Source organism: Diabrotica undecimpunctata, chromosome 3 (genome assembly GCF_040954645.1).
Source record: "Diabrotica undecimpunctata isolate CICGRU chromosome 3, icDiaUnde3, whole genome shotgun sequence".
Lineage (NCBI taxonomy): Eukaryota > Metazoa > Arthropoda > Insecta > Coleoptera > Chrysomelidae > Diabrotica > Diabrotica undecimpunctata.
Window position 1 is genome coordinate 109,187,859 of NC_092805.1, and position 288,358 is coordinate 109,476,216.

A 288,358-nucleotide genomic window follows, 5' to 3' on the forward strand; every position below is an offset into this window, starting at 1 on the left:
GAACGCGATTTAAGGACCAAGTGGAGGAAGACATAACAGTAGTACGAAATTTGAAAAGTAAGGCGAAGAATAAGAAGAAATGGAGACTTATCCTGGGGTAGGCCAAAACCCACAATGAGCGTAAAGCGTAGAGCGCAAATCATGTTTTCCTTTTAAAGGAATTTTAAATATTATTTTTACCTATTGAAATATATCGGATAAATAAAACTTACTTGGTTTATGCGGCATTTCATATTGAAATTGTTCATTTAAATTATCTAGTTCGTAAACTGGTCTATTAACGACTGTGGAAACTTTTCCAGCATTTCTTCGAACAGTACTAAAATAAACAAATCGTTAAATTATATTTTTATAAATGTCCTTTTCATTTTATACGTTTGCTACATATTTGCACAATACTTAAATAATAGGTAAAATAGGCTCAAACAACTTACTAAGTTTTTTTCATTTTTAATTAAAAACTATTGCGAATAATCAATATGAAACATTTCAAAATTGACAGTAGTATGAAAATAACAAGTACTCTTACTTCTATTTCCACGTCTCCATAGCTACACAGGAAAATCCCTAGATAGTTTATTTTCATTATTTGTTCAATGCTATTCCATCGACTTGAGTGTACAGAATCTTTGATTAGAAATGAATTGAAGTTCTGGTTATACAGGAGCGAAATGAAGGTCTGGATGTAAGTAAAACCACCAAACCCAAAATGACCGTTTTATTGACACCAACCCGATTTGTAATGACTTGAGGCGTTATGACCTCTGGCTTAATTTTTATCCACTACTATCTCTCAAAACACAAATTAAACAAAATATTTTGTTTGGTTACTTTTTAAGGTCGCCAGGTCATTCAAATTTACGCTCCAACATCAGAAAATCCAGAAGAGGATATCGAGAAGTTCTACCCACTTGTGCAAAAAGCACTAAAATATACTAAGAAAAACGAGCCTACCATCATCATGGGTGATTTCAATGCCAAAGTTGGCAAAAGCAGAATAGAAGACATCGTCGGACAACACGGCTTAGGCCAGAAAAACGAAAGAGGCGTCCGACTTATCCCATTTTATCGGGAAGAAGGTTTTACCATTGCTAACACCTGGTTTAGACTTCCCCCGAGACGACTTTATACGTGGAAGTCATCTGCAGATACAGCCAACAATATCATCGGAAATCAGATAGACTTTATTCCAATTAACAAAAGATTCAAGAACAGCTTGACTTCGGCGAAGACCTTCCCAGGAGCAGACGTCTCATCAGACCACAACCCATTAGTGGGCCAGATAGAACTCAAACTAAAGAAACTCGTCAAAAGTAAACCTAGACAGAACCTGGATTATGACACACATTTCTAGGATAGCCTTACGGCTATCGTCTAAGTTGTTGTCTTCTGAGATTAGTTCTCGACGTTTCGCCAACACTAGGGGTAGGCATCTTCTGGAGATGTTACTGCTGCGCTTGTAACCTGAAAATGACGCCGCGTTGTACCATTGTTGTGTTTGTCTTGTGTGCTTTTGGGTGTTCTTGGGATTGGTTGGCTGTGCTGTCCTGTTTAAGGCTTTTGCCTTTTCAGGACGTGTTTTTCTTTGTGTTGGGTGTGGCTGGCACTGGATTTGATGTTGTATCTACTGGTGTGCGGTGTGTTTGTTTGTTGGAGGTTGCTGCTCTCACTAGTCCTGGACAATCGGGGGCGAAAGGTATGTAAGTAAACGGTTCTTTTCAGATTTTTTTTTGAATCTAAAACAGAGATTAGTAAATATATGAAATTGAATTATAATTTATTAAATTAGTGTACGTATATCGCGACGCGTGAGGGCAGCTGTGGACTGGTACCTCAAAAAATAGACAAGTATCGTTGTGCAATGGGATCGGAAAACCACAGAAAACCGATCCCCCCTGTCTATGCCAGTTCGAAGTGAACATTTAGTGTTATAAGCGACAGTAAAAGAGGGGAGTTGCCTCCTATATGTCAATATATTCATCAGGGAGCTCGTTGCTGGCGAGTTCCAGCAGAATGGCGGGTAGGAATGGGAGTTTGGGTTTGGGTTTTCTTCTGAATACATTGCCGATGGATGAGCAGGTAGTTTTGAGGATGCTTTGAGCTCTGAGATTTTGGCCCCGGATGGTGCGAATTGTGTAACTCCTGCTCAGAGAGGAAAGCCTCTCATTGATGGGCTGGATGTCCGACAGGCGATGAATATGTGCGGAAGGATAGTCGTAACGTTTTCTGTTTAGTCTCCGTAAGATTCTCCTTTCCAGTGATAGTAGTCTCTTATTGAGGTGTTTGGGCATCACAGCACAAATACAAGATTTGTACTCGATGACCGGTCTGATGAACGTTTTGTATGTATGAATAAGTGTACGTGTGTGTGTGTGTGACCGAATTTGCCACTAAGAGCATTGAGAAGTCCGAGTCGGCTCCTAACCTTGTTACAGGTTCTGTCCATGTCGTCACTCCAGCGTAATGTTTGTGTAAATAACACGCCGAGATATTCGACCTGGTTTCGGAGTCGGTGTCGGAGTCGTTCTCCCCATAAACTCAAATTATGCCTTTCGGGGCATAGGAACAGATGATTTTGAGCTAACCTAAGTGTAGCGTCGATGTTTTGTGCTGTTGTGAGAGGTGCTGTACCGTCTGCGTATAGTTGTGTTAGTGTGTCGAGGGTTAGGGAAGTCGCTATTGTAGATAGAGTAAAGTATTGGTGCCAACACGGAACCCTGAGGTACTCCCGCTGTGGGAGTGAAGGATGTAGAGAATTGATCACGCTCCTTGACTGTGATCCGCCTCTGAGAAACATATGAATGGATAAGTCTGACGAATGGAAGTGGTAGCCCGATGCTCTCTAGTTTCTTGACCAGTCCCACATGCCAGACTTGGTCAAAGGCTTTTTTAACATCGAGGAAGATACCTTGTGAAACTTTGCCGTCGTTCAGACTTTGTGTGTTAAGTGGCGATTTCTATCAATGCCGTTTTGGTTGAGTACCCTTCTCTAAAGCCGAATTGATAGGGTGGGATGATATTGTGTTCTGTGGTGAAGTCTACGAGTCTTTCTTTAAGGATTCTCTCGAAGACTTTCGCCAGGATGTTAAGAAGAGATATCGGCCTATAAGAGTTTAGATCGGTACGTGGCTTGCCTTTTTTCAAAAGCATAGTTGTATTGGCTACTTTCCACGGAGATGGGAAGTAGCAGAGTTTAAGAGTGGCATTGACTATGTTCTGATTTGGCAGAATTCTTTGAAAGTTTGGTGATCCACAGGCGCCATGATTGGATGATCATGGGGTGCCTGAGGGTCGAAGGGGGTGTTGAGCAGTCGTGTTATGCTTCTCACCGCGTCGGCACAGAAGGCATGATCAAATCTCGGATCATCTGGGGAGATTAAGGTATTTTGTAAATGTGTTTTGAAGGCTTCTGCCTTCTGTTGGTTTGTATTGATAATTTGATTATTCACCACAAGGTGAGAAGGATTGCTGGTTTTCTGTTTGGTTCCGCAATCCATTGTCTAGATTGCTGACCTGCAGGGGATTGCGGGTGCGTTGGAACTGACGGAGGAGACGTCTCTTTTGTTTAATTTTGTCGATGATAAACTGAGGTAGAGGTGGTTTATTAGGGTTCATAACCCTATTTGGGACTGACAAATCAACTGCTTGATTTATCAGATCAGAAATAACCGTGATACTTCGGTCGATATCATCTGGATATGTTAAGTTGCCTAACTCTGGAGTATTATTTGACAGGAATGTTTGGAAGAGTTCCCAGTTGGCGTGTTTATAGTCTCTTATTACTTTAGGAGGGTTGGGAGGTGGAGGGTTAAGTATCTGTTCCTTAACCAGCAGGGGTAGGTGATCCGATGTAATCGAATCTCCCAGGAGGCATTCGTCACCCAATCGATCAATTAGGTCGTACGTACATACGATATGATCGATGATTGACACGCCCTGGTGACCCAAAAACGTCGGTTCACGGTTAGGTATGCGGTGTAGCGGGAGGTTAATGAGCATATCCGAGAGATCATTGCCGGCACGGTTCGACACCGTGTCGCCATATCTGATGTGCCTGGCGTTAAAGTCTCCTAGAATGATAGCCTTGTTCAGGCTGGAGACGTAATCAAACAATGTCTCGGATAAAGGTTGAAAGGGATGTTTGTAATAAGAGACTAGGGTAATGTTCTCGTTGTTGTCGAGGTGGATGTCAACTGCCAGGAAGTCTTCATCATTAAGGATGATGTGCGGAGGAATAGTATGTAGGGAGTTAAGGGATGCTATACTTGATCAGGAGGCCAATACGGTGAGATATTTGACTTTTAGGTCGGTGCAGGGTGCAGTAGCCTGGAAAAATGGGATCTTGTTTTGTGAGGGTGTCGGAGAGGGCAAGGATTTGGATGTTGTGATGTTGTAGGATATGTTTGATGAAGGGGCGTTTTCTCGCAACACCCTGGCAGTTCACAACACCTATTGTACTGTCCATTAGAGGGGCAGGAAGGTGATGGATGCTCTGTTGTTGTGAGCGACAAGAGTACTCTTGTGCCCAAACATCAAAGTTGTGAAATGATTAGTGATGTCAAGGATTAGTTGTCGTCTATCAGGAAGAAGGTTAATGAGGATCAGCGAGGTGAACTCCATAACTGTCTTCATGTCTGAGGTCAGCTCGTATGGAGGGTCTCGCTTTTCGGTAGAGATAGGTTGGGTTTCTTGGGGTGTTTTGGGTGCTTCCCTTCTGTGGGGACATTTGGCCGAGTAGGCCGCATGGTCTCCTCCACAGTTGGGGCATTTAGGAGTTTGTGGGGTGGGACAGGCCGTGGATTTGTGGTTCTGGCCACAAGTAGGGCAGCGGTACTGCTTTTGCGGGCACTCCATGATGGTATGCAGTATTTCGGGATGGGTGGCACGGGATTTGAGTTGGTGGGAGTTCCACATGGAGTCGGAGACCGTCCATGAAGATACCTCTGGTCAGCATCTCAGTGTATTTTAATTCACTAGATGTGACCAGCTTCACGAACGTGGTGGGTAGGTTGGATTTGGATATGATCCGCCATAGTCGGACTACGGGGATATCCATTTCCGTGAATGCTTTGGTAAGGTCATCGTCGGAGTAGTCCCATTCGACCCCCTTGACGACGACCATGTAGGTGGGTTTGGATGTACGAGTAGGGTTACGTGGTGCTGGGATGTGCTTAGGTGTGACTAGGAACTTTGGATCGCCCAGCGCGTCACGGAGCTTTCGTTGAAGCTCGGCGTGATTAACCGGGTGGATGGTTGTAAGGTGAGCTATTTGGGTATGGATCACTTTTACCGTCGAGATTTGATTAAGTAAAATCTCTCTGGTATTAATGACTCGAAAGAAATCTCTCTGGTTAGATTTCTCCCGAGGGATGTTGGAAATGGTATAGTTAAAGGATTTAGGTTGTGTAGAAGTGGTGGCCTGGGATGCAGGGATGGTAGTTTTGGGAGAGGTGGTGGCATTTTCATAAGATAAGTGTGTGTTTTATGTGAGTGGTGGATTGTTAGGTGTGTGTACTAATTGTGGATTGTGTGTATTTGTTGGTTGCGGGTTGACTGTGTTTATTAATTGTGGAGTTTGGGTGTTTGTTGTTTGAGCGGTATGGGTGGATATTGGTTGAGTGATATTAGTACGTGTGGTGAAATTGTGTTGTGGTTGAGTGGTGATAGGAGATGTGGATGGGTTTAGGATTGCGAAGATCGGGACAGCTGCAATTGAACGATCAACCGGTCGATTTGTTCTATGGGTAGCGTGGATATTAGGTCAGACATGAAGGAGTCGGACATATTGTTGGTGAGCGAGGTTGAGTATTTTCCGGGATATGTATTGTGGGGGGAAAGGGTGTTGGAATGGGTAGGGTGGTAGGGTTGGTTGGTGGTATTAAAGGAGATGATAAGGATGTTCTATGCATAGGTAGAGGAGGAAAGTCGTGATTATCAGGAATATTATTGGTATGTTGTCCAGGGTCGGGTGGTTCTGCAGGGATAACCTTGTTTGACCTGTTTGAGCGGGTCGACCTCGGCATTATCAAAGTGAACGGCTAGGATGTTATACCTAGAAGACTTCTTATTTTCCTGTACCTGGTGCAATGTACAAGATGGCAGGAACGCCGGACTATACTTATCTGTAATTTTTTGGCTAGCGGTCCCTCGTTGATTCGTTTTTAGCAATTGATAAGTAGGTGAAAATTCAGATTTCTATCGGCACGGCACGTCCGCAAGCTCAGACGGAAGCTGATAGCCCCAGCAACAGCCTACGTGGGTGGCTTTCTTACTGGACCACCCACTATGCCTACACTGTGACCAGCAGAATCTCCGTGAGAGAATGCGGAATGTCAAACCAACAGAAAACACAGCACTTACCTTTTCCCTCCAAATTGCGGCCACAAGGTGATCGCCAAGTGGTTATTTTCACCTATATATTAATCCTTTCGGTACCGTTATCTAACGGATTTTTTGCTATTGGCGGTTTCCAAGCGGTCAGAACTATGACTTTGTCTAGGACAGCCGTCTGACCCTTTGCTGTAGGAACCTAAAAAGCACTAAAACACTGCCGCGTTCAAGCAAGCAAGCAATTTGATTAAACCCAGCCTATGAGACATGTTCACCCCTAAGAATTACGTTCGGGTGTAACAATTCATTGGAGCGAGGTGTGTTAACTCGAGTATATACAGGAGTCACCCCACCGCGCTCCAATGCTCTATACCATCCCTTTCCCCCCTATAGCACTCTGATGCGCGATAGGGGCACAACTATCAGCCAAATGCTCTTCATGTGGAGGTCCTGGGTAATAGAACCCCAACATGGTTTCCTAACCGATTGCAAAACTCAGGACAGCGCATTGTCGCTATGATCCTGTTATCATGATGTGGCTTATCCGCGAACTAAAATTGCTTACTTGGGCCTCAAGTCTCCGCTCTGAGCCTAGGCTCAGTTCGGCGACTTGGTGCTCAAGGGGTTGGGCCCTACGTGCCCGGGTTTTGGGGTTTTTGTTAATTTTTTTGGTGGCTTACGCCGGTTTTTGTTAGTATTTTTTAAATTTTTTTGGTGGCCGAAGCCGGTTTTTTGTGTTTTTTGTGATTTTTTTTTTGTAGGTGGCCCTGAAACAAAAAATCAGAATTAGTGTAAAGTCCATACTATAACATTGAAAATATATATATATATAAACAATATAACAATATAGACTTTATCGTCTATAGGCAACTGGGCCCACTCTGTGCTTTGCGATAGTCTTTGGTGTTTTGAGCTACGAACTGTCTTCTGTGTGCGTTGTTGTTATTTTTGAGGTGTTTTCTCTCTGGTGTTTTGTTTTCTCTCTAGTGTTTTATTTTTTCTCTCTGGTACTTTTTATTTTATTCTACTATTTGTTGTTTTGGTCTTTTGTGCTTCCATCTGTGGAAAGCGTCATACCTCATCATCTCTCTAAGTATGTAATTGGGGTGGTTCTCTATATCTGCAAACTTTGTCCTGGCTTTTTCTTTCATCGTGTCTGTCACTCTGATTTGTTGCAATTCTCTGAAGAGGAATCTTTCTGCAACGTATCTTGGTACGTTGACTGCTTCTCTAAGGCTGTTGTTGTGAGCCGCTTGTATTTTCTTTTTTGATGTTTTGCATACATGTCCCCAGGCGAGGGATGCATATGTCAGTATGGGCAGTATTATGCTGTTTATTAGTCTTATCTTTGTTTTTAGTCTGAGTTTACTTTTCCTCCCTGCTAGTCCTCTTACAGAAGCTCTTGCCATGTTTGCCTTTTGCACTGTGGCTTCTACGTGTTTGTTGAATGTTAGTCCTTTATCCATAATTACTCCGAGGTATTTGGCTTCGCTTTTCCACTCAATGGGATTGTCTTGCACAGTTACCTGTTCTTCTGGTTGCTGATGCCGCTTTTTGAAAAGTACAGCCTGTGTCTTATCGGAGTTTATTGCTATTTTCCATTTTAAACTCCATTCTTCTATGTCGTCTAGTGCTGTTTGGAGGTTATTCACCGCAGTGTCTATGTTTCTATGTTTGGCCGCTATCGCTGTGTCGTCGGCATATAGGCTTAATAGTGTACCTGGTGTTCTAGGTATGTCTGCTGTGTATATTGAGTACAGTAGGGTTGACAGTACCGCTCCCTGTGGCACTCCAGCCTCCGGGTTCCCGAGTTCGGATAGGACTTGTCCTATCCGGACTCTGAAACGTCGGTTGCTCAAGTACGACGAGATCAGCCTTGTCATTGCTCCACTGTACCCGTGTCTTCTCATTTTGTATATTAGTCCTTTATGCCAGACTCTGTCGAATGCTTTGCTTACGTCAAGGAAGGCTGCCCCTGTGTATTGTTTATCGTTGAATCCAGCTGCTATGTACTCTGTTAGTCTGAGCACTTGTAGCTCACTGGAGTGTTCTGATCTGAAGCCGAATTGGGCTTCAGGTATTATTTCTAATCTATCTGTTTCCGCTTGTAATCTGCTGAGTATGATTCTCTCTACAATCTTACTGATTGCGGGTAGTAAGCTTATTGGCCTGTAATTTTGCGGGAATGTGCTGTCTTTTCCGGGCTTTGGTAACATTATGACATGGGCCTCTTTCCATCTGTTCGGGAATTTCTTGAATCTTAGCATTGCATTAATGATGTTAGTTAAGTATACTATAGCTCTCGCTGGTAGGTATTTTAGTGCCCTATTAGTAATTTGGTCAGGTCCGGGTGCTTTTTTCGGCGAGCTGTTTTTGATCAGTTCGTTTATCTCCTCTGGTGTTGTATGAGGGATAATTTCGTTTGGATTATCAGGTCTTTCTCTTTGTCTTTCGACTTCTTCTATGAAGTCGATGTCTTCGTCTGGGTGGTAATTTAATGTACACTCTCTCTCGAGAGTACTCCTCATTACCTCTGCTTTTTCCTCTATGGTGTATACGATTCCATTTTCCCCGTGTAGTGGGGGGATTGGTTTTCTGTCGGTTCTCAAAATCCTCTGGAGTCTACAGAGGTTTTGCATGTGTGGTCCTTGTTCTTCCATATCTCTTATGTGATTGTCCCAGCTTTCACTACGGTGTTGTTGTAGTGCTGTTTTGACCTCTCTGTTTGATCTGTTTTTGTCTGCCTGATTCCTTGTCCTTCTTGCTGTTTGCTTTGCTCTGTTCTTTTCCCTTATCAAGTCTTTTATTGCTTGTGGTATATCCTTAAATCTTCCAGAATGCATTTCTACTTCCTCTTCTGTGGTGCTGTTTCTGAGCGCTTGTTGGATGATGTTTTCCAACTCTAGGACTTTGTCTTCTATTTCTCGTGGGGTTTCTATCACTGGAACTATATTTATTCCAGTGCTCACGAGTCTCTTAAAGTTTGTCCATTTTGTTTTCTTTTTAATTCTTCTGATTGAGCTTTCTTCCTCCCACGTACCTAGTTCTAATAGGATGGGATTGTGGTCGGTTGTGCCTTCGTTTAATGTTTGTAATTCTGTTTGTAGTCCTAGGTTTTTTGCTACTACTATGCTCTAGTGTGTGTTTGCTACTATGCTTTGCTCGCTCTATGTGTGTGGGAAGTCCGTTTCCTGGATAGTGAGTAGGGTCTGTTGGGCCCATTGCCATAATATCTTCATTATTTTCGATGTAGGTATTTAATAGTCTTCCATTTCTGTTCGTAGCTCTGTCGTTCCAATTAGGGGATCTTGCGTTTAGGTCTCCTATTATTATTGAGGGTTCGTTATTTAAGAACGTGTTCAGGTCGTCGTCGATCAGTAGATCTTGTGGTCTCACGTAGGCGGAGGTAATGTTGACTTCTCCTTGCCTCATTTGTATTCTTACTGTTGTTGCTTGCATAGTATTTAGTTGCGGTGTTATTATTCTGATGTGCTCTATGCCTTTTTTCACTAAGATTGCTGTGCCACCTGATCTTGCTGTGTTGTCGTTCCTATATATGTCGTATCCTGGGAATTTTATACTTATGTTGTTTGTAAGTTTTGTTTCTTGTATTGCTACGACATCCATTTCGTACCTATTGACCAGTTCGTCCAGTATATTCTGGTTGGTCCTTATGCCTCCTGGATTCCAGGAGCCTATCCTCAAGTATCCCCTATTTGCTTGCACTAGTTCAGTGCTAGCTTTATATCTGCTATCGCCTCGTTGACTACTCTAGTTAGTAACTCTTTCACAGAGTTAACTAGGCCGTCTTGGTGTTGTCTTGAGATAAGGATGGTGTTTTCCTTATCTTGTGCTTTTGTTGTTGCTGCCTGGGCGTATGATGGGCCGCCGGGAGTGATTTGTGGCCTTCTTTGCGCCGTTGCGTTCTGTCTTTGTTGGGGCTGCTGTTGACGTCCCCATGTAGGGCATCTTGGGCATCCCCTGAAATTTGCTGGGTGCTGTCCTTGGCAATTTGCACATGATCTGCCTTTTGATCTTTGGGCAATTGGCAGCTTTTGCTGGAGTGTTCCTCTCCGCATTTTACGCAGCGGGGTGCTTTAAAGCACGCTCTCTGCGCGTGATGGTAGCCCTGGCAGTTGAAGCACTGTGTGGGCCCTGTTGCTTTGCGTAAGTCCTCTATTTTAATTTTCATGTGCATCAGGTTAGTGATGCCTTTTAGCTTTTCGGTGTCCTCCCTCTCCACCGTCATGACAAACATTGGTAAGTGTCTTCTATCGCTTTTTCTTGAAGTCATGTTCTTAATCGACACGACTTCTATATCATACTCATCTCTGATGCCCTCGAACATCTCTGTCGTGTTCGTAGTTGGAGGTAACCCTCTCAAAACCATCCTTGGTTTGATATCTTCTTCTAATGGGAATGCAATCCATTGAATTGGATTTTCCTCATTGAATTTCTCAATGATTTTCACCATTTTGCGATAGTCCTCGGGGTTCTTTGCTTGGATGAGTGTTTCTCTTCCACTTCTCGACAGCTTGTTCGCTGTGATGATTTGTTGTTTTTGTGCAATACTTAGTATTGCACCTGTATATCTCACACTCTGTAATTTGATTACAGGTGGTTTTGCCCAAGTTTTCTTGGGAGCAACTTCAATGTCCATCTGTGACGGAGACGGAGGACGCCGATCGGCTTTAGCTTCACCTTCCTGATGTTGTTTCGGAGGGGTGAGGGGTGGGAAATCTTCTTTTCTTCTTTTTGTTGTTGTTTTTTCTTCTTTTTGTGAATTTTTATGGGATTGTTCCCGTAGCTTCGGCTTGAGTATTCTTTGGAATGGCTCCTGTGGTTTTTTGCTTCTTTTTGCCCTGAGTTTTAGGGGTTTTCCTCCGGTCTTGCCTGATTTTTCAGGTTGTCTTCTTGTTTGTTTTTCTGTGCCTGGTTTGCCAGGTTTTCCTCGGGATTTTTTGAGTTCAGTTGATTGAACTTCTTGTCCATGTGCTCGATGATGGACTTTTGAGAGGCTACCATTGTGTCTTGGAGCTCTTGTATCTTTTTCCTTAAAGATGCAATTTCTGCATCTTTTTCTTTTAGTAGTGTCCTTAATGCATGTAGTTCAGACTTGTCGTCCTCGCTACTTCTCTGTCTGGTCCTTTTTTGCGTTAGCCTTTTTGGTGTATCGTCGTCGGTAGTTTGTGTTTCTTCGCGGTTTCCCTCCGCTCTGTCTTTTGTCCTCTTCTTCTTGTTTTTGGGACGTTTGAATTCCCCTTCGTTTTCTTGTTTTTCGTCTTCTATCGGTAGTTCCTTGAATATTTCGTAGTTTGCGGTGTCGTCTTCCATGGGGGGTAGTGCGTCATAGATGTTACAGTGGAGTTTCCTCTCACTGTAACCATATGGGGTGGGACTGGGGGGTGCCTTTCTGTCTGGCGGGGATCGAGAGCGATCCATTTTGGGGGACGGATATCTGAATGTGGATGAGGGCTTTTTTGTCATCCGTCTGGCCCGTTGCCAGCACGGTTTCTGGGTGCCACCCAGTGACCTCTTTCGCGGTTGTTCACGCTTTAGGCAGAACTAAAGCGGGGATCCTCTTGAGTTTCTCAATTCTCTGACCCTGGGGCCGTGTCTGCCAGATATAGAGTTCTAAACAACTATATCCCACAGTGTCATCCCAACGGAGGCACAGAGAATATCCCGACGGGCAAGCCCGTATGCTTTTTCACTTTCCTACGCCTCAATTTTGGCCTCCGTGAAGATCTGATTTAAAAAACAAATCTCCCCGGCTAACCTAGTTGTGACGTAGGATTTTGCCTCTCTTTTTCAGGCCTAGGCGCTGTTAACGCCAAGTCTCCGCTACCGTGCTTACATACACGGCACGAACTGATAAGTTCGGCTCGGACTTGGTCGCTGCAGCTCCTCGGCGGTGTCGCTAGTCGCTCTTCGGCACGTCTGCTGTGTTCGACTGCTGGAGTCGAACTCCACTGCCGCGTTGTACTACGGAGGCAATATTTATATTTCCCACTCGCCTCCCCTCCACTGGTTCCGGCTTGAGGGGGCGTGTCGTCGTTTGTAGTAGCTTTTCTTTTCTTCGCGTTTGGCGGGAAGGGTGCTTGTGGATTTTAATATTGATATCCATGTCTTGTTAATTTGGAACATGATCTGAGGATATGTCAGCACCGGGGTAACGTTTAACGGATAGACATCCATTACGGAATCTGTTCACCATTATGCAATCAATTTCCGTATTACGGTTCCCGTTGATTTTGCGGTGAGACTCAGATATACAAGCGTCTTGGAGGTAGTTTAAAGAATGTATTTAGTATTTTAAATTCTTCCTTAAGACAGTTTTAATCTTTCTCCCCTTTCATTTCTCTTCCCTAGACCAAAATCACCAATTTTTCCTTTACCAATTTTCGCATTTAAGTCACCCATAATAATAGTTATATCTTCTTTTTTAAGTCCTTTAAGTGAATGTATCAATAACTCATAGAATTTCTCTACTTCCGCTTCTGATTTAGAAGAACCATTAAAAACAAATAATACAATTTGGGAAAATATAGTCTTTATTTTTATAATATCACATTTTTCATATTAAAAAAAATTACAATAAAAAATATATTGTTCTCCACTACCGACGTAATGTTTACAATAGATATATATTATACTTTTAAACACTCTTTAAATCGTTCATTCCAAATTTATTAAACAAGATTGATTTACAGAATTTATTTTGACAATCAAAATTAAATTTTAATGCCTAATGCCTACAAAATAATTGTATGTAGCTTTAGAACATAACATCACGTTTCGATATAACTGATTTTGATTATCCACATCTGTTTTAAAAACAAGAGTGGTTTTATGACTAAATCACTTAGTGACTTACAACATATTTACACATTTTAGTATATAAAAATATTATGTTTACAATTACGTATACAACAAAGCCATCGTTTTATCTTTATCAGTTATGATGTTAGCAGATAGACCCGGAACGGCAGTTGGGAAGTAAACCGGAAGATAAATCGATTCATTTTCTCTTAATATAGGACTAGTTTTGTATAATTGGTTTAAGTAATTAGCAAATATGGTTTTAAGTAATTAGCATAATTAGCACTACTAAAGATTTTATACCTCAGCGCACATTCATATAAATTATACTAAAGTACTAGACGACCAATCTGAATTGATAAGTGATTAACCTTTGTAAAAATAAAAAGTATCATGTTATTTTAAATTTTTTAGGTATCACATTGTTAATTTTTGAAATATAAATAGACAAATGAAAGTCAGTCTATCATTTAATCAATTCTTGGATGATTCTTAACATCTTATTGGATAGCAAATTTTAATTATGAAAAACAATATATGAATCAGTAACAAGACATATGATTTTTGTATACACTTGTTTAAATTAGTAAAGTTTAAAAAAGTATGTAAAAGTGAAAATATTACTAATATATTTATCCTTTTAGTTCTTAGTCTCTCAAGTGTAAAGCGAATTTGCTTACACAAATCGAAATCGCATTAGTTACAAGAGATTCCTACACGTATTATATTGACGTGTTAAAAGTACTGGTTTTAACACCAGACTGTCAATGGTCCTCGGAAATACTCCTACAATATTTCAAGCAGAACTGCTTTCAATAGATTTTTGTGGAGTGCTTAAAAAAATCCAAAATACAGAAAGCCAAGCTGCGCTGAAGACTTTGAAGACCACAACTTATGATTTCGAATTTAACACTGCAAATAGTTTTGCAAGTAACTGTAGTTGCTTGCAAAACTGCAAAGTAACTTTGTTATGGGTGTCAGAGCATAAAGTAATTTGGTTGGTAATGATATTGCTAATAGCCTTGCTAAAGGAGCTAATACGTCTTTTATCGTAAAAGAAGCAAAAATGTTAGTACAACCTTCAGCTACTTACACAGATATACTCTTAGAGTTTCAGAATACTGAACTTATAGGTGTTTTCACTAGACACTTACTTAGGTATCTGTAAAATGGTCAAAGTGAACAGAGCAACATGCAGATTAAAGAAATCGTCCCAACATATATTATGTGGCTGCAGGGTAATTGTTCGCCAAAGCTATAAATACCTGGAACATGTTTTTTAGAATTCAACCAGGTAACAAATGTCTTTCCGAATTTATTGTAATTGAAATATTTAAAATTAAATACATATAGAGTTTTTTGGCTGAAACTGATAGTTATGTGGGAACCATTGAAAATAATCTGAAACAAGCTTTCAAATTAGATATTATTTGTGGTATAATACCATTTAAATTAATTTTACAAAATGTCGCTCGTCCGCCAATTTCAATTATACATCTCAAAAAACATAAAAACTATGCCTTGGTTTGGTTAGTCACAAAAATTTTACAAACTTAAGTACTTTATGGATTCATGAGAAGATTTTTGACTTCACGTTTCTTAGTCTAAAGGTCGCTACAAGCGTGCACTACACTACTTTATAATAATTGTCAGGTAGATTGTTTTCTATTTTTAAAACGATTCAGGAGAATAATGAAATGAGATCAATAACACATAATAGTAAAAAGATAAGATAGCAAAACGGACCCTGAAAAAAATCTTTCTCAAGAAAAAAACATATGCCCTCATTTTTACATTTTATTTTCTTTTATTTAGCTATATTTTATTTTATTAGCCAATGTTGTTTCTATTTTATAGACCAAAAAAGAGCTTTGAGAGAAAAAAGTGTTTGAGGGCCATATATACTTGGTATTGCACAATTATGTGTGCATTCCATTATTTTTAATTTTTCTTTTATTTTATCTATTTACCACTACTGACCCCTTCTATTCCAGCAGAATATAGCAAATGTAATGGACCTGCCACAAATTTCAAAACAAAAACGCCCTTCAGGCAACAGAGAAACCCTTCAGGTATGTAAAAAAAGAACAAGAACCGAGGTCACGCACCGATTGAGCTGGTCTCGATGGCCAGTCTCTTCAGGAACCCAGCTGGCTAGGAAAACAAAATTTATTTGATTAATTCGATAGCTGAATGACCGAACACACCACACCATCCGGACAGCGAGACACCGATCTAGGTCGATGGCTCGCTGTTAGGAACAGACAGGAGAGATGAAGGTAACTCAGTAACTCGAAGGTACTCTTCTAAAGCTCTTTAAGTTACCTCTAAAACTAGGTAGCCTAACCACACAAGGTAACGGAAGATGCTTCATTACCTAGTGCATCTAAAGTAAGAATTAGTACGGCCTCCCCTTTCGTTAAACGTCTGCGAAGGAAAAGGATGGATGATAGCTTGGGAGTCGGATACGTACCGCTCCAACGAATCGTGACCAGTTGGATCTTCAGACATGAAGATTCCACTATTCATCGGAACACACATGTCTCGGTAGGAGCTGGGTTGTATGATTAGTGTGTGTCTATTGGAGATAAGATACCAGGGCATATTATTTCCAATAGTGGTACTAAAAACATTTAATCGGGTTTGCATGTTACCTTTCTTCTTGTTCATTATACGACTCTTATCCGCCCATTATTTTTGTTTATTTTGATATCTTCCATCTAACATTATAATTAAATATGAAAGGGAACTACCTTACCAGTTCAGTTTGTCATTTTACCAACAAATTTAGTGCTATCATTCGTTAAACGGTTTACCAGAGTTGCGACACTAGAACTGGATTCTACAAAATCGGCACATTCCAGTTTACCAGATATACTACGTAATAATATTTTACATATATATAGAGGAACTTTTTAATAATTGTAACTTTTAGCTTTTTTGATCTATATTCTTCTAAGTTCTGTTGATACTTTTGTTGTTATTGTTCGTATTTTGAAAATAAATTAATTTTTAAAAAGCTACTTTTCGAATTCGAAGTTATAATTCCAGTGAGATTTTTTTTTGTTTCTGTAATTTAAATATACGATTTACGAATTTGTGCCATTTATAATCTTGCTACTAAATTTTATTATTTTATACCTAAGTATCTTTTATACTACCTAAGTATCTACCTTTATTATCATTTTACAAAATTATGTTTTGGGACCATATTTATTTAACTATTTTACGTTTTTAATGATACGAAGTTTATAAACAAGCTAGTTCTGTCGTTGCTAATTTAATAACATAAAAGCAAATTGGTCGAGTCACGAATGGTATGAATGGCTGTATGAATGAAAACTTAATAGATATAAACTATCAAGAAGTAAAAGATAAACTATTTAAGAGTCCATAAATGGAGATATTAAACAAATATATTTATTGCCTCATCATCCAGCGTCAAAAGTCCACTGAGTGATTCCTAACATGGATCGATCCCTTCTTCTCTGTGTGGCTCTCAGTTTGATAACCGAGGCACTTGTAAAAGTAAGTGTTTCTGCACGGTATGTCAATATTGGGAGGGCGCATTGATCAAAATACTTTTCTCTTCAGGCATGGGGACAGCTCAGTTTTAAAAGTTTCTCTCAGTTTTCCATATTCTGCATAAGCAAGACCGATTCTTCTCTTCAGTCCATGGTGTCCGGTCTGATTATCCCTGCCAATCGTAATTTCATGTCCTAGGTATTTATATTTATCTACGAGTTTTACTTCTTGCCGACCAATGCTGATGTTCTGGTTGGGTACCAAATTTGTCATTATTTTTATTTTCAAAATGTTTATATTTAAACCTAAATGTACTGTAGAGACAATGAGTTCCTGTACCACCTCTTTTGCCATTCCTTGATCTTCGCTTTTATTTTTATTTTTATTCTCTTTTTTCAATCCAAATTCTTAAAAGCATGTTTCAGCACAGTAATAAAAAGTTTAGGTGACATTGGGTCTCCTTGTCTAATCCCCTGCTCTTTTTTTATGTGATTACTACTAATATGTAATTTGACAGTGGTTGTTGCCTAATATTGTATAATCATTTTGTATGCCTATAGTCTAGCCTACATTCTTTAAGCACCTGTCAATATTTTGCTTCACTCAATTGTCTAAGAGAAAGAAAAGAGTCAGTAGATCGAGTAGGCCGATTACTGAATAAACTAAGTTGGGAAACCACACGCTAGACAAATTTAGCTTAAAATTGGAAGAATAAATTTACCAAAGAAAGAAATATTAACTAAATTAAAACTATAATTAGAAGAATGCATCATCACGATTATATTATACTTATAATAGGTACAATAAGCACAATCGCCACTGAAGGTATGTGTCAAATATATGTCAAATGAAAGTGGTATGTGCCAAATATATGTCAATTAATAGATCAATATAAAGTGTATACATTTGCAATCATGTAGTATTTATATTGTATGTACATTGTATAAGGGAAATCTCTTAGACCTATAGAGACAAGTTTGGAAAGCTTTTGTATTTGTTCGGATTTTTTCTTTCAATTTTTGATAGAGTACCATTCAGTTATGTAAAAAACTTAATTGAAATAATACTCGAATTATCAAAAAATTTAAGAAAAATGTCTGCAAACATATCTTAAAAGCAACGCTGTAAATGTTTCTATTTTAAATTTAACTACGATTTTTTCTTATTATGCAATTGACAAACAAATAGTCAGCAAATAATAATGCAAATACATATGTATACATATTATTTTTATAGCTTGGTGACCTAGGTTTGTCTTTTTCCGAATATTTCGAATTTGAGGATACGTCTATATTGATCCACTAATTGACAGTTGAATTGGGGAGCTGTTGGAAGAAGAAAAAACAGAAACTTAAATGGAAAAGATATCGACTGGAACAAAGATAACAAATGAGAGTGAATGAGCTATATATCTTGTAAAAATAGGACGGCAGTCGGACAAGATGAAATACTCGAAGCGAAACAATCGAACTACTCTGCGATCAAGTTAAATTTGTTTTTTTGTTGCTTTTAAATATGTTCAATATAATATATACAGAACAGGGCACACAACTACTGCCAATATTGCTAACAATACAGTGATCGTCGCATCATCAGTCTAATGAGTCATGTGTAGAAAATTTCAATACATGACTCATTCAAGGTTGTTGAAAAAATTAATAGTTTTTTTTAAAGAATAACAGTTTCCAAACGATAACTAGTATAACATCCTTAAAACAGCAAATCAGGCAATGATAATCAAAATAATGAAATTTAATAAATATATCTAAATATCTAACAAACATTATTTGTGATTATCTATAAAACATAAAAGTAAGGCTAAACAGTAAAAAATTGTTGGACAACACAACGTCGGGAGTTCTACAAGGATCGGTGTTGGGATCTATACTGCGGAACATCATGTGTGACGGGATATTAGAGCTAAAGCTTCGGAAGGAGTGAAGACAGTCGCTTTTACATCTGGTCATCGTAATGATAAAGACAATACGAATGGGGGTACCATAGAAAAGGGGACACAAGGCTCTGTATTTAATCTTAAAAAAACCAAAATTTGAGTTGCCTAAGATTTACAATAAAATAAAAAAAGAAGACATTGCACTCGGGGAAATGCCGACAGAAGTGAAAATTTTTTAAATTGCGTTGAAATTATAAGTATTAATTCGAGATAAATAAAATTAATAATTTTTTGTGAATATTAATTACTAGTAAATATTTGTTATTCTTAATGAAGTAATATCGTTATATCCTACCCTTTCATTCGCTATGTCGCATATGAGGATTCGATCAGTTGTTAATTTTTTACTCAGCCAGAGGCCTGCTTTAATTCAATAAATTAAAATTTGTCTTATAGTTAATTTATTTTCATCCAAAGTGCCCTGTGATATGTAACTATATGTTCTTAATAACGAAGATGCTGTGTAGTACCATTTTGGTAGTCGCCTTGTTTGTTTTTTTATCTTAATATAATCGTTATTCCTTCCCTTTTATTTAACGCATCACACGCTCCAGTCGGACCAATAACAACGGAGATTTGAGTTAATGTCTTTTTGGTAACACCACCCACCATGTTTGTTTTTTCTGTCATTTTTCTGTCTTATAGTAAATTTATTTTCATCCAAAGTGCCCTGTGATATGTAACTATATGTTCTTAATAACGAAGATGCTGTGTAGTACCATTTTGGTAGTCGCCTTGTTTGTTTTTTTATCTTAATATAATCGTTATTCCTTCCCTTTTATTTAACGCATCACACGCTCCAGTCGGACCAATAACAACGGAGATTTGAGTTAATGTCCTTTTGGCAACACCACCCACCATGTTTGTTTTTTCTGTCATTGTATTAGATATCCTCTACCCTTTCCAACGAAATCTCATACGTTACGATCTGTCGAGCCGTACTCGAGCTGTGCGACTTAGTATCTAGAATCTGTCGCGTATTCAATGCTTTTTCCCCATCCAAAAAGTGTAAAACGTCGCTGAAGAAGTTTTCACTTCAAAAATAAGTTGGTAGTAGTGGCAGAGAAGAAAGAGGTGGTTATACTAAAAGGAAAAAGAAAGAGGGACCTTCTAAAATTCAATCTAGAAGAAGTTAAAATTGTACGTAAAAAGTGGCGAGGTTCAACTAGAGGACCAATTTAATTTAACAACACATATAGAAAGCAGTTATCAAGAGAGCTGAGTAGAGGACAGCCGCTTTAGCAAAAATAATGCCAAGTATAGGAGGGCCCGGAGGGCTCAGTTCACACAGAAAGCAGATGTATTTAGAAACATAATACTCTACAGTTCAATATGTGATCCCAGTCTTGGAGGAAATACTAAAGAAAAAAAGTACACGGAAATCATGATAAGGGCGCAAATAAAACCACTACTAAGGGCGGTAAGTACATATAGGACAACCTCAACAATTGATGTACAAGTAATAGCAGGGATTGCACCAATTCAATTAATGATAAAGGAGAGGATATCTATGTGCAATGGGAGAAGAGGAATATAAGAAAGCTCGAGGAGGAAACCAGAAAAAATAGTGTGACAGAGCCAGGGAGAGTGGTCCGAAGAAAGAACCAAAACCAATTGGACGAGGACGCCCAACATAATATCCTGGATAAAATGCAAATTTAGACATATTAATTTTTACTTCACACAATTGTTGACGTGTCATGGGTCCTCTAAGCCCTATACTTATAAAATAAAAAACACAAATGACGACCGATGCGTAATTTTAGGTGGACAATAACGCAGAATATTACGTTTTTGCATGCAGTCAGTTTAGCCAGGAAAGGGAAAAACTAGTAAAAAGAATGGAACGAATCACCCTAGAAAGCACAATAAAGTCATAGCTATCAAATAGTATTTTAACATAACAGTGTAACATAAAGGACTATCGCGGAAATTATAAAAAAAAGTGGAATATGAGAGTGGAATACAAAATAGGTAAAACTAAAAGGAAACCGAACAAAAAGAACAGAGACAAAAGCGACATACTCTAAGTTACATTCGATAAGAGTAGTCCCTAGTGTGCCGTAGGAGATAGAGGTGTTTAGTGGGGCTGGCTCCTACAAGTCAGGCTTGTGTGACGTTCCTGAAGGACTACACTATCCTAGAGAAAAAGTACAAGCGCTAGGATGAGCATGAGCGTTACCCCTTAAAACAATAAAGTCTAGATTAGAACATCTTATTTAGATCAGTTCTACCCTGCTTACAGTATAGGTTTCGTAAAGTTCGGGGTACTATTGATGTACTCATACATTTAGTTACGGATATTCGACTCTGCTTGATGATATTGATAAAACATTACCTGTAAATATATTAAATTTGTTTGTGAACAGAAAAATATATTTATGTGACAATAGAAATACATTAGACGGTCCAACAATATTATAGAACGGTCTCCCACACGGTTCAATTAATAAGCTCCTAGAAATTTAATGTGTATACTGCAGATCTGCATAGATTGGTGAATGATAAATGTAAAATAATTCAGTATGTAGACGACATATGTTAATATATCAGACATAAATCCTACAAAAATTTTATGTTGCATCTTAAACATACATTTAACATTTTAACAAGAGTTTTAATATATCACGAGAGAAAACATAGAAAATATAATAAAGAAATGAATGCCAGCAAAGTCTCCTTTAACATAAAAGTAAGAACTAGCACTAAAATTATAAAAAAAATAAAGTAGAATAGGAGAGAAAGCTACAAAATAGGTAAAACTAAAAGAATAGAAAGAACTGAACAATAGGAGAGCCAAACGAAACACATTCGATGTTACACTATATAAGAGTAGTCAGGTATGCCGTTACACTATGAGTATGCCGCAGGAGATCAAAGTGTTTAGTGGGTAAGCTCAGGTTGGCACACTTGCGTTGAATACCCAAAGTCACATACTACCCTAGACCGAAACAACGGGCGCTAGGGTGAGCATAAGCGTCATCTCTTGAAAAAAAATTATACTATAAATGTCGAATATACCAGTCATTCCGTCTCTGTAAATTCGTCAAAATTTAAATATGCATCTCTATACGTCGAAAATCTTTTTTACTTGTGTATACAGATAGAAGACATAATTCCTTTTGACAAAAAATTTTGTTGTTAATTTTTTTCGCTAATTTCCAGAAATAATGTAAAATATTTGTAAATTAAAAGGCTTTTCAATTATACTGAGAAGGTCGATATAAAAGAACAGCTTAACAGATTTTATTATTTCATTATAAAACAATTTAATAAATAGAACCCGTGGAAAGTTTTAAAAATCAAAAAATTATGGCCTATACTAATTTAAAAGAAATTAGGAATTCCTTTCAAATATTTTAAACCTACATTTATTAAAAAGTTGATTAAAATAATAAATTCCTTTGCATTGGTTTTCTTGATAACTATGTTACGTAAAAAATTATTACGTATTAAATTATTTTAAAATTTTAACATTATTACATTTTAAATTATTATTTACGTGTCTTTATTTTATGATTTACTCGGCGCATATTCAACAAAAAACATGTATAATAGCACCAAAATAGAAAAGACAGATTTCTTCCCATTTTTTACTTTAGGACCATTTTATCTGCTTTCTATCCTAAGGCCGCATTTAACATTATAAAAATAAATTATTTTTTTAGCAAATAAGTAACATTCTATTTACTTTAATAATAAAATAAATAACTTTTATGTACAAAACAACTACATATATATCTAATTATTTGTCTTTAGATAAAACGTTGACTTGTGTGTATAATACTGCGTCATGGACAGTTGGAAATATTAAAAATTTCTTTTCTTTCTTTTCAACTTCATCACATTTATGCATCACTTCGAACACTGGACCTAAAATAAAAAACATCTTTAAAAATATTTAAAAGTTATGACATCCAATGAGATTAAGATATTTTTCTAAAACATAAAGATTTTATCTCTTTCAATCAGAATGTCGATTATAGTGCAGTCATTGAAGCATTATTGCTCCGAATTTTTTTACTGTGAACCGAATTGCATACAATTTTGGAATTAGGTTCATCTTACCCTTAACTTCAAAAGTGAAAATGATTTGAACTCCGCAACCACCCTGGGGGTGGTTGCCACCCCTTCTCGTGGGTGAATTTTTTTTTCAAAATACCCTCGGATATCGATAGAAGGCCTAATTCTAAGCAAAAAATCATATAGAAAGTTTTTCGAAAAATCCAATACTTTTCAAGTTATTGGCAATTGAAAATTCGCAATTTTTTCACGTTTTTCATCGGTTTTTTGCAAATATCTCCAAAAATATACGTTTTATCGAAAATTTTATAAAAAACAAAATTGTATGTATGTAAAAAATGAACAATTTGGTTGTTTATAAAGTATTCTAAATGCAATATTAAGCTAGATATTAAAGATCAAAGCCGTTTTTTATTTTGTCTGAAATTTAATCGATGTGCCAATGCCATCTAGCGGCGAGCAGATGCATTTTAGGCATTCTATTAAAAAATTATAGCACTATTAAAAGTCTTTTGCACGTAAAATAAGTGAGCTGTATTGCAAATAAGAGGAGCATCTAATGTTTTTTCTTTTAAATCAATTTCATAGTGTCAGTTTCATAAGTGTCATTTCCACCAAAATTAAAATTAATCGTATTCCGCCTAGAATTAACTTTATTATGAAGAGTTTGATAAATTGAATCAGTTTGGCTGCTTAGGGCACATATTTTTCAAAAAAGTCACGATTAAAAAAAAATTCAAATTTAAAAAAAAACCACCTTTTTTCCATAATACTCAAAAATGACGACAGATACGTATAAGAGTGTAGGGATAAAAAATTTAGATATTTTTCTGACAAACAATTTGGTTTTTTTTGTTTTTTCTGTCAAACAAAAATTGACGGAGATATGATTGTTTAAAGAGCGCGTGGCCGCGCAATCACAGCCTCTCTTAAGCCCTTTTAACCATTCACAGTTTTAGAAAAAGGTTTTTTACTATATATTGCAATAAAGGATGTTGTAGCTCTCTTAATTACCTTTACGATGGTTTTTTATAAATTGTGATAGCATGAAAATTGAAGGAGTTATGGTCCAAAAACTTATCATATTTTTTTTCTATTTAGTAACTGAAAATTTCGGAGTGTGAATATTTGGAGCAATGTGAAAGTACGCAGTATAATCGAGACCCAAAACTATTGTAATGTGTATATGTGACAGCGACTCCGACATTGAGTCATGAATAATAATATTGTGTTTTAATAATAATAGTAGAATTTTATATAATTTGTAAATATTTTATTCAATAAATGGCAATTTTTTACTCTAAATTAAATTATTTTTAAATATGTAATCATATTATATTTACTGTTTTAATTTAGGGGCAGTTTTAAGATTAGAAAAGCTTAAGAATATGATAATCATTTTCGAGAGTGTGGAATAATATTTAAATACTTTTCATTTTATCAAAAAAAATTTTTTAACAATTCTTTATCGAGGGGTAGTTCCCAAGGGTTGAAAGGGGTTTAAAAATTTGATAATTATTATAGAGAATATAAAATATTACTTACTCTATACTTACATCTTTTTATGTCATACCAAAGTATTTTTTTGTGATTTTTTCAATTTAGGGGTTGTTTGCAAGGGTTGTAAGATTTTTAAGGTGTTGAAAATAATTTTAATATGAAGTAATTGTGTTAGAAAACACTTTACAATTTCACCACTTACTATTAGATATGTTTTTTATCGATAAAATGGCTCAATATCAATTTTTCCATTAAGGGGTTGTTGACACCCCTTAAAAATAATAGGCGGAGTTCAGATCATTTTCACTTTTGAAGTTAAGGGTAAGATGAGCCTAATTCCAAAATTTCATGCAAATCGGTTCACAGTAAAAAAATTCGGAGGTAAGACCGTATTTTTCGCTTCAATGACTGCACTATTATACTGGACACCAGTCATATGTTCCGTATAGAGTATCGCGTATATTTTTTTCTTCAGATTAAGTAAATATCGAACATTTTAATGTCTTCATTGGCCGATCACTTTGTTTTTAAAGTATTTCTATCACTCTCTTTAACTTTCAAATCAAAATCTAACCCTCTAAAATGCGAATTTTGGTTAAAATTAAATTTTTCAAAATGTGAGTTTACGTTGGAGTTCCACGGCCACCAGTCAGATTTTTATCACAAAATACCTATGAGAGTCCAACGTGGCATCACGTCTTGACTTGTCTATTCCTGTTTATAACCTGTCGGCAAATCTAACAAGCGAAGGCGCCGTTACCGTGGCTTGAGTTTTTTTTGTCAGTAGTAAAATTTGAGAGCAACAACAATTTGAAAAATATTGGCAAGAAATTCTGTCAGATGATGAATCTGATAAATTTGGCGACACGTATCGTTAGGACGAGTACCAACCAACTGATTCTAGTGACAGTGAAAACGAATCGAGTACTTCGGAACAGGATAAAAAAAGAAAACGTGTGACCGGAAATACCAAACCGTTGGGACAAGATGTATCGGCGTCCACCAGTAAAGAAAAAGAATATACGAATTTCGGAGAACATATTGATGTTGCTATAGAATCTGTCATTGCATTTTGAAGTCTCCGAACAAAAAATTTTTGAAAAACCAATAGTATCCAATGCAATTAATGAAGCTATTGTCCGGGGGCCGGTTAAGAGCGAAAATTTACAGAAATTTAGATTTGAGGACTATAATTCTGCAGATTTTCATACACAATTATACGAAAACTTATAAAACCAATCGCCCTTTCAATTCTACGAATATTTTGTAGACGTTGGTCTTTTATCCATGATGGTAAATATCTAATTTATTTTGTTCAACTGATTTTGATTTTTTTTATTTTTAGAGCGAAGAAACAAATCGTTATGCCCTGCAGGGTCAGGAAATAAGTCAGAAAAAAAGCGCACGTATTACCGCGTGGTGCAACACTGATGTCGCCGAAATAAAAAGATTCCGGGGTACAGTTATATGGATGGTACTGGTCAAAGAATGATCTTTATGTGAATAATATCAAAAAAGTAATGCAAAGAAAACGTGTGCATTGACCAAATTTTGATGGCATTTTCAAGGGCGACTAAAAGTCAAGCAGTATATTGCCAACAAGAGGCACAAATTTGGGACAAAATTATTCCAACTTTGTCTGGAAGGTGGTTATACCTACGACTTTAACGTATATTGTGAAAAAAAGCATTTTGAAGGTAGCACCGTACCAACAAATGTAGTGATGAAACTTATGGATGGACTGCTTGACAAAGGACGAACACTTGCGATTGATAACTACAGTTCTGTCACACTTGCACATGAACTCCTACACCGAAAAACTTATATGATTGGTACGCTACGTGCAAAACGCAAATATAATCCCAAAAAGTCATTTTCAAAAAATTAAAAGTAAGCGAAATTGTAGCTGAACAAAGTAATTCGGACATCGTTGTTCAGAAGTGGAGGGACAAGCGAGATGTGCTGATGATCAGTACCAAATTCGTTGACGAAATGGTGACAATGCAGAAGACACGCGGTGATGTTGTAAAGGCAAAGAATACCATCGAATATAATAAATATAAAAGCTTCATTGATATATAAGATCAAATGAAAAGCTATAATTTGCCATTACGTAAAGGAATAAAATGGTACAGAAAATTATCGATGGAGCTCTTGATTGGCACAGCCCTTATAAATGCCTATGTCGCGCATCAAAGCATTGCCAATGAAAGCATGACGATTACCAAATTCAAAGAAGAAGTAATTCGAGGCATATTAGGAGATTTTATTGTCACACCAAACATTATGGAAACTAGTCACAATTTCAGCGATGTTGGTCGTGCAGGCAGAAGACGATGTACAGCGTGTTACGCAAAAATTGTAGAAGAAAAAGGAAGGAAAGGAGCACAGAGGAAAGCAACCAACACCTCATTGACATGTGATGGCTGTAAAAAATTCTATTACCTTGGCTGTTTTTTCTTTCTCTTGGACAAATTTGACCAACCTTTCTTCTCGTTTATTGCGCTCGCTAAGTCTATATTTTCCAATCAAATCTTCACATTTCCCTTTGTTTTGGCATTGAAATCACCCATTATAATACATATTTCATGTTTTTTAACATATTATAATACACGTTCAATATGACCGTAAAATGCTCGATATTCTTGCCTTCGCTCAGAGCTGTAGGTGTATAGACTTGAACTATTTATTTTTCAAATTATGTAATTTACCAGTTTAAAAAAGGCTTTTTATGTTTCACGTTCCAGTATTTAAACTCCTCCCAGAGATTTTTATCATCATCTAACTATCTATCTAATTAACATCCACTTTAGGGGAACGTACTCATCCCTGCTCGAAAAAAAAAAACAGAGTTCAACAGTTGATTAGTTGGTTGGTATCAACCGCTGAACACGGTTCCTTTTTTCGAGCAGGGATAAGTACCTTCCTCTAATGTGAAATCCCTTAAAATCGACCTCGTGTCACAACATTTTTAAAATTAATCTAAGGGTTATTGAACCTTGCTATGTAGCAAGTTTTAACTACTTTCCAATATGTTTTTACTGATGATGGTCCGATACGAACGAAAACATTCTGATACATTTTATCCCTTTTGGGTAATTTAACGTTATAATAAAATATGTACCATTATATATCAGAAGTACTTTGAATTTGCTTCACTGTAAGTTTTTTACTTATATCACGATTATTAAACAATTTCTTTATTTTCCTGAAAATTAGCCTTACAATTATTTAAATACGTCTTCGGATTTCAACATTTGCGTGACTGTTTCATTTATCATAGTTCCAAGATGTAAATCTTCACTTTTTGAAGGGTCATTTACTGTTTTTTATGTTTAAATCAGGGAATTTTTAAACACCGTATTTTACCCAAGTTTTTTATTAAATAAATTAGCATAAAATTAGAATAGACAAGGATGCAGGGAGGATTGACAGCGGTTGGTAAAAAACAGGAATGACTGCATAGGGAAGGCAGAGGTTCAACTCGGATTGTAGTACCACTGATCATGACCATAATTATAGGATAAATTATATTTAAAAAATTATAAAATTACCTGAACATCCTGATATTAACATATAAATATTTAATCGTTTATAATCATCCTGCATCGTTCTAAGAAAATCAACACCAGCGGGATCGACAAAAGTAAGACTTGAGAAATCCAAAATTATACATTTAGTTAAAAATTCTTCATCATCTTGTAAACCCTTATCCGCCAACTTGGCTCTCTTCCTAAGTACGGCCGCTGCATCAAATTCAGTTTTCTTGACGAGAAGTTCTTTAAAGCTGTTTCTTGATGCAAAACTTAAACCTCCCGAATAATGGAATATCTTTACCCCATCTATTTCTTTAGCCTAAAAAAATTATTTAACAATTACAAAATTATTATGAAATTAAAAAAAACTAACACCTTTGGTTAGGCTAAAAACTAAAAGAAGATGAAAAAAAGTAAAGCTTGGTTCACTGTTTACTAAATAGTACATAGTCTAGTAACGTGCTCTCTCCGTTTTGAATTTTGGCTATTATCATAGCTATTCGAATTTTTGATACACCTGCACCAACTAGTTAAAGGTTTCAACGGGGAGTTAACCCCGGAAAACTACAGAAATATATATATATATATATATATATATATATATATATATATATATATATTATATATATATATATATATATATATGTATATATATATACATATATATATATATATATATATATATATATATATATATATATATATATATATATATATATATATATATAGCGATAACGATTTTAGAATCGGGGGTTATTTTGTTAATTTCTTCCGTTATCCCAACTCTTAAATCAGCAATATTGCCTGGTCTATTAAAACATAATTTAGAAATAATCAGGTATTTTTGTATCTGTTGTATCTGTTCTGCTAAAGCTTAGGGAAGAAACTTTGAAGATAATAAAATATTAGTCAAAAAGCCAAATAAACAATTGATATGAATCTAGTAGGCTGCTGTCATTTAGGTATTTAAAGTTACTAAAAGACGTCAGTATAGTATTTGTGCGCGTATTAAATTTAATTATAGCTCATTTGTCCGAGACTCAAAGAATAGACATTTTATTTGTGATTGGTTGTTGTAATAAAACAAGAATCAAAAGGAGGTTTGTGAAATGTCTAATAATAAATACCCTGGTCAACAAGTTTCGCAGTCTACAGTTAGTAAAATTGAAAAGAAGTTTCGTCATACTGGACATGTAAAATATATTGAAAAAACAGGTAGAAATGTTAAATTCATTGATGAAAAAAGTTAGATGTACTTCTGGAGATTGAGAAAAATCCGCATAAGACAACTCGAGAATTTGCCGCCGTCAATGATGTAAGTAAATCATCTATTTTGAGAATTTTGCATAAAGAAAATACCACCCTTACAAAGTTCAGTTGGTTTAGGAATTAAATGAAATGATCCTGATAGAAGGCAAGAATTCTGTGAAATGATAATAGACAGAACGAACGCATATTTGCAGTTCATAAACAAAATGGTTTTTTCTGATGAAGCAACGTTTCATTTAAACTGAACGGTTAACAATCAAAACTGTAGATATTGGAGCAGAGAAAATCCTTGCTGAGTGTGTGAGACTCACATGCAATATCCTAAAAAAGTTAACGTTTGGGCTGGTATCATTAACAATAAAATTATTGGTCCTTATATATTTGAGGGCACAGTTGATGGTGAGGTTCATCTAGATTTTTTGATTACCTTTTAGTGCATACATTACGAAGATTTTTTCCTGAATGTTAATCATCCAAATGAGATAGATCGATCTATTTACTACCAACAAAACGGAGCTCCATCACATTTTGCACGTATAGTTAGAAATTATTTAAACGACGTTTTTCCCAACAGGTGGATTGAAAGACGTGGAACGATCGAATGGACGGCTAGATCCCCCGATTTAACTCCTCTCGATTACTTCTTATGTGGTTATTTAAAATCTAAAGGATATTTCAACAGTAGTACTGATTTAAAAGTTAGGAAAACGGAAGAAATTAACAAAATAAGCTCCGAGGTCATACAAGATACAATATTGGTATACAGATATCAATTTTCAATTTTTTTATTTCATGTTACACTTTTAAAAAGTGTAAACATAAAATATAATTGTATATTGTAATGATTATAAAATAAAGTGCTTATTGAAAATGGCAAATTTGCCGAAACGTTTAAGCAATAGTTAAGTAGTTTTATTTAAAACAGACCGATAAACCCAGGAAATAAAAAAAGTTTCTATATATATATATATATATATATATATATATATATACATATATCGAAACTCAAAGGTCAATGGAGCGATGCATGCCAGGTATAACAAAGAGAGATCGAAAAAGAATAGAATGGATCAGACAGAAAATCAAGGTTATTGATGTAATCCATAGAATTAAATCTTTAAAAGTTTAAAGGTTTATCCGGAAACTAATTGTCGAAACCAAATTCAGATTTCTGCTTTAATCTGTGCCTTCTAAGAATTGCAAGGCAAAACAGATGTTGATAAAGATATAATTAGAGACATGGGGAATCTAAAATTACATTCCACAACATATCTCCTCAACTAAGCAAAAATCCTTAGCAAATTGGTTTCTAGTACTTATAAAGAGTATACCTAGATAAAAGGAATGACAGTTAAGTTTTGATTTCACGTACAGTGCCTCTGTTGTGGAATGCAATTTTAGATTACCCATGTCTCTAATTACATCTTTATCAACGTCCGTTTTTTGCCTTGCAATTCTTAGAAGGCACAGATTAAAGCAGAAATATGAATTTGGTTTCGATAATTAGTTTCCGGATTTATGATCAGATGTCGCTATTGCGTCCATATCGAAGTCATTTTAGTGTTGCTTCTACTACGACAGGAAAGATTGTTTTCACGTTCAGAGCGTTTGTAAAAAACTTTAAAGTGTAAAATATTGTATACTTACCCCTTTATATCTCTTAATATCCAAATACAAATCGGTATTTGGAACAATACCCAATAGACACGTGTAAGGTTTGTATCCTTGAACGAATATGCTTAATAAGGATACACCTACACCTGCGGCTAGACCATAACTTATTTGAACAAAAAGTGTTACTGAAAATGTAATTATCCACACTATCGCATCCCATCTACTTAATCGCCAATACCTTGGAAGTAAAGTACATTGCAACAGCATTCCTTTGAGAGCTACGACTATTATACTGGCCAGCACACACTACAAAAATTAATAATACAATTACAAAACTATAATTACCTAATTATTTCGCATATCCTCAGATAATGCCAGTATGTTCAGATAGTACTTGATTCATTAGAAACATTGCAACTGCTGTAATATAAACTGATATAAATTGAATTTTAAAATTCACAATACTTGGGATCGCGCATACCTCGCATAACGCGGAGATCGGGTATTTGCTTAAAATAAACGAAAAATTCAAAATTTATGACGTATGTAATTAGTTTATTATGTACCATTGAAGTACTGGCCTCGTTTTGATGCTGCGATGTTGCGCCAACGCTGAAGATGAAGGACATCGGTAGTGGTTGACTCTTCCTGTTGCTCTATGTAGGCGAAGTCAGCCCCAATCGCCTTCAATCATTCGGAGTGAGGATTATCTCATCTGTGTCATTGTGTAGCTTGATAACCATGTCGGCGATTGCATCAGTTCCATTTGCTGATCTTCCATAATCCACTCGTTGACGTCTTGATCATTTATCGGCAGTTCCCTTAGTAACTGATTAGCGAGGTCTACTATTTCAGCAATACAGTAATTGTTATCTTTTTCATCACGTTTCGCTTCAATTTGAAAAAGCTTTCACCATGACTTTTGCAAAGTTACTCTCACAGAGTAACTTTGACAGACTGTAACAGACTCTAAAACTCCTTGGTCCAGAGGTTGAATGAGAGATGTGACGTTTGGTGACAAGAAAACATCTTTAATGTCACCGCTAGAAAAAGAAACTTGCATCTGAATGAGATGGCACGTTATCTAAAAGACGAATAGCTTTTCTTGGTAGGTTTTTTTAAGTAGGCCTCACCAACGCAAACGAACTCGTCAAAAAATCAATCTTTAAAAATTTGACAATCCATCCACGCACTACGTTGATTCCTGCACAAGGTGGGTAGGCAGTTTACTTGAATATTTTTTAAGTAGAGGTCTTAATTTTAAAGATTCAGAAGAGATGTTACACATCAAAAGAGTTATATCGTTCTTTGCTTTTTTTGTATCCAAGCGCAGTTTTTTCACTTTGGGCTGCCAGTGTTTTGGTTGGAAGCCTTCTGAAATTGAGACCCGTTTCATCACAATTGAAGATTTGGTCTGACGTGAGGCCATGCTCTGAAATGAGATGTCTCAATTTTAAATTAAACGACTCCATTTCAACGCTTCAGAAGTCTGTTCGTATTCTCCTTTCTTCATAGTTTTCTGCAAGAAATCACTTCCACCACTCAAACTTTTATTAACCCATTGTTCAATATCTTTTCGTTTACGTCTCCAATCTTCCACTGTCACTTCTCCAACACCTAGGTAAACAGCAACCTTCTTTACTGACGTAATTTTATTTCTAAAGAAACCACAACTCGTTTATGTTTTAAAATCATATCGTACTTCAAGTTACGTAGAAACTACACAAAGAGAAGACATGAATGAACTTGTAAGAGCATACAGTGGGACGAACCGAACAGCTAGCTTTGATGATTCAAACTGACGGAGGATGAGGTGGGGAGGCGGCCAGTAGAAGCACAGTAGCTAGAACAATTACACTCGCTAGTGACTCATCTCCTAAGTGTACCAACAGCCAGCGCACACACTTTCACTTGATCTCGCTCTACAAGCTAATTTATTACATCATTTTTCTTTTTAATTACTACCTCGGTTAATCCAGAGGCTCGGTTAGTCGGGCTCGGATAATCGCGAGTCTACTGTATTACTAATATACAAATATAAGCATAAAAATATAGCTTTTTTCAAATGAAGTTGAAGTAAAGCATCCAATATTTATTTGAATCAAAAAAACTCATTAGTACATTTTTCTGGTAATAATTTAAAATACATTAATTGTAAAGTGTCCTAAGTTTGTTGCTGAATGGTATAGAACATATGATTTAGGCCAGGGCTAGGAAGGTGAAGAGTTAAATGTATCGCAGTGTAATCCCACGGTAAGTTAATTATTACATATACCTTGGTGATACAATGATAAATAGGAGGTTTGAGATTTCCGAAGTGGAAATTGAAATGTCAATAAACTTACTTTAACTTTTAATTGTGGCTTATTGCCATTTAAATAGTAATTACTACAAAATGCCACAAGAAAATAGCTTCAGAACAATAGGAGGTGTTTAATACAACAAAACCAGATTTTATAGCAGCTCTACGTGGAAAGTTTTCTGAGATCAATTTGATGAGAGTCCATACACCGCAGAGCATACATAAACGTTATTTTCAAATCGTCATGCACTATCGATTAAGACTTATATGAGCAGGCGATGAGGCGATCGTTTTAATAAACATCATACACACATCAAACAATCATAACCACATAAGTAATCATTTGTCTATATTGTATTGTAATTAAAAAATAGACAAATTATTCCCCACACTACTGTGATCAGTAAGATCAAGGATACTTACGCGTCAGACTAACGATTTAAATAAAAAAATCCTGTGGTAAGAAAAATCGGTAGAACTACACATAGCCAAAATAAGCCAATATCTCTATAACCAGGAACATGAACCAAATAATAATTTACATTCAGTCATCTTATGATTATTAAAATTAGGGAACTTAGGTCCCAGAGAGAAAATGTAAACCCAGTAACCATATGGCTACCAACCTCAAGAGAACTTCAACGAAAGAGAGACGATTTAAACTCAATAATGCTGTAAACAGCAATATGAAATGAAACAAAAAAAGGAATAAAATAAATGATTTTACTATTCCCAAGCAGAGCCTTTAATGGGTTTAAAAAGTAAAAAATAGAAACGACAACTAGCCCCCTCAAGAAAAAATTACATTTTGCACATTATGTGTTTTTTAAATATAATTCAATTACTTTGTTATAACTTTGTAACATTGCTGTTTATATAAAACACAAAAGGTTATGTATGGTTAGTCCTACTATCCTACTATGATATAGTAAGGCTGCTATCTGTCACCAGAATTAAAGATAGGGGAAAATACCAGTATACCCGAGCTTCCCCTATCTCAACTGCAATAAGCATGCTTCGGATCAAGTAGAGCATTAGATTCACATGAACCACAACAGAAACGAAAAACATACTATACTAACAGTCTAACAGTACTAACAGAGTTATTAACAGTCAAGTTTTATAAGAAGTAACAGAGGAACGTCAGGATGCTAGAATGTATATAAGCGAGATTATTAATAGTTTGACTAAGACATAACATGGAGAGGGATGTCAAGTCGCCAGATAAGACGAATAAAGTATAGTAATAATATTATTAATTTATTTTCAACTTTAATTATAAAGATTCCACACTGTATACTACACTAAAACGTTTTATTACTTTAACCAATTTATATAACCTTCATCGATAATTAAAATTTAATATTCAATTAAATAACTGTCTGTGACTAAGCAGAATTTTTAGATCAAATGTGAAACCAAGTAAAATAATCAAAACTATCAAATTAATATTATCTGGCATTATTATGCGAATATTTACCAGCCAATTTAGAAGAAACCTAATTAGAAAAATAATAAACAGTTTACCTTCGGTAGAGTTTCAAAAAATGGTCCGATCCAAAGTACAATCACCAACAGAATAGAAGCGGATACTACAGAAACTAATTGGGTAACACCTCCAACTGTTTGCTGAATCATCGATCTTGATAATGATGCCGTAATAGGTAAGCATGAAAAGAACGATCCAACGGAGTTGCTTACACCCTAAAATTATTAAATAAAAAATAATTTACTTATTACAAAGCAAAAAACTGTTATAATACAAATACCAAATAGTTCTTACCAACGCAAATAATTCTTGATTGGAATCTACCTCATACATTAATTTTCTAGCAAATATAAGGGCCATTGACATTGTGATCGTGTACGATACCATCGTGATAATAAATGATTCTACGAAAATTTCGGGAATAAGTTCAAAGGCAGGAAGGGTTGGTTTTGGTAATCTGAAATGAATTAAAGATATACATACGAATTAGGATAGTAACATTAAATGTATAATGATTTAAATTTACATCTTTCAAAATTTTGTCGTTTTTGTAAAACAATATTATTTAACATATGCGTACGCTGTTCCCAGGTTTAAGATCAACATAATTAGTTGTTTTATGTACCATTCGCATTGTGCCTTAAAAAGCGTTTAATAGTCTGTTCAATAACTCTTAAAAAAAGTCCTAAAAGAGTTTTGAAACTTGGTACATAGATTCCTCTTGGTCCGAGCAAGAGCCCTAGGTTCAGGTTTTACAGGTCTAGAGGATCGATATCATACTAATGTTTGTATTTTGAGAACGATTTCCGAAGTGGAAATTGAAACGTCAATAAACTTACTTTAACCTTTAATTGTGGCTTAAATCCATTTAAATAGTAATTACTTTAAAATGTCACAAGAAAATAGCTTCAGAACAATACTGCATTCTATACTTACCCAGTAGGAATAAAGCCAACTACTGTTATATTGTAGTTACTACTGAAATGCATAAATCGGCTCGATGCTGTCCCAAGTACCACAGCAACTAGTTCGATAGGAAAAGGTATCGTTGTCTTTTTTGCTAACCACGGCTAAAATCAGATAAATGTTATACAATTTTTGTAAAAGTCTGTAAAATATTTATTGCTACCTAAATGTTATCTATAAAGTATAATGATTAGTAACGGTTATTTGACTTGTATCCTTTTTTGTGCTGCGAAAACCATCACAAATGACAGGAAATATGTTCATAACAGTTACCTTATTGATTTACCTATGTGCATCCATTACAGAAATGTAAAGTTGTAACCTGTTATACTTGGTACTTAAAAAGTTATAACCAGTATTACATGAAAATCGTCTTAAGTTTAAATCTTTGTATAAAAAAAGCAGTAAGGAACAATGATCTATTGCAACCATAGATTTTTAATAATAGTCAAAAATTATAAAAATAATCAATTTTAATAATATTCATTAAATCGATTACGAGTCAAAATGCAATTTGTTCGTTCATGTTTTTCCTAAGTCACTAGACCACTACTAGTCCAGTCGTCAGAGAGTTCACCTCTAAAAATCATACCAACAAGTTGAATTTTGCCGAGAATATAAATTTTGAGACCTCAAAAAAGATGCAAAAAAGTTACCACTTTTACCCCCGGGCTTTTTACCACTTTTTACTAAAACCCCCTAGTAGGGGGGTAAAAACGCAAAAAAATCAATTTACCAAGAATCTGTACGCCGTAGAAAAAAAGTTTCAAATAAAAAATGTAGCTAAGATAATTTTAAATAAATTTTTTTTTATTTAAACAAAAATGACACTGCATCAACTACTAAGAGTTATTAGCAGGGGGTACAAACACAAATGACAAGTATTCCATGTCTTACAATGTATATATAACTTAAATATATTCTATTAAACACTGTAACATTTAATGTCTTTCAAATATTTCAGCACTTGGTTGAACTAGCAGCTGTAGATCCTTCATGTTGGTAGAGAGGTTATTTTTTCTTCTTTCTTGGGTGTATGTTTTTCATTCTAACAGAATATGTTTCACAGTGATTTGGATCTTGCAGTTGTGGCAGAAAGGGATGACGTCTTTATTTATTAAGTGAATATGGGTTGGTATAGTATGTCCTAATCGTAGTCGAGTTATTATCACTTGTTTACAACGTTTGAGTGGGAGTGGTAAGGTGGTGCCGACAGTTTCTATAACATCTTTTAATTTGTTGGATGTGGAATTCCAGTTACTCTGCCATAAGTTGGTACCTAATATGTTTTTTAATGGAGGTTTTATGGTCGTTTCTTGTTAGCATGTGTGACACAGGGATGCTTTCATCTAGTGCAGCTTCATTCGCAAGTTGGTCCACTGCTTCGTTTCTCTTGATTCCCACGTGTGATGACACCCATAAAAAAGTTATTTCTATGTTTTTTGTTGATAGTAGTATGAGTTCATTTTTTATTAGCATTATAATTTCATTTGATGAATACAATTGTTGTAAAGCTTTTAGTGTACTTAATGAGTCAGATACTATAATATAATGAGGTGCGGATTTTCTTCTGCAAACTTTCAGTGCCTCTAAAATAGCCAGTGCTTGTAAATGTGCTACAACTCAGAGGGAGTTGTATTTTAAAATGGTCTGCTCCATGTATGTAAGCCGCTGCTAGTCCTGATTGAGTTTTTGATGCATCAGTGTAGATATGTTCAGAATTTGGATAAAGGGATATTATTTCATGGTATGATTGATGTATTACTGTTGGGTTAGTGAATGTTTTGGGATAGCGAGTAAGGGATGTATTTACAATTGGTGGACTAGTTGACCAAGAGGGAAAGTTTTGGGTTGGATTTATGATGGCACTAAACTGCTCACACTCGTAACCACTGAATTTGATTCTTTCATGAAAAGGGAGTGTATTCATAGGTTTATTTTTGTAATTACTGATACATTTAGGTTTTAAGATATTTGAATGAATGGGATTTTGATGATTTGATGATAGACAAGTTGCATAATTTAGTGACAATTGTTGCCTTCGTAAGTGTAAGGGTAATTCGTTAGCTAATACTTGAAGGCTATTGGTCGGGCTAGTTCTAAATGCGCACAGATCAATTCTTAGTGACGTTGTTTGAATTGAGTTTAGTTTTTTTAATGTAGTTTTTTTGGCAGTACTATAACATATTGAGCCGTAGTGTAATTTGCTACGTATAAGTGATTGGTATAAGTTTAATAAAAAACGTTTATTAGCGCTTTTTTTGTAGAATGAACCGTTCTCTCAGAAACAACGCTTGAAGCGACCGTCGATTTTTTATGGCAGTCACATGCGCGAAATAAATTTTCAATAAAATTTGTATTAACTCAACGGTAAAAATTCGATATCTTTTAATCTAAGTATCCTATCGACAAAAATCAAGATGCGTTTTTAATGCAGTTTTTGTATTTTACTTAGTTTTTATAAAAGTGTTCAATAAATAAATTAGGCGCGATTTTTGCCATTTTTTACGATTCTCATGAGATCAATAAAATTGATCACTTTGATTGACCAGTCGTAGTAAAATTTCTATTTTTAAAGATCTTTAAAATATATGACGTGAAATTTCAACTTGGAGTTGTGGCAACAAAGATGAGGCATTTGAAATATGAATAAAAAATGCAGAATTTAATGCTTTACATTTCAAACGATCGCACGTCACGGGAAATGAGTCAAAAAAGACGGTTTTAGGTTTTGGTTTAAAGCAGAAGTTTGGTTGTGAAATTTTATATCCAGCGTTTTTTAAGCATATTTCAAATGCGTCACATTTGTTGCCAAAACTCAAAACTAAAATTTCATGCTATTGATTTTGAAGGTTAGTCTCTTGTAATCGAAACTTAGTGGCCGGTCAATAAAAGAGATAGGTTGTATTGATCTCATGAGAATTATAAAAAATGGTATAAATCGCGCCATGGTTATTTATTCAACACCTTTATAAAAACTAAGTTTATTCGCGGCAAAATACAAAAACTGCATATAAAAGCTGCTCTATTTACCTTTAAAACAAATGTTGATTTTTGTCGATAGGACACTTGGATCAAAAGATATCGAATTTTTACCGTCGAGCTGATACAAATTTTATTGAACATTGATTTCTCGCACGTGATTGACATTCAAAATCGACGGTCGCTTCAAGCGTTGTTTCTAAGAGAACGGTTCATTCTACACAAAAAGTGCTAATAAACATTTTTGTTTAAAATTATCTCAGCTACATTTTTTATTCGAAACATTTTTTTCTACGGCGTATAGATTCTTGGTAAATCAATTTTTTGTGTTTTTACCCCCCTACAAGGGGGTTTTCGGGGCAAGCCCGGGGGTAAAAGTAGCAAACTTTTTTGCATCTTTTTTGGGATACCAAAATTAAGATTGTTGGCAAATTCTGATTGTTCGCGAATGATTCATAAACAATGAAGTATGGTAATAGTACTTTTAGATAGTTTTAGAAAATATATGGTAATCCATATCAAATTACCAAAAAAATAATGTACTTGTATTTTGTCTCATCCTGTACTTGATTTAATGAATTTTAGCAAAAATAATTATTTTTATAATTTTTGACAATTATTAAAAAACTTTGGTTGCAATAGATTATTGTTCCCATAACCCATTGTAATTATACAGTGCGTTGAACTTGATACGATTTTCATGTACTAATATTGGTGACAACTTTTTAATTACCGAATGTAACAAGTTCCAATTTTATATTGTTGTGACGAAGAAATGAGGCAGATTTCAAATTTAGTATAAAATACATGGTATTTCGTTTCAAAGTTATATAACTTTGATCTGGCACGCTATTACGAAACACCCTAAAGATTGTAACTAATTTACAAATATGACGATTAAATCCATCTACAATTTTTGAAGATAACTGTCTTTTGTATCTTTTACTATAACAGATCTATGTATTGAACTTCTTCACATTAAAATCCACAAGGAATCTACGTTCCTGTAGTTGGCTGTATACCATTACATTAATATTAATGTAATTAGTGTGTATTAGTGTGTAGTGTATTAATTAATTAAATATATACCTTTTACAAAGGATTTTAATTAATTTCTTCACATTAATCAGTCACTGTATATATTTTAGTAGAACAAAATTATAAAATACTCGTAGTAAAACAAAAATGATATATAATTACTTACTTTAAGTAACTCATTATTAATAATTAAAATGACACAGGCTATTAAGGACACAACCATGGCACTAACATTAGCCGATGAAACTGCTAGGACTGCATCATATATAGTCTAAAACAAAATATAAAATATATTGTGTAAGGTTTTATGGTTTTATAAAAATCTAATAATAAATAAAAACTTACCAGCGGAAAAGCAAAGTTTCCTCTTCGTTTAGAAACATTAAGACCAAGAAGATCCTTAAGTTGAGATCCTACTACATGAAATGCTGAAGCGCAAGTAAATCCATTTACTAACGTTTCAGACAACAACTGGGAAACCATACCAAGCCTTAAGAGATACATCACTAGCTGCAAAAAAAAAATATTCTGTAACTCTAATTTTATATTGTTAAACAAAATAAAAAAACACAAGCAAATCGTAAACGCAAGTAAATAATCTAGCATTTGCACGCATCAAAAAGGATACAGATATTCCTAAGTAACAATTTAGAGTAAACGATATTAAACGTTTGATCTTTTGGGACATATTAGTAATAAAAAGCCAAAGAAAATGATAATAAAAACAAAATGATTACAACTATTTTAACTATGGAATTATTAATAATTTATGGAATATTATTTAATAATCAAATTTATAATTTGACTTTTGTGGAGTTCAATGTTCCGTCTTTTATGTGTTTTTTCAAATAAGTTATTATAACTTATCTTTTCTTTCCCGTTCTTTGATTAAATAATTATGTTCTTCTGTTTTATTTGACTATAGGTTCTTTGCAGTTCTCGTGACTCTGTTTAACTCATCTCTAAACTCGTTTTTCTCGTTTAAATTCTGATTTGCTCTGCGTCCATCAGGTTAAATTCTTTAGATTTCTGTGGTTTCGATCCTTACTTTTACAGGCACATCACTGAAGTATTGGTTTTACTTTAACTGATGTTCAACATTACATCTTATAAATTTTATAACATCGTTTTTTCGCATGTTGAATGCCAATGGGATCAACATAGTCTCATGCTTTTGTGTGATACAAAAATGTATCATCTACTACACAATGGAAACAACTTGAGTTTTTCATGCTGTATACTTTCTCTCTTTCTTAATGTTTAGTTCGTTATATGCACTCATTGTCAATTAAATGGTTTATTTCAGAAACCAGTTAAGTGCCAAACTGTTCAAAAATAAGTTTATGGCAGAATATTGTTCTACAGGTAGATAAAATACTTGTTCTAGTGCAGACAAAAGCCAAGTCACTATTCGTCTTGGCTGTTAGGAAGCATTGGAAAGATTAGTTTTAATACAGAAAGTAGTCAAGCACCGTCGATTATCTGATTTCTGTTCCAAATCACGTTATCAGTTGGTGATACTCTTGCAGCGACAAACAGCGCCGTAGTTAGTTGTTTGTTTCGTTCTAATTTGAATGGTCTTCTTCTTCTTCTTCCTACTTTATAAATTGGCTTAATGCCTGTTCTACTTCGGTTTTTAGCCTCGATTGACGTTTTCTGGCCATCTTTTCCTCGGTCGTCCCAATGATCTTCTTCCATTTGGCGATTTGTCTCTTGCTATTCGTACTGTTCTATTTTCTGTCATTCTTTCGATGTGTTGATTCCATTCCACTTTTCTTCTTTTGGTCCATGCGTTTATTTCCTCTATACCACATCTCGCTCGTATTTCCTCACTTCTTACTCTGTCTCTTAGAGATTGGTTTGTTATTTTTTGTAAGACTTTTATTTCAGTTGTTTCCAGTAGTCTTTGTGTTTTCGCCGTATCTGCTCTTGTTTCCGCTGTGTACGTCATTATTGGTCTTATTGTTGATTTATATATCCGGGTTTTCGTTTCCGTTGTGAGGTATTTGTTTCTCCAGATTGTGTTGTTGAGACATCCTGCTGCTCTATTTGCCACGTTCGCTTGTTTTTGTACTTGTTCTTCCCCTTTTCCGTAGCTTGACAGTTTTATTCCCAAGTATTCAGTTCCCATCACTTGTTCTATTATTTTGTTATTTACGACTAGTTTACATCGTCTCGGTTCCGCTGATATCACTATCGTTTTAGTTTTCTCTGTTGAGATCTCCATGTTGTATATGAGTGCCGTATCTTCAAATTCTTTAATTAATCTTTGTAGGTCATCTTCATTTTCGGCTGTTATTATGGCGTCGTCGGCGTAGCATATTATCCTTATTTTCTTTTCTCCCATTCTATATCCTCTTCTTTTTTTAACTTTCTTTATGATTTCATCCACTATCAGATTAAATATTAATGGGCTCAGCGAATCTCCTTGTCTAATGCCAGTTTCATATTTGATAGGTTGCGATAGTTTTCCTTTACATCTTACCATAGCTATGTTATCTTATATATATATATATATATATATATATATATATATATATATATATATATATATATGGTTTTTACTAAATCCAGTGATATTCCCTTTTCATATAATATAATTATAATGGTGACTGGTAATTTGAATGGTGCCAAAGTAAATTTCTCGTCTGTGTTGTGACTGTTTAAAGGTATTTCTTTAGTAGAGTTTTATTTTGAGTTGTCAAATGTCATACATATAATCAGAAGATAGAGCAACAGTGTACAAAAGCAGACGGAATGTTGTGAATGATGATAACTACAGGCTGGATGTTATTCGAAATTTTAGAGTGAAGGGTAAAGCATATGTATCGTATTCTGATAAGAAGGAGATCAGAAAGTAAAACTAGCCCGTCTAACATAAATATGCTTCAAAATGTTCAGAAAATATACCTAACGAAGCAGTATAAATATCTGAGCATATTTTTATTCTGTCGACAATAAAAATGATTAAGACACATATCTTCGAACTCTGAATGAAATCAAGGAGGTTAGACGTAGGCGAAAGGAATAAGATGTAAGTTTACATTTAAACCGAGTTAATGAAGGTAATGGCACTGACGAAAGTTTCAAGAGAAATTTTACTTACGCGTACGATTTGAAAATTGTTTATTTAAAAAGAGTAAATAGAGTAAATATGGTGAACGTAAGAGTATTAGTGCAATAATGTGTGGTATAACCCACAATACGTTAGGATATATATTTTCAACTGTAGACAATGGTGGCCAAAATATTACAAAAAGCTGACCATATCTGATGAAACCTCCGGTAGTAATGTACGGAAAGAAGAGAAATTGACTTCTAAGGTGTTTTAAATGACTTTCAAATAATTACTCTTCAACAAAGTGACTCTGATATAGCTAAGCAGTATATTGATGGATTTATTCAATCAACTTTTTCCCTCTTGAAAGTGAACCGACCTACAGCCTTTTCCAACTGAGATGGCCTACCTAAAGGTATGGTAAGTAATCTATAAAAATGTGTCTAAAGATACTTATAATTTTGATGTTGTAAGTGCCTGGAAATGTGAAGAAAATTGCAGATTTGAGAAATTAAAGGACTATTTGGTTGGGTACGAAGATTTTTACAATCCCACCTTTGAATGGCCTACAACTGAAGCAGAAGTTGCCTTCTGCTTAAAATCATAAAGTATGTTTATGTATTGAGGGTGGGTATTGAGTGAAAAATAAACAGGTTAAAGCAAATGAATTTTCTTCTTAAAAAATCTCAGTTGTGATCATATTTTATTAAAAAATGTAAATGAAAAATTTTTTTATTGCATAGACCAGTCAAGTGAACTTTTTAATTTTTTGGTGGAGTCATTTAAATTTTTAAAAATTAAGGTAAATAGTAGATTTAAAGGAAAAAGGAATTTTACATCACGAATCATTTATTCTTAATTCAGTTTTTCTTAGTTTTCTGAAAATTAATAGTTTGGTGCTTAACTGGTTTCTGAAATAAACCATTCAATAAATATAAGTGACTAAGTTTAGCACCTACTAAAGTATATACTTCACTTCTTCAAATTAAAAGAATATCAGGATAAAATGTCAGATACAAAGATACAGATCATTAATGACCTCTAACAGTTACTTTATTGTCAAAACCAAAGGGGCAAGTAGATTTCCACCAGTCTCAAAGTCGATTCCTTCGCCATTAAAGGCAATGCTGTTTGACCAAAGTTGTTTTAAAATATTATTAAAAAAGGGTTAAAACTTAATTTATATAATATTATATATATATATATATATATATATATATATATATATATATATATATATATATATATATATATATATACACTTGAGTGCAAAACAATCGACTCAAAATCGATGTTTGAGATTACACCTTCTGTTTTAATGTAAAAAGTATGAAAATACCAAGATGTAATGTGCAAATAGTAACTTTATTATTGAACTTACAAAAACCGCTATTTCATTATTTGGAAGACGCATTATAAAAACAATATGCTATACGAATAGAGTTTCTCAAATATTCATCATTGGAACTATCCCAAGAAAGACATAATGAACAGAGAAATCATCAATTACGAAATGAATTTTTTTATTTTTCAATATCTATTATTGCTACCCCTATTACTAATTACACTTTCCAGTCGATTTCGCAGGGATCGGATGACTTTTCTAATAAATTCTTGAGGCATTGCTTCCCATTCATCGTTAAGCGCAGCCCTCAATTCCATTATGCTCCTTGGTGCATGATTTCTGTTTCGGATCCTTCGTTTAAGCTCATCCCAAACATACTTTATTGGATTTATGTCCGGGCTCAACGCAGGCCAATTTATTGTAGGTATACCGATCTCAGTCAGATAGGTGGTGGTGACTCGTGCGGTATGACATCGTGCATTATCATGCAATAAAATAAAGCATCACCAATAAATCCCACGTATGGAACCACATTTCCTCCGAAATATCTCTGATGTAACGATCCGCCGTTAAACCTCCACCACGTCCTCCACCAGGCACGAAAACCAACTCGGTTTTCCCATCCATGGAAATGCCTGCCCAAAATATACAAGAACCGCCTCCATATGACACAATTTTTGGTATACAACATTGAGCAAATCGTTCTCCTGGCCTTCTATAGACTCGACGCCTCTTTTCGTTGCCATGTAGGCAGATCCTACTTTCGTCGGAGAATAATACCTGACTCCATTGATAGTCGTCCCAATCCAGATGTTCGCGAGCAAATTCTAGTCGCCTTTACTTCTGGGCTGTAGTTAGCTTGGGACTCGTAGCTGCCCTTTTTGGTGTCAGGTTGGTTGCTTTAAGTCTCCTTCTGACTGTCCAAACGCTAGTAACCACACCTCGGACTTTTTTTCTTTGAAAAGCTCTTCTTTAAAATTAGCACCAGTCAAATTTCTCAGAGATTTAGATACAAGAAATCGATCATCTCTCCCTGTTGTTGTTCGTTTACGACCTCCTCCTTGTCGGCGAACATAATCACCAGTATCTTGGTACCGACGATATACTCGGGAGTCACCACTTGGGGATTTGCCACGGCCCTCTGGCTCAGGTCTTCTCTCAATAATGCTACTACTTGAGCTGCTTTGACAGATGTGGTATCCATTCGTTATGCAGTTGCGAACTTAATTGACTCATGTTTTAGTGCATCGCTATGGAAATTGATGCCTACGATGTTAACCGAACGCGTTAAGTCGGTGCGTGTCGATTTCAATGAGTCAAATTCTGACCCCCTCTCTACGTGTTGCATTATTTATTTATAATACGTTATCCGATTTACCAAAAACCAAAACTTTTTTCAAACTCAATAATGAGGATAATAATTGTACAATAAATATTATTAAAATCATAAATGTGTTGCTTGTGTGAGTCCATTTCAAAAGGTAAAAGAAATAATAAGTTAGACTTACTCACAATCAATTTAATTTAACTAATCGGACGACCGGTTTCGCTTTCTATAATATGCAAAGCATCTTCAGGTCACGATACAAAGTTAAAATGATGCCGGTACACTATTAATTGATGGTTGAAAGAACATGGTTCAAACTATCTTGGATTGTTGATTGGAGAACTCAGGTCAACTATTGTAATTATTTAACAGTGAACGGGGAAGTTCTTGAGGAGACAGATTGTATGATCTTCAATGGATGTACAGATTTGTGGGTGTGCAATTGTATAATCTTGTAGTTATCAAAATTTCTTTGATAAAGTTTTTGTAATATCTGGCAAATTATTGTAAAGTCCAAAAATTTTTATGTTAAAATTAAATTAAAACACTTTTACACACACAGAAACACACAGAAAACACTTAAAAAACGGGGGACGAAACAGACATTTAATTTAAAAGGAGAGGATTTCTAAAAGAACTACATTTCTTAATAGGAGACAATGAGTTTTGTCTCATTGTCTCCTATTAAGAAATGTAGTTCTTTTAGAAATCCTCTCCTTTTAAATTAAATGTCTGTTTCGTCCCCCGTTTTTTAAGTGTTTTCTGTGTGTTTCTGTGTGTGTAAAAGTGTTTTAATTTAATTTTAACATAAAAATTTTTGGACTTTACAATAATTTGCCAGATATTACAAAAACTTTATCAAAGAAATTTTGATAACTACAAGATTATACAATTGCACACCCACAAATCTGTACATCCATTGAAGATCATACAATCTGTCTCCTCAAGAACTTCCCCGTTCACTGTTAAATAATTACAATAGTTGACCTGAGTTCTCCAATCAACAATCCAAGATAGTTTGAACCATGTTCTTTCAACCATCAATTAATAGTGTACCGGCATCATTTTAACTTTGTATCGTGACCTGAAGATGCTTTGCATATTATAGAAAGCGAAACCGGTCGTCCGATTAGTTAAATTAAATTGATTGTGAGTAAGTCTAACTTATTATTTCTTTTACCTTTTTAAATATTATTAAATTTACACCTTTTAGAATGAAACAGGAGATGTACTTTCGCAAAATAATTTTGAATCGATTTTTTTGCACTCAAGTGTCTAAATTATATATATATATATATATATATATATATATATATATATATATATATATATATATATATATATATATATATATATATGGTCGTAATAACTAATAACTTTCACTTATATGCACCATGGAATTTTTACAATTAATTATTATAAAATTAATTAAATTAATATAAAAAAATTGGCATTACGTGAAGACGTTTCCACTTACAAGGAGTATAAAATGACTTATAAGTACCTGTATAACAGCCACTGTGAAGGTAACCGTAATGGCTATTTGTACATTTGTATACTGAGGTAAATTGGAATCATAATTTTCAGGCGCCACTGAATGCCGCGTCCCATTTTGCATTATTTCTATCGTTGTATATTGACTAACTACTTTTCCTGTCATGAGACATACTACTGCAAATGTACCTGCATATAAAAATAAATAGTTAGATAATTGTTTTAAATTTTTTTGCAAATATCAATAGCGTTTTTATTTTTAATTTTGCAGTGAATTCAAACAATAAATATAGAAACTTATAAATCTCAGATGTAGATAATTCACCAAACGCTTTGTATATAAATCTGACGTGTATTCGAGATTATGCAAGAACTTATGTTGTAAGCCTGGAGTTAGAACTTACAGATAAACCTTACAATGAATAAAACTACTTAGCCTATGACACATCTTACAAAAATGATCTGTGCGACTCTATAAATCTTATTTACGTTACGTAATCGTATCCAAAATCACACACCACTATCATCATTTGCACTACAGCCCTTTGTGAGCCAAAGCATTCTTTAGAACAATATTCCATTCTGTCCTATCTCTAGTAATTCATCATCCTTTAACTTCAATGGATTTTGAGTGGTCTTCAAAGTTGCTCATATACTTAAGTTTCGATCTACCTCTAGTACTTCGTCCCACTGGTCCTCTTCGGTCAAATACTTTTCTCACCGTCGCATTTTCCCCCCTTCCGATTACATGCTCAATCCATCTGAGACGTGCTATATTAATGAGTTTTAGGTCGTCAGCTTCCCCGAAGCTTCGATATAACTTAAAGTTGTAGCGTCTACTACACAAACCCTGCTCTTTTCGTACTCCGTATATTCTTCTTAGAATCCTTCAGTCGAAACGCTTAAGCAGCTCTTGGACATTCTGTGTGAATGACCACGTTTCAGCTCCGTATGTTAAAACTGATCTTATTAGATTTCTATACACGGTCAGTTTAATTTTTCTTGGAAGTTTTCAGGTTATTTGTCTTTCCAGGCCATAGTAACATTTATTAACAACGACTATTCTTCTTTTGATTTCGTCGCTGACGTTGTCCTTAGGAACCTGTGTATATGAAGGTGTACACACCTTCTAACTCCATATCACCAATTATTAGTCTAGGTGTCTAATTACCAGACTTGGAGACGCACATATATTTCGTTTTTTCAGCTTTTAGTTTTAGTCTTATTTTTAGTACAGTAGCCCTAAACGACCGAAAGGTTTACGTTAGGGACTCTGTGAATCTGGCGATTATGTCTATATTGTCTGCATATCCAACCACTCGTACAGATTTGTTAAATCACCCACACGGTAATAAAAACATTAGCAGAAGATCTTTATTGTATTTCAAACAAAGATAATTAACAAGTAGAATACATTTTGGTAAAAGAGGTCTCTAAGTTGAAATAGCTTACAACAAACTTTTGCACGATAAAATAACAAGTATTCTAAACGTTTTAGCCAGGTAATAATTACCATACTTCAATAAGGATATAAAAAACTGACGTACGAAGAGTTCGTTAAGAAGCAACTCTAACCAAAATGTACAGTATGTGAACTTGTAAGTATAGGTTATTCCACGAATATACGACTGTTTGGGATTATTGCGACAACGAATATTTTACTGCGCAAGTAGAAGTATGAAAGTAAATTGGTCTAATTATTATTCCAATAAAAAGGGTCTACTGTTAGTATGACATCTGAACTAAAATTATTTCAGTTAATAGATGTTCAGATAGACGCAAAATTTATTGTGAAATTTAATCCGAAAATAACAAACATTTTTGCGCAAACCAAGTATACACCAAAGAGGCGTACCGGGTTTCTTTGATATTACACTATTTTATTACTTTATTAGGTACTACAACTGTAATAAAAATAAATGTACTATTTTTAATATAAATGAAAAGAAATTGGCAGAACGATGGTTCAGAAACCAGAAAATGAATCTATATAATATTTCACTTTGTTAGTTTTAAACATTTGTTTGCTTTGAGTGGATGTACTCTTAAAAGTTCCGAAAGTAACGGGTATAACATACCGGCTATTGATAGTTAAAGTACCGAGTCGTTACAGATATTAAAAAGTAACGAAAATTTACATACAGTTTCATATATCGCCGACTGATTTTAGTTTTAAAAACCGTCCGTATAGAGGTTTCCGGTGAAGAGAGGTGTCCGTTAAGAGAGAGTTTAGTGTAGTGTATTTGTTTATTGAAGTCAAAAATGCCGAGACGTGTTTTAGATGTAGACAACTTTATATTTAATGTACTTCCTTATTTTACTGCTGAGAAAACAAACGGGGGCCCTTTGCGATCAGTTCAGTCCGTACATAAACGTGTGTGTGATGTACTCTGTATTCGTGAAACAAAACTAAAGTCAGTTTTGCAAAAAGCAAAAAAAAGTGGACAAAGTGAACAAAATGTCGCACAATATGAATCTCGACGACAACCAAAGACTATAGATCTTCCCGAAGGTTGCAAATTTGAAATCCGTGAGACAATATATAAAATGCGCGAAAAGAAAGAACATGTTTCTTTAGATTCAGTGCTAAAAAATTAAAAGACAGAAATATATTTGAAATTTCCACAAGTCTCTGGAGAGTTTTAAGACAGATTGGCTTTAAGTTCAAAAAGGAAGACAATAGAAAGGCTTTGTGAGAAAGAGCTAGTGTCGTTCACAAAAGAACAGAATTTTTAAGAAATTATAACATATTTAAAAAAAATGTTCTTCCTTCGTTTAATTAGACGAAACATGGATTTTTGCTAAAGGCGGTATAAAACGAATTTGGCAGGACGAGAGCATAAAATCCATAACGAGGGAAAGATATATATTATAGTGCTTGCAGGTAGAAAACATGGTTTTATTGAGGGAGCAGATCTTGTGTTTTCATCAAAATCAAATCAGCCGATTATCATGACAATATGAATACGGAGATGTTTGTGAAATAGTTGAAAGAAAAACTGTTGCCAAGTTTACATGAACCATCCTTTGTAGTACTGGATAATGCTGCGTACCATTCGGAAATTTTAAATAAGCAACCAACAAACACCTGGAATGTAGATAAAATAAAAGAATGGGTAACGAATAAAAATATTACATTTCCTCAATACTATTTTAAGCCTCAATTACTAACGTTAGCTAAAAGTCATGCACAACCAAACATATATATATATATATATATATATATATATATATATATATATATATATATATATATATATATATATATATATATATATATATATATATATATTAGAAGTGATTATTTCGACCAAAAAATAATTTATAAATACGTTCAAATTATCGGGTAAAGTGGTCTATAATAAAAATCTTTCTTTTTTCTAAATTACTCAATATTTCGCCATTTATTTAAAAGCTTCCTCAGGAGTAAACTATGTTTATATAAACTAATGTTCAAATTGTTTTTAGTTTACTCCTGAGGAAGCTTTTAAATAAATGGCGAAATATTGAGTAATTTAGAAAAAAGAAAGATTTTTATTATAGACCACTTTACCCGATAATTTGAACGTATTTATAATATATATATATATATATATATATATATATATATATATATATATATATGCAAAACATATTATGATAACCATATTGGATACAAGGGTTACAGTGACGAGACAGTCTTGGAAACATGGCAACAAGCATTGGAGATATTGCCACTCCTGAAATTTGGGGAAAAAGTGTAAAAAAATGTGAAGACCTGATTGAAGAATGGTGGATCCGTGAAGGTCACATCGAAGCAGTTAATCCTGTCATAATTTACCATCCGAATGAGGATAGCGACGACAATGATTACGGCTGTGAATCTGATGGTTGATGATAGTTTTAGGAGATTGGGAGAACAAGAGAATAAGTAAGTTTTTTGTTTTTTTTTTAATACTAATTCGACTAAATAAAGTACAGTATTTAATCACTTAAGTATTATTACACTTCGTTTAAATCATTTAATTCAAAAACTAACTTGTTTACAATACTAAACTCAATGATAGTAATTATATAATTCAAAATCTGAATTACAACTGTTCTATAAACTATCAACTCTATATTTATATCATGACTTCATATTTAAATCTAAGGTTTATATCTGCCATAACAGTATTTTAAAAATGGGGAGAATTTACTATTGTACAATTCAGCACATTGGACCATTTAAATCGATACCTTAAACCGAATTTAAAACAGTCGTATATTCGTGGAATGGAGTATAAAACATATCCTCAACTGTCCAAAAGTAAAAAAAGTAATGACTCAAAAGCAATTTCCAATGATTATAAGTGTGATAATATTTTAAAACAGTTACAAGGTTATAAACTAATGTACCACATGTAATTATTGTAACTTATAATTAATATAGCTACTAAATAGATTAGCTAATACCCAGTATGGTTAATTTTAAATAAACAAAACTATGTACACTTTAATCTTTTATCAGTAAAATATATTTTTAAATCGTTATGCAATTATAATATCCAAATAAAGTTTAAGAATTCAAAATAATCAGATATGATCATTATCGATAAATAGGAAAATAATTAAACCAAACTGATTTGAAAATAAAAAAGAAGAAAAAATATAACAGGTAAATAATTTTGAATTAACACATGAGCTTCAAGATAAATAAGCTATATATATATATATATATATATATATATATATATATATATATATATATATATATATATATATATATATATATATATATATATATAAGTAAAAGTAAAAAGTAATGGCATGTCTCGCAAAACAGAAAACCAAAAATGGTATATCGATGGAAGGCAACCGTATATACGTATTTCTGACTATTGGTCGTCTTCAGTACGATGCAGCCAAGTTAGAAAAGGAGCATATTAACTTGGGAAAGGATCAATACAGGAACAATGCAACCAATTTGTGGCATTAGAGTTAGAAGACCCTGATGGTTTCCAGGGCAACAACTAACACCAACCACGGAGGAAGCTACAGCTACCTGAGGAAAGGAATGCCAAACGTTGAAACGTTTAAAACAAATGGAAAAGGATAATGCGAGTGAATAATAAAAGTAAAAAGTATATATATATATATATATATATATATATATATATATATATATATATATATATGGACAATAATATATAGTGCTAGATAAGGTCTTAATACATACAGAAAAAGTTTCGTATACAAAGAAAATATTAAGACTAAACGGAGCTCTAAGAAGAGCTCAAAAAACACGCGAGCGATAGATGGGTCAAACATGTGAAGCAACAATAAGAAAACAGCAAAAACATGTGCCATATGTGGAAACTACAGAAAATTCTAAGAAACGACAGGAAACCAATGACTCTTCTACAAAGAGAACACCATCCAAGATAAGGCCGAAGTCTTAAGAACCACTCTAGAAATACAGTGTTCCATGAACTACCACCAACGAGAAGTTCTCTGACTTTGAATAGGAAGTCGAAGAAGATTACTACAGAAGGCCGGCAGAAGCAAAAGTTCTACCACTAAAACACACATCCTTCAAAGGAGTGAGTGGCGTGATTCGGAAAACTTCACCAAGAAAGCAACTACACCGGACGAAATAACCAACAGGGCTCTAAAGTACCTCCCAGTGAAAGCAGTCGTTTATCTGACCAACATAATAAACGCATTGATGAGATTCAGAAGATTCCTGAATCGATGGCAAAAAGCTTCTAGAATCACAATCGATAAACCAGGAAAAAACATAATTTTTTTCACAGAACTTCAGGCCAACAAGCGCAGCTCCAAAAACGGCTTACGGTAGCAGCCAGAAAAATTGTTGAAAGAGTGATACTCTCCAGGCTCGAAGAGGAAACAGAAAGACTCCTGGTTTGACCAGAAGCCAATATTTAGAGCCGGACAGTCAAGCGAGCACCAGGTACTCAGGCTCTCAGGTTAGGGACGACTGAAGAGTAATTCTTGAGGAGAATACGACCCACACAGGTTTGTAAAGCCAGTATGATGATGATGATAATTAATAAAAATTTGAATTGATTGTGGAACGGCCGGATGAAAATCAAACTTAGTATTTTTCAAGATATATATCTCCTGAGAAATTACTTGAGTAGATTAATGAGTTCCATAAATTCAGTGATAATCACAAGAAAAAGTGTCAAAACTAACCAGCATAACTGTGAGGACTTGGTGTGTACAAAAGAACTTGAAAACATTTATTCGGCAATACAATCGTAGTTAGTTAGAAGAATGCAACCTATAAAATTGAACTCAAAACATAAACATGTTTCAAAATTGTTTATACATTAATAAAATACATATGCAGTTAATAATTACTTAAATATAACATATCTTCAGACACAGTACTATATAAAGAATAGAAACACTGCATTACTTACCCATTGACACATGCCTTGATGTTCCAAATATAAAATAGACTAGAACTGGAAATATTGCCATGTATATACCTATTATAGGTGGTACGTTACCTAACATTGCATATGCCATACCCTAAAAATAATGAATTAATTAAATAATTGTTCTACTTAATATATATGTAAAAAACACAGCTACATATTATACAGTGTGTCCGTAAAGTATGGAATAAATTCGATATTTCCTAAATGAAAAGCCTTTTTAAAAAAATCTAAAACACGTCGATTTTTAAATTTAATGTTCTACATTTTACAATAAACTTTCATTATACAACGTGATACACATTACAGTGATGACGTCATCGACTCTTTTTTTAAATGTAACACCCTGTATTTTAGGACATTTTTAGATCGATAAAAATGAGCTGATTTCAAAAAAGTATAATACTCAGGTCTAATGGATATAATTTGAAAGATATGCGCTTAGAAAATAAATTATTTATAATCAATTGCAAAAAAGTATCTTACTTCTAGTTTTTGGTAAACTGTAATTATTTTTAGTAACGTTCAATAACAATTAAGTAGTACAATAATTGTATTAATTCGTGAATGTTCTGTATTATTGCTTAGAAAGTAGAAATGAATTTGAGTGTAAAGCAAAGAATGATTGGGTATGGAGACAAATCACGAACTCAGATGGAAGTGTCTAATTTATTTAATAATAAATATCCAAAAATACCCATCACGCAGTCAACAGTAAGACTCTTCTTCTTAAAGTGCCTATCCGTTCCGGATGTTGGCGATCATCACGGCTATCTTTACTTTATTTATTGCAGCGCGGAACAGTTCAGTGGTAGTCGTGTTATACCACTTTCGTAAATTTTGAAGCCAGGAAATGCGTCTTCTTCCTGGTCCTCTCTTACCATTTACTTTCACTTGGAGAATCAGCTGGAGAAAGCCGTAACGTTCTTTATTTCTCATTACATGTCCTAGATATTCCAACTTTTTAGTTTTGACGGTCATGAGAATTTCACATTCTTTCCCCATTCTACGCAGGACCTCCACATTAGTAACTCTGTCAACCCAGGATATACGTAAGATGCGCCTATAACACCACATTTCGAAAGCTTCGAGCCGATTCATAGATGCAACAGTCAGTGTCCATGCTTCCATTCCGTAGAGCAGAACTGTGAATACGTAGCAGTTCAATAGACGACATTTTGTTTTTAATGATATGTCTCGACTGCTGAAAATGGTTCTCATTCTAACGAATGCTGCTTTTGCTTTTATTATTCGCTGTTTAATTTCTGTTGAGTGGTCCCATTGGCTATTTAAATTGGTGCCTAGATATGTATATTGCTCGACTCTTTCGATATTCTGTTGGTTGATTGTAAGATGAGCGTTTAGTATTGGTTTTTTACTAATTGTCTTTGAGCTAGATTTACCTTCCCTGCCGGATCTTGAATTCCGATTTTCATGATCAGTAGTCGGAATCTTAAAGTTTTTTATCACCATAATAATTATACTAGAGATACTTACAAGAAGTCTTTAATGCAGTGGTTTCTCCTTGCCTTCTGCATCAACAGTAAGACTAAAAAGAAATTTCGAGAAACTGGTACGGTTGAAAATGCACGCAAATCAGGTCGTCCCTCTGTAAATTATGTTACAACATTAGATGTTCTACTTGCTTTTGAAGAAGATGCGCAAACTTCTGTTCGTAAGATTAGTAGTGATCTCGATGTTTGCAAAACAATGGTACACAAAGTACGTAAAAGTAAGTAAAGTAAGTAAAATGCACAGTTGTACAGGAATTAAACGAGGATCATCCAGATAAAAGAATACAATTTTGCGAAATAATGATGGATAACAGCCACCGAAACCCTCTCTTGGATCAAAATATTATTTCATTCAGGCCTCATTCAAATTAAATGGCGAGGTCAACCGTCAGAATTGTAGATACTGGGCAAAAGAAAACGCCAACTGGATGCGGGAACATCATACACAATACCCGCAAAAAGTAAACGTATGGGCTGGCATTGTAAGAAATAAAATCATTGGACCCTACTATTTCGAAGGTAATTTAAACGGGCCAGCACATCTTCAGTTTTTAAGTGGGTATTTCGTACCTACTTTAGTTAATTTTTATTCCCCAGTACAATTAATCTTGGAGGTTTTGATAAAAGTTTATGGTTTCAACAGGATGGTGCGCCTCAGAATTATACGTTAGATGTTCGAAGGTACCTAAACGAAATTTTTCCGAACAGGTGGATTGGAAGACGTGGACGTGGACATATTGAATGGCCAGCGAGGTCGCCAGACCTCAATCCTTTGGATTATTTTATGTGGGGTCATTTAAAGAATGTTGTTTATAAAACGAAACCTGCAAATATTGGAGACTTAAAAACAAGAATTCGTAAAGAAATAAACAATATTTCTCAAGAATAAACAAGGTTCTACAAGAATTTGTACAACGTTTGGGTTACTATCAAATACAACAAGGGCTACAATTCGAAAATTTAAGATTAAGTCATGTTATAATTACTGGATTACTTTCAAGTTATTTATTATAATTTATTCATAATTTAATAATATTATAAATCAATAAAAATTAATTTTCTAATCTTTCAAATTATATCCGTTAGACCCCCAGTATTACACTTTTTTGGAATCAGCTCATTTTTATTGATCTAAAAATGTCCTAAAATACAGGGTGTTACATTTAAAAAAAGAGCGGATGACTTCAACACTGTAATGGTCACCACCTTGTATAATGAAATTTTATTGTAAAATGTAGAACATTAAATTTAAAAATCGACGTATTTTAGATTTTTTTTAAAAAGGCTTTTCATTTAGGAAATATCGAATTTATTCCATACTTTACGAACACACTGTATGTTTATTCTACAGCTCCATCTCTATCTTTCTTTTTAGAATTTAGACTTTTTAGAATGTGTATCACCTTGTATAATGAAATTTTATTGTAAAAATAGAACATTAAATTTAAAAATCGACGTATTTTAGATTTTTTTTTAAAAAGGCTTTTCATTTAGGAAATATCGAATTTATTCCATACTTTACGAAAACACTATATGTTTATTCTACAGCTCCATCTCTATTTTTCTTTTTAGAATTTAGATTTAATTTCGAAAATCTCGATATAAAAATTACTATACTTGGTTGGCTAATCAAGAGTTAACCCTGATATTTGGCAAAATTTATTGGATTTTGTTAAGGCTGATTTTCATTACACATCTTTGAATGATATAGATTTCTGCCATAAATAGGGAATATACCATGTGTGGCAAATCATTAGACAGGAATTTCCCTAAAAAATTCAGGCATCCATGATTTTTTTTGTATTAACTCTATTGTTGTGAAAAAATATCCACCAACGTCCATACAATTATAAAATCACTGATCAAAATTACGACGAATATTTTGAAGCAGTTTAGGGGTTACTAGACTAGTAAGTCTTATGTCTTCTAATGAAACAGGAATGGTATATATATCTTGCTTTTAAATAAACCCATAGAAAGAACTCCAGGGGAGTTGAATCGCCTTACGTTTATGCTATAAATGCGGAGGTCTTGTTGAAAAAAAAAAACAAATCTTCTGAGTACATGTTATTTTCGATTATATCTGTCAAAATGGCATCAACTGTGTCCTCTAATATTTCTAGATAAGATTCTCCGTTCAAATTTTGTTGCAAAAAATGGCCCAACAATATGATTTCCACAAATTCCTGCCCATACGTTTAATTTCTATGGCTATTGGGTAAGTATGTGTTTCGTGGAAAATTCTAGGATTTTCATCAGCCTTAATAACACCATTTGTATTTACAGTAGGTACTATTTAGAAAAAAGAACATTCATGCGAAAAAGAAATATTCAATAGAAAGTTTGAAACTATTTATTTTCTCAGTAATAATCTCACAAAACTGTAATCGCCTGCCAGGATCATCTTCATTTATTTCCTGTACCAAGTGTATTTTGTAAAGATGAAATTTTTAATGTTTCAGTACTCTGTAGACAGTAGTAAGCGAAAACCAGATTCTTGAGCTATCTTTTAGTACTTTGAAGAAGGTTCCAAATAATCATGGCGTAAAATTGTTCCTTTTCACGTTTTTCACACTCCCTATTTTATCAGCAACTGATTTGTTTCATAAAACTTTTTAACTAATTTTAATACGTGTGAATGATGAAGTTGCTTATCTTGATGAAGTTAATTAAATAATTTGGTTGTTATCCTTGCATACTTTATATTTTCACGATATATGGAAATAATTTGAAAGCGTTCTGCGATATAATGGACCATTTCGAACGTATTTAAAAAATAATTATTTAACATCCCTATCAAACGTTACCAACAACAGTTCAAATAACTAAACTTTTGCAAATTTCTTTTAATGTAGTTTTTGACGTGGCGGAACAATTTGTCATTAACACTAGCAAAACATTGGCGTTACGTTTAGTTTTTAAGAGGTGTAACAATAAATTGATATTTTTTCACGAGAACTGAGTTAATATGAAAAGAAAAGACAGGCATATCCAGCTAGATGCCTGTCTAATGATGTGCCATATATGGTCTATTCCCTATTTAAAATTAAGAGTTTGTGGTACTGGAAGGGTTTGTGGAAAAAAACGACCAGTTTCAGCACTTTTATAAAATCCAAGGAATATTGCCAAATATCAGGGTGTACTATTTTGAGTGGGCGACCCTGTCATTTTTTCCTGTTGTTTGTTCGATACCGTAAATTTTTTCAATAAATTAAAATACATTTAAGTTTTATCAATTTTTATCCAGTTTAGTTATAATTTTCATTTCGAATTGTACGAGTGAGGTACCGCCCAGACTATTTCCACCGCTCATTATTTCGTTCCTTGCCATTGTGTGATTTCACTTTTTTCTACCCCTCCCTTAAATGAACATTTTAACCAGGTTGCACAAAAGAATATAAATATTTACCAAGTACTAGGCACAACAAAGCGGCCGTCCAAATTCAAAACCTAGTATGTGCTTTTGATAAAAGTTTAGAGGAAAGCGAAAAAACACTTTTTACTTAGCCGTAGAAGATGGTGAAGTATATTCTAGAATATGACTGTTACATTTCGTTAACAATTAAGTATTCTTTGTCTTGAGGAATAAATTGCTCTAAATATTCGCTTGGAGCAAGTTCTACAAGCAATACTTTATTGGAAAATTGAAACATGATGATAACTCGGAGTTATTTACAAATTGATAACCTAGTATGTTCACGTACTAGGTTATGATTTTGTATTGTGATGCATTTGTAAATCAGTAATATTATTTGGTTACTCGTAAGGTAGTAAGGCGAAGTGTGAAAAATCATAATTCCATACATTACATTAAAATCTTTATTCTTTCATTTTGAGTTACAACTTAAATCTAGATTCTACAACATAAAAAAATATATAAAACAAATAAAATATGAACTTCTTTTTAAATAACAGCTGCTGCTACTTATGGCTAACAAAATAAACCGTAACAATTAAAACGTCGTAAATAGAGTTAGTAATCTTCGACCAATTCACCAGTATTGACTAAATCAATTGAATTATTATTTATGGGTAAAGTGATCCAGAACTGCTTTCTGGATTCTGGCATTAGGGGCACAAGTTTTGTCATAATTGTTTGTTTTTTTGAGTCCTTGATACCCCGTGGATGGTCGGTGCTCGTTGGCTCAGCGTTGATATTAAACTTTTTTGGTAGAAAATCTAATTCTTTATATTCGTCCTCAAGTAAAGAATTTTTAAAGAATAGATTTCTACTTCCTTCGACGAAGTGTACCTCTACCACCGAATTTAATGTAAAATTTTTTAGCAGATCATCATCTTTTCGTGACTGTCTCCTTTTTTTCTCCCATTTATAAAAGTTATTCATTTCTAAAACTGTTACGTTAGGTCGTGATTTATGAACGATGTCTTTAAAATCAGTAAAATCATATAAACCATTTTGTTTATTTATTTTTTTTTTTCAATATGTGCATGTACACCATCTGCTGACATATGTGTATGTCTTTTTGTAAGATATTTAATAGTAATGCTCTTTGTGGAGAATAAAGGTGAATTCACAATTGTTGTAAATGCAGTGTACAGCGTCCAATTTTTATTTTGTGCCGTACAGTTGTCGGCCCACAAGTAGAGGTGTTGTAAATCTCTTTCATGATTTAATACTGCACATATGGCATTAACTATGTCACTGGCAGTTCGGCCTGCTTGTGCCTCGTGCCACAAAACGCAAATTGGATTTTCTTTGCTGTTTTTTTCTAAAGGTGCAAAAGTTAAATTAAAAGTTACTAACCTGCTAATAAAAAAAGAATCCTTGATGTTTGGCATATCAGGCAATAAAAATACTTTTTGTAAATCCATCGAGAAATACTTAATTTGTTCCGAATTCGCGATCACAGAGTCCATGCGGTACTTTTCTATTGCAGTGTCTGCTTTCAATCTATGTGCGTCGTGCTTATGTATAAGCTCTTCTGATAAGACTTGTGGCGGTTGATTTTTTTTTGCTTTATTTTCGTATGACAAGCAGTCGACGCATTTATCCCCCTTTGGAGCGAAAAATGAAATTTTCATTTCTTTTATAGTCTTTCTATATGTTTCAGATGAGCATTTAGTTGTGGCATGTTTACTTTTGAAATCCTTGTACATGGCAGTAAATTTCAAAGTCCTTGGTAAATATCGCGCAAGCGGAGCATGCTTCCTTCTGTAGTGGCTGACATTGGGATTAAAACTAAGAATATGTTCCTCAATAGAACATCTATCTAATTTTGGTTTCTTACCACCTCTGTTCTCTTTTACCGATGCATACATCGCGCTTCGCTTTACAGCTTTACTTAATTCTGTAATTACTCCATCACTACGAAAGCCTAAAGTGCCCAAGAAAAATTTACGGCAAACCTGAATATTTTCAGATTGATTTTGGGGAAGAAAATATGCTCGCGATTCATTTTTGGCATACCAATTTCCATAATTTTTAACTTTTCGCCGCTGAACATTTGTAAAACGAACACATTTATTTAGAAAAACACGTCTACTAGTATACCCCATACTCCAATAATTTTCCCATAGAGCAAGCCGTTCTTCTATTGAAAATAAACTACATTTTCGTTTGCAACTTCCTTTGCAACTATCAACTATTAAGGGATGCTTTAACTTTTGTTTGACGATCTTGTTTTCTTTATTTTGTTTGCTAGTAGAAGTGCTTCGAAAGTTAGGATTATTTACATAAATTGGGCCTGGATATGCAGCAATAAAATCGGAAGTATCATTTTTTGTTGGTTTAGGCTGAAGCTGATCAATAACTTCCACTGTATTTTCCGGACTTGAAGGATGGGCGTTGTCGTCAAAATAATCTACAAACTCATTTGATGGAAGATCTAATGGTGGAATAAAATCGGGATCTGCGATTGAGTCGTCATCAGAAAATATATCAGATGATCTTTGAAAAATATATCAGATGATTGAACTTTGATCGATCATAACTTCGGAACCAATTGACCAATGTTTATGTTTTTACGTTTATGACCAATAGTTACGTTTTTTCGATACAAGTTTAAAAAAATGGTAACTGAAAATTGAAAAAGGTATTCTATTTATTTATTAGATTAAAAATTATACACTTGTACTCTCCTATTCAACGGATTTCAATTATTCGAATTTAATTTGAAATCTTGAATGCCCTTTTATATGTAAAAGTATATAAAAGTCCTCTTCAAGTATTTAAAACTTTTTTGTTGGCTCTGCGTAATTTTGAAAATGAATAACTTTTTTTCAAAAATTTAAATTGCAAAAACTATTTCGTCGATTGTGCTGACAATTTGTGCAGTGTTTTTTCTTAAAATTAAAAAGGTTTTATGGGTAAATTTGAAAGGTTCTACGTGGCTTTTAAATACCTGAAAAAGATTATTAATCAACTAATAGACATTGATTGTTGACCCTTTTTTAATAATTTTTGATAATTTTGCAAGCCTTTAAAGTGTCAGATAGCAAAATTATCATTTCTAATATTTCGAAGCGATTTAAGTAAAAAGAAAAATAACGTCATATAGGATTTACCCAACCCAAAACAGATACCCTACTAGAATTTTACCCTTTTTTAATGGTTTTTGCTAAGTTTGTAATAATAACTATTTTTTCAATTTGCAATCAATTCTATCTTGTAGGAAATTTAATTTAAAAACTTTTTGTCTTCACGATTTTTGTTAAAAGCATATATCCTGAGATATTTCAACAAAAAGTATAAATTTTTCGAATTTTTTTCATAAATTGTTTAATAAAAAATATGAAAATCAATTCTAAATTAGCATAAAAACTATGCAGCTGTGGGGATCTATGTGAAATAAGTCTAATAAATAAAAGAATTTGTATATACGGTTTGATTTCTGCTTACTTGTAGCATCAAAGTTCCCTAAAAGTTTTGACTTTCGATTTTTAAGTCGAAACGTTACTATAAATAGAATAGAATACTATAAATAGTTATTTTTATAGAAACTGTTTTGCTGCCTATGTAATACGTAATAATGTTTTTGTGATTAGTAAAACATAACCTACCTGAGGAATGTGCATGACAGCAACAGTAATACCACTAACTATGTCTCCGGAGAAACTTTTTTTCCAACTATATTCAGGTAACCATGATAATAAAGGTATTGTCTCTTTAAGGAAAGCACCGGGATCTAATGACTGACAAGCTCGTTTGCATCTGGCTTTTACTAAAAATTAAAATTTTATGTTAGACAAAATAAATCAAAACAAATAACAATATTATGTTTAGAAATAGTCATCGGTTTTATATTCCTAAGTTAGTTTTATATTCATTATATTCAGACAAACGGCCTGTCATAAATATTGATACAAGGTATTTAACTAAAAACACTTAAACCAATCGTTGGATTGGAAACATTTCAATTTTTTGATATATATTTTTTTATTTGTTTTAAAATACTATCTGTTACATACAATCAAGGTACACTAAGCATTTTTGTTGAACGAACATAATATGTAAGCAAGAGTTTTAGTCCAATGACTATTAACTCGTAGTAAGTTTATTACTTATAACTAAAACTAAGTCTATATAGACACATATTTTCTAAATGGTAAGTTAGGAGATCTGATGTTCTGATCTATTTAATTGTATGGAGTTATCCAATAAATTTACTGCTAACTCGTTGGGGTGTTTTTCCAGTCGTTTAAAATATTTATCACTGATTTTAACAATCATTTACTTTACTATTCAGATTTTTAATTCCCTGTAAATGTCTGCATTTGGAATGAACTACGGCGCATCAGTGATGGCACGAAGAACCTTAGATTAAAATCGCTCTAGTATTGCTGTTGTTGTCTGCTGCTGTTCCCAACAGTTCAATCCCGTGTACACTAATATTTTGTTAGATAATGGTAAGGTGGATTTACAGCTGAGTAACCAATAGTCTTTTTTGAATTTGATTCCTAATTTCTTCCTCTTCATCCAGATGTGTCTCCTAGATGTTAGCATTTTTGGAAATGTTCTTGTTATGCATTAGGATATTTGGTATTTCTTTGTAACATCTAGTAAATACCATATTAACTGATTTTGCTTCGTTGATCTTTATTTTCCATTTCTTAGCCCATATTTCAATTAAATGTATGGTTTGTTGAAAAATTTCAGCTGCTTGTATGGGATCTGGGTTTTTGACCAAAATTGCAGTGTCATCTGCGAATGTTGCGATTGTGGATTCTTCTATAGTTGGAAAATTAGCTGTAAAGATTGTGTAGAGAAATGGTTACAACACACTACCTTTCGGGAACCCTGTAGCCCAATCTGGTTATTCAAAAATCATCGATTTCACAGCAAAATTTTTCGCAGGTATCTGAAGCTTTTAAGACATACGTGGGGGTTACTAGATAACGAATAGATGAAAAATTACTCGTATTTTTACCTTGCGTTTTTTTAAAACAATAATTTATGGTCAAAATTTGATTTTTGGTCTATAAGGTTTTTCCTTATATTTTACATAAACATATTTTTTTATATCAAGAATATCTTTATTTCCCCTTTTTTTAAATTAAAATTGATAAATATTTACGGAGATATTTGCAAGAAAGCAGTTTTTTGCACTAATTTATAAATTTTATTAATTTTTTTTTTAACAAAATAAAATGTTATTAATACACTTAAACATCGAGTAATTACCGTCTTTTAAATTTGTGCGAAATTTCCCTCCGATCGGTCAAATAGTTTAAAATATATTTAATTTGTTTGTCCCTGAGGCTAAATATTTAAACTATTGAACTTGCTCTATTATGATGCTAGACACATTTAGCAAATTTCATAGGATTTTTTAAAACTTAAACTATCTCAGAAGTTAAATGCATATTGCGTTTCCATCGAAATTATTTACAAAATAAACGTTTGAAAAGGGGGTATGTTTTTTACTTATAAACAATTGTGATAACTTCTCTATTTTTCATTCTCTATTTTCAAAAATGTATTTTTTATAAATGTTTAATTTTTATTTGCAAATGGTTGTATAATATTTAATAAAAATGTTGATAGTTCACTACAAGGAGAATTCATGGTACTACAAATGGGTCTAAGTGGTATATTCGTTTTATTAACTTTCGGTACTCCATAAAAATGAGGGGTCTTACTGTAATGAGGTGTAATTAATCTTCTCTGATAACTTGTTAAACAATCTTTAAACTTTAATAAAGTTCTATATATTCTGTTTTCCAAAGGCTTTGTTGGATCCTTTGTTAATTTTATATAAGGTCCGTTTATTACTAGATCTTTAATTTTGTTTTCATATTGAATTTTATCCATTATCACAGTTGCGTTCCCCTTATCTGCTGGTAGGATAAAGATTAATGATTTTGGACATAATAGGATTACATATTCTAGTCAATTCTTTCTGTTTATCTTCAAACTTATCCTTTTCGGCTAAGCTGTTATTACCCAACCACTTCAAGCAACTATCACATTCTCATTCGACAGTGGCCTTGTCTTTAGGCGATAGCTTGTCTCCAGATTCTTGAGCAGCTTGTTTGAGTTGGAAAATGTAACTTTCAAGTTGATTTCTAGCCGAAACTTTTTGACTTTGGCGTTCATCTTCTTCTTTGTATTGTTCGGCTTCTGATAACATTCTGTCGATTTCTTGTTGTGAGAGGCGGTTTTTATCGTTTTTAATAGTAATGTTGCGGGATTTGCCTGAAAGCGTGTCTTTTGCTGAAACGTTGAGGATACCATTAGCGTCTAAGTAGAAGGTTACTTCGATTTTTGGAACACCACGAGGTGCAGGAGGAAGACCAGTGAGATCAAATGTTCCCAGACGGTTGTTATCTTTCGTCATTGCTCTCTCGCCTTCAAATACTTGGATGGTTACTGCAGGTTGATTGTCAGAATATTTAGTAAATGACTGACTTTGCTTGCAAGGAATTCTGGAGTTTCTTTCGACAATTTTTGACATAACACCACCTGCTGTTTCGATACCTAGTGATAAGGGAGCAATACCTCTTTTTTGTAATTTAAAAATAACATCAGATTGAGCGGCTGTACTAGAACCTCAAAACGGAAGGTACTATCGAAGATGAGGTTCGTACAAAGAAAAATATGTTATTTTGGAAGATGCTAAATTGATTTCCTCCGAAACAGATTTTATTTCCTAGCAGGTTGAGGCTACTTTCTTACGTAATAAATGGATATGAAGGGGCCATTTAAGGTTGCTGTAGCTTACGAAATATACTTAAATTAATAATATACTTAAATACGAGTACCTTCTGCAATGTGTTGTTCTTCCAGGGCCAACCAGATACCATATTGCTCTTTTTTGTAATTTAAAAATAACATCAGATTGAGCAGCTGTACTAGAACCTCAAAAAGGGAGGTACTATCGAAGATGAGGTTCGTACAAAGAAAAATATGTCATTTTGGAAGATACTAAATTGATTTCCTCCGAACCAGATCTTATTTCCTAGCAGGTTGAGGCTAGTTGAGGTTTCTTACCTAATAAATAGATATGAAGGGACCATTTAAGTTTGCTGTCTATAAAAATACCAAGAAATTGTACAGAATCAACGATACTGATCTGGCTGTTATTAAGATGGTTGAAGAGCTCCTTTATAGGATAGAACTACTGTCTATCCACGTTAAAAGAGAGTAAATTAGAGTCGTACCAGGTTTTTATTGTAAGTAGATCAGAAGTTATAGTTGCATTATGAGTTGCAATATTAGAGTTGCTCCAGGTGATACTGGCCTCATCAGCAGAAAGAAAAAATTTTCCATTGATTTTTAAATAAGTAATTTTTAAAGAAAAGGAAAAGTAAAGAACCCAATACTGAACCTTGTGGTACTCTACATACAATGCTTTTGTGACTAGAGTCAATATCATTTTCTCTAGCTCATTGTTTCCTATTCCCCAAATAAGATGGAAACAATTTAAAGAAATACCTCGAATTCCGTAAAAATTTAGTTTTTTTATCAAAATTTCGTGATTTACACAATCAAAAGCTTTGGCATAGTCACAAAAAACAGTGGTAGTGTAAAGATTATTGTTTAGTGTTTTGTAAATCCCATGTAGCACTGAAAACATAGAATCATTAGTATATTTCTTAGATAAAAAGCCGAACTGACTTTGTGATAAAATGTTGTTTTCAATGAGAAACGACATAAGTCGGGCTTTTATAAGTCTCTCAATAATTTTGGATAGGACCGGTAGTAAGGCAATAGGTCTATAGTTGCATGCATTAGATTTTTCACCACCCTTATAATAATTTCTGTCTTTAGGCACTCTGTAAATATACCTGTTTCAAAGGGATCATTAATTAGCCACATCAAGACTTCCATTGTTAACAATTATAAAGTTTTATCACCGTCTTATCATGATTCACTAGCAAAACGAATAGGTAGAACTACTCGTATAAATCGGAGGGAAATTTTGTTGACCAAAATATATAATTTATTTATGAAAGGTAGGCTGTGAGGCGACGGCGGGTCAGTTAAGGGGTAATAAAAGCTTTTTCTCAATAAACAAACGAAGGTGTTTAGTGGCAGATAAAATCATGGAAAATAATATTCAAATATTTACTGTTATTAAAAATTCTGAATCCTTTTTCGAAATTACCTGAAACACTCGTATATTTAGAATTCTTCAACTATTTTTTGTTTACTAGTGTATTTATGTCGGAAGTATATATTTTAATAATTATACCTATAAATTATTATTGTTACAGGTACATAAAGCACGTCATTCATTATCACGAAGCTATTTTTAAATGTTTATTTAAATTTAAATAACTGGATTTATTTTATTTTTATTTAGCGTATGGCATATAATAAAAAAACACAATTAAAAACAATATAAAACGTTAAATGGAGTATTACAAACGAATATTTAATGTCAATATAATCTAAAACAATTTTGGTCGAATTTAGGAACTCATCAAAAACTCCTGGGAACCGCATTCGGGAACATTCTTTAACAATTTGAGGGACAGTCTGTCGGTGCGCACCACAGTCACACTCAAAAGTAAGGGCTTTTCCCCATCTACGTAAGTTGTTTCTGTTCAGCGTTGTCCATGTATTGCAGAGCAGTTCAAAGCCTTGCGGTTTCTGATCGATATAGGCCATTTGGTGTACTTCCTGTAGTGAAACTCTTTTTAATTGTCTTCTCCAGGCGTTGGTGAAGCTGAAATGTTCCAGATGTAAGGAGCTGGCCTTTAACAATGAAGGATATTTGGAGCGCAGTATATTCATATCGATATATGGCTTGTCATGGTAGATGTATAGTTGACGGTTAGCCTGGATTTTTCTATATTTTCTGAGAAAAGAATAACTGCTTCGCAGTTTCGGCGGTGAAATGTGACCCAGAATGGGAAGCCAATAGTTCGGTGTTGATCTAATTGTATTTGAGCTCATTCGCATTGTCTGGTTTAATTGGATGTCAACAATCTTCCTATGTTTGCTATTGAGCCATACCGGGAAAGTATATTCAGCTGTCGAGTATACAAGTCAGCGAGCGGATGATCAACAAGATATTTTTTGTGTTGAGTTATGAGCCAGTAGTCCATTTTCAAAATGAACAGAGAGTTTTTTGTTGACTGGGGTATTATTTAGAGGGAAACTTAGATGTTTGAAATTAAATTCTTACCAAGTACTCTTTTAAACTGTTGAGGTGAAATGTTGTAAAAATATCTTTAAAACCTAGATTTAGGGCAATTTACAAGGAAGTGTTGTATATGTACTCTCCTCCCATATATTTAAAATTCCTTAACCATTGTTGTGTTTACTAGTGTTTTTATGCCGGAAGTATATATTTTAATAATTATACCCACAAATTATCATTGTTGAAGGTACATAAAGCACGTCATTCATTATCACGAAGTTATTTTTAAATATTTTAAAAAGTAAACAATTAAGATGATTGGAACTAAATTGTTTCAAAGTAAGTCTTTTTAACTGTTTAAAATGTTGTAAAAATGTATTTAAAACATATTGTTACGTTCTTCTGTGGGTTCACGAATTAGGTGAAGTAAACGTAGTTTAACTAATTTTATTGAATTCACTTAACTACAAAAAAACTCACTAACTAACAAATATCTTATTAATATAAATACACTAATATTTATCGCCTACAATAAGATGGGTATCACTACAAAAACACTTGTCTAATTAATGTCTATTCAAAGGAGCCGAGCAGTTTATATACACGAACATCTGTTCTATGCCTCCACTACACATTGGCAGACACGTCTGCGGACGCATCTGCAGATGTATCATCACAAGCTGACCACACATCTGGACACATCTGTAAATCGTTCAGTCTGTGTTAATTCATGGGAGATGCAATATCTACGCGAGCATTAAAAAAATGGATGTTGATGTTGAGACCATAGCTGCCGCAGCTATATGCCTATTTAGAACGTTCAACTACTACTTGAGTGTAGATCGGAAAAGAATCATTAAAAAAAATGATTGGAAAAGAAGAAGTCAGATGTGTGGAAAGCCGTCTTGCCGTCCTTTAATGTCATGTCTTTTAATGTCTATTTAATGTCATTCAGGTCAGGTCGTGTTTCTGCCGTATATGTCATTATTGGTCTGATGACTGTTTTGTAAATTCTGCCCTTCATTTCTTTTCCGATATTTTTATTTCTCCATATTGTTTCATTCAGGCAACCTGCGGCTCTGTTTGCTCTATGCACTTGATTTTCCACTTTTATTCCGATTTTTCCGTAGCTAGATAAAGTGATGACTAGATATTTAAACTCCATCACTTGTTCTATTATCTGACCTTCCAGCTCCAATTTACATCTTAGTAAATTTGCTGTTATAACCATGTATTTTGTCTTTTTTGTGGAAATTAACATGTTACATTTTCTGGTGGTTATATTAAATTGGTGCAGCATACGTTATAAATCATCTTCACTCTGATCATCATATTATTTTAAGTTGTTTTTTTTTCCTTGGTATCCTTTTTTAGTTCTTTATTTCATACATAATTAGATTGAACATTAGAGGACTCAGGGAATCTCCCTGTCTTAACCCTTAGTTAATCCTCTTAATTTATCAACTCTTTCACTGACGTATATTCCCCGGCAACATGGGACCAACACCAGTGTGACCAACACCTGAGTTCTTCTCGGCATAACCCACACTAACCTAAAGTTCACCTTAGAGCTTCATAAACGCTTGACCATCTATGGATATATTGGTCCGCTTCAGTTCGAAAGCCCTCACTTTAATTTCTCTGTCATAGTGCAAGATAAATGTATATAAATCTCTGCCTGTCCCTGATGTGTCGGACTTTTAATTAATATATCTCTAATAAGCTCATCGAGCAGTTTGTCTAGAGTTTTCAGTACAACTGAACTCTTTCATTTATCGGTATCAGGGACAACTTGTTTCTAACTGATCTTGCCAGGTTTGGGTATAAAAGCTACCTTTTAAGAACCTTTAGGTTTTTGATATGTACCACAGTCCTAAGCTAGCCTGTAATATTGAGACAACTTTGTTGATATTTAAAGCACACAAAATGAATGAGGCCCTGTTGCTCAGAATCGAAAAATATGTGGGCAAGGTTCTTTGAATCATTCTTACTAGATCAGAAACAGAAGACAAATTGAAAAAAAAATTAAGGACACAATAGCCACTACAGCTAAACCAAAAATATAGGATAACCAAAGAAAAATCACAAATAATTTGCCAAATAGGACAGAAAATATAATATAAAAAATTTGCTAAAAAGGCGCCACTTTGCCTTTTTTTGTGAAGAACAAAGATACCTCAAAACCAAAATACCTATAAAACAAATACAATAAAAATAAACAATACACATATATAGAAAAATAAAAGGTATTTATCACACCTCGTATGTTCGCTTAGTAAACGTGTTAGCAAATATTTATTTAAAAAAGCAGATTGTTAGAGAAATTCAAAACAATATAAATTTATTAAGTACAAACCATATTTATTAGCAATCAAAACATCGGTTTAATTGGATATAATAATTTAGATTTTACAAACAGAAACGTCCATCACAAATTAATACCTTTTTAATTACATCTCCATAAAATGTTTAATATAAATTTCTCTTGATGACTTAATAAATATTTTCTAAAAATGATCTTAACATTGATTGAATTAAAGAAAAATAAAAATTAAAAATTTACCAGAGCCATTATTATATCATGTTATATGCAGTTTTTAGTTCTTAATCTACATACAAAATTTAGTATTGTATACAAAAAAGAGACAATGATCAAAAATTAAAAAAAGATTACGGGATGCAATCCTTTAAAAAGCACTAACACTGCACCATACTGGGTACATAAAATGTTGAAGAAAAATATAAATTATAACAGGCGCTTTATCCCTGTAGAGATCACCATCTTTGAAATATTCAGCATAATTATTTAATCTGCAGTATACAATACATAGAAAGGTAGGTTAAAAATACTTCTAATTCATTGTTTTACTTAACTTGCTTCCACTGTACAGGGTGTTTCAAAAAAAGGTAACCCCGTCTCTAGTGTAGGTAAGAAACTGAAAAATAATTGGGGTTTGCTTAGTAAAAAAATTTTTTTTTAATTAAATTTTACGCATTTTTTACGATTTTGTCGAAACTACTGGCAACATTGTAATGAAATTTTATACGAATATGTTTTGGAAGCTGATACATCCCATGAATTTGTTTTTATATCTGATTCTCATAGAGGGCGCTAGTTACACGGATCGTACTAAGTATTAGTCAATATAACTTTTTTAAGAGTATAATTATTAATCAAAGTTTCAAGTAAACTGAAACATCATTCAATTTTACACGAAAAAGGTACTCTTGGTAAAACTCGATAGTGTGTACCGTTTTCGGAATATTTTGATTTGAAAATTATGAAGTAATAATTAATGCTCGTAGTAATAATAAAGTTCTAATAGGTAGACCTCTATTTTCTCCAAGTGTGACATGGAAATCTGACATTTATTGATTGTTATGACGATAAATCAACAATAATTAGAGTTTTGAATCCTTGTTATTTGTAAAATCAAATCAAAATGTACTCAAATGTTGAATACACTGACATGTTATTAACCTTAGGCGAATGTTTAGGATGTTCTAGTGCAGCTGTGACACGTTATGCAGAAAAGTTTCCTAGAAGAAACTTACCAAGTAAAAAAACATTTAGAGCCGTTGAACGACGTTGTCGAGAAACTGGGAATGTGAGACCAAATAAAATAAATTCTGGTAGACCAAGAACAACAAGAACAATTAATAAAGAAAATATTTTAAATTTACTTGATCAAGATCCAACAGTTAGCGTAAGGAATATAGCAAGACAAACAAATACTTCTTCTTCAAGTACTTGGCGGATACTGAAAGAACAGCAATTACATCCTTATCATTACAGACAAGTCCAAGAGCTCTTGCCAGATGATCTACCGGTTAGAATGGATTTTTGTGAAACATTGCAACAAAGGACAGCCCACAATCCAAATTTTTTAAAATGCATTCTTTTTACGGACGAGGCCACCACGCGACAAGGTATGTTTAACTCCCATAATGCACACTACTGGTGTGATGAGAATCCACGAGTCAAAAGGGTATCACATTACCAACACTCATTTAAAGGTCGGTACACATATACGAGCCAAACGGTATGCATACGGTATGCGAACGCTATATTCGTTAATGTGTACGGCAGAAAAAACCGCTTGCGTACTGTTTCATCATGACTCGTCTCGAACCAACTTGTTGCGGTTTATTCCACGACTTCAAAGGAAGCTCGTCTTTCAGTTTGGACGGCGCTTACTAGACGCAGCGAACATTTTTATTGTCTCATCAAATCGACATTGTGTGAATGGCGTGTTCCTTCATAGAGAGACGTGAGAAAACAGTAAACTGATTATTGTACATATTTTTATTTTTGTTAAACAAACAAAAACAGAAACATAAATCAGTACCCAAATTATAAATAAAATTAATTATTTCGCACATGTGTGTTCGTTGTTGGTTTGTCGCTTTCCATGGATCGAGATAAGTATGCGATCAGTACGATGTAGAATATTTTTCAAGGATCTGTACGCGTACGGTACGTATACCGTTTGGCTCGCATATGTGTACCCACCTTTAAGTTAATGTTTGGGCAGCAACTTTAGGTAACAAATTAATAGGTGATATTAAAATGGTAATATGTATCTTGATTTTTTAAACAATTCTTTATTCGAGATATTAGAAGATTTAACGCTAAACGAGCGACGATCTTTATTTTTTATGCACGATGGAGCTCCACCACACTTTGATAGAAGGTGTCGTAATTGGTTGAGTAATTATTCTCCGAATCGATGGATTGGTAGAGGTGCAGAAGCTCCGATTCATTGGCCTCCTCGGTCATGCGATTTTAACCCTTTGGACTACGCAGTTTGGTTGTATATTAAGGAAAAAGTCTATGCTACAGAGGTAAATTCACGCCAAGAATTGGAAGAAAGAATTCAACCTCAATTTAATGACATCATACCTGATCCCCTACCGTTTAGAAGGTTAATGGAATCTTTAGAAAAAGAATAGACTTGTGTATTCGCGAAAACGGAGGGCATTTTGAACACTTACTGTAATTGAATTTTATTTTATGTTCTTAGTCATTAATTTAATTTTCTTGTGAGTTTTGTTGAATTACTAACTATTTTATACCAGCATCAATTATTACTTCATAATTTTCAAATCAAAATATTCCGAAAACGGTACACAGTATTGAGTTTTACCAAGAGTACCTTTTTCGTGTAAAATTGAATGATGTTTAAGTTTACTTGAGATTTTGATTATTAATTATACTCTTAAAATAGTTGACTAAAATATTGACTAATACTTAGTACGATCCGTGTAACTAGCGCCTTCTATGAGAATCATATATAAAAACAAATGCATGGGATGTATCAGCTTCCAAAACATATTCGTATAAAATTCCATTACAATGGTGCCAGTGGTTTCGGCAAAATCGTAAAAAATGCGTATTTTTTTTTCTTCAACGCCCTGTATCTTGAAAACGGATGGCGTTACAAAAAATTTTTACTAAGCAAACCCCAATTATTTTTCAGTTTTTTACCTACCCTAGAGACGGGGTTATTTTTTTTTTGAAACACCCCGTATACATGCTGGTTCTTTAAATAGAATAAGGACTTTCCCAATAATAACCAAAACAAATGTTTTTCAGCAATCAAAAACCAAATAAAAAAAGACGAACGTATTCATTGCCATACTTCTGCAAGCAAACGAAATTTTTACTTAACTTTTAATGCACTAAACTGGAAATTGTTGGTTATAAAAGCTCAAAACCCCTAGAACGGGTGGAAGAATACCAGTATTACCGTCTTATTTGAAAGCTTGGTCGGTACTCAATCTCAATTCCCACACATCAACGCAATTTCAGCAGTTAAAAATCCCCACTGTCCCCAATCTCATGATCTTTATTGTAAACAAATACTTAGTTTATGTTCGTGTTCGATATTTTAAAACGCAGTTCTTAAAGCGTTAAATATGATTACCGAATAACGATTACTTAAGACAATTTGGATTGAAAAAAAAATATTTTGTTTATCCTATTCCAAGAGAACTAAAGTGTTCCCATTAAAAAGTTCTGTTCATTATTATGAGTGTATTCACCTGGCTCTTTTTGCAATGGGGGTATACTTATCTGAGAGTCCTTGGAGATAACTTTATGGAGCTTTGACATCGTCGGAAGACATCGAAGATTTGACCAAATTCGTTTTTTGTTTTCAGGCAATGTTAAAATGTTTTCTTGTTATAGGATAAACGTAATGAAATCCTGTTTGCTTTAAGAGTTTCATAACCTTATATGTTGGCATTGTAAAGAAATACAATAATTTTTTCCCCTCAAGAACTTTCCCTCTATTTGTTAAATAGTTACAATAAAACCGATAACTACCCGTCACCAGTTAACAGTTTGAACTATGTTTTCTAAAACATTAAATAATATTCAAAAAATTAATTAAAATCCTTTGTAAAAGGTATATATTTAAAAAACTTAAAGAAAGCCTTAATGTATGTTCCGCCAGAAAGAAGGAAAAGGGGAAGACCACCAAATTCATGGAGAAGAAAAATTACAAAAACAATGCAATCTAGAGGCTTAGAAGAGGGAGATTGGAGAGATAGGAAAATATGGAGGCTGAAATGCGGGAAGCGGCAATCGCCGTAGGACCCCCGTTATATGATGATGATATATTTAAAAACCCAAACGGGCTGTGTTAGACAAAACGTTTTCGGAATACATCATTCCATCATCGGTGTCCTAGAAAATATGTAACCACTTAATTAAAAAGAACATGAAGTTAAAATTTTGACCAAGGTTAAAGAAAAGTGTGGTTAATACTTACTAGGAGTACATGAATGTAGCCACTAAATATATGGGTAAAAACCCGTTAACAAATAATTAGTTACATTTGTTCGACATTATATCTTATAAATACTTATGATGTTAAAGTTACCGTTGGATTAGGTAACATGGCGACATATGACTCCACGTTGAAGTTGCAAGTCCTGAGACGGTGTGTCTACGAGGACTTTATGGAAGCAACTGATTGAAATGACAATGTTGACAAGTTAGGACGGAAGTCGTAACAGAGTAGTCAATATAACTGTATGTGTCTACTTAAGACAAAAGCCAACGTTATTTAAAATTGTTAGAGTAAAAAGTTTTAAATTAATATAACAGTATCAACCATCAATGTTGTTATTTTAAAATTATGTATATGAGATGAAATGTGGAGAAAAGATTGTGTGGTTATAGTTAGGCAACCAACTATACATGTGTGTGGTAGTGTAGTGAAATAGAGATTTTAATATAAGGCCCTTTATGTTTCTTCAACATTTGGTACCTGGAAAATAGAAACTCGACACATGTAGAAGGTTGAGTTATTGATATTTTGTTGATATTGGTGGAATAAGAATGAATGTATTTAAAATATGAAAGTGTACTTGCGTGAATGGGATAAAACTTTTGTAGTATAATGGTCATGTGAAATTTAACTCGATTATAGAAGGCCCTGTATGTCAAAAAACAACATTTGGTACCTGGTAAATGTAAAACTTATTAAGTTATAAGTACATAAAATTAAATATCTGATAGGGTGTTAACAGACTAAGTGGTGTGGAAGTTTTATTTTATTAACTATTATGTGAAATGAATAAAATTTGACGGTTGGGACATGGTTTTGTAATATGTTAATAGAATAGTACTCAACTTATAACTTAAGAGAGGCCCTATCTGTCATAAGCAACACTAGGTACATGGGAAATATAAAAGGATGAGTTATAAGTTGAATGAGTTGCAGGTGTATAATTATATGAAATGTGAAAGTGGAATGGTTGTGGGTTGGCTTTGTTAAAATGAAGTAAAACAAAAATTATGGTGTCAGCTTTACTGGTAATTAAGTTGTGGGATTTGTTTTTAATTCTTAATGGATATGAAGGTCTTAAGGTGTTCGTTAAACTATTATATAAAATAAACAGAATTTGATGGTTGGATCATGGTTTTGTAGTATGTTGTATGTATAGTACTCAACTTATAACTTGAGAAAGGACCTATCTGTCATAAAGCAACACTAGGTACATGAGAAATGTAAAGAGATAAGTTATAAGCTGGATGATTTGCAGGTGTATATAAACCTTAATTATGAAAATGAAATGGTTTTTTGGTGGCTCTGTTGAAATTAAGTGAAAAAAGAAAAAAATTATATTGCTTTTGAAAAAATGTGAGATACGGAAATAATGCAGAAGGCTGAGATCATGGTTTTGTAGTATGTTGTATGTATAGTACTTCTACAGGAACGTAGATTCCTTGTGGATAAATAATATTCCTTGTATCGGCATTTAAGTAGTATTCATTAGTATTTATTTATTTAATTTCAATTTTACTAGATTGTTTTTCACTTAAGTTTTACTTTGTGTATTTAATCAATATTTAAAAGCATATTTAATAATCACACATATAATATTGGCATAATTGCTGTATATTCTGTACCAGACAGTACCCTAATACGGGTTTTTATAATTTCAGCATTTCAGCAGTAAACTAATTAGGACCATGTACCGTTGACCTGAAGATGCATAGCAAATTGTAGTATGCGAAACCGGTCGTTGGTGGTAGAATAAATTGATTGTGAGTAAGTCTTATTCTTATTTCTTTTTACCTATCTAGTATAATGACTTTATCGCGGGCTTTTGCGTTAATTAGAAAGTATTTGCAGAATGAGATTAAAATTACCGGCGTTCTCATACGATGGTTACATTAGAATCAGATTAATAGTTTTACAACGCATGAAATTAAAAATATTATTGACTTACTTGTGTGATATGGTTTTTCATATTCGTAGTCTCTGTTTAATTCTTCTATTTGATATACGGGCCTTTCTACTAGTAGTGCTGAGTGCTTATCACCCTCATTTTTCATAATACTAAAACAAAAAAGATATCATAAAATCATAGAAACGTCTTAAAAGGGTTAAATAAAACATACATGATCTTAAGAAATGTGATGTAATTTCTAAGAAATGCGTTTAATGCATTTTACTGCTTTGCACAACTAACCCCATTGTTAGAACTTTAGCACGCAAATACGAAATAATCAATGTTAATTAAATGTACAATAAACAATGAAACCCGATGAATACTTAAAACAGTTTAAGTGAATTTTGTTACAGGGGTGCAGTAAATTGTTCCTTATAAACGATATTCGACAAGTCTTACAAGTCTAGTCTTATGTAGACTAATATATTCAGAGATCGAGCAAAGATACAGAAAAATGATTGTAGAGTAAGATCCCAGAGCGATCAGACATTATTAATATACAGACATAACTTATTTTCACACAGTTGAAAGCTTAGAGTCTGAGTAGCGTCTCGTGTGCTTTGAATACCTGCGCATTTATGAAACTTGCTGAGTGACACCTGGGTAGGTACCAGGTGAGAAAGGTAACTAAAAATAAGAGCTATTTAACTTAAATTTACATAACTGATTTTTATACATATTTTGTAGAATATTATTTTGAAAATACTGTAATAAGTGTCAGACACTTGTCATGGACCAGAACTTTTGTCAGACGCTTTAAAGCTCCACTAAAATTAAATGAACTTTACTTACTTTTACATGTCTGATTTTTAAATAGAGATGGAAAAATATTTAATCGGATCGAAAACAGTAAGTATTCTTAATGTATTTGAATTTTTTACTCTGAGGCTGATGCGCACAGCACTCTCGCCCTCATACTTCTGGTTAACTAATTTTTGTGTTTGAGGGATGTTTGGTCATTTTAATTTGTCTGACTGATTAAATATAACTTTATTATAGTTCCATTAATAACATATTTAAAAATCAGACATGTAAAAGTAAGTAAAGTTCATTTAATTTTAGTGGAGCTTTAAAGCGTCTGACAAAAGTTCTGGTCCATGACAAGTGTCTGACACTTATTACAGTATTTTCAAAATAATATTCTACAAAATATGTATAAAAATCAGTTATGTAAATTTAAGTTAAATAGCTCTTATTTTTAGTTACCTTTCTCACCTGGTACCTGCCCAGGTGTCACTCAGCAAGTTTCATAAATACGCAGGTATTCAAAGCACACGAGACGCTACTCAGACTCTAAGGTTTCATATGTGTGAAAATAAGTTATGTCTGATCGCTCTGGGATCTTGGACTATTGGTCGTATAATAAATATTCAACACTATGAGCAATAGCACTTTTTAGGTGAAATGTTTATTCAGAAACAATTGTTTACTATGTATTTTTCATTTATTTTCATTATATAACAAACGGCGGAATAAATATACTCTATTCACTGAACTCAGCCCCAACTGACAATTTAATAATTATTTTGTGTTACGTTGGTCAAATTTTAACTTAGACTGGAAATGGCTGGAACTCACTATCATCCAGAAATTTATCGCAGAGGGTCTTAAAAACGAAATCTGACACCATGAACTATTGAAAAATTCCACAATTCCAGCGGCTTTTTTCATCATTTTTTTGGGATTGATTTTTGGCAATTCTTTATTTCATTATTTTTTTGGGATTTAATTATTTTCACAAGGAAACTAAATTCCTGTAGTTGGCTGTATAGCAGGTATCCTTTCCTTTATAATAGGAACATTAATTAAAAACCCTATCGGGCTACATCACAGACCATTTTCGGATTTTATTTATTTAGCGTATGGCTCAATACATGGAGTAAATATAGTAATAATTGTAAAAAATGTAAGTACATAATTTAAAAATTTTCTGAATAACCATTCTATTATCAGTGCTATTATTAAATAAGTATAACCACTTTAATCTAAGCAAACGTGAAATATAAAATTTTGACGTGTTTGAAGCCACTAAATATATGGGCAACCCCACAAATAATAGCAATAAGTATAAAAAAAAATAGGAGGAACAGGCCTTTTTTTATTCAATATTTTTCAACCACTTAAATTGGACTTACGATCTTCATCCCATAAAACGTGGCATAACGTTATGGACAAGATGCGATTCGGAAACTATGTTTACTATATAAATGTGTATGCAGGTAAAAATGATAATAAGATGGCAGGTACTTTGGAAGAACGTGTCGTAAATCAGTTTTCTTCAACAATTTCTAATGAAAATGATTTGCTTCGACAGATTTTTTACAACATTTCATCTTATGGATACCATAGATGCATGAGTACCCGAAAAAATTTACCCAAATTTCATGGCAAGCTAAATCGAGGAGAATCGCAAGTAAAAGGTAATGAAACTGGAACATTAGCTATACGATGGTAGGACACAAAATATTTTATTGTACTAACTAACTGCCATAAGCCAGAAGAAACAACTGTGTGTAGAAAACTGAAAGATGGTACAAAAGCCAACATTTGTTGTCCTGTATCGATTGAATTCTATAACCGTTACATGGGAGGTGTAGATAGATGTAATCAAATGCCATCTGTGTACGATCTCAATAGAAAATCCCAAAAATGGTGGAAGAAGGTTTACTACAAAGTTCTAATGATGGCAGTATACAATTCCTATATTATATATACTGAGTTACATACCACAAATAAAAAATACCCTTTCTAAATTATCTGGTTGACTTAGCTGAGATTCTTATCAGTACTGGCCGACAAGGACTCCAAAGAAGAAAAAAAAACATGTTGGCCGTCGATGCATGTCAGCCACAATGATGAGTAGTGTTGGCGACCATTTACGTATATTAGGAAAATCCAGTCGCTTGAGGTGCATAAGGTGTACACAACATAAGAAAGATAAACGTACCAAATTTATTTGTAAAATGTGTGATGTTCCGTTATGTAGCGATTGTTAAAAACTATATATATATATATATATATATATATATATATATATATATATATATATATAAGTGTATATATATATATATATATATATATATATACTTCACCAAGAAATTAACGCACCACTTTGAAATATTAAAATATTTTATAAGCGTTAATAAAAATTTCCATTGTAATGTTATATTTTGCATGCCCCTTGTATATGCTATTCGTATACTCTATATTTATTGACTGTGTTTTATCGCTATAGTTCTTTTTGCAACAAAACAAAAAGAAGCAAAGAATGTACTAATTCTATAAATATACTAATTTCCAAGTGTTCACGAATTTTATTCGGCTACTGTTTAATTGTTGATTATTGTTAATTGTGTTTATTATGGAGTGTCAGTCACGTAATTTAACCCGAGATGAATGAGCCCAAGAAGTGATACTGTCAGAGGAAGGTTGGAGTTACCGGAGAATTGGTCGTCGGTTTAATGTGTCCCACACATCCGTCTCACTGGTGTTAGAAAGATTCCTCGAAACAGGGGATCATACTCGCAGACCAGGGCAAGGACGAAACCGGGTAACTACCCCTATTCAAGATCGATTTTTAAGAATTTCTGCTCTTCGACAACGTTTTGTAACACATCTAAGTCTACAAATTCTTCTTCGAGACGTGCATGCTATACAAATTAGTACTAAAACTTTTCGCCAGCGACTTATGGAATACAACACCTAGGATTGCCGCTCGAGGTCCTCTATTAACTGCAGAGCATCGAAGGGGGAGACTACATTTTGCCAGAGAACACGTTAATTGGTTGAAGGCTGACTGATAACGAGTGCTATTTACTAATGAATCCCGATTTCGTTTGTACAATAACGACAGACGTGTTCGTGTGTTGCGACGACCCAACGAACGATATGCTCAGTGTAGCTTCTCACACCACATTTTTTGGTGGAGGATCAGTTATGGGGTGGGGTGGTATTTCTTTGCCCGCACGTACGGACCTAGTGGTCATACAAAATGTAACTGTTACAGCTGAAAGGTACATATTGGAGATCCTGGAGTAACATGTAGTACAATTCGCTCCTTATATCGGTGAAAATTTCTTACTAATGCAAGATAATGCCAGACCTCACGCTGCACAGATCGTCAGAAATTATCTAGAAGAGGTAGAAATTAACACTATGGAATGGCCAGCACATAGTCCGGATTTAAATCCGATTGAAATTCTCTGGGATATCCTTGGTACGCGATTAAGAGCGACACCGATCCAACCAAACAACTTACAGGAAGTGGGAGAGAGGCTGATCTAGATTTGGAGAGAACTAGACCAAAATGAAATACGGCAATTAATTTTAACTATGGGCCAACGATGTGAGGCTCTTATACGTAGTAGAGGGGGAAACACTCGTTATTAAGACTTTTTTCATATTTTAGTTTACTTTTCTTATCATTATTTTTTTAGAATTTTCCGTTTTATTTTTTTTTCTCCTGTACTTCAACATTTTCTGATGATTAGACAAATTGTTATAATTACTAATAAAATGTAAAATAAATCTGGCGAAGTATTATTTTTTATTCTTTGCCTGTTTACAAATAAAATTAATTTATTGAAGTGGTGCGTTAATTTCTTAGAGAAGTGTATATACATACATATATATATATATATATATATATATATATATATATATATATATATATATAAGATATATATATATATATATATATAAGATATATATATATATATATATATATATATATATATATATATATATATATATATATATATATATATATATTTATATGTTCGGATAAATTTCCGCGGTCAGATGAATGAAAATTACTAAGTTTTCGGGAAGAACCGCGTTGAGAATTTGTTACTCGACGTTTCGGCACCCATTTTGGAGCCATTATCAAGAGTGATACGGTTCCGTTCGAGTTCGGGGTCTCAATCTGCCTACTCCCCTCACTCGTGACGTAACAGTATCTTGTTCCGTACCTTGACGTCACTCGACACTGAGGAGTAGGCAGATTGAGACCTCAGTGCCGTTTGACGGTTCTCGTATTTATACGGAACAAGATACTGGTTGATGACAATATGAAAGTTTCACTAATTCTTTTAGAAAAACTGTCAGGAAATATTAACGAAATATGACAACAAAAGTATAATAATTAAAGATTGTATAGATCTTCTCACATGACGTCCGGAAGTCAACAGTTAGTGTCGAATAAAAAACATGCACAAATCGTTGTATTCTGAATTAAATGACGATAATAGTGAACATATTTATTTTAATTTTATTCGTGGAAAAATACAGTAACTGTTCCTAAATACTAAATTTATGTCAATTAGAGAACTCTTATCTGTTGTTAATTGGAAAAAGAAATATCAAATGAACATATTTAATTATAACAAAAATAAATCAACAATATGTGTTGTTACTTTACCAATCAGTCAATGTTTATTATGCATGAGTAACACGTTTATTGACACTCTTTGCAATAATTTGGTGTCATAATGGGGTGCTGTACTAAATATAGTTCACAATCAATTTAACATGTTTAATCACAATCAAAACACTTTTATCTTTTATTACGTTTTGGCCCGATTATTATAGTTTTAATAAAAATATTTCTTTTTTTTGTTGAAAGTTTTTTTTCTCACTTATATTTAGTATCCTAGTAAGGTAAGTAATATCCTACAGTTAGTATTCAAGTGGTCGACAAATGGTGGAAATCTTAAATGAATTCTCAAAGAACTTGACTACATTGCACAAATCAATTTACATACATGTTGTTTTGTTTCTACTTGTGTCTAGTGTATTCTATATCTTCTTTTGGAGCAGCCTATTACTAAGTAATGGGCTGGTGTAGATGAAGGGATGAATGGACAGAACTCCAGACAATCATACTCCACTCCCCGGAAGTGGAGTATGATTGTCTGGAGTTGCTTTTACCTGTTGTCTGATGTTTCTCGTTAAGTTCAAGATGGTTGAAATAACGGCGCGGTTGCTCCTTTCTGCCTATCGCTCTGCACAAGGATGGTTAGCTTACAAACCAAATCCAGTGCAGACGTAGGTAAGATGGCGCGACTGAGATGCTATGACAATCACGGAGCGCAGAAGGAGAGCGACAGATGAGAGCTATGAGCAAAGCTAACGGCGGTCAGGCGGTAATGCTCGCTAAGAGCTGTCCGAGGCCCGTCGGTTGGAGAAAGAGGGGGTAAGTTGTTTAGATAGTAGCAGGTCAGTTACGGTGAAGCGTAGTGGTCCAAATCCAACACACCTAGGACATCTTCCCAGAGGTCTTTTGAAGATTCTCACCTCAAAAAAAGACTGTAAACATAATAAATGGGTAACGCTACTGAAAGAAGTGTAACCAGTGACAAATACCAAACAGTTTATTAATATAGCAAAATATTTAAACTAGGAGTTCTCAAACAAAAGGCGCCTATATCAGCAGTGCTCTATAATGTAATTATAGAGGAAATAGTAAAAAATATAGTTAAAAACAACAAAATTTAGCAAAATCATCAGTGTATTGCATTCGTTGAAAAGTTTTCCAGTTTTAAAACTCCAGAACCATAGCCCTATCCGCTTCTATAAACCAAGAATTATCCGAGAAGCCATAAAAATTAAAAAAAGGCCAAATTGTCTCAATAAAAGAGATGACGGCATACGGTTACCTTCGACTTGGAGACCTCTCATAAAGAAAATATCGTCCACTCCACCCGTCAATCATAATCCTACTGTCAGCACTGTTTGCGTCAACCCCCGCGCCAATCCCCATGCTAATCTCCACCCAAACCATGTCACCAGTAATGCATTGGTAAGTGATCAGTGTAGTAGTGTGTGAGCGCTCGGGAGACTGAGGCCTCGGAGTTCCTGTAGAAGACATCGAAGAGGATGTCGAAAGCTCGACACAATGATAATCGACGTGGTTCAACCCGCAAGACTATTGAGTTTAATATTAATTCCTGTAATAGTATTAATCTTAGCTCTGGGATTAATTGTACTAACCGCGAAAACCTTTCGGAACATAGACATATATACATATATATACATATATATACATATATATATATATATATATATATATATATATATACAAGCAACACAGTTTATTAGGGCAACACTCTTTTGAGTAACATCCCGGCCAAACCTTCTGACTGCAGCCCTAATAAACTGTGTTGTTTGTTTATATCGACAGTCAATAATATCCACTATTTCTTATATATATATATATATATATATATATATATATATATACATATACATATATGATAAAGGAACACAATTCGTCAAACTTTCCGTGTATGAATTGGTATCAACTCGTATGTACCGCATACGAATAACAAGAATTGTGATACAATAAGTCAAGGGAAGCTTGGAAGAATTAAAAAACACGGAGCAGTATTGAACAAAGTTCTTATATTTTCACAACAACAGAACACAATTTACACACCATTATCAGCAACTACTACAAGAAACAAAGAATGGATATAATATTGTCGAAAAGTACAAGTAGCTGAAGATGTACTGAAACCAACCAAAAATATTGGAACACCTAGGGTTGGTGAAATATGAATTACTGAAAGTCACAACTTGAGACTGATAAAAATAAAGCTATTCAATAAAATATAAATTGACGCACAAGTACCAATAGATAAGTAATAATAGATTAGAAATAAGTGGATAGTAATAATAATTATGGAGCCGTAAGCGTAATCCCAGCTACTGTAAGAGTAATTGAAAAAGTAATCAAAAAGAAAATAAAACAAAAAAATTGACGATTTTAACGAAATTCAGAAAGGTGTTTTAGTGGGATGCTTGCCTCTGGATAACATAATTTGTGTGAGACAAATACAGTATTGCCCAAAATAAACAGTACTGAAACTGAAACAAAGATGTCTTTTTGTGCGCGCTGTCATATTCAAATTAACTAGTATAGACCTGTCAAGTAATCCTTAAACAATTAATTATTAAGGCCTTAAGCCTATTAAGGACAGACGAGAAAGTGTTTCTTGTGGAGCATTATTTTCGCTCATACGGAATCGGCCGACGTAATAGTGCAAGTCTTCAATACGTGTGTGATAAATTTACACACCGGTTCAATAAACGTTCTCCAAGTAATGCTGTAATTTTGAAGGTTGTTAAAAAGTTTAGAAATACGGGTAATGTATTGTACCAACGAAAAGGAAACTCAGGGCGTCCCAGGATAGTTAACAACAACGATAACCATGAACGTATTTTTGAGCGAATCTTGGAAAATTTGAAAGCCTGCCAGACAAGAACAGCGTTCCATCTTGGCTTAAAACGAACTTCCTTGATAAGAATCCTGAAGGAGCTGGGTGCATTTTCGTATGTGACTCAGGTACATCAATAATTACATCCCAGGGATTATCACAGTAGAGTGGAATATTGTGCCAGAATTCTTGTATTACAGTATGAAAATCCTGAATTTTTGAAAAATGTATAGTTTTCAGACGAAGCATACCTTCATTTGTCAGGCCATGTAAATCGTAGCACAAATCGATTTCTGGGCTTTGCCAGACCAGATGAAGTTCAAGAAGTTCCTTTACATAGCGCAAAAATGAGTGTCTGGTGTGCAGTTCCGGAACATGGAATCATTGGTCCATACTTTATCGAAGAAAATGGTAGGCAAGTCACACTTAATCAACAGATATACATACTAATTTTAACACGCTTTATCCCTGATCTCCTTCAATTTTGTCGTGCACGTAATTTGGCATTTTGAGACCAATTTTTCCAGCAGGATAGGGCAACTTGCCATACTGCTGTCGCAAGTTAGTCAATTGCTTCAGGGACATTTTCCAAACAAATTCATTTCACGATTTACTGACTTTCCATATTCTGCACATTCTCCAGACTTAACATCTCCAGACGCATACATTTGGGAAATGGCTAAAACTGCCGTTTTTAAACGGGCGCCACAAATCATCAAAAAGTGTCAATAATATGTATTTTTTAAAACAATAAAATAATTACAAGTTCAGTACTGTTTATTTTGGGCAATACTGTACTATAAAAAACGAAGGAAAATATTCTTAAAACATTTCTGATGTTCAGGGATTGGAAAAGCCTATTAACAGAATTAAAAAAAAATTAACTATTATATCCAGACAAAACAGGAAAATAAGAATTAAAAAGTTGTTGGAACAGAAAATTAAGGATGTACTGTTGAATTGCTTGCTTTTTGCTAACGATCTCTTTTCAGGTGATCTAAATAGGGTGTTCTTAAAAAATGATCTTGGCAAAACTAAAATCCAAAATACAAAAGATACAATTACATGATATATTAAACAAATACTGTTATAGGGTTTACGACCTATATAAAGGAACGTGATATATATATATATATATATATATATATATATATATATATATATATATATATATACAAATCATTGACGTTGACGTCTGTGACTTAGCAATGACATAAACAAACAAGCAGTGATATTATAAATAATCTAAAAAAAAACAAAACCGTGTAAATTTACTAAAAAAGACTCCTTAGTTTTGAGGAACTTCTTTATTATTAGTTACCAACATCATTATTGAAAAAAGTAATATTTGTACCTGTAATATGAACCAAAGCTTTTCCTCATTAGTAGAGGTTTCTTTTCTGAATCCCGTAGTTTCACCATTGTTTAAATTCGTTAACACAGTATCACAGGATATTTAATAAAATGACTTATATTCGACAATATTAATTTGTAAACTGAGATTTTCAATGTAATCTTGTTTATTATATTCATGAAAAAGTCTCCAATATCAACATTTACAAGAAACATGTTATGATAACTAGTAATTATTGATAAGAGAAGACATATTTTTATATACTTATGGAATATTGGTGTTATTATTTTCTTACGTCTATTTGACTTATACAGGGTGCGCCATGATCGATGACATTGTAGGCAGGGAAAAAACGACTAATTATATTAAAAATTTCTTCGATAGAAGAATATTGATTTATGTCGCGATTTAGAAGAATTCATTTTTACGCAGGTCATAATTAATTGCACGCTATGATTTTAACATTGATGCGTTTTAAAGAGATTCTGAATTGTTTTCTGTGGCAGGTTATAGTTAAGTATTCGTATATAGGAAGTATAAAATCGTTTTCAAAAAAGTAGATTGTTTTAAAATATGGAGTTTCTAAACAAAAAAGTACTTTTTGTTTAGCCAAAACTTACTTGACCTCGATCTAGTGGGCAAATAACCATGCTTTAGTTGAAACTTCTAAGGGTGGTGTTATTCTCAGGATGCTACCAAACTCTGATTTTTTGTATGTTATGTATTATATGTATATGCATTATGCGTTTATGTATTATGTATAATTGCAGATGATGTGTCTCTGCTTCTTTAATTTTTCTTTTTTTGCTGTCTGTTTTTTTCACTATTGATGGATCTTTCTTTGTGTTCATTGTCCCAGGTATGTTTGTGTATCTTTACATTCACAAGGTATTTTGTAGATGCAGTTCTTTGATCTCTCTCGGGTGTTGTTTGGTCTGGGTTTTGGTTTGGACAGAATAGATCTGTTTGTTGGTTGTTTTGAAAGCTCTTTATGCGGGCTTTACACCAACAATAAATTCACGAAGAAATTCATGAATTTATTCATCAATTTCTGTGTCAATAAATTCGTGAATATCTTGGATGTAAAAGTTTCTTTGACTTCAAATAAATTTTTACATCAAAGGCCATTATTTCAGTGGTACCAATGGTTTTATTATAAGACGTTATTATTTATTGATTGTTTGAAAAAAGATATACAGTAGACTCCCTCTATAACGAGAACTGAAATGACAGACTAATTACCTCGTTATAAGCCGATCTCGTTATATCAGACAATAATAATACTGTGCATACATATGAATCTGTAGTTTTCTAAACCTTTAACTTCCTATAGTGAAGCCATTCGGAGCAATATAAGATGCTAATAAATATTGTTTGGATGGCGTTTTTGAAAAAAAGTTATTTACTTTTATTGTCAATGAAATATATTAAAACATAAAAGAGTTGTTTACTTTTATTATCAATGATATACGTTAAAACAAAAAATCTGTACTTATATTTTTTTCCAACTACATAATGTATAAAGCGTATTTTCAAGGATAACATAATAAACTATTGCTTCTGCAATTTTAAGAACTCTGTAATTTTTAACTGCTTTAAATGGTCCAGTATCATTCTATCATATATTTTCTAAACATGTGAAACAGTTGTATTTATTCATTGTAAAGAAGTTTATTGCGGGCTGCAGTTAAGTTTATTGAGGGGCTGTTTGAAAAGGTAGGTATTTATTTATAGCCACGACCAGACCAAACACGTAAAAAACACGTTTTTGGATCTTATTTTCTCTCGTTATAACCAAATTTGCCTCGCTATAGACGGTTATAGTTCAATAGAAATTTCACGGGACATCTAATGTATCTCGTTATAAGCGAAACCTCGTAATAACCGTGTTCGTTATAGAGGGAGTATACTGTATAATCAAAAAACAATATAATTCTTTCAGAAAGAAAATATTGATTAAGGAGAAGTAAAAAAAATATTTCAAGTTTAGTAAAGTGTAAGAGCTTGAACAAGACGTAAAAATTTCAAATATGTACTACATGTAATTTGTGGAAACTGTTGATTTTTAGACACAGAAGACAATTTCACATAACTAAAATAAGGACAATAAAGTAAAAAAACAGAAAAAGTAATAATTTTATTCCTTTATATAATAGAACAAGAAAATCTATCATTCATTACATACTAAAAATTAACTGTAGTTAGTAGAAATGTTAATAAAATCATTTTGACTTTTAAAATGATGAAAGCATTTATTTAAATCCAATACCTGGACCAAGTCGAACTAAAAAAGAAAGGAAGGTACAATACTTTTTATATTATTTTAACAGCTATTGATAATATATTCTCAAGACAAACCAAATATAAATGTATATGATTATTATTAGAATATTGAGATAGGTATGTAGAATTCTAATCCAAAGGATTAGTTTTAAAAAAATGAATACTTAAAAATAAATAAAAAATGGAAATAACCAGTAATACTCTACCACTAGTTTGGGAGCTGATTCTTTTCAATTTTAATGATTTGTCTTTAACATATTACAATTTGCTATATTGAATAGTAGGGTAGGGTAGGACTAAACTAAATATATAAAAATACAATAATTTTTAAATATTATATAATTTAAATGGTAAATGAAGAATCATAATAACAGCTAATTTTAATATTTGGTATACTTAAACAACTATGATTTTATTCTAAACTAGCGGACCCGACAGACTTCGTTCTGTCAAATAGATTTGGAATGTGGCAGTTTATTTCTTTAATTCTCGTGAACAGAACCGTCACCATGATGACAGGGTGGTGTGTAAGGGTCAGCTCGGGTGACCTAAATATCTTCGCTTCCACGAACTTTAGCCACCCTTTTGGACCCATTAAAAACCCCGACTGGGATGTCTGCCAAAGGGCTTCAAACTAAGAGGGGAACTTAAGGTTTAAACCTGATTAAAAAATAATCTAAAGGGATAGTGGTAACCTAAAGGTGACAAATATTTATAAAGTGGGTGCTTCAATGACAAAACATAGAGATAATTAATTATTTATTATTATTATTATTAACATAGGGTTAATAACCGATGTAATAAAGAATAATGAAATAAAAAGGTATATAAGTATTTTCAGTAATCGCTTTATTGTAAATCAAGTAAATCATAATTATTTACAAAAATCTGTTTTATTTTTATTGTAGTGCTTTATGATATACAATGTTTATCGTTTGATTACCTGGTGAATATACAAACAAATCTGACAACATACAATTAACCACTTGAGAAACATGGGTTTTCTAGATTAATACCACAAACACCTAATGATTGCCTCTGGGACTTATTTATGGTCATAGCCAAAGCAAGCCGCACTAGAAACTGTAGTCGTTTCAATTCAAATGGTACATCAGTCGGAATCATTGGGATGCGTGGTATCAAAACGTCTTCTCCTTTATACTTTCCTTTCAGTATAGTTGCTTCTATCACGTTATTCTATAATTTTTTTATCGCTAACTGTGTGCCGTTGCAAAGACGCGGTTGGTTGATATTTCTCAACATTATAACTACCGATCCAACCTTTAACTGAAGATTGTGAGGTGGCAATCCTGGTAAATCCAGCGAGTTTAAAACTTCAGGCGGATAGTTGACGACATCTTCTTGGTTAGTGGCCGAATCAACTGATTTATATATCCTCAATTCGCCTGTAATTTGTTCTTGAATTTTGAAATTTAATTCATTTTACATCTATGTTTTTTTTGTAGCCATTATAGCCCGTTCGCTAAACCAATCATGGTTTCTGTAATTTTGAGCAACATCTGGAAACACCTTTTGAATAAGTTCATCTTTTGATCGAGTTAACTGACAAAAACTTTGAGGAAAGTTATTGCAACCAGTCAAGGTGTCTATAGGAAATTTGCCATTACCAATGTCAATGAGTTGTTTAGAGAATGTCTCCAGAGTGGTCATTTTGCAACTCGACACGCATATTCTTGCCTAAGTGTAATACCTTGACATGTTTCCACAAATTGGAAGACTTTAAACATGCATTGAATTCATCAGCTGGCATTGATCGTGGAATCACTGGCAATGTTTGACGAAAATCTCCTGCTAATAAAATCATTTCCCCACCAAATGGGTTATGATTGCTCCGTAGATCTTGTAAGGTTCTATCTAAAGCATCCAAAGATTTTTTATGTGCCATCGTGCATTCATCCCAAACAATCAATTCACATTGCTGCAAAACCTTTGCCATTGCAGAGTTTTTCGAAATGTTGCAGGTTGGAGTTTCGTTGCTTTACATGTGTAATGGCAATTTTGTTGCTAATATCAATGAAATCATAAAAGTTTTTCCTGTGCCACCAGGTGCATCTAAGAAGTAAATCCCTCCTGTTTTATCATTTGTTACTTTCATAAGTGTATCAAATATATGTTCATTCAATAGTGGAAGATTTGTTTGAATTAATTCTTTCAAAGTGTTCACCGGACCGAACAGACCGCTCGAAAATATTTGTATGGGAAAAAGAAAAGGGCTGTTTTAGGGTTTTCCCGGAAATTATTCGAATTTTTCTCGCCGTAAAAACCATTCTTAGACTTTGAGGAACAATTTAAAAAAAGAACACATTTTGCGATTCATTTTTATATTATAGATAAAACATCATATTTACAGATTTTATCCGTAGGATATGGAATCCTGCATTTTTAAAGAAAAATAGTCAATTTAGGAAGGAAACTATGAATAATAAAGCAGTGAACATCGATATACTATACTATATATCGATGGTAGTGAGCCTATTTGAAGAAAGAACAAAACTAGTAGCAGGCCAACGGCTTCATGTAGAAAAAGAGAAAAACAGGACACAACAGAAACATGTTAGAGAAATGGAAATGGCAGAAGACATGCACTGAAGAGAAATAAATTTATTAGATTTAAAAATTAAATTATGCAAAGAAAAATTTAATAAAAAACAAACAAAAAATAGATGTATATTAATGATCCTTCTGAGGTTTTCCCATAACACATATTTTATAGGGCTCCCAAATATCTTCAACTTAAGGAAGTTCAATAATGTCTTTATTTAGCAATTCATCTTTAAAATTGTCTCCACTTTGATTTTTCAATTGCATCATTTCAACTGTACAGTCACTTCCATTGGTTAAAATGGGAAACTTTCCCTTCCATACACATTCTGTTACATATCTGGAATTCATTATACACATTTTCAGGATCTCTTGGTGAATTGTTTTAGTGGAAAAAATAGACGAGTGGACTTAATCTGAAGAGAATTTAAAAATCCTATCAATAATATAGAATTATCCATACCTGGTTCAAAAAAAAATATTACTATATATTAAGTATTTAAAACATATCCAGGAAGTATACAAAATTATCAGAATTTAAAATCAATCTAAATAATTAAAATAATCAAAAACAGAATAATTATTATCCCTACTTTGCGCCAAATCGACATAGGTTAGTTACACTGAATTCACGTCCAATAAATGAGAAAAATAGGACATATTATTTCTAATAGTTCTATTTTGTCAATTTCTTCACGAATTTATTCACGGCAAAATTGGATGTCAAATTGTGCTTTACACACGTCAAATTTGACCTTAAAGCGACATGAACTTCTTGGTGAATTTATTGTTGGTATAAAGCCGCATTACATATGGTATTGTTGTCATATTTAAATCTCTTCTTGTAAGCATTTATGGATTGCTGTTGGTGGTATATTGTTTCCTTTCTTTTCTCTTCTGAATTTCCTTGTTTACAAATGACAATAGATAATTATTTTTTGTTAAAACCTTTGTTAACAGGTCTTTTTCTTCCTGGAATGCGTTTTCATTGGAGCAGGGGTTTTGGGCTTATTGAGTTATTGTTTTGTTGTGAGTGAATGAGTGAGTGACAATACCACAAACGACAAACAGAACGGGAACGGGCAGAAAATGTAGACGATGATATGCAATGTTGGAGTGGAGTTCGGAAAGAAATGCCAAGAATACTTATCAAAAAGTACTGCAAAAATAAAATCACAAATATGGGATTCAATAAACTTTTTTATAATTAAAATAATTCATATAAATATTCATTATTGGATACTCTTCATTATTGGATTGTATGCAAAAATTGCCGACAGACTCATCAGAGAAAATGGAAATGTCATGTAACAACTGCAACATCAAATAGAATTTACCAAGAAAAATTTGGAACTAAGAATAGTAGGAGATCTTAATGCTAGAAAAGGTAGAAGAGAAAACTACAAGGTAATAGTGAGATTCGCAGAGGACAGTATAAACGATAGCGGAAAACAGCTGATAAAACCTGCGAACTATATAACCTAAAAATTACTACTGGATTTTACAAACACAAAGAAATTTATAAATACACGAAGAGACAAGAAACGAGAAAATTAAAAACAATAATGTATTACATAATAATAAAGTAGAAAGCAATATAAAGATTAATAATATGGATCGGATCGGATAAGAGCGAAAAACAATACAACATACTACTCCAAGAACGACCAATAAAAAACTGTATACACTAATAGAATTAAGATGTGCAACTATCGCAAAAAAGTGCATAAAAATGAAGTTTTTTTCAATACCTTAGACATAATTTAGAGCCTTCATATTTCGCCTAGAAAAACTTTATAATACGACTGAAACGTGTGATAAATTTTGTTAGGATTAATTTAAAAAAATTTTCATAATCATTTTGCAATCCAGGGTCTGTAAAAAAATTGCAAATTTTCAAACTTATGTTGGGCCCAAAAGAAGCTTTAAATAGTCTAAATGTTTTTTACATATAAAGAAGGGCTCAAGCTTTCAAACGCACTTTAAGAAATTTAAATCGGATCTTAACGAAATTTAGCACATATTTCAGTCGTATATCTTTTTACTCTATGACGGACGATATGTAATTAAGATATGATCATGATCAGTGGGTCTCAAACAGTGGGGCGTTAATATTTAATTCCGATCGCTTGAAAAGTAAAAATGTTTAATTTCCTGTATTTTATGTTCAGTAATAATATTGGATTTTACTGTATCAAAGGCAAATCAAATGAATATAATATGTATACACAGGGCGTGTTAAAAGAAGTGGGACGGAATATTTCGTTATACTCGAAATTATTAGTCGACATCAAATGTTTATCAAGGTTTCTGTAAGTCTCTATTGTGTGTAGAGTGAAAATTATATGAATGGTTTTGCATGCAGTTAAATTGGAAAATACTTGCCAAGTTGTTGGTATGTCCAAATTTGAATAAAATATATCCAAGACTTTACTTTCTGCAGACATTGCATTAAATATAACTTTGAAACAAATTGGCACTAAATCACTTCCGAATTTTCAGCAAAACAAAATGTTTAAACACGTGTAGTCCAGTAATTAATAAAAAAGCTATTGAGAGTATGCAGTCCAGTAATTAGAGCGAAGGTACTTTATCGTTTAACTAAAATACACCACAAAGTCCGAACTGAATTCCCGAAACATTTTTTGTTACTTCTTTTTAGCAAACGATTTGTCCTATTCACTGTCTGATATTTCACTATCAGAGTCGTCACTATCTGAATTGTCTATCTGAATAATTAGAGGCCGGACCTCATTTATGACTCGCTCGATTTGAAAAGACTGAACGATTATGTCTTCCGTATGTCTAATACAATTTTGCCATTGTTCTGCCTTTATTTGTTCTAGCGATATTTTCCATAAACTAAGAACGCTAGCGTCATCTGTTGTTTTGGATGCATGTTTATCATAAAAATTTTTGGCTATACTCCAAACTAACTCAATTGCATTATAGTGGCAATGGTAGGGCGGAAGTCGAAGAACTTCATGGCCATATTTAAGAGCCATTTGGTCAGTAACAAATTTCTTTTGAATTTTGTGCTCTCCACACGTTTGAAGTAAATCGACTTTTAAAAATATGTCACTGTGATAAATTTTCTTTTCTGTCAACCACAACTTTATTTTTTCTTCTTTTGTCCATCTGCTTGAAGGAAATCTCTCTTCTACTTTTGAGTGGTAGGATGCATTATCCAACACTATTATGGATGGTCGCTCCAATTTTTTTAACAAATTTTCTTCAAACCATTCTTCAAAAATATTTGCATTCATATTTCTATGGTAATCACCTGTATTCTTTGTGGACAAAAAACTTAAACTAGCGTCAGGAATAAAACCTTCATCATTTCCAGCATGAAGTATAATGTAGCGTTTACCATTACCGGAACGACTAGAAGAATAACATTTCGTGGTGCCATCTTGCCAGGATAATTTTGAGATATTTTCTTAAGCGAAAATTCAAGTTTCATCTAAAAATACAACTTGCCTCGGACTACCAGACGTTTTATTGTTCATGTATTGTTCACACAATACTTGTCTATTATTTGTCTTTTTATATCGAAAACCTAAATGTTTCAGCACTCTCCACAAACTTGTTAAACTAATATTACACAGTTCCTTGTCTTTTATTTTTCGTAACCAGCACTAACTGTTACATGTTCTTTGGCTTTATACATATTATATATATATATATATATATATATATATATATATATATATATATATATATATATATATATTTTTAATTGCAAGTTTAATTGACTGGTGCAAATCTAAAGTTTTTGGATGCCGACGATTTCTCTTGATTACTTTATTTATTTCATCCTCACTCATGTTATTAATTCTTCGGAATATCCTCTCTGAGACACCGCAAGCATCGCATGTGCGTTTCTGCCATAACAGATGTCAATGGACCCATATTATTCTTTTTCCAAATTGAAATAACTTTCGACTTTTAGAACTAAACGCCGTTCTTCTGGAGATAACACTCTACGTTTTGACTGTATTTTATTTTCCCAAATTACTCATTTTGCTTTAAAGTACCGCTTCACTACACTACTATAAAAAATAGGTACTTATATACAACTACTACACGCTAAAAAGGACGAGGGTTGTACAACAGACGAAACAGTCGAACACAAATTATTTAACAGCCAATGCAAAACAAGCATAAACACTGCACATTGTGATTGCAAAAACCGTTCGCATGTTTTAAATAAGATTTTTGCTGATTATGTATTTTGTTAAATTATTAAATAACACCAATACAACCCACGACCATCAATTAATTTTTAACGATAAACAGAAGAGAAATATGATGACGTTTGAATTTGATCTACTTTGTCGATGACAGTGTCGTTCACAGAAAGATATTTTTAAGCAGCATGAATCATTTTTCAATGATTGTGTGGATTTAAGAAATACATTACTAAACAAATTTTTAAAGTGTATATAAAGGAGATTACAATTATTATGACACATGGTATTTACTCTTTATTTTTCAAATAATATGTGCTTGTAAAGGCATAACTTTGATTATTGGGTAAACCTACATTATACGATACGTTAGAAGAAATAAAAAAAAAATTAACATGTAATAAATTCACTGTTTAAATAAATATTCCGTAGTCGTACTATTGCAATAAAATATTAAAACCAATAAACGATAACTTGTTGAACGGTGCTGATTGAAGCAACAGAGCAGTAAAATGTTATTCATAAAGGTAGTGTAAAATATATCGCCGATTATCTGGTCCGCTAGTAATAAAGTTACCAGGATTTAATTACAAAGCGGTCCTTCAAATTAAGTTATGTTTAAGGGATCGAAAAAATTTAAAGGAGAAACTCCATTTTTTGCACTTTTTTCCCAATTATTGCTATTTTTTAAACATTATACATTAAATTTACAATTTCTAGCTAGCCAAATATTATGTAAGGTTAGCGACTGGAGAATATCGTGACTATTGATACAAGGTACATCCTGAAGTGATTCTAGCAAAAACTAGAGACTCCTATGGAAAATGTCCATTCTGTTCTGCTCTTCATCCGATCCCGCCTGGACTATTCTTTGTTATGTAATTAACAACTTCAGGGTTGTGTACACGGTACACAGTGTATTCTTCCCCCATTCGTTTTTGTTTCACATTTTTAATGTGTTTTTTCAAAGACTTCCTGTAATATTTGCAAATTGCATAATAATTGTAAGTTAATAAGACATTCAATTTGATACTGCTGCAATGTTTTAGTCTTTTGACCGATGCCGCTAAATAAAACTTCCAACAAAATTTGAAATTTGAAATTTGATGTTTTTGTTCACTGAAAATTTTTGTTATGATTTTTCTCAAGTATAAATATTTTTTTCTTATTTTATCTAGCCTCATATTTATGTATGTCAATAATTAATCTTCTTTTATCAATTATCTGTTTACGTTTGTTATGTCTATGTTCCGAGGTGATTGCATCATTTTTTTTAATTTTAAATCTATCTATGTATATATCTAATATTTTATTTCCTATATACAAAATAAGGATTTTTCGTATTTTATATTATATCAAACTTATAACCCGTTCTCAAGCTATTTATGTATACAATTGACCCATACCTTTATACAGTGAATGTAAAAAAGATAATCCAGTAAATAGAATTATGATAATATAATGTTACACGCTGTATCAGCTGGAAAATTTTCAAAATATGTCAATTATTTCTAAATGTAAATAATAAGCAATAACATATTGAACTGGACTCTTTAGTATAGTTTATACTATATTGTAAAATTAATTACTTCATTAAATTTTAAGTTAATTAATTAAACTAATTTAAAAATCATTATATTTTTATTACTTGTTTGGTTTGTATGAACATAATATTGTAATTAGGAGACACAGTTTTAAGCAAAAATGAACAAATTGAATATGTAAGTTTATCGCAAATAACAATATGAATGTGAAAGCAAATGATAGTCAGAAAATAAAAATCGCACATGCGAAACAATCAGTGGCAATAGGAAAAATTCACACTATGAAGGACTCTGAAAAGAAACAAGGTTTCCTAACATACAAAGGAGTGAAGACACCGGAGGCACGAGAAGACTACGTGAGAATTAGGAATAGTGTAAACCTAGAAATAGATAACATCAAAAAAGAACACTAGGAGAAATTTACCAAAGATATGGAATACGACCTCTATAAATCCCAGAAAAAAGTGTGGAAGATGATAAGGAGACAAAAAACAGAAATTAACGAATTTGTACGCATAGATAACATTACGGAGGAGCAATGGACTGAGCATTTCTCAAAATTATATGAAGAACAAGAAGAAGAGAACAGAGAAAGAATCATTACCGAAACTCACGATAGAGTACTAATATCAGAAGAAGAGCTACAAGAACGAATAAAAAAATTAAAAAACAGAAAAGCACCTGGTTCTGATAAGATAAACAATGAACTGCTAAAATATGGAGGAACAACACTATGTAAATGGCTCCTAAAATTATTCGTCGATATAATAAATACCGGAGTAGTACCAGCGGAATGGAAGGAAAGTCTCCTGCTACCGATACTTAAAAAGGGAGACTCGAGAAATCCTAAAAATTATAGAGGCATTAGTCTGATGAATAGCACATTAAAATTGTTAACGGCAGTCATAAAAGATAAAATCGACGAAAAAGCGAACATGGCAGATGAACAACAAGGCTTCCGGAAGAACTGTGGAACTGAAAACCAGCATACATGTGCTTTGTAGATTTAAAAAGTGCTTTTGACCGGGTGAAGCGAAATGACATCTTAAATTTATTACAAGCTGAACAAATAGACCATCAGATAATAAGGACAATTAATGAAATTAACAAGAACAACAAGACCAGAGTTATAATGCCAACAGGGGAAACAGAATGCATAGAACTAAAATGAGGAATCCGCGAAGGAGACTCGCTCAGCCCATTGTTATTCAAAATGGTGATGAATCAAATAATTCACGAAGTAAGAAAACGACACGGATACCACATGGGAGCGCATAAAATCACGATACTATGCTATGTCGATGATGCAGTACTAATTGCTGATAACGAAGATGACCTACAAAGGCAGCTCCACACCTTCAATAACACAGCAAATAAACTTAATATGAGAATATCAGTAGAAAAAACTAAATGTATAATGATCAGTAAAGAGCCGCGTAGATGCAAACTAGAAATAGACGGCAAAATTGTAGAACAAGTAATGAAATTCAATTACCTAGGGGTAGAGATCACTAGTGACAGGGATATAAGAACAGAGACCACAAGGCAAGCATCAAAAGCGGCAAGAGTAAGTGGTCCGAGAAAGCATATGGAGAAATAAATATATGACCACAGAAAGCAAAATGAAAGTATACAAGACAACAGTAAGACTAATCCTAACATATGCAGCGGAGACAAGGACCGATACAAAAAAGACGAAACAACAAATCAACAATATCGAAATGAAAGTATTAAGATCAATAACGGGCATATCATTAAGAGACAGACAAACCAACAGAAGGATACGCGAACAATGCAAAATTCAAAATATTAACAGGTGGATAAAAACAAGAAAAAAAACTGGAATAAACATGTAAACCGAATGGGACCAGATAGATTAGCGGGTCATCCCGCTAACATCTGTAAAAACAACAAGCAGTATAGCAGAAGACCCGTTGAAAGGCCGTAAAAAAGGTGGAAAGATAATGTACAGTCAACAACGACTGAAACAGAATAAGAGGCAGACAAACAGGAGTAATCCTAGCCGCACGAAGAAGAAGAAGAAGAAGAACAAGACTATGAAGGATAAAGAACGTATGCAGAATAAGTATAAACTAAGAGAAACGCATAAAGTAATTTAACATTTAACGGATGTTGCATATCAGAGAATATATGTGGAAATGGAACCATAGTAGTACAAATCTCGAGAAAATGAAAAAAACTAATAACAAAACAGCACGACGGTCAGACAAATGTGGAAACGAATAAGGCGCGAAAAATTATTATGATTGGATAATGGAATGTTAGAGGGACTTTTGAAGCAATAGTAATAAAAAACTTAACAAATATCTATAGTAGAAGCCACAGTTAGAATGCAGTGAAGATAGGCAACGTATTTCTTACGAGAGAACGGCTGACCACGTTGCCGGTTTGCCCCGAGCGGCGCATCAGGACCGGATTTAAGAATCATAGCACTAGAATATACGTGCACACAACAATTGCCTACGGTTGTATAAAAGACTATCATTATTGTTTCAACTAAAGCATGATTCAATCATTGAGGTATAAATAAGAGACAGTAAAAGGGCAACAGGGCTACGAGCGCAAAATAGGTCATTTTTCCATAAATCTCGAACTAAATAATAACATGAAGAAAAATACTATAAAAAAGTAAAATACATCAAAAACTCATTGTCGATAGATTATCTATATTTATCAATTTTTATTAGCTTTCAAGGTAAACACATTCTTTGTGCAATCTTCTTCTTTAAGTGTCGTCTCCCGATCGCAGGTTGGATATCATCATTACTATCTTTACTCTATCTACTGCTGCTCTGAAGAGTTCTATAGAACTGCATTTAAAACAGTCCCTTAAATTCTTCAACCATGGCACTCTCCTTCTTCCTATACTCCTTCCTCCTCTTATCTTTCCCTGTATTATCAGCCTTAGCAGTTCATATCGCTGTTTCCTCATTACGTGTCCCAGATATTGTAACTTTCTTATTTTTATTGTATTTATTATTTCGCATTCTTTGCCCATTTCTCGCAATACTTCCATGTTAGTTTTCTTCTGTGCCCATGCTATTCTAAGCATCCTCCTGTAACACCACATTTCAAAGGACTGTAACTTATTTATGTGTTCTTGCTTTAATGTCCAGTTTTCAAGTCCATATTGCAGTATCGAAAACACCTAGCATCTCAGTGCTCTTACTCTCAGTTCTACTCTGAGGTCTTTGTTGCAGAGAATTTTTTTCATTTTTACAAATGCATTTCTTGCTATTTCTATCTTGGCTCTTATTTCGGTTGTTTGATCATTATTGTCTGAAATCCAGTTTCCTAGGTATTTTTATTTATCAACCCTTTCTATCGGTACATTTCCCAACTGTATGTTTGTTAGTATATTTGTTTTCTTTGTTTTTATCATGTATTTGGTCTTTTTTATATTCATTTTTAGTCGATATTTTTCACAGAAACTGTTTTGTTTAGCAGTAATTCAAGTTGCTCAGCAGAGCTTGCCATAATCACGGTGTCATCTGCATATCTTATGTTATTAATAGATCTTCCGTTAATTATTATTCCTTCACTTTGAGATAGTAATGGGGACATAATACATCCCTGTCTAACTCCTCTCCTAATTTCAATTTCTGGACTGGGTTCGTTATCTATTACGATTTGTGCTCTTTGATTCCAGTAGAGGTTTGTTATTATTCGTAAGTCTATGTTTTTTGTTTTTAGAATTTGGACTAATTTTTAATGTCTTACTTTGTCAAATGCTTTTTCAAAATCAACGTAACAAACATACACATCAACATTCATATCCATGCATCTTTGAGCTAACACATTAAAAGCAAATAACGCTTCTCTGGTTCCTAGTCCGTTTCTGAACCCAAACTGACTATCATCTATTCCTTCTTCCAGTTTTTTATTTATACGACCATGTATTATTTTCAGGAATATTTAGCGTTTCTATTTTTAGAGATAGCACAAAAGGTGGAGAGTAAACATTGTTTCGGTGTGTGTCCTGTTTTGTATACTGAGGTAAATAAGTCTACTAAAATGTCTAAGGTTTCATCATTTAGGCATTTTAAGGTTTCTATAGGGATTTGGTCTGAACCTACTGCTTTACTTTGACGCTTTGGTCGCTCTGGACCTACTGCTTGTCTTTGGGAAATAAAGATCATTATAAAGACAGTAGGAAAAGGGAATCAGTTTTAATCCCCATTGCCCACGCAAAGCAAGCATGTCTCTTTGTTGATTTGGGTACTGGCCATTAAACCAAAAACTTGTTGGCAAAAACTATAAAAGCTCAGTTTTATTTCATTTTATTCTATTTTCTATATCTATTCTTATTCTATTTTCTTATTATATTCTTCTATTCTTATTCTATTTTCTTTAGCAAGCGGATGAAAGTATCTACATCATGGAGCCGTTGCCAGTATCTGTCATGAATTTCAAACAGGGTATGACTCTTAGTGTACAAGTAAAATGTGTACTTAGTGTTAAATGTATTGAACTATCATCTGAACTTAAAAAATGGTGATAGTTTCAAAAATATGCGGTATGAGTGTTCGCAAAATTTATGGCATCCGCGAAGAGGTCCATACAGGCGAACAGAAACCGCTACAAAAAAGGAAGAAAAACAGTTTCCAGTCCAATTCAAGCGAGAATACTTACGATGAGGGAGTAACATCTCGAATAAGGAAAATTATTCATGATTTTTTTTTTTGAAAACGTACCAGCAACCATCCAGCAACCGTCGACAGCGTTATGAACAGAGTGAAGGATATTGAGGAGCTACCAGCATTTTCAAAAACCACATTTCGTAGGTTACTAAATGACATAGGTTTTGAATATAGTAAAAGAGGTCGAGATTCGATAATGATGAAAAAAAAAGACATATCCAGGAGAAGTACCTTAGACAAATAAAAACATTGAGAAAGAAGGATAATGTAAACCTTGTTTATACCGATGAGTCTTGGACTAACGTCGGTGCTTCAGTCAAAAAGGAATGGAGGACACAACAATCAAAAATCCACGAGACATCTTCATAAAAGGGCTCTCTATTGGACTGAAAGCTCCAATCCAAAAAGAACCTCGGATTGTTCTTCTTCACGCTCTCCCGCAAATTTGATTTCTCGAAAAAATTTGTTGAACAAAAGGCAAATCAAGGATTGGCTAATCGAAAAGAACATTTTCTTCGAGGAAAATTAACTCAAAAGTGAATTACTGGATACTGAGCGGTCGCATTTAGAGCCGAGTACGACAAGTACAAAATTGAAACAATTGCGGAAAAATATGGCGATAAGATTTTGAGACTGCCGCCTTACCATTGCGAGCTGAACTCGATTGAGTGTGGAGTCAAGTGAAAAGGTAAGTAGCTTCAAACAACATCGATTTTAAAGACAAAACGGTTGATAAAAGAAGCTTACCAACGCGTATCCAAAGAAAAGTGGCATAATTATGTCAACCAAGTACAAGAAAAAATGTTTGCGGTGGACAATTTGCAGGAAGATATTGAACCGGTGATAATTAGTATAAGAGATGATTTAGAGGATGAGGAAGATTTAGATATGGATTGCGATTAGTATTAATTAACGAGAAATATCTCAAATTTAATGCTCATTTGTTTTGTAAGTACTGTACGTACAGTACATTTCATTTCAAAAATTAATTATGGCGTTAATAAATTCTACATCCAGCATAATTTCGTTTTTATTTCCCTACACTGAATTAAATTATGATAGTGTACTTTAAATCCATTTTAAAAGCAATAATTTGTGAATATAAACATTTTCTTTATCAGATGTTTTGGTTTTATTTGCATTTGTCGTAAATATTTTATAGGTAAAGCTCATATTATGGATTGTAATTAGGTATATAGTTTTAATATTTATTCACAGATTTGTTGAAAATTTAACAGTATGTTTATTTATTGACAATTTTCTAGACCTGTTAGTGTCACTGTAATTAATTGGCAGAAGTTTCTGTTTACTACTATATACATTGTTTTAAGTATGGAACCTCACTATTATTTCGGAAACAACTGGCACATAGAAAAAGATGAAAATTCACTCATCCTAGATACCTAGGGTATCAAAAGGATTGAGCAGTGGGGCGACTTATTCCAAAGTGATCCACTATGCTTCAGTATCTTAATCAAATTTTGTGTCGCATTTGTACTATAACTATGTACTTTGTTTTGTAGTCTTAACAAAGATGTTTAACAAGATCAAGCTGTTTGGTATTCTCTAGGAAGCTCTTCGAAATGATACCAGTAGTTAATAGACTCAAACGTTAAATACACTTGAAATACAACTACAATAATTGTTGACAATCCTGTAAAATGGAATTGATGTAAAGGGGGTACGCAAATGTTTGGTGTTTATCTAGCCAAAAATGTATTAATGGTAGTAGTAATTAAAATGATATACCTCTAAAACAGTTGACTTCATATAAAGGATGTAACAACAGTAATTCTTTAATATTAAAGTAGATTTACTTACACTCTATAATAGACTTGTTGACAATAGGTTAGAAGTAAAACTGTACACTACAAATAAATCATGTTTTCCACTCCTAACGATATTTGATTAATATGTGCATAAAACACTCATTTTAATTTTATAGTCAAAACATTATTTAAAACCCTATCTCCAAATGACTATCAATTTTTTTATTATTTTAAATATTTATTATTTATTAAATTTTATATAGAAACACTAACACTTTTATTTCAAAACTTTGTCCGTTCGTTTTTTTTTAGTAGGTAGATATAGTTTTTTGTAAGCAAACATGTTAGGTTAGGTTAGTAATATAAATAACAATAAAGTGCATGTTAACACATAATTAAAATAAAAAAATACCAAATAAAGTCTAGTTATAGAAAAAAAAACGAAATACGAAAATATAGAAAAACTTCTTCAATTAGCAAATCAATTTTTTTACTCCATTATTATTATGATATCTGTACGAAAAGGAACAACGAAGCAATGTTGTAAAGCACGCTTTAAATCATTAAAACACAATACATATTATTTTATAAATTTTTTTCTATACATGCCTTTATTTCTTTATAAACAACGTTATTTCTTTATTAAATAAAAAGTATTTACTTAATAAATATTTCTTTATAATAAACCAGTGACATATGACGTATAATATATTATTAAAATTAGTAGTAGCTTTTGTGGATAGGTGGCGTTGGGGTTTTCATTACGGAAAGACAGACATAATAAGCAAATTATAATATTGATATTATGACATCTGGCCGGTTTTTTGAAAGTAACTATATGGCGTTTGATAGAATATCTAAAAACTCATAAAAATATCGAGTAGAAAAAACTTTTAACACCTAAACTCTTATTTAGAAATGCAGCTGTAGGGTTAAGATAGCGGTTATGATTTCCCAACCTCCAATATTAGAAGGAGGATGAAGAAGGAGAACGTTGAAAAATACAGCTTCATTGAAAACATAAACAAATAATTGTCATTTTCACTTTCTAGTCAAGAACTTTTCAGAGCATCATCGTAAGTATTGCTGCGTAGGAAGTATAAAATTGTGTTAAACATACTGCCATTCTTGCTAAATAAATGTTATAATTAAATTTATTTACGGATTTAGTAGCAAATTCATTGTATTGCATTATTAAGGTAATTTAATAATTAACATGGTCATACACCTATTTAAGAAAAAAATCACCACAAAATATTTTTTACATATTTATACATTAACCATTATTTGTAAGATTCGTAAGAATAATTAGCATAGGAAAAACAAATATTTATCGTATATTTTATACGATTTGGACAGCTAGTGACGTGGTTCAATTTGTTTTTTTTCCTGATAACTTATTATTTACATTTTATATTAAGAATACTATTGTGTAGTTATGCGACTACATACTTGTTAATATTATTTTCATTCGAGTATGTAATGAACAAATTTATTATGGCATAAATACAAGGAGTTTGCTGTGTTTGTTTGCAATTTAAAAAAATAAGAACTTCTTCCTGATTTTTTATCTTTTTACTATACTCTACCGTAACATGGCGAGGATAAGTTATTAGAAAATTGTACAGAACCAAAATAGTTCGGAGCAAAATAAACCGACCTCTCAAGAAGTAACATAATACGTAAACTAACTGGAGAAAGTTGAGAAACTCAGCTAAGTGTGCTAAGTATATTAGCTACAGCTGTATGTTACAGAATATTCAGCTCCAGTTTAGAATCACTTTGCTCACAATGGTCTTGTTGATCAGGTTATAAACCAGACGGCTCGCATAATATCCGGCTGTTTAAAACCTACTCTAGCGCATGGCTTATACCCATTGATCGGAATTACTCCTCCAAATAACAGAAGAAAAATTATTTGTGAGGTAGAGAAAAAAACGCAAGGGAGTAACTCACGCCATCCCAAGTTTGGTCAGCGAAGGCACCCATCAAAGTTTAAACCTCTTAGGAGTTCTATGAGTACTACGCCTGCAATCTAAATCAATGTTGAAGGACGTCTTCTATAGCTTTGGAGATAAGCATCGGTTGCTGGTGCTTCAACACCAAAAGAAGAGATGGCTACAGGCTATCAATTACAATACACCACAGGGACGTCTCTAAATAACATGAGGTTAAACCTCAATATACAAAAGATGACAAATACGACTGCGGGGAAGCGAAAAATCCCAAATATCTATTGGTTTGCACAGACTTTATCCAAGCATACACTCACCTTGACCTAAAAGCATCTAATAATAAGGCCATCCAAGAGGTGAAACATTGGCAGTATCAAATCTAAAGAAGTAATAGGGACACAGATAGTAAGTCAGTACTATCTGTTTCAAAACTATTGATGCAAAAACAAATATATACTGTGTCTCCGAACATGAGAAAGTGAAAAAATAAATTGGCCTATTCCAGCCTACTACACAAAAGTTTATGAGTATTCCTATATATTTTTTATATTGCCATCATTGACGGCATTATCGTCAAAATCTCACACAACGTAGGAAGATACTGAGTGACATAAGAGCTTTTAAGTGAGGCATTATTTGTCATATAATTATACTACTCCAGTCGTCAGAGACGGAAATGCCACTGAACCTCTGAAAATCAGACCAACAAGCTGAATTTTGCCAATAATATTAATTTTGGGACCCCAAAAAAGATCCAAAAAAGTTTACCACTTTTACTCCCGGGCTTCCCCCTAAAAGAGCCCTGTGTAAAGCCCCGGACTTCTGTATAAAGCTCCGGACTTCTGTGTATAACCCCGGGCTTTACACAGAATCTGTACACCGTAGAAAAGAATATTTCAAATAAAAAATGTAACTGAGATAATTTTAAACAAAAATGTTTATAAGCATTGTTTGTGTAGAATGAACCGTTTTCTTAGAAATAACGCTAGAAGCGACCGTCGATTTTGCATGTCAGTTACGCGCGCGAAATCAATGTTACAATACAATAAAATTTGTATCAGCTGGACGGTAAAAATTCTATATCTTTTGGTCCAAATGTCCCATGGGCAAAAATTAAGATGCGTTTTAAAGGTAAAGAGTTTAGCTTTTGTATGCTGTTTTGGTATTTTGCCACAAATAAACTCAGATTTTATACAGGTGTTAAATAAATATACGTGGCGCGAATTTTGTCATTTTTTATTATTCTCACGAGATCAATACAATATATCCCTTTCATTGACTGGTCACTATGAATATGAAGTTTTGATTACTAGAGTCTAACTTTTAAAAGATTTAGAATGAAATTTTAGTTTTGCCTTTGTGGCAAAACAACGAATGTGAGGCATTTGAAATATACTTAAAAAACGTTGGATTTAAACTTTCACACAACGAACGATCTAAAACATTAAAAAAAATTTTTTCAATTACACTAGTACGTTTTTTAAAAGAAGAAAACTACTGCAATAATCTACATCCAAAACAGTCTTCTTAAATGCATTTTCCGGAACGTGTGATCGGTTTTAATGTAAAACATTAAATTCTGCGTTTTTATTTATATTTCAAATGCCCGATATTTGTTACTACAACTCAAAATTGAAATTTTATGTCATAGGTTTTAAAGATTGATCTCTACAAATGAAAAGTTTACTACAACTGGTCAATAAAAGGGATACATTTTATTAATCTCACGAGAATCGTGAAAAAGGCAAAAATCGCGCCTCGTTAATTTATTTAACATCTTTATAAAAACTGAGTTTATTCTCGCCAAAACACAAAGCTGCATACGAAAGTTGCACTCTTTGCCTTTAAAACGCATCTTGATTTTTGCCGATGGGACATTTGGACCAAAAGATATAGAATTTTTACCGTCCAGCTGATACAAATTTTATTGAACATTGATTCCCCGTGCCTAACTGACATGCAAAATCGACGGTCGCTTCAAGCGTTGTTTCTAAGAAAACGGTTTATTCTACACAAAAAATGCTTATAAACATTTTGTTTAAAATTATCCCAGCTACATTTTTTATTTGAAACAATTTTTTCTTCGGTTTACAGATTCTTGGTAAATCGATTTTTTTCACGTTTTTACCCCCCTGCGAGGTGGGTCTTAGGGGACGGTTCGGGGGTAAAAGTGGTAAACTTTTTTGTATCTTTTTTGGTGTCCCAAAATTAATATTCTCTGCAAAATTCAGCTTGTTTGTATGATTTTCAGGAGTCAACTCTCTGACGACTGGACTATACAGAAATAAAAAAAAAATAAACGTGTATGCCTATGTATAAATGTTAAGATATTACCTATGAAATGTAAAGCAAGTTATAAGTAGCCCTTTTAATACTATGGTAAAATAATATTTGGATAAACGATTTGATGTTTATTAAAATTATCACTCAAAGTAGAAAAATCTCTCTTAAAAATATATATTTTAATTTTCCTGTCCCAATGGATTCGTTGCACTAATTTTTTTGCATTTTTCGAAGTATAATTAGTTGCCATGATAACACAAAGAGAATAATTCGTACTCAACAAATTCATCAAAATGTTCTATAACTAAATCATTAAAATTTTAAAGATGTATTTAGAATATAATTCACATTATCAAATATTTAAACGTTCTAATCATAGCAATCACGAGTTCGTAACATATATTATCCCCCAATTTTTATGAAATTAATTTTCTAGGTAGACTGCTCAACCTATAATAAAAAATCAAGTGCTTCTAGAATGAATTTTAAAATTTTCTCATTAAAATATATCTATAAATTGAGTTTAAAATAAGATTACCTCAAATTTAAATATGTATACATATACACTCACACTCGAATACGATCCTGCTGGCGTACTAAATTTTGCAAACATACAGCATTGGGCGTTGCACTCCAAAAACCGGTCCACACTTGCACAAAGATTAATCTTCCGTAAAAAATAACAAATAATAACAGCCCTGTCTACCTCGGTTCATTGACATAATTCCAAAATCAACAATTCAATTTCGCACTTTTTACACATCATCACTAAGTAGTTGATGTTTGTTTTTCGTGATAGGTTTTTGGTACAAAATAAAATTATAACTATTACTTGATTACATAATATTTAACTATTATGGCATTGAGAATAATGTATTAAGTAAATTACTAATCCAGAACTTGTATACGATTTATTAAGAGTTAATATTATTTGATGTATCTTTGTATAACGTAATCAAGGTTGAAAATAAATTTTCTCTTTTTTAAATTCTATAGCCATAAACGTTGGTAGTAAATTGGAAAATTATATAAATTGATCATTATTAGAAATTTGTTTATTTGCATACCGTAAAACGGGGTTACTTTGCACCTCATTTTTGACTTTATTTTTTATTTATTTGTAATACATATTTCCTAACGGTCGAAAAAATTTTGTGATTGCTTAAATTAACATTATGCCAGTTAATTACCACTTTAAAGTGTAATTTTCCTCGTCACGACGGATTTGCTTAAAAATTTGGCTTTAGGTTCCTCTTACCCCCTACTTCACTTTTGGACTTGAGCCTAGGGTTGCTTTTAATTGGGGGGTGACAGGCACCCCTTCTCGCGGGTGAAAAAACATACGTTCAAATTAATTCATCACTTTTTGAGTTATTTGCGACTAAAAATGTTCATTTTTCAAAACAAAAACCACGGTTTCAGACGATTTTTGACAAATAACTCAAAAAGTATGTCTTCTTCTTCTTCTTCTACTTCTTGGAGATCTTTCGATCTGTTTAATTCTGAAGCTGCCTCTGGTTAATTTCCTGGACGGTAGATTGCCAACTATCCCTCCATCTTTTAGGTGGTCTTCCGGGAGGTCTTGAACCGGGCGGGTTGTTTTCTAGGTCAATTTTTGGGAGTCTATTCTCATCCATTAGTCTTACATGATGGTACCACATCCTTTTTTGCTGCCTTCCCCATCTTACAATATCTTGAATTTTGCATTGCTCTCTGACGTTTGTATTTCTCACCCTGTCTCTTCTTGTTTTGTCCACTATTGTTCTTAGGGTTTTCATTTCGGCAACCCTTAGCATCTGTTTCGTTTTGTTGGTATCTTCGTACTTCTATGCCATATGTCATGATCGGCAATGTAAAAAAATACTGCCCATCAGATCAACCTCGCGAAAAGAAAATTTCTCAAGAACGAGAAATTGGAGAAATTCAAGTTTCTTTGTGCATTGGCTGAAGCGACGCCGTGTTCAAGTAAACAAATTGCCGATGAAGTTGATTTGAATGCAAAAACAGTGAGGAATATTTTGAAAAGAAACAACTACCATTGTTATAAAGTGCAGACAACTCAAGAAATATTTACTGATGATAAATTTAAACGAATGCAATTTTGTGAAATTATGATGGAGAGATGCCATGCAAATAATAATTTTTTAAAAAATATTTTTTTTACAGATGAGTCCTCCTTCACAATTCACAAGAAACATAATGCATCCGTTGTACGTTATTGGTCTCAGGAGAATAAGCATTTGAGTGTGTTTGTGCGTACGCAATATCCACAAAAATTGAATGTTTGGACTGGAATTTTGGGAGACCATATTATTGGTCCTTTTTTCATTGAAGGCAATTTAAACGCAGTAAAATATCTCCAATTACTGTAAAATCAAATTATTCCTGCACTTCAACGTCTTAACTTAATGAAATTTGGTTTCAACAAGACGGCTGTCCTGCACATAATGCAAAGCCGTTAGAGACTCTTTAGCGATAATTTTTGCTGAACGTGTCATTAGTACAGATGGTACAATAAAATGGCCCCTTCGGTCACCCGACTTAGCTCCTCTAAATTTTTATTTTTGTGGGATGCTAAAAACAAAATTGCACAGGCATGAGTTCAACCGAGCCACCAACTTGGAGGAACTGAAGGAAAAGATAATCCAACTTAGCCAAAACATATCGGCAGATGAACTCAACGCCATGAGAAATGCTTTGTATAATAGATTGGGTTACTGTTCGTTACAATTTGGTGGCCTGTTTAAAAATTTAATTACCTAAGAATTTGGTTTGGAATTTCTAGTTGTTTGAAATTATTTTTAATTTAAACAGTAGTGTTGGAATTATTTTTTATTTGATTTCATTTTAATAGAACAAACTTTATAATAATTTTATCTTTTTTGTTTCATTTTTATAGAACTAATTTTTATTTTCACACCTACTACCTCCAAAAAATCTGAATGAAAATATGGTTTCAAAGATATTATTTGGAAAATACCAAATAATATCTTATTTTTAATTAAAAGACGTAATTTTTCGTCCAGTTTAAATTTAATATAATACACCTGCTCCTTCCTAATGCTTTACTAGTACTGACTGTCTTTGTCTTTATTTATTATGCTTTATGAAAGAACAACCCACTATAAACCGTGATATACGCATGACATATCACAGAACCAGTTCTGTTCTGTAGAGATGAGCGTTGAATCACAGAACTGCTTTATTCAACTGTTTATTTGTCGTTAACGAATCTACGGTTTCTCAATGGGAAGCCAACTTGTTTGATTCAAAAAAAATTACGTTTTGTGTAGACGTAAACAGAGGAACAACGAACACTTCACGTCGACGAAGACAATTAGTTGATCTGAGATAATACTACAAAACTAAAAATAACATCCCGACTTTTTCAGGACGGTGGACACTCGGACGATCGGTTGACGTTGAAAATAAAATAATTATGTAGGTATTCTAATTGATGAATGAGTTTCGATTTTTGATTGATATGCATATACATGATGATGATAAAAGAATAATAATTGTATTTTCAAAAAATGCACATTTGTAGAAGATGCAGCTTTTATGCTCGACTTTCTGAATTTTGCAATGATCGATTATTTTTAATTTGAAATATTAACACATGGGAGTCCCCGATTCATGTTTTGTATTATTCAGCAAACATAATTTTTATTTGGAGTTTGTGTTTTGTCTAACGTAAATAATGTGAATTATTCTTTGAGTGCTAAATATTTACTTTATTTTAACTGTTTGTGTGTTTAACATGTCTGCGCGTAAAAATGTTAGTATTTTATGGCATCACTTTGAGAAAGATATTAACAGTGAGAAGGCTGTATGCAATATTTGCAAAGAAAAACTTAGTTATAAATCAACTACAGCAAAGTTGAAAAGCCATTTACAGTATTTCAGTATTTTTTCTTTGATTTAAGAAAGCATGTTTGTTTATGTACTCGCTTATTCGAAACTACTGTTAAACAATCAACTAGTTAAATAATTTAATTAGTTTTTCAACTAGTTACTTGTTTACGAAAAACGGTTCAGTTTCGTTAACGATAAAAACGTCAACGACTCACCTCTACTATTTTTCTCGTTACTACAGTGTCTTTACTTTGACAACTCGACGTTGCCAAATAATTTTGTAAGAAGCTTTTTTTATTGTGGCGTCATAATGCAGTTTATTATTTTTATTGGGAATAAGGCACAATGTGACTTTAAAATAAGCTTATTTTGATGTTTACATTTCCAATTCGGAAATCGTACTTAAAATACGAAACATTAATAAATTTTATTTATATAAAACGATTTCCGAAGTGGAAATCAAAATGTTAAATTAAACTTATTGTAAAGGAAAATTGTGGCATATTTCAAATAAAAAAAAGTAAGCTGCCATTTAAATAAATTCGCCTAAATTTGATTATCTTAGAACATTGTTAAAATGCTAAAAAGACAACAGGTCAAATAAAGCCAATAAGTTTGGCAACATTGAACTTCCCCTCTTTTATTATTTCCACTAATACATTTTCGACGATATAAAGGGCGGACCTAATATACCTCTCTCTTTTTAAACAGGTGTTTCTCACTCCACCTCACGTAAGGTACATACCGACCATAAACTTTTACCTATACCGTATACAGATTTGACCAGACTATGTCCCGTAGACATCCCGACAATGCGGATGCTTTGTTGATCTGACTCCTTAGGTCATTTACTGGGCCGTGTGTGCTTATATAAAAGGTATGTGATTTATAAAAAAATATTCTTAGCAAAAATGTATTTCATAAAAAAATGGTGTACTTATGAAGTCTGTAGACCCAGTAAAAGCAGAGTTGTAGCTCATGAAAATTGGGATATTTGTCATATTTCAAGTCGAATACCTATTTCATCACTTTTCGTGGAAAACTCATCAAAAAATTTTAAAAGTGTTTAAAAAAGCTTTATTTTTATTTTTTTTTTAGTTTCTAGCATCAAAACTGAACAAGTTCCGCTCAAAACAAAGTTTGTCATTTAAAAAAAAAAAAACATCGTGAAAATTACAGCCTAATTAGCCCTCCAAATGAAATTATTTGTTACAACTTTACGGTTTACTTTATTTATGTATTGTTTATATGATCTGTAAGTCTGACCGGTTCAAAGTGCTTATTTTTGAAAAAAAAAATTGGTTTTAAAATAAAAATTATTGAAATTAAAAAAAAAAATACCTTTTTCAAAATAACTTAAAAAGTATTAGTGATACGAAAAATCTTGAAGAGTAAAAAAATATAAGTTTTGCTTTTCTAAACGTTTTGACTTCTACACGTTTCAGAAACCTAAATATTTTGGAAATTGTTTTTTTTTTTTCGATATATCCTTTCAATAACACTCGTACTCATATATTAATTTTACTGTACCTTTTAATGACAGACAACATGGCACTATATTTCTAAACAACCACAAAACACTGTTTATTGTATTAAACTTCAAATATATATGATTAAGATCAATGATTGTATTAAGACAAAAATTCACTTCCTTTTAACTTTATAGAAAATTTGTAACTTCCGAGGTTGCAAGTCATCAATAGTTAACCTTAATAGATAAACCACGAGTAACACTGTTGCAATTACCAATTCTATGCTCTGTTTTAATTTTACGGTAGATAGATTTTTGCTTTTTACCTTAATTAATTTAGGATAAAAATAGTTACGGAAGAATCTTCAGATGTTAAGACTATTTCCTGAAATTAGATATAAAGAAAACTTTTAATACATTTTTATACATTTTCTATAAAATTTCGTTTGATATATAGATAATCATTAAGTTACATGTACCCACGCCACAATGCATAGTAAAAAAAAGTTATGTGGGCCAAAATATTAAACACATTTAAAGTATTAGTCTATGCAATTTTAAATGTTATGCTTTAGTTTGAGTACGAAATCTTACATTTTTATTGCTTTTTAGAATTATTTTAAGTGAGAAGCACGTGTGCATCTCGTGGTCACAAATACATTTTGGATTTCTGGAGCCATGTGATGCACACAACAACTAACTGAAAATATTTTCGGGGAATATCAAACCGGTTTCCGACAAGGAAGATCTACAACTGACCAACTACTCACAGTGAAACAAATTTTAAACAAATCGTGGGAATACGACATTGACGTCCACAACATATTCATAGATTTCAAACAAGCCTACGACTAAATTAATAGGAACAAGTTATATCAAATATTGCAGAGCTTTAATATCCCCCAAAAATACATCCGACTGGTAAAAACAACAATGGATTGGTCTATAGCAAATGTCAGAGTCCAAAATGAGCTCACTGAAAACTTTACGATAGCCCAAGGATTAAAGCAAGGAGACGGGCTGGCACCGACACTATTCAACCTGACCTTGGAATATGTGATAAGACAGCTGAATATAGGAAGAGGTAATCTCCTAACAAATAAATCAATACAGATTGCCGCCTATGCCAATGATAGTAGCATCATGTCTCGCAGAACAGAAGAGGCGGCAGAAATATATTCAGAATTACAATCAAAGGCAAAAGAGACCGGACTAGATATAAATATTCAAAAGACAAAAAAGTTAACACAGGCAAGAGCTAGGGGAAACAGACGCACAGTTGAATTAGAGGACGATATTGAAACGGTAGAAAGTTTCACATATTTAGGAGTTGCATTAAACACGGATGGAACAGAAGAACCAGAGAGCCAAGAGAGAACCCAAGAAGAAAATTTTGAATTAAATAGTGATGACGAAATAAGTAGTTCTTCGTCATATCAAGGTATTCAAAGTAAAAGACCAACAATGCAAAGTAATTTACAAAAATTACCTTCAACAACACAAAATTCAAGAACAGTAGACGATACCATTGAAAATGTTATTTCCCAATATCGACTGTCAGATGATGAAAGTTCTTCAGAAGACGATGACATTGCGATTGATGATAACTAGACTTCGGCAAATATGCATATTGCATATTTTGCATATTGTGCATATTTTATGCAAATATTTCATATTTTGGCATCTTTGTATAAAAGTTTGCATAAAGTGCATAAAAGTTCAGATTTTTATACTGTATTTGAAAATTTTTAAACATACCAATTTATTTCAATTCTTGTATAAAATTTTGTAGTCATTTTAATCAAGAAATGATCTAAGTACGTAATCTCTACAGGTACAAAACATTTACAATTTCAAAGAAGATCAATTTAAGTAGCCCTCAACATTCTTAGAAAGTCTCGGTCACTGAGGCATTCAGTTATTGGATAATCGCTAAGGGTTCGCTCATTTGCATTTTATTATCTAATCCCCAAATCTACCTACAATTTATTGTATCTTAACAGCAGGTAAACGGCTAATAGTTTTGTTCCTAATTTAGGGATTTTCCAAAATCTCCCAGTTTATATTGAATTAGGTACCTAAACATTTCTAATTTGATGCTCAGATTTGTAAATCATTTTTGTTTTGATATTCAAAGCGTAAACACTCGTTGTGCGTAACAAAAAGGAAGATTGTGATTTTATAATGCCTAAAACAACCAGTGCTTCAACTTGGATTAAACCTTATAAAGAGCTGTCTATGGATATGGGAAAAATCTACTGTTCAGTCTGTGGCAAAATTGTAAGTATATAATATTTTCTATTAAATATCTAATATTTCATACATACAGGGTGTTTCCAAATGACACTTACAACGTTTGACTGTAGATACTTCTCGAAAAATTGAACAAAACGATATAGTTAATGAGGGGTCAAACTTATTTACTTTTCGAGATACAGGGTGTTAAAATTAAAAAAAATTAAATTCTTTTAGTTAATAACAACAATAACTTTAAAACCAATAAACGTATTTACTTGAAATTTAGTACTCGTAGGTTGTTTTTAAATGAAAAATAGCTTCCTTTAGTGAGAAAAAATTGTCCATGGTACAATACAATGGTGTGTATTTAGAAAAATTTTTCACCTTTACTTTTTTTTATGAAGTCAGCTATTCTAAAACACAATTATTTTTATTGTAATTGAATTAACAAAAAAAAAAAACTTTTGTTGAATTTTAAAATAAGTTATATGATGTACTAATGGTTAGTAACAAAAACTAATTTGTGGATTAATACTGCATTTAAAACACTTAGCGAGTGTTTTTTTTCCAAACCAGTTATTTGATTAACCAAAAACACCTTGTATATTTTTATATTTTAAAGGTTGGGTTAAAATAAAGGTTTCTATTTTTATTTATAGATAGCATGTGAGAAGAAATTTCAGATAGACCAACAGGTGAGAACTGCTTCACACATTGCAAAAAAAGGAAAAATAGGAGGAAAACATCAAACTTCAATGGCTAAATGTTTCCAATCTACTTCAAAAAAATTAGATGAGCAAGAAACTTTTAATGAAGACTTGTGTCGCGCATTAGTGTCTGCAAACATACCGCTTTCAAAATTAGCAAATGTAAATTTTAGTTCGTTTCTAAAAAAATATTGCAAACTTAATGTTCCAAGTGATCGGTCTCTAAGAAGAAATAATGTGAACGGGCTATACTCGTCGGTGTTAATTAATATTAAGGAAGAAATTGCAGATAATTATTTTTACATATCTGTAGACGAAACCACTGATTCCTCAGGAAAGTATATTGCTCATTTATTGATTGGTGTTCTTAAAGAAGATACCTTACCAAAATCTCATCTTATTTCATGCCAGCAACTTGAAAAAACAAATGCTTTAACAATTTCGCGTTTTATACAAGAAACATTAGCAACTTTTTTTCTTCCGACAACTATTCCTTCTAATAAATTACTGCTTATTTTATCGGATGCTGCTCCTTATATGGTGAAAGCAGGACAAAATTTAAAAATATTTTTCCCAGATTTAATACATGTTACTTGTATAGCGCATGGATTAAACAGAGTTGCAGAGGAAATACGAAAAAAGTTTCCTCTTGTAAATACCATGATATCCAGTGTCAAAAAAGTATTTCTTAAATCTCCTATAAGAATTCAACTTTATAAAGAAATGCTACCTAACATTCCTCTTCCACCACAACCTATTTTAACGCGATGGGGAACATGGTTAGAAGCAGCTAATTTTTATGCAGATCATTTTGTTAAAATAAAGAACATAATTGATACGTTAACAGATGAAAGTTCCCAATCTCTTTTGGATTCTAAACAAACTTTTCAGAGTAACTTGCTTCAACAAGAACTTTCATTTATAAAATCAAATTTTAGTTTTGTTCAAAAAACAATTACTCAGTTAGAATCACCAAAACTGTCATTGTTCGAAAGTACAGCATTAATAAAAGAATTTGCGTCATGTTGTCGGAACGTTAGAGGTAATATTGGAAAAGATATTTTAAAAAAATTTGAAGCTACTATGGAAAAAAATAAAGGTTACCATATTCTTTCTGAAGTAGTCAGTGTTCTAGCTGGAAATATTTCGGAAACAATTAATTTAGAACCAAATGTTTTGGTTAGTTTGAAAAATGCTCCCGTTACATCAGTTGACGTTGAACGAAGTTTTTCCATATATAAATATATGTACTCAGACAGAAGCCACAAGTTTTTGTTAGAAAATTTTGAACACCACTTGGTCATTTATTGTTACCATAATTCTAAATAAGTTTATTCATACTTAAAAATGATGTGGTTACTTAAAATAAATGTAAATCTTAATGAATAGTAGGAAATATTTAGTTATGTACACTTTTTTTTTAAATATAATTGTTACTATTTTACGATTTTTTTATTTATTTGTATGCATATTTTGTAAAATATTTGCATATTTTCGGGTAAACACGTGCATATTTATGCGCATATTTTCTACATTTTTATTTGCATATTTGCCGAAGTCTAATGATAACACACTTTTAATTTGGAAGAATGTAGATGGCCAGAACTTGAAAAATATTACATTCAGTGTTCAAGACTCAGGTATCAAAGCTGAGTTTTTTTAGGTATATGATAAAACTCCCCTTGACTATTTTCAACTATTTGTGAATGACGATATTATTGAGTGGATTGTGCAAGAAACTAATCGATACGCACATCAGAAGTTGAATATAGCTGGTCACGGTCCAAAAGATATAATTTATAAGTGGGTAGATACAAATAGCGAAGAAATAAAGACATTTTTGGCCATTCTTGTCTGGATGGGATTGCAAACATTGCCAAAGTTGTGTTCGTACTGGTCAAAAAATCCATTATACGAAAGCAAAGTAAAGTGTCTTATGTCGCGTAATCGTTTTGAATTATTACTTGTCAGTTTAGACTTTAGTGACAAAGAAAAAATAGTAACAAAGAACTTCGACTGTATAAACTATCACCCCTATTGGAGAAGTTGGTATCAATTTTCAAAGAGCGGTAGTGCCGAGAGATGAACTCTACATTGATGAAACTGTAGTTCCGTTTAGGGCAGACTGTTATTTAGGGAGTATATCAAAAACAAGAGACATAAGTTCGGGGACATAAATGTACAAACTCTGCTTTATGATCGACAAATTTATTGTGGTAATGATAAAACTTAAAATATGTCAGTTCCGGATAGTGTTGTGTTTCATTTAGCTAATAACTTATTAGATGTTGGACGTACTACATACACAGACAATTTTTATACTAGCGATACATTAGCACACATATATATATATATATATATATATATATATATATATATATATATATATATATATATATATATATGTATATATATATATAAAGTAATAACTTCTCAAACAAAACACGTGAAAATAAATCACGATTATTAATGATATATATCTCCCATTAATGTTTTAATTACTTCCTTACACACTGTAATGATCATAAAGGTGCTTATCATCGTTTATTGTATGATGTCTGATTGTAATTGCTTTATAGAAACAATGAACCCTGGTTATGATACCTTTAAGTCATACATGATTAACAACGTTATTAAGTTTATTGCAAAATATTTTTTTTAAATTGTTTCTCCCATATTTGTCCCGTTCAAAGCAATTAAAAATAATTAAAACACTCTATGCTATTCTATTTTTACTGGGAATAAGCTAAAATTTTACTTTAAAATTAAGTTTATTAGACTTTTCGATTTCCACTTCTGAAATTGTTCTCAAAATACAAAACATTAATGAAATAAACAAATCTTGTTTTTGTTATTTTTTTATCTGACTCATTCATACTGACAATTCAGACATACATTACATATTTTAAATGCTGTACTTAAACTGCCATCAAACGGTCTTGCACTATAAGGCAGGTAATAGACAAGCGTAAAAGACGCCGCGAGAGATACGCAGCGTATTTGGTTAACATAATAGACGAGCGTTTATTTCACGCCTGTTGGCGGAAAGAGTACAGTCATAGTCAGTAATAAAATGGATTTAGTTCAAGTCGGATGTGTTGCTGCCCTTTGTTTAGTGTTAAAAAAACGAAAAAACAAAAAAAAAGAATTCGTCGTTAATGGGTTCATCCTGTTATTAGTAGCAGACTCCAGACAGGACAATTTCATTTAAAATTTTGCGAAGACAGGCAGTATCCCGAAAAATTTTTCTCATACTACCGCATGTCTGTAAAAAGTTTTGATGAACCGTTGAAGCTGGTAGAAAGTAAACTAACCAAGACTAACACCAACATGCGAATTCCAATTGACCCAGCAGAACGATTAGTTATTACAATAAGGTAAATAAACAAAGTAAGATAAAATTTTATTAAAGTAAATTGTCCAAGTCGTTAAGTTAAATAAGTAAAAGTATAAATATAAATCAATTAAAGTATCTTCCGATGCAGCTGGTGACGAAGGAACTAAATACTGTGAAGTTGATTGAGTGGATCCAGAAGGAGAGACTATAGGAGAGTAAGGCGAGGGTGACTGGACGGACGAAGGAGACGGAGTTTCTGAGCACTGTAGTGACAGACTGGATGCAGCGTAAAGACGGGTTGAAGATACCGGCGGTTGTTGCGAGCATGAAGATGACTGCTGTATATACACTTGTTGAGCAGGTTGCATATAATTTAATTGTGGGTTGGTACTCGGCTGATTGTTTATTTGTGATTGTTGCGGGCATGCAGATGACTGCTATGTATACACTTGTTGAGAATGTTGCATATAATTTAATTGTTGGCTGGTACTCGGCTGATTGTTTATTTGTGGTTGTTGCTTGTATGAAGAGGACTGCTGTGGATATGGAGACTGTATACTGTATTGTAAAGGCTGCATATAATTTGTAAACTGACTTGTATTATGTTGATTGTTTGTTTCATAAATATGTGTACTGGTGTATATTTGAAGCACTTCCATTATCTTTAGTCTAAAATTGATTACATTCTGTTGCGGCATACTGTTCATAATACGGCAATAATGACATTAAAAAAGCCTTATTACCCATAACGTCGTCCAATCTCTCCTGTTTTTGTAAAGCTACTGACTGCGACAATATCGCTGTGATACTTTTTAGATATTCATCTTCCTCTAATCTTCGTTTGCGAACATTTTTCTTCAATCTTTTGTTTTCGGGTTCTTCAGCTGTCTGAATTTGAGTATTGCTTTCATTAAATCGGGGATAAATCGTTCCAGTTTTCAACCATTTCATTTGCAATTTCACTCCACAATTTGGCCTTTAAATCCCTATTAAAATATTCCTTTAAATGTAAATTATTGTAAAGCGCAGAGCGCCTTTCAATTTCACTAATAATTTTTTCTGTATCAAACATATTTAATTTGAAAAATTATTTTTTGTTGTGTCTGTACCTCTGGCGTGACAAACGTCTCGTCTATTTGAACACTAAGAAACAATGAGTTGCATGCTAGTCCGTTTCTCTCGCCGCGTGGACAACGCAGCAGATTGCGATTGGCTAACGTAGGATTGTGAGAGCAACGCTCATGTATTACCGTCCATTGAAATGCATGGTTCCTATTACAACGTAGAATACGCTGCGTATCTCTCGCATGCATATATGGGACGGACATATAATACGAATGCCTGACAACATACTAACGACAGGAACACCTATAGGAGAAAGAACCAGAGGCCGACTGCGAATTAGGTGGAATTAGGAGATCATTAAGATGGCATTGCCAGAAACCGAACATAATGACTAATCTTAGAGCAGGCCAGGATCCACAGAGGATTGTCGAGCCAAAGATGATGATAATGACTGAAAATTGATACATGTTATTAATTTTTTATGGTGGTAAAAATAAGTATGCAATATTTCAGACAAATCTAAGAAGCTCGGATTTCTAATTTTCTTCACTTGGCGTAGAATTACTATTTAATCTCGCTCCCATATAATTGTGTATACAGTGAACGGCTAAATTATGGAATATTATCGTTATTTCGAGAACCGTCGAGTTTTGAGGGAAATCCCGAAACAGGTCGATTTTTGTTATAAAATACCCATCTTATAACGTACATGGAGTAGGGATGACGTCACCGGTGTAGGTGTAGTGACATAGCCGTTCATTTTTTTGAATAGAAATTGGTATAATGCGACACCTCATTTAAAGGAGAATTTAATTCTCTATTTAACGACATTAGATTTTTAACTAAAATATTTTACTAACTACTAAATTACAACTAATGATTTAATTCATAATGTACTTTAAAGTAACGAAATTATGCATAACAATTATTTTAAATTAAATGTTCGAAATGCCATCCATCGGTTCCCGCCATGACTTTCTGAAGTAAATACTTAAAAAAGCAAAAATGAGTAAAAATAATAATGGACACAAAAAGTTTTTGTCAAATGTTAATTAAAACAAGTGATAGTGGCATAATTACTGTAATATTTATTGACGTAAATGTTTTGATTTTGTGAATTGTCATCAGTTGTCAATTGTAATTTTTACTTTTGAATACTAAATTATGGCTCACCTAAATGAAACACAACGCATAGAAATATTAATTTTTAGCGGATGCAGAGATAAAAAAAGAACACAGAATGAGGTATGCAATTTATTCAACAAAATATCCAGACAGACCCATCAGCCAATCAACAGTAAGTAAAATAGTCCGAAAAATTGGAGAAACTGGGCACGTAAAACATATTCCAATCGCTGGGCGTCCTAAAATTTAAGACAATGTGAAATTTGATATTTTATTAAATGTATATGAGAATCCTCACGGTATTTCAACACAAATGGGTGAATATGCTGGAGTTTTTCAACGATCGCTATTATGTATTTTAAAAAAAGAAAAATACCATCCCCAAAAAATTCAGCTACATCAGGAATTAAACGACGACGGTCCCGATTGCCAGCTTCAATTTTCTGAAATTATGCAGGATTTATGTATTCGCAATCCACATGTTATCAATCAAATCCCTTTTTCCGATGAAGCCACATTTTTTATACATGGTACTGTGAATTGTCAAAATTGCAGATATTGAAGTCAAGAAAACCCACATTGGATGACTGAGTCACACACGCAATATCCTCAGAAAGTAAATGTATGGGCAGGGATCATTAATGACAGAATCATTGGCTCTTTTTTCTTTGAAGAAAAGCTAAAAGCAGAACGTTAATTAACTTTTTTAAGAAATCAACTTATACCTGCCCTTGCTAACATGTATCCAAATGCCAATAATCCAAATTTACCTAGTGAAAATATCTGATTTCAACAAGATGGAGCCCCTTCGCATTACGCACGTGAAGTACGTCAATTTTTGAATCATTGCTTTCCCAGGAGGTGGATCGGAAGACGAGGTTTTATAGAGTGGCCAGCAAGGCCAGATCTAACACCACTAGACTTTTTCCTGTGGGGTTACATAAAATCAACAGTTTATGTCAATAAACCCCAAAACTTACAGGACTTGAAAGATAGAATTAGGCATGAAATGAGTCTAATTACTCCAGAAGTCATTCGCAATGTACTTGATGAATGTGTCCGTAGATTCGCATATTGTCAAGAAACCGATGGATGGGATTTCGAACATTTAATTTAATATAATTAGTATGCATAATTTGGGTACTTTAAAGTACATTATTAATTAAATCATTAGTTGTAAATTAGTTGAATTTAAATTAAAAAAATTGTTTTTGTACCCTTAAAAAAATATTTTAGTTAAAAAAGTAATGTCGTTAAATAGAGAATTAAATTCTCGTTTAAATAAACTGTCACGTTATACCGATTTCTATTAAAAAAATTTTACGATTAAGTTGTAAGTCACTACACCTACACCGGTGACATCATCCCTACTCCATGTACGGTATAACATGGGTATTTTATAACAAAAATCGACCTGTTTCGGGTTTTCCCTCAAAACTGGAAGGTTCTCGAAATAATGATAATATTCCATAATTTAGCCGTTCACTGTATAAAATAAACAAGTTCTTTCAAATAATTCCTTCGAGAGTAAGAGTTAGCTCCTGAAAATCTTGAGATTCTTTGCGATTTAACATGTGACGTTTTGTCACCTAATTTTATATTCGTCTCACACATGAAGGCTACTTGAACACATTATAATATCTGTTATAAAACTCCAGATTAGTAGAAAACCAAGTACACGACCTCTTTAAATTTTTGTAATTATCCAAGGTAAACAATATGTAAACTGCATACATATCATAAAAATGTTAAATTTAGTGCAAACGGATTAAGTATGAGTATTTTAATGTTGTTATAACTAATTTGCTATGTAAATAAAAAATATATTTAGTATATTTATTTAATGTTCCATCTATTTATTTATGCATTACAGTGTATATCCTGGAAAAATGACTGATACCTTGTTTAACAAGTTGTGGGTCACATTAGTCTTACTTAAATGCTATTGTTTTATGGCGTTTGTATTTATTAAAGGTTTTTTTGCTATAGCACTTTTCATATAAAAATGCTTGAATGTCATTCAAGATTTACGACGTCAGAATCCTACAGGGTTGCCAAAACATCAGAATAGTTAGTAAGTGAGGAATTTTTAAAATGTCAACTATTTGTCAAACTATTATATAAACAGTAAATACACTTAGTTTTAAGACTACTGCAACACACTAAAATCCGTTAGAAAACATTTTAATACAAAATTATATATTCTAAATTTTAAACTTACCTCTTTTAGGGCTTTAAAAGTAAAAACCTCCCGTCATTATTTCTTGTTCAAAATAATCTATCTTATATGAAAGCTTATCAGCTTTCTACAGACTATTTATTTGTTTTGACATAGCACAATCCCAATACACAACAATAATTAGTTTTTAAAGCTATTAATCTAAATTTAATATGTATTTATAAATACAATTTATTAATATATATTATATTATGATCAAATTGTGCAAGAAATCAAAACATAAACAAAAATCTTACTCTCAAAAAGCGGCAACACTTTATACACTCTTGCCTCACGCTGAACTGTCAATAAAATTTGAAGTATTCCTGTATCAGTTCCGTACAATTGTCTAATCTATTTAATTAAAATTATTATTTTGTGGAATATTAGACTTAAAGACTTATTTCATAAAATTTATATTATTAATAATAACAAATGTTTTTGGTTATTTAATCAATATAATTCTAAAATTTCCAATATAATGATGATTTTATTTTTCTGATTATTACTCCATGTTGACGCCTATGAAAGATCGAGCAGTTCCGTATAGGTTTCGTATTATTAGCTGTGTTAGGAAAATTTGAACTCTAAGGTTGTCGTTCGAGAAATTTTAAATATAAGTCAAGTCACTTTATATAAATTGTGACGGGCAAGCATTTTTATATAAAAAATGCTAATATAACTTCAATCGATGCCTTACATTGTTAATTCCACCAAGAGACTGGTTTATGTTTTTTAATAAATGAACTTTATTTGTGACTATATGTTGATTACATTTAAAATAGTGAAGGTGAATGTGGTGATTTTTAAAACATGCCGTGATCAGTGACCGTGCTTTTTAAATAACGGTGATTTTAAACGGTGACCGTGATCACCGTTCTTTTATGTACAGTAACAGGTGGTCACAAGAATCGTAAACTAAACAACACGATCGCGATCACTCTGTTGGGTAGTACTAGAAAAAAATATTACTGATAATGAATATGTTTAACTAACGCAACTAGATGGTTTGACTTACAATAATAAATTTACAATGCTAACAATAAAGTAATCCATTCTCTTGACAACGCCTTCTCTTTTAAATAAAACTAAAAATAACTCTAGAATTTCACTTAAATTTTTTTATAAACTTTTAAGAACGTTTTTTTGAAAGAAAAAATATATTCAAAACAATGAAAAAGACAGTCAAGATTTGATTTCACGTACAAAGCGTCTATGTATCTGTTTATACGTATTTCTCTTTAATAAAGCTCACCAGAACAGCTATTCATAGGCGTTCTCAACGTGAAATATAAATCTTTCCAGTCTTTAAGAAGCAACAATAAAATGGCTTCGAAACGGACGCAATAGCGACATCTGATATTAAATCCGTAAAATAGTTTCGAAACACAATTCAGATTTCTGCCTTAATCTGAGCCTTCTAAAAATTGCAAGGCATAGCAGACGTTGGTAAAGATGTTAATAGAGACATGGGGAATCTAAAATTTGCATTCCACGACATGTCTCCTCAACTAAGCAGAAATCTTTAGCGAATTGGTTTCTTGTATTTATACAGAGTAGATCCGAATAAAATGAAAAAGACACTCAAGATTTGATTTCACGTACAAAGCGTGTATGTATCTGTTTATACGTATTTTGCTTTAATAAAGCTCATCAGAACAGATATTCATAGGCGTTCTGAACGTGAAAAATAAATCTTTCCTGTCTTTAAGAAGCAACAATAAAATGGCTTCGAAACGGACGCAATAGCGACATCTGATATTAAATCCGTAAAATAGTTTCGAAACACAACTCAGATTTCTGCCTTAATCTGAGCCTTCTAAAAATTGCAAGGCATAGCAGACGTTGGTAATTCGCTAAAGATTTCTGCTTAGTTGAGGAGACACGTCGTGGAATGCAAATTTTAGATTCCCCATATCTCTATAACATCTTTATCAACGTCTGCTATGCCTTGCAATTTTTAGAAGGCTCAGATTAAGGCAGAAATCTGAATTGTGTTTCGAAACTATTTTACGGATTTTATATTCAATACGTTTAGTGACATGATTTTTAATTTATTATTTTAAGAAAACAAATATCAGTAGATAATAACATAAAATATATCGTATTTCAGGTCCTAATATTCACCGTTGGTAAATCCCCAGATGTTGGTCACCGTTCCCCAAATCACGTTCACCGAGAATATCAATATTTATTATATAAACAAGTTTTGTGAGAAGGTGGCCGTGAATTGATATCTGAGATATCTGCTCACCGATCACGGTTATCGAAATTAGCAAGGAACGCTAGTTATCGGTGATTTATAAATCACCGTGACTGAATCACCGTTAGTAAAATCACGTCCCATTACTAATTAAAATGATATTATCGAAAGCTTGTATGCCTATATCAACATTGCTAAATGCTCTACAGAATAGATTCAATAGATTGTGAAAAGGATTAAAATTTCCAAGACATAAAATTTGTCATTGTCATTTTTCTTAATTAATATTAATATTAATATTAAATTTAAATAATATTTTAGTTTTGTATTAATAGCAACACAAAATAATATTAAGTACACTTCAATAAAAATGAAAGAAAATTATAATATTATAATACCTACTGTAAAATTAAGTGTCATATAACAGTAAATTTGAAGACTGTATTGTTAAATTTACATGATGTTTTTGTACATGAACACACCCCTAGTACTGTTCGGAGCATAGTAAAACCAATATTTTTTATCTGGATAAAACACGAATTAATTTTTAAGGAACATTTTGTAAGAACAATTAGGCAATATAAACAAGTTACAAATGCTCATCAGGCGTTTACTGACGGTTTGTCTACTGGATTAAAATTTCCAACTGGTTGTTCAAGATTAAAGGAACCATTATCTAAAAGTAACCGGAAGAATAAAGAGTTCTTCTAAGATACTTGTAGGTTTTTTTGAGATTGCTAAACAAACTGCTTGAACAACAGCAGTTTTCAACTCGGTTGAAAAACGCTAAGGTTGTCCTTATCCCGAAAGGTGGAGGGGGCGAGGAAGAGGTGCGCTTTCGGCCAATTTGCTTTCTTAGTTCGATAGCTAAATTGTAGGAACAGCTTGTGAAAGGCAGCCTTGAGCGAGAACTGGCGACAGCATACGCTGAGCGACAGCCAATATGGTTTTACGGCCAAAAGGTCCACCCTAGTCGCGGTCACAGTTTAGTTACGCAGGATACAAAGAGATGGACTCTCATTCTGCTTGACGTAAAGAATGCCTTTAGCATGGCATCATGGAAAAAATCATGTTCAGGCTGAGAGAATTGGGCATTAGTGAGTACCTGGTCAACATGGTTAACAAATACTTTACTTACAGGTCTATAAAGGAAAAGGAAAAAGATACCAGCATCAAGTTTTTGCAGGGTGTTCCGCAGGATTCGGTACTAGATTTCACCCTGTGGAATGTCCTGTGCGACGGGGTGCTGGGGTTACGAATGCCAGTCAGAAAACGGACATGGGTAATGCGGTTAACACAGTACTGCGTCGTATTAGTAGGTGGATCAGAAAAAACAATCTACAGCTAGCACCTCAGAAAACTGAGGAGGTAGTTCTCAAAGGAAGCCTGGACAAACCCTCTCTTTGCGTTATAGTAGAAGGGGTGGAGGTTGCTCCGGTTAAATCGATTAAGTCCCTCGCCTGGCTTTCGGAAGGACCGAGGTTCGGAGTACACGTCTAAAAGACGGTGGAGAAGGCGAACCGAAGTCTGGAGGCCTTGGTGCTGGCTCTGGAAGGTTTTCCAGTCGGTGGTGACCTAAGCTGCCTCCGTGTGGTGTAGCGTACTGAACACTGGGAAATACGCCCAGGTTTTAGAAACTTCACAAATGCGAATGCTCCTCAGCGTATCTAGCGCCTACAGGACGGCCTCAAATGTGGTTCTGTATTCATTGGAGCAGTGATACTGATTGTCTTGTTGTGCAAAGAGCGAGCGCGGGTATATGCGAGGAGGATGGGTGGAAATGTAGATGAGGAGAAAAAACGAGAAAACGATAAAGTAGCCGAAGGAATGGGCGAATAATAACAGAAAGGCAAGGTGGACGAAGGAGCTTATTGCCGATCTGAGGCCGTGCTGGGAATGTCAGAGACTGATTTCTGGGGTGATGAAGAAGAAGGAGCAGGAGGACAGAGAAGGAAATTGAAACAGGGATCTGAAATCTTGTTTCTTTTTTCTCGAGAGCCAATAACCGGTAGGTACCAAAATTAGTTTATGGACTCACGGAAATATTTTCGTTCTTTTGTTTTCTTGTGGTATTAGGCAGTGCTTAAACAATTTTTTTTCTGATTTGTGGTGATAGGTATGATTAGTTGTAAGTTTTCCTTAATAATATAGTTATTTTTCTTTTAAGGCGATGGTTAATATATTATGGATTTGAGTTGTTTATTGAGTGGTAAGACCACTACTCTGCAACGGTGGTTAAAGTTTTAGCCGGAACACGGTTAATTCAGCACTACCCTGGGGTCTTCTTTCCTAGTGTTCTACTCGGCCAGAAGACGCCGGAGTATCTTGCTCCGTGACGTTAGTCGTCTAAAAAGATTTCTCCCACCGCTGCCTGTCAGACTTCAATGGATACCTTCTTATGCTCTTACTGGAGCCTGGCAATAGGCCAATTAAAAAAAAGATTGGTTAACAATCAAAGACAAAGGTAGAAGAAGGAGTACTCAAACTAGCATTTCAAGTTTAAATTAGATTCACGAAAATTTATTAAGTATTCTGTCGATCAGCGATGCTCAAACCCCTCGATCGCAATCAACCGGTCGATCGCAACAGCTTCGGGAGTCGATCGCGAAAGAATTCAAGATTAGTCTTATGCCTTGGTCGAGGGTCGAAGGTAACTTAGAAAGGCATTTCCTAAAAGACACACTCTGCATAAAAAGTAAAAAATGATTTGTCGTAAAAGAGTGAGTTAAGAAGAAGACAAAAATTGCAATATTTGAAAAGTAGTTTGAAGGGAGAGTAATTCATCTTCTTTAGACCAGCCAAACAATCAGTTGCTGTAACAAACGCGTCTTTGTTACAAAAACACAGATTATATCTGCTGTCAATGAAGTCCAGTTATCCCGTCTAACTGTTACCAGACGAATCGAGATTAGGAGCAAATATTTGGAATTCGAACTGAAAAGTAATCTATATGAAATTAACAGTGCTATCTCTGAAAGAAAAAACTCGCAGAAAAGACCGCACACAGCTTTTCTCAATTAATTTTGTAAAACAATATAAGCTACCGATTTAAAAACTCGTGTGCATTACAACAAAAGCAACATCTATGACTGGCATTAAAAATGGATTTGATGCATTGTGCCCAGCCAGCGATGACTTCTCCATGGTTTTTTATTCCATTGTATCATTTATTAGCAAGTTTTATATTCAAAAACATTAAATATGATGTGACATTACCCACAAAGATCGTGAATTCAATCGTCGCTTGCAACGAGGACTCTTTAAAATGCAGTTGGACACTAGTAAGCCTGCTCACCACACTGATTTACTTCTTACAGATGTAGCCGCTAAAAATTTTTAGAAAAGTTCTAAGAACTACTACTTGAAAACATTTCTTTTCTACATGAACGAAGCGGCGATTCCGAGGTGCTTAAAAACGAAAAATGGCTCCATGGTATAGCTTTCTTATCGAATGTGACGAATCATTTGAATATCCTTAACTTGAAGCCGAAAGGTAAAAAGAATACTAGTATCGACATGATTAGCGCCATAAATAATTTTGTTAACAAAATGGACCTATTATTTAGTGAATTAATCAAAAATGACTTAACGGACAGGTTCCCACTCGAATTATGATTATCAGGAAACTTTAAAAGTGAGTTTGAAATACGCGAAGAATATTTTGTGGTAGACCAAAGACATTATAAGTCTGAGCACCTCTCCTGTAGGTATAGACGAAATAGCATAAGAACGCGGAGTTACTGTGTTACTATTACCATATCTTGCAAATTTAAAAATCAACAAAAGGTTATAAATAGCAGATAAAAAAGAATTTTAGAAACTCGATATGATGATGGAAAAAAGAATAGAGCCAATTATAATTTCTTTGGGAAATGACGAATATAGTGATGATGATAATGATGCTATCTAATCCGGAAAGAACCACATTTTTATCTGATGGTCCGATAAGTAACCTCCTTCGCCGATTAGGGTACTTCTATATCAAAAAAACTTTAGTTCTAGAAAGTCCAACCTGTTTTAGGTACACATGTCAAATTTTAACGCGATGTGGCCGTTAGTGTATTTTTGACAGCTACATAAAGTTGGCTTGTTTGGAAAAATGACGCATAAGGAGAAAAACGATTTTTGATCTCTCGTTAAACATTACTATTTAAGAAATAAAACAGGCGAAGCAAACAAAATTTTGGTTCTGTGAATTACGTAGTGGCCGGATATTTATATTGGATGAACCACGTACTGGACGGCCGACCGATGCAGTTACACCGGAAAATGCGAAGAAAGTCGACAAAAAGTGAAGGTGCGTGAATTAGCAGAGGGCACAAGAATTAGTAAAGAGCACTCTTATCATATTTTGAAATGAAGATTTGAATATGAAAAAAAAAAAAAAATTCTTCTGTCGATGGATGCCGCGTTTGCTGATCATGCCACTTATCAGCACTCATAAAGCGCAATCCATCGGACTTTTGGTGTCTCTTGGTAACCGTTGATGAAACCTAAATCCACTACTACATAGCAGAGAACAGAATGAACGCACGACAGTGGACTGAAACGGCAACAGTGCTCTGAAGCAGCCTAGAGTAGATCGATGGGTCTGAAAGGTCATAGCCACTGTATTGTGGGATTGCAAAAGCATACTTTTAATTGACTAGGTCAATTAGGTAAAACGATCTTGAAACTATTTAACTATATCTCAACTCTTTAAAAAGGTAAAACTATCAATATTCAATACTATTGTACACTATTGAACAAACTGATGCAGGAACTCAGTCAAAAAAGGGACCATATGCAGAATAAAAAGCATTGTTTCTCCAAGACAATGTACCCACTTACAAGAACGTTACGACAATGGCAAAAATTCATGAGTTGGGCTTCGAATTGCTTTCTCATCCATCTTATTTCTCTTATATTCTCCTGATTTGACCCCATCCGATTATGCAGCAGTAACGAAAAGATGGTTGACAAAGCAAACATCGATTTTGCAGAGCTTCAAGAATCGTATTATTCGAACGGCATAAACAATGGACATTTTAGAATGAATAGGATTCAGTTTGAATATATTTTAAATTTAATTACACCTTTGGTTAAAAAACAAAATACTACATTTAACGAAGCCATACATATCAAACCAAAGAGTATTTTTAAAAAGAAAAGGTATCACTTCCGTGCAAAAGTCCTAATTGTTTATCACTTTTGTGTTTAACTGTCACAAAGCAATGAAAACACAATGCATAAATGACAAAATAGTCTCGACAATTATTTTTTCAAATACTCTGTATCAAAATCAAACAAATACCTAAATAAACAACGAGGGGAAACGACGGTCATCTAATTCACATTATCCGTACCAACCGGTTACGACTCGTTACGTAGCCGTCGGCATCAGTAAAATATTGTTTTCGAATATACTGAACGGAAACGTTAGGTGTCTGAAATGCTACGTTCCTGACAGTGTGAATTGTTCATATTTAAAACCATTTAAATTATATTTTTCGGAAACTAAACACTACGTGCTGGAAACGCAACGTGCATGATAATATGCCACTACCTTTAAGGTTTGCTCAGTTGCATTTTCCTATCGATATTTATAATGATTCAGTTTTGAACATTCATGTATAGACCGTTGTAATATTCTCCCATGAAAACTGTGCTCTAATGCATTTCCAAAACGAGAATAGTAGAGTAAGTTTGTGTTTTCAAGATAACTTAAAATAGACTCTGTGTCGCATTCTCAATCTCAGACATGCTTATAGATATAAACAACTATAATACAATAACAAATAAAACTTACATTTTTTAGTGCCTGCTAAATTGTTTTCAATACCGATCCATTTTCTTAGATAACATACAAAACTAACCTAATTCACAATATTACAAATGTATAAATCAGACATTAAATTATTTTTTAACAACACATTCACGCACTTTTTTAAGACACATTATGCAAATCATAAATCAACAAACACTACGTAAAGTTAGATGCTACATACCAAAAAACTAATATTACATATTACAGCAACAATGTCAAAAAGAGCGCGCCTCTTTAGTATAAACTCTTAAGTATATAAATTATAATATCGAGGGGCAAGTGTTAACAGTTATTAACTGATAAAATCTATGAACGGAAACAATACGTTTATCAACATTTACAACAATTATTATATCACGTATTGACATAATTTGCGTTTATTCATGTACTGTAAAATTAATTGTTAAATAACGATTACAGATTTTAATATTTTTATATTACAAGATCAATTTTTATACAGTACTAAACAATATAGAAAATAATATTTTTTTAATTTGATTGTGATTCAAGTTATCAATTAGGACCACTTCATAATATGAATATTACGGATCAAAACTTCTGGGGCTTCTCTCCCTTTTACGAACAAATCGTTAATTACTACAAGGAACTAAGCAACATTTAAGGGGGTTCAGGACATCTGAATAGCCAGGTATTTGATGACTTTGTCCATTATACCTATAGTAACCCCACTTTACGTTTTTTGCAGAAATTTTAGCGTAGTTTTGCTTACCATTAAAAAGGTATCTATTTATATGAAAATATAAAGATTTTACTTGTTAAGAAATAGAAAAATCATCAAAACAGCGTTTTCCAAAATTTTTTACTCAGTTCTTTGCTTCAAAAACGGCAAAAGAAGGCAAAATCGTTAATAGTTTATAACTTTTGTAAAAATCAACTTACACGTTTGTGATTCATCTCAAGGTTGAGCCTTGTAGTATTAAATAAATCGTAAAAATTTCGATTAAGACATAAAATAATAAAGGTACAATAAACTCCACGAGTACCATACGAAAGGTAAAGAATTTTTTTCTGTAGCCGAAAACTAAACTTTTGGTATGATTTATTAAAACTAAAGTTTCACTTTACACAAAACGGGAAAGCAACAATTTTTTTCACTTTTGCAACGATTTTTGGAACGATTTACGTAGTAATCTACGAGTATCTACGTAGGCGGCCTTAACAATAATATCAGCTTTTATTGTGGATTTTTATTATGACAGCACTTGTCATATAAGATTCAAAAGTGTTTTTGCTTTTCAACTTCAAAAAATGGAAATCCGTAGTGAAAGTGACGCCGAATTGATTCCACATGAAGTTAGTGAAGCTGCTAAAGCAGCTATTTATGAATTATTGCCTACGCCTTCGGATCGCCCTTCAAACTTCCTACTCATCCCGTAAAATATTACTTTCATAACTTGTTGCGTAAATTACTATTTCTTTTTATAAATATCAGTAAAAGTTAAGAGAAAATCATTTTGATAACCAAAAATTGTTGTGTAAAAATAGTGTTATTTGTTACGTATAAACAATTAGAATAACCCTTAAACGGTTTAGTCCAGTCGTCAGAGAGTTGATCTACTTGATACTTGTGCAATCGAAAAGAGGCAGTTTTAAATGTTTTAGATCGTTTGTAATGTGAAAGTTTAATGTTTTTTAGGCATACTACAAATGCCTCACATTTATTGTCAAAACTCAAAACCGAAATTTTATACTATAGGTTTTGAAGATGAAAATCTAACAATGTAAATTCCATAGTAATCAGTTACTGAAAGTTAAAACTTTATAGATCTCATGAGAGTCGTAAGAAATAGCAAACATCGGGCAAAGTTTATGTATTTAACACCTGTATTAAAACTGACTTCATTTGCCGCAAAAAACAAAATTTGATACGAAAGCTGCACTCTTCTTCTTTAAAACGCATTTTGGTTTTTGTCAACAGGACACTCTGATCAAAGAATCTTCAAATTCTTACCGTCGAGTTGATGCAAATTTTATTTAAAATGGTATTTGCGCGTAACTGACATTAAAAATCACGCTTGTTTCTGGGAGAACGGTTCATTCTACACAAAAAGTGCTAATAAACATTTTTGTTTACAAAAATAATACATCCATTTCTAGGTACTCTTTTCAAGGATGTTCCACTTGATCCACATTCCAGTTTAAACATTTTGGGGACCCGTATAGGAGTGTAAATATTTAATAAAACACATTTTTTTAATAAAATCTTTCCTGTACGTTATAGAATTTGCATGTGCTGCCCTGCATATTACTGTAATGACGAAACAGCAATGCTGTGTACATAAAATCTTCTTCTTCTTCTTCTGATGGCGCTACAACCCTTCGTGAGTCTTGGCCTGTTTAACAATGTTCTTCCATTCTGCCCTGTCGGATACTTTCCTTCGCCACTGCCTGATGTTCATGGTTTTAAGATCCCTCTCTACGTCGTCTATCCATCTTTTACGGGGCCTTCCTCTTGTTCTGTTTCCTTGGGGCTTCCATCTCTGGAGTACTTTTACAGCTCGATTATCTTTCATTCTTTCTAGGTGACCAAGCCAGTTTAGTCTTTGTGACTTTACAAATCTGACAATATCTGCGCTCTGCATTAGTTCATCCAACTCGTGGTTCATTTTAATTCTCCACGAACTATCGCTGCATTGGGTTGGTCCAAATATCTTCCTTAGTATTTTGCGCTCAAATATTCTCAGTTGATTTTCATCAGTGGTTGAGAGGGTCCACGTTTCACATCCATATGTGACCACTGGTCTATTTACTGTTTTATAGATTCTCAGCTTAGACTCACGATTCAGTAACTTACTTTTCGTTAAGTCTTTGTATGCATAAAAGCACTTATTACCGCTAAGAACCCGTGCTTGTATTTCTTGACTGATGTTGTTGTTATCATTTATTATTGAGCCTAGGTAGGGAAAAGTGGAGGCATATTTGTAGATATGGTTGTCTACCTTCAGATTCTCATGTTCATTCGATTTTGTGCACTCCATATATTTTGTTTTGCTTTCATTTATATATAGACCAAACGTAGCAGCTTCTCGTTTCAGTTCTATAACTTTTTCGCTTAATACCCTTTTGTTGCGGCTTATTATGGCAACATCATCCGCATATGCGCATATTTGCATAGATCTTGTATTAATACAGCCGTTTATATCCAGTTTTCTAACAACAGCTTCTAAAGTTAGATTAAAAAGTGTTGTTGATAAGGCATCCCCTTGTCTAACTCCATTTTCAATATCAAAGGCCTGCGTCATATTTCCATCTATTCTCACCATAGCTTTGGAACCCTCCAGAGTCATTCATATAAGTTTAACCAACTTATTGGGTATCCCTAACATAGATAGTTGCTTTAACATCTTTTTTCGATCTACTCTATCAAACGCCTGTTTGAAATCGATATACAAGTTGTAAATAGGTATGTTATATTCAACACATTTTTCATGTATACCTCTTAACATATGTATTTGGTCTATATTGACCTCTTTGGTCTGAAGCCACATTGGTATTCACCAATAATCTCCTCCGAAAACGATTCCAGGCGGCTGTATATAATTCCTGATAATATCTTGTAGATGACATTTAAAACTGTTATGCCCCTATAATTTTTGCAGAGTCGTTTGTCTCCCCCTTTGTACATAGGAAGTATGATTCCCACTTTCCAATCTTCTGGGATGACTTCTAGTGTCCATATGCGGTCGATTAGTTTATGGATACGCCTCCATAGCGCATGTCCACCATTCTTTATCAGTTCTGCAGTTATTCCATCTGTGCCAGGTGCTTTGTTATTTTTTAGATGTTTTATGACGTTTATCGTTTCTTCCAATGTTGGTTGCTCAACTAGTTGTTCTGCTGTGTGGTGAATTATCTCTTCATCTTCGTTTTGTTCTTTTTCTGGGTTTAACAGCTCTTGAAAATGCTCCTTCCACCTTTTCATTATTTCCTCTTTCTCGCTGATAATTGCCCCATTTTTGTCCTTGCAAACTGTTGATCTTGTTATGTATCCTTGGGTGCATTGCTTGATTTCCTTGTAAAATTTTCTAGCCTCTCTTCTGTTATTATAATCTGTAATTTGTTGTATTTTTCTATTCAACATTTCTCTCTTTTTCCTTCTGCATATTTTCTTTGTATCTTTTCTGAGTTCTTCATATGCCTTTCTATTCGATCGGGAATCCCATTTCTGTCTAGCTATATTTTTGCTATTTATTACTTGTTGGCAATCTTGGTCAAACCATTCCTCGTTTCTTTGGCTTGAGGTTTCACCTAATGTTTCCTTTGCCATATTTGTAATTGTCGTTTTGATGATATTCCATTCTTCTTCAATGTTGTTTTGTTCTCCTCTTTCATTTAATATTACTTTTATTTTCTGCTGGTACTCATTCTTGTTTTTAGGATTTTTAAACATATATGTATTCCATTTTCTTTGTTTGGCGCCTTTCTCTTTTCTTACCATTGATATTCTTTGTTTTATCTTCGATATGACCAAGAAATGGTCCGAATCGCAATTTGCGCCTCTATATGTTCTAACATCTCTTACGGAGGTTGCCCACCGCTTAGATATTAATATGTGATCAATTTGATTAAATTTATTAGTACCAGGTATCATCCAGGTTCCTTTATGAATATTTTTATGAGGAAAACACGTACTAACAACTCTTAGTTTGTTTGCCATTGCCAACTGTGCCACTCTTATACCGTTGTTGCTGGTAATATCATGTAAACTATGCTTACCAAAGGATTCTGCATATATTTTCTCTTTTCCCAGCTTCGCGTTCATATAACCCAGAACTATAACTGCATCTCTTTTCTGTGCGTTTTCACATTCTACTTGTAGTTGGTCATAGAATTGATCGGTTACTAGTTCATCTGCTGCTTCTGTTGGGGCATGGATATTAATAATTGTAACATTATGAAATTTTCCCCTTAGACGTATTTTGCATATTCTTTCATTAACTGGAGTAAAACCCAATACTGACCTGCGGCATTTATGGTTTACCATAAAACCCACTCCAAAGTCTCCTTGTCTTTCTGCTCCACAGTAGTACATACTGTATTCTTTTTTATTTATGCAACCATGCCCTTTAAATCTGATTTCTTGAGAGCTGCTATGTCTACTTCGTACTTCAATAGTTCCTGTGCAATACTTTGCATTTTGCCTGCCTGCAGCATGGTTTGGACATTCCAGGTTCCCAGTCGCAAATCCATTATTAAGTCCTTATTCCGTAGCTTTGGTCGTTGTCCGTTGGTCCGTCCGGTTAGTTCATTGTTCGTAGCATTCGTGATAGCTGAGTTTAAGATGAACAGGTTATCGGCCAATTGCACCCGAGTCCAGTGCCAGGGCTGCTGGCTATAGCTTCTGAACAAGCTATGCTTTCTCCCTTCCTCGTCCGCCCTGACCCTACCTTCCATTGGGGTTGACTACCCAATCTCCAATAGGGTTGCTCAGGTTTACCGGGGTTCACCCGTGTGATCAAGATCACACTTCTTGGAGGTGAGGATAGAAATTGGGTAGGAGAGGCTAGAGATGTTATCTAGCTGTGTACATAAAATTTGAGATAAAATGTTTTAAACATGTATTTTGAGAATGATTTTCGAAGTGGAAATCTAAACTTTAAAATAAACTTATTTAATACATATGTTACGAGCAATGTCCGAAATTGAACAATCCTAGCATTGTCTGAAAAATCTTGTCCACTTATACCCTTTTAACGCACAATCTCCGAAATAGACATAATCGTCGGACTTGGAATAGGATAGATATCGATTCCTATCGATGTTTGCGATTATTCCCCATTTGTTATTAAAGACAAACAAACATCAAAGAGGTTATAAATCCATAATATTCTGGATTGTACGATTAAATTATTTTAAATTATCATACACATCTCTTAAAAATTTAAATTGTTTCACAAACATTTTCTCTGTTTTATAGTGATGTATCTATTTCTTGAAGCTTTAAAATGTTTCACTCTATTGTAAAACAATTTCAGTCATTTATGTCTTAGTTTGACACAGCATTTTATTACATTGTCGATTCGATTCGATTGTTCGAAAAAGAACAACGCTATATATAAATAGAAAATATAAAAGATCAAAATAATTAACAAGAAATGTTCGATTTTTAATTTGGTACGTCGCTTGTTAATAAAAATCGATACGAATCGATGAGCATGTCGATAATCATTTTTAATTTTGATCATTTCGGACATTGTACAGTTTGGGGGTACAAAGTTAAAAGTGGACAATAATTTATGTACAATGCAAGGATTTTCCAATTTTGGGCTTTGCTCGAAATATATGGTCATTTATATATATATATATATATATATATATATATATATATATATATATATATATATATATATATATATATATATATATATATATATATATATATAAATTCAAAATAAACTTATTTAAATTTGTGGCTTTTTCTCAGTAAAAATAGTAAATAATTTGTAAACATTTCATTTGATATCTTTAGAATATATCACACACAGGAATGTCATTATGTTATCATGTATTTGTGGGTGTTTTTTAATTATTGACGACTTCTTATCTAATCCAATATGCATTTGTTAAAAGGTTGGTGATGCAGCAGTAAATAGTTCATTAAAAAGTTATTTTAAAGATATTTAAGGATTTTAACTTGTTTTATTTTGACTTCTGTAAAAATGGTTAACTTTACATTTTCAGCTTAATTTATTTATTCTTAAGTTGTTAATGAGCTATTCCACAACGAATATGTCTTGTTTCTAATTAAATCATCGACTCCTGAATGACCGATTTTCTTTCTAATATGGTTTCTCACTGACCAACACTTCTATAATCAGTAATAGTAGGCCAATTGATAAGTAGTACGGTAAAAGATGGGGTCTTGTATCTGAATATCGCTTATTCACTGATGTGGAAGAAGACGCTAGAAAATTTTAATATATAAATAATTACACAACAAAACTTGTTGCGGAACAAAACGACATTGCAGCGCACTATCGTATTTCGACGAACTTTCTACTTCCAGATATAGCCGAAGAAAATTGCGGATTCGTGCTAGGAAAAAGAGCACATAATGAACGCCAGACATATCAAAGAAGAAGCGAGGAAATACAGCATACCAATGCTGCTCTGTTTCATAGATTGCACGAAGGTTTTCGATTCAAACTCAGCCAAAGTTAAAATACACGGAATATATTCAGATGCGTTCAAAACAAAGAAAGGAACTAGACAGGGCTGCATACTATTACCAGTATTATACAAAATATTTTCTAAATATATAATGAGAAAAGTACTAGATTAATGGGATGGAGAAATCACTAAAAGAGGCAGAAAAATCAGTAACCTGCGATACGCAGATCACACATATACTAGCAGCGAATAAAATCGAAATGATTACCATCACCGAACAGCTAAGCCGGATAAGCGAAGAATTTGGACTTAACTTGGATCAACACCGGAATAACAAAAATAATGATCGTAGACAGAGCAAATAATAATCTAGCGCACATAAATCAAGTGGCGAATTTCGAAGTGGTAGACTTCTTCTTCTTAGGGTGCCTGTCCGTTCCGAACGTTGGTGATCATTCTGGCTATGATGACTTTGTTGGTTGCTATACGAAATAGCTGTGTTGAGGTCTTTCTATACCATGCTCTCGCAAGCCAGGACATTCTTCTTCGTCCTGGGGCCCTTTTTCCTTCAAGTTTACCTTGCAAAATGCATTGAAGTAGCTCGTATCTGCCTTGATTTCTCATTATATGTCCCAAGTACTGCAGCTTACGACCCTTCAAGATGTTGACCAAATCCGCAGTTGTGTTTATCCTCTGTAGTATCTTCAGGATCCTTCTGTATAACCATAGCTCAAAAGCCTGAAGTTTTGATAGAGTTTCCGCCTTCAATGTCCACGTTTCTACTCCGTACAGAAGCACTGAATACACATAACATTTAAGGAGCCTTATTTTTGTTTCTAGGGTGAGGTCATGGGTCTTGAACACAGAGCTCATAGTCAAGAATGCACTTTTTGCCTTTCCGATGCGACATTTAATCTCATGGGTATTGTCCCACGACTCATTGATTATAGTTCCCAAGTAGTTGTATTGTGAGACACGTTCAATTCTCATTTGGTTCACATGCTCCTCTTTGCAGACTGTGCTCCTCCTGTGGACCAGTCTTTGCAGACTGGTCCACAGATCTACAAGCCCAAGTTGATTCACTAAAAATTATACACATTACATCCTGTAAAATAGATAAATAAAAAAAGCCATCATAAAAATGACCAACTAATTAACCAATTTACCATCATTAATGGTCATAGGAAGAAAAGCACAAAAGTCCTAATGAATGATAAATCTTCTGCTAAAAATAATGCACGTAAAACCATTATACTTAATCGTTAATATAAAAAGATAAAATGTAATGAGAATATTTTTAAAATATTGTTGAATAATTGTTGAAATATAAGTACTCATAGAGAAAATCAAATAGAAAAATTATTCAAGATAAAAAGATTTTATAAAACTGATACATATCAGTCCACTTCAACTTTGTACACAATTAATTTTAGGGTACGTAAGAATACGGCTGATTCATTCTCAATTATATGATTTGTAAGATAACGGTCAAATAGATAACTAGGTTTTCTATTATCAGATTTACCAGAAAGTACATTAAATAAAATTTTATTTGAATGTTTTTAAGTAAGTTTATAAAACATAGCTATCATTTAAAAAGGTAAGGGTTTATATTGTCCTCGCTGTTATATTATTGAATCATTATTATTATAAACGAAAAACGTTTGCTACGAAATTCATATATGCAGAGTGGCTGGACGAAAACGAAACAGAGGCATTATCAGGAATTGCGAACCAGCGGAGAAGAAATCTCTGACCTGTATTCCGAATTTATCATATATACATAGAACGCATAAGATATTCGAAAACCCAATACCTATTAAAACTTACAAAAGTACATCGAGCTAGTCGCTATACAGGAAACTCATTATGAAACTGAGGAGCAACTTCCAAAACGGGGATACCAGACTACGAATTGTTAGGAGAAACCTATCACCGGTCTTATGAAGTATATAATATGCTTGGTTATTGAATGTTACAAGTCATGGAATCCAATATCAGCTTCCCCGGTAAACTAAAGAACCACGCGGATCAGTTCTAGCTCCACTCCACTGTAACTTGTACATTTCTGAAATTTCCGAAACAAAATTTGTCGCCAGCTAACTGACTTCTATTAAACTTGGAAGAGAGTTTATTTCGAGTAAGGGCCGTTATGTTACCTTTTAGTTGATCCATTAACGCGACATCATCGCTTCACTTTTATAATTTTTAACTTTTAAAATGTAAATCCAACAACTATATTATTTTGTGATGGGGTCATTATATTGAGCAAGTACTCAAGTTTTCACTGATTATGGTCTGATAGGACCGAAAACGTTTTGAACTATTGTAATCCATTTGGATTTTTCAATTTTAATATTTTTTTATTTAAGAAATATACAAATTACATTAGAAGTTTTTACTTCATTGTAAAGTTATTTTAACTATTATGGTATACCACTGCCAACTTTCCTATTTTAAACAAATAAGATATCGTTTTAAAGCTCTTTAATTTGCAATTCCCTATACATTAGTCTTTAAATTTTGTGCAATACTTTATTTGATTTATTTAAAAAAATACATTGTAAAATAAATATTCTTAGCTGATTACTTATTTCTTAGCTGACCAAATGTTGAAACTGATAACCTTCAGCGCCCATACAATGATAAAGGTTTTGTTTGAAACCTTTATTATTGTATGGACGTTGAACATAATTCGTTGACGTAAATCTACTAAAGATGCGGGTGGTGTTCTAAAGATTTTACTTTTTGGGTGTATACACAAAAAAAGTCCAGAGTAGACAAATCTGGTGACCGAGTAGGCCATTCAAGGCTGCCTCTTCTTCCAATCCAATGCCATGGGTAAATCTTGGTCTAAATATTGACGAACAAGTAAATCATATTTCAGAAGAGCACCGTCCTATTGAGAGGTCAAATGATATTCATCATATTGTTGGATATTTTCAATAATATCAGTTAAGGCAGGATTAATCACGTCTTACAGCAGATGTAAATACATTTGGTCAGTCATATTGCCAAGTAGAAAAATAGTCCCACCAGTCGGTCAGCGACAATACCAGCTAATACATTTAATTTTTGCTGAATCTGAGTATGCATCTCATGAAAAATCTGGGGTTTGAATCAGGACAATAACGGCAATTGGGACCATTTGCAGTTCCGTTAATGGAAAATGGCATTTATAGGAGACAAAGATATTAAAACGAAATTGTGGATCGGTCCTTGCTCGCTAACTTATTATTTCACAAAACTGTAAATATCGGTTATAATCATCCGCATTAAATTCCTGCACTAAATGTATTTTATATAAATGGAATTTATTCTTCTTCAATATGGTTACCAGACTCAGTAAAACACAAGTTTAATCTAAATAAAAATATATTTACAATAAATAACAAAATAAAATGAACTTCTATATAAGTACTAGCGCTTACCGGCGGTAAGCGCTGTTGGTACAGGATGGCGGCACAGCATCGCTACAACCCCTTCTATTTGGGGAAAAAATGTACCATACTTTTTTTTAGCGTGAGCCTGCAACGCAATAATCCCATCCAACCTACGTGAAACTTGATTTTGATTTTTCTTCCGTTGTTGCAGGGCACCCGGAACTTTTTCGTACCTTTTGCTACCAGTTCTTTCGGTACGATATCTACCAAGTCGGAATCGTTACTAGTCTGTGGCTCCCCCGAGGCTGTTACTGCTGCCTCTTCAGGTCCAGTCGATGTGTCCGACGCCCGACGCGTGGTGCTTCCTTGGTGTGGATGGCGTACCGAACAGCTGATAAAATCCAGCTTCTGGTGGGAGTGCAGCTAGAGAGAGGGACAGCCAGCAGTAAGCGCTGTTGGCCATTGGCATATGATGACGGCAATGGTGGCATGCCACATTACATAGTTGCCTCGTATTTAACAAGAGATCTAGGTTAACACTGCAACTTTACTAGCGTCATTAATTACAGGTTCTTCAGTTTCTTGTTTTTATTAGCTAAATGAGATGTCATATTGGCACATTTATTGTTCATAAGACAACGAAATCATATCTGGGAATGGGATTCCTATCATATCATTTACAAAAACAAAAACTATGTGAAGATAGAAATTAAAATTTAAACAATTGGCGTACTTAGCCAACTAATTAAGCGGCTAACTACAATTTAAAGGTTAAAGTGTATTTCTTTTTAAATAAATTAAATAAAATATTGGACGGAATTTAAAAATATAAAGACTAATGTTTAGGAAATTGGAAAGACTTTAAAACGATATCTTATTTGACTCCCATTGCCATTAAAAAATGTTGGGGTGATTCTTACTCTATCTTAGGGGTTAAAGTAAAATAATCGAAAATAGTGGAACAACATGTAACCCTTTTTCTCTAGGTGTTTCAAAATGTTGTCGTAGTTCCTGATAATGCATCTGTTTCGTTTTCGTCCGGCAACCATGTATAGAAAAGTTGTTCTGCTGACAGAAATGTAACTGTTCTGAAATGTAATATACATAATAGAGCTTTTTAGTAAAATATTACTAAACATATTTACTGATAAAATACAAATTATTCGAGATTGGACATCAGGGGCCCATTATAAATGAAAAAATCACACCAGAGATGGGAGATGGGACACCAAAACTACACGAGTCGGAGATAAATGCACACTAGGTGGATCATGTATTGGATAGAAGAATATTTATAAAAGAAAATAAAATGTTTAAATAAATTCTGCTACTTCAGCTAGTTCAGTTTACCATGAATTGGTCATTCAAACAAAATTTCGCTTCATCACTACAAACCTGTTAAGAATCAGAATATTGTGCAATATTGTTCATCGTGCTTTTGTACGTATGTCAAGGTCGCTGTGTGTTAATTAAATAAGGTTTTACTTTTGGATAACAGGAATATATTTTTCTTCAAAACTTCTTTGTCATTTAAAATAACCCATAATATTACAGTTCTTAGTAACGTTAGTAGTTTATATTAGTTTTGAACGTATTTTACCGAAGATGAATATTTTATGAACATACTTAATACACGAATATTAAGAAGGCTTTGTAGAAAAGTTAAAAAAATTGAGAGCTGCAAACAATATAAAAATATCTACAAATAACTATTTTAGAAGGTTTTAGTATAAAACTCTTTTAAAAGGTTCTCCGCGTAAATTCATATTTCAAGAATAGCTCAATCATTTATATAATAAAATAAAAAAGGAGCGGTAATATTAATTAATTTTTGGATTTAAACAAAGGATTTAATTAAAGGATTTTAATAATCTGAATCTAACGAATCCGTTATCAAAATAGCTCCAGCTGCCATAGTTAATTTTTTACGTTTAATTTTATATAAGAATAAAAATAAATTAATGTTATACATCGCAAAGATATTTAACAACATATACAACTCTGGAAAAATACCAACAGAATGGCTAAAATCTGAGTTTATTGCACTTCCAAAAACACCAGGAGCCAAAAAATGCGAAGATTACCGTACTATAAGCCTCATGAGTCATCTCCTAAAATTGTTCCTAAAGATAATTCATAAGAGAATCTACAAGCTGTGTGAAAGTCAAATTTCCTCCAACCAGTTCGGGTTCACAAATGCTGTTGGTACTAGAGAGGCTTTGTTCTCAGTACAAGTCTTATTCCAGAGATGCAGAGACGTTAACTGCGACATATACGCATGTCTGGTTGATTACGAGAAAGCGCTTGATCGAGTACAGCACGCCAAGATGATGCAAATACTAAAAGAAACATGAATTAACAACCAAGATCTGAAAATAATTAGAAGTCTCTACTGGAATCAGACAGCAAATCTCAGAGTTGAAGGTGAACACACTGACAATGTGAAAATCATGCGTGGAGTGAGGCAAGGCTGTATTTTATCTCCTCTAATCTTCAATCTGTACTCTGAAAGAATATTTGTCCAAGCTTTGCACGAAACTGAAAAAGGTATTCTACTAAATGGTTGCCGGCTAAATAACATCAGATATGCAGATGACACCATAGTATTTGCGGACAACTTATAAGACCTATAAGTTCTTATGAACAAAATCACGTATTACAGTCAACAATATGGACTCAATATAAACGTTAAGAAGACAAAGCTTATGATAATTAGCAAGAAAAGAATAACAGAAGGTCAACTCTACGTCAACCAATCCCCTGTAGAAAGAGTGACGCACTACAACTACCTCGGCACCATAATAAATGAAGAATGGACCAACAGCCAGGAGATTAGAGCACGCAACGGAAAAGCTAGATCCACCTTCAATCGGATGGGGGCCTTCTGCAAGAGTTACAACCTCTCTCTCGATACAAAAGTAAGAATGCTGCGATGCTACGTCTTCTCTGTCCTTTTTTACGGTCTTGAATCGTGAACTTTGAACGAAGATATGTGCAGAAAACTGAAAGCATTTGAGATGTGGCTATATCGGAGAATGCTTAAGATCCCGTGGACTGACCGAGTCACAAATGAGGAGGTCCTCAGAAGAATGAATAAGAATCGAGAAGTACTGACCACCATCAAATCTCGAAAGTTACAGTTCTTCGTACTTATGCGAAATGAATCCAGATATACTCTCCTTCAAGCCATCCTGCAAGGCAAAATAATTGGAAAACAAGGTCCAGGAAGAAGAAGAACATCTTGGTTAAAGAACCTCAGAATCTGGTTCAATACAACATCTGTGCAGCTTTTCCGCGCTGCTGCAGATAAGATAAAGATTACCATGATGATCGCCAACATTCGTAACTGATAGGCACATCAAGAAGAAGAAGAATGTTATACAGGGTGTCCAAAAAGTCTCCCGTCAAACGGAAACCACAGATACTAGATATGTAGATTTAACCAATATCAACCAATATTTAACCAATAACCTTAACCAAAACAAACCTTCGAGATGTGGCTATACAGAAGAATCCTAAGATTTAATTCCCATTTAAATAGTAATTAATTTTAAGATTATCATGAACGGACTGGATAACCAACGAGACTGTACTATGAAGAATGGGGAAAGATTGATGATGTATACCATTAAAAGGAGAAAGTTAGAATATCTAGGACATATAATAAGAAACGGCACTAAATACAGATTACTGAAAATAATCCTTCAAGGCAAATATTCGGAAAGCGAGGAATTGGGAGAAGAAGAATATCATGGTTAAAAAACCTGAGGAACTGGTTCTCCACAACAACTAATATATTTAAAGCATCAGTTAATAAAATAATTATACCCAGAATGATCGCCAATACTCGAAACGAATAGGCACCAAAAGAAGAAGACCTTAACCAAAAATGCTTTCTAAGTGAAGTAGAGATCTCGAGTCAATAAAGTTCTTTATTTTTAAATATCTCAAGAATCCTATTACCACTGAAGTTCAAACTTTGTACAATGATTAAGCTGGTGATTGTAAATCAACCAATGTAAATAAGAATTATTTATTGCCACTACAAACCGTCTACTTGGCGGAGACAACAGGTATTTTTGTATCTTCTTCTTCTTATTGCGCCGTCTCCTTTCGAAGGTTATATTGGAAACTTCTTCACGAAAGATTTCTGTGGATAAGCGTTAAACCATCTCCTCAGGTCTTTCAGCCACGAGTTCTGGCGTCTTCCAACTGATCTTTTGCCCTGCACTTGCCCTTACTCCAATATGATTTGGAGTACCTCATATCTTTCACCTCTCAACACATCACCCAAGTATTGTATTTTTCTCTCTTTGATTATGGTGATTAATTCTTTTTGTTTACTCATGCGCTGAAGTACCCCACCATTGGTAACTTTTTGTGTCCATGGAATTCACAGCATCCGTCTGTATATATACATTTCAAATGCATATATTCTTTTTTCTATTTCAGAGTCCATTGTCCAACTTTCACAGCCATACAGCAAAACAGAGCTATTTTTGTATACTTATCTATATTATGTTTTTTTAATTTTAATTTAAAAACATGTTTTATATCAAATTTGAAAACTATAAGGTATTTTCCAACTATAATAGGCTCGTGTTTGAAAACTCGTATCATGTATCGTTTTTGAGAAAAAAACAATTTGGACTTTTTGTATTTCTATCATAAAATCGTGTTTAAATACTAAATTTTGTAGACTGTAAAGTTTGCTTTACCAAAACAACAAAATTAAAGTCACTGTTAGAGAAAATCCATTTGAACATATAAAACTAGTTAAAAATATTTTTAATAGTCTTTATTAACTCGTCTTTTGACAATAATTTGCCAACATTGCAAAACATGTAAATATGTAACTGACAACACTGCTTAGTGTTTTGTGCGCGTAAGACATATCTAGTTCCAAAAAGACTCCCCGCATTGTACAATCAGAGCGAATTTAGTCAGACACGGAGCAACATCTCTTTGCAGAATCCCTCAAAAAATCCGTCAAGGATGTACTCCACACACATATATACAGTGCTCTCCGAATCATAAGTAAGTATAAACCACCAAGTTTTAGAAGTTTTCGCATAGCTCTCTTGGTAGCCTTAGACACACATAGACAATTAAAAGACTTGTATTAATTAGTAAGTAGTATTTAGCAGTAGAAATTTTGTTTTTATGCCATGTATACTGATCATATTTGTTATTTGTACTTCTCTCTCTCTCTCTCTGTCTCTCTCTCTCTCCTCTGTCTCTCTCCTCTGTCTCTCTCTCATTTAGTGAGAACGCCCACCAAACTGGCACGGCAAGTGGCAAATAGCAAGTAGCACGCCTCTAGCATGTTACTTAAAATGTAACCAATGCAAACGAATGATTACAATGAATGACGTCACTGTCATTTTGGTGTCCGCTGAATCATTCATTTTCATTGGTTACATTTTAAGTAACATGCTAGATGCGCGCTACCTGCTACTTGCCACTTGCCATGCCAGTTTGGTGGGGGCTCTCCCTTAGGATATTCTCCATGTTTGTCCTATTGTGTGGATACTAATTTTATCTACAGTAACAATGGTCAAACTATTTTTGTGTCAAACTATTACAGCTGTCAGTGTTTTCAAAATGGTTAATTTTTTCAACTGAAGAATATGCTAATATGCATTTAGTATACGGGGAAGTCCAATGTAAAGCTAGAGCAGTGGAACGAAAATATGCAGAAAAATATTATCTTATTTTGCGATGAAGCCTACCTTTACACGAGATGGAATTTTTAACATACACAAGGCACATTATTGGTGACAATCCTCATTGCATATAGGAAAAAAAACACTATAAATGTCTGGATCGGTGTAATTGGTAATCAGCTGCTAGACCTGTTGAATTAATTGGCCGTTTTTCAGGATGACCTAGGATTTCTAGCAAATATTTTCAGTGATTTAATTAATGATGTCCCGTTTGTGCATAATGGTTGCTCAGCGCATTTTAGTAAAGAAGTTGGTCACTTTCTCTGTGGCCTCAGTCAATTGGCCTCCAGGATCTCCAGATTTTAACCCTGGCGATTTTTGTATTTGGGGTTACTAAAAATTGTTGAAATAGAAACTCGTAGCCAACTTTGGGTAACAATTGAAAATGCACGTAACGAAATCGGGAATAACCGTGGAATTTTTGCAAGAATGGCACATTTTTTATAGAAAAAAAAGGACTTATGCATTAAAACAGATGATCATTATGCATAGCACATGCAATACTAGTTCTGTAGTTGTTGTTAATTTATTGTAATATTTTCTTTTTTATAAACCGTAAATAATAATTTGTTATTTTGTTTTGTTTGAAATAAATAAAATTTTATAAATGTTTATAATAATCAAAATCATAAAAAAATGTACAACAAATATATTATTAATTAAAGAAAACCAAAAAGCATCAATTTGTGAAAGCCTACTTGGTGTTGGTGTGCGTACCTATCTACATGATTACTAATCAGACACATTTTTTTTCCAAAACGGTACTAATATAATAATACACATAGTTCCAAAAGTTATGCATCACCCCTCATATTCACGATTTTTATACTTTTTATAAATCCGTTCTTATCACTTATTTAACAGGCCTTTTTTATATAACATATTTTTTTTTATTTTATTTAAATACTCATTTAATTGATCTGGTTTTGCCAAGGTGTAAACATTTGAAAAAATTATTCTGGTAAAATTTGTGAAAACGTGATTTATAATGAATCGTAATTTAATTTCTGAGTTGGACCGTGAAAGAATAATTATCGCTTTAATTGAAGAAAGTCATTCACAGCGGTTCGTGGCAGAAATAGTGGGTGTCTCTCAGAGTGATGTCTCACGGATGTGGAATAGGCTTATGGAAACAGATTCCATACAGAATAGAGATCGCTCTAGTAGACCCCGAGTTACCAATAAGCAACAGAATAGATATATCAGAATTTCCATTCGGAGAAAGTCTTCTATGTCTGTACCAGACCTCCAAAGAGACTTTACGTATGCTACAGGAGTCAGAGTATCGTTGGCTACAATAAGAAGAAGAATTTTAGAGTCAGGTTTGAGGAGTCGTCGACCAATAAGAGTTCCTCAGCTACAACCTAGATATGTTTTTCACCGCCTCCAGTGGGCTCAAGAACACATAGAGCTCCCTCAACAGTTTTGAAATTGTGCGCTTTTTTCAGACGAGACCAGACTGTGGTTAAATAGTGATAGGCGGCGAATTCGTATTTGGCGAGAGCTGCGCAACTAGCAAATACCCGTCCCATATTTCCTTTCGCTGGTGATAGTGTTTCTTTTTGGGCAGGTATTATGACAGGTGGACGCACGAAACTGGTAGATATTGACCGGACTCTAACAAGCAAAGGTACATCATACGGATTTTAGAACCTCATGTGAGATTATGGCGAGCAGCTGTGGGTGAAAATTTTGTATTTATGAATGATAACGCCCACTCACATAGGACTCAAGCTATGACTACGATAGGTTAATGACTATCTTGAGGCAGAAGGTATCCGCCACTTGGAGTGACCTGCGATGTCTCCAGACACGAATCCCACTGAACATGCATAGAATGTACTCTCCAGAGCTATTCATACCCGAAGGAATTCTCCTAGAACCCATCATAAACTTACAATTGCCTGTAGAGAAGAGTTGAAGAATCTGCCACAGGAAATAATTGATCGACTTGTTAGCAGTATTAGAGCCCGGATCCAATATCTGTCAAGTGTAATATTCTTTTAATATTTTGAAACTAGTTAATAATAGCGAAAATTTTGGTTGAAGCATAACTTTTGAAACTATGTGTGTGACGTTTGACATTATATGATTATCGTTGGATGTAAACGTGTTCAAGTTCTGTACTATAATTAAAATTAGGTTACTGCCTTCTCATTAAATATTGTTTCCGAAAGTTTTGCCATATTCATCTGTTACTAAAATTTATCATATTTAATTTTTTCAATTATTGTTGTACATCTTAGAACTATTAATAACATATTATGTAAGTATTATGTAAATATCTGTAATCAATAATTTTTGTCATATGAGATAAGATTTTCAATTTTACTACAAATTTCTTTTACTGGTCAGTTAAATATATTTAGAAAAAAGTTTAGATTTATATAAATTAATTAGTCAGCACTCATCACAAAGGGAATCACAAGTTTTTATCAACATGATCATATCGGAATCATAATCAATTTTATCATAATACATGTATTAAAATCCTTTTAACTTATGGAGCTTACTCCACAAATTTGTGTTTAAAAATATTACCCAGATACTGTCATGTCCATATGCTAAAAAATAATTTTTATTGGACTGAGTATTATTCTATTGATCAACAGAAAGTGAAACGGAGGAGAGCTAGAAGAGAAAAATGGACGCTTTAGATGTCAATAAGTACAAGTCAGTATATCGATAATATCGGTTTTTTACGGCATTTCCATCTATTGTTGAAACTGTCAGTCGACATTTTACGATTATTGAACGTACGGTCCTCAATTGGTCCTCTGATCGGTCGACAAAGATGGATGTGTGTGGCTGTGCGCGATTTCATTTGATACCGTTCGCCTGGAAAGGACGGCAACGATCACGGCAGCCGTCCATGCAATGGCAGTTATAGAACGCCACACCACACCGCCTCGATGCCGTGCCGTTTGGCGATCGATGCGTATGGAATTTGTTCGATTGAACTTTTATCGACCGTCCAAATCTGATGTGTGTGCGCCTAGGCTAACAGTACAATAACAAATAAATTTATTGATCACCATGTAGTCAATTAATCCAGGCGTCACGTCAAGGAACTCGGTCACTTGGTTAGCCTAGGATCTCACAGACCATTATCTTAAGATATGGTGGATTTTTTGTTCCTCTGCACCGCAGTCATATTCTGGGGAAGAAACTCTGCCACATTTAAACAGAAAGTCCGCAAAGCATTCATGCCCCGTCACGAAACTTGGAGGTCTGCTAATTGGTACCAGCAAGGAGTCAACGAACAGAAATGAATGGACACATCTAAGGGAGGTGGAGACGATGGATGAAATAGTTGTTAATTAGGATGAAACAGAATCAAAAATTTCTATCATATTCGTCAAAAATTACTTATAAAATAAATGCTCAAATATAAAAATAAGAAAGGAATTACTATGTTATTAATGAATTTTTATAATGAACTAAATGCTGCAGTTTATAACCATAAGATTATGATGTGCCCTCGTGCCCGGTCTACCTACTTCGATATTATTTGTTATTTATTTGCAGAGATCCTGTATGAAAAGGTTTCCTTTATTTATTTAATAACTCTTGGTCTTGGCTCAAATCTTTTGTTCTCCTAGTTCTGCGTATTTTATATATTAGTAATTTACTTTATTTACTAAAAAAATTAACTAAATATTTAATTAAATAATATACGAGAATAAAATCTCACTACAATGAGGTATTTCTTCTTAAAAATGAGTGTTTATGGATTATACATTTTAGTTTAAACAATTTATGCATATCTACAAACGGGATTTCCGAGTTACCTGAATGATGGTAAATTTATCTACTATAATACTAGTTTATGCTAATGTTACTATTTGACGTTTACATTCACAACCGAGAAAGCCTTGTGCTTGTTTAAGAGATTGAAATAGTTTGCACACGTGTAAAACACATTTAAAGTAAAAAAAATTGTTGGATTATTGTTACTGTCTTCATTAGTGCCCAGTTTGAACAATTAATAAAGCGAATTATTCGTTTAATTTTATCTTCTAGTTTGTAATATATAAAAAATTAAAAAGGTAATAAATTTTTTTGACGGAAAAAGATAAAATTTGCTCGGCTATATTTCCGTACATCGCAACGAAACAAAACCAAAAGGAAGAAATAAATCAGCAATACTGACAGTGAAGCTAAAGTCAGAGCTATACTAGCTAGGTTAAAATAGAAGTCTGAACACTCTAGCGAACTAAAGCTCCAGCTATTTATGGGTTAAAGTTGACCGAATACATCACAGAGGGATTCAACCAGAAGAAATATACTGCTACTGCATTCATGTACGTCTATAAGGCACTTAACAAAGTGTTGAATGAAAATAGGAGGAGTACTGTCACCCTTTCTGTAAACAATATACACCGCGAACACACCAAACACCTAGTGAATCTTGCTTAGTCTATACGGCGATGACACAACAATAGCCGACAGAAGTCTCTATCCAAACCTAGCGAGAAGATACCTACAAAATGATCTACATTCGTTGAAAGATTGGTGCATTCAATGGAAAATCTCAGTAAACCCAGAGAAGTCACAGGCAGACAAGAAAAGATTCGGAAATTCGGACCGCCAAGTCCGACCGTTGTGATCCAACCAAATAAAATATTTAGGAGTAATATTGGACAAAAGAATGACATACAAACCACATGAATACACCTGGGAATGCGTACCTCAACCTCTAGGATGATAATACTACATGAGTCCATTTAATTTTCTTTCTGTTCTGAGTCTTACGTCATCCAAAAGGGGACCGCAATTTTTCCACAGGAACCTACCTTACATGGGACAACCACGATTCCTGAGCATTAAGGCCGTGTACCGTTAGGTACCGGCTTGATGGCTAGACCTTCCGGGTAGCCGTCTGGCATGGTAAGCAAACACCGTGTGCCAAGAGATAAACAAGGGAGAAAGGCGCATAACGTCATCCCTACCAAAGCGACATCGCCGCAGAAAGACCTCTGAGAAGCCGCATTTCCCAAGCCACTTAAGATTAAAAACAAGTAAAATCTCCCCAACGTTTATAATGGATTGTGGAGTGGTTTGGAGGTAGCCTGGAGGTCAGAGAAGTACTGTCTCCACGAGGCGTGACCTCTTTGATCGTCGGACCTTGCAGAAATCTCATGTTCCCTGGTGCTAGGATTTACTTTGTTGTGTGTGTATATGTGGCACACACACACACACACACACACACACACACACACACAAAACAAATCGAGACATTCCCACATCCCAGACGTGAACTCTCGTATTTTTTTTTTAGTTTTATTTACTGTTCTGATAAATATGTATGAATAACTAACGAGATAAGAGCTAGACAGTGTGATTCATTAGTCGCAAATAATTTAAAGGAATTTTTTCATTTATAGAAACCTAACAATTCAGCAAAATGCAAATAGCTAATCCAAAGACCATAAACTTCACACATTTGCATATAACCGCAACATATGAATTCTTTAAAGTACAAGTTATATATATATATATATATATATATATATATATATATATATATATATATTATTATTATATATATATATATATATAGCTGTCTTCTTTATTTCAGAATTCAATATTTTCTTGTCTATTTGGAAACTTCATCAGGACAACTTTATCATCGCTAAGGTAATGAGGACATCAAAACAAACAAAAAATCAGACAAAAAAAAAATTCCAAATTGGTATCAGAAACCCAGTGCTTCGGACAGGTTTATAAAAGTCAAAAATGCGATACATATAGGTAATGAAATTTGTTTTTGCTTCAAAACCTAAAAAACGTTTAAATTTAATAAACAAAGGATATCCCAAACATCTCTTAAAGTAACTTAAGATTCACCTCCGAATTCTACGATAGTCGACTTAATGGCTAACCTCTTATAGTATATATATATATATATATATATATATATATATATACTATATATTTTATATATATATATATATATATATATATATATATATATATATATTATATATATAATATATATATATATATATAAATATATATATATATTATAAAAAACTAACAACATTGTATTGTTAAACATTTTACTGATTGCAATAATATTTAAGAGTGTACCTGGGAATGCGTACCTTAACCTCTAGGACAGCGGTACTCAAAGAGTCGATCGCGATCGACCGGTCCTTTCTATTCCCCCATCAGTTGCGATAATGTCAATTCGGCATATCAACATTTACAGATAAATTATGGCACATTCTTTCAGCAAATTCCCAACTTTTCCAGGAATTAAACTTTTCATCGTTGAGAAAAAGCTAGCCGCTCATTTGAATTATGTTTATTGCGAGACGGAGCTGCAAGTACTTCATAGTGAGTTTGAAAGACGCTTCGCTGATTTTAAAAAAACTGACAGATAATGTAACATTCATGTCTAATCCATTTTTATGTCAAGACGTGGAAAAAATAGCCACTGAAATATCCGTTACGTTCATTATGGAGATCATTTCCGTCCAAAATGAGGTACTGAAAATAATTTCGGATATACACCTTAAATCCAGAGCGACCGATACGAAATTTTGGTCTTTCATATCGTCTGAGAAATATCCGTCTTTGAGACAAGTAGCTCTGCAGCTCACAGCATTCTTTGGATCAACATACTGTGTGATCAACATATTGTGTGAGTCTGCATTTTTCCAAATGAAGCTAGTGAAATCAAAATATCGTAATCGGCTAACTGACGAACATCTCTCTTCATGCTTGCGTTTGGCCCTCGATAATTACGTACCATCATATGAAATACTTGTGGATGATATGCAGTGCCATACGTTAACATCCAAATAAAATTAATAAGAAAAACGTGACTTTAATTACAACTCTCTGTAATTACAACTTTTTATCAACTAGAAATGTGCAATAAGGTTTTTTATTTACTATGCTTTGTTTTTAAACTAGGAGGAGTAAACTAAAGAGACAGTTTCACACCCAAGAAAGTTTCTAGAAAAGTTACCAAATACATCTTCTTTTTTGGTTGATCATATCGGCCTTCGACGGTAATCCAAAAAAATTATATTATACTAATACGTCGCTAAAGAGTTCTAAAAACAACTGTTTTTTATATAAAAGCAGACTAAAAATATAAAAATTAAAATAATAACGCAGAAAACACAAAAAATCGCCGATATAACTTAATTAACCTATGAAATGCCATTAGTGTCAAAATTTCATAACAGTGGAGTAAACTTGCCTGAGGTTGGACCAATTACAAACAAACATTGCGGCGCGGTAAATTTGAATAGTTACTCCTCCTGGTTTAAAAACAGGGTATAGCAGTCGATCTCCGGACGCTTGCAGTTTATGTGGTAGATCCCATGCAGTATAAGTCTGAGCACCACTGCTCTAGGATAATAATACTACATGACTCAATTTAATCAATTGCTTTCTAATTGGTTACAATTGGTAATTGGTTACAATTCATGTCCAATTGTCAATGTCCAATGTATGTCCAGTTTTCAAATATTTACGAAACTAAAACAAGAAACACCTCTGCCAGATAACACTAATACAATATATCAACTTTCAGTGCAGATTGGGAGTGCCAGTACATAGAACAAACTACACAGTGACTGAAACAGAGACTCGCACAACACAAAAGTGATTGAAGATACCAAAATTGTAAGTTCTAGCTATTTCGTAAATAAAAATGTTTCCTCTTCCTTTGTTATAGGTATCTATTTTTTGTATTTTTATTATAAATTTTAGTCAGTTCCTGATGAAGTTATGAAATAAACAGAGTGGCGGATCTAGACATTTGCCTTGGGAGGGGAACTTCCAACTTCGTGGGGGGAGAACTTCCAATGAAACACCAACGAACAGACATAAAAAAGATAAACCTAAACTACACAAAAGATATAAATGATAGGTTGGTTTTCTTTAATGTTGGACCTTCTTGGGGGCAGGATTTGCCTATTTCTACTCCCCCCGTGCATCCGTCCTTGAATAAACAACGATATATCGAATTTTGAAATAAATGTAGTTTGTATTAATCCAAAGTACTATACAGATATTTAATTTTACGGTCGAAATATACACAGGATTAAATATTACTTTTATATGGGATTGAGTCACAATTGATTGTGATGAAAATTACATTTTTAACTAATGTTAGACGTATCGATTTCCACTCCGAAAATCGTTTTCAAAAAAGATTATTTTCAAAATTGTGCGAAAAGTATAACCGAAATATTCAATCAACGGTATAACCAACAAGTTTTTAAGCGAGTTATGACCCAAGTCAAGATCTTCAGCAATACTTCTTACGACACGCTAGAGTTATTAAACATAACTCCTTTGTACGAAAACGACTTACTAAAAGTGGAAGAAACACAAGGCCGCAGAACAAACAATTATTGACTACTACTATAACGGTTCATATTCATCAAACAATTGAACATCCGGTGAATAATATTTTCTGGTGCTCCTTTTCTCACAAAACATCAAATTCTTCAAACAGAAGACATGATGTGCTATAAAAATACAGAGAATCAATCGCTAGAACATAGATTGGAAACTTAATAATGAGTAAATTCCAACTATGAAGCACTTCTGCAATATGAATCGTCTCTATGTCACGTGTTCAAAGTCATGATGAAATATTTCTAGGACAAAAACATATCATGTCTTGAATGACCTAACAACTCACCGAATCGTAATCTGAATGAAAATCTATTGATTAATGTAAAAGATAAATGTCCTGAAATATACTGCAAAACTAAAACAAAAACGATCCCAAAACGTGAGTACTTATTTTAACAATTAAGCCATTTTGCTGCAATTGCATCTGTTGAATATTAATGGCTAATACAAAGAGATCATTTTTTTTATAATAACCAATATAACCATATTCATAATTATTACGAATAAGTTATTACCTAAAATAATTTTTTCTTAGATTTCCTTATTTTTTCCCATACCAAAATCTATATGGGAGTTTTGATAACGTGATTAGATATGACAGAGCGATTTACTACTGATTGAGAACAAAGTGATTTATGGCGATTGACCATTGATTGATTGATGAACAGAATTATAAAATATTAATGTTCTACTGCACGACAGATGTTTTGTATGTAAGAGAACAAAGATAAACAAATTAGAAATGTTTGTTTGATAATTGTTATAGTTCTGTATTTTGACCATGACTTTCAATATTAAAGCACAAATTTTAAAACTAATAATATATCATAGTTTTTATTGGATATTATTAGGTATTAATTTTGTATCTCTATAAATAGTGTATTGTTAAAAAATGTCAAATCTCCAAAAAAACAAGTAATTCACGGCGGAGACAGTAAAAATTGTTGCTTTTCTCAGAAATAAACATTCACAATTTACTGATCGGCGTACATAGTATAACTAATAATTTCGTTAAATCACTTACTTGTTACTTCCAAAGTTTAAAAAAGTTTTGTCTTTCAAACCCATATCGAATAACAATAATCACCAAAATATCTTAATCACTATGCAACTATAATAATATATCACATTCGCGTCAACTTATTGTATTGCAAAACCGAATCGTAACTACTTGTTTTAAATTAATTTACTTAACATATACGATTAAAATGACCCTAATTTAAATTTCACTCAATATTTTATTTATAATCTTTTTCGTTATCTAGTTATTACTAATAAAAGCTACGTACGCGGACAAACTAAGACTGATATTGTATTAGTTGAAACAAATACCGTACGCGACTAAAGACACCTTGTATATACTCGTGGATTTTGATATGAATTGGAGGTGTAAAACATTTTTTCGATTGTTGATGATATTTATCACGGGTTATCTGCTTAAATATTATATGATGTCGCGAAATCCATCTAACAAACGTTGATAAATATTTTTTATAATCTAAATGCACGTTTAATAATCAGATATGTCAAAGGAAATCATTAATATTTTTTATCATTATTTGTATCGCAACTACTATAACCAAATATGTAAGGATAAAGTATATTTATGAATATAAAAAGTACAGCTAAGTGAATGATAAGATACCATTTAAGCTTCATTGCAAATACAAATTCATATGCAGATTCTAATAAACTTTTTGTGTAAAATGTGGCGTCTGCGGTGTGATAATAATTAGGCAGCTGAAGAGCCAGTGTAACTCTCTAATGAATTGGAAGATTTACAAAGCTGTGTAATAAAACGTAAGCGACATGTTCAATACCTTTTTGATGATGCCAAACGTATGCTGAAACATGTTTATGAATGACTTTGTTCTGAATTGTCAAAATCAGAGGCAATTGGAGAAACATGTTTTTTTTTTAATTAAGAGTGCTCAAAGCAACCTGCTACAAAATTATAGGAGAAACATCTTCATCTAGGCAGAGGTGAAAGGATGGCGCCAGACACTAATGGAAAGTACTAGAATAATTTCTTTAAGAAACAATTATATCAAACAGTATCAAAAAATGAAACGAAATGTTGTTTATTTGACACCGTTGACACCGTGAAAAAAAGTTGGACGAATAATAATAAAAAGTGTTCTAATTCAGTACCGCCCAATAAAGGACAGAGAATTATAATCTTACACTGCGGTGCAGAAAATGGATGCATCGACGATGTATTATTAAAATCTGCAAAAATCATAAGTAGTGTTGAAAAACATTGGAATGAGATTTCGCAACATACTAATATTGACTGACTACATTTCAAAACACTTATCAACTTTGTTTTTGATTCTAATATTTTTATATTTAATGGTGTCTTTTATAAACAAATTTTTGGTAGTCCTATGGGATCTGGTCTTTCGCCCATTCTAAGTAGCTATGTCATGGATGATGTTATTAGTGATTGTATCAACAATTGCACTTTTTTATTCCTTTTATTAAAAGATATGTAGATGATCTAGTTTTGGCACTTCCTAAACACAAAATTCATGAAACAGTCAAATTTTCAACAATCATAATCAACATATACAGTTTACAGTTGAGGAAGAGGTAGATAATTCTCTACCATTCCTTGACATGAGAATTGTAAGAACTACAAACAATGTGTTGAAAACCAGATGGTTCAGAAAACCCATGTGTAGTAATAGATTTATAAGCTATTACTCACATCATCCAAACAAGATGAAAATGAACATAATAACAGGATTAAAAGAACGTGTTTTAAGGCTTTCTCATCCAGATTATCTACAAGAAGATCTTCAATTGTTAAAAAATATTTTAACTGAGAACTCTTATCCAGATATGCTACATAGGATGCTTTTTTCTAATATTGTTAATATAAATAACTTAACACTGATATAATAACTGATGCAATAAATTAGATAAAACAAATGTAGTATACAGCATTAGTTGTACTCAGTGTGAAGTTAAGTATGTTGGTGAGACTGGAAGAAATCTGTCAAATCGCATTATTTCCCATAAAAGTGATTGTAGAATTAAAAAACCATCTTGTGCTTTAGCAGAGCATGTAATCGACAAAGACCATATTATGGATTTTGATAACATTAAAATTTTGTGTGGTAAAAGTAATAAATTCAAAAGAACTTTTTTATAAATGGTTTGTATTAGGAGAAGTGATAATAATTTAAACAAAAGATCAGAAATTCAAAATCTAAGCAAAATTTATAATTATATTATTTCTTTATAGTTTATTTATAAAATCATGAAAATATCACATTTTGATTTAATTTTCCATATACTTGTTACATTTTTTCAGACATCTATCAATGATGAATAAATCTTCTTTTTTATTACTAAATAAAAAAAGAATTTTTAAACAAAATTTTAGTTTTTGGTAATATAATTGTCAAGAATAAAAATTTTAAGTTGATTTATGAAATTGAGGCTTATTTCTAATTGGTCGCTATTCTAACTTATTTATAAATTCAATTGTTTTTGTGTTGAAAAAGTTTTTTCAAATTATATTACAAAATTTAAGAAACATTTATTAGATAAGAATGTTTTTAGAATAGTTTTTTTTTTAAATATGTTTAGCAGCAATTTATAACCAAAACTAATTTTTATTTGGTAAGTGAATATAATTTATCTTTTCCTAGTTCCACTTTGTAAGATATTTTGTATTTTTTAGCAGCTCTTGAAAATAATTGTAAACACAATTGAAACCTCGAGATAATAAATAGTTAGCCAATAGCTAACTGACTCCCTTCCAAAACATATTTATATATTTTTTCCAAACGAGTCACAAGTACTTCTTTTTTCTTACTCTTAAATATATATATATATATATATATATATATATATATATATATATATATATTTAAGATATATATATATAGATATATATATATATATATATATATATATATATATATATATATATATATATATATATATATATATATATCGAAAAGGAAGTACGACCGTCAATTGAAATACAAAATGTAGTTCAGAAGGATATCTGCTTATGGGAGGAATATCGGTCACACAATTGGAGAAGAAAACAAAGGGATCTTGTTACACAATTGTTTATTAATAAGGTTTCATATATAAATCCATACACATCATAAGTACATCTAAAAGTAAATCGATATGCTTACAACCATAGACAAAAATTACACAGAATAACTTACAAAGAATTTTCAGCTATCAATATGATGGAAATGAAGTATAAAAAAAGTTCAACTCAGGAACGATAGATGTAAACGTTCAATATTTTTTTGAAGAAAAAAAACAGAAGTTAGTTTTTTTAAAACTCACAAAGAACGTAAGTACGTAAAAATATGTAAAAGAACAGTAAACTTTATAACATGAAGGACCAACAGAATACCAAATCACTGATAGTGTTATGATAATCTTCAATAAAAGGTTTAGGATGTTGTTTCAAATTAAAGCAAAGAAAAGCAGTGTAATAACGTAGTTATAGCCGCCTCGTATTTCGGTGAGACTGTGTAAAAATATATGTATATGTAATAAAATCAGGCAATAAAAATTAAAATAAAAATACTCTACCAGGAGTAGTTACTAACTGCAAAATTATCAATGACTGAGATGTATAATAATATAAATTTTAAATATTCTCATCGATATTTACATTCAGATGAGCCTGGTATTGTTTGACAATATGGGCAGTTACCCAGTTGAAGTTTTCATTGAACTGTTAATCAGTCTACGTGGAGCAAGATCCAATCAATACATCGCTCATCGACTTAAATACTGCCATAACCCCGAAAAACGCAATTTTACAGGAGACGCGAAACGAAGTTTGCTATTTTCTTTTAATTGTTAATTTCGCACTCTCACAACTTACCAATGCTAATTTTTGCCTTCGGTTTTATTCAAGGCTGTTATATATTGCTATATTGATAATGGGACAATGACATTAAATAATTTGCTAAAAAATATATTTTTGTGGGTTATGACACTATTGTCCAACGTATTTCGGAAAATGAAGCATTTGCGGACATTCTTCTTCTTCTGGTTCCTATCCGTTTCTGATGTTGGAAATCATATTGGCAATCATGACCTTGCTCGCTGCGGCTCGAAACAGCTCCGTTGAGGTTTTCTTAAACCATGTTCTTAAATTCCGCAGCCATGATATTCTCCTTCTACCGGGTTCTCGCTTACCTTTGACTTTACCTTGCAATATAGACTGCAGCAGGGAGTAACGGTGCTGATTTCTCATAACGTGTCCCAGATATTGCAATTTTATGCGTTTGATCGTAAACACAATCTCTGGTTCCTTCTTCATTTTTTCTAGAACTTCCTTGTTCGTGATCCTTGCTGTCCATGATATTCTCAGCATTCTTCTATAAAGCCACATCTCAAATGCTTCAAGTTTTTTAATATTGGTGTCTGTAAGCGTCCATGCCTCCGCCCCGTACAACAAGACAGAGAAAACATAGCATCTCAAATGTCTCATTTTTGTATCTAGGGATATGTTGTGACTTTTGAAGATGGCGCTCATTTTGTTAAAGACCGTTCTTGCCTTTCCTATGCGGCACTTTATTTCCTGTACATTGCTCCACTGTTCGTTTATAATAGTTCCCAGGTAGCAATACTGTTTTACTCGCTCTATCTGCGTCCCATTAATGTATAGATGAGCCCCATTTATATTCTCCTTGCTGACAATCATTTGTTTGGTTTTATGGGTATTAATGTTTAGTCCGTACTGTTGACTGTACTCGTTTATTCTGTCCATTAGCCTCTGAAGTCCCTCTAAACTATCTGCTATCACCATGGTGTCGTCGGCATATCTAACATTGTTTACTCTTTCACCATTTAGAAGGATGCCTTCGTCTATTCCGTAAAGAGCCTCGTTAAAAATTTTCTCTGAGTACATATTAAATATCAACGGCGATAGGATACATCCCTGTCTAACTCCACGTAGTATTTTTATGTGATCTGTTTCTTCTCCGTTAATTTTCATGTATGCAGTCTGATTCCAGTATAGTTCTGAAATTATTCTGAGGTCTTTGTCATCCAGGTCTGCTTCTTTTAAAATGTTTATCATCTTTTGATGTTGAACTCTGTCAAATGCCTTTTCATAGTCGATCAAGCACGCGTATACGTCGCAGTTAACGTCCCTGCATCTTTGAATCAGTACCTGTACTCCGAAAAGTGCGGATTTAAGTATGTCCGGGCCCGTCATCCTCTCTGAAAATAAATGCCTATAATCCGTTCTTTGATCTTGAAAAAGTGTCTCCAAATATATTCTCCATTTGTCTTTCATCTCTTGGGTGTCAATGATTAATTTTCCATTGGTGTCTATGAGTTTCATTTGTGTTCGCTTTTTAAGTACCCGTTATTTCTTTTACCTTTTTGTGTACATTAAAATTGTCATGCTTGGCTTGTAGTCTTTCTATTTCTTTACATTTCTCTACAGCTTCTTTTTCTTTAGCTTCTCTTATTTTTCTTCTGATGTAAGCCTGAATTTTTTTATATTCATCTTTATTTCCTTTATATCCAAGATTTCTTCTTTGTTTCTTTGTTTGGTTTTAGCAGATCTTGTTTAGTTTTCTTAATTATTTCTTCGAATTGATTGATTTCTCGTTGGATGTTATTTTCTTATTTTATTTGTTTAACTTGGTTGTTAATATATTTCCCCACTTGCTTTTTAACTTCCGGATGTTGCAGGGCTGTCATGTCGTAGTTAGGACTCGACTTTTTCTTTATTGTCTTCAGTCTCACATCCATGACTCCCACTAAATGTATGTGGTCAGATTCAATGTCCGCTCCTGGATATGTTTTGACAGATTTAAAACTGTTTCTGAATCTTCTATTTAGCAATATATAATCTATCTGGTTTCTAATTACGTTATGGGGTTTATGTGCTGGTGCCTTCCATGTATACAATCTCCTCGGTGGTAGTTTATAAAATGTGTTTAGAACCACTAGCTTGTTATCTTCTGCGAATATTTCTAGTCTGTCACCTCTTTCGTTTCTTTGTCCTAACCCAAAAGGTCCGATTAGAGACGTTTTCCGTTCGGCCCCAAGTTTTGCATTGAAATCCCCCATTATGATGCTGACTTCGTGTTTAGGTATTCGTTCTAATATATCCTCTATGCTTTGGTAGAGAGTCTCTACTTCCTCGTCGTCTTTATCTGCAGTGGGAGCGTATATTTGTATTATGTTTACATTCACTGGATTGGCTTTTATTTGCAGTAGTATTACTCTGTTGGACACTGGGACAAAATTTAAAATACATCTTGCGGACATACGTTTATATAACTAACTGACATTATTTTTCATGACTTCCCGAAATTAGTTGCAAGTATTTACTAAAACTCTGTATAAGTTACAAATAGTATTCAAAAGGACTAAAAACCCAGACTTTGAACCTTTGTAAACTGAAACAATTGATTTCTGCGTCTTGGGACAATGAGAACTTTTGATCAGCATGTCCAAAACTACCTTTCTGCAAAGTTTCAGCCAATTTACCTGAAATCTCTATTATACTAGAAAAATGCTGGTGTCCTTTCTGTAATCAGATAATTTTCTTCTTTTAGTGTTACTTTTTGCAATAAATCTAAAAACACTTAATATTTCCGAAACAGTTAAAGAAAGGTACAGGACATGGCAAATGAGATGACTAGAATATTCTAAGAAATCCAAAAATTTAATAATATTATAGGGTGTGTTTTGTATAAAACTTAATAGGTCGCTGGTTAAATGATATTACATAAATAATAATGAAGAAAAAATGCAATATGTTGTTTGTAAATAAATTAGCGAAAAATAGCAAATACAACTGTGAATAAATTATGATATTAACTAGCCTTACCCATTATTGTTGTCTGTACAAACAACATAGACTCACCTTTTGAAATATTGATGTAAGATTCTTAGCCAGTGGAATCTCGTTGGTACCACGTCGGGACGCCGAGGCTCGATAGCACGAGAACCAAAAAACTCGGTGCGTTTCGTTCGCTGCTTAGAGATGGAGTATCAGTGTCTTGAGATCGTCAGGTCAGAAACCACCCTATGGCCACGTTTTGAAGCGGTTGGTAGGAAGAGGGTATATTAATAAATCACTCTATTGTATTGCGATTTTGAATGGCGATAAGTTAAGTTAATTGTCGCGGTAATAAGATACTTTGCATCAGTTTCTATATTTGTGACACAAAATACAAAAGAGAAGCCAAATTCTCCGTACTTAAAACTTCTAACTATAATAAATGAGATAGCCAGTTTAACAATTTTACGAAATAACAGGAAGCAATATATTTTAACAAAGTCGTTAGAAGACAGCATTAAATTAGATCACATTATAGTACACTAAAAGAAAAATATTATATGTAAAAATATGAAAAGAAATAGTACATACTTTCCCAAAACAGGGTGTTATATTTAAAATAAGAAAGTTGGTATTGGTTACTCATACATGACTAAGCCTATATGTTTTTTTAACACGCTCCCATTTATTTATTATGGAATTTATTCCATTTGGCTGTTTCACTCTGTAAAAAGGTAGCCTAAGATTATAATATTTGAACAAGTTCACAATTTCGTGTATGGATTAGTGTCAAACTAAGCTGTAGATATTCCTGTAAATCCTTATTTTGTAATACATTTTGAACTAAATTATTCAACCAATTAAAACGTTTGTTAATAAACATCGTTCCTATGACAAAAACTTATTTGTCATAGGATAGAAACATTTAGATACTGGGATATTGGAATGAAATGCAAACCTTTTATAGAATGGTATATAATCATCACCGTATAGCAAATAAAGGGTAACAAAAAAAATATTTTAATAACAGATGCGTTAAGGATCTCTGAGGTAACACTTAAATGATATAGATAGTAATTTTTTTTCATTTATTTATTAACACTCATAGTAAACCACTTTGGATCGATAATGGCTAAACATACTTATAATGCTTTTTTATTCAAATCAAACTTAAAAAAATGTAATAACTGTTGGTGATAATAATCATGGATTCTTTTAATTGTAGCTAATCTAATCGCCGTTAATAAATATATCTTTACAGTAACAAGTAAAATTGAAAGATATGCAAAAGCAATCGTTTGCATATACTTCAATTAACGTCAATTATTGCGCAATTATTAAATAATACAAGAATAAATAGATATACACGTGTACGAATATCTATTTGAATTGTTAAAAATCAATATTGTTCTAAAGCTATTTTCTTGTGGCATCTTAATGGAATTACTATTTTTATTGGGAATAATAAACAATTGAAGTTTAAAATAAGTTTATTGACGTTCCAATTTCAACTTCAGAAATATTTCTCAAACTATAAAATATTAATAAATTAACCCTTTCACTGCTGCATTTTGATTTAAGACATGCCCAGCGGCTATTTGTGTTTGTAAAAAATAAATAATTTTTATTGAAACAGTCTTTTTTTGGATTAAAGGATGTAAAATTATTACTCAGATGTCAATTTTGACATGTTTCACGGATCCGTGCCATGCGCACTGGTCAAAAAAATTTCTATGCAGTGCTCGTCGGCACGGTCCATGACAAATACATTGTTATGAGTGGTCTAGGCCAAAATTTATGTAGAAGAAACTTTAAAGGATACTAAGAAAATCTTTATTTTGTTAATAATCAGTAAAAAAATATTTGAACTCTAAGATTAAAATAAAAAAAAAAATAATAAGAATAATGCACTTTTTCCAATAAAATAACAAAAACATGAAAATATTTGTGTTGCAACAAAGTACAAAATAAAATGAACTAATACAATAAAAAGATAATCATTTTTCCATAACATAACATAAAACGAAAAAGAAAAATATAAAACAAAAATAAGGTATGTGCAGGTAATATGGCCACCTTAAGAACTTTTGTCCGTATTTGTGGCCAAATATAATTTTTTTAAAAAGTAACTGATATTACAGTTACATGGGTTATCTAAATATATATTTTTTAATAACTTAATTAAAAAAATACTGCTATTGGCCATATTACCAACAAGGTGTCGCTAATATGGTTACTCTACAGAAAGTAAATTTTTATATCTAATTATGAAGCTTAACACAAAATAGAATAAAATAGTTTCAGATTTTTTAACAGTTTTATTATATGTTAAGCAAATACAGTACAGAAACTTAATATTGTCTTATTTTTCACAATCAGGGCATAAGAACGTATCAATTTTGTCTTTAGCTGTGAGACCCATGCACTCTTCGTGGATATAAGACGCTACACAGTCTCATATCTACCATCCTGTCTTCCTTGCATAATTTGCAGAACCAAGATTCTTGTTTTTTTGTTCCCTTTTTCTTAGCAGGCAAGGTCTTAAATTTGTTTTTTGGATTGGGTAATTTTCGTAGCATTGACGAGACTCTTTTACCATTTGTAGTATGCGTATTGGCTTCAATATTTTCTGAATCACTTTTTCCAATACATCTACCGAATAAATCTTTAGTAACAACTTGGGCTCGACTGTTGATAGCTGGTTTTCTAGGCTTTTTGTTATCGTTCTTTATGCTGCATTTTCAGGTGTTTCGAACATAATTGTGAATGAAGTATTTTGGATGTTTGAGAAATCACTGTGATCGTCTTCTGAATCAATAACTTCATCACTGCTAGAATCATGCAAACTAAAGGATAAGTCAGAGTTGCTACTATCAGTGTCTAGAAATGGTTTTTCCGGGCGATTCTTCGGTTGAAAATCCGAAGTAGAGGGACGACAAGAGTTACTACTATCAGTGACCAGACATTCTTTTGAGTTATTTTTCGGTTATAATCCCAAAGTAGAATGACAACGGTAATATTTTTGTTGAATGTCTGAAGTTGATGGCATGGATAAATCATCTGCTTTATTACAAGCGTTAGTTTCTGATAATGTGACATTCTCTTTATCTTCCTGATGTTGGTATGTGATAGTACTAGGGGCAAACGCTATCTCTGGGATAGCTTCTGGGTTGAATGGATAAATTCCCGTTGAAGAAAACCCCGATTTTATATTAGATGGTGTCATTGTTTTGTCCCAAACTGTAGAAAAAATTGCCCCAAATCTCTGTTTGGTAATAACACGATCGCTATGAATAGAATAATATTTCATAACTTCATCATCCCAGTAATATTCAAAGGCTCTAAATACAGCTTTGTCCATTGGTTGGAGCTCGTGAGTAGTATTACTAGGTAAACAGTATAGAGTAATTTCGTATCTTTCGACAGTTTCTACAATAGTGTGGTCCAAATGGCATCTTGCACCATCAAATATGATAATACATGGACCAACAACCTTAAATTTTGAAAAGTGTTGAAGCCAAACTGAAAACGTTTCAATATTCATGCTACCTTTTGCAGTCATTTGAACAACAGCACCTGGAGGTAGTGAGTCAACCCATTCTGGCTTACTACGTTTACCCTTAAAAAGTACCATTGGAGGGATTGCTGTACCGAGAGCATTACCACAAGAAACAATGGTAACACTTTCTCCATGTTCGTTTGCAACAACATGTACTCTTCTAGTCCCTTTCGGCGCCAAAACTTTCTGCTGGTGGTGAAGTGTTAACCTGCAACCTTTCTCGTCTACATTATATATCCGTTCGGGCTTATCAAGTATGTCCATTTCTCTTAAAATACCTTCCAGCTTAGTAAAATGATCCTTTACAATAAATTTATTAAGCTTTTGTGCCCTAGCCGGATTTAAGTTTTGTGCTTTCCTAGGTCTGATTTGAGGATTGCGCTTCATAAAACCACGTAGCCAATAATGACCAGCTATTCCTTTGCTTTCTTGAAAAGGATTTGGGATATTATTGAGTTCTGTAAACCGATATACACACTTACAAAGTACCCTTGCAGTAAGTGGATATCCAATTTGCGAAAGACGGATAATACGTTGAACTAATTCTGCTTCTTGGGCATTTGTAAGTATAGTCTTTCGCCCTAGACAAGACTTTACTTGTTTTCCCTCTTCTAAATATCGTCGAAGTGTCCGCCTTGGGATGTGATATGTACGACTAGCTGTGTTAACTGCGGTCCTATTTTCCACCGCTCTTAAAGCTGCTGACAAATTTTCTTCCGTCTAGTTACCTCGTAGGCCCCTGCGCTGATACTGGGGCATTTTTTATTTCTGTAATAAAAGAAATAATATCAATACAGCAAACAAAATATGCACTGTAGAGTAATATGGCCATGTAAGGTAAATATGGCCATGGCCATATAACCCTACTTTTCACCTGGCCATATTACTCAACACTGTATTTTGATATTTTGTCTAAGAAAAAATGTATTAAATCAAAATTTATACAATAAAATAAGAATATGTACATGATTTTGAAGATATACGAAACATGTAAGTACAATTAATATATTAAAAACTTACCTATTAGATTCAGTTAAGATTTTTTTAAAAATTACGAAATTAATATACAGCTTCTGCAATGACGAGTTTTCACAACAATGGTGTATGGTTCTGACGTATAGAGAATGTGGCACCATCTGTTTAACAATTTCGGCACTAAATGTGTATTACTATGCTAATATCAAGAGTTCTACCGTTTAAACATAAAAATAGTAAGAACTTTGTTGGATGGCCATATTACTGTACATGGCCATATTACCTACACCTACCTTAGTAAAAATGTTATTTATGGGTAACATCGAAGCAATCTCCCACACAATATCCAGATGTAATTTTTGTCAATTTATGTGATGTTAGGTTATTGGTCCGGGCAGCTTTAGTATTGGTTACTTCAATTTTAATAGTTTTGATATGACAACTAGTCGGAAATCATAAAGACTCATGGTTTTACCTGAATATTTTTTAAAGAGGAAAAAGGCATTGAGGAGCATAAGTTGTATGAAATGGATATCTAATTTTTTGTACCACCTTAATGTTTTTCTGTCACAGGGATAATATGCATTCATTTGGTCCTGGTGGTCTACTCCGCCCATCTGCTTATTGTAATGAAAAATTGGTTTAGTTTTTGTTTTGGTACAATGTCTTCTATCTGCAAACTCGACCATTTCATTTTCATGTTCATTAGATAAATATAGAACATCTCTTCTGTCTCTCCATTTGCCGACCAACAGGTTGTGAGAATACACTGCACATGTTTCACCCTTTTTAAGTTTTTTAGAAATATGTTTCGTGGGATTATTAATTCTTTTTGAATTCAGCGTTCCAGTGCAATAAGTCTTGCGCTTAGTTAGCTGGCTAGGTCAAAAGAGTTATAGAAATTGTCTAAGTATATAGAATGGTCAGCATCTAAATAGTTTTTCAGAAGTTCCAAAACCACCTTTGTAGTATGACCTTTTCCTCCAATATGATCCGAAGCCCCGGTATATACCAAAGTTTTCAGAATTGTGCCACCCGGTTCTGTTAACATATATAATTTAATTCCGTACTATGGCGTTTATTCTTTACATACTGCCTAAACACCAAACTACCTCGCCATAGCACCATGGATTCGTCGAGTGATAGATTTTTCCCAGGGTAGTAGAGGGCAGACATCTTGTTGTTAAAAAAATCTATAATTGGCCTTATTTTATATAATCGATCCTAGGCTGCTTGTCAGGGTATGTTTCTATTAAAATTAAAATGTAAATTAAAACACCTTATTATCAGCAAAAATCGGTCACGACCCATGTGCTGTGAAAAACAATTCAAATTAACAAATTAAATAATGGGTGGCTTTTCCAATAATCTTGGAGGCGATTCAAACGTATTGTACCTATGTGTAACAGTAGTCCAATAAATGTTAACATTTCTTGAAAAGTTACATTCTTCTACCTACTAATTCGAGATTTTTCCAAAGCACCGTGAAACAGGAAAACATCATCTGTGTGAGTATTAGTTTCTTCTACTATGTGGCCTACAATTTGGTCATCAAGTATTGCTCTGAAGTAGTCTAAGGGTTCATTTCCTGGTATTGCTTGTAATAGCTCGTTAGTAATGGAATATCTAACATACGCATAGGAACTTCCGACCACTTTGGAATGGTACTTGCTGTGGTTTCAGCTAGAGTTGTGCCTACTGCAGGCTGCAGCCAGATCTGTAACAACGGGAACTTGATGTTGTCCTTGTGTAGTCGACAAAACTGCTCCTGTAACAAAATTTTTTTGAGTTATATATAAGTTTTTAAAAAACTAATTAAAACTATTTTGTACACTACATATATAATACTACAGTGGTCACTTTTAGAACTAAACAACATTATGAATTTCACTACCCAAATAAATATGAAATGTAATCCTACCTGATTTATTGTCGCCTTCATCTACTCCATCACTGTCTAACTCGTCATTACTTGACTCATCGTAGAGTTCAAAATTGTCATCGTCATCACTAAAATATGTTTCATCATCACCGGATTCTTCCAATAGTTGTAATAATTCCTTATCAGAGAGTTTTTTAGGATTTTTACACACTAATTTACGATTTTTAGTGTCCGACGGCCCTGCATTACTATCATCCATTTCCATAGTACTCTATCTACGAAAAACAAAATTCGAAACGAACGAACTTTTTAGAAGTCTCGATATGTACGCTACACGCTCGTCAACGTACGTCTACCTTGAACTAGCGCTCAGTTCCTACTGGCAAGGCAAGTGATAATGTGCATGTGGCATGGATCCGTGCCACGCGCACTGTCTGAAAACAGCCTGGTACGGATCTGTGCTATGCGCAGTGAAAGGGTTAAACAAATTTTGTTTTTTGTTACTTGGTGAAAATTTCATCAAATAATTTAATTTTATCTGACTCATTTTAAAGTAGATTTAAAATAGGTAAATAAGTAATTGTAAAGTAATTAAAAAATAATTACCCTTTATCGTTTATAAATAAAAAATTTTCAAGAATCGACCGAATGGAACATGACCACTTAAAACAGAATCCTACAGCATTCGCACGAAATAATACGAGGATAACAATACGATACATAAAATCAGGACCAACTATACCTAGCGGATTCCATTTAAATACTCCACTGGGCCATCTAATTGCTTCCATCCATAGAAGATGTCCAAACCAATTAAGACTCTTTATTTCTATTCAGTATCAGTTAACGTGTCTGTGATATTTAATCTATCTCTAATGATCTCTAAAGTCGCTAACGCGTCATGATATTCTGGCACTCCAATGAAGAGAGTCCATCTCCACTACATCCGACAACTTTCTTGAGATCTGGTATTCCAGACCCTCAATATAATCACGTTGTTAGCTTACGAAGACAGGTGCATTCTACACCTGATGAATATAGTTACTTCTGATTCAATTGCCATTGATTTTGAGAACACATGCCATTGAATTTTTTTCTCTCTGGTTCGTATAAGCTCCCATCTACATCAACAATCTAGACATATAGCCGAAACCTGGACTTATGCAAGTTCACAATCAAGTAAATCTTCAACTTCCAATCCAAACTAATCAATACACCCTTCATATAACTCTCCAATTCCTTTAAAAATAAAATAGAAACTCATCCAAATGAAACTACAAAAACTCACGAGTCAATGGAGTGTGGAGATATTTATATTAAAAAATACTGGACAGAAACGTACTCATTCTGAAATATCAACTCCATTGGGAAGTCCAGAAATTATATATATATACATCCAAAGGAAACAGTTTCCATTGCGTCATGTATAGAACTAGCAACGGAGCTAATTGAAAACAGAATTTGTGCTAAACATCTAAGAATTGATCAGCTTTCTCCTGCATGTCTATGCCATACAAATTGGCACTTAGCCAATCTCACCTAAACTAAGATACAGACAGATAATTCCCAGCATAGTTCTCTCTCTCTCTCAAATGGCGCTACAGCCCTAATAGAGCCTTGGCCTCCTCCAAACTATGCCTTCAACCTTGCAGATTCAGCGCATATCTTCTCCACGTTCTCAAGTCTAGCAAATTTTGCGCGTACGTTGCCTCTTCATCCTCCCACCTTTTTCGTTACCTTCCTTTTGGTCTTGCACCCTGCATTTTACTATCTAGGGTTCTTTTTGACAATCTTCAGGTTTCCATTCTCACTACCATGACCAGTCCATCGAGATCTCTGCCGATACAGAAACTCGCCTTTCGCCCCCTCCTGTCTGCTAAATAGCGCACACTTATTGTACGTCACGCACTCAGTGGCTACGCGCGGGACGTGAGAGTAGTATTTGTTAGCATAAACTAAGTTCTATTTCTAGAATTCCCGAATCTTTCGTCGGAAACACTCGGAGTTTTGTTACAGTATGACCCGTATAATTACAGTAACCCATATTGCCTCCAAGATCCTTTACCAACCTTATACCACCCCCCAGCATAGTTACATATTAAAAAATTAGTAATATGTGTATTACTAATTACTCGTGTGTACGACGAAACCTAAGCGAGAAAGAAAAGGGAAACAAAGAAGAATATAGAAAACTAAATAAAAGAATTTCAGCGGATATTAGAAGAGATATAAGAAGATATAATACTAATGTAATTACTCAAACAGTAGAAAAGAACAAAGGTTTAAAGATAATGAAAAGAGAACTCACACAAAGTAAAAAAGAAATATACAAGCTAGAAGATAAAGACGGAAAGGCAACAACAGATAAACAAAACATTCTGAAAATAACTAGAGAGTTTTATAAAGACCTCTATACCAGCCAAAGATCACAAGAAAATTTACCGACACGAGTAAAGACTCTCATAAATCAGGGATCGGAAATACTTTTACCCATTACTGTGTCAGAAGTAAGATCAGCTTTAAAGGAAATGAAGAACCATCGATCGCCTGGTGACGATGGACTCGTTATTGAGGCAATAAAAGCAGGAGGAGAAATTCTATTAAAATCAGTAAGCGAACTGTTTAATAAATGCTTACATGCGGGTACGATTCCTAAAGACTGGAACAATGCAGTGATAGTCTTGTTACACAAAAAAGGTGATATTACTAAATTAGAAAATTATAGACCCATCAGCCTCTTGACACATATGTATAAACTCTTTATGAAAATCTTAACAAAGAGACTAACACCTAAACTAGATTTCTATCAGCCCAAAGAACAGGCAGGCTTTAGGAGAGGATATGGCACAAATGACCATTTGCACACCATAAAGATCTTAATTGAAAAATGCATCGAGTACAACATACCACTGGTTCTTGCATTTGTCGATTACGAGAAGGCTTTTGATACTGTAGAGTTTGAAACCGTACTGGAAGCCCTAAATCAAAGCCGAATAGATTACAGGTACACGTCACTAATCAAAAACATCTACGAGAACGCTACATCAAGTATACGACTACACGAAGACACAGAAAAATTCAGCTTAGGTCGAGGAGTAAGACAAGGAGACAATATTTCACCAAAATTGTTCACGGCAGCTCTAGAGTCAATATTTAAGAACACCCAATGGCAAGATATGGGCATCAATATAGATGGAGAAAGATTAAATCATCTGAGGTTTGCAGATGATGTCGTATTAATCGCAGATAACTTACAGGATACGGTTTCTATGCTACATTCGCTTAAAAGTCTGTCTGAAAGAGCAGGATTAAAGATAAACTTTGAGAAAACTAAACTTATGACAAATCTCGTAATGAGTGGAAATATAACTATCGACAATAATACCATACAACAAACAGACACTTACAAATATCTGGGACACGAGATCAAAATAAACAGAGACAATCAAACAAATGAAATACAGAGGCGAATAGGCCTGACATGGGCAGCATTTGGCAAACTAAGCCATATTCTAAAAAGTTCAATTCCCATGTGTCTCAAGCGAAAAGTTTATAACCAATGTGTTTTGCCTGTACAAACTTATGGAGCAGAGACTTTAACACTCACGCAGAAATCTGCGAATAAACTAAGAGTTACACAATGAGCCATGGAACGTGCAATGCTGAATGTGAGCCTCCGAGACCACATAACAAACCGACAAATCAGGCAAAGATCAGGAGTTCAAGACGTCATCGAAAGAACCACGAGACTTAAGTGGAACTGTGCAGGACACTTAGCCAGAACACAAGATGGACGATGGACAAGACGAATTATGGAATGGAGGCCCAGAAATTATAAAAGAAGCCGAGGACGACCACCGACTAGATGGACCGACGACATAAAAAGAGTAGCGGGAAACTGGCTACAAGCGGCCCAGTGTAGAGAACACTGGAAAGAACTGAGGGAGGCCTATGTCCAGCAGTGGACGGGATTGGCTGATTGATGATGAATATGTGTATTAACCACTAGAATATGCAAGGCTTATTTGCCCATCCGAGTCCTTGAATTTTTTTCTTCTTTTTTGGTGAATAATTAAAACTTTGTCTGATCAAATCGATTAACAAATTCAACAATTTTAATCTCTGCTAGTTCTGAGTACTAATAGGTTAATACTATTTAATTTCCCACAATCTCTGTACTAGTATTAAACTATTTACTTCTGATCTCCCCAATATACATGAATGGAAATAATACTTAAGAGTAAAATATATTATTTAGTTTATCATAAAAATAAAAATGTTTTTTTTTAGTTATCAGCATTTCAAAATTTTATTTGTGACGTGTTTTTAATAACTATAAAATATAAAAATCAATTTTCTGTATGTTCTATTCTAATTTTAGATTATTTCCAGATTGCAGAAATTTGATATTATTTTCAGTTAACATATTTTTATATGAGTATTATTAATTTATAAGAAACTATAAACTGAAAACTATTAATTATGATTAATATTATATACTGTTTGTGTAAACATCTAATATGTGGTTTGTTAATAAAAATTAGGTCATTCTTGTATAAACAGATAATACAAACGACGACAACAAAAAGTGAAACCAATTCAAAATTGAAAGTCAAAATACATATGCGTTAGAAAAGTACTAAATTTATCACGGAATATTTTACAGTAACCGAAATAATATAAAGGTCATTAAAGATGTAACTCTAACTTTTAATTAACACATCACAGCAGGTTATTTGTTAACAAGAAAGATCTATGAACCTAAGAAAGTTATTTTTCTTCTTATTGCACCCTCTCCCTTCGAAGGTTATCGATCTAATACACTATATAGCTATAGCTACACGTGAAATAGCAGTTCTAAAGATTTCGGATAACGTTTTGCCTAGCAATTAGCGCAGATGCTTGGGCCAGGAACAAGGTCTTTCCTCTATTGATTAGCCTCCACTCCTTGTTCTTCTGCATTCTTTGTCAAGAACTTCAGTGTTTGATATCCTTTTGATCCAGGATATGTTTCACATTTTTCAGCTCTTGCAGACGTAGAGGAACATTGGGAAAAGATAGCAGCCTAGTATTCGGATTCCAAAAAAATAAAGAAGTTTTTCAAGCTCATAAACGTCCTCTAGCCTGCTCTATTCCTGAAAAGATTTCTTTAGTCGTATCTCTATTATTACTAATAACTGCTTCCACGTATCTAAAGGGTGGCACTCGTTCAACGATGCTGATGTGCAGTGTAAGAAAAGCTTGTGTTTGAACAAATAGACGATGTTTCCAGCGCTTCCATCTTTAACAGCTTCTGCGAAGATGTTTTCCTAATACAGATTAGAGAGGAGTGGGAATAATATGCACCCCTGTTGTGCCCCCTTTCTCATGGTTATCTGCTCCGATATGTTGCTCTTCGCCCTTACTTGAGCTGTCTAATGCCAGTAGAGTTCCATAATGATTCACTCCCTCGCCACCTTCGTCTACATATGTTACTCTGAATATTTCTAGTTTTTGGTATTAAGCTCGATCAAAAGCTTTACAATTGTCATGATAGCTGATCAACGACCCCAACCTTCACGAACATAAAACACCGTTGTTCGAGGTGCGTCGATTGAAGTTAAATAAAGACAGACAATTTAGATTTTTAAGTCAGTCTAAAAAGAATAACTGCATCGAGTTTTGAATTGTAACGCGGAAATAAATAAATTATATAAATTAGTGTTAGTGAAAATTAAATTAGTGTAAGATTGTATATAAATTAAACAAATAAAGACTAAGTGTTAGAACGAAACGATCATAGTATCGCGACTACAGGGAATTGTGGACGAAGGGATACCTGTTATGATGAAGCCTTGGAACCATGACGAGGAGGTTGGCCGAGAAATTATAATTGGAAAGGAATTGAGGACTTCTGCTAAAGAAATTCCTATAAGACTTATCAATGTCAATGATTACCCGGTGACCATCAAGGAGATAAAAGTAGGAACATGTGTACCTGTGACGTCCATATTTTAACGACAAATTCTAGCAAATGGTTGCAGGTATTGGCCAGTCTCTAAATCACGTGGTGGAGAGGAAATTAAGGGAATTTCTTCGAAAACTAGCTTTTTATGAGTTACAACTCTGCTTCTGCTGGGTCTATATACTTCATAAGTACACCATTTTTATAGAACAAAAGTTGCTTAGAATTAGTCAATTTATCTCCATTTCTGGACTTATTTTGAACGTATGTTTTTCCACAACCGAGAAGGGGTTGCTATCGCCCCCCAAATAAAAGCAACCCTTGGCCAAAAGCGAAGTACACTGTAACAGGAACCTAAATCCAATTTTCAAGCAAATCCGCCGTGACGAGGAAAATTACACTCCAAAGCGGTCATTTACTGGGATAAACTGCTATTTTCGCAAAACCTGTTCTCATAAAGTGATGGATATAAACTACTTAATCCATATAAATATTTCTATGTGTCCAAAAACAAATACTAAATGCAAAACACTGATATAATATTAGTCATGTCATTAAAATCATACATTGTTACTATTATACTCGCTCAAGCAAATATGCAGATACTTACTATACTAGTACTTAACGATAAATATAAAGGCATTATACATTTTGTTTTATGGTCGCCAGATAAACGCCGTCTACACAAATTAATATCACATCCAAGCCATTATACCAGGCTCGTTTTTAGAATAAGTGCTATTGATAACATCCATACACATATTTGCTGCAAACGATTTAAAAAGTTTAAGAAATCGGATATACAGTGCACTCCTTATGTTTTTTTATAAACATGATCAAGGGAAATTGTTGCCTGATGGCTACCAAAGAACCGTCTATGACCAACATATATTCTTGTCGAAGACCGGAAGTGCAATAACAACTTTAAAAATAAATTATTTGTTCGTCCTAGATAAAATACAGTATGAAGCTCGTTACGGTTTCCACATGTGTGATATTCTCAAATCCTTAAAAATGAAAATATGTCTGTCATACTTTTTTCATATCCCCCGAGTCGGTGTAGCTTTTTTTTCTGATATTAGCTATGGAAAAGAAGAAGAATTGACAGTTAGTTGACAGACGAAGAAGAATTGACAGACCAAAAAGTTTCACCAAAAAGGTTCATGCTCGGTCGGTAATGCAGATTCAACGCTTACCGACAGTGACGTCAGAGTAGTTCAAATGCAACAGTAAACAACTTCAGCTACAAATTCCACCCAATAACGTGTTCAAGGAGGCATTTTCCGTAACGTGCAATCATTTGAAATGTGAAAGTTTAAATTAAGCGTTTTTAGGCATTTTCAAATGGCTCATATTTGTTGCCAAAACTCAAAATCAAAAGTACACGTTATAGAATTAGCCTTTAACAATGGAAATTCCGCTACAAAAGGTCAATGGAAGTAATTAATTTTGATCTTATGAGAACCGAAAAAAAATGGCAAAAATCGCGCAGAGTTTTATTTATTTAATAGATTTAACGTATTAATTGCATACGAAAGCTGCGCTCTTTACATTTAAAACACATTTTGATTTTTCTAGATAGGACACTCTGAAAGATATCGAATTTTTACCGGTGAGTTGATACAAATTTTATTTAAAATTGATTTTGCCTGCATAACTGACATTCAAAATCGCCGATCGCTTTAAGCGTTGTTTCTGAGAGAACCGTTCATTCTACACAAGAACTGTTTTTTGTTCATTTTTGTTTTGTTTAAAACATTTTTGTTCAAAATTATCTCAATGATATTTTTCATTTGAAATATTTTTTTCTTTTCAAGTTCTTGGTAAATGAATTTTTTCCGCCTCCCCCCTCTACCAGGATTGTTTTAGGGATAAACCGGGGGTAGGAGTGGTAATCTTTTTTGAGTCATTTTTGGGGTCGCAAAATTGAAATTCTCAGCAAAATTCAGCTTGTTCGTCTTATTTTTAGAGATCAAATCTCTAAGGACTAGATATTTAATAATATTCTTACTACGCTAAAACAAGGCTTAAAATTTAGATTAGTTATTAGCTAAATAAAATGTGCTACGTAACGTTTACACTTAATTTTAATTATTTTATCTGCTGTATTAGAATAGATTATTATATCAGCTTCAATTTTTTAAAATGTTAATTGCGATTTTATTTACTGTTTAACTAAATTTTTTTGCATTCACGTTTAAATGTAATGTGTTTAATATAACGAAGTTATGTCTACATGCACATTCTGAACATTAAAAACATTTCCACTAATCTTAAAATATATTAATTATACTAATCAGTAGATACAGTCTGTCCGTAAAGTATGGAATAAATTCGATATTTCCTACATGAAAAGCCTTTTTAAAAAAATCTAAAACACGTCAATGTTCAAATTTAATGTTCTACATTTTACGTCAGTCAAAGAGCAGATGACGTCATCTGCTCTTTTTTTTTAATGTAACACCCTGTATTTTAGGACATTTTTAGATCGATAAAAATGAGCTGATTTCAAAAAAGGATAATACTCGGGTCTAATGGATATAATTTGAAAGATATGCGATTAGAAAATAAATTATTTATTATCAATTGCAAAAAGTAGCCTACTTCTAGTTTTTGGTAAACTGTAATTATTTTTAGTAACATTCAATAACAATTAAGTGGTACAATAATTCTATTAACTCGTGAATGTACTGTATTATTGTTTAGAATTAATTGTAAGTAGAAATGAATTTGAGTGTAAAGCAAAGAATTGAAATACATACTCATGATTGGGTATGGAGACAAATCGCGAACTCAGATGGAAGTGTGTAATTTATTTAATGATAAATATCCAGAAATACCCATTACGCAGTCAACAGTAAATAAGATTGAAAAGAAATTTCGAGAAACTGGTACGGTTGAAATGCACGCAAATCAGGTCATCTCTCTGTAAATTATGTTACAACATTAGATGTTCTACTTGCTTTTGAAGAAGATGCGTACACTTCTGTTCGTAAGGTTAGTAGTGATCTCGATGTTTGCAAAACAACGGTACACATAGTACGTAAAAGTAGGTAAAATGCACAGTTATACAAGAATTAAACGTAGTTGATCCAGATAAAAAAATACAATTTTGTGAAATAATGATGGATAACAGCCACCGAAACCCCTTTCTTGGTTCAAAATATTTTTTTTTGATGAGGCTATATTCAAATTAAATAGCGAGGTCAATCGTCAAAATTGTAGACACTGGGCTAAAGACAACTCCAACTGGATGCGGGAACATCATACACAATATCCGCAAAAGGTAAACTTATGGGCTGGCATTGTAAGAAATAAAATCATTGAACCCTACTATTTGGAAGGTAATTTAAACGGGCCAGCATACCTTCAATTTTTAAGTGGGTATCTCATACCTACTTTAGTTAATTTATTCCCCAGTACAATTAATCTTGGAGGTTTTGATAAAAGTTTATGGCTTCAACAGGATGGTGCGCCTCCGCATTATACGTTAGATGTTCGAAGGTACCTAACGAAATTTTTCCGAACAGGTGGATTGGAAGACGTGGACATATTGAATGGCTAGCGAGGTCGCCAGACCTCAATCCTTTGGATTATTTTATGTGGGGTCATTTAAAGAATGTTATTTATAAAACGAAACCTGCAAATGTTGGAGACTTAAACACAAGAATTCGTAAAGGAATAAACAATATTTCTCAAGAAATCATAAACAAGGTTCTACAAGAATTTGTACAACGTTTGGGTTACTGTCAAATACAACAAGGGCTACAATTCGAACATTTAAGATTAAGTCATGTATTAATTAGTGGATTACTTTTATGTTATTTATTATAATTTATTTATAATTTATTAATATTATAAATCAATAAAAATTAATTTTCTAAGCGCACATGTTTCAACTTAAATTCCGTTAGACCCCCAGTATTATACTTTTTTGGAATCAGCTCATTTTTATCGATCTAAAAATGTCCTAAAATACAGGGTGTTACAGTTAAAAAAAGAGCCGATGACGTCATCACTATAATGTGTATCACCTAGTATAATGAAATTTTATTGTAAAATGTAGAACATTAAATTTAAAAATCGACGTGTTTTAGATTTTGTAAAAAGGCTTTTTTTATTAGGAGATTTTTAGTTATTAGTAATCTCACAGTAACTTTTTAAAACGATTTTTGATTGTAAAAATATTTTTTTACCGTGTATGTGAGAGCAGATAATTCAAAACTAAAATATGTTATTCGACGTTACTTGAGCTCTGGGAAAGAAAAGTGCTCAGAAAAACCTTCGGCTGAATGAAGACGGCAAAGAATATTTGGAGAAGACGGACAAATAAAGAAATAATAAGGATGTATGGAAAACCAATAATTAGGGCAAAAATACACCCAAAAGGGGACGCCCAAAGAAGAAATGGTTCGAAGCAGTAAAGCAAGACTTGTCGGAAATAGGTGTGAGAGATTTTGAGAGAGAAAGCAAGGGGCCCAAAAAAATGGAGGGACATAACCAAGTTTTTGGAAGTCAGGGGCCTACAAAGCCTGTAGCGCTATTAATATAGTATGCATGTATAAATTGAATTGCAACCACTTCGAAGATAAAAGTCACAGCGCCAGCGGTTCTTCGTTAAAACCGTTATAATAAAATTTAAAATAATAATATAATAAATAAAATGTATAAATAAAATGTCTGTCCAATAAATGGATCTGTCGTAATTCTTGTTTCCTCTTCTTCTTCCTCTTTATAAGCAATTCTGGTTGTTCATTAGCGGATTAATACCTCTATGAAAGGTTGTCACTTCATCTTTTGCGCGGTTGCTCGATACTTCTTCTGCAGATTGGTGACTTATCTCTTGCTATTTTGATGACCCGGTCTCCCCAATTCTAATTAGGTGGTTACTCCATTGTTTTTTCTATTTAGTCCATTTTCATCCATCCAGGTTTCCATTCGTTCATATACTGTACGTTACATTTTCTTCTAATGTCTTCACTTCTCTTTCGATCTCTCAGCGTATTTCCTGTAATTTTTCCCAGTACTCTCATCTCTGCCGTTTCCAGTAGCCTTTGTGTTTTGGCTGTGTCGGGTCTTGTTTCTGAGGCACATGTCATAATTGGTCTTACACTGGTCTTATATATTCTTGACTTTATCTCAGTGTTAATGTGTCTGTTTCGTCATATATTCGTATAGTGTTACTAAGGCATCCTGCCAGTTTATTTGCTTTTTTTACTTGATATCTCACTTCTTTGTCCTAGTTTCCATAGCTAGACAGTGTAATTCCAAGGTACTTTACATTACATGTTACATTACTTGTTCGATACTGATTTCCACAATTTCTATTTTACATCTGGTTGGTTATTTGCTGATCACTATTGTTTTAGTTTTCTGAGATGAGATTGTCATAGTAAATTCTTTTGCTCTTATATTAAATCTGTAGACCAGTCTTTGAAGACAATCATCATCTTGGGCTATAAATATTGCGTCGTCCGCGTAACAGAGTATTTCTACTTCTTTGTTCCCCATTCTATATTCTCTTCCTTTGTTAACGCTTTTGATAATTTCATCCATGATTAAATTGAACAACATAGGCTCAATGGGTCCTCTGTCTTATTCCGCTGCCTATGTCTATTTCTATCGGTTCTGTAAGTTGCCAACCTATTCTGACTTCCATTTTGTTGTTTTGGTAGATGTTTTTAATAGTTTTTATAATATTTAGGGGACCTTCTCTATTAAACAGAAGATGGATTACATCTTAAAGTCTTACTCTGTTAAATGCTTTCTTAAGTAAATCAGACGCAGAAATGCTGGTCTATTATACTCTAGTGATTTCTCAGTAATTTCCTTTCTGATGAATATTGCATCTATACATGATCTTCCACTACGAAAACCCTGTTGTTCATCTGCTTAGCTTATGATTTATTAGTTCTCGTAAAATTTTAGTTGTAAGTTTTAGGATATATAGTATTCAACAAGTTAATACCTCTGTAGTTTTCTGGCTGTTTTTTATCTCTTTTTTTGAATAGTAGAATTAGCTGGTGTTTCCGGTTCTAGCGTCGTTTGTTCTTCCTCTGCATAGAGCTTTTTAGGTAGTCAATCCATGTATCCTTTTCTGTGTTTTGGTTCTATTAGTTCCTATACCTGCGTTCTTTAACCTCTTATAAAGCGCCATTATGATCAATGCAATCTACGTTAAAATAATGACTTTTAGGTACTGAATTACAAAAAAACAGTTTTACTGGTTACGTATGAAATTTTTGCAACTTAACAGAATATTGTTTCATTTTTTTTTTGTTCTTTTTCGGCAATATTTCAATTGAGGTCCCACATTAGTGAATTTCTAAGTAGATTATACTCAACTTTTTGAGATATTGCGTATTTGGGTTTTTGCCTTAAAGTGACACTATTTTTATCTTATAAATAAATTATGTGAACAAATAACAATTAGACTTTATGCAGATGTGCCGTTTTACAGAAAAAACTCACAACCAATTTTCCAAAAAAGTGAATTTACTTGGCTGGTATTATTGAAAATAAAATCATTAGGCTTTATTTATTTGGCAAGTTCTTTATTCTGATAAATATCATTTTGTATTGCAAACAGAGTCAACTAGTATAAAGCGTTCCCTTACAGATTAACAGGTCTATCTTACTTAAGGTTTAAAGTGTATAATAATCGAACATAGATAACTAAAGAATTGGGAAAGTTTTTCCGGACGTTATACAACAGGTTTCTCAGGAATTTAATAACATGATCTAGGGTCATTTTGAACATTGGTAAATATTGAAATTCTACAATAAATCTAAACTATTATTTATGGATAAACCTTTATTTAATTTTTCGAGTGTGAGTTTTGATTTAGATGGGATATTTTGTGGAAAAATCACTAATGTTTATTGATTATAATAGTGGTAAATGTTTTTACCACTTTTTTGTCATAAAAAGCTAAAGCCCTTCTTTGGTTTTAATTTTTAGTACTATCAATACGTAGAATTACTAAGAGCATACTTCGCTTTCTTATAATAGCTTTAAACATAAAAATAATTATTTTTTTTTAAATTTATTTTGCTTCAACCACTTAGGGTCATTAGCATAAGAAAAATACAAAAAGTGATAAAGACATACATAGGCACATACAAAATATCAATTACATAATAAGGTATACAATATATATTTTAATTATTGATGAATTGTATTAAATTTTATTAAAAAAGTTTATAGATTTCAAGAATTCTATCAAGTCAGCTACGTATTTAGATTCTCCTAAAAGTTCTTTTAATGTTTTAGGAATGTGGTGATATAGTCTTTCAACTGAGTATATGTATTGGACAGTCAATCAAAATGTGCTTCACTGTCACTTTACATTCACAAACAAAACATACAGGTTCCTCTTCTCTCTTCAACAAGTATTCATGTGTTGTAGAAGTGTGTATCTGAGACGTGTTATTAGGACTTGATGTCGCTTTGAAGGCCAGAAGTTCCATGGAAGGACCGAAGATTTTATTTCTATCAATTTAGTGGTGCTTCTATTCCATTGGTTTTGCCAAACATCGTGCAATTTTGATTTTAAATAAGGTTTTAAATCTAAATGCACCGTTACATTTTTCACTGATGCGGCTGTATTGGTTACTGCAGACCTAGCTAGACTATCTGCCTTTTTGTTACCTTCTATTCCAACGTGTGACGGTACCCAGAGGAACTCTCCTGTCAAATTGTTTTGGTATATACGGTATAAAATTAACTTAATTTGCTGTAATGTTGGATGAGAGGGATAAATCTGAGAAATTGATGTCAGACAACTAAGTAAATCAGATATTATAAGAGATTTGGGAAGTTTTTTTTTTCTAGAATAAAGGTTAGGGCCTTATTGATGGCAAGTGAGCTTATGTAGAATATTCTATGGAGGAGTCGCTATCGAGCTGAGGTTTTAGTTGTCGAGTAATTGAATTAATTATTTTAGTACATCGCAATTTAATTTTTTTTTATATAATGTGGGAATAGATTTCTTTTAACAGATTAAGTAAGCCTAATGTGTCTTCTGTATAAGTTTTAGATAGACTCAATTTATCTGGAGATCCTAAAGCATTTTCAAAAAAAATCAGTTAGTTCAAAATTTAATATCGGTGTTATAAGTTTATTAGTAATAGAATCTTTTACGGGTTCCATACTGTTAGCAAAAAAAAAAAAAAAATAGACAATACAACGATTGAGCGTGTGTCCTGTTATAAATATCTAGGTGCTTGGATCACAGACGATACTGATCAAACAAAAGAGATTAGATGTAGAATAGAAATCGCTAGATCAGTCTTTAATAGAATGCGCAAACTCTTTTGCAATCGTGATATCAATATAAAGTTACGAATACGAATGCTGCGGTGTTATGTCTTTTCTACCCTGTTGTATGGAGTAGAGGCTTGGACACTAAAACAGTTGACCACAAAAAACATCGAAGCTTTCGAGATGTGGTGCTATAGGCGCATTCTCAGAATATCATGGATGGACGGCGTCACTAACACGCAAGTACTCCAAACTTTAGACAAAAGATGCGAAATTCTAAATGAGATAAAAACTAGAAAGATGGAATACTTGGGGCACATTGTGAGAGGTGAAAAGTACGAACTTTTAAGAAATATCATGCAGGGCAAAATTAAGGCCAAAAGAAGTGTGGGAAGAAGAAAAATATCGTGGCTTCGTAATCTACGTGAATGGTTCGGGTGTAGTTCGATTGAACTTTTTAGGCGCGCTGCTAACAAAGTCGCAGTGGCCATGATGATTTCCAATCTCCGCTAGGAGTGGCACGAGAAGAAGAACACTGTTAGCAATAGTCTCAGAATTATTAATAGTTTTGGATTTTTTAAGTTTTTGTATTGGTTTTGTAAAATTTTCTTTAGGTTCTTGTAAGGGGTTAAAATTTCATCAAGGCTGCGCTTAGCTGGGTTTACTTCTTTACTAGGTGTATTAGTTATTTCAAGTGTATCAGTGGTATCTATTGATATGCTATTGATAGGACATGCAAGTGTTGAGGAACAGTTTGGGATTGATGTATGAGGTTGTGAAACATTAGGTATTGTTGATAACTGGGTAGTTGTTATATTTATATCTGTGCATGTAGTTTGAGAACGTGGGAATAATGTTAGGGTGATATTTGGGATGCAGTTAATATTGGTATGGTTAATGAAGAAGGTATAGTCGTGGATTGTAAGGAATAGGACTTCGCTGAAAATGCTGATGTGATCGGGACGTCATGTGGAAGAGTATTAACTGTATTACTGTATTTATAGTAGTAGTTGGCACTGTTGTTAAGTTTTGATTTGGATTTGTACAGGATGGATAATTTGCTACAAAATGGTCAGATTGTTTACAATAGTAACACATCTGTTTTTCTAAAGATAAGAAAATACGATAAGATGTTTGATCGTGGTTTATGACAATTGAGGGAGGAATTAATGTAGCTTCCAAAGGAGAGATAAATGTGTGTCTTCGAAAGCTCAGTATATGTCTATATTCTGAGTTTGTTGTACCTATTCGTAAAAAATTAATTGGAGTTAATAAATTAAGGCCTAACTTTTTAAGTTCAGATTCTATGAAAGTGTGAGGAATACTAGGGCAAATATTAGAGATCAGTAATCTTTCATTTGGTGTAATCAAGCGTCGAGCATAAATTATTTGTTGATTGATAGTTATTCTTTCGTTGTCAGCATTCATGACAGTTTCTACTAATTCTTCACTAGCTAGGTAGATACAAATACGGTGATTTGAAATTCTTGATGAAAAAATAATATATCTTGGTTATATAATTTTTCCCAGTGCAAGTAGATATCCCTCAAGTTTGGCGTTTTCCAGAGCATTGTATAAAATAGCTTGTTTTTTGGATGGGAATTTTGGAGTTGAATTGAATAACGCTGCAGAATATGAAGAAGTTTTATATGATGTCAATAACGTTTGGGGCCTCGATGCCCCTGGACTATTAACATCATCCATTTTCGTTGTTTAATGACATCAAGTAATATAAATAATATGAACTTCTGAAGTAAGTATCTAATTAGATTAAAATTACTTACAGATTTTCTCCAATAAGTTCACTAATTTTTATTTATCGAATAGGATTTTGATTTTATTATTATTTACTATTTATACGTTCATAACTGAAGAAATAATCGTTTAAATATTTAAATTTTTTAAGAGAAACTTTGAAATGCGTGTAAACACTTTGACAGTATTTTGACTGACGTTTTTTCATAAAAATTATTGTTTCTTCAATATACATTATTAAAATTCAAAAAAATTACCAATGAGAAAGTCAAGTGGTCGATAACGTCGGCCTATTAGAAAGAGATGTAAGGACTTCTTTGCATCACTTTTATCTATCGCACTTCGGGAACGCGACTATATTGCAGCAGTCAGTCTGTCTGTATTATATGTCTATGGTTAAATGCATAGACATATGCTCGTAATAATACATAAACTGATTGATGCAATACCAGCCCGTTCCTTCAGTGCGACAGAGAAAACTGACGCAAAGCAGTCCCTGCATCTCTGTCTAATAGGCCGGGTTTATCGATCACGTGACCTTTTCATTGGTCATTTAGATCACGTGGTCCATAAATCTGGCAAATTAGAAAGAGATACAGGGGCTGCTTTGCGTCAGTTTTCTCTGTCACACTGGAAACGGGCTGGTATTGCAACGATCAGTCTATTTGTATTATATGTCTATGGTTAAACGTAACTAATTTTAACCTCACAATGACTACCACATAGTTTTTATGAGTTACACGACTACAAAACTAAAATTCGGCTACCCTGATATAGTTTAGAACCAGACTACATCACACCATCACAATCGCTAAAAATTGAGATGCAAATCGCACCGTAACGAGGCCATAAAAAACAAAACAGAACAGAAACAATGTACCGGTGGTTGCTTGTAGCAACCTCTATAAGAAGAAAAATGAAATATGAAAAGTCTTTTGACTTTATGTTTCTTCATACAGCGGTACAGTGTTTGGTAATAATTGCCAGTTGAACGGTAAACTTATTTTTAAGTGTCGACCCATAATTATATTTGAAATAAAATTCTGTGAATAGGCTTAACTTTATTAACACGTTTTATTGTAATTTATTGAGGCCCTCTAAAGCTTATTGGTGATTCCTGGCAACTTTCAGTTGTCTAACTATCGCTGTTACGCGACAGTTGAAGAACTACTTCAACTGCGCGTTTGAGCTCATCCCATAAACGCTTTATGAGATTCATGGCTGTTCGTGGTCATACTCAACGATGTTCTGGCCTCTGAAGGTCAGAACATCGTTATAATATTGATGCCAGTTTTGTAACGTTTGTAATCCATAGTGTATAACATCGAGTGTTATAATGCATTAACATGAAGCCGTTGCTGACGTAGCTGGTGTAAGAAAAAGATGATCTTGGAGAATATCTGTAATGTATTTCTTCGTTGTTAAAACTCCTCCGTGACTACCACGGGCTACGAACACAAACTTTTTTTTCTTCGAAAAGGAAAATTCCAAAAATACAAGAAACCATCTCGATAGTTCACTGTTTCGGTAATACATTATGGGGCAAATTATTATCTGAGCCTCCTGTAAATGCGAAGCCTTCTATTATTAGTATACATGTACATTTACTCTCAGACAATCAATTTAGTGTTACCGAGCAAACTGAAATCGAGTTTGTTTCTGACATGCGTTCAATTTGTATTCTGTGTTAGCGTTTGCCTAATCTACACAAAGTTGGCTAATATTAAAAGGCGTTAACAAATTCACATATATTAGCAGCTGTTTTAATCGGTTATTATAATTGAATATAACACAATATAAAATTGCTGAGGATAATATACTACATATATTCATTTTTTGGTCGGAAGTGCTGTTAATCAAATAATAATTTTATAAATCACATGCAATTGATTAATGATAATTACCAAATATAACCAGCATGCAGTTATTTATCAATAATATTGTTGTACGATTGATGATTTCAAACAGAACGAATTTCGTTAATAAAGTATTTATTATTATTACCTTATCTTATATTGATAGGCAACTGCACAATGTGAAAACGATACAACCACAGTTAATCCACGCACCACACACACGATTTCATACTAAACATGAGTCAACTTTTCGAACTAAACAATTTACCATTGTAAGACACCTATAGACCAAGCAACACAGCATCGGAAAATCCAAAACTGTAAAACACTACAAACATTTTAAAGATGTACAAAAAACATATAGAATATTATATAAACTTTTAATATGTCAAAATTTTGTTAGGTCGATTTAATGGACAACCGAGGAAGCTAGAAAAATATACACTATGGTAAACAGTTTTAAACTACTTACACGGCAGGCTGAACACACAATATAAAACAATGTAGATTACATATATACATATTAAACATTTTTAAAATGAGTTGAATAACAATTTTAATTATTTCAATTCTGTTTTTGCAATTTCTTGCATAATATATTAATGTTAAGTGAATGCAGAAATAATACGAATTAACGACTAAAGTGCTGTCGAAAAAAAATCATGATATCTGTCTTAAAAGAGAATTACTTACTCAATGTCATTTAAAAAAATATTGTGATAAATTTAACATTAATGACAAAAATGCATTTAAAAATGTATTCGAAAAAAGATGTGAGTACATTAAATAATATTTGATTAAATTAGACATGTTTAAATATTGTTTCTTGAAACTCTAAATCTTAGAAATGAATAACTTTCAGAAATAACTGACATATTATATTTTCAAAATTTCGTCGTCTATTCAAATTTATATTTTAAAATTTTTAATACATCTTTATTTATCATGGCACCTTGACTTTTATCAGAATGATTGCATGGCTCTGTGGGCTATTTCGATTCTTTGGACGCTGAAAATCAGTCCACATTAATCGTTTTTAGTTCAACAACTAGTTTTGTGACTTAAGATCTTCTATAATCTTCCTCCATTTTTACTTTTTTCTCCAGCCTTTGAATCCAACTTCTCAATCTTATCAGTTGTCTATTCTTTCTATCTAATTTTGGATCTTCCTACCATCATTGTAGTATTTCCAGTAAGTTTGGTTTTCTGCCAAAATGCGTTTGTTAATTTCTATTGCCCATACCACCCCCTGCCCAATAATACAACCTATATTTTCTATATTGTCCACAATAACAAGCGACATCAACTTTAATCCCATCCCATCCCCTTCCATCAAAATTCCTCCTTGGATTATGCACCCCCCTCAAATCCCTCAAACACCTAAAGAACTCATGATAAAAGCATTTTTAGAAATTATCTATATAAAAGGCTAGGACGACAAGTCACACTGTGTGTCCGTTGGGGTAACTACGCCACCTAGGAAAGAAATCTGAACTACCAACAAAATCATATTTTGTTCTTGAAACAATACGGTTGATTTATTGCTAATTCATTCTACAAATTGATGATTCAAATATTCTTATTCGGAAATTTGACTACTTCATCAGTAAATAATTTTACTGTTACTGTAATTGTAAGGCAAGATACATTTACATATACACTTATTATAAATAAAATGAAGTTTAACAAACGTCAACATTTTTCCAAAATAAAATAAAATTAAATTAAATTAAACGAAAATTAAATAAAATTAAGTAAAATTAAACAAACTTAATTAAAATTAACTAAAATAACTAGATTAAGATATCTCCTAGCGCAGCCTAAGAAAGAAATCTGAACCACCAACTGACATTTCAGTCTATGAGTCAATCGTATTTTGTTCTTGAAACGATAGGGTTAATTTATTGCTAATTCATTGTAAAAATATTGATGATTCAAATATCCTTTACTCGAATATTTTACTACTTCATCAGTAGTTATTTTTTTTTTTTTTAATTACTAAACATATATCTTAGGTACTGTAATTGTATTATACGATTTTTATTAAGCAAAATATCTTTTGAGCGTTTTATGGTGGGGTTAGAATAGTTAGTCGGATCGTGACGCATGATACATCATTGGAAATGTGGGTAAAAAAAAGTCAATAAACTTATTTTTCCGTTGACCGTCCATTTATGATCAATTTTAACACCCTCAAAATAATTGATTAATGGCCCCTATTAATGAATGATTTTCTATTAATGAACGATTTTATTATAGGCAACACAACATACATTGCTTGCATAAATTAATTAAACGCTCTGAGATTGGCAGTGACCTGTGGTGTAGGCAACCAAACATATACCTATTTATAAACCCACTAAAAAATTAATTTAAAATGAAGTAGCCGATGTTAGTACTTTATTGCTTAAAATTGTGTGTATTTGAAAAATCAAAGGATGGATATTGACAAAGAGTTTAATTTAACTCCACCAGAATTTAACTTCTTCTATCACAGAATTTACAGAGGTCCAAGAAGACTTAAAGATAAATTTGTCAACATGCTATACACCAGATAATTATTTATCAATATCTTGATTTGTTGTTTATCGTTAAGTAAATAAATATTTAAACTAAGATATCTTTATTTCTGAAAAGTACGGTCCACGGAAAAGTTTTGTAACTAACTCATAAATTAAAATGGCGATTAACAATCTCGAACATTAACGCACTCGCTTCGCTCGCGCGTTAATATATCTCAATTGTTAATCGCCCTTATTAATACACTTGTTGGTTAAATAACTATTAACCTTCAATTGTGTCTTAATCCCATAACAATAGTAATTACTTTAAAATGCCACAAGAAAATAGCTTCAGAAATATATATATATATATATATATATATATATATATATATATATATATATATAGAAAAAGAAAAAAGGAGTCTTCACTGAAAACGTTAGAAAACGGAGCTTTGAGGTTTATTGGGATACGCACCGATGAAATAAGTATACTCTTTTAACTAATTTTCAAGCTTTCGAAAATGTTTATTTTCATCTTCATAAACAAGTTATTGAGATTTGTATTTCTTGGATGTTTTACTAATAGGTGACAATTTTTACGCACAACTCAATGAATAAGTCTAATAATAAAAAATATGTTGTAAAAAATTTTTTTTAAATTGACAAATTGTTTTATAAAGTGACACATAAGAAAAAGACGTATATATATATATATATATATATATATATATATATATATATATATATTATGAAATACAACTCTATTAGTATATTTGTCATAATAGAAATTAATTTTTTGAAAAATTAATTTATAAAATCATACATTTTAGCCCTATATCGGCGTGTGTATCATATTACCTGGTCTAAAGCAAGCAGAAAAACATATTACTCAATTCATTACACATAAGGTAAATGAATTATTGGAAATTGAAGACAAGTTGAATGAATGTAGGTAAAGTCCTGATTGGTTTAAACCGTGTTCAATATAATGTGAGTTGCACCATGAGCCTTTATTCTTTAGGTGCAATCTTTATTAGGTAATGAGAAAACCGCTCTATTTAGAGAGTTTTTCGCTGATTTTATTATATTATTCGATAGGTCTTTATTCATGGCAATTAAATTTAGTGCCTCGTTAATGAGGATGCTGGGATATAGTGATTTAACGTCAAAACTAGCTAAAAAAGTAGATTGTTATCATTTGGAACGAAACGAAACATGGCGCTTGTTCGACTAATAGCTGTAATGTTGTGGCTAAATATTTCTCTAATTTGTATAAATGTGAATTGAACGCACTAAAAATATATCTAAGGGTGACATATCGGGGGGCAGGCCGTAATATTTTAAATAAGGTCTTCTAGTTAAGGCGATTTATTAATATCCTCTCTTGTGATCCCCTCAATATACCTAGGTGGATCTCTTTTAGTGGGTTTGTAGCTGGGATTTTTAGGAATTGCAAATTTACTGTTATAATCGTCTTTATTTAGTATCAGCTGAGTTTTCTTTGTCCGTTGGGACGATTATAATATTTCTACTGTCATTGAGTTTTTTTAGAGCTACACTTTCCCCTTTGGTTAGATAGGACTTGGGCGTTTTACCAGTTTTAGTATTTTCAATCCCTGTCTACGAAATGTGTAGCATACATTCTTTTGCCAAAAAAGGTATTTCAGGTTCTGACAATTGATAGGTGAATAAATTTATTGTGTTGTTGCTCTTTTTAGCATATGTGGAGTAAAAAGTTCATATGCTATATTATGAATGAAATTTCTTTTCAACATTCGCATTATTAGCCGCGTAAATAATTTGGGTGTGTTTACCAGCAATATTCATTATCGCATAAAATATTACTACAGGCCACCTTCGGGTACCATAAGCACAGTTATAATTCGCCATTAACTTGTCCGAAATATCAACACCACTTTTTATGGAATTATAATCCGTTATTATTACTGGTTTCAAAATATCACCTGTATCTAAATCGAAATCATCATTGTGATGTATCGTGGACAAAAGTAACACATTCTTTTTTGCTTTCGGCATGTATGATAGAAGTGTACATTCACAGTGAAATCCAAACATGCTAGACATTGGTGGTCTGGTTGCAGGAACAGTAGTCCAAGGGTAGTTCTCGCTTATTTTTGCAGATAGTGCCTACAGCTGTCACTTATTTTTGATAAAGTCTAAATAGTGGCACGCTAGTGAACTAATTATCCATTATGATATTCCTATTGGTTCATTGGATTCCCTGTGAGAGTATCATGACATCTTGAGCGCTGATTGATAGTCTATAAGGTCCTTCTGGTTGAAGACCAACATACACTTCCAAATAACTGGAATAATACATTTTAGCGTCACACATTGTTAAAACTTTGCTATACTGTATTTGCTTGGTTTCGACGGGATATACTGACGGAAATTACATTTCCCACGAAATCCCAAAAACATTTCATCAATTGCGACAAATGCCGAATTATGATATCCTTTCTACAAACAAATCAAAAATATGTTGGATGGCAGAAAGTTTATTCTGTTTTAATCGATCCTTACGAGAAGCTTTATGATCAAGACGTAAAACTGGCGTAAAAAGCTTTCCATAAATCGTCTAATTTGAGTTGACTCGCCTTGTACTTTTCAGCTAAATATAGTAAACCCAGAGTTGCATAAACTTCATCTGAACTTGTAAAATTTGCATCCCTCTCTTGCAAAATTTGCTTGAATACTCTCAATCATTTCGTTAATATGTAAAACAATTTTATTGATAATTTCTTCTGAAAAGAAATATTTCCAAATTTCTATGGAAGATTTCAAGTTTTTCGTGTATATATACTTGGTTCTGGTAAAACCTTTATGATATACTCAGATCTTATCTTAGTATTCTTCGGCAACGAAGATATTTTTTCATTTTGTTTGCCTATCCTTGCCCAAAAAACTTGCTAGTAATGCTAACTGATGGCTCAAAATATGCGAGTTTAGTTTCTTCGTCTGTGTCATAAGCTTCTGGAGGCTCCTGAATGCAATCTGTTTATCACAGTCCGACTCTGAATCCAAATACTTTTCATCTCTGCCGACAATTTGGTTGGAAGAACAATTTGCTCACTAATGACTGGAAATCTTATCTTTATCAGAATCGTGGTCCGATCGCTCAGTGTCTGTGGCGGCTGACTCTAAGCGTGCGTTCATAACGAGGCGCCGACCCTCGCTCGGGCCATGGGATGGTATCATTTAATCAATTTTCGGTAAAATAAATGCATTACTTTAAATGCGAGCGTTCGCCGTCACTGCTACGCTCTAGGCGAGGAGACGGTGCGATGGTCTCCGTTATGAACGCACCGTAAGTGTGCGTTCATAGGATGGTATTATATTATCATCGCCACGTAAAATAAATGCATTATTTTAAATGCGAGCGTTTAAAATAATGCATTTATTTTACGTGGCGATGATAATATAATACCATCCTATGGTCCGATCGAGGGTCGGCGCCTCGTTATGAACGCATACTTGAAGTCGCTGTTGTTCCTTTTCATAAATATTCATCTACAAATATCAAAATTATAATATAAAGGCATGTAATTAGGGTTATAATTTAATTACCTTGTTTGCGTTCAGTATTTACAATAGTGCGTAAATAGTCGCATCGGTGCCTGAGACCGATATTAACCGCTGGTCGAACAATATCACACTCACTAACGGTGCTGTCAGTCTCGATGAAACGTCAAATGGGAGGATTAATGTATAAGACGCAGAAATATAATGTAAAAGTTGACAGATGTAATGCGTTCATGAAAAAATGCGGAAATATATCTATAAGTACAAATTATTCGATGATATATCATTGAATCAATATCGACCTTTGAATTTGTTAAAAACATAATGTTACAAACTGGTAAAATACCACCTTTCAACTTTAAATATTTTTATTTTCTTTTGCTAAATTACTATATTATATTATACTAACATTCATTTAGAGTTACAGCTAATTTTCACAGGTGGGATAGTCCAACCGGTAGTCGCCCACGGTATTTTTATTATTTACTGGGATTTACCACTCATTTCGTTCGCGGAATTTCCAACTTAAGTTCCACAGTTACCAGGTCATATAATGAACAAACACTAAGAGAAAACAAAATCAACTTGAGGAGTAGGTGTATTATAATTAGTTTTGAGTCAAAATAATTCTCCATGTAGCTAATTGGTATTTATTACTGAATTGTATGACGGATATACAGTATGTCCATAAAGTATGGAAAAAAATTCGATATTTCCTAAATGAAAAGCCTTTTTAAAAATTCTAAAACACGTCGATTTTTAAATTTAATCTTCTACATTTTACAATAAAATTTCATTATATAATGAGCTAATTCCAAAAAAGTATAATACTGGGGGTCTAACGGATATAATTTGAAAGATATGCGCTTAGAAAATTATTTTTACTGATTTATAATATTAATAAATAAATTATAATAAATAACTTGAAAGTAATCCAGTAATTAATACATGACTTAATCTTAAATGTTCAAATTGTAGCCCTTGTTCTATTTGACAACCGTTGTACAAATTCTTGTAGAACCTTGTTTATGCTTTCTTTACGAATTCTTGTTTTTAAATCTCCAATATTTTGCAGGTTTCGTTTTATAAACAACATTCTTTAAATGACCCCACATAAAATAATCCAAAGGACTGAGGTCTGGCGACCTCACTGGCCATTCAATATGTCTACGTCTTCCAATCCACCTGTTCGGAAAAATTTCGTTTAGGTACCTTCGAACATCTAAAGCATAATGCGGAAGCACACCATCCTGTTGAAACCATAAACTTTTATCAAAACCTCCAAGATTAATTGTACTGGGGAATAAATTAACTAAAGTAGGTATGAGATACCCACTTAAAAATTGAAGGTATGCTGGCCCGTTTAAATTACCTTCGAAATAGTAGATTTCAATGATTTTATTTCTTACAATGCCAGCCCGTAAATTTACCTTTTGCGGGTATTGTGTATGATGTTCCCGCATCCAGTTGGAGTTTTCTTTTGCCCAGTATCTACAATTCTGACGGTTGACCTCGCCATTTAATTTGAATATAGCCTCATCAGAAAAAATATTTTGAACCAAGAGAGGGTTTCGGTGGCTGTTATCCATCATTATCTCACAAAATTGTATTCTTTTATCTGGATCATCCTCGTTTAATTCCTGTACAACTGTGGATTTTACTTACTTTACTTACTTTTACGTACTTTGTGTACCGTTGTTTTGCAAACATCGAGATCACTACTAACCTTACGAACAGAAGTGTACGCATCTTCTTCAAAAGCAAGTAGAACATCTAATGTTGTAACATAATTTACACAGGGACGACCTAATTTGCGTGCGTTTTCAACCGTACCAGTTTCTCGAAATCTCTTTTCAATCTTACTTACTGTTGACTGCGTGATGGGTATTTTTGGATATTTATCATTAAATAAATTACACACTTCCATCTGAGTTCGCGATTTGTCTCCATACCCAATCACCATAAATATTTCAATTCTTTGCTTTACACCAGTGGTTCCCAAACTTTTAATCTTGCGTACCACACACGAAATTATAAATTAGTAGCGTACCACTGAACTGTGGTAATCTTTAAAAAATCTTAAAAATGGTAAAGTAATAAAAACTGCAACAACTGTTTATGACAACATTATTATTTATTAATTATAAGAAAAAATACAATATACTCAGTGCGAAAAATGATGCTTCATGTTCGAGACAAGAGAGGAAATATCTGGCAATTTCAGGCGCAAATTATTGTCTATGTTAAGATTGTTACGATATTTATTTTTTATTATCAACATAGCAGAAAATCCGCTCTCACAGAGATATGTGGTTGTAAATGGAATTAGAAACAGTAATGCTTTTCTGGAAATCGATGGATATTCATTTTTAACTTTTAGCCAAAATTCACACAGCTCTTCTTTGTTGAATTCCACTTGCAAAGCTCCATCGCAAGATAACTCTCTCACAGATTCCTTTTCATTTACACTTAAATTTTCACGAACACTATCCAGATCCGAAACGAATGGGTTACTTATCCAATTGAACTCCGAATAATCTTCTTTAAAATATTCTTCAAATATTTCAACGATCATTTGGCTGTGATTTTTGATGTTATTGATCACAATTTCACTCGCTGTAAGTTCATTTTCAGTTATAAAATTTTCTAAATTAGGAAAAGATGCTAGGTTCTCATTCGACACGCTCTGTTCAATCATTTGAAATTTTTTGATAAATGCTTTTATTTTGTCATTTACTGAAAATCTATTTGTAGATCTACCTTACAAACTTAGATTTAAGTCGTTGATGCGATTGAAAATGTCTGATAAGTAAGCCAATGATATAAGCCAGTGTTCGTATGTCAGTCGATTGCGTAATTCAAAATCAGTCCCCATCCGGAACAGCTGCACCTCAGAACGTAACTGGAATAATATGTTCAGCATTTTGCCTCGCGAAAGCCATCTAACCTCTGTATGTAGCAGCAACTGAATATGGTTACTGCCCATTTCGGAACACAAGTTTGAAAATAAACGAGAGTTAAGTGCCCGAGATTTAATAAAATTTACCACCTTGATTGCATCTTGGAGAACATTTTTAAATTGTTCGGGCATTAGTTTTACTGCTAACACTTGTCTGTGTATACTGCAGTACATAAAAGTACAATTCTTAGCAACAGATTTTACTTTTGTGGCTACACCTCCGAATCTACCCGTCATAGCTCGAGCGCCATCAGAGCAGAAGCCAACGCAATTCATCCAGTCAAGTCCATTTTCAGCAAAGAATTCATCCAGTTTGTTGAAAATTTCATCCGCTGTAGTTCGTGTTAATAACGGCTCACAGAATAAATAATCTTCCTTAATTGTTTTATTTTCATGTATATACCGCACGTAAACCATAAGTTGAGCATAGTTCGTTACATCTGTACTCTCATCAAGTTGTATCGAAAAGAAATCGCTACTTTTTACATGATTGATGACTTTATTTTTAACATTTGATGCCATAATGTCGATCCTACGTTGAACGGTATTATTGGACAGTGATATCAGTTCTAGCTATTTAACTGACGCCTCACCCAACATACAGGTAACCATATCTTTTGCTGCAGGTAACAACAACTCTTCGCCAAGTGTGTGAGCTTTTCCTGACTTTGCAATTCTTAGGCTAACTAAGAATGATGCCTCTACTGATTTTTCGGTACTACCAGTAAATGAAGACATGACTTTCTTAGTGCTTTTCATTTCTGTTAATTTTCGGGTGAAAAAATCCTTCGGTTTGCTTACTAATGTAGAATGTTTTGTGTTAAAATGACGATTCAGTAATGAGGGTTTCATACTTTGATTTGATAAAATTTCAAAGCAGATGACACACTGAGGGCGTGGCTCATTATTTACATCCGTCACCGTAAATCCAATATTTATGTATTCTGGGTCATATTTTCTAGTAATTTTTCGAATGTTAGTAGGTATTTTATTTTCTTGAATTACCGCACAATCTGGCTCCGAAGTGGAACTCGATGGTAAAGAATTTTTAACATCATCTTGAATCACTGCACAATTTAATTCTTGAGATGAACTTGGTGGTACATTATTTTGAACACAAGGTCTTTTTACACTACTAAGCCACTTATCCATGTTAATTCAAATATATTAAACTTGACTTAAAACAAATTAGATAGGTAGAATTTGACGAATGCTAGCTGGTTGGACGTGCGTGCAGACGCTCGATAGCTTTGTCACTGTTTGACTCGCGTCGCGGTCGCCGAAAGATGCGCTGGCCAGCAAAATAGGCGGAGCTTAATGCAAACTATCGACGGCGCCCCCACGCGCCTTGGGGTTATTAACTCAGTAAATTTTACTATGTATGTCCTATGGCTGCTTGCGTACTAGAGATGTGTAGTTCACCATCGAAATAGTTCAAATGAACGATTCTTTAAACTGAACTAATTGAACTAGTTCATTAATTTTCATAGAACTAGTTCACTGCGAACGATTTGCATTATAAATTGTGTCTCAACTTTTAAAGAAGAAACTAATGAATGAATGAGATCATATATTTATTATTTTGTGAATGGGATGGACTGACCGACTGACTAGTTTAAAAAAAGAAGTGCCGATTAGTCTCAGATAACAGATCATAATTCTTATGAACGTGACAATAACATAAACAGTTTTATCTTAATATCATAATGGTTCGGATCTTATGCCATGCCCATGCACTGGCTTGAATGTTGACATGCTGTACTGTTTCTCGTATTGTAATTTTGAAATAACAATTTTAAGTTGTGGTTAAAATGATTGATGCATCTACATAAAATATAATTTTATGTAAAAGTGAGAATGAAAATGTGTTATTTAATGTTCCTAAAAAATTCACTGATTTTTTTTGTAAGGTTCTTTTAGAAATAACCTAATATAGATACCTATGAGTATACGTAAATATAAAAATAAATCATACGTGAACCATATTTATATTTAAAACGGTTAATAAAAAACAAATCTTAATAATTTTTTGCAAATAAAAAAAATGTTATTTGCAAAACATTTGAGAAATAAATTTAAAACATTTAAACCTAAACATACGATCGAAAGAAATGGTTCCGAACGCGAACTACTTGTACGGTAGTGAAAGAGTGAAAGACTGACTGAAAACCGAAGAAAACGCGCGGCCGGCGCCGAGCGCCGAGCTTGTGTGATGATAAGACGAGACATCTGGTAACCAATTATGTTAGGGTTGGATTTCGATTTCGGTCCTACAAATAGTTCTTTCGCGAACTAGTTCACTGAACTAGTTCATTTTTGTGAAATAGTTCGCTTGAACTAGTTCGTCTAAAAGAACTAATAAGCACACCACTATTGCGTACCACCTTAATAATCGTCGCGTACCACTGGTGGTACGCGTACCACAGTTAGGGAATCGCTGCTTTTCACTCAATTTCATTTCTACTTAAAATTAATTCTAAGCAATAATACAGAACGTTCACGAATTAATAAAATTATTGTACTACTTAATTGTTATTGAACGTCACTAAAAATAATTACAGTTTACCAAAAACTAGAAGTAGGCTACTTTTTTGCAATTGATAATAAATCATTTATTTTCTAAAAGCATATCTTTCAAATTATATCCATTAGACCCGAGTATTATACTTTTTTGAAATCAGTTCAATTTAATCTATCTAAAAATGTCCTAAAATACAGGGTGTTACATTTAAAGAAAGAGCCGATGATGTCATCACTGTAGTGTGTATCACCTTGTATAATGAAATTTTATTGTAAAATGTAGAACATTAAATTTAAAAACCGACGTGTTTTAGATTTTTTCAAAAAGGCTTTTTATTTAGGAAATATCGAATTTATTCCACGGACACACTGTATAGACCAGTCTATCTGTGAAAAAATCATTGATTTCAAGTAAAAATCTTACAGATATTTGAAGGTTGTAGTAAAAGGTACATGAGGAATAACTGATGAAAAATCCGTGAAGACGTATCTATAGCTGATTTTGCTTTATTTTTTTTTTTTTTGACAATCTTAAAATGTGAAAAAATATGTTTTGCCTATAAAAGGTTTCTTATAAATTATAAAGATCATAAAAAGTTTTTTTACTTTTGAGAATTTCTAAATTAAAATACATAAACAATTTTGATAGAGATAATTGCAAAAAAAAACCTTATTTTTGCTTAGTAATTTATAAATGTTAATAACTCTGTTTTTGCATAATGACATGCAAAATAGCTACTCAAAATTGTGGAAATTAAAGTGTGCTAAATTTCAAACCGATCGACCAAATATTTTATAAGTTAATCAATTTGTTTTACCCGGAGAGAAAGTCAGATCATCGTCAAGATGTTCAACTTGACGAAAACTTGATTGACAATGAAAAGGCAACTGATGACCAAATCAAAAAGAAACGACGTTATAAAAAACCAGAAACTTGGAAAGTAACAAAAAGAGTACAGGAACATTGGCAGAAAAGAAACACATTAAAAAATCGGGTAAAATTATAAAAGCTACAGCGATGAAACCCCCTTGCCGTCCTTGTTGACTGAAATGTTCATAAAAATAACAGATGCTTTAAGACAGCAAATTTTTGAGAACTATTGGTGTAACACAAAAAATTGGGAGTCAAAGTATTAATTTGTGCGCTCGCATAACACCCGGAAAAGTGTAATACGTCGTAGACCTAAAAACTATTCTAAAAAGTCTAGCGAAGTCAGCATTTCTTATAATTTTGACATAAAGTTATATAAAGATATAAAAAAAATTTACTTATGTCAAAAAAAATTTTTAACACTCTATTTCCGAAACAGTTGTACGCAATGTTCTCAAAAACGATAGTATGGGAGGTTTTGTGAATTTTTAGAGTTTTAGAATCGAGTACGAGAACACATTCAGTCATTTCTGTGCTACGGCAGTGATTATTCTCGATCAAAAACTGCAAAAAATATCTCAGACCGGAATTAAGTTGTGAAAAAATGTACAAATTATACACCTTAAAATGTGAGGAATACAATATTCCAAAGAATGAAACTGTTAAATTACAGCTATACAAAAAAAATATTCAATAACGAATTTAATATTTAGCATTTAAATCGGTTTTGCGGACCCGTGTGATACTTGCGATCGTTTTATGTTACAAATAAAAAAACTGTTTCGAACAAGAAACAATACCAATGCAGTAAAATTATGACCAACATCTTCAAGATGCGAAAAATCGATACAAAATGAAAGCAAACGATAAAAAGGAAAGCAGAAAATCAGCTGGTAAAACTAAAGTTATAATGTGTGATTTACATAAATGCTTGCCTTGTTTAACAAATAATCAAAGTTTTTACAAGCTTAAATTATGGACTGTAAATTTTACGATACATGATGCCACAGAAAATAAATCTTATTGCCTTATCTGGGATAAATCCGAAGCTGGAAGGGGTAGCACAAGATTGTCTCGGCATTGACTAAATAGCCTATGACAGTTCTATCACAAACTGATGTGGAACAATTGGTTATTTTGTCAGATAATTGCCCCAATTAAAACCGTAATATTATGGTAATGATGAGCTACTTCTGGCTTTTGAACATCTGCCCTAATTTAAAAGTAGTTGACCATAAATATTTACTGAGAGGACACACTTATTTAGAAGGTGACCAAGTGCACGCTCTAATTGAAAGATCTATAAAAACAGCCAACAATGCAGATCGTAACGTCTTGGGATTGGCAGCAATTAATCAGTTCCGTAGGTGCTCAGGAGATTAAAATGGACAAATATGATTTAAAAATTTTGAAGTACTTTACGCTCAGTCTCAATCCCCATCATAAGTAAAAAAGAAAAATACTGACAATGATAATTTTTTGATATCAATCGTAGTTCAATTCCATGTAAAATAAGATACTATCTATCTATCTATACAGTCCTTGCTGTCCAATTTTGGACATAGGCCTCCTCTTCCTTCTTCCACGTCTCTCTATTGTAGGCAGTTTGTATCCACTTCGGGCCTGCGTGTTTCTTCAAGTCATCTGACCATCTCATTTGTGGCTTTCCTCTTTTTCATTTGTAACTATATTGTCTCCAGTGTATAATCATCTTATTCCATCTGTCGTCTTTCTGTCTTATGGTATGTCCAGCGAACTTCCACTTAAGTTGTGCTATCTGCGTTAATACATCGGTCACTTTTGTTTTGTTGCGGATCCAAGTATTTCTTTTCTTGTCTGATAGCCTGATGTTCAGCATTTGCCTTTCCATGGCTCTTTGGGTCTTTGCTATTTTTTCCATGTTTTCCTTTTTAAACTTTTTTAAAGTTTGAGAACCGTAGGTGAGAACAGGAAGTATACATTGGTTGAAGACTCTTGTTTTTAAATATTGGGGGTATTTTCTATTTTTAAGTATATAGGAAAGTTTTCCGAAGGATACCCAAGCCAACCGTATCCTTCTCTTTATTTCTCCGGTCTGATTTTCTTTATTTAATTTAACTAGTTGTCCCAAATATACATATTCTTTTACTTGTTCTATAGTTGTTTGTGCAATTGTAATTATTAATTCTTCTGGTTGGTTGGTCATAATTCTCGTTTTATTACAATTCATTTGTAGACCTATTTTTGTTAATTCGCTATTTAATTCATCGTTTTTCCCATTGTAATTTCCTCATAACGTCTTCCAAGATACACCAACTATAATTTTTTATAAAGAGACTTTTAAAGAAATTACACTCAAAGAATTGTACGTGGCTAAAAGAACAGCAACTGCGACCATTCTTCCAAAACAGTTACCACTACGTTATGAAAAACCAAAAGGTATAACACAAAAAAATGATCATCTACTAATACTTTTACAGTGGATCCCCAGTCAGTTTCATGAGTTTTGTAAAAATTTAGTTATCACCAGACAAAATGTTAATGATAGCGATGATAAATAAATGTTTTTTTTATCATTTTTTGTGTTTTTATTTGCATTTACGTAAGAACTTACTATTTTCTACATTTTTTTATCTGCTGGTAAATGCTGAGACAAAAGACAAAAGTCACAAGATTATCCAATACATAAACAAATTTTTTATCACAGTAGGGCAATATTGTTTAACTAATATACAATATTACAATTAGATAAATACATAATTTCATATGTCTTCAGATTAAGAATGATTGCAATAATTTTCTGAAATTCATCTTATATGTTTCATTGTTAAAAAAATAATTTCTTATTAATCATTTATATAAAATATATTCCACAATTAAAATTTATGGCCATTAAAAGTAAGAATAATGATTTTTTAAGACACGAAAAAAAAAGGAAAAAAGTTCTTTATAGCAAATTCATGATTGTTTACTGCAAAAAGGACTGCGTAGTTATTACCGGAGATACCGTAAAATTTTCCAGCGCTTTCGATTTAAAGTCTTCATTTTCAGATTTGAACATTGCTAGCTGATTCCTTCCATAAGTGTCCACAAGTGATTGGAGATTCCTTTTATTTTAAATCATTATTTAACGTCAAAAAATCAACTTTTTTATATCTGCAATTGTAATTGATAAGTTGAAGGGTTGAATGATTTATTACCGGTGTTTATTAATGTTAAAAAATAAACAAATAATTTAAAACTAGATTAAAAATGACCCTACATTTTTTTAATTTATGAAAAATTACCAGCAAAACGAATTTCAAAAAAAGTTACTTCTAAAGTTATTAACGAATAACCTTATAAATACATTAAACAATTTTTCGGTATACATTTTAGGGGGGTGTATCTTTAAAATTTATATTTCTTGTTAGACATCCTGCAAGAGTAAACGAAAAAAATAGCCCTTATAGAGACCTGGAATAGACCTATAACGATAACAACCTCATTTTTTCAAATTGCAAAAATCAACCCTTTACTAAACCAGTAGAATAACTTAATATATTTATTAGTATTAAAACAAAACTATTAATAAACCAATTAATATTTTTTCGAAAAATTTTGTGAGTACCTTATAGTAAAAGATCCCACTGCAGGATCACTACGTTCATAACATACTTCATCAAACTCATATTTCTACATACATTTAAAATTAGGAGACTACATTGATAAAGGTTGCCAGTCAAAAAGACATGCGTGTTTACAGATTTGAGATCTATCAAATTCTCTATTTTTAATATAGGATTGATGTTCACTTATTCTAACATTTAATGGTCTTGATGTTTCACCTAAATAAAACTGATCGCATTCACAAGGTATTTTATAAATGCAATTCTTTGTCCTTTCTTGTTCATTGTTAGGTTTGGTTTTGCATGGCACAATGAACATAGGGTTCAATGGAATGATTCAAATATAGTCCTAAAAGAAACGGATGGTAAAAAGAGAAAAATCAAAGAAGCGGCTCTAATTATGCTAAATGAGACCAATTGTGTCGCGAATTCCTCGGCAGAATGTAGTAGGATCTGGTTACCCATATTGAAAGAGGAAGTTATTAAAAGGAAAATACCAGTATTGGTAAGTCAGTAACATATGGAGAATACATCATTTATGTTTTTTAAATAACAAACATATAAAATCGGAATTTGGTGTTTATTGAAGGTAAACTAAATGCACGATCAAATACTTACCATGTCGGGATAGTATTATGAGGTTTTTTTCCTGGTTTTTCCCTCATAATTTACTATGGAATCACTAACAGGAGAATTTTACTGTCATCATGGCATGTATTTGTCTTTTTAAAGACGAATTACATGTTATGATCTTTTCTGACGGATATTCTCAAGTTAAAGTTGATTTCATGTAATCGAATGAACTATCTTATAAGTAAAGTCGTCCCAGGAACGCAACTCAACAATATTGGCAATATCATTTTAAAGTCGTCTACTTTAAAATGTATAAGGTATGTCTGAATTGTCAATATAGATGAGTCAGATAAAATTAAATTATTAGAAGAATTTTTCACTAAGTAACAAAACAACAAAATTTGTTTAATTTACTAATGTTTGTATTTTGAGAACGATTTCCGAAGTGGAAATTGAAACGTCAATAAACGTATTTTAACCTTTAATTGTGGCTTATTCCCATTTAAATATAAATTAAATTAAAGCTAATTTTTTTCTTAATATGATAATAAGTATAAGGTTGCCTGAGGAAAAAATTGTCGCAAATTAGGGTTGATAGTTATTGAAAATGCGCGATATCAAAGATAAAGTAAAATGGAGTGAGGATGCAATGATACTATGTAGCTGACTTGACAAGTGATAAGATGTATATTATTATAGATCTATCGACGCATGCTTTAAAAACTCACACAACTGACACATCAAACCAGTAGCCTTGAATGCTAGCTGTCTTTTATTTTATCTTTAATACCTCGCATTTTTAGCAGATGGCACCCTAATTTTTGACCATTTTTTCTCAGGCAACCTTATATCATCATATTAAGAGAAAAATAAGCTTTACTTTGATATAAAAACATGCATATACGTAATGAGCCACGTATTTTACTTAAAAAATAAGAGAACTAAATAAATTTTTTGTCAAAAATTAATTACTATTAATTGAATTAAAAATATTGGCGGCCACTTTTTGACTGGCAACGTACGTATTATCAATTTATTCTCTTATTTTGAAATGTATGTACAAATGTGAGTTTGATTAATTACGTTATGAACATAGTGATCCTGCAGTGGGATCTTAATATATTAACTGTATCAAAAGCCAACTTATGAGACAAGTTTTCAAAATATTTACCCATTTTAGTTTATTCTAATGCCAATTCTAATTTCAACAGTTTTTTTCAATGATTTAAACAAATTATAGGTATAAAAAAATTTATTTAAAAAGTCTAAAAAAACTCTTTTTTAAGTTTCAAGAAAAAAATAGTAAAATCTTCTATTGTGACGACTTTTTTGAGGACCTAAAAAACAGTTTTTGGTCATCTAGAAGTTTTAAACAATGTTTAAACAATGATCCCATAAAAATAAACTGATACTTTTATAAATATATTATTTCTTTTATTCTAAACTTTGATTAAATTTTATTTGACTATATATGTTATGTTGCACTACAAGGATATTTTATTATTTGGAATATTTTTCCTTTAAATTTATTATTTACATCAAATACATAAATGTATCTTATAATAAAATTAATTTTACTAATGAGCATCGTTTTGAAACTTCCTGTATATTATAAATATGTTTTTATGATTTTATTTCAATTAGGAAAAAATATTTGTTGTAAAGCAACAACTTTGCAGTGTCCAACAGCAGTGTCTATTGTTCACCAAGCATACTATCATACTTATAGTAGTTGGAAAATTAACATATTAAAAGTGTCTGATCAGATGTTTTTCTCTGTTCTGCACCAGTCATATTGCATTCAATTGGCTTAATGCTCACCTTCCATTAACTATTATACTCAGTATTTCAAAAATCAATCAATAAAATCAAATCAATAACTGATGGTATTGATGGAGACCCAGACGAACCCTATAAGTGGCACCAGTTGGAAATAATAGTAGAGGTAGACAAAAGACTGAGATGACGGGATGGTGTGGATGGGGACAAGAGGAAAATTGGCACAGCAAACTGTTAATAAGCAGAAACAACTGGAAAAATAGACTGGGGAAGATCGAGGCACAACTAGGGCTGTAGCACCATTATGATGATGATCAATATCTTTTATTTGACCCTAGTATATTCACATCTCTTGTATCAAGGCGATATTAAATCTACTGTAGCAACAGTAAGTTCTGCTTACTGTGCTGAACGTATGCCTGTAGGATTGGTACCTATTTGGAGGTGAGACAGGTTATGGGACCAGTGTCACCTCTCTGTCCTTTCTCTTTATGTTTTTATTTGTAGATTGGGGAGGGTCAGTAATTTTTGCATCCTCATCTGGGCCACCTCTCTATGTCCATTTTATTCCCTTTATTCTCAAGATGGATTGGGGCAGACAGTGCGCCTATACTGTGTCGGAGTAGCCGCAGCTCTCTGGGGTATCACTTAGGCAACACTTTCTCACTGTATCACTGTGCCTAAGCCTCAAGATTAGGGAATACTGTGGTCCCGGAACCAATCAAGGAAATGGGTAAATTTATTGTTTACATTGATGTATTTTTAATTGATAATTGTGACTGTTAATAGCTTATAAGTAATTAAGGGTGGTACATTTAAAAAATTTAATATTTTATGTTATGTTCATTAATTTGCTTTTTATCATTTCTCTAAACAATAATATTATTTAATTTACAAACTATGTAGCTGACTTACCTTTAAATAAATGGTAAGTTTAAACTAGAATTATATCACAGATAAGCGTCATGAATTAATAGCACGTGTATGATCACAGTTTTTGTTTATTTTTAAATCATTTTATTTTTAACATTTTTAAATGACAAAATTGACATTTTTGTATTTGGATGTTGCCGAAATGTCATTATCAGCTGATTCCAAGCAATAAAAATTCAAGGTTATAATAAGGTAAATTATTGGCTAATTGGCAACGGGTGTAAAATTTGAAATAAACAGTTTAATATGTTTCCGAACATTCCCGATATCACTTTGACGGAGGAGCTTACTATTTTGCAGGGTCTAATAGTAATGATGAAATATTATAGTATAATTTTTATATAGGCTCACATTACGTTATTATAGTAATTTCTATAGTGATCTGAACATTAAAAACATTATTTTTTGTATATCCAGTTGCTTACAAAAGTTTTAGATACCTATCTATCTATATATAGGTGAAACGAAACCAACCAAAAATAATAACATTATACACGTATATAAATAGCATATGCCTTTAAAACACATAGATATTGTATCGTAACTGGGAAATGTTTTCCAATATGAGTGGCGTAAGGCACATTATTCTAGTTTTAACTAACCATTAACCAATTTTATTTGTTACACGGGAACAGTGAAAAGAAGATAGAACAATTTTAACCTTAACCTATATCTTGATGGCGGGAAAAAGTAAATCAAACAATTCCACTTTCACAACAAAGAATTTTCCTTTAAAAGCAATTTAAGTAGTTTTGTATTATTATGGATACATCAACGGGAAGAAGACGAGTAAATCTTACTGTTGAAAACACTGAAAATTATATAGAATATTCCCATGACCTTAACATGTATGATAAAGCTCCTGATCATATTATTCCTCTGAATGAATTTGAAGAATTAGCTTTGGAAAGATTACAGCTATTGAGAATAATAGAACAAGCATCTGCCAGAGGTCACAAGCAATTTTCGGAAGACTGGAAAAAGTATATTAAGGAAGAACTTGCCAAACTTGGACTAAAAAAATATTTAAGATTACTTCTTGGTTACAATGGGTAAGTACTCTTATTCTTTGCTTATCAGCAAAAATATATTTATTGGACATAGATATTTATTATTAGAAAAGCTTTAATTTTCAATGTACAATTTTGATACAAAAGAACAGATAATGGCTTACTGGTGGTAATAAATGGAAAGATTGTTTTAACTGCTTAAATATGTTTTGAATAATTAGATTTTCATACATAGATATTCACTTTTTTGAATAATGAACTGACTTTAAATGGAGAAAGAGTACTAACAATCAAATACATAATGAAAACAAAACAAAAATCCCAAAACTGCAAGATTTTTGTGAAACAATATTCACATATACCTACCTGGGTTGTCATAATTTTGAAAACCAGCATTTATGAGCCAGTGAAAAGATCTAGATCCTTCATTAATGACCCATCACTAATTAGGGGAAAGTTTTAGAAACAAATAATAAATATATTATTTATTCTTGACCCTTTGTTTTTAAAACTAGATTTTCTCTTGTACAGCATAGTATAACTATATAGCGTTCCACGTTAAGAAAATAACATTAGGCTTATGGAGATCAGTGTTGCCAAAACTCTCAGGCATGCAGTTTACTAGATTGTCGAGATATTTTTCGAATTTCCATTTTCAATTAACATTTAACTGTAAAGTCAGAATAACAACTGAAAAACCACAAAACCTTATTATCATTATGTAGTCTCAGAGAACGACATAAAATCGCTGACATACCTACACCGTATTATTTTAAGTTGCAATTAGTAATTAGATATATGCATTCCAAGCGGTCCGTTTATTTGCTTTTAAATCTTTAATAGCCGGCAAAGTGCATGATTTAACTAACCAATATTTTCTACTGATTTCTATGATTCATAGTATATTCTTACCGAAAAACAAATAAACTATCATTACTATAATTAAAATAAGATAAAATAAAATTATCTTTTGTAAATACTATTTATTTAATTAAAATCATTTTCCCTACTTTTCATCTCTTGTTTTGAATGGGCACTTTTGGTCAATTACGTTAAAAAACATTAATTTAATTCATGTCTGTGAAAACGAAAATACAAATTATACAACCTTGAATCGCACTTGTGTTCATCGTGGCATCGCTGCGCTTCTATCGTCCATAAGAAATACATGGCCCTATCTCCGCAATGTTATTTTCTTAACGTGAAACGCTCTATAGTATAAAAATGTATTCTTAGAATTAAAGTTCTGATTATGTTTCATTTACAGTTCTTGTATTCTCTTTTATTAAATTTTGTCACGGATTCAGTTTGATAGTTCTAGTAAAGTATTGCTAAGTTAGGGAGGGCTTCAGTATTTTTTAATTTTTGCAAATTCCTTAAATCATGTTTCTTAGATATCATTTTTTATGAAATTGTCTACTCTCTTTCTTCTTTAAGTGTCCTTTTTCTATCTCTGTCTCTTTGATTTATTTTTCCTTAACCAATAAAGATTTATTTCATAATGCGTTTCACATATTTTCTCCATACAATAATAATTGTTGTGTACATTAATAATGTGATCTTTATTTTTTTCTTCTTTAATTGTTCTTTCTGTCCTCAGCCACTACAAACCTGAGATTTAGCCTTCATAGTACTCTTCAAATTTTGGAGACTTATTTCTGGACATTAAACATCCACCCATGCCTGCACTTCATCCTCCTCCTAAGTGCCTTCTCTTTTGAGGTTGGCGATCAATATGGCAAATTTCTCTCTGTTCTGGGATTCATGAATTAATTCATTTCCTATTGTGTGGGTCTAATCTCTGATGTTTCGTAGCCAAGATTTTTTCTTTTGTCCTATGCCCCTTTTACCTTTAATCTTGACTTTTAATATTACCTGGAGCTGCTCAAATTCCCTATGGCGCATTATGTGTCCTAGATATGACGTCTTTCTAATTTTGATAGTATTGACCAGATGAGGGTGTGTGTTCATTGCTCTCAGTATTTCTTCATTCATAGTTCTGCTGGTCCAGCTTATTCTTAGCATTCAGCACTACATCCACATTTCAAATGATTTTAATTTGTTGATGTCATACTTACTGTTTTAATGTCCAGGTCTCACAGCCATATAGTAATAGAGACCACACATAACCTTTAGTGTTATCAATCTTATTGAGACTGATATTGCTATTTCAATGCATCTTCTAATTTCTTTTGAGTGGTCTAGTTGACTATTTAGTTCTCTGCCCAGGTATATGAAGCTTTGGGAACTCTGAAGGATGATACCATTTATTTGTATGTTAGGTGTAACTTGTTCATGGGGGTTTTTGTGGAATACCAGAATTTTGGTTTTGGAAAAGTTAATGTCCAAGTCCAGCCTGTGACTTTCTTCTGATAATATGTTAATCAATATTTTTAGTTAGTCTTCTGTTTCTGCTAATACTGCACTTCATAAGAATATGGAATGCATCACCAAGCACAGCAATCTTTACACTTGATCTGAATAAACCTTCAGTCTATCTAGGACACCTAATATGTTTCTGCTCTCTTAACAACTTGCTACACTGTGCACTGTGATTCTCAGATACCCCTGTAAATTCAACTAAAGGTAACTGTCAGTTATTCATGACAACCTGTAACTCCAAACACAGTTTTCAAACCCTATTGACAAAACTGCCTCTGATAAAGCCAAATTTAGTGCCTTTTCATTCATCCATAGTGTAATTTTCTTAATCCCTGTATCTACCTTCCCTTTCTATTCCAGTCACAGCCAAGATCATCAGTATACACGCTTATATCTATAAAACCACCCATTCATCCATATCTATAAAACCACCATTGTCAAAAATTATCATTAAATACATAACATTTTATTTGCAAATATTTATTTTTACTTGTTCATGTAGTACTCCTAAAATTTATTATAATCATATTATGCGTTTTCATTTGTTATTCATATTAATCAGGAAATTGTATAAGCTTGTCGATCAGTGGACTATTCGACAAATATACATAAAAAATAAATAACAATTTAATTGTTTCATTGCATTTGTCCTTATTTTTCTCGTGCATACTTACAATCATGCATACACTTACAAAGCTTTAGAGAAATACCAACAGATGGCAATTGGCGTGAAGTAGACAAGACTATTGCCATTTTTTATGCAATCTCTGAATAAAAGTAATTTAAGTATTTGTGGTCAAACAGTCATTTTAATAACTATCAAGAAATCTAACAAAATACTAATAATGTTATCGTTATGTTTAGATGTCTATTAAACGAATGATAACAAACTGATTTCCAAACCAGTATTTTTTAACAGGTATTTTTGTTTACGTGTATCAGTTTGACCTGATCCACAAAAATACTTGGATCAACCACCTCTATCCCTTTCTAGTTCAAATATATTGTCCTATCACAGCCCTATCACTAGAGATGGTCTTCTGCTTCTAGAAAATTTCTCAACACAGAGCTGAGCCAGAAGTGATATTTGCGTAGTGTGACTAAAACACAATAGCTCCTGTACCAGTGGTCAATACCTAGCAATCTTTCACCCTCATCATTACATATACTGTCAATTAGCCTCTCCAAAAGCCATGCACTGCCTAGGATAGGCCACCCACTTTTTCAGATTCTGGTATAAAAAAAAACACAGCTCTAGATTTCCTCGCAGTACAGATGGCAGCAATTTGGCCAATCCTCATACACTGTGCAGGGTTCCAGGTCATTTCTAACTGGGTATCTTGCCTCAATGGAATCCACAATTTCTTAACTAAACACTAGTATTCTTCCATTCCAATAGCATTCTTAATAGTTACTCTTAGCTCTGACCCAGTGATCCCTATCTCAAACAAATAACTCTTTCTCTATTCACCCCAGTTAAATGTCAGCTTGCTCCTTAACTGACTTCGATCTCTCTTGTCATCTCCCCAGTTTTAAGTTTAATCAGTAGATCCCCAGAATGGGTTTTGTTTAGAGACCTAATCATCGTATCCATCTTCTCCACACTTATACCAGTTCTTAACGAACCTAGCTATTCTGCACAAGAGGTACCCTTAATCTTGTTACTTTGTCATATGCCTACTGCCAAAGACAGTATCTGGCCAGATCTTCCAGGACACCTCCATGTAGTCTCCTGAAGATATAAATCCTTAATCTGAACCAGTTTGTAGTCTGCTTCACCACTCTCTGTCTGGATTTACAGTTCTTTCAGTGGCAATCTCCTACTTACTATGCCTATATTCTATAGATTCTGTTCAATATTTTCCCATCCTGCTTCCTGTATCCATGCATCAGGTTATTAGCATGTTTTATGCTAATGCAGTCTTTTAAGTATGAATATTTCAGATACCAGTATATTTATACTAGTGGTTGCTTCATGTGTTGTGTATAGCATCTCCTTTTCACTGATAACCTTAAGGCCATTCTTGTTCTCACTTTTTGTACTGTTGGTTTTATAATGTTCTCCATATTATTTCCCAAGAATTGGGTCAAATCTAAAAAATTAAGTAGACCAGTGTACCCATACCCCAAGAAAGCTGTATTCTCCTCCATTGTATTTTCTTTGTATTAGTTGAGGTTGTCTTCTTGGGCATGGGTTTGGATATTAGGAAGTAGATGAAATATAGGTGTGGTAGTTTGAAGAGTGAAAATAAAGTAGTGGCCATCTGAAGTCTAATACTTAGTGATTCCAATTAAGAAGAGGCTAAGAAAGATCACTGATAAAGATAAGACATTTTACTCATGGCAAGTAAAGTGAAGAACGTTATGGCCGATTAGGTGCAATAGCTAATGGCAATTAGCTTGCAGATCAGGGTATTGACTACAGGCAGTTTGGCACATTCAGCATAAAGAATAGAGGACACATTATTTCGAAGTATACTATAAATCTGGTACATTTCAACTCCATGGCCTGACATGCCCAGTTTTTATTGTTAAATGATTTTTTAGTATCTTTGGTGCATAATAGACACTAATCTAAGCACTTTAATAACTTCTTTTTTGCATTTTTATCCATTAAGCATGTCTTCAATCTCTCTCTCTCTCTTTCTTGTCGTTTCCCCATTACTGAGGATCATGATTTCTTCCAATATTCCTAACAATTTTTCTCCATTGGTCTCTATCTTCAGCTGCTCTGAAAGCTTCACAGAATGAGTATCCAGCTGAATTCTTAATTTGGTCGGACCATATAATTTGATGACCGCTCCCTTGATCTTCTCCCTGGAACATTTCCAGAAACAATTAATCTCTCCAAACTATCGTCACCTCTGTGAACCATGTGACCGAAAAATTGCAGACATATTGTAGACAGCTTTTTTTAATCTCGAGTTGGTTTAGAATGGAAACATTTGTTCTATGAGCTGTCCAAGGTATGCGCAGCATTCTTCTCCAGCACCACATCTCAAAGGCATCAATTTTTTGGCAATCCAAGTCAGAGTATCTGCCTCTTACAAAAATATTGAGAATACAAGGGCATTCACCAGTCTCATCTTGATATTTTGAAAGATAGATCTGTCTTTCCAAACTTTAGTGAGATGATGAATTGCATTTTTTGCCATACCAATATGTCTCCAACATCTTCAATACAAAAGAATAATTCACTTATTAAAATTATATTGTTATAAGTTGAAATTTGTTATTTATTGTTTTTGTAGACAAAGTGAACAAGATATACAAGCAAGAAGAGCGGATCATTTTTCACATTTTATCCTTAGGCTTGCATATTGCCGATCAGATGATTTAAGAAGGTGGTTTTTAAGTAGGGAACTTGAGTGGTTTAAACTAAGGTTTATTGTTCAAAACCAACAAGGAGTTATGAAATTTTTACAACTGAATAATCTTACCTATGATCCCATATCATCAGATATTAAAGAAAAACTGAAGCAAGAATTGTTGGCATCTACATCTGGTAAGTGAAGTTTTTGTTGTTGATTGACAACAGCAATATTACTTCTACATGTTTTAAGTTTCAATTTGCAATATTTACTAATACACTTAAAACTTTTATTAATACACATATATTTTGGATATGTATGATAATTTTATAATTCTTGACCAATCACATTTTCTTAACGTAAGAATTATTCATACAAATTTAGTATTAATTTATATTTTTAATTTTGTTTAAGTTTTTGAAAATTCAGGAATGTGTTATATTTTTAATCAGTCTAAATAGAACAGAAATAAAAAATAACATTTTTTCTAAATTTTTATTTTTGCATTACAGACTAAAATATAAAAGAGTCTCACTTCATTTCATTTTTGCCTATTTTGTACCTAAGAATGTTTAGATGACCATTCCGTCCAGCTACCTTGGTAATATTTGGCACTGAAACATTTTAAATTAGTTCAATTAAAATTATTAAACATTAAATTGACTAAGTATGAAATAGCAAACTAGACAAGCATTAATTACATGTAATATATATTTTAATATATGTGTTTGTAAATTGCCACAAGAAAATATTTTTTAAAATAACTTCTGTATAATCTAATCTTACTTGAAGATATAATTTTTTTCTGTAATAATGTTGCTTAATATAGTATTGTAAAACATACTTTTTAAATCCAAGTGATTCTGCCAATTCTGCTGCTTTTGCAGCACGTCCCCCTTTCATGCAATAAAATATTAAAGGAGAATTAGCTTCTGGTTTTGGACGTCCATAGTTATTTTGAAAAGCTTCACTTGAAGAATCCTTTAAAACATCTTTGACAGTTCCCACTAAAATCAAATAATCAGTAGACAATTTCAACAAAAAATGTTTATAATTCTTGTATTTGTTGCAATATTAAGGAATATGTAGGCTTTTCATATCAATGTTTTGTAATGGTACATTGTATTCAGGGTTTGTAATGGTCCAAAATTGTTTGTTATCTAGATAGATAGTACATATTTGGTATTATAATATGACACCTTATTAATAGTTGAAATAAATTTACTGTTGTAGGATTTTAATAGAAAAAAAAAATAATAATCATAAATAATTATCATATAATATAATCGATATATCCCTTAATTTTGATTAAAAACTTTCTATTTGTAATTACTAATCTATAAAATATCTCAAAAATTGATGCAGTTTTATTTTGTTAATAAACTGTCTGTCTCTTGTCTGTTGTCTCTTAACTTTCAGTCCAAGCCAAAAGTTTATCAATACAGAAAAAAATATGAATTATAACTTAGCAGCAAAAAAATATTCACATGCAGTTTATTAAGAAAATAAAACTACATCAGTTAAAACAACAGTTCAAATACCAATAGAACTTCAATTCAAAATGAATTAAAGAAAAAGCTAAGCTTACACAAGTTCGCTCTGAGGAATCCAAAAGGACGAAATATGTATAAGCAAAATGGTGGAGCTTTATATTGATATTAAATCTTAACTGTCTTTCGTAAAATGTTTATTTTTCAAACAATTGAAATTTTAATGGAAAGTATTATTCTACTCTGGTATAAATTCTAACATACACTACACTTAACAAATTGATATCTGGAAAGCATTATAGAAGTAATTTGGGAAATATCAAAATATCACAAATGCAATATCTCCTGACAAAAAATAAGACTCACAAAGATCAGATTGAATGAGAAGGGTTTATGTAAACTTAAAATTCTAGCCAGATAAGGAGAGGAATTTAAAGACGGGATAGAACACAATATTTGAACCAATTTAGCTGGTGTCTGAAAAAAGCATGAAAAGAACAGCATCTAATTAAGAAAATAACTTAAAATAAGTTATTAATATTTGTTCTGAAATTGATCTATATTCAATTATTTAAACATATTATAAGACTTTCTTGGCCAGTATTGAGTATATAGTGTAGGCTTTCTTGGCCAGTATTGAGTATACAAATGGTATAAATAGCACAACTGATCATAAAGGAAGATCACCAAAGAGCCACATAGCATGTACCACTGAATTTCTTTTGATAATTTCTGCCGCAGTGGCAGATGAAACATCAGGAACAACTAATTCCAGGTTAGGGAGTATAAATAGGGGAAAAATGTATTATTATATAAGGATCCTCTACAACAAAGTCAAGATGTCTTGACATAACTGGAGTTTCTTTGCATTGTTTACTTACAGGGTATATTAATACTTTTTCCAATCAAACCTGATGATTTTACTTCATCTGGTTCTCTAACATCCACAATCCACACATTGTTATCATTTGCAACTTTTTCTACTTCATCTATATTAACAATTTTATCGGCCATTGTTGTAACCAAATTTCGAACTATTCTGATATTCAATCGTTTGTTGACTAAATTAAATAACATTGACATATATTTAATTTGTTGATGGGTTTGCGGTTTGCCGACAATTAAATAAATCTTGGAGAACAGGTTATGTTTGAATTGATAAATGATAAAGGTCATGAATATTTGAATGTACGGCTCATGCGCTATGCGGTACTGCTTGAACAGAGTTGGACTTACCAACAATTTAAAAGAAGTAATTAACTTTTAAACAAAATATGAAACTACAATATTTTTTTATTTAAATTAGCTTAAAATTCGCCGTATTGAATTATATCAAATAGGTATATCAAATTTGGGGTTAAACGGTATATAATTTGTAGAAATAAATATCATAATTATATTGTAGTTCTTCTCATACCCATCCTTAAATCCTGCCGTGTGCTCGTGCCAATTGTGAATTAGACAATTGTTTAGGTACTTGCTATGAGATTAAGATCGCATTTTATTACAATTTGAGTTAAAAAAAAAACAAAACTTGTGTTTTGTTACTTTTATATAAACTAATATAAATTGGTTTATTTGAAAATAAATAATAGTTATTCCAATTTTAATTACACAGCAATACAACAATTACAATATAATATCAACATTGACAACGTTCTGAAACTGTTTTCTTGTGGCACGTCTAAGTTAAATATTATGTTTATATGGGATTAAGCCACAATGGATTGTAATTAAAATTAGACTTTTGACTTGACAAAATTTGACGTTTCTATTTCCACTCCGGAAATTGTTTCCAAAAAGATTATTTATAGTCCAGTCGTCAGCGACGAAAATACCATTGAACCTCTAAAAATCATACGAAAAAGCTGAATTTTGCTGAAAATGTCAATTTTGGGACCCCAAAAGGATCCAAACAAATTTTCCTCTCCTACCACCCTGTTCCCTAAAACCGCCCGTAGTAAAGAGGGCGACAAACGGAAAAAATCGATTTACCAAAAATCTGTACGCCGAGGAAAAAAATGTTTCGAATAAAACATGTAGCTGAGATAATTTTGAACAAAAACGTTTATTAACACTTTTTATGTACAATGAACCGTTCTCTCATAAACAACGCTTGTAGCGACCGGATTTTGAATGTAAGTTACGCGCGCGAAATCAATTTTAAATTAAATTTGTATCAACTCTACGATAAAAATTCGATATCTTTTGATCAGAGCCATCATTTTTGCCATTTTTTACGACTCTATGAGATCATAAATTTATCACTTCCATTGATCGGTTACTATGGAATTTTCATTGTTAGAGCCTGATCTTCAAAACCTATAGCATGCAATTTCGGTTTTGAGTTTTGGCAACAAACGTAAGGCATTTGAATTGTGCCTAAAAACGCTGAATTTAAACTTTCACTATATTTTTTACAAACGATCTAAAATGTTTAAAACTGCTTCTTTTCGATAAAAGAAGTAAGTTATAGGTTTTGAAGATTAGACTCTAGTAATGAGAAATTCCATAGTGATAGGTGAATGAAAGTGATACATTTTATGTGAGTCGATACAAATTTGATTTAAAATTGTTTTCGCTCGCTGTTTTCTGAGAGAACGGTTTATTCTATACAAAAAGGGCTAATAAACATTTTTGTTTAAAATTATCTTAGCTACATTTTTTAATTGAACCATTTTTTTCTATGGCGCACAGATTTTAAGTAAATCGATCATTTTGTCTCGTTTTCAGAAATCAAATCTCTGACTACTGGACTATTAAGAATTTTGTTAAAAAGGTGTATAACCGCCAAAGTTGAGGTTATGTATTCTCAAACACAAAATTTAATTGTAATAGTAATCTTAATTGTAATTGTAATTGTGATTGTAATTTTAATTACAATCAATTGTGCCTCGGATATGTAAAAGTCTATGAAGAAGCATTTGCTTTTCAAACTATCGAGTAAAGTGGACACGGGACACGTCTAGAAGTTTCCAATTTTCATGTGGCGTACTGTTTTTACGGGAATGTGTATACATAGCAAAGACGAAATCGTTTTTCTTGTTTAATGAAAGTTTATAGATATTTTTGTTAAATGTCAAAAGGACGGTAATAAAATGCCTATTTTGATAAAAACAAAGTCGAGTATTTAATGACAAAACTATTTTTTTCAATGTTGCAGTATAGCAAAGTATTAGAATAGTTTGTGATGTTCGTGATTTGGAAATTCCTCCTCTTCTTCTCTTAACTCTTTTTACCCCCTAGGGTTTTAGATTTTTCTTGTGTTGTGTCTATTATCTTTTTCTAATCTTTTATCTTTCTCGATATCATTTTTATTTCTGTGTAGATCGTTGCTCTGGCTTTACCTGCTTTATAATATAATTTATTCAACTGTTTCTTGCTCATCCTTTTTTCGTTTCTTCACATTTTTAGTTTCTAATATTCTATTTGCCATATTTCGTTTCCCATCCTCTGTACGTGCTCAAACTATCCCAAGTGATTTCTGTTTATTTTACTTATGGATTCATGCTCTATGAATATATTATTTTCATGTTTTTTTTGCAATACCCAGTTTGCCCTTGCTTATTGGTATGTTCTTCTTCTTCTGCTTCATCTTCATAAGCAATTCTGCATGTTCATTGACGGATTAATACCTCTATGGAAGGTTGTCACTTCATTTTTTGCGCGGTCGTTCGATATTGGTTCTGCCGATTGGTGCCTTATCTTTTGCTAATTTGACAACACGGGTCTCTCCCATTCTGCTTATGTGGTTATTCCATTCTTTTTTCTATTTTGTGTCCATACACTATGTTTTTTTGTTGTGTTTATACACTGTACGTTACATATTCTTCTAATGTCTTCACTTCTCTTTCGATCTCTTAGCGTACTTCCTGTATTATGTAAATATTGTGTAAATTCAAAGGTATTTTATTTCCATTACTTGTTCAATACAGATGCCATCAATTTCTATATTACATTTGGTTGATTTTTGCTGATTACTATTGTTTTAGTTTTCTGAGATTATATTATCATATTAAATTCTTTTGTTTTTAAGTTAAATCTGTGGACCAGTCTTTGTAGACTATCTTTATCTTGGGCTATCAATATTGCGTCGTCAACGTAACGGAGTATTTTTACTTCTTTGCTTCCCATTCTGTATCCTCTTCCTTTGTTAACGCTTTTGATGATTTCATCCATGATTAAATTGAAGAGCATAGGGCTCAATGAGTCCCCCTGTCTTATTCCTATGCCTATTTCTATACGTTCTGTAAGTTTTCCATCTATTCTGACTTCCATTTTGTTGTTTTGGTAGATATTTTCGATAATTTTTATAATATTTAGGGGAACTTCTCTATTATACAGAAGTCGGATTACATCTTTGAGTCTTACTCTGCCAAATGCTTTCTTAAGTCAATCGGACACAGAAATGCTGGTCTGTTATACTTTAGTAATTTGCTTTATGGCGAATATTGCATCTGTATACAATCTTCCATTAAGAAAACCCTGTTCATCTGCTGAACTTATCCTCCGATTAATTAGTTTTTGTAAAATTTTAGTTGTAAGTTTTAGGTTAGTATTTAACAAGTTTATACCTCTGTAGTTTTCTGGCTGTTTTATATCTCCTTTTTTGAATAGTAGAATTAGTTCGCCCGTTCTCCATTCTTCCGGTGTTTTATTGTGTTTTATAATTTTAAATCTAAACTAACACTTAAATTGAAGAGCATAGGGCTCAATGAGTCCCCCTGTTTTATTCCTATGCCTATTTTTATACGTTCTGTAAGTTTTCCATCTATTCTGACTGGAAAAACGTTGTGACTTATAGTCTTTTTTATATATATATATACAAGTCGATCCGCCGGATCTTTGCACATCGTCATCATTCTTATTATAGGAAATAAATCAAAACATGTGAGTCAAACGTATGTCGGCTATAAGAATTATTATAAAAATTAGAAAATGGCTAATATTACAATTGACGTTTTTATACTTCTCTTTTATTTCATTTATTGCATTTAGAAAACTGGATACGTATACATTTATGAACGTGATTTTTCAATTTTTGGAAACCTATAGGTTGTCCAATAACATCTACAGTAAATAAATATTTAAACCATAGTAATAAGAAATTAAAGTATTTTTATTGAATATAAGCAAATATATGGTACTGACATATCGTCAGATGATGTTCCTGTTGTTGGTAAATATCGGTTTAGATTTAAGAAGGTTACAAAAAAGAATAGTAACAAAAATGTGATATGAGAAGACTAAAATGTGAGTAAACAAAAGAGACGTTTTTAAAGATTAGATAAGAACATCTAATAGAAAAAAGAGAAAAAGAACAGTCAGATGAATGACAAGATACTGCAACTCATGGAAAAAAGAAAAAAATTAAAGAACAACACAAGAATGTACAACAATATTCACAGACAAATAAGAACACAAATACGAAAGGCCCAAGAAAATTGGTTAAAATCACAGTGTGAAGAAATATATTTATTGAAAGAAAAACACGATACGTTTAAAATGCATAAACAAGCAGCTGGTCTTTCAACACAGATCAACAGAGAAACATCATCACAGATAAAAATCAAGAAATTTGCATATGGACCAAGTTTATCAAAGAACTCTGATGATAGTAGATAGTATATATATATATATATATATATATATATATATATATATATATATATATATATATATATATATATATATATATATATATATATATATATATATATATTTGAACGTGTCATTACAATTAATAAGATCCAATTTCGAGTTTGCAGAAAATATGTTAGCTGACGTATGGAGTTCAATAGAAATTATTGGCTATAATGTTACTGCAAAATATGTTGTTCCGGGCAAATAAGACCTTCCTCATTTCCCAGACATTAAATGATATGCAGAACTTATACGTAAAAACCAATACTTATTTCAAATTGTAAAGTGTAGAAAAAGAATGCTGTTGTCCAAGAAGTGGCCCATTTGTAGTACTAGACGACAGGTTTCTTCCACCACGAGTAAAAGTAAAACAAACAGTTGATGACTTGGTTTTTGATGATGGAAGGCAATTTTTCAATATTTTAGTCAATTTAGTTCTACGCTTAAATGTTTCACTCAAAGATTTTCTGCAAATGCCCTGCGATTATTTTTGTCTGACGCTAAAATTGAAGTTATTAAGTCGAACATGCAAATCTTTTGGTTTTTATTATCAAGTCACTAAATCGCCACATCGAACAGATCCATAAACAAGTTAACAAGCACACTGATATGAAAGTTAGGCCTATAAGAGTCGCTGCTCGTCGTGCTAATAAACTGATGTGTATTATTCAAAATTTAGAGCTCCAAGATGTTAAACGGCTCGATGAGAACGACGTAGACATTCCAAAATTGGATGAAAGTGAGCAGACACACAACATTGAACAGCAAACATCTAAATATCATCGAAAACTTCATGGATTCTGATGTCATGGACTGAAGACTGTTAATTGGAATCAAAATGTATACCAAAAATTTAAAAGAAATTTGTTTTGTTCGTAATATTAGGTACTTAAGATTATATTTGTACCTTACTCCATGTTGAACACCGTATCAATAAAGTTTGTTTAATTGAATATTATGTGCATTAAAGTCCTCTATCCTAAATCTAGTTTCTTATTTCTAGAATTATAACTTCTGCTGATGAATCAATAAAAAAAAACAGGATACAATTAAAGAACAATGCATATAACAATGTTTACGTAATGTGAATGGAGTAAGAGCTTTACGTACTTTTGCTGAAATAACTTTAGTATTTCACCACTTGCTTTATCGGGGCCAAGTGCTTTTCCATTTTTTTTCCGTTTGTATTGCTCATGTAACTTCACTTTCTGTTATAGATGGATCTGTTACAGCACTGGTTGTATAGTGTTCTACTATTTTATCTTCAAATAATTCATGTTGTTTTTCCATTATTTTAACTGTTCATTATTTTCTAATATCCTGTGTCTGTTTGTATCTTCTAAACTTTGGGATAGTTGTTTCCGGCGATCTTATTTAATTTCGTGTGCAGATGAAATGTATCGTATTTCATGTGCAAAAAATGATAGTTTTTTGACTTTTAAACTAAAAAATTTTTATAATAAACATAAAATAATATGTGATTATATGTTACTGCATGCACTTAGGAATTTATATTAAAATTACATATTATTTATAAAACCTGTACATACGTATTATTATACTTTTTTATTTGGAATATTTTAGGAATAAACGAAGGAATGTATTATTCATTAGATTTTTATAAGGTACCATTTACTGAAGTGTTAACATTGGTGAAGAATAGGAAAGTGTTGTTAGAGCATGGTTTTGCCTTTATACCCACTTCTGAATTGGTCGTATCGATCCAAACCCAATTTAGATCAGTTTTAAATGAGGCTTTAAGCGTAAGTATAACAAGAAAGCATAAACTGTGTTAAACAAATCCCTAAAAAAATATTGGATGCCTTATTATAATGTTTGTCTGTTTCAATGCTGTGAACATTTCTCGGGTCTGTGGAATAAAGCACATAAGTCAAAATAGGGTACTTTTCAAGTTACACAAAAAAGTAGTTTGTGATTTTTTTGGCAATTAGATAACAGATCATTTTTTTATGTTATTAGATACTTTCCTGGCTTCAAACTATTACCACAGTAAAACATAATACCAAACAGTTAAGTAAGTTTTTTATTTGACTTATGTTCAATGGTTTAAAATAAAAAAATGACATGGGTTTAAGTTTACTACAGAATTATATATAATTTATTAACATAGTTACTTTAAAATTCGGGTTCTTGATCATCTTCCACAGTATCTGTATCTGTGTTACGCAAATTTTCTGTTGAAGGCAAATCTTTATAAAATTGATGAAAAATATCTGGTATCAAGGACAGCAGTGACAACAAGTCGTTTCGTTTCTCATTAGAAATTGGCAATGGCTGATTAGAAATTACAGGTATTTTATAAGCATATGTGTATTTTATAATTGCAGCAGATCCCCTGCGTTTCAGATTTAAGAATTTAATCGGCACATCTCTGTATAAGTAATCTTTGAATAAGATAACACCAAAATCTTTTTCGAACCTTAACCACTTTGTCTGTAGCAATTTAAACTGTTCATTACTTACATATTTATGTCTTTGAACTAACGGACCTTTAAGAAGAGAAGAAAAATGGTTATCTGCTTTTTCTTTTCAATTATGCTATGGTCGGTATCAACTTCTAGGTCGCTATGTACGGTATCGTCAATTTATGATCTATCGTATCGAAATTAAGTGTTTGTAGAGCCAATGTGAACATTGAACTTGCGTGGGAGTTTACATTTTGACCAGCACATGTGTCAGAGTAGAAGATGACGTCTACAAATGTTTGTCAGAGTAGAAGATGACATCTGCAAATGTTTGTATAAACAGGAGGCAATTTGGTTAGCCCCTCGAGCTGTAATGGTTTCGTACCACACATAGCACAAGGCTTTTCCAGTTCTGTTGTCATGTACTGTTAAGTTGTAAGTCCACAATTGTCTTTTATAAAAAGCAACTGAGAAACTTAACGATGGTGTGAGACACTGTTGCAAATCAAATGTGAATGTCTGAGCTGTGAAGCCATCTTTACTTAGTTGTGTATCAAATCTTTTCTCCTGATATGTCTGATCTGCTGATATTTCATGTCTGTCATGTTTACCAACAAATTCGGTTTTAGATTGTTCGTCTTTACAAAGTTGTATTTGCATTATCATAAGCAACAAGTATCAATTCGAGGATTTTTAAATGATAGTTTCATTTTGTGCAATTCTTCTCTGCAGATCTTGATAGAAACTGGATTTTGGTGGCATTGTTTGTATTGATCATGCATTCTTCGTAATGTTAAGTGGAATGGTAAATATTTCTTCGAAGTAGTGTTTTTTGTGTAATGACTTTCATAGGACAGAAATGATTTTATATGAGTTTTTATCTGTCGTCTTTCATTTGAAATTTTTTTTGGGTGTAAAATTAATGCCACGCATATCATCAGTCTGTGTACCAGCAACAGATGCTCTTTTTTTAAGGCCACTGTTTTTATGAAGTTTTCACTTTCATCCAAAATCTTTAACAAACAACCTCGACAAAGGGGTTGACGAGTACCATTAACAAGCAAAAAATATTTGTAATTAATAGAAATAATTTGTATTTTGCTTTTCTGGATCAAGTGTGCGCTGTCTTGCTGTAATTTTATCTTGAATTTCCATTAGTGATCCCATAAATGCTGCACGTTTGGAATACGATCCCAATTTCTAGTACTCTGTGAATACAGCTTCCCGTATCTCAGCTGATAATCGTTCTTTGCATTTCATTCGACATATTGTTAACTCTTTAGCTCGTCTCTCAGGTATTACTTTTCCTTTGGGCGTTTTATATGCCAGACCCAAGTTACGTTAATTTTTTTTTATCTTTGAATCATCGGCCGACGGTTGATACTGAGAATTTTTTATCGGATCATCACTAGAAAAGTCACTTTCTTCAACACATTAAGTAAAAACACCTGATGGGGCAGATGATTTTTGACCCATTGAAATTAAGTGTACAGATACATTTTCTTCACCTGTAAAAGAATAAGAAATATAACATATCGGTGTACCTTTGTTATAATATATGTAGTTCTGAGACTCTTATAAAATACTTAGGGTTTTCGGTAGTAGATCGTTCTTGTACTGGAATTACATTTGTAGATAATTTTTTTTCCTGAAAGAAAAAAAAATAATTATAACATATCGGTATATCTCTGTTAACAACCAACACCACAAATTTCTGTTACAAGGATGTAATTACATACTAATACTTATTTTTACTTAGAGGGATTTCGTTGTTTTCTTTAGATAAATACATTTTAACTAAACGTTTTGCTCTTTGTCCCAACATGCCGCTATTTAACGATAACTATTATAACTAGCTTAAAAAATATTTAATATGTAATATCACCACGTTTACACACAAAATGTCACATAATGCTGAGACCTGTGTTATCTGTGATTTTAAAACGTTTGACCTTGTAGAATACACTGCGATTTGTTTATACTATGCCCGAGACATTTTACAAAAACCAAACTGGCGTGACATGTAACATGGCAGTGACATAGCACGGGCACGGCAATAGCATGGCAGGTAGCGCACACCAAAGTAGCATAACATTAAAAGGACTAGTAGCATGCTACTATCATTAGCATAATATTTAAATTCAAAATATCGCCCTCTGAGGATGAAGTTATGCTAACGCTTTTAAACGTCAACAATATGAACAAAACTCCTCCGCAACGTCAGTTTTGGGTACACCCTTATTGGAAAGAGATGCAAGGGCATAGTAAATTTAATGTATTTAAAGAATTAAAAAATTCCGGACTTGTGTTGTCATAGATACCTGCAAATTTCTCAATTAATGAGACAAAACGAATATTAAATTCTGGACTGTCTTCCATATTTATATTTTTCCACAAACAAACATACAAAATGCAACTAGCACGTAGCAAAAAGTAGAGCAAGCTCTATTTTTCACGACGTGGCGTAGCAAGCTGCATGACGCCACTGTCACTGTCATTTTGGTGTGCCCTGAATCATTGCATCCGTTTGCATTGGTTACATTTTAAGTAAATGCTAGACGCGCGCTACTTGCCACTTGTCATGCCAGTTTGGTGGGCGCTCTCCCTAAGAGACATCCAGGTGAATTATGGCAAGTGTATATAATTATACAAAGTCATACACTGATGCCTTTGTACGTTGTGGTACCTTTTAACATAAGTCGAGTTATGTGATTTAGTCGTAACTTTAACGTATGTTGAAAAGGTACAATTTTCAGTGTGGTTATAAAGGAACTAAATTGACTTATGTGCTGTAGTTATTTAATGAATCGTACCGAAATCCGCTGATTTATACAGAAAACCAAATTTAGCAAATTTTGACTTATGTGCTTTAGTCCGCCGACCGGACATTTACAATGGCAGTAAATGTCCATTTAAGGTACTATTACCGTCTTGAATGCTAAAAAATGGCATATTTTTAATTTTTTTTTGTTTCTGATTTATCATATATGACAATTAAACTTCTTTTATATTATTATACAATTTTTGAAGATTACTAAAAATTATTAAAAAATTGACTTTTTTCAGTCAAAAAATTTTATTATTATTTTTTCAAAAAATTGTAGTAAACTATCATAGAGTAAACTAAATCGACCAACTAGATCCGGAGATTAACTTCTGCTAGTTTTGAAAACGTAGTTTTTATCAAAATGGAAAGTGTACAAGGAGAACAGCGAAATTATTTAATTAACTTTATCAAGATAAGCAACTTCATCACTCATACGTATTACAACTAGTTAAAAATTTCATCAAACGAGATCAGTAACTGATAAAAAAGGTAGGGTGAAAAATGTGTAAAGACTGAAGCGGCGGAAATAGCTCAAAAATATGGTTTTTCGCGAACTACTACCAAAAAACGTTATTTTTATTCAACAATCAAGATTTATAATTAGACCAGGGGGTATCTGTTCTAAAACACACAATATTGTTAAAAATGATAATTTCACTATGCGAACACTTTAAAAGATGGGCTAAATTTTTTATTTAGCAACTGATTTAACAATTTATCTCGGCAGTTATGCAAATTGAAAAAATAATTATTATTTCAAAATTAGCAAAAACCATTAAAAAAGGGTAAAAAGTCAATGTTTTTCAATAATATTTTTCAGGTATTTAAAAACCACATAGAGCCTTCACGATTTACAGAAAGAATTTATACCGTAACTTATATCGAAAGTTCAGCCAAAAACACGTATTAAAAAAACATTAATATTGGTTAATTAGTTCTGAAGTTATGATCGATCAAAGTTGACTAACAGGAAAGAATGGCGTAATATTGCAATTAAATATTTGCAAGTAAATATTCATTTATACGTAAAACATGAAAAATAATCTATAATTCAACTTGTAGAAAATTTAATTGCAAATTGAATTGCACAATTTTTTTTCTAAAGTACATAGCTACCGAGATATAGCAACGAAAAGGAGAAAAAAAAAATCTAATTTTTTAAATTTTTTTTCACAAATTGTTTAATAAAAAATTTAGCCTACCTTTTGAAGTGTCCGTATACTGAATTTATCATTTCTAACAATATTTCCAAACGATTAAAGCAAAATAATAGGTTCATATATGATTTACCCAACCGAAAACAGATCCACCTGGTCTAAATACCATTCCTGCTTCATTGGAAGAACTAAGGCGACGAATAGTGAATGAATATAGAATATTATAATTATATGGACGTTGGTGGAAATAATTTTGACAATTTAATTAAATAATTATAGCTCAGGAGTAAACTGTTTTGAATTATGAATTTATTAATTTAAAATTTTGTTCGTTTTATTTACGTTACATTTAATAGTTTCCTATTAATGTTGCAAATTTAGTTTTAGTGTAGCATATATTACTGTTTTTTACTAAATATAGTAACTTTTGTTTTTGATGTATTGATTGTGAAGCTCCTATTTTGCTAGTTTCTGTCCATGACCTCACCAAATTCTGAACTTGTTCTACGCTCGCTGTCACGATTACGGTGTCATCAGCGTAAATTATGTTACTCAGTGTGACTCCGTTAATTTTATCACCTTTTATGTTTTGCACTGACGTTCTAATGATGTGTTCTTCTTCTTCTTCTTAACATGCTATACACCAAAGTGCGTCGGTGACTATCTCATTACTAGAATTCTGTTCTTGGCGGCGTGACACAGCTCGCCTGTATTGTGTATTAATGTCCATTCTTTAATATTCCTTAACCAGGATAATTATTTGCGGCCGGCTCCTCTCCTACCTTCGAGTGGTATTTCATATTTTGCTCCTCTCAATATGTGCCCAAGGTAACCAATCTTGCGTTTTTTAATTACTTCAAAGAGTTCTCTTTCCACGCCGGCTCTCTTAAGGACGTCATCGTTTCGAACTCTATCCACCCAAGGTATGCGCATCATTCTTCTCAATTACCACATTTCAAATGCTTCAAGTTTGTTGATAGATGTTTTTTTCAAAGTCCACGTTTCCATGCCATAAAGCAAGATGGACCATATGTAGCACTTCACCATTCTGTAGCGTATTTCGAAATTTAGGTTTTGATTACATAGGAGCGGTCTGAATTTCACAAAAGCTTGTCTTGCCATTTGAATTCGGGTTTTTATCTCTTTTTGTGGATCCGATTGGTCATTGATTGTGGTGCCAAGGTATTTAAAAGTTTTCACGCGTTTTATGCGATCGTCACCTATGCATATTATCAGGTTTTCTGGAGGGTTTCTGCTAATGACCATATATTTCGTTTTCAAAATGTTGATTTTGAGGCCATATTTTTTACCTATGATGTGTTCTACATATACGTTAACACAATATGAGACAGCACAATAAATATTTCAATTAGTTTATCGTGCTGCATGTCGTGTAGTATCTTTCGGTAGTTTCTAAAACATATGTAGAAATCGTGTTGGGCCTCCAAGTATTTCTCTACTATCAATGTGATCTAGCATTGTTTCTAGAATGCCTGTACCTTCTGGAATCATCGTCAGTTTTATCTGATGTTTTATTACATTTTCTATCACAAACTGCACAAACAACTTCGATGTTAGTATTTAGAACGGTTCAGTCGGATTTACTTTAGGGTACTTTGTTTCATATTTAAACAGGTTTTGCAAAATACTCCTCTAAAATTTCGTGTCAGATTTTCTCTTCTTATCCTCTGCTTCGATTTATGTCACTTCACTGCATTTTTCCTGTAGCCATACTCTCTTTACTAATTAAATTTTTTCATTTATCTCTCTTTTCCTTTTATTGCGTTTTCTTTTATATTATGTTTATTACTTCAACTATTGTGCAGGTTTTATTCTTTTTAGTTTGCTTCTTTCTTCTAATTTTATATTGATTGTTGTATTTTTAAAATTTCTCCATGCATCTTCTATTGCACCTTCTAAACGTTTCGCCTTTGGTGCATTTGTGTCCAGTTTGGTGTCAAAATATTCATGATATTTCTTTTTCTGTCATCATCCTCGATGTTGACAGTTTATTTTGTCCCGCTGTTTTATTTTCTAAATCTTTTTAATTTCGTTCTAACTTTTACTGCTACTGGATTATGATTAAAATTATTGTCACAATCTGTATAAGCTTCGGAGCTGGTTACCCAATTTCTAAATCTTTTGTCAAAATATATTCTAATTAGGTTTTCTTTATTGTATTGGGGGATTTTCAGGTACAAAGCCTTCTTTGTAGCTTGAACCAGCTGTTAGTATTTTTTGGAGTACTGAATAAAATAAGACCAATAATTATTTTCGTGGCTCAGTCCGTGCTCTCCTACTACGAATCGATATTTTAATTTTTAATTTTTGCGTTTCATTCTATCATAATGATTTCGTTTTTTTTTTAGAAATTTGATAGTCTTCTCTACATTTTCGTAAAATGTTTCTAGTTCATCATCTGATCTGTTTGAGACCGAAAAATAAACCTGTATTATACACTCAGATGAAAAAAAAACGCAACGGAAAAAAATTTGGTCAAATTCAAAGTATTTCAGTTTTTTATTTTTAGCCCTATTTTGATGATTTATTTTTAGCACACTATGTAAAAATTTATACATTTTAAGCGAAATGACTTTGCCACCCACAATTTACGACTTTTCCTATTATTACCGTTATCTTTTGTATTAATTTGTAATACGACGATGGGGCTTTGGTGACTGATATCGAAGGAATGTCATATCGACATCGCAGAAGCACTGTATTTAAATAAAGTGTTTCTGGGATGTACTTCTGTGAAAATACATACATAATGATTAAAAGCAACGACATGATCTTGGTTTTAATAAACAATGACAAAAATAACAAAACATAAAAAAACAACAATGTAACCTAACCTAAGTACGCAAATAACAAAGAAAAACTACTAAAAAAATAACTTAATATTTTGTGTTGTCTCCCCTACTCTCTATAACTGCCTGTACACGTCGGCTCAACTTCCTCTAAATATTGCGTGACACACATTGCAGGGTGGGGTCGTGCATTATCTTGTATTAATAGAAAATCATCGCCGATATATTGAGGAAAGAGTACTACGTGATTCGCTAAAATTTTCTCAATATACCGGTGTGAAGTCAACGAACCCTCAATAAATACCAATTCAGTGTGCGCCTCTCGGGATATTCCTGCCCATACCATCACCGAACCCCCTCCATGGCTAATGCGGGGACTGAAAGCACACTCCGCGCATCTCTCTCCAGTTCGACGCCATACTTATTCTCTCCCATATGATGAGTGAAGATAGTATCTTGACTCATCCGTAAAAAGAACATTACTTCATTGTCCTAAATTCCAATGTAAATGTTCTTGGAAAATTGTAGTCTAGCCACTCTGTGCCGTGGAAGTAATTCGGGCCCAGTTGCTGATCTGCAACTTGGCAAACCAAATTCATGTAATCTTCGACGAACTGTAAATACGCTTACATTATTGCCTCGAACCTTTTGAAGCTGATTTCTTGTTTGCAGCGCTGTTAAATGAGGATCCCGCAAAGCGTTGACTCGTATAAAACGATCATCTAAAGCAGTAGTTTTGCGCTTCCTGTCACTTCCCGCTTTACGCTTGTTTGTTCCAGTTCTTATAAACGTTCCACTACCCTTTGGATGGTAGAGCGATGAGTGTGTAGTACTCTAACCACATATTTATAATTTCGCCCATTTTAAATTAGAATGGTTATAAATATTTTCTGTTTTGAGTTCTTCAAATAAAGTATTGATTTATTTTAACTTATAAGGTGTTTGCTCTAAAGACACCGTGAAATACAAGAAATATATAGTTGATTGTTCTTTTAGCTTTACAACCAACGTCTTCCCTCACTTGATGACGATCGAGTAAACTCATTGTTGGATAATCTTCATAATCTTTACACAGGCAAAACTCATATTGTAGACGATCCAAAAGATGGCGGTATTAATCCCGCCAATTTAGACGTATACTCCCAAAAACACTTTCCGTTATGCATGAGACATTTGTACAATATATTAAAATCAAATCATCACCTTAAACATTTTGGAAGACTGCAACTAAGTTTATATTTAAAAGGAATAGGTAAGTTTTGAATTTTTTGTTACACTTTTGTTAGTAAGAATTTTAAATAATAAAACTGATATCTCTTCTACTAGAAGTATTATTTTGCAAATTACTCCTATTACAATTTAGATATTATTTTATGCGAGATTAAACCATTATTGCTTGTAGTGAGAATTATATTTTACATTTGCTTTGACGTTTCGATTTTCAATCGGGAAACCGCTTTCAAAAAACTCTGAAATAAAAATTATGAATGATTTTAACCTCATTTAATTGTTTTATTGGAAGTATTTACATTATTTCATTGGAATGAAGTATAGCCTATCGAATGAAGCTTTTTATTTGAATTGCACCCGGGTTGATACTTCCTATTGCATCGATATTGTCTAATAATGGTGGATTTCCGATATGAAGTTTGCTTCCTGTTCCGAGGCTGTACATTGTTTCTTTAAGCAGTATTCGTTTTTTACGATTGGTAGGTTGCTAACCACGAAATACATGAAAATAGGTATTCAACCACAAATACTACGGCCACTTGTTATAGAAAACGACGTCATCGAATCAGTTAACCAATTTGTATACCTGGGAACGCTCGTCAATACTGAAAATGACACTACCGCAGAGATAAAACGCAGAATTTGCACGGCTAATAGATGCTATTTTGGGCTTAATCTCCTTTTTAAATCTACAGTTATATCAAGAAATACAAAAGTAAAACTCTACAAAACAATAATACGCCCAGTCCTAACATATGGTTCAGAAACCTGAACTTTAACAAAAAGCAATGAAAACATGTTAGGATGTTTTGAAAGAAAAATACTAAGGCGAATCTATGGAGTGGTAAATGAAAATGGTGTCTGGAGAAGACGATACAACTTCGAACTCTATAGAATATACCAGGAACCAGATATCGTAAAACACATTAAGATAGGACGTCTGAGGTGGGTAGGCAATGTAATGCGGATGGAGCAAACCGACCCAGCTAGAAAAACGCTCCTTGATAGACCTATTGGTAAAAGAAGAAGAGGAAGACCCAGAACAAGATTCCTAGATAACATAGATCAAGATATGAGAAATATGGAAATACGTGCTTGGCGGAGGAAGGCCATGGATAGGGATGACTGGAAAAAAATTCTTGGGGAGGCTAGGACCCACACAGGGTTGTAAAGCCAAAATGATGATGATGAGGTTGTTAACCTTGCCAATCACCCTCCACACTATATCCGTGGTTGGGACTGGCTGTCAAAGCTACCAAAACAACACAATAAAAGTAAAAGTAGAAGAAGAACTAACTGACCATATTGAAGCTGGCAATGGGATAAGACAGGAGGATTCCCTAAGCATTTCTTCGAATCTGAATTTTACTTCTTTGTTACTTCTTTACTATTCTTTGTTGGTGATTCTAGAGATAGGAAGGTCGGCTTAGAATTTGATAATTTCTAAGGTGCAGATCTACTGCCAGGAAGCTACTTTAGGTGTCCAGTTTACTTCTGTTGTTATTGAACACTAGACAAAGGTAAAGGTATTTCTGAACTCAAATAAGAACCCTGAGATATAATAAAAACAAACAAAACAATTAAATCCTGTCCATCTAGAAAAGAGCGGTATGAATGGTCGTGTCAGTTGCATGCAGATCGTGGGTATGTGCGTAGTTTGAGCATAGCTGTTCATCATCTGGAGGAGCCAGTGTAGTATTTTTGGTCCAAACTTCTTAATTTACTCTGAGAGTAAATCGTCAATGTCCGGAGCCTTATTATTTTTCATTATGTGGATGGCGGATCTAAGATCAGCATCACTGAAAGGTTTGCGCATCTGACTGGTTTTGTTCTCTCCCATTTTAAGTTTTTACATTTTTTTCCAGGTGCTCTGCCATTTTTAAGGAGTTTGGTTTGCATTTGTTTGCCCTTTCACTAGGGCCATGGCTAAGATTCTGCTATAGTTTCTAAGCAGGTCTACTATTCTGTGCCATGCTTATATTTTCTATGAGATTGCACCATTTAAATCTTCCTTCATCTAAGATGTTAGGAAGTAATATTTCTCCAGCTCGGTGAGTATTGAACACTGTTTCTTCTAGAAACAGTTTTCACCATGTTGATAATTTGTCAGTCTTCTGTTATTGGGCGAGTGTTAGTTCCATGGTAGTTGGTTCAACTTTGTTAATCGAGATCCGAGGCGAATTTTTCTTTTTTTTTAATTAAATCTCTTTTTAAACGTCGTTTCATTTGGTGTTATTACAGCGCTCGTATTACAAATGAGTGGTTTGTGTTGAGTGCGAGGAATCGCAACTCCGATATGCTTTTTACACTGAGCTGCTATTTGGCTGGATACACAAATATTGTCCGGAGTGTATCCTCTTTTCCACCTATCGCTGTTAAAAGAGCAGGGAAGTTTTTTTAGTGTATTAGTTGTAGTATCATTGTCATCAGGGCCTTTTTAACTGTATATATATACAGTTCAACATGCCCTAGAGGATCATAGCTTGGATTTTTTTCACTGTTTTCGTTCATTTTCTTCTGTCCATGGCCACAGTTCTATAATTTGTTATCCCAATTGATTTTAGATCTGCCTAGATGAGTGTCCGGGACGAAAACCACTCTCTTCTTCTGAAGTTCGCAGCTTTCCTCCATGCTTTCTCCATACAACCCAACCACAGAAGGTGCGACGAATATTCCCCTATAACCATTTTGGTCTTTTTTTGTTTCCCCTTTTTATATATGGAGCAGTACGTTTCCCTTTTTAAGTAAAACATTTTCCATTTCTTCGGTATTTTTCCATCAAATAAACATCTGTTGAAAAAGCAATTGGACTTCGTAGGTCCTAGGTTTTCACCAAACGTAACCGGAAGTAGAATCGTAAGTCGATATTACAACTCTTTGTGTAACTTTGCGTCGGTTGATATATGATTTCACTAATTTTGAGTAAGTTTTGCCAAACTTCTGGTCATAACTTTTTAACTGGTTCTGCTATAAAAACAGGAGATATATATTTGTTCTCGTCTTGCTAAGTCGCGTCGAATAATATACCGCTTATACTGTTTCGACGGAAAACAGTAATTCCGGTTGTAACGCTGGTACAGGAAGTCCGAGGTCAAACTTCTCACTTTTAATACCATCTTTGATACCACTTTAATACCATCGAGCAAAAAGACAAAAGAGGGAATCTAATCGTTATGAAAAGGAGACCAAAAAAAGTGGCCTCTGATGGCGGACATATCCGGAAATGCGAATGCGCCAAATTTAAATTTCATGACACTTCACAATAATCATACAGTGGTGTAGGGGTTTTAAATTATCTATTTATTTGGTATATTACATAATATTAATACATAATACACTTTTTTTAACACTAGAACATAATAAAGTTTTAATTAAATAATAACAATAATAGTCTAAAATGTGAAACAATTGTTAAAAAACTTCAATAGAAAATACAAATAATCTTTCATGTGACAGTTGGGACAAACAAGAACATCAGCAATAACAACTAAATTTGATTTCGTAAACAAGGAAAGAGTCTCTCTTTCCTTGTTTAATATGGCCTCTCAAGATGGCACTTCCTGTCTAACAATATTTTTGCCCCCACTACCTTTACATTCCCCCTTTTGTCTTTTTGCTCGATGGTATAAGCTCTCATTCGACACCTCATTTGTTATTCTTCTTCTTCTTTAAGTTCCATCTTCTATCGAAGGTTGGAAATCATCATGGCTATGCGGACTCTGTTGACTGCCGCTCTAAAAAGTTCTGCACTACTGTATTCAAACCATTCCTTTAAGTTCTTAAGCCAGGATATTCTTCGTCTTTCCACATTTCGCTTTCCTCGGATTTTGCCTTGCATAATATGTTGTAATAATGCGTATTTTTGCCCTCTCATCACATGTCCTAAGTACTCAAGTTTTCGTCTTTTGATAGTTAATATTATTTCCGCCTCATTTCCTATCCTTCTAGTTACTTCCACGTTTGACATTCTTTGAATCCATGATATTCGTAGGATTCTTCTGTAACACCAAAATTCAAAGGCGGCAACTTATTCAGATGGACTTGTTTTAGTGTCCACGCTTCCAAACCATAAAGAAGAGTAGAGAACACGTACCATCGAAGCATTTTCAGGCGTAGTTCTAACCTTATATCCCGACAACAAAGAAACCTTTTAAGTTTAAAAATAATGCATGTGCTACTTAGTTTAATGAATGATGCACGTGCTATTTCAATGCGTGTCCTAATTTCTTTGGTTTGGTCTACATCTGATGTTATCCATGTTCCTAAGTATCTTCAATAGTCAATTGGAAATTTGGATGTGCAGATTTAGTCATGATCATGCATTTAGTTTTCTTTAAATTTATCTTCAGTCCGTACTCATGACAGCGTTCATTAAGGCGTTGCATTACGTTCTGTAAATCCGTTATTATTACTGTAACGTCTGCAAAACGTAAGTTATTCAAAACTTCTCCATTGATAGATATACCTTCTATTGAGTCTTAGAGCGCTTTTTGAAATACCGCTTCACTGTAGACATTGAAAAGTAGTGGGGACAGCACGCAACCCTGGCGGACTCCTCTCTGTATTTTGATATTTTGGGTGTACTGGTTATCAACTCTTACCTTGGCAGTTTGATTCCAATATAAATTAGATATAATTTTCATATCACGACTGTCAATATTTTTACTTTTTAATATATCTACAAGCTTTTTATATTGAACCTTATCAAATGCCTTTTCAAAGTCTACAAAACATAAGTACATGTCCTGATTCATGTCCGTGCATCTCTGATCCAGCACATTCAAGCCGAACAAAGCGTCTCTTGTACTCATACCATTTCTAAAGCCAAATTGTGTGTCACTAATTTCATATTCAAGAGTTTTAACACTTCTGCTGTGAATTATTTTCAAAAATGTTTAAAGTGAGTGACTCATTAAAGCTATTGTTCTGTGATCTGAGCAAGTTGTTGCACTTGGCTTTTTGGGATTTGCTACCAAGGTCGATTGCAGCCATTGTCTGGGATTGTGGCAGTCTGATACATTAGATTAAAGAGTTCAACCATTACATCAATAACATCTTCATCGATGAGTTTTAATAATTCGATTGGCACATAATCTGGTCCAGTAACTTTACCCTCTTTTGTGTTTTTGATGGCATAGATGACTTCTTCTCTTAATATTATTGGTCCGGTATCCTCGGTGATTTCTAATGACAGTTCTTCTCTTTCATCATTAAATAGTTGTTGGATGTAATTGGTCCAGTGACATAATCTCTCCTTCATATCAGTAATAATATCCCCTTTATCATTTTTAAGGATATTCGTTCTTGTACGTTTTCTAGAACCTGTCATTTCTTTGATTTTTTTGTGTAAATTAAAGCTATCATACTTTTTATCCAGATCTTCTATTTCCTTGCATCTGTCGGAGAGCCACCTCTCTTTTGCCTCTCGAATTTTCTTTTTGATGTTTCTCTGAATTTCTTTGTATTTATTCAGGTCTTTTGCTTTATGTTATTCTATCAGTCCTAATAATGGAGAAGATATGTTCATGAATAGATAGACGGACGGACAGACACACATGGATAATGTTTGTACCATTTTTTTCTTCTTACAGATGTTGGAGATCAGCATGGTTATCCTAACTTTGCTTGCAGGTATTCGTAATAGCCCAGTTATAGACGCATTGAACCACTTAATTAGTTTTTGAAGCCAGGATATTCTTTTTCCTGGTCCTCTCTTTCCAAATACCTTACCCGGAAGAATGAGTTGCAACAAGTCATATCTCTGTTTATTTCTCATAACGTGGCCAAGATATTTTAACCATTTTTTTAATGTTGTAAAATGAGCGAAAACCATATTTGTTGTAATTCTTGTTTTAATTATATCAAACATCTGCGAGGATTTATACTGCTGCTGTAATGGTAGGAGCAGTAGTGGGATTACCGTTGTGGGGAAACATTCGGTGTACTACTACTATTTGTAAAGACAGTTAATTCTAGAATGATTAGTTACTAATATTTTTTAAATAGTTTAATTTTTTTTTAGGACTTGCTTATGAAGACGCTATGGAATTCTGGAGAGAAGAGTTCACTAAGAATCCCCAGATTGACCAGAATAAGTTCGATAAGAGTTACTCATATACTTTTAGACATTCATACGGAAAAGCTGGTGGAATGACAAATTATTCTCCTTATAGCTGTATCAAAGTAATTATGAGTAATGTTGGACCAGGTGAACATCATGGCTGCCCGTTTAAACACTGGGATCAAAGTATATTGAAAAGCAAATTAGGAGAAATTGGAATACCAACACAAGGTATGGTTGTCTTTGATCTGTTAAAAGATATGCAATTATTATTGTTTAACTTATGTATTTTTTTGGCCCACTATTTCAGGCGGTAGAATGTCTAACTATCGCGTAAAAGGACTAGGATCGATCTGGCGAAAACATCTAGAAACAATGTATAAAATATCTAGAAGCTCCAGGTCGACTAAACCTGAATAAAATGTGTTAAAGTCTTAACATACCATGAAGAATCATTTATTCTTTCTGTTACAATAAATAATTTCAAACACTCTTCGATGCCATGTTTGTCTTCGATTGTAAGCTGGTCGTAAAATGTTCTTCCTCTTCTCCTTCTTCCTTGGTTTCACTAGAAAAACAGGTATTCATTTTTACTCAGATGTGGGTCAGTAAGTTTTATTGTTTTCGGAATCCCTATTTAAAGAGTAATTAATATTTCAGTGTTATTGTTTTACTTATGCAATTTCTTCGTATGTATATGGTAAAACAATGTTTTATTGATGAAATTATGTTAAGAAATAACTCACTTTATGAAAGTTCGTTAATTTCGTTGAAAGCCGTTGAATTGCGCGGTTTGATGTTTTGCTATAAATTTTTGGATTGGAGCGGCAATAAAGACATTTTATGTTCGCGTCTCAAAGCAGACTTTTTTTTGCCAACACAACAGTGTAATCTCAATTAATCTGCAACTCCGTTGCAGAAAAGAGAATTCACAACAATATGAGTCCTGTTTTTATTCGTTGTCTTCTGTCCAAGGTTGGCATTCAAAATGGTAATTGTAGCTTTGGAAAGTGTTACACGAAAAATTTCTGCGTATGATCGTTCAAACCGTCTCCACAGGTTCTTCAGTAATGAGTTCTGGCGTTTTCCTACTTTTGCCCTATACTTCACTTTCTAACATGACTCGGATAAGTGATATCTTTCACCTCTCAACATATGACTCAAGTATTGTACTTACAAAAGTAAGAATGCTGTGATGCTACGTCTTTTCTGTCCTTTTTTGAAGTGTTGAATCGTGGACCTTGAACGAAGATATGTGCAGAAAACTGGAAGCATTTGAGATGTGGCTAGATCGGAGAATGCTTAAGACCCCGTGGACTGACCTAGTCACAAATGAGGAGGTCTTTAGAAGAATGAATAAGAATCGAGAAGTACTGACCACTATCAAATCTCGAAAGTTACAGTTCTTTGGACATATTATGCGAAATGAATCCAGATATGCTCTCCCTCAAGCCATCCTGCAAGGAAAAATATTTGGAAAACGAGGTCCAGGAAGAAGAAGAACATCTTCGTTAAAGAACCTCAGAATCTGGTTCAATACAACATCTGTGCAGCTTTTCCGCGCTGCTGCAGATAAGATAAAGATTGCCATGATGATCGCCAATATTCGTAACGGATAGGCATATCAAGAAGAAGAATTATACTTTCCTCTCTTTGATCGTGCCTAGCAGTTCTTTTTGTTTACTCATGCGCCGAAGTACCTCACCATTAGTAACTTTTTGTATCCATAGAATTCTCAGCATGCATGCATGATATATACATCCCAAAGACATCTTTTCTTTTTTTTTGTTTCAGAGTCAATTATCCAACTTTCACAGCAATAGAGTAAGATAGAGAAAACGTAACATCTAATCATTCGGGTTCTGAGCTCGAGACTAAGATCCGATCTTGTAAAAAATGTGTTCATGTTCATAAGCGTACTTATGAAATGAGTACCTTGTACCGGTATATATAATTATAATAATCAAACTGTTTATAGTTATAAAAACTACCTGTCCTCTTATAAACTTAATATACTTATAAGTACTTATAAAAACTCTATTGTCAAAATTTATTGTCATTCTTCTATATGTTGACAACGGTGGCGCATCAATACTTGGAGATCGAATAGACTTTCGCCAGCAAGAATGTTGAAGTATTTCATTGTTCATGATAATTGATAATTAACATGAGTGGTAGTCGTGTTATAACATTTCAACAAACTTTGCAGCCAGGAAATATGTCTTCTTTTTGGTCCACTTTTGTTATTTACCTTCTTTTGGAGAATCAATCGAAGAAAAATATAACGTTTTTTATTTCTCGTTATGTGTCCTAGATAGTTTAACTTTTGAGTTTAAGATACGAATAAAACACTACAACTCGAAATCCTCGAGCCAATTCATATTTGCCACAGTTAATCTCTATGCTTCCATTCAGCAGAGCAGAACTGTGAGTATGTAGCAATTTTTTTTAATGATATCTCTGTTCTCCAAAATTGGGTTCATCCTAACGAATTCCGGTTTTGTTTTTATTATTCATTGTTTGATTTCTGTTGGATGGTCCTATTGGCTGTTTAGATTGCTACTGAGATTTATGTATAATATTCGATTCTTTCGATCTTATGTTAGTTAGGCCATTAGGATTAGATGTTCAAAATTTTGATCTTTTTTATCTGTTTAATATCTAGCCTGTATCTATTGATGACTTCAGTTATGCGATTCACTATTTTTATTTCATCGTCTAGATTATCCGCAAAAACTATGGTTTATAGATAGTTTTGTATATCTATACTTTCATCATCATTATTATCTCCCAGCTTTCCGCGTCCACTGATGGACATAAGGCCCGTTCAGACGCCTCCAGGAAATTCTATTTTGCGCAAGTATATCCAGTTATGTTCTATTATCTCTCCATTGTCCTAATCGTCTGTCCATTGTGTCAGTCGCCTTTCCCAGCTTCTCTTATATTCACGGGGTCTCCATTCCAATAATCTCTTAGTCCATCTATCCAGATAGGGCCGTGCTTCATGTCCTGCACATATCCATTCTAGCCTTGATAGTTTTTCTATGATGTCTTCTATTGTTATTCTTCTGCGATTCTCTTCGTTTTTAACGGGGTCTGTAACTCTTATTCCTAATATTGATTTTTTCATTTTCTTCTGTGCAATTCTCAGTTTATTAGCAATATTTTTAGTGAGCGTTAGTATTTAGGATCCATATATGTTATAGCTAGAAGCATGCATTGATTATATACCTTTCTCTTAAGGCTCATAAAGATTTCATTATTGAATGCGTCCTTCAATTTGCCATATACAGCCCAACCTAGACAAATTTTTCTTTGTATTTCTTGTGTCTGGTGATTTTTAAGTCCGGGCGAAGATATCTGCTCATTTCCGATGAGTAAGTTTGTCATAAAATTTGTTTTACTTTTGTCTATTTGTAATCACACTTCTTTGGTTGCCTGTGAAGCGTCCGGCTTTATGTAAATCATCTTCAATGAGGACAATATTGTCGGCAATTCCAAGTTTGTTAACATTTTTTTGTCGATATTTATCCCGGTCTTATACCAATTGAATTTTTTGAAAGCATGCTCCAGAACTGCTTTAAATAGCTTGAGTGACATCTTGTCTCCTTGACTAACGCCTCTACAATGGGAACTCGTTAGTTGGTTATTTCATGGAGTTGAACACTTGCTGTTGATTTTTATGGATATTATAAATTAAGCGGGTGTATGTGTAATACACACATTGGGTGAGAGCCCTGATTATTCAGTTCGATATATGTACGTTTCTTTCGTTATACTTTACTTTTTATTAATAGTTTTTATTTCCGAACTGATATGGGTCGTTACAAATGTTTAAGAAAATTCTAATTTTTAGGTGTTACTTCTATTGTGGAGTTGGTCAACGGTGGACATTATCAAATAGCCTGCAGTAAATACTTTGAATGTGTTCATGGCGGACATCAACCTCCGAATATGATCAGCCATCCCAATCAATATTTTGCAGACAGTATGAGTCTTTTAAAAGAGAAACAAGAAAAACAGGATAAGCAAATGAAAACAAACTAGTTTTTAAATTTTATCTTTTAATGAACTTTTTTAGTTATGTAAAAACTTGTATAAAGCAATATTTTACAAAATAAATTATTTTCATTTTTTTATATTTATTTAAGTATTTTATTTAAGTTTTAGTATTTTGATTATTCTTGGTATATATTTTGGTGTTATTAAACTTAATAATGGGTTTAAGAAAAATATTTTGTTGTTATATAGACATATAACAAAAGAAAAGACCATTATTTCTACGGGTTTCAACGTATGAGTAGTAAATAGTGATACAAACGGCAGCTTATTGACTGAAAGTTGGCGCCAATTTGTTAAAGAATTGATACACGTTTTTTTAACGAATTTTAGTGCAGTAAACTTCATATTAAATTTGAATGAATTTTACTATTAATAAAATAATAGTGTACAGTGTCCAAAAACAACACAAAGAGGGCCTGTTGGCCCAGAGAAGAAGCGCAGAAACTCCAGATGACCAAAAATGTAAGTAAATATGACGATATAGTAGCCAGAGATTAATGATAATGATGATTTAAATTCAAATTCAGATTGTGCAAACTGTGACACAGATAATCCAGGTGTATCAGACGCAAATTTAAATTAGAATACTGATGAATTAAATGTTGACATAAATATAAATTCACGTCAATCAAACAAAACTGCTGTACATAACTGAAATTAATTAACTAAATGTTGATAAAAACATAAATTTAGGTCCATCAGACACAGATTTAGAGTTAAACAATAATAAACAAGGCAATAGTGTGCATGTGCATGACATAGAAGTGACTACCAATATTACCCACAACGATAGTAATAGTGACAGTTATCGCGATACATACGAAATATCAACGAACCGAAAAAGACAATTCTCCCCGGGAGGAGACTCAGATAGTAGTTTTGAAGACACTAATCTTGTTAAAAGAACTAAAGAAAATAGAAGAATGGAGATGGAATCGAACTTAGCCAACTCAATGCAAACATTGGTTGCGCAAATGAAGAGAATGCAAGAATAGAACAAATGTTTGAAAAATCAAATTCATCCAAAAAAATTAGTGGAATCGTCCTTAAGACAATAGGAAAAAGCCAAGATATTTTCCAAAAAGCAGCAGAGAAAGGAATAGGCTCGAGAAACAAATTTACCAAATCTGGCAGATCGATCGTCATCCAAACAAGTGACAGAGATGGCGGCTACCTAAACCTGATTAAAGTGTTGGAGAAATATAACGAAAACAATAAAATAGAGTGGATTGCCTATCCAATTGATGTTAAAAAAACCAAACGAGTGTTGATAAAAAGGACTGTCAGAAACGACAGACATAAAATTACAAAGGAACTAAACGAAAAAGGCATTGACACAATCAAGGTATCAAACATGATATCAAAAAAAGAGAGGACAAAAGCAACTAGCACTTTTCCTAGTCACCATCAATGAGGAAGACGACCAAAAAATGAAAAAAGTCACCGATCTCTGCTACATGAGGATATATGTAGAAGATGAAATAAAAAATAATAAGGAAGTAATGCAGTGATATAACTGCCAGGAATTCTTCCACGGATCAAAGGCCTGCCACTGCGGCTCAAGATGTGTCAAGTGCGGAGAAAATCACTTAAGCAAAGAATGCCAAAAAGACAGAAACACAAAATGTACAAACTGTGGCGAATCTCATACAGCAAATTACAGGGGTTGTTCAAAGGCAGCCAAAAAGAAAAATTATGCTGCACAACCAAGGAGCAGAAGCTACAAAGTAGACGAGTAACAGAATCTGTCAGCTACGCACAAGCAACCGTGGTCAATTCTGAAACAGACGAGAAGATGACTAGTGTAGTAATACTTAATGGGCAGTACTGGTATAAACAGAACTGTCTAACCCGTTGAACAATCTACGAATAGGGTCATGGAATTCAAATGGGCTAAAACAAAAAATCAACTCTCTGGACGAGTTTGCCAACAGACTCGAACTAGACATCGTAGCTTTACAAGAAACTAAAATAAACGGAAAAAACAAAAACAAAATTTCCGGGCTATGGTGTCTACAAAAATGACTACAGGGCCACATCAGGAGACACGGCAATTCTGGTGAGAAAAGGAATTAAACACCAAGTAATTCCTACACCAGATGGTCTGGTCACTATGGAAGCCACCATATTAAGGATCAAAACGGGAAAGGATATGCTGAACATTGTTTCTGACACAGAGGAGCCCACCATTATCATTGGAGACCTGAATGCAAGATCGCTCAACTGGTTCGACAGAACCACAAACTGTAAGGAAAGACTATTGTGTGGAATATTGGGTACTTCCATGGTGGAGAAAGACTCCCTACATTCCTGGACATAGTAATTCTACAAAACGTGGGTCAACAACACGAAATACACTCAATGAACGAGGGTGAATCAAATCACAACCCAATTGTATTGACCCTGAGAGCAGTTGAAAAAAACTGGAAAACTACAAGAAAAAACGGACAAGTTGGCCAAACTACAAAAGAATAGTAAGCGAAACTATCGGTGCTATAACAACACTAGCACACAGCACTTTTGTGCTATAAACACAAAACAAGAACTAGAAGAATGTGTTCTAAACCTAGAAAAAACGATACAAAATGCTATCGAGGCCCCAGCACCACAGAAGAAGAGACACCAACAGTTAATGGAAAATTCAGAGAAATCAGCAACGATCTGAAAGAATCAATAAAGGAAAAAAACAGGAAAACTAGGAAAAAAAGAAGGGCAACGGAACAAGAAAGCAAGAGGACAAAGAATTGCTAATGAGCTCAATAGGGAAGTCAAAACCAATTAGAAGAACATCGAAACGAAAATAAAGACAACTATATCCAGCAACTAAACCCAAATTAATGTGCATTCTGGAAGCTATCTAAAATACTAAGAAAAGATAAAAAAACAATTCCACTCTTTTCTCTCAATTCAATGGAGAAAATGGAATTGTGTACGCAGAAGAAGATAAAGCAGAAGTTATGAAAAACACGCTAGAAAGAGGATGTAGGAAAACTTATCATCCCGATGAAGGTCTCGACTTCACAGAAGAAGTGGAAAGAAGTTCACAGCACAATAAAAAGAAGAAGGGGCAACATAGATATTACCCACACCTTCCCTGAAGAGGCCAGACAGTTGATCAAGCGTACTAACGCCAAAAAGCTCCAAGACCGGTCCATATTACGAATAGAGCGCTGAAGAATCTGCCAGCAAAAGCAATTATATACATAACAAATTTATTGAACCACATCCTAAGATTAAGACATTTTTCTGGCAGATGAAAGGAAGCTCACGTAATAATGATCGAAAAACCAAGGAAAAATGGCACATTTCCACAGAATTATCGGCTGATAAGCTTAGCCGACCCGAGCGGGTCATACTAGCTAGGCCAAAAAAAGAATTGGTCTGTACAGTGGAAGATAGCTGTCCTAACAAAACACAGGCCGCCATGTACCAAAAAAGAAGAGGTGGACCAAATGGGGTTCTATCCCTATTCGATACGCAAATCGAATGGTCAAATCAAGCCGAATATCTAGGCGTAACGTTGGAAAAAAGCTGTCCTTCACAGAACACGTGAAACAAACGGTGCAGAAAGCTAAAATAATTAGAAGTCAACTCTCACCATTAATAGGTCGAATACAGGTCAAAAACTTTCTTGTGCTTACCGTTGAGGTAAAAAGACTAATGAACCCAAAATGTCGGAGAGGACAAAACATTAATTGGTGAACGGTAAAAGTTTGGGAAGAAATTTCAATTGAAATACTTAAAAAAAAAATCATGAGAGTAATTTGGGAATAAGGAGTCCAGGGGGTAATCAAACGTAGTCCAAGAAAAAATAAAACTGAATAGAATGGCAAGAAAATACGTCTGATATAAATCCTTTAAAATTACATAGTTTCCAAAGAGCTGTAAAAGGCTAAACAGAAGCGTACAAAAATCTATACGCTGAACGGATACCATCATTCATTCAATCTTGGCTTGTCCACTGCTGGACATATCTCCCTCGTAATTTTCCATGTATTTCGATCTTGTGCCTCTTGCATCCAATTTATGTGGCAACGTTTTAAATCGTCAGTCAAACGTGTTGATGGATGGCTTCGGTAGGCATCATCCCTTGGTCTCCATTCCAGTGTCCCATGTGTCCATCTGTTATCTGTCATTCGAACCACGTGACCTGCCTAGTTCCACTTCGGTGTTGCTACTCTCTCTACAGCATCAGCCACTTATTACATTACTTACATACTTACTAACATTCAACTTGTGAAGATTGAATGTTTACATTCTAGTACCTCAATTACTTCTTATCGTTCTTCTATCCGTCTGTTTTTAGCTTCTTAGATTAATTTCTTGGTCAATTCTTTTCCTTTCCTTTGATATATGCTATACCATGTCGTTAATTTGTCCTTTTTCTTCTTCATTACTTTTATCGATATATTGCTGTAATATTTAAATACAGATACCCTCAAGTTTCTTGAATGCTGCTACTACGTCGTTAAATGTTTCTGAATGAAATATTTCTTTCTGATATTCTGGTACTACTCCTCTGGTTTAGATCATCCCGTCGGTCATATAACTCTGCGCATTTTCACGTTTCAACTTGGTTCGCGATTTTGTTAATAAAGTCGCTTATTACTGGTGTCATTTATTTCTGAAGAGAGTCGCAATATCCTTTAATATATTTATTTGTTACTTAGGATAATTTCAACAACATGCTTTAACATAAGTTAGTAAGTAAAAATTCAGAGATAATATACTGGAGAGGTTTCATCAAGAAAACTATTTATGTATAAAAATTTATTTATTAACATGTTACAAAAGATTTATGTAAAAGGGTAAAGCTTCCTGTGCCAGTTCCACATGGTTTTCCTAACATAAGACTACTCGAAGGGTTTTGTAAATCATCGTCTCGGCCTAAAACATATAATAATAATAATGTTTGCAAAGTTCTGTATTTTGTAATTATATTAAAATTTTGGGTTAATTGTTACTAGATTAATTTTAATACGTTTAGTCACATTCTAAGATGTGTTAGTCGGCGTTCATCATTATTAATTTGTTAATAAGACATCAAGCCCTGATCACACAGAAAGTGATTTTTATTTCTTCTTTTACTCAAATATTCAGTTTATGTCTACTTAATTTATATGAAACATATATTTTATGACAATTAATTATTCTCGTTTGTTTAAATCACTGCCCATGCACATTTACTTTTATATTTTTTCATAATTTTGTTATTTGACACGAAGTAGACAGAAAAGTTAAAAGAAGAAGAACGGAAAAATCAATAACAAAAACAAACAAAAAGAAGACGATAGATTGTTCAAGAAATGACAGGATATCTGATAGTTGGCGCCATCTTTAGTTTAGGAAAATGGAATAATGCAGTTGCCATTTTTAATCTACGATAAATCCGAGAAGCGTGTAGAGTGAGAGGAGCTTACAATGTCATTGAGATACAAAATTTTCCCAAGCCCAAGCGTCCTATACTCTGCTAGTGCGAGCCAGTGCTACCAGACGACACGTAAAAAACGTTTTCACAAACGCAAAATGACAGAAGACATTACAGACGAAAAGAAGTCGATTGTACTATTAACGAAGTGACAGACGACATTTGACAGGTAGCGTCATTTTTAGTCAACGAAAATGGAATAATAAGGTTGTCATTTTAATTGTCTACGAAAAATACGGTCACCATCGCCATGTTCAGTCCCTAAAAAGTAGTTGTACTTTGTAGTCTACGATAAATCAGAGAAACAATCGTTTGATGTTAGCTCACATGTTAGATGAAGTCCACATACTTAGCCAGTTTCAACGTCTGGCCCGCTACTTGTGTTGTAGAAAGGAGACAATTCACAACAGTACCTATATATTATCATATACAAAATTATTTAAGTTACCTCGAATCGCTGCATTCCTTAAAAATACTAAAGATGATTCGAACGACATCTGCTGCAAAGGGGAAGCACTGTTTTCCATTCCTCTTCTGCTGAGAGGTTCAAATGTACCATTAAAGGTCATGTAGTCCGCAACTAGAGACAAATGACGAGGATCCACCTTAATTCCGTACACATTAAATACGTCTTTAACCTCCTACAATAATAAAAAAAAAACAAGTTAAAATATATTTTATATATTTTATACAACTTTTTAAAACTAAATAATAGTAAGACTGCGATCAAATGGTATTATTGTCAAAAAGAGCCAAAAATTTATTTAAATGCTAAAAAGAACTGAATTTCTGTGTAAACTCCGATGACGCTATTAGAAGATAGATTCTAAACTACAGTTTGGGATCATAAATTTACTTGTTATCATAAAAATTATAAAAATATTTTTAATACATATTTTAAATAGTAACAAAACACGCCCATTATGTTTTACATACCGATTTTTGTAATTAATTGGTTGCTCTTACAATTTGTCTTGAATTAAATTAGATTGAATAAATATTCCAATATACTCAACAACTTTAATTTTTTGTTATGAGTTTCCAGGTTTATCCTCCATGGTTGAAATATCAACATATTTTGTTCTAATTTAATTTCCGCTCATAATGAGTCAAAATTTGACAAAGGCGCCACTATCGAGCGATATAGACTTGTTTAAAAAATAAACGCCGTTGTGCTAAAAGCGCATAGTAAGCTGTCGGGATACTGAGACTTCGGAATAATTATAAAGACAGACCCTCTATACACAGGGAAAATGCAAGTAGCAAGATACTAGGCCTTTCCTGGCAGCCTAATGAAGACCACTTTATCATTTCTATTTCTCCAGAACACACTTCTCTATACACTAAAAGAACAGCTCTATCATTTTTGTCGAAAATGTTTGACCCCATTAGTCTACTTGGCGCATTTACTATCACTGGAAAAAATTTTATACAAAAATTATGGCTCCAAAAACTAAATTGGGATGATCCTTTCCCCGTAACCCTCAATAATGAATGGGAAAATTCGTCTCTGATATCGCATTACTCAATTCTTGCAAAATATCCCGTTCTTCTTCTTCTTCGGCCTTAAGTAATACAACTTTGGACATAGGCCTCCCCCAAATCAATCCAGTGTTTTCTATTTTGCGCCACTTGCTTCCAGTTGTGTCCTCCGATCTTCTTAATATCATCAGCCCATCTCATTTGTGGTCTTCCTCTGCTTCTCTTTTATAACTATGGCCTCCACTGTTGTATTTCGTGGTTCCATCTCTTATCCTTCAGTCGGGCATTGTGTCCTGCGAAGCTCCATTTTAATTTGACAGCATGTTCTCCTGCGTCTTTTACTTTCGTTTTGCTTCTAATCCATTTCTTTGTTTTTTTGTCTATAAGTCTCACCCCGAGCATTGATCTTTCCATCGTTTTGTGTGCTTTTACTATTTTATCCATATTGGACTTGGTGAGTGTCCACGTCTGTGAACCATACGTGAGTATAGGGAGGATACACTGCTAGTAAATTCTGGTTTTCAAATACTGTTCTATTTTTCCCGTTATTTATTTCAAAATAAAAAAATCACAATAGAAATCTACGGGTTCTATGATGTTTCAATCAGAGTCCAGGCCGTTTTGTTATACTTTCGTACTGTATACGAGATAAAACTGTACGTTGTACATTAGTTACATCAAAATCTCGACTCACTTTCTTAAAAACTATATCCATTCCTATTTTAATATGTAAATTTATAGACTGATTCTCAGATCGCCCTAGGTTGAATTAATTCTTTCCCTTCTCATTGGAACATTTTCGTAGCGAATCCATATGCAAGATTTAACCAACAATTTCACTTGGAGACGTGTCAGTTTACCGGAGAATGAATGTCGCTGATTGTCTGTCACGTGATCTGACAGCGAAAGAATTTCTAAACTCACATATCTGGTGGAATGCTCCAGATTTTTTATTAAAACCCCATTTAATCTCATCAAGTCACGAATCTTAGATTCCAAAAGGTATACTACCTAAAGAAAGAAAGTTACTACCTAAAGAACCTACCCGACATCTATTAATTCAGAAAACGATTTCTGCAACAAATTATTCTCTAGATTTTCGACTTACACTAAACTATTACGCACAGTTGCATATATTAAAAGATTTATTTGGAATTCAAGGAATCCCTGTCGAAGATTCTCTAACGATCTTACAGTAGATGAATTGCGCTCATCTACTTGTTCCAGTTTTAAAGCCATGCAAGGCCTGTACTTCTCTAAAGAAATTCTAGAACTAAAACGCACAACACAAATTTCTAATAAATATTTTCAATCTGTAAACCCATTTTTAAACTCTGAAATCGTCGTTTTTGTCGGTGGCCGATTAAGTAACGCTAATACACCTAATGAACAAGAGTATCCCATACTATTATCTGCTAATTCTCTTGTCACTAATCTATTACTCTCCCATGAACACAATCGTTTGGGCCACGCTGTACCTCAGACTACTCTATCAAATGTCAGGCTCAAATATTGGCCTTTAAATGGTTTACGAACTATAAAAAAAATTGTAAATAGTTGCCACATATGCTTTAGGTTTCGTACCAAACCTTTGCAACAAATTATGGCTGCTATTCCCAGACTAAGAGTTACCCCTTCTCGCCTATTTCAGAATGTTGGGTGCGACTTTGGTGGACCGTTTTTCATAAAATCTTCCAAATTACGCAAAGTAACTTTGCCAAAATCGTATATGTGTGTATTTGTTTGGCTAGCTAAGAAAGCTGTGCACATAGAATTAGTATCTGCCCTTTCCAGTGAACACTTTTTATTTTGCCTTAAAATATTTATATCACGTCGAGGACTTCCTTCATTAATATGCAGTGATAACGCTACAAATTTAACTGGATCCAAAAATCAATTTCGCGATTTATACAAAAACCCCTTCTTTCACAAAAGATTAATAGAACTTCACCAAGGAAAATTTCATAAAATGGGAATTCATTCCTCCTCATAGTCCCCATTGGGTGGTATTTTTGAAGCTGTGATTAAGAGTGCCAAATATCATCTCATCTCATAAATTGAATCCATTCTCAATTCGCGACCGTTATGCCCTCAGACTTAGAATATCTCACTCCTGGACATTTTCTTATAGGGGAAAATCTTACCTCCTATCCTGAAAAGACTTTGATTAATTTACCCGTTCATAGACTTAATTTTTTCCAACGATGCACTCAGGTCCAGCCAGCCTTTTGGATGCTTAAGTAGATTACACAGTAGACCCAAATGATCCCAAGTACGAGCAGATGTCAAGGAGAATGAACTCTTTTTATTAAAAACTGATATTTCTCCTCCTCTGAATTGACCCACTGCTAGGATAATTAAACTATTACCCGACTCTGACGGTAGAGGAAGGGTCGTAAAATTAATGGCCCCAACCGGCGTATTAATATGTCCAATCACTAAATTATATTTACTACCCCAATAGTTTTTCCCCCACTTTCTTGTGGGGGACCAGTTATGTTGAAGTATCAACATATTTTGTTTCTAATTTAATTGCCGCTCGCAATGAGTTAAAATTTCGCTGACAATGGCACCGCTATCGGGCGATATAGACTTGTTTAAACAAATAAACGCCGTTGTGCTAAATGCGCATAGTACGCTGTCGGGATATTAAGGCGTCGCGATAATTATAACGACAGACCCTCTTTGTAAAAGGTTGCCTATTAATTGAAAGAAATATACATTGATATTAATTTCATTCTCCGACCGCCGTTCAGACAAGATACTCAAAATTACATTTAAACACATTTCGCATTTGTAAAGATAAATTATCGTATTATCATAAAAACGATACAACTACTAAAAAATGGTCGAGCTGCAGGTCCGGAGGGAATTCCAGCAGAACTAATCAAATGCGGTACTAACAAACTGTTTGAACGATTAACCTGGTGTATAAACCAATATCTAAACGGTGCACCAGTCCCGCATGAGTGGAAAGTATCCTTCATATCATCTATACATAAGAAGGGAAGTAAACTGGACTGCTCAAACTATCGAGGTATATCAGTAACCAGTACCTTAAGTCGCCTATATGGAAGGATACTTCGAGACATTATCGAACAAGAATATAAGGAACAAGAAGAAGAGGAACAATCTGGCTTTAGAGCGGGAAGGAGCTGCACCGATAATGTGTTTGTTTTGAAACAAATAATAGAAAAAAGATCATGGAAAGTTTTGCAGGAAACAAACATTAACCACACAGTAATTAACGCCCTTAAACAGCTTTATGAAGGATCAACGTCGGGAATAAAAATTGGAAATAGACTTTCAAAAAAATTTCCTGTAAACAAGGGACTCCGGCAGGGGTGTTGCATATCTCCCACATTGTTTAAAATCTACGTGGCGAAAGCACTGTATCAGTGGAAAAGAAAGTGTAGAGGAATGGGCATTGATCTGGGAGAAACTTGCCTATATACCCTACAGTTTGCAGACGATCAAGTCCTTATAGCCAACGATAAAGAAGACCTGACATATATGGCCAGAAAACTACAGGAAGAATACAAGAAGTGGGGTTTAGAACTCAATACACAAAAAACAAAATATCTCCCAATAGGCGCAGAACTATCCAACATTCAGATGGACACAACCGAAATTGCATTCTGCACTGAATATACCTACCTAGGAATTGATTTCGACACCACAGGCACAGACAATAGGGAAATTAGAAAACGAATAACCCAGGCCCGTAGAACAATTGGATGCCTTAACGGAGTTCTTTGGAGCTCAGAAATTGGTAAAAGACGAAAATACAATATTTATGAATCTCTCATAAAAACCAGCTTAACCTATGGTACAGAGACATGGAGACTAACAGAAAGCAATAAAAGAAAACTCGAAGCAACAGAAATGGATGTATTTAGACGATCACTTCGAATATCTAGAGCAGACAGAATTAGAAACGATGAAATAAGAAATAGGATGGGGGTAGATGGATCACTGGCAACAGACATAGAAAGGAAACAACTTATATGGTATGGCCATGTTCAAAGAATGCCAGAAACAAGACTACCGAAAATCGCCATGAAATGGATACCACCAAATCGTAAGAAACGAGGAAGACCAAAAAGAACATGGAAGGAGGGAATAACAAAGGCAATGAGCTCCCGAGACTTGACCGAAGAACAATGGAATGATAGAAATTCGTGGAAATTAGGCATCGGACAACGACGCAAGACGTTTTGAAACCGATATATATATATATATATATATATATATATATATATATATATATATATATATATATATATATATATATATATATAAAGATAAATTATCTCTATTTTCTCGTGCATTTAAGTAATATAAATGGTAACATAGTGTAGTAGTGAATAGCTTATTAATAAGTCAAAATAAAGATCTATTATTGTGCATTTTACCTCTGGTGCTTATTAATTTGGTAACAGTTTTCCCAAACGAAGAAAAAATATTTCAGCCCATCTTATGTGTGTGCGATTAGAACAAGGATCCGCACACTCCATAACACATTACATGTATTACCAGACAATACAGTGCGCCAGAGTTTGCCGGCTCTCTGGAGCATCGCTTATTGAATACTTTTCTCCTTTAGTCATGTATCCCATCAGCACGGTTCACAGGATTGGAGAAAGCAATAGTCGAAGCACGAACCTCACCAAGAGATGAACCAGTAGTAATGCCGCTTCTTAATGATTTGCCGAACGAGCAACAAATCGAGTTAATGATGAAATAGCTGCTTATTCATACCTAACCTATCCTAACGCTTTATATATCTATAGAACGTTTCCTATCATAGATAAAATTACACCTAGATTGGTAACAGGGATAGCCAAGGTCAAATCCTGTTCGGATTAGGCGCCCATTCGTTTGGTGGCGCTGCTAGTCTCGTTCCTGCGCGGAGGGAGTGTGCTGTGATCAAGTCAAAGTTGAGTTTAGACAAATACGGCGCCATATTTGTATTTGTTTTATTTCTTATAATTTATTTTATACTTTAAATTTTTTTATATAAATAGTGCAAAATCGTACAATTTTCGACGATTTTTTATTATGGAATCGAACACATTACATGAAATAACAATGTAGAGACGAAGAACAGGAACAAAAAAAGATGTGTTCCAGATTGCATGGATACTACTGGCAAAAGTCCAGGACATTATATGGATATGTTTGATAAATGGGTGAATGCTGTTAAGAGCCCTAATTAGAGAATGCTGCAAAAGAAACTATTTATAACAAATTTCGTGTATGCGCTAGTCATTTTAAAGAGGAAGATATAGTCAATGTTGGAAATAGCGGTATTACGAGACCAGCCGTTCCGAGTTTGTTTTTTTTTACCAGGACCAGGTAAGAACCATAAGAACTATTATACCACTGACCTATATTTTTATTCACATTATATCTGACCTTTTACAAATTAGTTTATAAATTTAACCTAAAATTATATATTATAAAACCAGTCTTACTTAGCTTAGTATTTGAATTATTTGTAGGTAGTGGTTCAACAACTATCTTAAAAAGCATCACCTTAGAGAGGGTTCGGCATAAATTTCTACAGGTGTGCGCCTTTCAAAGTTGGATTAGATTAGCAGACCATGACTACACTATCATGGAGAGGTATATGAGCTTGCCTGCTTTAAGTGTGAGGAGGGATCTGTCCCTCTCTTGTGAGTGAGATTGGTCTTAGAGTACCATATTACCATGGTTTGCCTCATCTATGTACTTTTAATGTTCCATTTTGTAGAACAACCTATGGTGCTAATACCCCACTGAATAGATACTTATCTTTGTTAAACAACCTAAATGTAAATATTTAATATGTCCCTCAATAAATATATAAATATTAGTAGAAGAGTTACTGGTACCATAGAGTTTGGAAACTTAACTGTGTAAAATACTTCATGTTTTTATTGTAACTAGGTAATACTTTACATATTTTTTTATTTTTGTTATGTTATTTTTCCACCTTTATTGTGCTGGATTTTAGAATCATAGAACTAACTGTTGGGTTTATAGGTTTTAAAATGTAATTACATGTTTAATTTTATATATATATATATATATATATATATATATATATATATATATATATATATATATATATATATATATATATATATATATATATATATATATATATATATATATATATATATATGTGTGTGTGTGTACATGCATGTGTTTGTGTACATAATATATTTTTATTTCACATTATTTAATTTTATTATCGTAAAATACTGTGTACTTAACCACTATTTTGTATATTGTAAATTGTAACATTTAATCGGCTTGTCCAGTATATTAGCCTGCATCCACACAGACAGTGGTAAGGCGTTGAGAGTTATGAATAAATAAATTTGAATGTGTCGACAGGGATCTTTCCTATTCTGTTGATGATAGGGATGGGATGACTGATCTTAAGGTGAGATACTGGTGAAAAAATCTGTTGATTGTAATTGTGTTTGTCATTTCAGGCATAAAAACATTATTATCCTCTGTTGTTTGGAGTTTATACTGAGCAAATAAAGTTACTATATCAGGTTTTAGCAAAGCTTACATTCTGGGTGAAAACTTTAAGCATACCTTAGAAATAAATTATTTACCTTATCCATTGTTCTTTTTTTTGTTCGTTTTTTCTATTTGCTATCATTCGGTTATTCCTCATTCTTGGGTTTTCTTTTTGCAAGAAGCAATATTTTGCTAATCTAATCAAAATCATAATTTTGTTGATAACCAGAATATTTTTCTGGAACTTATATTATGATTGTAAGGTAAATTTTCTGTCTCATCTGGTATTTATTTAGTAGTGGAATTCTCTAGTGTGTAAAGCAGTTTTCCATTAAGTGAATTCTAAATTTTTGGTTTTCTATGCTAGATTCACCAATTTCCATATAACTCATTGTATTTTTCGACTTAACCATTTCCTTCATGATTATATGGTGTTGTTCTACTTGAATATATTCCTTTAGAGTGTAGATAATTAATAAATTCTTGTGAAGTAAAGCTAGTTCTCCTTGTTAGATTTGATATATACCGTCATTCTATATAAACCAAATAGTGATTTAATCTGTAATTGGTTAGAATTGCTTTTCTACCAGATAATGTCTGCATTTTTTTAATACTTCAACTCATTTGCTTTTTTTTCAATTGCATAATGTTTTCATTCAGAATCTGTGAGGGTATGTGTGAAAAAAGCAATTGGTTTTCCAGATTGATTGCTTCGCTTATGTAATCGTAGATTAATTTTTTAAAAGCATGTACTTATCTTTATCTTCTAGGGATTTATCTTTAGATTCATTGCTTTCTAAAAAATTCTTGAATGTTATATACTTACCAATGTTTGAATTCTTTGGTGGAAGTTTTTGTCAGTTTGGATCAGCCTCTAGTTTATCTGGTCTAAAGTACTTCCCCATTGTAAATTTATGCGAATAAAATTGTAGTAAAATGTCTTTTGCAGAATTAGACTTTTATTCACATAAAACTTGATAAGAATGACAAAACAATTATTTAAATACTGACCAGTTCTTGTCACAACCTTAAGAAAACTAAATTATACTACACGTGGCTTGTATTATTAATATTTCTTGTAACACATATAACATTTCTTGTAACATTTTTATAAATAAAGATTTTATTCTATATTTTATTCTTTAATTTTTTTAACCACTTTGGCATTTTAATGTAATGGAAAATAAATATAGTCCCAACATAACAAGAAAACCCAAAAAGTATACGAAAAATATTTATTATCGTATAGGATAAGGATTTTTCTTGTTATTTTAGGATTATATCGATTTTCCTTTACTTTAAAATGAGTTCACAATCCTAGGTAATATTACTAAACTTTTGAATTTAGCGCCATGTATATATAGTTACGCGCCCGATCACTAGGTGATGTGCCAATCATTGTTTTATTCCTTAACACGGAAGTTTCAATGCTAGGTGGTAGTGTGCTATGTTTCCTATTACCCATTGGAACGCGACATTTAGGGGGCCGGGAAGCAGAACTTCCCCACCTAATCTGTCTTGCGCGGAGTCCTCAGTTGAAAGCTCTTCACTTCGCACAGTCAAGACCGGCATGAATGCGCAGTTTGGAAAACAAACATGTAATATTGATATATAGAAGTTAAATGAATAATTAAAAATAACAAACTAATAATTATTTCTAAGAACTAGGAAAGATAAAAATGCTATATAAATATAAGTCGCAATATCTGGGCCATATAAATACAGATAATATCTCCGAAAATAACTTGTAAACATATACATAGCGCAGTTCTTCTCATACAGTATTATGTTAAAGAAAAAAATTACCTTTACTATTACTTTTGAAGCTGCTTCAATACCGTATGTTTCGGCCACTTTGTGGATATCATTGCAATAAAGTTGTGGCAAGTCTAAAAGCGTATTGTATTTAAACATTTCCTACAAAATAAAAAAAAATGTATATAATTATATCCAATATTAATTCAAAGAAAATAAATATTCATCAAAAAATCAAAGTGCAATTCGTTTATAGGTTATAATATAAAACAAAATTTACATCTTCTGCCGCATAGAACGCGTAAAGAGAAGGTAGTAAAACACTGACACATGTATAAGAGATTGATCAGGTCCAAAGTTGATACGCTTGAATCATTTACGATTCAGCATAACTATATTTGTTAAAACATCTCGATCGAATACAAAATAAGGCTCTTCTTCCAACGTTCATTTGACGATTAGGATAAGGATTCTTTATTTCGAAAAAGATTGAACATGTGTTCCCGTTTAGGATCCGGTGATCCTCTTCAGGTTTGCTTTGAATTTTGTTGGTTTGGCACCGGTACAAGGCAGAACAGCATCGAAAAAGGCAGTGGTAGTTGTCGTGGCGTGTGTTGTCATCTCGGAGGCTGTTGATATGGAGTCGAAAGTTGAATCAGAGGTGGAACGTTTTTCTGGTTGTGATGTTCTTTCCAGAGTGTAATGTTTGTGTTTTTAAGCTAAATGTGACAAAGACCGAGTCTCTAGTTACTATTGTTCCCGCAAGCCGTTTTTACGTCTACATCCAACTACAGAACTAGTGGATTACACTAAAGTTCTGTTGTTGGATGTTTGCGTTAACGGCCAGGCCTCGTCAGCTTTCGAGAGGCGGTTTTGCCACAGGTAGCTCAGTGTTAATGTGTGTGATGGCAGGACAGTGATGAACCCCGATAGCCCGATAGGGTGTTTTAATATATAACTTTTATAAAGGAATTTTTAAATAATTTTTTTATTATTTATAATGTTTATACATCGACAATAGAATCGCATCCGGACGGTTTGGTATCGGAAGTAGTGAAACAGAAAGCTTTTTCTTGTTGAGTAAGTGAAGCTTCTGTGTACAGAATTGTTAGAGAGCAGAAGAATACCAGAACAAACACATGAAATTTATATTAGACAAAATTGATGATACCGATAAATCTCCATATGACGAATATTGCACCAATTTTTTTTTAAACGAAATATCCACTATACAGAAAGTTCTTTTATCTGTTAACGAGGACGAAAGCATTTTTATATAAATAACGAACAATCATAATATTCGGAGAAGGGGTAACGACTATTCCTTTTGGGTTTTGGTAGATAGATACATTATCGAATAGGTTTTATGAAAGCGATTTCAGAACTGGCAGTCAAAACGTCAAAAAATTACATAAACTTTAATTACAATTATTATGGTTTATTTTTAAAAAATTAAAAATATTCAGTGTAAAACATGCCACAAGAAAAAAACGGGTGTGGCAGTCCAGTGGAACTGCCGGTAGAAGTTATACCTCTATACACGCGTTCGTCGTAATAAATTTATATGGGAGTCAATCTGCACAATCATTACATATGTAATGCTAGAGGTAAGAGAGAGCAGAAAGAGAAACAGAATTAGGTATATAAGTATATGGTGCATCGTTTTCTGTATATAAACATTTGACTTGTAATAGGAGTATAGTAAGTAAATGAAGGATTGAATCAATATTTTAATGAAAATATATATATTTTTATTTTCATATAAGTATAAAACGAGGCTTGTTACTCCCGTGCAAATTTCCGATTCACTCCCGTGCAAATTTCCACAGTCGAACGCGCGTATAGAAGTATAACTTCAAAAACCAACAACTCGGATTATGTTGTAAATTTTCATTTTATTTTAAAATTTAGCGTTTTTGCGTATACTACATATTTATATTTAATAAAATTAACGTGGGGTTTTTAAATATTTCAAAAATAAAAAAGGAAATTCATATTGGGATTCGAACTCACATCCACCAGCGTATGAACCAAACACGTAAAATATTTGCCAATTAGACATGACACAAACGGATGTCAAAATTGACAGTTCTAGGTCATACAGTGATTTATTGAGATTATTATTTTGAAATACAAAAGACTAAAATAATTATGAACATTTAATAAATAATACAAAACATATCACATAAATAATAATATTAATAAATATTATATTATATATATAATATTATCTATATAGAATATATATATATATATATATATATATATATATATATATATATATATAATATTAAATATATATACAAAAGGAACATTTTTATTCTCGAGATAGGAAGAGAGAGAAAATATATCTTCTGTCTCTCTCTTACTCATTATCTTACATATGTAATGATTTCAGCGATTCACTGCCGTACAAATTTCCAACGTGGAGCGCGCGAATAGAAGTATAACTTCAATAATTTCATAATGATATTTACCGGGATATTAGCCCTTTCCTAATTATTGCGTCGACGACATACATTTGACTTAAACTTCTTTAAACAATTCGCATAAATGCGTCATATAATTATCATGTATTTGAAAAGAGCCAACGAACCGACATTAAGAAAATGATTTTACTGAAAATTCTAATTAATAAATCAATGATATATGCCTACTTACAACAATATTAATACCATCCGTTCTAAGCATTAATTTATCATCCTTAACATAAGTAATGGCTCTTTTAATTTGGGGCGTTTCCCAAAGAACAGATTTGCCAGCAGTCTCCTTTAAAATTGCAGTAAGATCCAATTTTTTGAACGATAAGGGCAACTAAAACATATAAATATATTAAGAATAAACAACTGTATAAACAGTGTAAAAGGATGAAGATATGAGGTACTTACACCAAATGTTATTTCACACCACAATTGCTTTTGTTGGTCTTCATAATAACTTTGTGCAAAATTGTAACTATCAACTACTTCATTATCTTGGTCTTGATTATCGGTTTCTTTTTGGTTCGCTTGGGTATCGTTATCTTCATCTTCATCTATAAATGTACAATTATTATATAATTACTATATTGATATTTAAGTAATCATCAATATAATTACGGAAGAAATGTTAAATATGATCAACACAACGGTTGGAATCTTAAATATGTATATGTATGAATCTGAAATATGTATAATCTTATATTAAATATTAAAATAAAAACATCGATGTCAAATAGGCAATGCGTTGAATCTTCATCTAATCAAATAAATTTGAATAGTCAAATAAGAATAAGAAAAGTCGAAAAAAGCCCAACTCAATTTATTGTTATGATATAAGTTGTTTTATATAATGTTAGATATATATATATATATATATATATATATATATATATATATATATATATATATATTAGCTAAGATTAATACTATTATAGGAATTAATATTAAACTCAACAGTCTTCCGGGTTGAACCGGGTCGATTATCATTGCGCCGAGCTTTCGATGTCTTCTTCAGGGCTTCCGAGGTCTTAGTCTCCCGAGCCCCAGACACTACTATACTGATCACTAATCAATGCATTACTGGTGCTGGGAATTGAGGACGGTCATTTATACCGTCGATGGTGACGTGGCTTGGGTGGAGGTTGGCGTGGGAGCCAGTGTGGGGATTGGTGCGAAAGTTTCTTATAGTAGGATTTTGATTGACGGCTGGAGCGGACGGTATTTTCTTTATTAGGGGTCTCCAAGTCGAAGGTAACCGTATGCCGTCATCTCTTTTATTTAGACAATTTGGCCTTTTTTCAATTTATATGGCTTCTCGAATAATTCGTGGTTTATAGAAGCGGATGGGGGCTATGGTTCTGGAGTTTTTAAAATTAATTTTGTGACTTGTATGAAGATGGTGTTGACCTAGAGCAGAAATTAAGTCGGAATTGCGAACAGAAATGAACTGTTCATACATCCTATTTTGGATTCTACGATTTGTTTGGCCTATATAGGATCGGGGGCAATCTGCAAAAGGAATTTCATAAAATCCGTATTGTTCATTTGGAATGTTGTCTTTGATTAATTGGACCAGAGATGAAAGTTTTAGTTGGGGGGTAAATATTGTCTTTATTCCTCTTGATTTTAGAATTTTGTAGATTTTGTCAGTGACACCTTTGATATTTGTGGATGCTCCTATTGATGTGATATTCGCGGTAACCGTTTTGGATGAGGGCCTGTTTTAAACTAGAGAGCTCAGCAGGTCTACTTGCATCTTCGTAAAGGCGTATTAATGACTGAATTAATTTGCGAAGAGGTATGATGAGACTTGACATGCAAGTAACGATTGATATGGATGAGTTTCTGATCAACAGAGTGATGAAAACCTTGGGATTGCTTTTTTTTATGATAACGTCGAGAAAGGGTAGGGATAAAGCAGTTTCCACCTCCATCGTGAACTTAATACTAGGATGTATACCATACCGATGGGTTTGAAAATACACCAAAGCATCCTTGCCATGGAGCCAAACCAACAATGTATCCTCAACATATAGTGCTCGGGTCTCGAAGTCTTCCATGGAGATATTGGCAATTACTGGAGATAGTGGGGAGCCCATTGGAACACCATTTATTTGTCTGTAGAATTGATTTTGGAAGATGAAATAAGTGTTGGACATACAATGTTTAATGAGAGATAAGTGGTCTCGCTGGATACTGTATTTGGTTTTCAGAATGTTTAGAGTTTCGTTTCTCTCTCTCTTTCTATATATATATATATATATATATATATATATATATATATATATATATATATATATAATATATAAAAAAATATATGAAAATGTCTTAGTATCAAATCAAAATTTTTTTTATGAACCTAAGCCCAAGAAAATCCACTAAATATGTATATATATATATATATATATATATATATATATATATATATATATATATATATATATATATATATATAGTTGTTGTCCATTATCTAAACTCCTCCTGTCTAATCACATCTCTTCGTCTTGATCTTAGTTCAAAAAAAATATATGAAAATGTCTTAGTATCAAATCAAAATTTTTTTTATGAACCTAAGCCCAAGAAAATCCACTAAATATATATATATATATATATATATATATATATATATATATATATATATATATATATATATATATATATAGTTGTTGTCCATTATCTAAACTCCTCCTGTCTAAGCACATCTCTTCGTCTTGATCTTAGTTCACCAGCTTGTTTTGGGTCTCCCACGTTTCCTTCTCTCGGCTGGTTTCCAATTACACGTTGCTTTCGGCGTAGGCCAATTCCCCGGATAAAGAACTTGTTAAAATTAGAGTATCGAGCAATCACTAAGGACCAGTACTCGTATTTGATTATAATTTTAGATCTAACGATTGGCACGTAACCTCAATATTACTTGTAAATTTGGGTTAATATGACTATTATTAATCTTAACAGATGCAAAGGAACTTAAAATTAAATACTAGGCGTACACAAACAGTTTTGCACAAACTCATCTAGCGTAAGTTCTCTCCTTCATAAATATATTTTCGTAAATTTTCTTTTCTTATGGTAATCAACATTGACAGTTTGAAAATCCATCGCGTGATTTAGCAGCAAAAAATTTTCAAAACAGTTGAAAACAAGTTTTGATTTCTGAATGGAAATCTCTTTTGAAAATGTTCATGTGATGAGATTTAATACCATTTTAAAGTTGGCTTAACTAAATAACAAGGCTTTGATGAACTTCGTTTTGGTTTTATTGATCAATTGTTCCCAGATGCTTAGAAAAATCCAATAGTGAACGCACCAGCTTAAGTGAAGAAATCCGCGAAGGCCGTCCGGCCACAGCTATTGTCTCAGAAAACATTAATGCTGTGAGTGGCATAAGTATATTGATCTTAAAGGCGAAAAATAATAAAGCCTAATAAAGCTAATAACAATGGTAAATATATCTTACCCTCATCCTCAGATTTTTCTTTTTCTTCTTCTTCTGGTTCTAAATCATCCCTTGTTTCTTGGAACTTATGACTCTGTTTAGCATCTTCATGGTCTTCAACTTCGTCATCTGAGGAGTCAATCTGATTGTCACCTTCTTTTTCATTTGTTTCCGGTTGATCTTCACCTTCTTCGTTATTAGTTGTACTTTTCTTGAATCTTTCTTCCTCCATCATTACACTTTAATTTATAAGATTATAAAGAAATGAAAATCATTATTATTTTTAACAAATTATATTAATGAATCATTCGTACAGAAGAATGGGATCAAAAGATGTAAGTTAGGTGGACATGGACGTGAAAGTTCAACTTTGGCAGAACAAAATATTGAAAATTAAACTGAAAAAGTACATAAAGCCTTTAAAAAAATACAATATATAGATACAAGAAAGCTCTATAACCTTACATTAAGAACAGAAGTACAAGTAGAATTAAATTCAAGATTGGACAGAATAAACCTTCTATTGCAGAGATTAGCGAAAGTAAGTTAAAAAGAGGTAAAATCACATAAAAAAGGCTGGATAACCGACGACACCCTAAAATTAATGAACCTTCGCATAGCATACATAAATAAAAATCCTAACAGGTACAAAGAAATACAAAAAGAAATCAGGTCTAAGATTAGACGAGCGAAAAAAGAACGGTTAACAGGATAATACCGGGATATAGAGCATTTAGAGGTTAAACACGAGTCATTTAATACGTATAAGTAAATCAGACAGACGACAGGTCATTATAAAAAGAGAAATATTAACATTCTTATGAATGAACAATGGTAAATTCTTAGTAGCACAGAAGAACAATTGCAAGAATGGAAAAAATATATTGAAAATCCTTTTGTAGATAAGAGAGGTACTTCACTTTATATTCTGTTATCTTTTTCTAGCTAATTATCATGAGCTTTGTCTTCTTTACTTTTATACTGATTCTATATTGTTGACTGTTGGTTATTTGAAAGGTAGTGGACTTCTAGGTTGTCCGCAAACACAATCCTGTCATCTACATGTAAGATGTTATTCAACCGGTGCCCGTTTAGTAGAATGCCTTTATCAATTCCACTTCATATTCTTTCAGAGTGGAGATTAAAGATTAGAGGAGGTAAATTACACCCTTGTCTCACTCCGCGCATGCTTTTTACGTATTCAGTTTGATTCCAATGATTTATGCAGTTTGATTCCAGTAGAGGCTTTCAATTAATCTGGGATATTTGTTGAAAATTTCTGCTTCTTTCAGTATTTTCAGCATCTGCCGTGCTATACTCGTCCAAACGACTTCTCGTAATCAACTAGACATGCATATACATCCTAATTGACGTCTCTGCATCTTTGGAATAAGACCTGTACTGAGAATAGAATCTCTTTCGTACTAACAGTATTTATGAACCCGAACTGTTTTGAGAAAATTGTACTCTCAACTTCCATATATGGATCATAGCCACAAATTCATTGTTAGCTTCAAGTACATAAGGCACTGAAGATGATCTGATTAGATCGAAAACGTTATGCTGCTACTGTATAAATTTTGACGACACTTGTAAAAGTTTTAACTATATGTTTTTATATACCTAAATACAATGGTGAAGTGTTTTAACTTCTGCATGTTTTTTTAAACGGTGGTATACAGCCAACTACTGGGATTTTCCCATTCATTTTTTATATTAAGGATATCGTGGACGGACACAGTGAGTAATCAAGAAGTATTACAACGTCTAATCTAAGAAAGAGAGGCTCTGAATACCGTTGAAGAAGAAACTTGGAATGCTTTGCACTCCAAGTTTCTTCTTTGATTTGAAATTCGAAATATGAACTAGTACATGTAATTACTCCGAGAAAAATAGAACGAAAACGTGACGATTTGTCACATTTGACGAGAATTTGTCAATTCTCCTTGCGAAAACACATTTTTTACGATTTTTCCGGCAGTACCTTTTATTTTTGTTAGTATATTTATTTCAGGGGATGTTAACTTTTTAATACCCTCCTCGTCTTCAGACATTTATTCAGAGATTTAATCTTGAAATTTGTCAGATTGTTTAAATATTGTGAACTGTTAAAACGTAAGCATTTGACTTGACATTGCTCATTGTCTATTTTGCCAACTTCGATACAAAACGTCATCTCGCGATTCTATTGGTTAAAGATCTCTGTAATAACGAAAATCTGTATCATAATGAAACCCCTTACGATGCAAGTATTGAAATTGTAATTGATATATTAAAGTATATGAGCAGAAAAATAATTTTTAAATACTCACATGTTTGAATTAATTTTACTGACTTTCTTGATGGATGCAAACATTTCACCAAAATATTTTGTCTTCATGTGCTTTAGTATTTTTGCGGGGTTCACACAATAGTCCATACTATAATATTTCCTCGGTAAAAATTGGAATTTCAAGGTATACTTATATTGCCTAAAAATAAACGTATTACAGTTAACTACTATTGTACATGAAATAGTATTTTATATAAAAATAAAAATATTTCAATAAAACAATTGGGTAATTTACGACTGTATTTTTTTTTTCAAGCCAAATGGTCAGGTTTTGTACATACTAAAAATAACAATACATTCTCTAAAAATCAGGTGTACAGAAAGTGACGCTGACTGTACGTACCCCTGGATCGCTATGTGATTTAGGCTATTAAATGTTTTTTTTTTTAATCCGTAAAATAGTTTCGAAACACAATTCAGATTTCTGCCTTAATCTGAGCCTTCTAAAAATTGCAAGGCAAAGCAGACGTTGATAAAGTTGTTAATAGAGACATAGGGAATCTAAAATTTGTATTCCACGACATGTCTCCTCAACTAAGCAGAAATCATTAGCGAATTGGTTTCTTGTACTCATACAGAGTAGATCCGAATAAAATGAAAAGACAGTCAAGATTTGATTTCACGTACAAAGCGTCTATGTATCTGTTTATACGTATTTCGCCCTAATAGGGCTCGTCAGAACAGCTATTCATAGGCGCTCTCAACATAAAAAATAAATCTTTTCTGTCTTTTAAGAAGCAACACTAAAATGGCTTCGAAATGGACGCAATAGCGACATCTGATAACAAATCCGTAAAATAGTTTCGAAACACAATTCAGATTTCTGCCTTAATCTGAGCCTTCTAACAATTGCAAGGCAAAGCAGACGTTGATAAAGATGTTAATAGAGACATGGGGAATCGAAAATTTGCATTCCACGACATGTCTCCTCAACTAAGCAGAAATCATTAACGAATTGGTTTCTTGTACTCATACAGAGTAGATCCGAATAAAATGAAAAGACAGTCAAGATTTGATTTCACGTACAAAGCTGTTCTGACGAGCCCTATTAGGGCGAAATACGTATAAACAGATACATAGACGCTTTGTACGTGAAATCAAATCTTGACTGTCTTTTTCATTTTATTCGGATCTACTCTGTATGAGTACAAGAAACCAATTCGCTAATGATTTCTGCTTAATTGAGGAGCCATGTCGTGGAATGCAAATTTTAGATTCCCCATGTCTCTATTAACATCTTTATCAACGTCTGCTTTGCCTTGCAATTTTTAGAAGGCTCAGATTAAGGCAGAAATCTGAATTGTGTTTCGAAACTATTTTACGGATTTGTTATCAGATGTCGCTATTGCGTCCATTTCGAAGCCATTTTAGTGTTGCTTCTTAAAAGATAGAAAAGATTTATTTTTCACGTTGAGAGAGCCTATGAATAGCTGTTCTGACGAGCCCTATTAGGGCGAAATACGTATAAACAGATACATAGAGGCTTTGTACGTGATATCAAATCTTGACTGTCTTTTCATTGTTTTCTTTTAATTTGTTTTATGTTAATTACATTAAATGAATTATCATGTGTACTGAGAAACTAGATCGAAACTGTGAGAGAATAAACAAAGTCGCAAAACTTATTAAACCCTAGAATTCTCAGAACTCATTATTTACTTATTAACGAAACTTCTCGGAATTAATTGTTTTGAGAACTGTGTGAATTATTGTAGTATTCTAACGAGTTTCTTAGATAGTGTTACACCGGACTCCTTATAGTGGGGTGTATTTCTTAATAATGACGGAAAAATATCAAAAGTCTGTTGAGATTGTTACATTGCTAGAAAATGGAGCAAACCAAAGGGATGTGGTAAGACAATTGAATGTTAGCCCTTCAACTGTGCAGAGAACTTACCAACGATTTCTTGAGACTGGATCTCATCAACGACGACCCGGTACGGGTGCCAAAAGCAACACAACAGTCAGAGAAGATCGCGTTCTTACTATTGCTGCATTGCGAGACCGGGCGCAAACTGTTAGAATGCTCCAAAGCCAAATTCAGCAAGCCCAAGGGCCAGTAATTAGCGTCTCTACTGTTCGACGAAGGTTAAGAGAACAGGGTTTGCCACCTTGCAATCCAGCAATGGGGCCATTACTTACTGCTGCTCACAAAAAAAGCATACTTGCATTTGCCCGTGAACATGACAATTGGACAATAGACGATTGAAAAAAAGTATTGTTTACAGATGAGTGTAGAATATCAATTTATGATAAAGATGGTCGAAATAAGGTCTACAAACGGGCTGGAGAACTTAATGCTGCCTGCACTCGGTCACACCGGTTTGCTTTTGGTAGTAACTCAGTAATGTTTTGGGCAGATATTTCTTTTGAGGGACACACGGATCTCGTTTTTATTGCGAGGGGAGCATTACCAGCACACAGATACATAACGTAGATCCTTCAACATCATGTGATGCCATATGCTGGGTTTATTGGCAATAGTTTTCTGCTAATGCAAGATAATCCGAGACCACACACGGCAAGGATTGTAACAGAGTATCTTGAAAATGTTGGTATTTAAAAAATGAACTCGCCTGCTCAAAGTCCAGACCTTAATCCTATTGAGCATATATGGAGCCTTCTCAAAAGGCATGTAAGTGGTCGTATACCTGCTCCAACAACATGTGAAGAGCTTCGAATGGCTCTCATTGAGGACTGGACCACTTTTCCCCAAAGTGACATCCAAAACGTAATCAGTTCTATTCCAAATCTAATGATGAGTGTTATCCAGAACCGTGGTGGCAACACACATTATTGAAACCAGTAATACTTGCCGTTTCGACTCTATAATTAAATTATTGTTATAACTGTAGCTGTAATGGTACATCGAAAGTTTCAATAAATTTATTATTTTCTCAAATTTTTCCTTGTTTTCCATTTGTTACTAGTGATAATGTCAGGTTATATGCTACAAGAGTAACTGACTCAATACAAAATAAGTTTAATTTGATAAAAATAAGAAAAACAAAATTTTAAATTTTGTGGGTAGCCCGTTTTATCCGACGCGCAGTTTTTTGGCCTAGAAATTTAGAAAAACTCTTGCGACGTTTTGTCTAGCTTTCGAATTTATTTAATTCTTCCTGAGGATATCTGAGAAAATGATTATAGTTAGTAGTAATTCTACAAAATTAATGATTTCTGAACTTACTCGTAGCGAGATTGGGTATGAAGGTGTGACTTCCACATATCTTATTAGATTTAATTTTTTATTATACAATTTTTGCATCATTTTGGTTGCAGTTAAGCTCCAAAGTACACATATTTTTCTAAATCTTTTTAGGTAAATTAAATCTAATAAGACATGTAGAAGTCACAGCTTTAAACACAATCTTGCTACGAGTAAGTTCAGAGATCATTACTTTATAAATCTACGAACTAATATAGTAATTTTCTTAGTTGTCCTGAAGAAGAATTAAATAAATTCGAAAGCTAGACAAAACGTGTAAGAGATTTTCTAAATTTCTACGCCAAAACCCTACTCCACAACAAACTTTTAAAAAAATATTAAATTAACAAGAAAATATAACAGTTTTATTGAAAACCTGAAATATAGATTATATGATAAATATGTCGACTACCTAATGGGTTTAAGTTGAAGTTCAACAGTGACGTCAATAGTTTCCAAAACGTCGGCTACCACTACGCGGGTCAGAAGTTTTCTTAATTCGTTCGACTTATATTCTAAATCTGGAACCTGCAAGAATGGAATTTCCATCGATGGCGTTTTTATATTCTGTGAAGCCATCATTAGGATTTCTCTTAAACGGGGAATACCGAGAGTAACGTTCATTTCACCTCTTCCAGCAAAATGGAAAGTATTGAGTGTCATCTGGGTAGATGGTTCTCCTATTGACTAAAAAAACATTGAAGGTGAAAATTTCAATTATACCTAAATTAACAATAGATATGTAAATCAACAGTCGTGCATAATGCATTAAAGTATTATTTGTTTCGGTGATCTGAAAGAAAACGTCTGATTTTAAAAATAGAACATTGATCACAAAAGTAAGCATCATATCTCTTTATCTAAACTTTCTCATAAAATATATGTCTTCTATCAATTTCTTAGTGCCAAATAAATAATTTTAATCATTGATTCACACACTCACATTGTTAGTGATTCAAATTATTGGTTATAAATAAAATTGTTTAATAACTATGTTGTATATAGCATATTATGTTGTATATAGCATTCCATTAAGAATGAGTGGTGCCGATCCATCTTTTCCGAGGGGTGTTGGCTGAACTGAGTAGGCCGCTAACCTCGGTTACAATGGGTGACACGATACATTCTTATACCCCACCAACCCGTCTGGCCAGCGTGGTGGGTTATGGCCAAAACCTCCAAAACCAAACATGTCGATTGCAACAGAAATACGGAAGGTACCCCAGGTGGGTAGGAATTCTATTCCACAGTCCCACACCGTAACAATGGTCTGCCCCGAGGATTCTGGCAACATACAACATCCGCTCCATGGCAAAAGATGAAAAGCTCTACGAACTAGAAGAGGAATTGGGGAACTTGAATTGGGACATAATGGGACTGTCAGAAGTTAAAAGAAGAGGTGAAGGATATGTGGACTTACATTCAGGCAACAGACTCTATTATAAAGGCAGGGAAGACTACACATACGGTGGAGTAGGTTTCTTAATCAACAAGAAGAGAAAATATCAAATTCAAATAATTGACAGCATATCAGACAGGGTTACGTACATGGTCTTAAAACTAAGTCCAAAAACTAAAATAAAGATCGTGCAAGTTTATGCTCCAACTGAAAAAGCAACCAATGAGGAAATAAATTCTTTTTACGAAGACGTTAAAAAAGCTATAGACAACAACAAAGAATCCAAAATAATAATAATGGCAGACTTTAACGCCAAAATTGGAAGTAAGATTGAAGACTCTGAAAGCAAGATTGGAAATTTTGGATTCGGCACAAGAAACACAAAAGGAGAAAAACTCATGGAATTCCTGGAACAAGAAAACATGTATGTTATGAATAGCTTCTACAAAAAGAAACCTAACAGAAAGTGGACATGGGTCGCACCTAACGGAACTACCAAAAATGAAATATACTATTTTCTCTCAAACAACAAAGGAATATTTGAAGACGTCACAACAATAAACAACGTAACAACGGGTAGTGACCATCGTATAATTAGAGCAAAAATAAATATTAACATAAAAGAAGAGAGAAAAAGGATTAAAAAAAAAAAAACAACGAGGATAGATGCCTTTAAGCTAAGAACAAATGAAGAGCAATTCCGAGAGGTCTTAGCAAATAAGTTCGAATCTGATCCTTCACATAAAGGACTACATGCCGCAAAGAAAACAAGTACTAAAGAAGACAAAATAAGCAATGAAACTAAACAGCTAATGACGGAAAGAAGACAACTACTAGCGCAAAACAAACGCCATACTCAAGAATACAGAGAACTTAATAAAACAATTAGAAAAGAACTAAAACGCGACATACAAAAATGGAACGAGAACTTAATAGAGCGAGTCATTGAAAACAACAGAGGCTTAAAATGTCTAAGACCCGCACTGGGAGTTCAAAAAATCATCAAAATTAAAGACGCCAACAATAAGGAAGAGAAAAGAACAAATATTGTCGAAGACTTCTACACATCCTTGTACAGCTCGCAAGGCCAGCCTAATGAAACAACAAAGGAGAACGTCAAAAGAAAAATAAAAAACGTGGGATCAGAAGTACTACCAAATATAAAGGGATTCGAAATAGAAAGAGCTTTAAAAGAGCTAAAAAATAATAAAGCTCCAGGACACGACGGTATAATTGCCGAGCTCTTGAAAACAAGCAAGACATTAACAATCCTGTACTAACAGAGCTATTTAATAGATGTCTCCATAATAGCAAGATCCCTAAAGACTGGAACTAGAGTCTAGTAATAGTCTTACACAAAAAAGGGGACAAATGTGATCTACAGAATTATAGACCTATATCGTTGCTCAGTCAAGTATACAAACTATTTATGAGAATTATTAACAACCGGTTAACCTACAAAATGGACAATTACCAACCGGTTGAACAGACTGGCTTCCGCAAAGGATATAGTACATCAGACCATCTGCTGACAATGAGAACATTGATAGAGAAGGCAAATGAATACCAACTACCCGTATTTCTTGCCTTTGTCCACTATGAAAAGGCGTTTGATAGTATCGAGATGTGGGCCATAGAACAAGCTATTCATAATTGTAGAATAGATGATATAGGCAACTAATACATAATATATATGAAAATGCAACTATGATAGTACAACTAGACGAAAATACAAATCCCATCCCCATTAAAAGAGGAGTGACACAAGGAGACGTAATATCGCCAAAACTTTTCAACCTAGCCCTAGAAGACGTCTTCAAAACTACAAATTGGTCAACCTATGGTATTAACGTTAATGGCAACAAGTTAAACCACCTCAGATTCGCTGACGACATAGTGATTATAGCGAGCACATTCTAGGAACTGCAAATTATGATGGGGGAACTAGCAGCCAGCTCCCAATACGTCGGCCTAAAAATGAATATGAAAAAAACAAAAATAATGACAAACACAGATGACCCCAGATGATAACTATAAATGGCAGTGAGATAGAACAAATCCAGGAATATATCTACCTAGGCCAAATCCTGAGACTTGACAAAGAGAACCAAAGTGCGGAAATTACTAGAAGAGCAAGAATAGCATGGGCAGGATTTGGAAAACTTAGTTGGATACTTAAGAACCGCAAAATACCCCAATACTTGAGGAGCAAAGTGTTCAACCAATGCATCCTTCCTATCATGACATATAGATGTCAAACCTGGACCCTAACCAAGGCAAACATGAATAAACTAGCCACAACAGAAAGAACAATGGAATGAGCAATGTTAGGTATACGACTGTCAGATAAAAAGAGGAACGACTGGGTAAGATCCAAAACAAAAGTAGAGGACATAGCAACAAAAATTGACAAAATTAAATGGAGCTTCGCGGGCCACACTGCTAGACAAAAAGACCAACGTTGGAATACTACAATACAACATTGGAGACTTTACGAAAGTAAACGACCAAGAGGAAGATGAGATGGGTTGATGATATTAAAAGAATAGCCGGAAGAAATTGGAAATATGTTGCTCAGGATAGAGATCGACGGAAGGAGTTGGGAGAGGCCTATATCCAAACATGGACGACAGAAGGCTAGGAAGAAGATATAGCATATTGTCGGAATGTCATGTTTGATGCATACTAAAGGTCCGGTCATTGGACTGCCCTCTCTAAAATCAATTTTTATTTCGAACCCCAAACACGCTTATTATTAGAATATGTTTATAACTATAATAGATTGCTGAATTACCGATATAAAAAAAAATAACTATGTACACAGCTTAATATTTAACTGATTAATTCTAACAACTATTGGGCCTTATTAAAACGTTCCAAAATAAGATCAATACGACTTACTTGTGCCGCAAGAAGTCCAACTGGTTCTCCCGCTGAACACATCGATTCCATTACTTTCAATTTTATAACATCTTGAAATTCTTTCTTGCTTTTTTTATTTTCGAATCCTTTATAGTTCTTGATAAGTTTCGCAACTTTCTCATTTATAGCTCCGAAATTTGCATCAGGTTGATAAACGGCTTCTATGGGATCTGGACACTTCTTGCATTGTTCGATGAAGCTAAAAGTTTAAAAAATACATATAGGTAAACAAATTTTTCAAAAATTTGATTTTTACACGTATGGTGACACGTTACTACAGTCAGCTATAGCTGTGTATAGAGTCAAGATAGTTTTAACTACCTTTCAGTACTAGTAAAACTGTTTATTACTCTATCTTGTATTTAGTGGTACTACTGTCGATTTGTATTACTACGTATTAATTCAATATTTTTGAATTCTTATTCAGTCTGCGTGAGTATGGAGAAAAATCAGATTATGACCCACATAAGATAATAGATCAAACAGATTACAGACAGAAATAGTTCAAAATCTAAAAGAAAAACACTTAGTCAGATAAATTAGTCAAGAAAAATCATGGATGACAGATGAGCCAGATATATATATATATATATATATATATATATATATATATATATATATATATATATATATATATATATATATATATATATATATATATATATATATATATATAACGATAAATATAACAATAAGAACGAACATCACAAAAGCTAAAGAAAAATAAGCAATGGCAAAATGCGAAGAAATTGGGACAGTTAAAGTAGGATAGTGACAATGTACATACGAAAGTTAAAGACCTGATAGGTAGATTAAACGGAGATAGAAAGTAAATCTAACTAATTCTGACGGAAACATTATCTTGGGTAAACAGAGTAAAATACGAACGTGGAAAGAAAGAACTGTTTGAATGAAAGACGTCCCGCGTGCATCACTAATCGAAAACTAAAGCACACTACCTACATTATATCAACATTATATGGTGATCAGAAATGGAATTCTACGGAGTTCTTGCTATTTATCTTGATTTTTTGTCTAATAATCATGAAAAATAAAAAAAAAAAATTGTTTAAATATTCATTATCACAAATACAATTATTGCTTCCTTATAAAACTATGTAGTAATAAACCTCCAGAAAAACCAACTAAATAAGATAGGATAGGTAGCGCCACGGTCACGCACAAAACAAATAAAACTGTCATTATATGATTAGTTCCTGAAACTAAAGCACGAGGTTGTAATATGAGTCATCTTTGTATAAGAGACCTTTTTGACATGCTGTATGATGTTTGGAGTGAATATTTTCTTCATTTCTTACTTTACTTATAATTTTGAGAACGATTTCCGAAGTGGAAATTGAAACGTCAATAAACGTATTTTAACCTTTAATGTGGCTTATTCCCATTTAAATATAAATTAATTTAAAATGCCACAAGAAAATAGCTTCAGAACAATATTAAGAAACCGTTATGGGCCCAGTGTTATTCAAAATTTTCGGAGATTGGAAATTCTATATCAATACTACATCAGTATCGTTTCGTTTGTCTTATTTACTTTCAAATTGTTAGTTTTAAAATGTCATATTGTAAAAATGTAATATGTCTAATAATGCTATGAAGCTATTTTCGTGTGACATCGTAATACAATTTACTATTTTTTATTGGGAATAAGCTACAATTTTACTTTAAAATAAGTTTATTTTGATGTTTCGGTTTTCGAAAATTGTTCGCAAAATACAAAACATTAATATATTAAAAAAAATTTATTTTTGTTACTTGGTAAAAAGAAATCTTTTAGTTTAATTTTATCTGACTCATTCATATTGAAAATTTAGATATATATATATATATATATATATATATATATATATATATATATATAAATATATATATATATAAATATATATATATATATATATATATATAAATATATATATATATATATATATATATATATATATATATATATATATATTTTTTACATATTTTAAAGTAGATGACTAAAATGATATTGTCAATATTTTTTGAGTTGCATTGTCGGTACCACTTTATTGGAAGATATTTCATTCGACTATACCTGTCAGAAAAATCACATACTATGATTTTTCTGACGGCTTCTTAAGTTAAATTTGATTTCATCTAATCGAATGAACTATCTTCTGATAAAGTCGTCTCAAAAACGCAACTCAAAAATATTGACAATATCATTTTAAAGTCAACTACTTTAAAATGTATAATATACGTCTGAATTGTCAAAATGAATGAGTCAAATAAAATTAAATTATTTTTTACCAAGTAACAAAAACAAAATTTGTTTAACAAAAAGAGAAATCAAACGATTTCTACCTGGCGAAACCGAATTCAAATGTTTACCATTGTGCCTTCTAAAACTTGCAAAGCAAACATCTTGATAAATTACTCGGCAACATAATGACGGTATTAGATTTTTGTTTCGATACAGGGCAGCGACAAGTCGCTTATACGTATTTCGACCTCTTTAGGTCTCTTCAGAGCGGTATAGCCACTGCTCTTTGATTTCTCTTTTTGTTTTTAGATGGCGTAGTTACGTCCGTATATAGTTACTTTGATAACTATTCTCTAGGACGGGAAAGATTTTTGTTTGGATTCAGAGTATTGGCTATTCGCTCCATGCGTGACCATGGTAGGGGTACCTTGAAACGATGCCAGCGTGCGTAGCGGCGAAATATGACAAAATTGGAATCATGGAATCTTTTTACGCATACATTTTATCAAAAATGTGTGCAAATACATGTTGCGTATTTAATTGTGCTAATAATAGCAAAAATAGGAAGTGTAGTTTTTATAGGTTCCCAAAGATTGCATATAAATTAGAGAAAAGAAAAAGATGGATCCGTGCTATTAATATGAAAAAGTAAATATCACATAATCTCACTTTTATGCAATTGAAATAGGAAATATTTAAATAATTTACCTTAAATGAAATTTTATAAGGTTTCAAGCTAACTGCAGAGTGCCTGATGACTTTAGTTTTTATATCATACCTTTTACTATTACTGTTTTTAATTATATGCTCTTTCACGTGAAAAACTTAATTTCCAAGTACTAGATTTTTCCCTTTCTTTTCGGTTTGGGGTTAAAAAGATATATTATGATGAATTTTGGGAAACCCAGTTTTTAATACTACATTTATTTTGTACATAAACTGAAAAAATATAATTAAAAAGTTAATTATTAATAATTGCCAATTTCGCATGTATTTAACAATGTCAAACATATGTCATATGTTATACCTGAAAATTGGTAGGTCCAAAACAGTCAGATGAAGGCGGTAGGTGTCGCGTCAGTCACGCACGGAACGAATACCGCTCTGAAGAGACCTAAAGAGGTCGAAATACGTATAAGCGGCTTGTCGCTGCCCTGTATCGAAACACAAAACTAATACCGTCATTATGTAAAATTTGTTTAATTTATTAATGTTTTGTACTTAAAGAAAGAGTTCCTATGTGGAAATTGAAACGTCAAAATAAACTAATTTTAAAGTAAAATTAAGGGATATTCCCAATAAAAATAGAAAAATGTCTAATAACTTTTGTAGAACACATATTAGATAGGTACCTATATTGTGGCTGGGAGCATATCATTGCTAAACATCGCATACAAAATATTGTCAATGCACATAAAGAATATACTAAAAAAACAAGCAGATTTAATGGGTGAATACCAGGCGGATTTTAGATTAGGAAGAAGCACAACAGAACAGATTTTCTTGCTGAAATAGATAATGTGTAATAAATAATAAAGTGATATAGATACCTAAAGAATAAGAAGAAAATGAAATAAAAAGGGGACTATATAATAATGACATAAAAACAAAATGGAATGCACAGTCCAAGACTATGTAAGAGTAAAGTATTTAACAGTACAAACAAATAATAATACATATAGACTTAAGGAAGTTCGAATATCTAGGAACAATTATAACACGAAAACCAAATAAAGAAGAAACCCAAAATAGACTAATGAAAGCGAACACGTGTGTTTATGCATTAAATAGGTTACTAAGAAATAATTGCATATTAAGAGGTGCCAAATTAAAAATATACAGAACGGTCATTAGACGTATAGCAACTTATGCATCAGATACATGGACATTAAATAATAAAAAAAAGAAAACAATAAATGGTGCAGATATGGGAACGAAAAGTAATAAGGAAAATATTTGTAGAAAAAATGGGGAACGGCGTTTGGATCGCAAGGACAAATGAAAATCTGAGATAGTTATACTGAGATAGTATAGATGTAGACTGTAGATATGAGATAGTCCAGCATACTAGAAGTAATAAGAACCCAACGACTAAGATGGCTAGGACACATGGAGAGGATAGACTACCGAAAATGCAACCTGTCAAGTACAATAGGAGGACGTCAGAGAAGAGGTCGATCCAAAACAAGATGCAGAAAGGATGTAGATGATCTAAAAAGACTCAACGTGACAAATTAGAGGATTAAAGCAATGGATAAGAAGTGATGGACGAGAATGGTCAATCAAGCCACGGGTCAACCTAGCTCGACGTGCTAATTATTATTACTATTATATTGTGCCTGTGACTTATAGTTAAACTTAATATAACTTCCGATGTTTTTTACTTTCCTCCTGCCATTTCCAAAACGATTTTAATTGTAATAATTACATCAAATAAATATATAAATAGATTTTGTAGAGTAGTAACGTCCTGCAATATGCCGTATACTGCCTCTGTTCAATTCAATTAGATATTTAAACATCTTTATTTAAATATACCTTATTTAAACAAATTGGAGAAATATTAAATTTCTGAAAGATACAACGGAGGGCGGATTTGTGCCATGCGGTAATTTAATAATTTTCAAATATCTTAAACTAGTTAATATTTGAATAGTCAGACAAATTAAGATATAATATATAGATATCTGTTTATTAGGCATATAAGTCCATCGGGTAGGGATCTATGGAGGAGTATCACCGACCTGTAAGCCCCCATCTCTTGCCATATTGCTCATTTATAGGTTGATCCGATATACCAGCCTATTTCAGTCTAAGTAGCAGATTCATTTAGAATTTAAAACTACTACGTTAGCCTTTTTGTTTTTCTGGCCAGGGCCTGAACAATCGTCCGCTAAATTATTCGACAGTGAAGCGAATGTGGAACTTTTTTTTATAATAAGAAAAGTTTTATTAATAAATATCACAACAGATATTGAAAATTGGTTAACGTATATTATTATAACATATCACGAAGACCCGTGATATATCAAAAGTATTATATTTATGACAGGAATATCAGTTAACCGTGTATTGGTATTAACGACATTGTTTTATATTAATATAACTTAACTTAAATTCTCTAAAAAAATACTTTTCCTCTGATTTTTTTGTAAGCTATAATAAAAGCAGAGCTATGAAATATTATATCTTGATAATTTAAATTTTACCTTATTTTTATGTCCCCGTCTAATTCATACCAAAGTTTCATTAACTGCTCCTTACTTAAAATTTTTCTATCTCCAGCCCTATTTTGAACATATCTCGCAAATAGGGAAAATGGACTTTTCCTTACACGATTTAATGGATTTCCGTGTTGTTTCTTCCATTCTGTTACCTAAAATATTATCATGTAAATTTATAAAATAAATTAAATATTTTTATTCTTTTACCGCTTTCCCATGTTGTTTTACAGCTTCTTGATCTTCGTCATTCTTCAACTGTTTAAGCGTATCAGAATTACCGAACACCTTGATATTTTCGGCCAAGAAGCTCATCTGTTTATCATTGAAAAATTGAGCTTTTGAAATATCCATTCCATCCTCTCCATACAAAAACTAAAATTAAACAATTGATTCTTCGTAAACGTAAGTTAAACTATATAAAAAGAAATAAAAACTTCAGTTTTGTAGTCAAATCTATCAAAAGCTATAAACTATGAAGTCATTTGGCGAGCAGCATCTTGTTCATACTAGTGTGTAAAAGGAAAAAAACAATGTCTAATTTTAAACATTGGTTGTTTTAATGATAGTTTTGATCTCGATAAATGCAAAAGATATAGAAATACTAGAATCAGTAAGTGGCATTCTTCTTCTTCTTCTTGACTGGCTATATAACTCGGGATGAGTCTTCGCCGAATCCAATACAGCCCTCCATCTTCTACGATCTTTCGCTTCCATTTCCCATTGTTGTACCCCAATCCTAGATAAATCAGCTTCAATATCATCCTTCCATCTTTTTCTGGGACGGCCTACTGATCTTCTACCGCTGGTCTCCCAAAAAACATTGTCTTTAGCACTCTGTTTTCTACTAATCTTGCCACATGGCCTGTCCATCTTATCCGGTTAGCTTTTATATGTCTGACGATGTTTTCAGTACCATATTTATTTATTTATCGTATGGCAACTACAACACATTTACAACAAATACACAAACACTAGTAATATAGGTATTTGACAAACTTTAAATAATTACAAACAAACATCAAGTGCATTTATATAATCAATTGACTCTGAAGTTGCAAACAGGAAGTCTTCAGGGCTACCATTGTAGGATCTTGAGGGACACTCTTCAATAATGTGGTCGATGGTTTGGTTTTCCCCACAGTCACATTGAGGAGACGGGTTCTTTCCCCATTTATGTAGCATGTATGCACATCTGCCATGTCTGGTTCGGATCCTATTTAGAGTGGACCATGTTTTGCGTGGAAGATCAAAACCTGGTGGCTTGTGGGTAATGCAGGGCATGTTATTTTGCCATTCGTTCCATTCTTGGAACCATGCATTCGTGATGTTGAACTCCTCATGTATCATTCTTGCCGTTTTCATTGGTGGTTTTCTAGAACGGAGACGGGTATTTCGTGCATCCTCGGATTCTTGGTGGATCGGCACGTTTATATTGTTCATGATCTTTTTGTATTCACGTGTAAGTGCGTCAACTCGTCGTAAATGTGGAGGTGGGATGTGACTTAATACTAGAAGTCATTGGGTGGGAGTTGATTTAATTGTACCAGCTATCATCCTCATAGTGCTGTGCAGCTGATTGTCGACCTTTTTTACGTGTGGACTGTGTAGCCAGACTGGAGCACAATATTCAGCGGTCGAGAAAACAAGGGCTAAGGCAGTAGAGCGGAGAGTGGAAGCCGATACTCCCCAGGTGGTACCGCAGAGCTTCTGTATAAAGTTATTTCTTGTACTCAAGTTTTGGGCGGTTTTTGTTAAATGCTCTTTAAATGATAGCGTTCTGTCTAGTGTTACGCCCAGGTAGTTCGGTGTTTTGTTGTGGGTAAGTGTGGTATTTTCAAACCGTATGTTGAGTTCCTTTCCAGCAAGTTTATTGTTCAGGTGAAAGCAACTTACTTCTGTTTTGGATGCATTTGGTTGCCATCACTACTTGAAACATTCGGTCGTTGAGCATGCTATCTATTAGGCGTGCTATTGGTTTACAGGGGATTGCACGGAGAATTTTGTATATAAGGCCCTCTCTCCATACTGTATTGTAAGCTGCCGAGAGATCAATAAATGCCGCTGAAGTTTTATGTCTTCTTTGGAAACCCGATTCGATGTAGGTGGTGAGTGACATTACCTGGTCTGCACAGCTTCGTTCTGGTTGAAAACCCGCTTGTTCGACTGGGATCACCTGGAACAGTTCTGTACTGATTCTATTATATATAAGCCTCTCTAATAGTTTGTAGGTGGCAGAGAGAAGCGCAATTTGTCTGTAGTTTTTTAGGTTCTCGGCGGGTTTGCCTGGCTTTAGTATGGCTATTATCTTGGAGCGCTTTAGTTCTTGTGGAATATTTCCAGTTTCCATGATGTCTGTGAAAAAATCGAGCCAGCCAAACTTTTGTATACTTGCCACAATTTATTAGGAATTCAGGGTAAATATTATCAAATCCTGGTGCTTTTGCTGGCTTAACGTCTTCAGTACCATAGAGAGTCACCAATTCAGCATTGCGGCGCGTTCTCCACTCTCATGTCAATTCATCTCTTTGGGGTCCAAATATCTTTCTATGAACCTTCCTTTCAAATACTAGCAGATTATTTATTTCCCGTTGATGTTCCAAGTTTCACTTCTATATGTAACAACTGGGCGAATAATTGATTTGTGTGTTAATTTAGATTTTCTTTTTAGATCTTAATATTGATGATAGGGAGTATAATGCTCTATTTTGTCATCTGTGATTACCGTCCCCAGATATTTAAACTCTTTTACTACTTCGAAGTCAGTGTCATGATAATGTTCATAAATTAAGTTTGATTTTTGTCATTTTTACATCAGTTAAAGTTCTTCTTCTTCTTCTTTTTATGTAAACATAACTCTGTCTATTTTTCCAAGTGTCTCCTACTAATCGTCTTCCTATTGGGGAACCTCCTGCCGTCTTTACTACTCTGTGTGTTGTCATTCGGCTTATATAATCGTTCCATTCTACTCTCCTATTTCTTACCCAGTCCTTGATGTTCTTCACCTTGCATCTACGTCGTATATCTGCACTTCTAGCTATGTCCCATTGTGTTTTACCATCCATTTTTCTAAGTGTTTTCATGCCTGTTGTTTCTAACATCCTTTTGTCATCTCTTTTTGTGTCAGGTTGTGTTTCTGCCGCGTATGTCATTTTTGGTCTGATGACTTTTTTGTAAATTCTGCTGTTTGCTCTATTCACTTGATCTTCCATTTCCGTTTCGATCTTTCCGTAGCTAGATAATGTGATGCCTAGATATTTTAACTCCATCACTTTTTCTATTATCTGACCTTCCAGCTCCAATTTACATTATTACCATCTTAAATTGGGGAACGTGGGAAATTAATATGTTAAATTTTCTGGCAGTTATATTACATTGGTGCAGCATACGTTTTAAATCATCTTCACTTTGAAAGAGTAGTGAAGTAGTAGAAAGGGGAGAATAAGACAAATATATTACGATAGAATAAACAAACAAGGCGACTACCAAAAGGGCACTACACAGCATCTTCGTTATTAATGAATTACATACGAGATATCAGAGGACGCTATGGATAAAAATAGATTTACTTTAAGACAAATTTTATATTATTGACTTAAAGAATGTCTCTGGCTGAGTACAAAATAAAAAACTGATCGAGCCTGACATGCGACATAGTAAATAAAAGAGAGGGATAGGGATATAACGAATATATTAAGATCTAAAAAAACAAACAAAGCGACTACCAAAAAGGGTTTCTAGTAAAGTAATTTAGATGAATTTCTAAAAAGTTACCTGTATTACACTTTTATCACTGTTTCTCACAGTCATATCATAACCAACACGTAGACCTTCTAAATGTTTGATGAGACATCTTTGTAAATATCCACTCCGACTAGTTTTAACAGCTGTATCAATAAGGCCCTAAAACATATATTATAAAAAATGTACATTCACTGTATCACAATAATTTACTTCACGTCCTGCCATACAATGAAAGAAAAATTCTTGCGGTTGAATACCAGTCATGAATCGTCCATCGATAAACCCTCCCGCCCTCGGAGTAAACTCAAATGCTGGAAAGCTAGGTAGAGATTTTCCCGATATCATTACAGGTGGCCGTTTTCCTTCCAATTCTATTTGACCAAGAAGACAAGAAATTTGCATAGTGTTAACTGTTGAACCTTTTGCTCCAGATTGTACCATCAATTGAAGATTATTTTCAGGAAATTTACAAACAAGACCAGCAGGCAAACAAGTTCTAAAAATACAGGAATTATTTTTTTTTATAAAAGCATGTATAATTACATTACTAACCTATTAATTTCATTAGTAAAAATATCCATGGAAGACTTGTAGGATCTGTCTATCGTAGCTCTAATTTTGGGATCAGCAGCACTTAATTTTTCTATTATTTCAACGACTTCAGCATCAGGAGTATCTAAAGGTACATCTAAAGCTTTAGTTACGGCTTCTTTTCCAATTTGTCTACAGTCTTTTATAATTTGCCTTCTCCTAACATCAGCTCTTTCTACCGTAAGTATATCATGTACACCAAGTGTAAACCCTTCTTGTTGCAAAAATCTCATGAAAAGTTTGGCCAACGAAGAAAGTAATCTTGTTGCATAAGTACCCCCATATAACTGAAAGTAATTATAAAAAATTATTAGATCTAAAAACAAATATTAAATGTCGATTAAGTATTTTTAATATATATATATATATATATATATATATATATATATATATATATATATATATATATATATATATATATATACATATACATGTATATATATAAATATATGTATTTATAGATTATTTCTTTTTATATATTTCTATAAAATATCATAGATATTTCCCAATATTGTGTTAAAAGTTTTTTTTAAACCAGGTTTGGCTGTTTTCAAAGTTTTGCGGAAAATATGAAAAAAATCAATTATTTTTGGTAATCTTTTTGTATCTAAAACTGACCACGACTTTACCTAATGCAAATCCGTAATTATATAAAATAAAGAAATTCTAAGCAAATTTTTGAAAAAAAAGTAAGATAACATTAAAATTTGACAGAGATCATTTCACAATTATTGGGATTTATGATCCAGGGGAAGTTAAATAGCAATAAACAAAAGATTTGTATAAATAACTACAAAAATACTTAGCAAATGCAATAAAATAGACCATATTATTATAGGAAGTGAGGAACATTCAATGATGGAGAACACTCCATCCACACTTATTAGAAATGCCAATTTCACTTTGCGGACACTTTAACGGTGTCCTAAATTTTTTATTAAACAATTTGTGGAAAAAAATAGGAAACTTTCAATTTTTTTCTTCTTTTCGTTGCTATATCTCGACAACTTTCGACAATCTACAAAAGATTTTTCAAAGACAAAACAGTATTGCAATTGAATTTACTACAAGAAAGAATTGATTACAAATTGAAAAAATTATTATTATTATTGCAAAATTAGCAAAAACCATAAAAAAAATGTCAAAAATCAATATTTTTTTTCAATAATCTTGTTGAGTTATTTAAAAGCATTTTACACAAAATTTCAGCACAATAAATTAATTTGTTTTCGCAAAATAATTTTGTAATGTAAATTTTTGAAAAAAAGTTATAGAGCTAAAAAAAGTTTTAATACTTGACATTTTTTACATATTAAAGTGCATTAAAGCTTTCAAATAAAATTCGAATCGTTGAAATCTGTTCGATAGAAAAGCCTATGGAATTTTTTAAACAACACACTGTACAATTTTTCTTATTTAAAAAAAAATGACTTTTTTATTAAATGATTTTATTTATAAAATTATTATTTATTTAAAATTAATATTTGTAAGTAAATGTATTTGGATTAATTGATATTGAAAATGAAGCTATTTTCTTGTGGTATCTTAATCCAACTACTATTTTTGTTGGAAATAAGCCACAATATTTATATTTATATTGACAATTCAGACGTATGTTCTACATTTTAAAGTAGATGACTTTAAAATGATATTGCCAATATTGCTGGGTGGCGATCCTGGGACGGCGTTCCTAGTTCATTCAATTACATGAAATCAGCTTAGAAGATAGAGAATTTGATAGTAGTAAATGAAAGCCACAAGGAAATCAAGCAATGCACCCAAGGATACATAACAAGATCAACAGTTTGCAAGGACAAAAATGGGGCAATTATCAGCGAGAAAGAGGAAATAATGAAAAGGTGGAAGGAGCATTTTCAAGAGCTGTTAAACCCAGAAAAAGAACAAAACGAAGATGAAGAGATAATTCACCACACAGCAGAACAACTAGTTGAGCAACCAACATTGGAAGAAACGATAAACGTCATAAAACATCTAAAAAATAACAAAGCACCTGGCACAGATGGAATAACTGCAGAACTGATAAAGAATGGTGGACATGCGCTATGGAGGCGTATCCATAAACTAATCGACCGCATATGGACACTAGAAGTCATCCCAGAAGATTGGAAAGTGGGAATCATACTTCCTATGTACAAAGGGGGAGACAAACGACTCTGCAAAAATTATAGGGGCATAACAGTTTTAAATGTCATCTACAAGATATTATTAGGAATTATATACAGCCCCCTGGAATCGTTTTCGGAGGAGATTATTGGTGAATACCAATGTGGCTTCAGACCAAAGAGGTCAACTATAGACCAAATACATATGTTAAGAGGTATACATGAAAAATGTGTTGAATATAACATACCTATTTACAACTTGTATATCGATTTCAAACAGGCGTTTGATGGAGTAGATCGACAAAAGATGTTAAAGCAACTATCTATGTTAGGGATACCCAATAAGTTGGTTAAACTTATACGAATGACTCTGGAGGCTTCCAAAGCTATGGTGTGAATAGATGGAGATATGACGCAGGCCTTTATTGAAAATGGAGTTAGACAAGGGGATGCATTATCAACAACACTTTTTAATCTAACTTTAGAAGCTGTTGTTAGAAAACTGGATATAAACGGCTGTATTAATACAAGATCTATGCAAATATGCGCATATGCGGATGATGTTGCCATAATAAGCCGCATCAAAAGGGTATTAAGCGAAAAAGTTATAGAACTGAAACGAGAAGCTGCTACATTTGGTCTATATATAAATGAAAGCAAAACAAAATATATGGAGTGCACAAAATCGAATGAACATGAGAATCTGAAGGTAGACAACCATACCTATAAATATGCCTCCACTTTTCCCTACCTAGGCTCAATAATAAATGATAACAACAACATCAGTCAAGAAATACAAGCACGGATTCTTAGCGGTAATAAGTGCTTTTATGCATACAAAGACTTAATGAAAAGTAAGTTACTGAATCGTGAGTCTAAGCTGAGAATCTACAAAACAGTAATTAGACCCTCTCAACCACTGATGAAAATCAACTGAGAATATTTGAGCGCAAAATACTAAGGAAGATATTTGGACCAACCCGATGCAGCGATAGTTCGTGGAGAATTAAAATGAACCACGAGCTGGATGAACTAATGCAGAGCGCAGATATTGTCAGATTTGTAAAGTCACAAAGACTAAACTGGCTTGGTCACCTAGAAAGAGTGCCAGATAATCGAGCTGTAAAAGTAGTCCAGAGATGGAAGCCCCAAGGAAACAGAACAAGAGGAAGGCCCCGTAAAAGATAGATAGACGACGTAGAGAGGGATCTTAAAACCATGAACATCAGGCAGTGGCGAAGGAAAGTATCCGACAGGGCAGAATGGAAGAACATTGTTAAGCAGGCCAAGACTCACAAAGGGTTGTAGCGCCATCAGAAGAAGAAGAATAAGTAGTAAATCAGTAACATATCGAGGATATCATTTATTTTTTTTAAATAACATACATTTAAAATCAGAATTTGGTGTTTTTTTCACGCTTTTCCCCGGTTTTTTTCCTCACGATTTACTATAAAATCACTAACAGGAGAATTTTACTGCCCTCATGACATGTGGATGTCTTTTTAAAGACGAATCACATACTATGATTTTTTTTTCTGACGGATATTCTCAAGTTAAAGTTGATTTCATGTAATCAAATGAGTTATCTTACAATAAATTCGTCTATTTTAAAATAGACGACTATATTATAATAGTATAATATATGTCAGAGTTGTCAATATAAATGAGTCAGATAAAATTAAATTATTAGAAGAATTTTTCACCAAGTAAAAAAACAAAAATTTGTTTAATTTATTAATGTTTGTATTTTGAGAACGATTTCCGAAGTGGAAATTGAAACGTCAATAAACTTATTTTAACCTTAAATTCAACATAAGAAATAAGGTCTTTTTCTTAAAAAAAAATCAACTATATCTTGAAATAGCTCCACAGAATGCGTTATAATGTAAAATAGTTTATGTTGAATGTTGAAATGACCTTAAAATGGTTTAAATTATCTTAACTTTCAAACCTCAAATTTCTGACGAAGATTTTTGAGCTGGTTGACATCCGCAACTCATATTGTTTAAATTCAAGCATCAGATGTGAATGCTGCACTAAATCTGCTTAATTAAAGGAGAAGCCTAAAATCCCCCAAAGCCTTTCATAAGCCTAGATCCTTTCGTTGGCATAGCAAGAAGCACAGCCAAAAGAACAATATCGGACTGGGTGGAATGGATGAAACGTAATTACCGGTACGAACAAATGGGTCTTAAAAATTCGAAGACTTTTATATATGAACCTTCGAAGAAGGGATCCAAAGAGATCTACTAGGTATGAATAGGAATGATAGTAGGTCTCCTAACAGGACACTGTAGCCTCAAGAAGCACATGAACAAAATTGACAGAAAGTGCGGATTGTAAATATTGTCAGGATGAAGACGAGACGGTGGAACACTTTCTATGCAACAGCCTTACGACTTCGTAAAAGTGTCACCAAAGGCCATAATAGACATTTTTAAAAAGACTGGACTGAAACAACAACTTTCACCTAGGAATCGGTTAGGTGAATAGAGATGATACTAATGAATAGCTAGTATTATGTTGTTTTGTTAACGTGTTGCATTAAACACACTAATTTGTTTCTGTGTAAACAATAGGTGGATATTTTTTGTCAGTCAGAGATACACAATAGGCCTAATTGTTTCAGTGCAAGCCAACAGTGAGCGCGTGAATGATAAATACTGCAGTGGGTTTATAAACAATTATTTTCTTTCAAAGTCTCTTTTGCAGACATAAAGTAAGGTTGATACTTCTTTTTTCAAATAAATATTTATGAGCATTTTAATTTGAAAAATAATGGATCCTCGTCAAGAGGAGCACTTGTTCCGTTCCGGTGGTTTGATGAAGTCTATAGCGTTGATGACATTAGGAATAAGTATGGAAGTCAATAGGAGCTTGATGAACACTCTGATGGTGATTTTGATTATGTGCCCTTGCCTCTGATATATCAAGTATGTATATCCGAAAGTGGAACGGAACTTGATGTAGTCAATAATGTCGTAATGATATTTAAAAAACTTTAACATCGAACTGAACACTTCTGTTGTAATTAGTGCAAGTATTTAATTAAAAAATTAAATTAAAAATCCAACTGGATAACAATGGTCGATTTTTGTTCAGAACGAACGTTTTCGGACTTATCAGTTCATCTTCAGTGAACTTTGAAGTACTTGCACTAATAACTGGAAAGCCAAACAGTGGATACCAAAAAGTATTAAATTATTAAACGACATAATTCCGATGAATATGGATTTCACTATCCGGGAACAGTACGTCCCTACTCAAAACAGCACTCACATCATTCTTGGTCTAAAATATCCTGCCCTGATGTGAGATAAGTGAGGGCCCAATCCCTCTAAATTTCATATTCTTGTAAATTTCAAGATTTTGCACTTCTGGGTGCTTAAGCTAAGCCCAGTTTTGAAGATTAGTTTTCAACTCATCAAAATCTAAAATGAATTAAGAGTATTAAGATTAAATTTCGTTTAAGAGCCTTTCTGATCCTTTGTGTGTTATTAAGTTTCTCTTCTAAAATATTTTTCATTTTATAGCAACACAATGTTCTTTAAAAATTGGATTACCTCATAAACACAGTGTATTAAACCATAAGGAGTCGACCCATAGTGAGTTTTATCTAGAATCCCCACAAGAAGTTCCCCACCTCTAATTATTACTTGAGCTTCACTCATAACTTTGTCATCAGGAAATATAGTACCTCCTGCTCTCCATCTCCTCGCCGGTCTTCTCTGCCAAGCCTGTAAAATAAAATAATTTTTAGACCTATTTTGTAACAATAAGCAGTTCACTATAGACTATGCATGGTTTCTGGATTATCGAAGACGTGGATACAATTCAAAACAAGTTACTCAAGTATGTCAAATTGTAAAAAATATAATGTAGATGGCAAAGACTTATTAATCCTTTCCGTTCCCTTATTAATCCGTTCCCCCAGTGTGTGCCAGAGAAAACTGATGCAAAGTAGTCCCTGCATCTCTCTCTCTCTCTCTCTCTCTCTCTCTCTCTCTCTCTCTCTCTCTCTGTCTAATGGGCCGAGTTTATCAAACATGCATAAATGACCAATGGGAAGGTCACGTGGTCGATAAACCCGGTCCATTAGAATGAGATGCAGGGACTGCTTTGCGTCAGTTTTCTCTGTCGCACTGGGGGAACGGGCCTGTATTGCAACAGTCAGTTTATTTGTATTATATGTCTATGGTTAAAACCTAAAAGTATATGAACGGATAATTTTGTCAAGCAAGTATATGATTTCTACCAAAGACACAATTATCTATTTCTATTCTCTTAAAACACAGCTCGAGAAACATAGAAAGAAACTTAACGCAACTAGTACAAATATAGAACTGGTAACTGAACTCTCATCTAATCACGACTGAATCGTGGGGAATCTTTGAGAAGCGAACCTAAGTAGGTATCTTGAAACCTACTGGGTTTAGTGAAACACAAATGTGAACGTTTAATAAAGAACGAGAAAGTAATGGGAGACACAA

General features: G+C 33.2%; 8 protein-coding genes and 1 long non-coding RNA gene across 16 annotated transcripts in view; 2 read left to right on the forward strand and 7 right to left on the reverse strand.

Annotated features, from left to right (window-relative positions):
* Positions 1-501, reverse strand: part of LOC140437212 (prestin-like) — a 107,184-nt gene extending 106,683 nt beyond the window's left edge. For all 3 annotated transcript variants that reach the window (XM_072526588.1, XM_072526587.1, XM_072526589.1), the window contains exons 1-2: positions 435-501; positions 213-319 (exon numbers count right to left, since the gene is read on the reverse strand). In XM_072526588.1, coding sequence (XP_072382689.1) covers positions 213-319; positions 435-448 — 121 coding nt within the window. In that variant the 5' untranslated portion in view covers positions 449-501. The remainder of the gene's footprint in view (positions 1-212; positions 320-434) is intronic.
* Positions 502-12,872: 12,371 nt separating this feature from the next.
* LOC140437215 (uncharacterized) lies at positions 12,873-20,618 on the forward strand. The gene is made up of 2 exons (XR_011950355.1): positions 12,873-19,907; positions 20,057-20,618. It is a non-coding gene; the product is annotated as an uncharacterized lncRNA (long non-coding RNA).
* On the reverse strand, positions 18,913-206,697 carry LOC140437210 (prestin-like). Of its 6 annotated transcripts, none has more exons than XM_072526582.1 (13): positions 206,557-206,697; positions 75,807-75,916; positions 61,534-61,694; positions 52,982-53,093; positions 46,585-46,763; positions 39,696-39,860; positions 39,517-39,621; positions 35,301-35,434; positions 34,659-34,821; positions 34,403-34,579; positions 30,607-30,879; positions 27,709-28,009; positions 18,913-22,504 (listed from the first exon to the last, which is right to left on the reverse strand). In XM_072526582.1, the coding sequence occupies exons 2-13, from the start codon at positions 75,910-75,912 to the stop codon at positions 22,377-22,379; spliced, it is 2,004 nt and encodes a 667-aa protein (XP_072382683.1). In that variant the 5' UTR covers positions 75,913-75,916; positions 206,557-206,697; the 3' UTR covers positions 18,913-22,376. The 6 variants fall into 6 exon arrangements, with proteins under 6 accessions (XP_072382683.1, XP_072382684.1, XP_072382682.1 ...); XM_072526583.1 differs by lacking the exon at positions 206,557-206,697 and adding an exon at positions 187,454-187,599; XM_072526581.1 differs by lacking the exon at positions 206,557-206,697 and adding an exon at positions 156,301-156,652.
* Positions 63,945-64,462, reverse strand: LOC140437906 (heat shock protein 68-like). Its single transcript, XM_072527696.1, has one exon. It carries the CDS (start codon positions 64,425-64,427, stop codon positions 63,945-63,947), a length of 483 nt encoding a protein of 160 aa, XP_072383797.1. The 5' UTR covers positions 64,428-64,462.
* On the reverse strand, positions 195,517-196,050 carry LOC140436015 (zinc finger BED domain-containing protein 5-like). Its single transcript, XM_072524725.1, has one exon. The coding sequence runs from the start codon at positions 196,048-196,050 to the stop codon at positions 195,517-195,519; it is 534 nt and encodes a 177-aa protein (XP_072380826.1).
* LOC140436016 (zinc finger BED domain-containing protein 5-like) lies at positions 196,114-196,833 on the reverse strand. Its single transcript, XM_072524726.1, has one exon. The coding sequence runs from the start codon at positions 196,831-196,833 to the stop codon at positions 196,114-196,116; it is 720 nt and encodes a 239-aa protein (XP_072380827.1).
* A 461-nt stretch (positions 206,698-207,158) lies between the features above and the next one.
* LOC140437213 (DNA primase large subunit-like) lies at positions 207,159-241,062 on the forward strand. Its single transcript, XM_072526590.1, has 6 exons — positions 207,159-207,626; positions 213,218-213,471; positions 221,995-222,173; positions 230,627-230,882; positions 236,883-237,152; positions 240,778-241,062. Exons 1-6 carry the CDS (start codon positions 207,337-207,339, stop codon positions 240,966-240,968), a joined length of 1,440 nt encoding a protein of 479 aa, XP_072382691.1. The 5' UTR covers positions 207,159-207,336; the 3' UTR covers positions 240,969-241,062.
* LOC140437214 (rhodanese domain-containing protein CG4456-like) lies at positions 213,755-215,929 on the reverse strand. The gene is made up of 3 exons (XM_072526591.1): positions 215,649-215,929; positions 214,122-214,284; positions 213,755-213,891 (listed from the first exon to the last, which is right to left on the reverse strand). The coding sequence occupies exons 1-3, from the start codon at positions 215,848-215,850 to the stop codon at positions 213,840-213,842; spliced, it is 417 nt and encodes a 138-aa protein (XP_072382692.1). The 5' UTR covers positions 215,851-215,929; the 3' UTR covers positions 213,755-213,839.
* Positions 241,063-245,738: 4,676 nt separating the features above from the next.
* Positions 245,739-288,358, reverse strand: part of Polr1A (RNA polymerase I subunit RpI1) — a 94,829-nt gene continuing 52,209 nt past the window's right edge. The window contains exons 13-27 of the mRNA XM_072526592.1: positions 287,432-287,605; positions 281,707-282,032; positions 281,365-281,650; positions 281,185-281,313; positions 277,621-277,785; positions 277,399-277,565; positions 271,924-272,143; positions 268,036-268,310; positions 264,396-264,554; positions 262,105-262,322; positions 259,056-259,201; positions 258,829-258,981; positions 256,219-256,329; positions 246,860-247,052; positions 245,739-245,870 (exon numbers count right to left, since the gene is read on the reverse strand). Of these exons, the coding sequence (XP_072382693.1) occupies positions 245,761-245,870; positions 246,860-247,052; positions 256,219-256,329; positions 258,829-258,981; positions 259,056-259,201; positions 262,105-262,322; positions 264,396-264,554; positions 268,036-268,310; positions 271,924-272,143; positions 277,399-277,565; positions 277,621-277,785; positions 281,185-281,313; positions 281,365-281,650; positions 281,707-282,032; positions 287,432-287,605 (2,832 nt within the window). The 3' untranslated portion in view covers positions 245,739-245,760. The remainder of the gene's footprint in view (positions 245,871-246,859; positions 247,053-256,218; positions 256,330-258,828; positions 258,982-259,055; positions 259,202-262,104; positions 262,323-264,395; positions 264,555-268,035; positions 268,311-271,923; positions 272,144-277,398; positions 277,566-277,620; positions 277,786-281,184; positions 281,314-281,364; positions 281,651-281,706; positions 282,033-287,431; positions 287,606-288,358) is intronic.

Excerpts from the sequence above, each read along its gene's own strand:
- LOC140436015 (XM_072524725.1), bottom strand. The coding sequence starts at position 196,050 with ATGATTGAACAGAGCGTGTCGAATGAGAACCTAGCATCTTTTCCTAAT.
- LOC140437210 (XM_072526580.1), bottom strand. The coding sequence starts at position 85,447 with ATGGTGAAACTACGGGATTCAGAAAAGAAACCTCTACTAATGAGGAAA. Across the intron at positions 34,822-35,300 it reads GTTGGCTTTATTCCTACTGG|ATTACCAAAACCAACCCTTC; the intron begins GTAAGTATAGAA and ends AATTCATTTCAG. Across the intron at positions 28,010-30,606 it reads ATATTAAGAGATATAAAGGG|GCTAAAGAAATAGATGGGGT; the intron begins GTAAGTATACAA and ends TAATTTTTTTAG.
- LOC140437906 (XM_072527696.1), bottom strand. The coding sequence starts at position 64,427 with ATGTCAAAAATTGTCGAAAGAAACTCCAGAATTCCTTGCAAGCAAAGT.
- LOC140436016 (XM_072524726.1), bottom strand. The coding sequence starts at position 196,833 with ATGGCATCAAATGTTAAAAATAAAGTCATCAATCATGTAAAAAGTAGC.
- LOC140437214 (XM_072526591.1), bottom strand. The coding sequence starts at position 215,850 with ATGTCAATGTTATTTAATTTAGTCAACAAACGATTGAATATCAGAATA. Across the intron at positions 214,285-215,648 it reads AAAAAGTATTAATATACCCT|TGGGAACTGTCAAAGATGTT; the intron begins GTAAGTAAACAA and ends ATTTGATTTTAG. Across the intron at positions 213,892-214,121 it reads GAATCACTTGGATTTAAAAA|TGCCAAATATTACCAAGGTA; the intron begins GTATGTTTTACA and ends AAAATGTTTCAG.
- LOC140437213 (XM_072526590.1), top strand. The coding sequence starts at position 207,337 with ATGGATACATCAACGGGAAGAAGACGAGTAAATCTTACTGTTGAAAAC. Across the intron at positions 213,472-221,994 it reads ATTGTTGGCATCTACATCTG|GAATAAACGAAGGAATGTAT; the intron begins GTAAGTGAAGTT and ends GGAATATTTTAG. Across the intron at positions 230,883-236,882 it reads TTTATATTTAAAAGGAATAG|GACTTGCTTATGAAGACGCT; the intron begins GTAAGTTTTGAA and ends ATTTTTTTTTAG.